General features: G+C 37.8%; 1 protein-coding gene across 1 annotated transcript; it reads right to left on the reverse strand.

Annotated features, from left to right (window-relative positions):
* Window positions 1-14,565: 14,565 nt before the first annotated feature.
* On the reverse strand, window positions 14,566-241,888 carry C8H19orf81 (chromosome 8 C19orf81 homolog). The gene is made up of 4 exons (XM_053691068.1): window positions 241,881-241,888; window positions 241,369-241,489; window positions 74,710-74,849; window positions 14,566-14,773 (listed from the first exon to the last, which is right to left on the reverse strand). The coding sequence occupies exons 1-4, from the start codon at window positions 241,886-241,888 to the stop codon at window positions 14,566-14,568; spliced, it is 477 nt and encodes a 158-aa protein (XP_053547043.1).
* Between the last annotated feature and the right edge of the window lie 46,470 nt (window positions 241,889-288,358).

Raw genomic sequence — 288,358 nt, forward strand, 5'->3', positions numbered from 1 at the left:
TTTTTTTGCAATGTTGTACATTGCTGCAAATTCTGCTGCCCTAGACTGCTAAAGACATGCACACTCCTAAGCTCCTTTCAGCCTACCTAAGTTTATTCTTGAATATAAGTACATTTTAAAATTGTTTAAAATTGCAGTGTATCTGAACCATGAACGTTTAATTTTTTATTTTACTGTCTTTTTTTATGATTCATATATAGAATGCCTTTTTAAGTGATATTTCAATTTACTTCTTATTATCCAATTTATGTTGTTCTCTTTTTATTTGTTGAAAAATATGCATAAATTGTCTCAGGTGCAGCAATGTACTAATGGGAGATAGTTGGTGATTTGTGGTTACACATAAATGCCTCTTATAATTGGATCACCAGTTGTGTTCAGCTAGGTCCTAGGAGAGCATTGCTTCTCTAGAGCTGACTTTAAAGGATTACTTTCTGTTATAATTTTTAAGCTAAACAACTAACATATTAAAGTTAATAAACATTAATTAAAACCTACTGACCTATATTTTCTCCAAAACAAAGTTTCATAAAGTTCTAAAAGTTATATCTTTTATTCGCCGATGATGTCACGTTATCCTGCCCATTATTTTCAGCACTGAGTGTTCAAAATACTTAAACCAATAACTTTGTGTTTAAAGCGTCATTTTGAAACCTAGGTATTGTAAACGGATTGGTACAGAGCAAAGGATATTACCCACGGAGTGGGTTTGGAAAACAATTAAATTAGCAGACAAGAATTCTGATATACGGTAGAGATATGTTAATGAAATGCTATTGATAAAAAGCGTATTTGGGGTAGTTAGTAACAGGCATAGAAAATATTTACTTACAGTGGCCCTTTAACTATGGGGCCGATCACAATCATTTAGAAAAAATTATCAAATTATTAATGTACAAAAATCCTCATAGACTTTAATGTGGGTTTTCTGTTGAAAATCCTAAGAATTTTTTTGTGATCAATTCCTATGTGTTTAACCCTTTGCAGGGATTCTGCAAATAGCAAATAGTTATAGACATGCAACAGTACAATAATAAATACTCTAACACTTTAGAATATTTTCTTTTTACACTGTTGTGCCCCTTTAACCCCTTCACCCAAATGGACGTGTATATATACATTGTAAGGTACTTTGTCTATCGTAGTGCATGACATATATATATATATATATATGTTTGAGCTTCAGAACGCTCTTACAGTCTAGTTGTTGAGTTACAGCCGAGAGCTGGAGTTCCTGAACTCTAGGCATCTGCCCTCGTACAGAACCGGAGCACGATTGGTGCTCCGATTCCATATGAGGGGAGATGCCAGATTGTTACAGACGGGGACACTGTGTGTCTGTAACGATCCTCCGCTGGTGCCGGTGGGAGGTGTGGGAGGGAATCTAGCAGAAGGAGGGGGGAGGGAGGAGGGAGGCAGCGGAAGTTGAATGGACCAAAAACAAATAAATAAATAAGTAAAGGGAGAGGGAGGGATGGGGAGAGGAGCTACATTTTGAGAAAAAAAGGTGGGGTGGGGTCCCTAACTATCACAGGAGGGGAGAGTGGGGGACCACTACACTAAATCAAATTTAAAAAAAAATAATAAAAAAAATAATATATTTTAAAAAAAAAAGTAGTTTATAGGTACTGACAGACAGCTGCCAATACCTAAGATGGCAGGCACTATTTACAGTGGGGAGGGTTAGAGAGCTGTTTGGGAGGAATCAAGAAGGTTGGAGGGTAAGGAGGTATCCTACCATGCAGAAAAAAAAATTATAATATAAAAAAAATCCTTATATTTTTATATTGGCAGAAAACTAGATTTTTCTTTGCATACATTTCTTACATGTAATTGGCAAGAGTCCATGAGCTAGAGACGTATGGGATTAACAATCCTACCAGGAGGGGCAAAGTTTTCCAAACCTCAAAATACCTATAAATACACCCCTCACCACATCCACAATTTTACAAACATTGCCTCCTATGGAGTTGGTGAAGTAAGTTTGTGCTTGATTTCTATGATTTTTTCTATGATAAGCACTTCTAAGCATTTTGAAGCCCATCTCCTCTCAGAGTACAGTGTTTGTCAGAGGGATGTGAAGGGAAGTATCCTACCGCCTATTGATTTTATGGTTTTCCTCGTGGGAAATCTTTTCAAAGGTTCTCTGTTAACGGTCATAGGATTCATCTCCTACCTCCCTTTTCAGATCGACGATATACTCTTATATACCATTACCTCTGCTGATACTTTTTCAGTACTGGTTTGGCTATCTGCTATATGTGGATGGGTGTCTTGCAGTAAGTATGTTTTTCTTATTTAAGACACTCTTAGCTATGGTTGGGTGTTTTATGTATTAATATAAAGTTTTAAAAATATGTATTTTACATATATTTGCCACCAGTCAGGTCTATGTATATTTCCTTTTGCAGACTGTCAGTTTCAGTTTGGGAAGCATGTTTAGGAAGTTATTTGTCTTACCTGGGGTATAGCCCTTTTTTCAAATTGACTGTTTTTTCTTTTAATTTCGCGGGCAAAATTAGGCTCGCGAGGGCGCATAATGCTGTTATTTATTGCGTCATTCTTGGCATGAGAATTTTTTTGGCATGAAGGTACATCTTTGATGACGCAAGTTCATCATTTCTGGCATCTTAGTTGACGCCAGGTTACGTTGCACGAGGTTGCGTCTGTTATGATGCAAGTTGCGTCATTTCCAGATGTTGTTGGCGCCCCAAAAACAAATACAGGTAATGAAAAAAATGTTTCAACTTCCTTTTGCACTGTGCGTCATACTTGGCACCAAAAAAATTAGTTTATATTTCACCCCACTTAATATATGCCTCTTGCCTTCTATATTCCCAGAGGGCTATGCTGTTTGCATTTTTTCACATTCCAGAAACTGCCATATAAGGAAATTGTAATTTTTGCTTTAATGTTGTTTTTTCTTTTATATTTTGCAAGATGTCTCAATCTTATTCTATCTCAGAAGCAACTGTTGGAACCCTGCTGCATGATCACAGTTCTACCAAAGCTAAGTGTATCTGTTGTAAGTTAGCTGAGATTATATCTCTAGCTGTAGTATGTAACAGTTGTCATGATAAGCTTTTGCACGCAGAAAACGTTTCCATCAGTACAAGTACAGTTTCTGTTGTTCCTTCAAGATCTGATGTACATGATATCCCTGTTGATATGAAAAATTATATTGCAGATGCAATACAGAAGGCTTTGTCTGCTATTCCGCCTTCCAATAAACGTAAAAGGCCTTTTAAAACTTCTCATAAATTTGATGAAATTTCTAATGACAGACAACATACTGAAATATCCTTCTCTGATGAGGATCTCTCTGATTTAGAAGATCCTACCTCAGGCATTGACACTGACAAATCTACTTATCTTTTCAAGATTGAGTATTTTTGTTCCTTGTTGAAAGAAGTGTTGGTTACTTTGGATATTGAGGAGTCTAGTCAAATTGATATCAAAACTAGTAAAGATTTAAATTCTGTTTATAAACCTCCTGTGGTTACTCCTGAGGTTTTTATAGTTCCTGATGCTATTTCTGATGTGATTGCTAAGGAATGGATTAAGCCTGGTACTTCTTTCATTCCTTCTTCTAGGTTAAAAAAGGTTGTACCCTTTGCCAGTGGATAGATTAGAGTTTTGGGAAAAAGTCCCCAAAGTTGTTGGGGCTATTTCTACTCTTGCCAAATGTACTACTATTCCTATGGAAGACAGTACTTCTTTTAAAGGTCCTTTAGATAGGAAACTTGAATCTTATCTAAGGAAAGCTTATTTATATTCTGGTTATCTTCTCACTGCTGCCATTGCTATGGATGATGTTGTGGCTGCATCAACCTTTTGGTTAGATAGCTTAGCGCAACAAGAAACAGATCCTGATTTGTCTAGCATTGTTCTTTGCTTCAACATGCTAATCATTTTATCTGTAATGCTATTTTTGATATCATCAAAATGTATGTTAAATCTATGTCTTTAGCTATTTTAGCTAGAATAGCTTTATGACTCAAGTCTGACATGGTATCAAAGTCTAGATTACTATCTCTTTCTTTCCAAGGTAACAATTTATTTGGTTTTCAGTTGGATTCAATTATTTCAAGTATCACTGGAGGGAAGGGAGTTTTTTTTTGCCTCAGGATAAAAGATCTAAGGGTAAATCTAAAGCTTCTAATCATTTTAGTTCTTTTCGACAGAACAAGAAACAGAAAACCAATCCTTCCCCTAAAGACTCTGGTTCCAATTGGAAACCTTCTTCAAGTTAGAATAAATCCAAGCCTCTTAAGAAACCAAAGCCAGCCCCCAAGTCTGCATGAAGGTGCAGCCCTCAATCCAGTTCAGCTGTTGGGGAGCAGATTGAAATTATTCCAAGACATTTGGGCAGATTCTGTTTAAAATCAGTGGATTCATAGTATTGTCTCTCAAGGGTATCAAATAGGATTCAGAGTAAGACCTCCTGTGAGAAGATTCTTTCTCTCTCACGTTCCAGCAAATCCGGTGAAGGCTCAGGTTTTTCTGAAGTGTGTTTCAGATCTAGAGCTTTCAGGGGTAATAATACCAGTTCCGTTTCAGGAATAGGGTCTGGGGTTTTATTCAAATCTATTCATTGTCCCAAAGAAAGAAAATTCATTCAGGCCAGTTCTGGATCTGAAGTTTTTGAATCTTTTTGTAAGTGTCCCAAATTTCAAGATGGTGACTTTAAGGACTATTTTGCCTTTTGTTCAGCAAAGTCATTATATGTCCACAATAGACTTTCAGGATACATATCTTCACATTCCGATTCATCCAGACCACTATCGGTTTATGAGATTCTCTTTTCTAGACAAGCATTACCAATTTGTTGCTCTTCCATTTGGCCTAGCAACAGCTCCAAGGATCTTTTTGAAGGTTCTCGGTGCCCTTCTATCTGTAATCAGAGGACAGAGTATTGCGGTGATTCCTTATTTGGACAATATCTTGGTTCTAGCTCAGTCTTTATATTTAGCTGAATCTCACATGAATCAACTAGTGTTGTTTCTTCAAAGACATAGTTGGAGGATCAATTTACCAAAGAGTTTCTTGATTCCTCAGACAAGGGTCACCTTTTTAGGTTTCCAGGGAGATTCAGTGTCCATGACTCTGTCCTTAACAGACAAGAGACAAATGAAATTGGTTTCAGCTTGTTGAAACCTTCAGTCTCAATCATTTCCTTCAGTGGCTTTGTGCATGGAAGTTTTAGGTCTCATGACTGCAGCATCGGACGCAATCCCCTTTGCTCGTTTTCACATGAGACCTCTACACCTTTGTATGCTGAATCAAAGGTGTGGGGATTATACTCTGATATCACAATTGATATACTTAAATCCCAACTCAAATTCAACTCTCTCTGACTTGGTGGTTAGAACATCATCGTTTAATTCAGGGGGCCTCTTATGTTCATCTTACTTGGACTGTGATTACAACAGATGCAAGTCTTTCAGGTTGGGAAGCTGTCTGGGGATCTCTGACAGCACAAGGGGTTTGGAAACCTCAAGAGGCGAGGTTACCAATCAATATTTTAGAACTCTGTGTTATTTTCAGGGCTCTTCAGCTTTGGCCTCTGTTAAAGAGAGAACCATTCATTTGTTTTCTGATGGACAATATCACAACTGTAGCATATGTCAATCATCAGGGTGGGATTTGCAGTCCCCTAGCTATGAAAGTAGTATATTGGATACTTTCTTGGGCAGAATCCAGCTCTTGTCTAATTTCTGCACTGCATATCCCAGGTGTAGAGAATTGGGAAGTGGATTATCTCAGCCATCAGACCTTACATCCGGGGGAGTGGTCTCTCCATCCAGATGTATTTTGTCAGATTGAACAGATGTGGGGTCTTCCAGAAATAGATCTGATGGCTTCTCATCTAAACAAGAAACTTCCCAGGTACCTGTCTAGGTCCAGGGATCCTCAGGCGGAGATGGTGGATGCTTTAGCAGTTCCTTGGTTTTACCAACCTACTTATATCTTTCCTCCTCTAGTTCTTCTTCCAAGAGTGATCTCCAAGATCATTATGGAACAATCGTATGTGTTTCTGTTAGCAACAGTGTGGCCTCACAGGTTTTGGTATGCAGATCTTGTTCGGATGTCCAGTTGCCAGCCTTGGCCACTTCCTCTAACACCAGACCTTCTGTCTCAAGGGCCATTTTTCCATCAGGATCTCAAATAGTTAAATTTGAAGGTATAGAAATTGAATTCTTAGTGCTTAGTCATAGAAGTTTCTCTGACTCTGTGATTAATACTATGCTACAGGCTCGTAAGTCTGTTTAAAAAAAGATTTATTATCGAGTTTGGAAGACCTATATTTCATGGTGTTCTTCTCATAAATTCTCCTGGCATTCTTTTAGAATTCCTAGAATTTTACAGTTTCTTCAGGATGGTTTGGATAAAGGGTTGTCTGCAAGTACTTTAAATGGACAAATCTCTGCTCTTTCTGTTTTTTATAGTAAGATTGCTAAGCTTACTGATATTCACTGTTTTGTTCAGGCTTTGGTTCTTATCAAGTCTGTTATTAAATCAATCTCTCCTCCTTGGAGTCTTAATTGGGTTTTGAAGACTTTGCAGGCTCCTCCTTTTGAGCCTATGCATTCTTTGGATATTAAACTACTTTCTTTGGCTATCTCTTCAGCTAGAAGAGTTTCCAAATTGTCTGCTCTCTCTTGTGAGTCTCCTTTTCTGATTTTCCATCAGGATAAGGCTGTTCTGCAGACTTTGTTTAAATTTCTTCCTAAGGTTGTGAATTCTAACATGAATAGGGAAATTGTTGTTCCTTCCTTGTGTCCTAATCCCAAGAATGCTCTTGAAAGATCTTTGCATTCTTTGGATGTTGTAAGAGCTTTGAAATATTATGTTGAAGCTACTAAAGATTTCAGGAAGACTTCTAGTCTATTTGTTGTCTTCTCTGGTTTTAGGAAAGGTCAGAAAGCTTCTGCCATTTATTTGGCATCTTGGTTGAAGCTTATGATTCATAAAGCTTATTTGGAGGTGGGACAGTCCCCACCTCAGAGGATCACAGCTCATTCTACTAAATCAGTCTCCACTTCTTGGGCTTTTAAGAATGAAGCTTCAGTTCATCAGATTTCCAAAGCAGCAACTTGGTCTTCTTTGCATACATTTACTAAATTTTACCATCTTGATGTATTTGCTTCTTCTGAAGCAGTCTTTGGTAGAAAAGTTCTTCAGGCAGCTGTTTCAGTTTGATTCTTCTGCTAAGGTTTTAAGTTTTTTTCTTTCAAGTTATGAGAAAAACTTATTTTTTGTGGATTTAATTTTTTTCAGCGGAAAATGGCTGTTTTTATTTTATCCTTCCCTTTCTAGTGACTCTTCTGTGGACTTCCACATCTTGGGTATTTCTATCCCATACATCACTAGCTCATGGACTCTTGCCAATTACATGAAAGAAAACATAATTTATGTAAGAACTTACCTGATAAATTCATTTATTTCATATTGGCAAGTGTCCATGAGACCCACCCTTTTTCTGGTGGTTATGATTTTTTGTATAAAAGCACAATTATATTTCCAGTTCCTCTTTTTTGCATGCTTTTTTACTCCTTTTCTATCACCCCACTACTTGGCTATTCATTAAGCTGAATTGTGGGTGTGGTGAGGGGTGTATTTATAGGCATTTTGAGGTTTGGGAAACTTTGCCCCTCCTGGTAGGATTGTATACCCCATACATCACTAGCTCATAGACTCTTGCCAATATGAAAGAAATGAATTTATCAGCTAAGTTCTTAAATAAATTATGTTTTTTTTGTAGATGATCCATTTATATAGCTTATCTGGGTATGTTTTTGTAAAAATGTATAGTTTTGCTTATTTTTAAATAACATTGTGCTGAATTTCAGACTCTGAAAAACAAGCTCCAAAGTTTTAGTAGTATACAGATGTATACAGACTTCAGACTGCTTCTGTTTGCATAATGGGTCTTTTCATATGCAGGGGAGGGGGAAGCTTCTGCTATCAGCCCCTTTAAGTGGGTGTCCCAGGCTTATCTCATTAACAGTGTTAAATTGGGAGCTTCTAAGTAAGTTTTAAAAATGTTTTACACTGGGTTTTTATATCAGTATCTGTGCAAATTATTCTTTATAGTAGTGTCTATTACATGCAGTTAAATGAAAATTGGTTTATACTGCCCCTTTAAGATGGGGGTGAGGAAAGGTAGAGAGCTGTTTGGGAGGGATTAGGTAGAGATCAGGGTGTGAGAAGTGTCAGGTGGGAGGGTAATCTCTACACTAAAGCTAAAATGAAGCTTGCAAATTACCTAATTAACCATTTCACCGCTAGGAATAATAGAAATGTGGTGCGCAGATGCAATTAGCAGCCTTCTAATTACCAAAAAGCAATTGCAAAGCCATACATGTGTGCTATTTCTGAACAAAGGGGATCCCGGAGAAGCTTTTAAAACCATTTGTGCCATGATTGCACAAGCGGTATGTAAATAATTTAAGTGAGAAACCAAGAGTTTGTAAAAAAGTTAACAATTTTTTTTATTTGATCGCATTTGGTGGTGAAATAGTGGCATAAAATATACCAAAATTGGCCTAGATCAATATCTTGGGTTGTCTACTTAAAATATATATATATAGTTTTGACAGGTAAATAAAAAAACAAGGCTCTATTTCTGTTTAAATGGAGTGATAGCAAAAATGCTAACATTTCTACAGTATTTAAGGCGTTTTTCTCTGAAAGTCCCAGTAGTAAAGGGGTTAAAGGGACAGTAAACACCTTGCAATTCCAAGACATTTCTGTTGTGTTGTCATAGAATGACATATCAGCCTAGTGCAAATGTTTTTAAAACAAATTAACTTCCTTTAATTGCAATCGTTTTTAAATAGCCAAACTCCACCCACCATTTACCTTATTTAGAGGAGTCCATCTGGGCTTTAGTCTGTAGACAACAAGGCACTGTCATAAAGTTAGTATAAAGTATATTGTTTTGAAGCTGTTATCAGTTAAAGCCAATTAGTGTTAGATATGTAGCAAGGTTAACTTTGAGATGTCAGCAGAATGCATTTACATTTCTGAGAATTAGAAAATCTTAAAATGTTAGAGATAAATGAAATAACAAATGAAAGCACAACTAAAGATTTTATTTTTCCTATAGTTAAACTGTGAAACCACTTGAACAACTATATTTTTTTGTGGAGGGGATTTCTGCACATCTCCATAGAAGGTAAATAAATGTGGTCTCTGCAAAAGGAAAACACTGGTAATTGAGTTAATAATGATGATATGATAACTGCCTAACGTGTTTGAGTGCAGGTTTTTGCAATTAAACAATAATATCAACTCTTAATGACTGCAATTAACAATTTATTTTCATTTTTGCATAATTTTATCATTTACATTCTTTTAATGTTCAAACACTTATTTGCAATCATAAATTAAGATTCTGATGATTATGTTTCACAAAATATATTTATTAACATTTGAATCTGCTGAACAAATGTAATATAGCTAAATGTGGTATAAACAGGCACTATATGCCTCTAAACTGACACCATATATCACCATCTATCTACAAATTACTTAGGAACCAGTATGAACAGAATTATACCCTTCCACCATTTAAATAAAGTTAAAGGGACAGTCAAGTCCAAAAAAACCTTTCATGTTTCAAATAGGGCATGTGATTTTAAACAACTTTCCAATTTACTTTTATCACCAATTTTGCTTTGTTCTCTTGGTATTCTTAGTTGAAAGCTAAACCTAGGAGATTCATATGCTAATTTCTTAGACCTTGAAGGCCGCCTCTAATCTAAATGCATTTTGATAGCTTTTCACCACTAGAGAGCATTAGTTCATGTGTTTCATATAGATAACATTGAGCTCATGTACGTGAATTTACCATAGAGACAGCTCTGATTGGCTAAACTGCAAGTCTGTCAAAAGAACTGAAATAAGGGGGCAGTCTGCTGAGGCTTAGATACAAGGTAATTACAGAGATAAAACGTGTATAATTATAACTGTGTTAGCTATCCAAAACTGGGGAATTGGTAATTAAGGGATTATCTATCTTTTAAAACAACAACAATCCTGGTGTTGACTGTCCCTTTAAACCACTTAATTCCCCCATTTCAATAAATCCTATCTACAACTTAACCTATTTGCCAACCCTAGCGGTACTATGTGTGATACTGCTGGTTGGTTATTTTGGTTAACCAGCCAATATGGACTATTTTCCCCCTGTTTATAGGAGGAAATTCTATCGCCTAGATTACGAGTTTTGTTGGTAATGGTGTGCGGTGCTAACGAGCAGTTTATGCTCACCTTTAACCTACAGACAACGCTGGTATTACGGGTTTTTACAAACCCGGCGTTAGCCGCAGAAAAGTGAGCGGAGGGCAAAATTTAGCTCCACATCTCACCTGAATACCAGCGCTGCTTACGGTAGTGGTGAGCTGGCAAAATGTGCTTGTGCACGATTTCCCCATAGGAATCAATGGGGGAGAGCTGGCTGAAAAAAAACCTAACACCTGCAAAAAAAGCAGCGTTCAGCTCTTAACGCACCCCCATTGATTCCTATGGGGAAATACATTTTATGTCTACACCTAACACCCTTACATGAACCCCGAGTCTAAACACCCTTAATAGTACATTTATTAACCCCTAATCCACCGCCCCCGACATCGCCGATACCTTCATTATATTATTAACCCCTAACCTGCCGCTCCGGACACCGCCGCCACCTACATGTTACTTATGAACCCCTAATCTACTGCCCCCAACATCGCTGAACCCTACATTATATTTATTAACCCCTAATCTGCCACCCCCAATCTCGCCGCAACATAACTACATTAATTAACCCCTAATTCTATCAGCCAATCGGAATTGAAGAGACGCCATCTTGGATGACGTAATTTAAAGGAACATTGATTCTTCAGTTGGACGTTGTTTGAAGAGGATGCTCCGCGTCGGATGTCTTGAAGATGGAGCCGCTCCGCGCCGGATGGATGAAGATAGAAGATACCGCCTGGATGAAGACTTCTGCCCGTCTGGAGGACCTATTCTTCCTGGCTTGGATGAAGACTTCTGCCCGTCTGGAGGACCACTTCACCCGGCTTCGTTGAGGACTTCGGCCCGGTTGGGTGACGACTTCTCAAGGTAGGGTGATCTTCAAGGGGTTAGTGTTAGGTTTTTTAAGGGGGTATTGGGTGGGTTTTAGAGTAGGGTTGGGTGTGTGGGTGGTGGGTTTAAATGTTGGGGGGGTATTGTACTTTTTTTTACAGGTAAAAGAGCTGATTACTTTGGGGCAATGCCCCACAAAAGGCCCTTTTAAGGGCTATTTGTAATTTAGTATAGGGTAGGGCTTTTTATTATTTGGGGGGGGCTTTTTATTTTATTAGGGGGATTAGATTAGGTGTAATTAGTTTAAAAAACTTGTAATTATTTTATTATTTTCTGTAATTTAGTGGGTTTTTTTTTTTCCGTACTTCAGATAATTGTATTTAATTGTATTTAGTTTAGGGAATTAATTTAATTATAGTGTAGTGTTAGGTGTAATTAACTTAGGTTAGGTTTTATTTTACAGGTATTTTACAGGTAAATTTGACTTTATTTTAACTAGGTAGCTATTAAATAGTTAATAACTATTTAATAACTATTGTACCTAGTTAAAATAAATACAAAGTTGCCTGTAAAATAAAAATAAATCCTAAACTAGCTACAATCTAAATATTAGTAATATTGTAGCTATCTTAGGGTTTATTTTATAGGTAAGTATTTAGTTTTAAATAGGAATAATTTAGTTAATTGTAGTTATTTTATTTAGATTTATTTAAATTATATTTAAGTTAGGGGGGTTAGGGTTAGGGTTAGACTTAGATTTAGGGGTTAATACATTTAATATAGTTGCGGCGACATTGGGGGCGGCAGATTAGGGGTTAATAAATGTAGGTAGGTGTTGGCGATGTTAGGGACGGCAGATTAGGTGTTAATAATATTTAACTAGTGTTTGTGAGGCGGGAGTGCAGCATTTAGGGGTTCATATATTTTTTTATAGTGGCGGATTAGGGGTTAAAAATAGTTAAGAGTTTTATGCTATGGCGTTAGCCCATAAAACTCTTAACTACTGACTTTTAAATGCGGTACCAGTCTTGACAGGAGAGGCTGTACCGCTCACTTTTTGGAAGACTCGTAATACCGGCGCTATGCAAGTCCCATTGAAAAAATAGGATACGCAATTGACGTAAGTGGATTTGCGGTATTTTCGAGTCTGGCTAAAAAAGTGAGCAGTACACCTGTACCTGCAAGACTCGTAATACCAGCAGGCGTTAAAAAGCAGCATTGGGACCTCTCAACGCTGCTTTTTAAGGCTAACGCAAGACTCGTAATCTAGCAGTATGTGATTACAAGACAAGTAAATAAAGAAATTGCTGAATCAGAGTTCTATTAGTTTAACTAGTTAGCTTCATGATATTTTCCTTATATATTGGGAGTTTTATGTGTTGGAGAGTTTGTGATGATCAGAGGGAGTTAAGTCAGTGGATGGATCATGAAGGGCAGTTTATTTAGATGTTGGGGAGGGGTGTGGAAACAATAGGTGCTTGTGAATACGGTTTAAATAGGTTTAATAGAGATAATTGCATTTGGAACATTAAGTCGAGAGGGTAATTAGACTGTAGGATTCAGAGGATTGGTAAATCCTGTGCACTTACCCGGTGATGGGTTTGAGAGCGCAATAGGAGCCACTCTGTGGAGAGTGACAGAGCAGGTGGGCATGTTATTCATCAAGCAGCTGTGTCCGTGGAGTTCTGGTGCAGTGCTAAAAAGTCCTTAGCTTAGTGCATCCAGCAGTTTGTTAGCATTACTTGTTCTTCATTTTGGAAGTCAGATATATGAGCACTAAGTTAGAGCTACTTACAGACTTTTTGTCAGAAATGACCTCTGCAGTGTCCTTGGTACCAAGCCTGAATGGGAGGTGTTAAAATGAAATCTCCTCTATTCAGTGTTTATTTCTTATGGAAACTGAAGCAATCCCATATCTCCCATTATGGTTTTGACCTTAGCAGAGTTCCTAGCTTACGTTATCTGTCTAACCATACCTGTGCTGCTACACATGGACTGATTACTTAGCTAAAGACCTTTGGAACAGTTTTTTGGTTAAAGAGCTTGCTTTCTACTATTTTTATGACATATGGCTTTGATTGATCTCCTGGTGCTGACCCCCGGCTTCTGACTACTCTCCTGCTTCTCCTGTGTATGTTTGCAAACCATCTCCTCACTTATTGGTTCCAGTCACCAAACCAAGTAATTGCCTAATTACCTTATATAGATCTAAGAGCATAATTGGAGAGGAACAATTATGAAGAGAAGATTGATTAATATATATATATATATATATATATATTTATATAAATATATATATATATATATATATATATATATATATATATATATATATATATATATATATATATATATATATATATATATATATATATATGCATATAAATAATGTACAACTCCTCTTAGGTGTCTTAGAGGTCAGTCCACATATATTGTAAATATTATGTCAAAGGGTCTTCCATAAAAAGGAACAACTGTCCCAATTACTACTTGGATGGCTCCTGCCATAGATAGCAACATATTGCAGCCATGCTTCTATTCTGTCACTGGAAATCAATCACAGGTTACACAGGATCTAGCTATGTTTACACTTTTTTTATTATTATTCTAAGTACACCCATGGATATAGCTTTGCTTTTGTTTTGAATCATAAGTCTTTAGCAAACTGTATATTGTTTATCTTAGATAAATTATTGATCTGAAAATAGAATATCTTTAAATATTTATCTAGCAAAAGACTGCAAAGCTTTTTACACTTTTAAATGGGTGCTATTAAAATATGCTTTATCACAGATATTTAGACAATTGAAACAGATCAAACAATGTATGCTTTTGATTTAAAACTGCTTTACTCTTTTTATTTCTGTTTATAATTCTTCCTGTGTATTATAAGTACATAAAAGGGACTGTATATACATTTATAAAATTATAATGTAGTTATCTTAGCATTACATTTTAAAACTACGCAAAACAATGTTTAACTGATTGTGTTTATTTAATTCCAAGGTCAGCACCTTTTACATGTCTCTGGAGCTGATCTTGAAAAATATTGTTTATCAAGCATGGATGGTGCATAATCACCAATCAGTTTCTCCATATGTTTTTAGAATAGTATCAAGGGTGCACAGAAGCATAAGGCATGAATCTCAGTTAGATCTGTGGTTAATATTGAATAGCAAAATATGGAAAAAAATATAAAAAGTTATTTTGGGTCTAATAGCCCCAATTGTAAAGTTTTTTTTAATGCAATTTTAACCACTTAGTAACCAGATATAGTTGCAGCACATTGAGTAGCAATGTCTTGCAGCCCTGTCTTTTGGCGATGCAGTAAAGTGGGTTAAGTGTATTGTAATATTTGCATTGGCTGCATAAGCATTTTAGTTTTATTCAAATATATTTGAAATGCATGAATACGATTACCGGAAGAAATTATTTATCTAAACATCAAGTGAAGGTAAAACACAATTCATGTTCCCCATAGATTTATTAAGTTCCACACAGAATTTTCATGTTGCATGAATTACTCAGGAGATCTAAGATATTCTTTTTGACAAGTGTTCTCTTCAAATGTAGTTTGTAATCCTCTAAATTGATGTCATCATGTCGACGGAGTGGGAAGTAGTCTCCACAGACCACAAGACCAGTTTGCAAGAATAAGTTACGTGTTTGGATGTCTGATAGCGCTATAATCCACCTGAAAAAGAAAAGTGAAGTAGGTTGATACATCATCCTATGGTGCCCAAAAGCTAGAAAAGCTAGTATGTGTCAACATGCATATACAGTAATCTATCCAATCCTGGGACTAGCGGTTCCAATAACTATAATAACTATGGGCCAGATTACAAGTGGCAGCTTTTTTTTTTTGTTTGCGAGCGAGTGAAACCCTATGCAGGCTAACTTCAGAACTTCAGATATTGTTAGATTTGAATATTTTACAAAGAAGAAAATGTTATTTTTAGTTTTAACTAATATATATATATATATAGTGTGCCATTTGTAGTCTAGCTCTGTGTTTTTCTATATGCCCTAATTGCTAAAGCTCACTTACTCCACTCTTTTTAGTGAAAGGTAAATAAAATAACAGTATTCAAAACATTGGGAAGGTTTTTTCAGTTGCTCTAAAAAAGAGATTACTGAGTCAAGTATATTTTCCCCTTATTACTCAATTGGTGGTTCTGCTTAAGTATTTTTTTGCCTTTACTGAGACCCCTAATACTTCATATCTTTAGCAGATGCCATATATCTATATTCTTGTTAACCTATGAAGTTTATGTTTGGTGCCCTAGTAATGGAATGTTATAGCGTATTTGTGGCGATGCTGATACGCCTTAGTTATCAAAGGCTCGAGACCGGCAAAAGTAGAATTTTGTGACGTAAGCATCGATCCGCCGGACTCAGTCCGACACAGATCGATTCTTACGTCACTCCAGATGTTGCGCACACAAGTGAGGCACATTCTCACTACTTTTGCTAGTTATCAAAAAACTAGCAGGTACGCTCGGCACTTTTACGGCCCAGCGTACCTGGTTTTCAAACCGCCACCCCTGGAGGCGGCGGATCCCATAGGAATCAATGGGAGTCTGACCATAGCGAAAGTACAAGTTCGCTGCTGACAGACATCCCATTGATTTCTATGGGAGCTGTCTGCACCTAACACCTAACATGTACCCCGAGTCTAAACACCACTAATCTGTCCCCCCCTACACCGCCGCAACTAAATAAAGTTATTACCCCCTAAACCGCCGCTCCCGGAGCCCACCGCAACTATAATAAATGTATTAACCCCTAAACCGCCGCTCCCTGAACCCGCCGCAACCTATATTAAATGTATTAACCCCTATCCTGCCCCCCCTACACCGTCGCCACCTATAATAAATTTAATAACCCCTAATCTGCCCCCCCTACACCGTCGCCACCTATAATAAATTTAATAACCCCTAATCTGCCCCCCCTACACCGTCGCCACCTATAATACATTTATTAACCCCTATCCTGCCCCCCACTACACCGCCGCCACTGTAATAAAATTATTAACCCCTAAACCTAAGTCTAACCCTAACCCTAATGCCCCCCTAACTTAAATATTAATTAAATAAATCTAAATAAATTAACTCTTATTAACTAAATTAATCCTATTTAAAACCAAATACTTACCTTTAAAATATACCCTATTATAGCTACAATATAAATAATAATTATATTCTAGCTATTTTAGGATTTATTTTTATTTTACAGGTACCTTTCAATTTATTTTAACTAGGTACAATAGCTATTAAATTGTTATTAACTGTTTAATAGCTATCTAGTAAAAAAAAACTGAAATTTACCTGTAAAATAAATCCTAACCTAAGTTACAATTACACCTAACACTACACTATACTTTAATAAATTATTCCTATTTAAAAATAAATACTTACCTGTAAAATAAACCCTAAGGCCTAGATTTGGAGTTTGGCGTTAGCCGTGAAAACCAGCGTTAGAGGCTCCTAACGCTGGTTTTAGGCTACCGCCGGTATTTGGAGTCAGTGATTAAAGGGTCTAACGCTCACTTTTCAGCCGCGACTTTTCCATACCGCAGATCCCCTTACGTCAATTGCGTATCCTATCTTTTCAATGGGATCTTTCTAACGCTGGTATTTAGAGTCGTTTCTGAAGTGAGCGTTAGAGCTCTAACGACAAAACTCCAGCCGCCGGAAAATAGCAGGAGTTAAGAGCTTTCTGGGCTAACGCCGGTTCATAAAGCTCTTAACTACTGTACCCTAAAGTACACTAACACCCATAAACTACCTATGTACCCCTAAACCGAGGTCCCCCCACATCGCCGCCACTCGATTTAAATTTTTTAACCCCTAATCTGCCGACCGCCACCTACGTTATACTTATGTACCCCTAATCTGCTGCCCCTAACCCCGCCGACCCCTGTATTACATTTATCAACCCCTAACCTGCCACCCACAACGTCGCCGCCAGCTACTTACAATAATTAACCCCTAATCTCCCGACCGCAAAGCGCCGCCACCTACGTTATCCTTATGTACCCCTAATCTGCTGCCCCTAACACCGCCGACCCCTATATTATATTTATTAACCCCTAATCTGCCCCCCTCAACGTCGCCGACACCTGCCTACACTTATTAACCCCTAATCTGCCGAGCGGACCTGAGCGCTACTATAATAAAGTTATTAACCCCTAATCCGCCTCACTAACCCTATCATAAATAGTATTAACCCCTAATCTGCCCTCCCTAACATCGCTGACACCTACCTTCAATTATTAACCCCTAATCTGACGACCGGAGCTCATCGCTACTATAATAAATGGATTAACCCCTAAAGCTAAGTCTAACCCTAACACTAACACCCCCCTAACTTAAATATAATTTACATCTAACGAAATTAATTAACTCTTATTAAATAACTTATTCCTATTTAAAGCTAAATACTTACCTGTAAAATAAATCCTAATATAGCTACAATATAAATTATAATTATATTATAGCTATTTTAGGATTAATATTTATTTTACAGGCAACTTTGTAATTATTTTAACCAGGTACAATAGCTATTAAATAGTTAAGAACTATTTAATAGTTACCTAGTTAAAATAATAACAAATTTACCTGTAAAATAAATCCTAACCTAAGATATAATTAAACCTAACACTACCCTATCAATAAATTAATTAAATAAACTACCTACAATTACCTACAATTAACCTAACACTACACTATCAATAAATTAATTAAACACAATTCCTACAAATAAATACAATTAAATAAACTAGCTAAAGTACAAAAAATAAAAAAGAACTAAGTTACAAAAAATAAAAAAATATTTACAAACATCAGAAAATTATTACAACAATTTTAAACTAATTACACCTACTCTAAGCCCCCTAATAAAATAAAAAGACCCCCAAAATAAAAAATTCCCTACCCTATTCTAAATTAAAAAAGTTAAAAGCTCTTTTACCTTACCAGCCCTGAACAGGGCACTTTGCGGGGCATGCCCCAAGAATCTCAGCTCTTTTGCCTGTAAAAAAAACACATACAATACCCCCCCCCCAATATTACAACCCACCACCCACATACCCCTAATCTAACCCAAACCCCCCTTAAATAAACCTAACACTAAGCCCCTGAAGATCTTCCTACCTTGTCTTCACCATCCAGGTATCACCGATCTGTCCTGGCTCCAACATCTTCATCCAACCCAAGCGGGGGTTGGCGATCCATCATCCGGTGGCTGAAGAGGTCCAGAAGAGGCTCCAAAGTCTTCCTCCTATCCGGCAAGAAGAGGACATCCGGACCGGCAAACATCTTCTCCAAGCGGCATCTTCGATCTTCTTGCATCCGGTGCGGAGCGGGTCCATCTTGAAGCAGGCGACGCGGATCCATCCTCTTCTTCCGTTGTCTCCCGATGAATGACGGTTCCTTTAAGGGACGTCATCCAAGATGGCGTCCCTTGAATTCCGATTGGCTGATAGGATTCTATCAGCCAATCGGAATTAAGGTAGGAATATTCTGATTGGCTGATGGAATCAGCCAATCAGAATCAAGTTCAATCCGATTGGCTGATCCAATCAGCCAATCAGATTGAGCTCGCATTCTATTGGCTGTTCCGAGAAGATGTTTGCCGGTCCGGATGTCCTCTTCTTGCCGGATAGGAGGAAGACTTTGGAGCCTCTTCTGGACCTCTTCAGCCACCGGATGATGGATCGCCAACCCCCGCTTGGGTTGGATGAAGATGTTGGAGCCAGGACGGATCGGTGATACCTGGATGGTGAAGACAAGGTAGGAAGATCTTCAGGGGCTTAGTGTTAGGTTTATTTAAGGGGGGTTTGGGTTAGATTAGGGGTATGTGGGTGGTGGGTTGTAATGTTGGGGGGGGGTATTGTATGTGTTTTTTTTACAGGCAAAAGAGCTGAAATTCTTGGGGCATGCCCCGCAAAGGGCCCTGTTTAGGGCTGGTAAGGTAAAAGAGCTTTTAACTTTTTTAATTTAGAATAGGGTAGGGAATTTTTTATTTTGGGGGTCTTTGTTATTTTATTAGGGGGCTTAGAGTAGGTGTAATTAGTTTAAAATTGTTGTAATAATTTTCTGATGTTTGTAAATATTTTTTTATTTTTTGTAACTTAGTTCTTTTTTATTTTTTGTACTTTAGCTAGTTTATTTAATTGTATTTATTTGTAGGAATTGTGTTTAATTAATTTATTGTAGCGGTGAGGTCCAGTCGGCAGATTAGGGGTTAATAATTGAAGTTAGGTGTCGGCGATGTTAGGGAGGGCAGATTAGGGGTTAATACTATTTATTATAGGGTTAGTGAGGCGGGTTAGGGGTTAATAACTTTATTATAGTAGCGGTGCGGTCCGCTCGGCAGATTAGGGGTTAATAAGTGTAGGCAGGTGTCGGCGACGTTGTGGGGGGCAGATTAGGGGTTAATAAATATAATATAGGGGTCAGCGATGTTAGGGCAGCAGATTAGGGGTACATAGGGATAACGTAGGTTGCAGCGGTTTACGGAGCGGCAGATTAGGGGTTAAAAAAATATGCAGGGGTCAGCGATAGCGGGAGCGGCAGATTAGGGGTTAATAAGTGTAAGGTTAGGGGTGTTTAGACTCGGGGTACATGTTAGAGTGTTAGGTGCAGACGTAGGAAGTGTTTCCCCATAGGAAAAAATGGGGCTGCGTTAGGAGCTGAACGCTGCTTTTTTGCAGGTGTTAGGTTTTTTTTCAGCTCAAACAGCCCCATTGTTTCCTATGGGTATATCGTGCACGAGTACGTTTTTGAGGCTGGCCGCGTCCGTAAGCAACTCTGGTATCGAGTTGCATTTGCGGTAAAAATGCTCTACGCTCCTTTTTTGGAGCCTAACGCAGCATTTGTTTGAACTCTCGATACCAGAGTTAAATTTATGGTGCGGCCAGAAAAAAGCCCGCGGAGCGTTAACAGCCCATCTACCGCCAAACTCCAAATCTAGGCCTAAGATAGCTACAATATAATTAATAATTATATTGTAGCTATCTTAGGATTTATATTTTTTTTACAGGTAACTTTGTATTTATTTTAGCTAGTTAGAATAGTTATTAAATAGTTATTAACTATTTAATAACTACCTAGCTAAAAGAAATACAAAATTACCTGTAAAATAAATCCTAACCTAAGTTACAATTAAACCTAATACTACACTATCATTAAATTAATTAAATAAACTACCTACAAATAACTACAATTAAATACATTTACATAAACTAACTAAAGTACAAAAAATAAAAAAAGCTAAGTTACAAAAAATAAAAAAATAAGTTACAAACATGTTAAAAATATTACAACAATTTTAAGCTACTTACACCTAATCTAAGCCCCCTAATAAAATAACAAACCCCCCCAAAATAAAAAAATGCCCTACCCTATTCTAAATGAAATAAAGTTCAAAGCTCTTTTACCTTACCAGCCCTTAAAAGGGCCATTTGTGGGGGCATGCCCCAAAGAAAACAGCTCTTTTGCCTGTAAAAGAAAAATACAACCCTCCCCCAACATTAAAACCCACCACACACATACCCCTAATCTAACCCAAACTCCCCTTACAAAAACCTAACACTAATCCCCTGAAGATCATCCTACCTTGTCTTCACTCAGCCGAGCAGCGATGGAACCGAAGTGGACATCCGGAGCGGAAGAAGTTAATCCTCCAAGCGGCGCTGAAGAAATCTTCCATCCGATGAAGTCATCATCCAGGCGGCGCTGAAGAAAAGTCTTCGATCCGGCCGATGTCATCTTCAAAGAGGCGCTGAAGAGATCTTCTATCCGGGCGATGTCATCTTCCAAGCCGGGTCTTGAATCTTCCTTCCGCCTACGCTGAACCTCCTTCTTCACCGACGGACTACGACGAATGAAGGCTCCTTTAAGGGATGTCATCCAAGATGGCGTCCCCTCAATTCCGATTGGCTGATAGGATTCTATCAGCCAATCGGAATTAAGGTAGGAAAAATCTGATTGGCTGATGGTATCAGGGGTTAATACATTTATTATAGGTGGCGACGGTGTAGGGGAGGCAGATTAGGGGTTAATAAATTTATTATAGGTGGCGACGGTGTAGGGGAGGCAGGATAGGGGTTAATAGGTTTAATATAGATTGCGGCGGGTTCAGGGAGCAGCGGTTTAGGGGTTAAACTATTTATTTAGTTGCGGAGAGGTGCGGGATCAGCAGGATAGGGGTTAATAACTTTATAATAGAGGGCGACGGTGTAGGGGGGGCAGGATAGGGGTTACTAGGTATACTGTAGGTGGCAGCGGTGTCCGGGAGCGGCGGTTTAGGGGTTAATACATTTATAAGACTTGCGGCGGGGTCTAGGAGCGGCGGTTTAGGGGTTAATACATTTATAAGACTTGCGGCAGGGTCTAGGAGCGGCGGTTTAGGGGTTAGTAACTTTATTGAGTTGTGGGGGGCTCCGGGGGCGCCGGTATAGGGATAGAACAGTGTAGTTTAGTGTGAGTGCTTAGTGACAGGCTAGCAATAAAGCTGGGAAAAAGCCGAAGGGCAGCGAGATCGGATGAGTGATAACTGTCACAGTCCGCTGCTCATCGCCCCGCGGCTTTTTGACAGCTTTATTTGATAACTTAGGCGTATTTTTTCAGGTCCGCGGCGGCGAAGGTAGGCGAGCTTAGGCGGGCGTATTGGGCCGGCGAAGCCAGAAAAGTAGACGGCTTGATAACTACCCCCCTTTGGCTCCAGTTACTCTTTAAAAGGGACACTGTGCTGCAAAATGGATTTCCACTTAATATGTTACCAATGACTTGTTATATCAGCTGTAGAGTATTAAATGTATGGGAAATTGCCACTTTGGGTTTATTTTGTATATGAAACCATAACCCATTTAAGGGCTAGATTACAAGTGGAGTGCTATCAATATTGCTAGATGCGTAAATGAGATCTTAAGATCGCTGTGTTCTTTATACTCAAATCCATATTACAAGTGGCACACTTTTTGAATAACCGCAAATTTGTTTGCTCAAACTAGCAGTAATTTATGCTCCCAATATTTTCTATGGGTAGCGTAGAGCGCTAATATGTGTTCGTATTACAAGCTGAAAGTAAATGTGATCGCTCAAACACAATCGCATTTCCCTCTCAAACTTTTTTACTCAACCTGAATGGTTGCGTATAGAGTTTGTCCAGATGAAACAGGTCCACTAAACTAAACTGCCATTCCCCCATATCACAAACTACCTCTTTACGATATTAACCCATAAACTGCCACCCCCCACATCGCAAAGTCTGCATTACACTATGAACCCCTAAAACGCCACCCCGCACATTGCAAAGTCTGCACTACACTATTTATCCCTAAACGACTAGCCCCCACATTGAAAACTACCTCTTTACACAATTAACACCTAAACTGCCACACCAAAAGAAAAGAATGTATACTTACTGATAAATGTATTTACTTTGGGCTGCTGAGAGTCTATAGTTTCATAACATGTGGGATATATTCCAGCCTATCAGGAGGAGCCCCACCCACCACCTCTCCCGCTACAGTTTATGTATAGCTGAGAAGAGGAGAGAGACAGAATAAAAGGTAGGAAAGACAGAAAGTAGGGTTATGAGGAGCAAATAAGAACTGTCACTCATATACAAAAAAGGGCGGGGTCTATGGACTTTCATCAGCCCACAATTAAATTAATTTATCAGTAAATATAATTTCTGTTTTCCTTCTTAGCTGATGAGAGTCCATAGCTTCATAATGTGTGGGATACAATACCCAAGCTGAGAGTCCATGTCAACAAAGGTGGGATAAAAGTAGGCAGATCCTATTTGACGGACAATAATGCTGGAATGACTTTCCTGCCAAAAGCTGCATCAGAAAAAGCATACATTTCAGATTTAAAAAAAAATTGAAAAAGTGTGACAGGAAGACCAAGTTGCCACCTTGCAAATCTGTTCCAAGGAAGTATCATCCTTAAGAGACCAGGAAGTAGATACTTATCTTGTAGGGTGAGCAGTTACTCTCTTTGGTGGTGTATTTACAACAACAGAGTAAGCCTAACAAATAATCTGCTGGAGCCAGGATGCCAGGGCCACTGCCGTAGCTCTCGGAACCTTCCTAGGACCAGAGTAGAGGACAAATAAACTGGAAGTTTGTTTAAAGTCTTTATAATCCTGAATATAGAACATTTAAATCTCTGACATCATCTAGGTTATGAAGTAATCTTTCCTTTTGGATTAGAAGGCTTTGGTAACAAAGAAAGAACAACTATTGCCTGATTAAAATTTTCTGAAGATACCACCTCCAGAAGAAAATTATATTTTGTCCACAGGAAGAAAAGAGCCTTCCATGACAACAGTTTAAAGTCTAAAATATGCATAGGCTCAAAAGGAGAACTTTGCAGAACAGAGAGCTGGAAGGTGTGTGAGCACGCCTCGGTCTGTGATTGGTCTGGATTTGTCTTAAGTAGAGCAGGTTGTCATTGTTAGTAATAGCCTGATGAAATGACCTTAGGGTTGAGAAACGTGTTGCTGTACATTTATATCTGTTGTTTTTAACATTTTCTGGTCCAAATAAATTGTTGGCCATTGAACTATACCTGCTCTACGTGTGTGATAATCTGTCTGGTTCACGCAATTGCACTTACTCCTTGCCGGAATACTAGCACTGCTATTGGCTACTCATCAGACGGCTCCCACTGTGATGTCAGACCCTCTGTTATCACCGACTGGCTGCTGCTACCAACGCGAGGGTTTCTGTGCAAACGTCTGTCGGGCGACTAAAGGTCCCATCCTGCCTGGTTAGGCACACTGTTGTGCCACTTCGCATGTGAGTACCCTCCTGCAAGAGAGTGTTTGTGACCTGCTCGTCTGTTTATCCCATGATACTGTCCCATAAGGCACCTCTTTCTTCTGTGTTCACAGGGTTCTAACAACAGAGTAAGCTTAACAAATAATATGCTGGAGCAAGGATGCCAGGGCTCTCGGACCCTTCCTAGGACCAGAGTAGTGGACAAATAAACTGGAAGTTTGTTGAAAATCTTTATAATCCTGAATATAGAACATTTAATGCTCTGACATCATCTAGGTTATGAAGTAATCTTTCCTTTTGGATTAGAAGGCTTTGGTAACAAATAAGGAACAACTATTTCCTGATTAAAATTTTCTGAAGATACCACCTCCAGAAGAAAATTATATTTGTTCCACAGGAAGAAAAGAGCCTTCCATGACAACAGTTTAAAGTCTAAAATATGTATAGGTTCAAAAGGAGATAAAGATAACTAAATTCAAGTTCCAAGGAAGAGAAATGGGTCCAACAACCTGACAAAGTTCTCACATGGGCTTGAACAAACGTTTAAACATCTGGCAACTTAGCCAACTTTTTGTGAAACAATTTGATATCTGACCCTTTAGAGAACTAGCCAATAGGCCCTTATCTAGTGCATCCTGATGGAACTGAAGTATTCTGGGAATATTAAAGGATTTCCAAGAAAAATCCTCAAGAAGAACACCAAAGAACGTAAGCTCTCCAGATGTTATGATAAATTCCTTCTCTATTCATAACAGAAAGAGAGACATGTCTTGCCTGGTGAGGAAGATGCAAGTCCCTCCTTGAAAGTTAATTTAAGCAACCACTGTAAAGATGTCTTTTCAGAAATGGAGATGGGAATTGACTGAGAATGGACCATGGCCTGAAGAGGAGTTCCAGAATGTTGAGTGGTTATCTCGCTTCCAGAGGGAACCAAACTCCTTGCATCCCTCAAATCCTGCAGATGTTGCCCGGCCCTGGCGAGTACAGACGAGACAGCTGAAAAAAAAGAAACAAAATCAAAAAAGGATGCATAAATGCTATAGAGCAGGGAAACAAAGTACCTTTGAGATAGCCAGAAGGAAAATAAGAACTTGGTAAGACACTGTAAAAGCTGCCTGAACATTAAGGCTTACCTTCCATATTTCCTAGGTAAACTCATTGGGGCTGAATTATCAATGTCCGCCTCACATCGATAAATGCCGACAGCATACACTGTCAGCATTTATCATTGCACAAGCATTTCACTAGAAATGCTTGTACAATGCCGACCCCTGCAGATTCGCAGCCAATTGGCCACTAGCAGGGGGTGTCAATTAACCCTTAGGTAAGCAGCAACCAGAAATCTATCTCCTACTGACGAGTTCTAAAAAGAACTAATCAAGCTTGTCTAGTGAGTGGTTTCTGTGTTGCTACAATAATCATGTTAAGGAATTGTTATGTTAAAACAGTATTTGAAGCAAAAAACCTGAGATTTTGCATATCTAATTTGCTTATCTTACCCAGAATCATCTTGTGCATTGGTAACAGTGTATACAGAGTTTTACTGGGGAAAAGCTAACAGGGAACTTGCCTAGATGTGCTAATTTTCTATGCAAAAAATTGTATTGATATATATATATATATATATATATATATATATATATATATATATAAATATATATATATATATATACAGTGTGTGTATATATATATATATATATATATATATATATATATAAATATATATATATATACAGTGTATATAAATAGGATTACATAACTATTCTATGAATGAAGCCCAGATATACTGCCCAAAGGAATGATTTGTATGTACAACCTATAGTTTTTTTTACATTACCTCTGAATGCCTAAGAAGACTGCTGTCAATGCAAGAACATATGAGCAAACGATTGTTTTGAGTAACTTACTGTATCTGAAAAAAATTGATTGTGTAGAAATCAAAGGGTATGAACATGTCAATAACAGTAAATAGTGAGATTCCCAGGTTTAAGTCTACTCTATGTTACTCAGCTGCACCTGTATAAAATTGTAGTATAATTACAGGGGAAAGACTGGGTAGCGTCTAAAAACTGATATTGATTATAAAACAGCATCATCATTTGTACATAAATAGGTTGTACAGAAGTTATAAAGGTTTATACAGAGGATGTAAAAGATACAAATTCAGTTGTAAATATATATGTTAGTACATAAATAGTACATTTATGTGCCCACTTATTGGCACATAAAGTACAACTATTTTTTTTAAAAAGTATAATCATTGGGTATGTAAACTGAAGTTGTTGGCTCACTGCAGAATAATACTGTGCTGTTCTAGAGTATATATATATAATTAGGATTAGATATGCAGGAATTTAATTATGCTATGAGCTTGGTAAAAACCCCTGCCAAATATATGGTTATAAACAAGCATTTAACAGAGATTTGTACATCACCCTGTGAAAAATCATGCAACCATAACATAGTAAATATTCATGCTTGAAGGAATGAATATTCAAAGTTGAGCCACTGCAGAGAGATCTTGTAAATTTTGTAATACAAACTCAGATTATAAAAACAGTTTCTGCAGAGATAATGCCTGTTGAACAATGTCATACCTATTTATAGTATTAATGCATTGTAAGGAGAGTACACCATTTTAAATCTGTATTCCATAGAACACTAGAGAAGCTCTCTGTCATAATTGATCATTCTCTAGCAGCAAGGACATACATGTAATATTATATGTATACATTTTTTATGCACATTTAAGCATCTGAGATATTTAAAAAAATCCTATATGAGGAATGAATATGCAAATTTTATAATAATTATAATATAAAACTAATAATAGAAACTAACACAGTTTTATCAGCTTGCTGCATAAAAATAAACCAAGTTTTGATAATATAGTATTGTCAGCACTGCATAAAATGGAGTCAACTTGCCCCTTTGTGGGTTAAAAGGAGGTTCAGTTTGCTGCTCCACACACAAAACTGTAGACAGATGAGGGTTACACAATTAAAAAGCAAATTGCTGTACATAAATACCTCAGAACATAAAAGAGCTAAGAGAATAAAAATTAAGTAGCACAGTAAACTTTCTACACCTAGGCCTTAGCAGCTCTTACCTACAGGGCATAGAAGGTGTTAAATTTGCCAGAATAAAACACCAAAATGCCTTAGTATCCACAGGACCAAATTCACAGTAGCTGAGCTGAAGCAGAGACGGGAAAAACTTTGCCAAGGAAACGGGCAGAACTTATTTACATAACAATATGCAGGTCCAAGACTTGTGCAGGATTTTGAAATAAACTGTCAACATTTAAAATTGTGAAAAAAACACCTCTCCTAAGGCCAGCTGTGTCCTAACTGATAACTAGGCAGTTATTGTCTCTATTAAAGAGACAGTACCCATTTGTAGAAAAAAGCAAAAATAAAGTTTTTGAGGTAAAAAATGGCAAATTGAGCTGCTAAGGAGTCCTACGTATGCTATATATAAACTTCTCTGTGCCTCATTCCCCCAAATTCCCATGTTAAACACATAGGTAAAGCTCAACACGTGTAAGTCTGTGATCCCCCACTAGTACCTGTAAGGAGTGTACTATTGGTTAAAAAAAAAAAAAAAATAGCTTTCATTCTATTGGCTGATTTGAATTTGAACATTTAAATCAGCCAATAGGAATGCAAGGGTATCCCTACATAAAAGGGGTACCTTGCATTCACAATTCAGTGTGTGGCTGGGGACAGCATAAAGAGGAGCTCCTTGTTACAGCTCTGAATTTGAGGGCCACGTTGCCGCCACCACCACCGCCGGGATGAAGATAAGAAAATGTCCCGCTACATGATGTGAAATAATAAATGTGGTCACCAGTCAAGCAGCACACATTTCGAACATGGGAAGACTGCTTCCATAGCTGGGAATCTTTTTTACCCAATTGAACCCTAAGTGTTTAGATTATAACATTTGTCAACTTAAACTCTTTGATCCTTTATATAATATTTGAATAAAATGTGTAACTAGACCTCTTTGGGCACCAGAGCAAAGGTTTTGCCAACCCCCATTTCAACAGATGTTTGCAATAAGCATTAGCTGAGACAGAGGCCATCTGGAAGAAAGAAGAGCCAATTCTTTGTGACTCTGAGTCATCCTTCCCCTTTGGTTAGTCTGTGCCAAAGGATATGTAGTTTTCCAAACTTCCTGTACAAATATTGTGCCAGGTTTTTCTGTGCAGCAACTATGTGGTTGCCATCTTGGAAACCCTGACACCATATTGTAAAAGGCAAATGCATACACTTTCTTTAAATTGTGAGCAATAAATTGCAAGGGGCACACAGAGAGGAAAATATAATATAAGTGGACACCACTACTGTTTACAAGGCCAAGTGGGCCCCATAGAGGTGTGGAGAGATCTATGAGACCCCTATAGCTAATGCCCATTATTTGAATCAATATTTTAAGCTCAATGTTATAAAACAATGATTTGTAAAAGGACACAGTATTTCTGCAGTTGTTATTTGGGGGCTTTTATAAGTTAATGGATTGAAATAAAAAATATGATTTAGACATACCTGATAAATTAATTTATTTCATGGTGGTGAGAGTCCACGAGCCATTACTCCTGGGAATTCCACTCTTGGCCACTAGGAGGAGGAGGAGGCAAAGATTCCCAAAACTCCAAAAGCCGCTTAAAACCCTCCCACCATACTTGTAAACTAGTCTGATGTATAGCCAAGCAAGGAGAAGAAGAAAAGTAGGAAAGAACAAGAGCAAAAAAAAAAAAATAGGTGCATACTTAAATTGGCGACACAAAAAAATCTAATAAAATCTAGTGGGGGGGGTGTGAATTTGGTGGATTTCGTGGACTCTCACCACCATGAAAGAAATTAATTTATCTGGTAAGCATACATTATATTTTCTTTCATAAAGGTGGTGAGAGTCCATGAGCCATTACTCCTGGGAAACAAATACCCAAGCTGTGGATTTTACGAGTAATAAGGGTGAGACAAAATCATTTTTACTTATATATATCCTTTAAATCAAAACCCTTTTTTGAAAAATAACTAATTTCCAAAAACTACTGCTTGAAGTATTTTCCTACCAAAAGCCACTTAAAAAAAAGCAAAAACATCTAAAAGGAAGAATTAGGAAACTATACGTAAAGAAGTACCAACACCTATAACTGTGCTCAGACATGCAGCCATTGGCTTGCAAATCAGATAAGCTACCTTCTAGACACAACTTCTAAATGGTAAAAAGCCTAGGAAAAATCAAATGACCTAGTCGAATATATAGTACGATGTTAGGATGATAACACACCTCTAAAAAAAGCTTATGAATCAAAACTGTTGGCATCTGACCCTTTCTAAAACCAGAAAAAAGAACAAACAAACTAGAGAATTGTATAAAATCATAGTAGCCTGCAAATAAAATTTCAAAGCCGTTCACACCTACGCAACATTTCCAGAATTCGTCCCTTCCTTACTCAAAAAACTTAAAAAAATACTTATTCATTCCCTCATTCTGTCACGCATTGATTATTGCAATCTACTCTTAAATGGCCTTCCAAAACACCGCCTCTCCTCCCTCCAATCTATTATGAATGCTTCTGCTAGACTCATCCACCTAAGTCGACGATCTACATCAGCTGCTCCGCTCTGCCAGTCTCTATACTGGCTCCCCATACACTCCAGAATACAATTTAAAGTATTAGCCCTAACCTACAAAGCACTCAACAGTCTAACTCCCAACTATATTTCCTCTCTCATCGTGAAATACTCCCCATCCCGTCCTCTTCGATCAACCTCTGACCTAGGTCTCTACACTCCTGTTATCTCTACATCCCTCTCCCACCTCCAAGACTTTGCACATGCTGCTCCTGTCCTCTGGAACTCTCTACCCCGCTCCATCAGACTGTCTCCAACCTTGTATAGCTTCAGATAATCCTTGAAAACCCACCTATTCAGAGAGGCTTTCCATCTCTCCTCCATCCCGCATCTGAATCAAGCTAATACATGTATATGAACTACCTGACTCACGGCTGCAAATACAACCGATGTAAGAAGCTACCCCAACCTTATGTCTCTGCACCCTAAACCTATAGACTGTGAGCTCTCCGGAGCAGGGCCCTCTTCCTCCTGTGCTAGATTTGTTTAGTCTTATTATGTTTTGTATTTCATCACAAATCTTTGTCGTATACCCCTATCATTGTACCCAGCGCTACGGAATTTGGCGGCGCTATACAAATAAATGATAATAATAATAAAAGCCCTAGCAACATCCAACATATGAAAAAGCCTCTCCTTATGATCTTTTGGATTAGGATAAAAAAAATAACAACAAACACTTGACTTACATTGTCTAAAGACACAAATTAAGGCAAGAAAACAAACAAGCTCTGAAAACTGCCTTATCTTGATTACAAATAAGATAAGGAGGCCCGCAGTAAAGAACAGACAAAACAAAAATTCTTCTAAGAGCAGGAATTGCTAAAATAAACAAAATTTTGTCTGGTTTAAAATGTGGGTAAGCTTCTTTTCAGCAGAGGCCAGCTCTGAAGATTGCACAGAGTTCCAGAACATTATAAGTACCCTCACTTCCCAAGGAGACTAAACTCCCTGCATTCTCTGAGACCTTCAGACTGCACCCCAACTTGAAAGACTTGTATTTGTCTAGATCATGGTCCAATTTGGATGAACAAGAATGCCCCTACAACAAAGCACTGATAATTAAGATTAGAACAAGCTGAGAGAATTTTCTGTCTCCTTATAATAAACTCATGGCAGAATTGGTTGAGCTGTCAAGGAAAGATAGGGAAAACAAATCACAACTGCAGACCTGCATGATTAAGTCTATTACACCAATAAATGAGTACTGTTTTCTTAATTGAAAGTTTGAGTAAAACACTTCTAATCTTATGCTACAAGATGATATGTAGTTCCTAATATTAAATGGGTTGTGAGACGCAGGTAGAAATAAGACTATAATATACAGAAATACAAAATGTTACAAGACTGCTAACATTCGTATCAAACTTCAGAGCATTTGATTTGTCCTGGAATTCATCCTACACATCCAAGGAAGCACAATGCGTTCGAGTCAGAGGAGAGAATACAAGAATTGACTGATATCAGTTCAGAATTAGTATCGGACATACATGTACATGATATGGAGCAAAAAGGGTAAGTACAAATGAACAACCCTTACTGGTGGTGTGTAGTCTGGTGGGAGAGCGGAGAAGATTAAAGGAGAGGTTGGCCGAGATGTCACAATACTAATAATAGAAACTAACACAGTTTTATCAGCTTGCTGCATAAAAATAAACCAAGTTTTGATAATATAGTATTGTCAGCACTGCATAAAATGGAGTCAACTTGCCCCTTTGTGGGTTAAAAGGAGGTTTTGAAATAAACTGTCAACATTTAAAATTGTGAAAAAAACACCTCTCCTAAGGCCAGCTGTGTCCTAACTGATAACTAGGCAGTTATTGTCTCTATTAAAGAGACAGTACCCATTTGTAGAAAAAAGCAAAAATAAGGTTTTTGAGGTAAAAAATGGCAAATTGAGCTGCTAAGGAGTCCTACGTATGCTATATATAAACTTCTCTGTGCCTCATTCCCCCAAATTCCCATGTTAAACACATAGGTAAAGCTCAACACGTGTAAGTCTGTGATCCCCCACTAGTACCTGTAAGGAGTGTACTATTGGTTAAAAAAAAAAAAATAGCTTTCATTCTATTGGCTGATTTTAATTTGAACATTTAAATCAGCCAATAGGAATGCAAGGGTATCCCTACATAAAAGGGGTACCTTGCATTCACAATTCAGTGTGTGGCTGGGGACAGCATAAAGAGGAGCTCCTTGTTACAGCTCTGAATTTGAGGGCCACGTTGCCGCCACCACCACCGCCGGGATGAAGATAAGAAAATGTCCCGCTACATGATGTGAAATAATAAATGTGGTCACCAGTCAAGCAGCACACATTTCGAACATGGGAAGACTGCTTCCATAGCTGGGAATCTTTTTTACCCAATTGAACCCTAAGTGTTTAGATTATAACATTTGTCAACTTAAACTCTTTGATCCTTTATATAATCTTTGAATAAAATGTGTAACTAGACCTCTTTGGGCACCAGAGCAAAGGTTTTGCCAACCCCCATTTCAACAGATGTTTGCAATAAGCATTAGCTGAGACAGAGGCCATCTGGAAGAAAGAAGAGCCAATTCTTTGTGACTCTGAGTCATCCTTCCCCTTTGGTTAGTCTGTGCCAAAGGATATGTAGTTTTCCAAACTTCCTGTACAAATATTGTGCCAGGTTTTTCTGTGCAGCAACTATGTGGTTGCCATCTTGGAAACCCTGACACCATATTGTAAAAGGCAAATGCATACACTTTCTTTAAATTGTGAGCAATAAATTGCAAGGGGCACACAGAGAGGAAAATATAATATAAGTGGACACCACTACTGTTTACAAGGCCAAGTGGGCCCCATAGAGGTGTGGAGAGATCTATGAGACCCCTATAGCTAATGCCCATTATTTGAATCAATATTTTAAGCTCAATGTTATAAAACAATGATTTGTAAAAGGACACAGTATTTCTGCAGTTGTTATTTGGGGGCTTTTATAAGTTAATGGATTGAAATAAAAAATATGATTTAGACATACCTGATAAATTAATTTATTTCATGGTGGTGAGAGTCCACGAGCCATTACTCCTGGGAATTCCACTCTTGGCCACTAGGAGGAGGAGGAGGCAAAGATTCCCAAAACTCCAAAAGCCATTTAAAACCCTCCCACCATACTTGTAAACTAGTCTGATGTATAGCCAAGCAAGGAGAAGAAGAAAAGTAGGAAAGAACAAGAGCAAAAAAAAAAATAGGTTCATACTTAAATTGGCGACACAAAAAAATCTAATAAAATCTAGTTGGGGGGGGGGGGTGAATTTGGTGGATTTCGTGGACTCTCACCACCATGAAAGAAATTAATTTATCTGGTAAGCATACATTATATTTTCTTTCATAAAGGTGGTGAGAGTCCATGAGCCATTACTCCTGGGAAACAAATACCCAAGCTGTGGATTTTACGAGTAATAAGGGTGAGACAAAATCATTTTTACTTATATATATCCTTTAAATCAAAACCCTTTTTTGAAAAATAACTAATTTACAAAAACTACTGCTTGAAGTATTTTCCTACCAAAAGCCACTTAAAAAAAAGCAAAAACATCTAAAAGGAAGAATTAGGAAACTATACGTAAAGAAGTACCAACACCTATAACTGTGCTCAGACATGCAGCCATTGGCTTGCAAATCAGATAAGCTACCTTCTAGACACAACTTCTAAATGCTAAAAAGCCTAGGAAAAATCAAATGACCTAGTCGAATATATAGTACGATGTTAGGAGGATAACACACCTCTAAAAAAAGCTTATGAATCAAAACTGTTGGCATCTGACCCTTTCTAAAACCAGAAAAAAGAACAAACAAACTAGAGGATTGTATAAAATCATAGTAGCCTGCAAATAAAATTTCAAAGCCGTTCACACCTACGCAACATTTCCAGAATTCGTCCCTTCCTTACTCAAAAAACTACAAAAAATACTTATTCATTCCCTCATTCTGTCACGCATTGATTATTGCAATCTACTCTTAAATGGCCTTCCAAAACACCGCCTCTCCTCCCTCCAATCTATTATGAATGCTTCTGCTAGACTCATCCACCTAAGTCGACGATCTACATCAGCTGCTCCGCTCTGCCAGTCTCTATACTGGCTCCCCATACACTCCAGAATACAATTTAAAGTATTAGCCCTAACCTACAAAGCACTCAACAGTCTAACTCCCAACTATATTTCCTCTCTCATCGTGAAATACTCCCCATCCCGTCCTCTTCGATCAACCTCTGACCTAGGTCTCTACACTCCTGTTATCTCTACATACCTCTCCCACCTCCAAGACTTCGCACGTGCTGCTCCTGTCCTCTGGAACTCTCTACCCCGCTCCATCAGACTGTCTCCAACCTTGTATAGCTTCAGATAATCCTTGAAAACCCACCTATTCAGAGAGGCTTTCCATCTCTCCTCCATCCCGCATCTGAATCAAGCTAATACATGTATATGAACTACCTGACTCACGGCTGCAAATACAACCGATGTAAGAAGCTACCCCAACCTTATGTCTCTGCACCCTAAACCTATAGACTGTGAGCTCTCCGGAGCAGGGCCCTCTTCCTCCTGTGCTAGATTTGTTTAGTCTTGTTATGTTTTGTATTTCATCACAAATCTTTGTCATTGTATACCCCTATCATTGTACCCAGCGCTACGGAATTTGGCGGCGCTATACAAATAAATGATAATAATAATAAAAGCCCTAGCAACATCCAACATATGAAGAAGCCTCTCCTTATGATCTTTTGGATTAGGATAAAAAAAAATAACAACAAACACTTGACTTACATTGTCTAAAGACACAAATTAAGGCAAGAAAACAAACAAGCTCTGAAAACTGCCTTATCTTGATTACAAATAAGATAAGGAGGCCCGCAGTAAAGAACAGACAAAACAAAAATTCTTCTAAGAGCAGGAATTGCTAAAATAAACAAAATTTTGTCTGGTTTAAAATGTGGGTAAGCCTCTTTTCAGCAGAGGCCAGCTCTGAAGATTGCACAGAGTTCCAGAACATTATAAGTACCCTCACTTCCCAAGGAGACTAAACTCCCTGCATTCTCTGAGACCTTCAGACTGCACCCCAACTTGAAAGACTTGTATTTGTCTAGATCACGGTCCAATTTGGATGAACAAGAATGCCCCTACAACAAAGCACTGATAATTAAGATTAGAACAAGCTGAGAGAATTTTCTGTCTCCTTATAATAAACTCATGGCAGAATTGGTTGAGCTGTCAAGGAAAGATAGGGAAAACAAATCACAACTGCAGACCTGCATGATTAAGTCTATTACACCAATAAATGAGTACTGTTTTCTTAATTGAAAGTTTGAGTAAAACACTTCTAATCTTATGCTACAAGATGATATGTAGTTCCTAATATTAAATGGGTTGTGAGACGCAGGTAGAAATAAGACTATAATATACAGAAATACAAAATGTTACAAGACTGCTAACATTCGTATCAAACTTCAGAGCATTTGATTTGTCCTGGAATTCATCCTACACATCCAAGGAAGCACAATGCGTTCGAGTCAGAGGAGAGAATACAAGAATTGACTGATATCAGTTCAGAATTAGTATCGGACATACATGTACATGATATGGAGCAAAAAGGGTAAGTACAAATGAACAACCCTTACTGGTGGTGTGTAGTCTGGTGGGAGAGCGGAGAAGATTAAAGGAGAGGTTGGCCGTGATGTCACAATACTGCTGCTGGTGAGTTAAGCGTCTAAAGAAAACTGTAGCTTTCAGAGTTTAATTCACTCAAGAAGGTCTCAGAAACAATGCTGGAAAAGGAAACTGTCTCCTTTGTTTGCCCAAGCAATGGAATAGCCTTGTAATAACCTATGAGACTCAATATTATTATTATTATACTTTATTTATGAAGTGCTAGCATATTCAGCAGCGCTGTCCATGGATACAATTCATTCAAATAAAACAATATAAGACTTGTAAGAGACAGGAAAACATTTACAAACACATACAGGAGGGATTGAGGGCCCTATTCCCGTGGGAACTTACATTCTAGAAGGGTAGACGGTTGAGAAACAGGAGGTGAGGACTGCAAGATTGTATTTAAGTAAAAAATTACCAAGCATTGAGGTATAGGTGAAAGTTCCATATTTAGTTGGTAAAATGGGCGTGGTTACCAACTTAAAGGTATATGTAAGAGCAATTGAATATGACTGAGCTAAAAAAGATCTTGGTATTATACTCCTATGGTCTGTCAAAAAGTCTATAATGACACTTAGGAATATAATCCTTGTATGAAAAGAGAACTCTTTAGAAAATAGATTCTCCAACCATGCTCTTGAAGAAACAACAAAAGTCTGTTGGTATGAGATACCGTTAAATGGAGCCTGTACCAAGATATCATCCAGTAAAATTAACACAAAAATACCCTGAGCTTTTATTACAGACAAGAGCATTCCCAGAACTATAAAAAAAACCTCTGGGAGCAATAACCAAACCAAATAGACGAACAGCGAATTGAAAATATGCAAATCTTAGAAACTGATGATGACCCCTGTGGATAGGAATATGAAGATAAGCACCCAGCAAATATCTTGTAAATATAAACTGCCCTTATAGAACTAGAGGTAGAATTGTCAGACATGTCTCCATCCTAAAAGAAATACCCTGAGAAACATATTTAAAGTCTTAAATCCAGAACTGACCTATAAGTCCCCTCCATCTTAGGAAGAATGAAAAGGTTGGAATAAAACTCCTGGCCTTGGAATTGGGATTGCTATTCCCATAGATTCCAAATCTAAAACTAACTGAAAGAAGGATCCTGCCTTTACAGGATTCTTAGGGACATAAAAAAAAAGAAAGCTTCCCCTGAGAAGGCCTAGATTCAAAACCAATTCTGTATTTCTGGGAACCTATATTCAGAATTCATGGACCTAGAACATATGGAATCAAAGACCCTTGCAAAAAGGGGTAATATGAACCCTACCAGAAGTTGTTGATTGGGGCTGCACCCTTATAATGACTAAGTAGAGGAGACAGGTTTCTTGATCCCATGAAAATGTAACTTTCAGGTAAATCTGAAAGAATCCTATTTCTGAGGGGAAAAGGAAGACATTTGGTTTCTAGATTAATGAAAGGAATGAAAACGATTAGGAGCTCTGATCTTACCCTTACCCTTTTTGTTCTGAGGCAGAAAAGTTGCTTTACCTCCAGTCAAAGTAGAAATAATAGCTTCCAGACCAGGCCAAAGCAAAGCCTAGACATAGAAACCAACAACCTTTGCAGAATTTGAAATATCAACCGTCAATTTAGCATTATTTTTTATAATGTCAACAACAAACAAAAGCATTAGCTGACCTCAAAAATCTTAATTGATTCTAAAATTCTTCACCAGCAAATTCAACTGGAAATTGCTCAGATAAGCTATCACACCAAAGAGTAGAAGCGGCAGCAACACAAACAATAATATTTGCTGGGCCAAAAAATAAATAAACCTGTTTGCGGAAAATCCTTCCAATGTAAAGACTCAGACTTCCTATTCATAGGGGCCTATTTATCAACCCGTCAACTGTGCTGCATTTGCCGGCACCAATACGCTCGCCTAACATTGCCTAACATCGCTGCCACTGACCTGAATACGCTCTCCATATTTATAAAAAAACTGTCAAAAAGCCACTCACCAAGTATGGGGCGATGAGCAGCGGACTGTTGTTAACTAACGGTCATCGATCTCGCTGCTCTTCGGATTTTTCCCAGCTTTATTTATACCCTGTCACTAAACATCGCCACTATACTAAACTGTTTAACCCCTATACAACCCCTTTCGGAGCCCACCGTAACTAAATAAAGTTATTAACCCCTAAACTGCCACTCCCGGAGCCCACCACAACTAAATAAAGTTATTAACCCCTAAACCGCCGCTCCCGGAGCCCACCGCCACCTACATTATACTTATTAACCCCTAATCTGCTGCCCCCTACACCGCCGCCACCTACATTATGTTATTAACCCCTATCCCGCCGCTCCCGGAGCCCATCGCAACTAAATAAAGTTATTAACCCCTAAACCGCCACTCCTGGAGCCCACCGCCACTCTAATAAACTTATTAACTCCTATTCCTCCGCTCCCGGAGCCCACCGCCACCTACATTATACTTATTGACCCCCAATCTGCCTCTCCCTACACCGCCGCCACCTACATTATGTTATTAACCCTTATCCCTCCACTCCCGGAGCCCATCGCAACTAAATAAAGTTATTAACCCCTAAACCAACAGCCTCCCACATCGCCATAAAATAAATTAACCTATTAATCCCTAAACCTAACAACCCGCTAACTTAATATTAAATATTAACTCATCCCTATCTTATTATAAATTTAAACTTACCTTTAAAATTAAATTAAACTATATTAAACTATTAATTAATCTACCCTAACTGTTATACTAAATTACCTTAAACTATATTAAATTACTAATTAATCTACACTATTATAATAAAATTGCATTTATCTATATTAAAATAATAATTAATCTACCCTAACTTTTAAACTAAAATTACATTAAACTACAAATTAAAATAACTATATTCTATATTTAAACACCTAACCCTATTTAAATCATTTAAATCTACACTAAAAAATTATTAAGTGGCAAAAAACTTACAACTAAGTTACCAAAAATAACAAACACTAAGTTACACAAAAAAATAAGCACTAAGTTACACAAAATAAAAAAGAAATGATCAAAGATTTAAATTAATTACACCTAATCTAAGGACCCTATGAAAATAAAAAAGCCCCCCCAAACTAAAAAAAAAACCCCTAACCTACAATAAACTACAAATAGTCCTTAAAAGGACCTTTTGCGAGGGCATTGCCCCAAAGAAATCAGCTCTTTTACCTGTAAAAAAAATATACAAATACCCCCCAACAGTAAAACCCACCACCCACACAACCAACCCCTCAAATAAAAAGCTAACTAAAAAACCTAAGCTCCCCATTGCCCTGAAAAGGGCATTTGGATGGGCATTTCCCTTAAAAGGGCATTTAGCTCTTTTGCAGCCCAAAACCCTAATCTAAAAATAAAACCCACCCAATAAACCCTTAAAAAAACCTAACACTAACCCCTGAAGATTGACTTACAGTTTTGTAGATCCGACATCCATCCTCCAAGATGCCAGGATAAGTCTTCATCCAAGCGGCAAGAGGTCCTCCAAGAAGCTGGCCGAAGTCTTCATCCAAGCCCGCAGAAGTCTTCACCCAGACGGCATCTTCTATCTTCATCAATCCGGCGCGGAGCGGATCCATCTTCAAGACATCCGACGTGGAGCATCCTCTTCTTCCGACGGACTAACGACAAATGAAGGTTCCTTTAAATGATGTCATCCAAGATGGCGTCTCTTAGATTCCGATTGGCTAATAGAATTCTATCAGCCAATCAGAATTAAGGTAGAAAAATCCTATTGGCTGTTAATTTTAACATAGTTTAATGTAATTTTATTATAATAGTTAGTGTAGATTAATTATTAATTTAATATAGTTTGATTTAATTTTAGTATAATATTAAGGGTAGATTAATTAATAGTTTAATATAGTTTAATTTAATTTTAAAGGTAAGTTTATATTTATAATAACATAGGGATGAGTTAATATTTAATATTAAGTTAGCGGTTTTTAGGTTTAGGGGTTAATAGGTTAATTTAGTTTATGGCGATGTGGGGGGCTGGCGGTTTTGTCGGGATGGCAGAATAGGGGTTAATAACATTATGTAGGTGGCGGTGGTGTAGGGGGCGGCAGATTAGGGGTTAATAAGTATAATGTAGGTGGCGGCGGGGTAGGGGCGGCAGATTGGGGGTGTTTAGACTCGGGGTACATGTTAGGGTGTTAGGTGTAAACGTTGCTTATAATCTCCCATAGAAATCAATGGGATATCGGTCAGCAGCGAACATAAGATCTCGCTGCTTTCAGACTCCTATTGATTCCTACGGCATCCGCCGCCTCCAGGGTGGCGGTTTTAAAACCAGATACGCTGGGCCAGAATAGTGGCGAGCGTACCTGGTAGATATTTGATAACTAGCAAAAGTAGTCAGTGCCGAATTTGCATTCGGAACATCTGTAGTGACGTAAACATCGATCTGTGTTGGACTGAGACCGGCGGATCTTATGTTACGTCACAAAATTAAACTTTTGCCAGTCTGTAGCCTTTGATAAATAAGGCGAATCAGCCTCTTCACAATTACGCTGCAGAATTCCCGCATATTTGCGGTTGACATCTTGATAAATAGGCCCCATAGAGTCTAGTAAAAGAAGTACTATCCTAAAGAGGAAGAGTAGAATGTTTAGCCAAATTAGAAATACTCTCATCTACCTTAGGGATAGTTTCCCAAACCTCTATGTTAGAGGTAGGTAAATGAAACACCCTTTAAAATATTAAAGTCTTAGACTACTTTATACAGATTATTTATGAGATAGCATCAATAACCAGAAAAAAACTCAAGTGACTAAGCAGTGGGTTAAAAAGCCAAATCAAATTGCTTAACAGACCTTTCCTAAGGAACCTTAAGATCCTTGTTCAAGTCTAAAGAGCATGACTCTGTGGGGCCTATCTATCAAGCTCCAAATGGAGCTTGATACCCCGTGTTTCTGGCGAGCCTGCAGGCTCGCCAGAAACAGCAGTTATGAAGCAGCGATCGCAAAGACCGCTGCTCTATAACCTGTCCGCCTGCTCTGAGCAGTCGGACAGACTTCGCTGGAAATCAACCCAATCGAGTATGATTGGGTTGATTGACACGCCCTGCTGGCGGCCCATTGGCTGTGAGTCTGCAGGGGGCGGCGTTGCACCAGCAGCTCTTGTGAGCCTCTGGTGCAATGCTGAATATGGCAAGCGTATTGCTCGCCATATTCAGTGAGGTCTGCCGGACCTAATCCACACTGTCGGATCAGGTCCACCAGACTTTCTTAAATAGGGGCCTGTATGTTGATTAGAGACTAACTCCTGATAATCTGAAAATAATTTACCCTCTTAGGTCAAATCAGACAAACCAGAGCCTGAAACATGCAGCTTAACAGACTTTTATTTATTTAAATCAGATAAGCTGAATGAGGGATTATCAAAAACAGACTCTTTACGCTTACCGCCAACACTTGAGATTTTGCTCCAGATTTAAATATTGTTTATGCTCTACTGTATCTGAAGAACTCCCCTCTATAGAGCAAATAGAAGAAGGGCAGATATCATTAGAAACAAAAGCAGCATATGTTGGATTAAAATGCAATTAATGATCCATACAAGACCTGCATAGCTGAGCAAAGGGATCAAGCAGCTTCCAAAAAAAAAACAACTTAAATATTAGTTCAGCATTCAGAAGATCTAGATTCTTACAGCTAGATTTAGAGTTCTGCGGCCAAAGGGGTGCGTTAGCTACGCATGCTTTTTTTCCCCCGCACCTTTTAAATGCCACTGGTATTTAGAGTTCACAGAATGGCTGCGTTAGGCTCCAAAAAAGGAAGCGTAGAGCATATTTACCGCAACTGCAACTCTCGATACCAGCGTAGCTTACGGACGCGGCCAGCTTCAAAAACGTGCTCGTGCACGATTCCTCCATAGAAAACAATGGGGCAGTTTGAGCTGAAAAAAAACCTAACACCTGCAAAAAAGCAGCGCTAAGCTCCTAACGCAGCCCCATTGTTTCCTATGGGGAAACACTTCCTATGTCTGCACCTAACACCCTAACATGTACCCCGAGTCTAAACACCCCTAACCTTACACTTATTAACTCCTAATCTGCCGCTCCGCTATCGCTGACCCCTGCATATTATTATTAACCCCTAATCTGCCTCTCCGTACACCGCCGCAACCTACATTATACCTATGTACCCCTAATCTGCTGCCCCTAACACCGCCGACCCCTATATATATTTATTAACCCCTAATCTGCTGCCCCCCGCTATCGCTGACCCCTGCATATTATTATTAATCCCTAATCTGCCGCTCTGTACACCGCCACAACCTACGTTATCCCTATGTACCCCTAATCTGCTGCCCCTAACACCGCCGACCCCTATATTATATTTATTAACCTCTAATCCCCCAACGTCGCCTCCACCTACCTACAATAATTAACCCCTAATCTGCTGACCGGATCTCACCGCTATTCTAATAAATTTAGTAGCCCCTAAAGCTAAGTCTAACCCTAACACTAACACCCCCCTAAGTTAAATATAATTTAAATCTAACTAAATAAATTAACTCTTATCAAATAAATTATTCCTATTTAAAGCTAAATACTTACCTCTAAAATAAACCCTAATATAGCTACAATATAAATTATAATTATATTGTAGCTATTTTAGGATTAATAATTATTTTACAGGCAACTTTGTAATTATTTTAACCAGGTACAATAGCTATTAAATAGTTAATAACTATTTAATAGCTACCTAGTTAAAATAATTACAAAATTACCTGTAAAATAAATCCTAACCTAAGTTACAATTAAACCTAACACTACACTATCAATAAATAAATTAAATAAACTACCTACAATTATCTACAATTAAACCTAACACTACACTATCAATAAATTAATTAAATACAATACCTACAAATAAATACAATGAAATAAACTAACTAAAGTACAAAAAATAAAAAAGAACTAAGTTACAAAAAATAAAAAAATATTTACAAACATTAGAAAAATATTACAACAATTTTAAACTAATTACACCTACTCTAAGCCCCCTAATAAAATAACAAAGACCCCCAAAATAAAAAATGCCCTACCCTATTCTAAAATTAAAATAGAAAAGCTCTTTTACCTTACCAGCTCTGAAAAGGGCCCTTTGCGGGGCATGCCCCAAAGAATTCAGCTCTTTTTCCTGTAAAAAAAAACCATATAATACCCCCCCAACATTACAACCCACCACCCACATACCCCTAATCTAACCCAAACCCCCCTTAAATAAACCTAACACTAAGCCCCTGAAGATCTCCCTACCTTGTCTTCACCATGCCGGGTTCACCGATCGATCCAGAAGAGGCTCCGATGTCTTGATCCAAGCCCAAGAGGGGGGCTGAAGATGTCCATGATCTGGCTGAAGTCTTCATCCAAGCGGGAGCTGAAGAGGTCCTTGATCCGACTGAATTCTTCTATCAAGCGGCACCTTCAATCTTCTTTCTTCCGGATCCATGTAGTTCATCCCGCCGACGCGGAACATCCATCTTCACCGACGACTTCCCGACGAATGACGGTTCCTTTAAGGGACGTCATCCAAGATGGCGTCCCTCGAATTCCAATTGGCAGATAGGATTCTATCAGCCAATCAGAATTAAGGTAGGAAAATTCTGATCGGAACAGCCAATAGAATGCAATCTCAATCTGATTGGCTGATTGGATCAGCCAATCGGATTGAACTTGAATCTGATTGGCTGATTCCATCAGCCAATCAGAATTTTCCTACCTTAATTCCGATTGGCTGATAGAATCCTATCAGCCAATCGGAATTCGAGGGATGCCATCTTGGATGACGTCCCTTAAAGGAACCTTCATTCATCGTCTAGTTGTCGGAAGAAGAGGATGGATCCGCGCTGGAGGTCTTGAAGATCAGCCGGTCGTCATCGGATGGAAGAACATAGAAGATGCGGCTTGGATGAAGATGTTTGCCGGTCCGGATGTCCTCTTCTGCCCGCTTGGATCAAGACTTCAGCTGGAAGATGGATGTCTTCAGCCCCCCGCTTGGGCATGGATCAAGACATCGGAGCCTGTACGGATCGCTGATACCCGGTGTGGTGAAGATAAGGTAGGAAGATCTTCAGGGGCTTAGTGTTAGGTTTATTTAAGGGGGGTTTGGGTTAGATTAGGGGTATGTGGGTGGTGGGTTGTAATGTTGGGGGGGGTATTGTATGTTTTTTTTTCCAGGCAAAAGAGCTGAATTCTTTGGTGCATGCCCCGCGAATGGCCCTTTTCAGAGCTGGTAAGGTAAAAGAGCTTTTCTATTTTAATTTTAGAATAGGGTAGGGCATTTTTTATTTTGGGGGTCTTTGTTATTTTATTAGGGGGCTTAGAGTAGGTGTAATTAGTTTAAAATTGTTGTAATATTTTTCTAATGTTTGTAAATATTTTTTTATTTTTTGTAACTTAGTTCTTTTTTATTTATATATAAATATATATATATAATTATTTTAACTAGGTAGCTATTAAATAGTTATTAACTATTTAATAGCTATTGTACCTGGTTAATATAATTACAAAGTTGCCTGTAAAATAAATATTAATCCTAAAATAGCTACAATAAAATTATTATTTATATTGTAGCTAGATTAGGGTTTATTTTACATGTAAGTATTTAGCTTTAAATAGGAATAATTGGGGGGCGGAGCTAGCCAGCAACAGGAGAAGTCGTAGGTCTGTGTAGCTCTGCACATAAAACACCAAAAAGTAGTTATAAAGCCGATAATTACAGGTAAAATTGCCTAAATTCCAACCCCTGAGCACTAGTAGAGGTGTTCAACCCTTTCAAAACAACAACTGAAAGGTTTTAAGCAAGATCGTTGAGGACCGGATCACCAGCACCGGAGGAAAAGCAGGAAAGACCGCGGCCCACCCGGAACCTCGACACGGACCTAGAAACTGAAGGGAAAAGATAATAGTAGGGAAAATACTAGCAGCCAACCCAACCTTGCAAACTCTCAGGGGCATTAGCCGGAAGATTGCGGGAGAGACCCGCCACTTTTGCTGCAGAAGTCACACGCTGCCAAAAAGAATCCCACAACCCCTTAACTCAGCCTCACTGTGCCTCTCCGGAGGGTCAGGGCTCCGCTCCGGAGAGACACAACAAACCCCAAGACACGAGGTGAAGTGGTACCATCAGCACTCACATTAGCCCAGAAGTATCAGAACACGGAGGCCTACTGATCAGTAACAGGCGCGGTCGCGCACGCGGCCTCTCACGACCCAAAAGCCACAAACGCAGCCGCAGCACCCGATAAGGTTACTACTCCCCGGAGAGGTACTAGTACAAGTAAGTCAATTACTACATGTAAGTGACCGGGGGAGGCGTTGGCGCGAATCTCCGCCATCCTGTTTCTGCGCAAACTGCAGGCATACCAAGCTAGGCCCAACTGAGGGATTCAGGACAGAAGGCTATTAACAGAAACCGGTGTACTGAGAGGGGTAAGCACAACAATCAGACCCCCAGACCATCACAATTCAGACCTAATCCTTCGCAATAGACCCTGGACATATAAAGTTATCACATAGGCCCACCAAAAGTATTTGGCTGATCACGCACATATACTATACCAGCACTGTCAGTTCATAATCATATACATTACACCTCAGATACAACTGACAGTACAGAGACAATTCCATCAAGGATCTCCATAGCTAATTTTCAGAGAACAAAACAGGGTAATAATCACTGAAACACGGAAAACATAGTATTCGTTAGTAAATCACACCAATGTGAGTACTAGCTCAAACACTCCTAAATAGTCTCCTTATAAGACTCCAATAAGAACAATTCCTCTACCTAGGCTGTTGCTAATAATACTGATAACCTGGGAATATTTGAAGAGGATTAACAGGAGCCTGCAAGTCATTCAACAAGAGAGACTTTACACTACCACCATACTCCTCCTTCTATAAGCTAAATGTGAAAGTGATGAGAAAAGGGGCAGCTACGAGACCTGAACTTTGAACACAACTATCCATTGAGTATGGGGTAATAAGAGTTATGAACAAAAATTCTTAATTAGCACTTAGAGATCCTGAGAATAAACTAGCACAAGAATTGTATAAAACAGCTGCATTACAAGGAAGACCCCATAAAAGATTCATTTTACCACCCACTGAACGCCTCAAGATGAAAAATAAATCACAAACAGTAAAGGAGTGCCTTTCAAGGTCTCAATCAAAGCATAAAGGACTTGATAAAAGTATCTCTAACCCTATAACTAGCCCGCAAGCACAGAGCTCAGAAATACCTGAAGGAGCCAGAACAGAAGAACCAAACAAAGAGCTTCTACAGCAGATTAAATCTCTATTTCAAGAAGAATTCAAGACAGCCCTATCAGAAATAAAACAAGACCTCAGGGAAATAGGTGAGAGAACTGCTGAATTAGAGGAAAAACTGGACAATGTGACTGAGGAAATCCCTATATTGAGAGACTCCATCCAAGATAATTCGACATACATCAGCAGGCTTGAAGAACAGATAGAGGATCTAGAAAATAGATCAAGAAGATCTAACTTGAGAATCCGGAACCTCCCAGAGACTTACAAAAATTTAGAGGAAACCATTACTGAGTTGTTCACACAACTAGTCCCAGATATTGATCCAACTACCCTCCTCATGGACAGGGAACATAGGGCCCTCACAAGACCTCAACAAAATGCAAACAGGGACATAATCCTGAAAATGCACTATTACCACGTCAAAGAAAGAATCCTAAAAGCAGCCAGAGATAAAAAATGCATAGAATTTGAAGGACACAACATTCAAATATTCACAGATCTTGCTCCTATCACACTCAGAAAAAGAAGGGAAATTAAACCAATTACAGCCCTAGTGAAGGAACACATAAAATATAGGTGGAATTTCCCTTTCAAACTTCTTTTCTCATACCAGAATGGAAGTTACAGCTGCAATACCCTAGAAGAGGGGAGAGTACTGCTTCACCGTCTTCAAATCCAAGCTGACATACCAACAACTCCTACTGGACCTTCACCACCAAGAAAATCTTTCCAGAAGGAATGGATACCAGTGGGAAGAAGTGGCAAAGCAAAAAAACAAAGAATTGCTTCCAAACAGGACACTGGTGAAGCTGACTCGGATGAGACTGAGAGCACTTTGTCCTGAGAGCTAAGTAGAATATAATTCATTGAGTGTAACAAGACTAACTCACTTTAAACAGAAACTGTTTCTTTAAGATGGGCCATGCCCAATGCGGACTATCATGTTATCTTTTCCTTGTTTTACAGGTTTAGTATTGTTATGTTTCTTTTCTTCCTTATTTAGCTACACTTGAGCTCTATTACCTATGAGCCACATTTGTTATACAACCCTTACCCTTGAAAGGTATGACTCCCGTATTAACATCTTATCTACCTCAGCCAACTTAAGGCACACTAAAGCTTTTTGCCTGGTAGGCAGAATGAGATATAACTAACCTCCTAGAGGGTTCCTTACATTATACTCCCCATATCCCCCATTAAGAGGGATTAATGATGTTTATTCCAGTTACATGTTTTCTCAGGATCTCCCCCCCCATCCTCACCCTCCCCCATCCACCCCTGCACCCCCCCCCAAACCTCACCCCCCCAAACCCCCCCCTCCCTCCGATATACTTATCTCTATGCTCAAAGATAAGCTAAAATTGAGTTTGGGTTTCAAAGTTTCCTAAATGTTATTGTTTTTTCAACTCACTTACACAATGTTATTTCCAATGTTGATTCTCAGAATACTATTGTTATATCTTTGGTCATTTTTTTATTGGTTACTCCATGCTACCTATAAGGTGATTTATATGTCACTCACTACAAAAGCATTAACTACCGACAAGAAACCTGCTAGACTAGACTTATTTCTTAACTTTCATAAAGGTTTGATATGCTTTTCAGTGGCGAGAACTGGGACTGGCCTGGTCTGTGGGGCCCCCCCCCTCAATTGGAAGAAGTTCTGACACAACCCCAAGAGATGTACAGGTACCACATTATGAAAATTCCCCCTAAACAGCCCCCATGTCTATAAAAATAATTTCGCATAACGTTAGGGGTTTAAACTCAGACATCAAAAGGAAAAAAGCAATTTTAGAATATAAAGCCATGAATGCTAAGATAGTGATGCTTCAGGAAACACACTTTACATCCATGTTTACCCCCAAATACTGGGACAAAGTATACCCTACACAATTCCACGCCATTGGCCTGAAAAAGAAATGTGGAGTTTCAGTGCTAATCCACTCATCCCTAAACTTCCATGAGGAATCTATAATAAGAGATAGAGAAGGTAGATACATCATAATACAGGGTTCTATTCACAACACCCCAATACTGTTGGTGAATGTATATGCTCCCAACAAGCTACAATCCAATTTTATCTCCAAACTCAGCAAACACTTAACATTGTGGAAAAAATATAAAACCATAATAGGAGGTGACTTCAACCTCACCATGAATGATAAAATTGACAGATCCTCACAAGCTTCCACACATACTAACTCAACCACAAAATCAAATAAAATATTACTCGATTTCACTTTAGACCATAACCTGACAGATAGTTGGCGAGCGATGAATCAAGGGGTACATGACTACACATATTACTCCCCCATGCACGCATCACAATCAAGAATAGATTACATATTCGTAAGCCAAATTCTAGTCCCCCTAATAGTCAATACAACCATTACTAATTGCTCTTGGTCAGACCACTCTATAGTGGAGACCACGATGGCGGGACTAGTTAACCCACAAAGAACAAAATCCTGGACACTCAATGCATCACTACTAAGAGAAGGCCCAACTTTAGAATTGATTAAGCAACAAATTGCTGAATTCATAGAAATTAACAATAACTCTATTAACAATCCAGCACTAGAATGGGGGGCATTGAAAGCCTACACACGAGGCCTACTTATATCCGAATCTAGCAAACAAAAAAAGCAACGAGAGGCTAGACTGCTAAGTTTAAAATTAGAGACTAATAGACTTAGGTCACAACTAGGAAACAATCCTTCACGTACACTAACTACCCAGCTTAAAACCAAAAACGCAGAATTAGATTCACTCTTAAATTCAGAGGCCATCAGATCAATAAGAGTAGTCGACACACAATACTATATTTATGGAAACAAGCCGGACCGGATGCTAGCAAATAAATTGAAGGAGATTGTCAGGGCCACAACCGTCCCACAAATACAATGCCCAGATAATAAGATCACTAATGACCCTCAAGATATTGCTAACTTATTTGCAGATTACTACAATAAATTGTATAATATTCCTAACTCACATAAAGGCAAAAATAAAACACCAGACTTAATTTCGTTTCTTGGAGATAGTAAACTACCAACACTAACAGAGGAGGAATTGGACTCCTTAAATCTCCCCATAACACAAGAAAAAATAAAACTTAGTATCAAAAACCTTAAAGGATCTAAAGCCCCAGGCCTTGATGGTTACCCTGGCATTTTTTACAAAACACTACAACCATTACTAGTACCACAATTAGTTAAAGTATTCAACGCTATGATGCAGGGCAAGGAAATACCAAGAGAAATGTTGATGGCCAGAATTTCAGTGATCCCAAAACCAGGCAAGAACAAACATCATTGCCAAAATTATAGGCCCATCTCCCTGATTAATCAGGATATCAAACTATTTACCAAAATTCTAGCAAATCGTCTAAACCCACTTCTCCTTAAATTAATTCACCCAGATCAGGTAGGATTTATATCTCAAAGGGAAGCCCCAGATAACACGAGAAAAATTATAGACCTTATTAACGTAGCCACTGTGGGACGGGTGCCTTCTCTGTTTCTATCTTTGGACGCAGAGAAGGCATTCTATAGAGTTGATTGGGGTTTTATGTTTGCAGTACTTGAAAAGGTAGGCATCAAGGGGGAGTTCTATGATGCTATCAAATCACTATACTCCTTCCCGACAGCTTTCGTTAAATTATCAGGCTACCAATCTTCACCAATACATATTAACAACGGCACCAAACAAGGTTGCCCGTTATCCCCACTTTTATTTGCTTTAAGCATTGAACCACTGGCTATCAAAATCAGAGAAAGTAGGGACATATCAGGAATTGAGGTGGGACACTCTGAACACAAGATCTCCCTATTTGCGGATGATGTGATATTGACATTAACAAAACCACTACTATCCCTTCCACTAGTCTATAAAATCATCCAACAATTCGGGACTTTATTGGGCTATAAAATTAACGGAGATAAATGCGAAGCCCTGGGAGTTGGAATTCCAGCCCACACCAAAAAATTAATAGAGCTTAACTTCTCATTTGGATGGCCCAAGAAGTCCATTAAATATTTAGGAATCCATCTCTCTAGCAATATACACTCTCTATACAATATAAATTATCTTCCCATGTTTAAGAAAATCAGAGCCCTTTTAACTAAATGGATGAAACTTAAAATCTCCCTATATGGTAGAATTATCTCGGTCAAGATGTCTCTGTTACCCAAATTATTATACTTATTTCGCTCCTTACCCATCACCCTTCCTCATTCTGACTTACATAAGCTTCAAAAAGACATCATACGATTTGTGTGGCAGGGGAAACGAGCCAGAATCAATAAAACACTCATGTGTTCCCCCAAAAAGATGGGAGGAGTGGGTCTCCCAAATCTAATTCCATACTATTACTCGGCCCGCATCGCCCAAACTTTACACTGGTTCAAAACTAAAAACAATTCACAATGGCTAAACATTGAATCTGCTGTTATGAACACTATACCACTCTCACACCTATTATGGACCCCAGATACCCCCACCACTCATAAGAAAAGCGAATTCATAGCAATTCAACATACCTTACACATTTGGAAGATAGTGAACTCTAGATTTCCATTACTAAATAAAAGATCAGCGATCACACCATTGATAACCCAAACTTCCTCATTTGATAGCACTGTACAACAGAAATGCCATAACAAAGGGCTTTACAGGATTGCAGATGTATATAAAGAGGGTAAAATGATTTCCTTTACACAATATCAGGCCCTAGACACAGAAGATAGGAATATCTGGCACCATTACCTCCAACTAAAATCTAGAGTATATCAAATCATGGGGACCGAGAGAGCCCCCGTAACCACCACATTAGAAAAGCTCTGTCTGGCTGATTATCACATAAGAGGCGGAATTTCAACCCTTTACACCTTATTTAACAACCCCCCTCCAGATATCAAACCCTCCTTAATGTTAAAATGGGAAAATGACACAGGGAGGACTTGGTCAATTGGGACTTGGAGAGAAAATCTCAGCGATGGTTTATCTTTTACACAAAACGCAACCCTCAAAGAAAATTTTATCAAAGTAGCCTTCAGATGGTATTTATTCCCGACTAGATCAGGGGGAGGAGGGGACCCCTTAACCAAGTTCTGCTATAGAGGATGTGGGGAGCTTGGGACATACCCACATATGTGGTGGGAATGTAGATACGTTAAAGAGATATGGGATCAAGCCTCAAATTTCATGAGCAAGATCTTCGAAAAAACAATAAAGCTAACCATGGAACAAGCTCTGCTCCACTTCCCGATCCCGGGGCTCTCTAGACACAATAACAAACTAGGAAGATGGGTATGTACAATAGTTAGACTAGGTATAGCCCAATTGTGGAAGGGACTCCCCCCGAGCTTCGAACTGATAAAAAAAAAGATGATATACCATTTTGATAAAGCAAGTGCCTCAGCAGAATACCTAAATGATAAAAAAACATTCCTGTTACAATGGGAACCTTTCATACACTACCATGAGGCTTCCAGGAGGAGGGGGGGGCGGACACGGACTAGGCCAGACGAAATGTTGTTTGTAGCATCTACACTGAATGTTCGGAATGAACTGTATTAACTTCGAACCTGTATAACATAACGTGTATTTTTGGAGTATTTACTCTATTATTGGAATGACCTTTGACTATTGGAATGTTTGATCATTGATATATTGTATTTGTAAAATTCTTGAATAAAATCTTTTCAACATAAATAGGAATAATTTATTTAATAAGAGTTAATTTATTTCGTTAGATTTAAATTATATTTAATTTAGGGGGGGTGTTAGTGTTAGGGTTAGACTTAGCTTTAGGGGTTAATACATTTATTAGAGTAGCGGTGAGATCCGGTCGGCAGATTAGGGGTTAATTATTGTAGGCAGGTGGAGGCGACGTTGGGGGCGGCAGATTAGGGGTTAATAAGTATAATATAGGGGTCGGCAGTGTTAGTTCTGTTCTGCGGCTGGAGTTTTGTCGTTAGATTTCTAACGCTCACTTCAGCCAAGACTCTAAATACCAGCGTTAGAAAGATCCCATTGAAAAGATAGGATACGCAATTGACGTAAGGGGATCTGCGGTATGGAAAAGTCGCGGCTGGAAAGTGAGCGTTAGACCCTTTCCTGACTGACTCTAAATACCTGCGGTAGCCCAAAACCAGCTTTAGGAGCCTCTAACGCTGGTTTTGACGGCTACCGCCAAACTCTAAATCTAGCTGTTAGGAAGCAATATTTAAAGTAGTGGGGACAGAACCAGAATGCTCTATCATGAAAATAAATTAATGTGGAAGGCAAATAACAATGAAGGATTTAAACACAAAAATCTTAAAAAAAGAATAGGCAGGTAAATACATAAAAAGAGAACCTTCATTAAATACAACCAAGAAAATAAGCAGCACTAAACAGTATTAAATCTCACCCCCTCCACCAGACAAGGCCAAAGCAAACAAAGGAGCACTATGAATCCACTAAATAGTGGGTGGAAAAACAGCAATGTGCACTAACCTGTCACAAGTCTGTAGCACAGAGGTGAGAAACTGTTGTGAATATGCAAACACGCTCAACCAAAAACATAAACTAAGCCAACATGAGCAATGAAACTAAACATGTGAGGAACCCAAACAATGCCGACACGCTAAAAAACCCAAGTCAAAGACATAGGGTGCATATAATAAAAATGTAGGTTCCTGCAACCCAAATTCCCATAATGGACATATAAGGAAAAAATCATGTCATAATATTCAACTGGCTATGATGTACAGCAAAAGGTGGAGTAACTAAAAGCCTAGAGACTATGTGAGTGCCCACATAAATAAACTACATACTTACCTAATAGCAAACCACACTACTGGACATACTATCTACAGGGAAAAAAATGCTTCCAGTAGATACTGTAGCTAATCCAGTGCTGCATGCATGACAGCAGAGGATCTGAGTATGTGGAGTATAACTATGATCCAATAGGAGGCAACTAGGGACTGGTCTTCACAACACCTGTAGCAGGCCTGTGACTAACTGACACTTGATGTAATTGTGCCACTACCCAAGACTCCATAAACTTCCCTCTGTCCAAACAGTAGCTTTCTGAGGGGAAAATGGACCTCAAATTGTTCTGAGAACCTCACAGAAGAACACCTGCAGCACCCCCTTCATCCTGCGGAAGCAAAGATAAGACTAGTTAACATGTAAGATGGGAAGGTTTTTAAGGGCTTTTGGAGTTTTGGGTAATCTTTGCCTCCTCCTAGTGGCCAGGAGTGGAGTAATGGCTCCTGGACTCTCACCATCTTTATGAAAGAAAATGTTACATTGTGGACCAGATTATGAGTGGTGATATTGCACTCAAAAGTGTAATTCCAGCACATACTAATGTGCGCTGGTATTGCAAGTTGTCAGCTATGCGAACGCAAGCTTGCGTTCGCATTGCTGGGAAGCATTGCTCTTATGAGAGCGTGCTTCCATAGGCTCCAACAGGAGCCTCGTTCTGATGCCGTCAGAGATGGAATCAGAACCTCGCACAGGGAAGGGTTAAGTAGTGCATTGATGGCAGAAAATATTTAAATATACATGTATATGACTATATACATATATATTTGAAAAAGCCCAGAGGAACGGGTGAAACGCGTAGAAATAACAGCTGATTATCCTGTCAAAAGAACGAACCTTCTCTGCTTAATTTCTAAACTAGGTACCTAGCTGAACCACGCGTGACACACGTTAAGTGAGGGACTTTTCTTTTGTTGAACAAAGCGGATACACACAAGCACACAACAACGGTAATTATCGGGCTTCTGAGCCTTTTACAAGACTACAGCTGTACTGGGAGGACAGACCTGCTACAGACGCAGGTAAATACCAGACACAGATTATCGGGCTTCTGAGCCTCTCACAAGTCCCCAACCATGCTGGAAGGACAGACCTGCAACAGATGCAGGTAATACCAGACACAGATTGGATTACGGTAGTCACGGACACATGACAAGACACTAAAGGTAACAATTTGTTGTTTGAGCAGTCAGCGGAGTGAAAATTGTGTCATAAGAACGGACCTGCTTAATGCAGGTAAGATCAGCCCATGACTTTTGAAACAGTCCGACTAAGTTACAAAATAGAGAGCGGGGAAAGTGCCCTATTATTGTGACTTTGTGAACTTGGTCATCTTTGGCTGTTTTTTAAAACAAGGATATCCTCTCCTGAAAGTGGAATGGGCTTTTGCCTAATAGTGCGATAGATAGAAGTATAGGCAAAAGCCCTTTCCACTTTCAGCCTGCATTGCCTGCAGCGCCACCTACAAGCCAGCCCATAGCCTTCCTAACCCAGACATCCCAACTCTTCCTGAAGTTCAGGGAGTCTCCCTGATTGTAATAGCGGCTCCCTGATGCCAGCAAATGGAATGCAATATCCCTGAAACTCCAAGTACCATGATCCAATGTGGCCCAAATCCAGAAAAGTGTTTCTTTAAGGAATGTCTCTAGTTGCTGGGACGTTATAGAACCCTCAAAGCATGCACTAGTAACCAAAAAGCCCCCACTTATTCCAATAAAATAAAAACACAAATACTACCTTATTTATTGCATGTAATTAAACTTCGTATTCTAAAATATTTAAGCATTGAACAAGCATACAATCACTGGAAAATAGGTTTGTTGTATGTGGTTGTGCAATAAAGCTACTTTTTTTAATGTGACTTTAGTGGGAAACTACGTTAATGATAAGTCTCTATCCTATTTAGGGTTTCAAGGTGTCCAATATATAACTGGGAGGGGGGTTGTGGCGCAGTACCAGTGCACCCACCTCCCTGAAATGAGTTTTTGCAGGTTGGGATGTCTGCTAACCGCACAGTTCTTATTGTGCGAGTGAGAGCCAGCTGTCACATGACACTCGCACACTAAGAGCTGACTGTGTGTGTGGGAGGAGGAGCATCACTTCAATCAGTTCAGAGTCAGACTTCAGATAGTGACATGAGGAGGAGCAGAGGAGAGCAGATAAGCTGCTGGAACAGTTAGCTCCTGTTAGGTGAGGCAATAAATATACTGTATATAACCGGTAAACTGTCTGCAGAAGTGTATAGAAGGTTGCAGACTCAGTCTCAGGCAGAGAGAATGTGGGGGGAGGGGATTGCATTTTGTGTACAGAGGTTGCATCATTACACTGATTCTGTATTTTTTGCACAGGGCTTTTTTCAGGCAGAATACAAACTTTTCAAATCCTGTCAGAGCAGCCACTGCACAATCTGCAATCCCATCCCCCCACATTCTCTCTGCCTGAGACTGAGCCATACACACAGACTGAAGGGAGTGAAAGCAAAAAACAGAGGTAAGGGGAGCCAGGGGTTTGCTATGCTTAATTACATGATTTATGCTATAGTGCCAGCCTGACTTTTCTTGCCCTATATATGCCAGATCCTTACTGTCTCTGTTTAGTTTATAACAGTTTTGAAAGTTTAATTTTCATTATTTTTCAATTATTTCCTCAGCTTACAAATTTGAACAGTTTAGTTTATTTAACCCATTTGCTCCTACATGTTATGAGCAAACTTAAATTTTCTCATAACAACTTGTAGGAGCAAATGTCAGGTAACAAATATAATAATAAATATGAGTCATGCAGCTTCCTAATCACACACACACACACACACACATATATATATATATTCATACTTTTAATTTTATAAATATATATATATATATATATATATATATATATATATATATATATACACTGGGTACAAGAGTCCTGTTACTGTGTTACTGGGGCAGTATATATGTGTATGCATATATTTATATATGTACATATGTGTATATATATATACATATATATACTGGGTACAAGAGTACTGTCACTGGGGCAGTATAACGACTTTTATATATATATATATATATATATATATATATATATATATATATATATATATATATATATATATATATAATATGATATTACATATATATATATATATATATATATATATATATATATATATATATATATATATAGTGAAGATTGGAGTAGCCGTGTTAGTCCAGTAGATAGATGCTCAAAAAACAAAGTATTGCAGTATGCAGTGATACCTTTTTTATTGGACTAACATAATATTTAAAAGACAAGCTTTCGAGAGTTTTCCTCTCTTCCTCAGGTCTAAAGCAATACTGATCATTCTGATACACATCACATACAACAAATGGAAGGGAGGGAGGGGGGTGAGAGGGGGGTCATAAAAGCAGAGAATGTGTCTGAAGGAGAATATAGCTGAGAATAGCCAGAAAGAATAAATAAACAGAGGAGAGTAAATAGGCCAGATGAGAGGAAAAACAAAAAGGAAAAAGAAACTAATATAGGACAATAAGATGAGAGATTATAGAAAGTTATGGTAGTGTGTGAGAAAGCCAGAGTCTACATTAAGTCCTTCATTTCTGGTATTGAAATGTGTGATCATTTTTATCTCAAACGTCTTTCGTTCATGAGAGTCTTTGAAATTCCCTTTAAGAATTTTAATCCTGAGGTTAAGGATGGAGTGACCAGTCTGGGTGAAGTGATGACCAACAGGGGTACAATATTCATTTTCCTTGTGGTTTTTGATTGAGTGTCTGTGTAGATTCATTCTGAGATGCTACTTTAGGCCAGTTTCTCCAATGTAGCAACCTCTGTCACACGCTGTACACTGTATCATGTACACCACATTAGCAGATGAGCACAAATAGGATCCTTTAATATTGTATGATGCGTTGTTGTGTCTGGCTGTGTTGTTGTCACATATATGTTGACACAGTTTGCAGAGTGATTTGTTGCATCGTGCAGTGCCATTCTGTGTAAGCTTCTGTTCTGTGGTTAATTTGCTGCGGACCAATCTCTGTCTCAGGTTAGGCGGTTGTTTGTATGCTAGTATGGGGGGGTTCAGGAAATATTTTTTTGAGTGTGGGGTCCTCTGAAATTAGTGGTTGTAGCTCTTTAATAATTTTGCGCACTCCATCCAGAGTAGGGTTGTAAGTGACTACTAGAGGGGTTCTTGTTTTGTTTTCCTTTTCTTTGTATTGTAGGAGTCTTTCCCGTGGTGTTTTTAGGGCAGATTTGATTTTTTTAGATATTGTCCTTTCCTTGTAGCCCTTTTGCCTAAATGACTCTGACAGTGTACTCAGGTGCTGATCTCTGTCTTTTGTGTCAGAGCAAATGCGGTGATATCTGATAGCTTGGCTGTAGATGATACCTTGCTTGGTGTGATTGGGATGGAAGCTGGAATTGTGGAGGTAGCTGTACCTGTCTGTGGTTTTTCTGTATATAGATGAATGAAGGATGCCATTGGTGACAGTTATTGTGCAGTCCAAGAAGTTCACACTATGATTTGAAAAGTCCATTTTAAGGTTTATTGACGGGTGAATTAAATGATTTGTGGAAATCTAAGAGGCTTTCTTCTCCTTCTGTCCATATTATGAAAATATCGATGTAACAATAATATGTATATGGTTTGTGGAGCTGAGTACATAAGAATCTGTATTCTAGATACGCCATGAAAAGATTGGCATATTGGGGTGACATTTTTGTGCCCATCGCTGTCCCTGTCATTTGTAGGTAGTAATTGTTGTTAAAACTAAAATAGTTGTGTGTGAGTATGAATTCTATAAGCTGGGCAATAGTTGCACTATCATATTTGTGTGTTGTTTGGTGGGATGAGAGAAATTTACTGCAGGCCTCAATACCATCCTTATGCGGGATGTTGCTGTATAAGGATTCCACATCCATAGTAACTAGTATAGTGTTTCTAGGTAGTTCATTTATCTGGTTAAGTTTATTAAGGAAGTCTGTAGTGTCCTGTATAAAGCTATCAGTCTTAATAACAAGAGGCTTAAGAATGTTTTCTATTAGGCCAGATATTTGTTCAGTGAGTGTTCCCATACCTGTTATAATGGGGCGTCCTGGGTTTCCTGGCTTGTGGATTTTGGGTAGCATGTAGAAGGCACCCATCTGAGGATTGGAAGGTACCAGATTTTCTAATTCTTTCTGTATGTGTTTAGGAAATGTTTTGATAAGTGAGTTTAGCTGAATATTCCTTGGTGGGGTCCGTGTCCAGTTTTTTGTAGTAGTTTACATCAGACAACTGTCTGTAACCTTCTGTAGTGTAGTCCTGGGTATTCATGATAACTACTGATCCACCCTTGTCCGCCGGCTTTATGATGATGTTATTATTATTCATCAAGTTTTTCAGGGCATTTCTTTCCATATGTGAGAGGTTGTAAGCTATTTTTTTCTCTTGTGTGGTGACTAGGGATGCCACTCTCAGGCAAAAACTTTCAATGTAACTGTCCAATTTGATGTTACGTCCTGCTGTCGGTGTAAAATCTTTGTTCTTTTTCCTACCATTATTATCCTGTTTGAGAGTCGTGTTTTTTTGGCATAAAAGAATTCCTTAAGTCTCAATCTTCTGAAAAAGTCTTCCAAGTCTGAATATAACTGGATATGATCAAGATTTGTGTTAGGACAGAATGTTAGCCCCTTGGATAAGACTGATTTTTCAGGAATTGAAAGGTGATGACTAGAGAGGTTTACAATCCCAGTATTGTCCGTGAATTATTTTTGGTAGTTAGCAGGCTCAGTTTGGTTTGGGTCATTGGTAGTTCTGGTTGGAGTAAGCTGTTTTTCAATGGAGCAATCAGTTGATCTTTCATTAGGGCTTTCTTTGTTTTTAGGGCTTTATTTGTGCTGTTTGAGCTCAGCCAGTTTCTTATTCTTTTTCCTGTTGAGATTATTTTGTTGTTTCCTGTAGAAGTAATCCATTTATAATTCCATTGCTTTGGTTTCAGGTGTAACCTGTTTAAGATCTTGAAATAAGGACTGCTTATGAGTATTTTTTGTTTTCTGTCATATAGTTGGTGAATTAGGTTGTTGAGTAGTTTCTCACTAGTTTGTCTGCAGAGATTCTCAGCATATGGTGAGTTGTGGGTAGTAGAAAGTGGGTTCTTAATTCAAAGTCCATTAGGGATTAGATACATTTTCTTACAATGTGTAAAAAAATATATAAGCTTCCATCATAGAAAAGGCACTCGCTGGTCTTTTTGAAAAATGTAGTAATTTATTTATAAATCCTTAGTGGAAAAACATAACGTTTCGGTGTGTCCTCACACAAATGTCACAACAAAATCATGAAAAAATGTGTCCCCAAAGAAACACCTAACATAACTTATCAATACCCACCTTATAGACACATTACAAACAATTCTATCGTACCGGCTCATAGTAACGTCATCACGCTACAGCGTGAGTGTGATACGTCACAGCCAATCAAACGGCCCTATGTTACCATAGTAACCTATACACAAATGAGTAGTCAAGTGTCTAACTGCACGGGACGTTGCTATAATATTAGCAACCAAAGATGCCATCAATTTCTCTAGTAACGAAGGGCACAAAACAGTGCGTATCTTAACATATCACTTTCACTTTTAACCAAATTCGGCACCCAGTATACCGGTATTAGCATCCAGTCCCATGTCCAGAAGGACACCTGCCCCCAATGTGAAGAAATAGTACATAGCAGAAAATTATTAATAAAACTAAACAAACAATTATATACATCTTCTTGCTTTACTATATACACACAGTATTGTGTATAATATTCTTAAAAGGCAACCAACTAAGAAAAATCATGTTTTAGTAACGCCATCCATATAAGACTAATTTTACTTCATATATCAAATATTCCCCCCCTTCATGACTCTGGGGGTATAGGTAGAAACCCGTGGGTGCCCACTAGAATGAACATTCATGTCAGTCCCCATCTGGTATTTTCATCCTATTCAGCCAGCTGAAGGTCCACTAGGTAGTTATTTGGTGTAAAATGGCCCAAAATCCAGGAAGGTGTTCAATCCTCTAGGTATCAGAGTGTCCAAAGTATGGATCCATCTAGTTTCCATTTGTAGGAGCCTTTTGGCTCTATTCCCTCCCCTAGTGAGTGAAGGGACCTGATCTATCAACATTGTTTTTAAGCTAGAGACACCATGATTACATCTCATGAAGTGGCGAGCCACTGGTTGATCCGAATCTCCCTTCCTTAGGGCTTCCCGGATGGCACAGCAATGGTTGTCCATCTTGTCTCTGAAGCTTGTGATAGTCTTACCAATGTAGACCAAGGAACACGGGCAAATTAGCATGTATATAACATGTGTGCTAGTGCACATACGCCTGTGGCAAATTGTGTAGTGCTTGTTGGTATGAGGGTGTGGAAAGTTTCCCCTTTCAGCATGCTGTTGCATGTTGTGCAACTTCCACAGGGAAAGCAACCCTTGCTTGTGGTTTTCATCCAAGTGTCCTTTTGGGAACATCCAACTGGATCAACTTTTACAAGTAAATCCCTCAGATTATCGGTCCTCCTGTGTCTGCGTTAGGAGCTTTACGCTGCTTTTTTGCAGATGCCAGGTGTTAGGTTTTTTTTCAGCCGGCTCTCCCCCATTGATTCCTATGGGGAAATTGTACACAAGCATGTTTTACCAGCTCACCGCTAACGTAAGCAGAGCTGGTATTGTGGTGAGATGTGGAGCTAAATTTTACTCTTTGCTCACTTTTTTGCATTTAACGCGGGGTTTCTAAAAACCCGTAATACCAGCGCTGTCTGCTAGTGATTGGTGAGCATAAACTGCTTGTTAGCACCGCTACCCTCCTAACGCAAAACTCGTAATCTAGGTGATTGTATTTGAAAAATAGAAAAACATTTTATAACGGCTTATTAAATTTGAATCCTGTGCATCTTAAAACTTGCAAAGGCAATGTAAAGAGTAAAGGGGCATTAAAACACATCACTAACCCAGGACTCAAAATTTCCACTCTCCTATTAGCCATTGGCGAGTGGAAATGTAACGGTGGTGAGTAAAATTTAGTTAATGAATGTTGAATCAATATTCACTCACTGTCCAAAGTTTTTGGGGGGGGGTGTTGTAGTAGCAAAGTTAGCACACTGTATTTGCAAAATCTACACTCCTACTGCATCATTGAGAAACACACATTTTGGACTATGTGCTAATAAATATTATCTAAAGGGATATTATATATATATCCATGAAAGGGCTGTATGGAACCTATTAGTTCTTAGAATGTTACTTCTGAGAGAGTAAACAGTGGCAGAGAGAGAGAGAGATTGGAGTGGAGAAGATAGAGTTAAGAGAGAGTGGAGAAAAAAAGAAAGGAAGAGTGAAGTGATGTGAGAGAGGTGAAAGAATGTAAAGAGAAAATATGGCCTAAGAGAGAAGGGAGAGGGTAAAAATAAAGATTGAAGAGAGGAGGGAGTGCAGAAAGATATGCAAAGGAGAGATGGTAATTGTTTAAAACAAAATTCTCCAGGTCTGATATGACCTTCCATGACTGTCAGCACTCTCTGCATGCTCTCAGTTCAACAACATCCCTTTTCTATTCAGCAGTTGTCTTCCCCATAACCCCTAGTTGATGTTGTTAACTGCTATTAACTTATTTGTGTTAATTTATTACTGTATGTAGCATTATTTAATTGATTACGGTATAAAATAAAAACAATATTAAAGATTACTGTACAATAAGACGTTTTACAATGGCTAAACATAGGCATAGAGGGGTGGAGTAGTAGGTGAGGTCTGGGCAGGCGAGTAACATTTTGGCCTGGCTAGTAGCATAGGACTTGAAATTTTGAGGCCTGACTAACCTATACAGCTGTGTATCTATAAGGAACCCGCAGTTCTTTTTTGATGACAGATTGTGAGAGCAGCATGATTTTTGCATAGATCTTAAGTGTATAGGAAATGCTTTGTTGTAGGAATCTGCTCTGTTTGGATAGAGGGATCTAACCTGAACGGTGATTGTTCAGAATTCAGGTCAGCTCCCTCTACCCACCCAGAGCAGATTCCTAATTTTCTTCACACGATTGTAGAGTATGTAATTTACTCAAGTCTTATTTATATGTTTATCTTAAATTCATAGGAATAGATTGGTCTATAAGTAACATTATTGCATGGGGTAGTTTAAGAATTGCTTCTTAAGAGAGAGGAAGAACAAAGCAGAGGGATAAGAGGTGCTTTGCTAAGATGGTATTAGAAGCATACATTGGCCTCTAGTTATCAACGTGTCTACTTACCTGCCTTTGCCGGCCCCAATACGCCCGCCTAAGCTCGCCTCACATCGCCACCGCGGACCTGAATACGCTCGCCAAAGCTTTAAAAAAAGCTGTCAAAAAACCATGCACCAAGTACCGGGCGATGAGCAGCGGACTGTGATAGTTATCACTCATCCGATCTCGCTGCTCTTCGGCTTTTTCCCAGCTTTATTGATAAGCTGTCACTAAGCACCCACACTAAACTACACTGTTCTACCCCCTATACCGGTGCCCCCGGAGCCCCCCGCAACTAAATAAAGTTATTAACCCCTAAACCGCCGCTCCTAGACCCCGCCAAAACTATAATAAATGTATTAACCCCTAAACCGCCACTATCGGACCCCGCTGCCACCTACATAATACCTATTAAACCCTATCCTGCCCCCCCTATACCGCCGCCACCTATAATAAATTTATTAACCCCTATCCTGCGGATCCCGACCCCACCGCAACTAAATAAATTGTTTAACCCCTTAACCGCCACTCCCAGACCCCGTCGCCACCTATATTAAACGTATTAACCCCTAATCTGCCCCCCTACACCGCCACAACCTATAATAAATTTATCAACCCTTATCCTGCCCCTCCTACACCACCGCAACCTATAATAAAATTATTAACCCCTAAACCTAAGTCTAACACTAACCCTAACATCCCCCTATCTTGTTAAATATTAATTAATTAAATAAATCTAAATAAATATAACTCTTATTAAATGAATTATTCCTATTTAAAACTAAATACTCACCTATAAAATAAACACTAATATAGCTACAATATTACTAATAATTATATTGTAGCTATCTTAGGATTTATTTTTATTTTACAGACAAATTTAAATTTATTTTAACTAGGTACAATAGCTATTAAATAGTTATTAACTATTTAATAGCTACCTAGATAAAATAAAGACAAATTTACCTGTAAAATAAAAACTAAACTAAGTTTCAATTACACCTAACACTACACTATCAATAAATAAATTATTCCTATTTAAAAATAAATACTTACCTGTAAAATAAACCCTAAGATAGCTACAATGTAATTAATAATTACATTGTAGCTATTTTAGGATTTATATTTATTTTACAGGTAACTTTGTATTTATTTTAACTAGGTAGAATAGTTATTAAATAGTTATTAACTATTTAATAACTACCTAGCTAAAAGAAATACAAAATTACCTGTAAAATAAATCCTAACCTAAGTTACAATTAAACCTAACACTACACTATCATTAAATAAATTAAATTAACTACAAGTAGCTACAATTAAATACAATTAAATAAAATAACTAAAGTACAAAAAATAAAAAAAACTAAGTTACAAAAAATAAAAAAATATTACAAGATTTTTAAGCTAATTACACCTAATCTAAGCCCCCTAATAAAATAACAAACCCCCAAAATAAAAAATGCCCTACCCTATTCTAAATTACAAAAGTTAACAGCTCTATTACCTTACCAGCCCTTAAAAGGGCCTTTTGCGGGGCATGCCCCAAAGTATTCAGCTCTTTTGCACGTAAAAAAAAAATACAACCCCCCCCAACATTAAAACCCACCACCCACATACCCCTACTCTAACCCACCCAAACCCCCCTTACAAAAACCTAACTCTAACCCCCTGAAGATCTCCCTACCTTTAGCCGTCTTCAGCCAGCCAACCACCGATGGAACAGAAGAGGACATCTGCAGCGGCCAAAGTCATCATCCAAGGGGTGCTGAAGAGGTCTTCCGTCCGATAGAAGTCTTCATCCATGCGGCGTCTTCAATCTTCATCCATCCGGAGTGGAGCCTTCTTCAAACAAGCCGACGCGGAGCCATCCTCTTCCAACGATGCCTACCCGACGAATGGATATTCCTTTAAGTGACGCCATCCAAGATGGCGTCTCTCGAATTCCGATTGGCTGATAGGATTCTATCAGTAAATCAGAATTAAGGTAGGAAAAATCTGATTGGCTGATGCAAGGCTCCGCTCCGGATGGATGAAGATTGAAGACGCCGCATGGATGAAGACTTCTATCGGATGGAAGACCTCTTCAGCGCCCCTTGGATGATGACTTCGGCCACTGCGGATGTCCTCTTCTGTTCCATTGGTGGTCAGCTGGCTGAAGACGGCTAAAGGTAGGATGATCTTCAGGGGGTTAGTGTTAGGTTTTTTTAAGGGGGGTTTGGGTGGGTTAGAGTAGGGGTATGTGAGTGGTGGGTTTTAATGTTGGGGGGTTGTATTTTTTTTTACATGCAAAAGAGCTGAATACTTTGGGGCATTCCCCGCAAAAGCACCTTTTAAGGGCTGGTAAGGTAATAGAGCTGTTAACTTTTGTAATTTAGAATAGGGTAGGGCATTTTTTTATTTTGGGGGGCTTTGTTATTTTATTAGGGGGCTTAGATTATGTGTAATTATCTTAAAAATCTTGTAATATATTTTTATTTTTTGTAACTTATTTTTTTTTATTTTTTGTACTTTAGTTAGTTTATTTAATTGTATTTAATTGTAGCTACTTGTAGTTAATTAATTTAATTAATTTAATGATAGTGTAGTGTTAGGTTTAATTGTAACTTAGGTTAAGATTTATTTTAAAAGGTAATTTTGTATTTATTTTAGCTAGGTAGTTATTATATAGTTAATAACTATGTAATAGCTATTGTACCTAGTTAAAATAAATACAAAGTTACCTGTAAAATAAATATAAATCATAAGATAGCTACAATGTAACTATTAATTACATTGTAGCTATCTTAGGGTTTATTTTACAGGTAAGTATTTAGTTTTAAATTGGAATAATTTATTTAATGATAGTGTAGTGTTAGGTGTAATTGAAACTTAGGTTAGTTTTTATTTTACAGGTAAATTTGTGTTTATTTTATCTAGGTAGCTATTAAATAGTTAATAACTATTTAATAGCTATTGTACCTAGTTAAAATAAATTTAAATTTGCCTGTAAAATAAAAATAAATCCTAAAATAGCTACAATATAATTATTAGTAATATTGTAGCTATATTAGGGTTTATTTTATAGGTAAGTATTTAGTTTTAAATAGGAATAATTAATTTAATAAGAGTTATATTTATTTAGATTTATTTTATTAATATTTAAGATAGGGGGGTGTTAGGGTTAGTGTTAGACTTAGGTTTAGGGGTTAATAATTGTATTATAGGTTGCGGCGGTGTAGGGGGGGCAGGATAGGGGTTGATAAATTTATTATAGGTGGCGACAGTGTAGGGGGGCAGATTAGGGGTTAATAAGTTTAATATAGGTGGGGACGGGGTCCGGGAGTAGCGGTTTAGGGGTTAAACAATTTATTTAGTTGCGGCGGGGTCCGGGATCCGCAGGATAGGGGTTAATAAATTTATTATAGGTGGCGGCAGTATAGGGGGTCAGGATAGGGGTTAATAGGTATTATGTAGGTGGCGGCGGGGTCCGGGAGCGGCGGTTTAGGGGTTAATACATTTATTATAGTTGCGGCGGGGTCCGGGAGCGGCGATTTAGGGCTTAGCATGTTTAAAATAGGTGGTGGCGGTGTAGGGGGGCAGATTAGGGGTGTTTAGACTTGGGGTACATGTTAGGGTGTTAGGTGTACACACTTCCCATAGGAATCAATGGGATGTCGGGCAGCAGTGAACATCGACTTTCGCTATGGTTAGACTCCCATTGATTCCTATGGGATCCACCACCTCCAGGGCGGCAGATTGAAAACCAGGTACGCTGGGCCAGAAAAGTGCCGAGCGTACCTGCTAGTCTTTTGATAACTCCCAAAAGTAGTCAGATTGTGCCGAACTTGTGTTCGGAACATCTGGAGTGACGTAAGAATCGATCTGTTTCGGACTGAGTCCAGCGGATCAAAGGTTACATCACTATATTCTACTTTTGATGGTCTGTAGGGCTTGATAACTTAGGTGAATCAGCCTCGCCACAAATACGCTGCGGAATTCCAGCGTATTTTAGCTTGACGGCTTGATAACTAGAGGCCAATGACACATTTAGAAAAAAAAATATAGATAAAAATTCACTACCTACTACAGAAGAAAAAAATAAATAAGACTGGTATATTAGATAAAAAAATATTATGAATTTCCTGTTTTTATATGTTTGAGAACCTAAAGAGTTTGTCATAAAAAAAAAATAAGGCATATTTAACTAAAAAAATGTCTGACACACAACTTACTATATGGAGACATATCTACAACAGGCCCTGTAAATAAGCTAAAGGGACGCTCAAGTCAAAATTAAACTTTCATGATTCAGATAGAGCATGTCATTTTAAACAACTTTCCAATTTACTTCCATTAACAAAATGTGCACAGTCTTTTTTTTATTTACACTTGTTGGGTCAACAGATCCTACTGAGCATGTGCAAGATTCACAGAATATACATATGTGCATTTGTAATTGGCTGATGGCTGTCACGTGATACAGGGGAGTGGAAATAGCCATATCTTTGAAATTTGTCAGAAAAAAATCTACCACTCATTTGAGTATTGCATTGTCTTTTTATCATGCATTTGTTGATTATGCCGATCTACTGTTATTTACTGGTTCTTTGAAACTAACTGCAAAGATTCACTTCAAATTTTTAGGTTAATTTTAGCTAAGATAACAACTTGTCCAGAGTTATAAACATTTGACAATATAACATTTTTAATGTGAATTTTTTTTAAATATATTCCTGCAAAGTACATCCATAAGATGTTAATAGTAGTTACTGTACTTCAAATTAAGGTAAGACAAGAAAGGTTAAAAGAATGTTTAAAACAAATGTATATTAAACACACAGTAGTATATTTATTTCCTAAGATATGGAGAGTCCACTTAAGAGCTTGAGTTTGAAACCAGCTGCAGCTACTTGCATCTTATGTTGTAGACAGAGGGATATGCGCGCCTTTTCCTTGCTGCGTAGTTTCCTCTCCCTGCTGGTCATGTGACTTCTCTCTGCTGTCGGATATTCATGGAGCGGAGTGGCATCATTGAATTTCAGTCTCTTCAGTGTCAATCTACTATATGATCGTTTTAGAGACTACTGGCAGCGAAATTGTGGTATTAAAAATTCTTAAAGTGACAGTGTATTTAAAAAAATTCTACAATTTGGGGAATTTTTTATTTAGTATTATGAACATAGACCAAGACTCTGGGTTTTTTGACAAATGCTTGTTATGCCTAGAGGCACATATTGTTTTGCCTATGCAATTCTGTGCTGCATGCTTAGCTAGAACACTTCAATTTAAAGATAAATTGTTGCCCTCTGAGCCCAATGTTTCTCAGGATGATGCTGTTCAGTAATGCCACAGCTTTCTCCTCAAATTTTCCAAGCCTCTATGGCAGGGGTGTCCAAACTTTGCTCTCCAGAGGTTTTGGAACTACATTTCCCATGATGCTCAGCTAGATAAAATGCTGGCTGAGCATCATGGGAAATGTAGTTCCAAAACCTCTGGAGAGCAAAGTTTGGACACCCCTGCTCTATGGCATCACCTACGGTGCCCTGGATGAGTTTATTGGCCAATGAACTTGGTCAATGTAACTAGTAATATAGCTAAGAGATATACACCTAGATTACGAGTCTTGCATTAGCCTTAAAAAGCAGCATTAAGAGGTCCTAACGTTGCTTTTTAACGCCCGCTGGTATTACGAGTCCTGCAGGTACAGGTGTACCGCTCACTTTTTAAATTAGACTCGGAAATACCGTAAATCTACTTACGTCAATTGCATATCCTATATTTTCAATGGGACTTGCATAGGGCCGGTATTACGAGTCTGACCAAAAGTGAGCGGTAGACCCTCTCCTGTCAAGCCTGGTACTGCATTTTAAATTCAGTAGTTGAGTTTTACACTACAACGCTGTAGCATAAAACTCTTAACTAAAGTGCTAAAAAGTACACTAACACCCATAAACTACCTAATAACCCCTAAACCGAGGCCCCCCACATCGCAAACACTAAAATAAATATTTTAACCCCTAATCTGCTGAACCAGACATCGCCACCACTATAATAAATATATTAACCCCTAAACCGCCACACTCCCGCATCGCAAACACTAGTTAAATATTATTAACCCCTAATCTGCCGTCCCTAACATCGCCGCCACCTACCTACATTTATTAACCCCTAATCTGCCTCCCCCAACGTCGCCGCCACTATATTAAATGTATTAACCCATAAACCTAAATCTAACCCTAACCCTACCCCCCCTAACTTAAATATAATTAAAATAAATCTAAATAAAATCACTACAATTCACTAAATAATTCATATTTAAAACTAAATACTTACCTATAAAATAAACCCTAAACTAGCTACAATATAACTAATAGTTACATTGTTGCTATCTTAGGGTTTATTTTGATTTTACAGGCAACTTTGTATTTATTTTAACTAGGTAGAATACAGGGAGTGCAGAATTATTAGGCAAATGAGTATTTTGACCACATCATCCTCTTTATGCATGTTGTCTTACTCCAAGCTGTATAGGCTCGAAAGCCTACTACCAATTAAGCATATTAGGTGATGTGCATCTCTGTAATGAGAAGGGGTGTGGTCTAATGACATCAACACCCTATATCAGGTGTGCATAAATATTAGGCAACTTCTTTTCCTTTGGCAAAATGGGTCAAAAGAAGGACTTGACAGGCTCAGAAAAGTCAAAAATAGTGAGATATCTTGCAGAGGGATGCAGCACTCTTAAAATTGCAAAGCTTCTGAAGCATGATCATCGAACAATCAAGCGTTTCATTCAAAATAGTCAACAGGGTCGCAAGAAGCGTGTGGAAAAACCAAGGCGCAAAATAACTGCCCATGAACTGAGAAAAGTCAAGCGTGCAGCTGCCAAGATGCCACTTGCCACCAGTTTGGCCATAATTCAGAGCTGCAAGATCACTGGAGTGCCCAAAAGCACAAGGTGTGCAATACTCAGAGACATGGCCAAGATAAGAAAGGCTGAAAGACGACCACCACTGAACAAGACACACAAGCTGAAACGTCAAGACTGGGCCAAGAAATATCTCAAGACTGATTTTTCTAAGGTTTTATGGACTGATGAAATGAGAGTGAGTCTTGATAGGCCAGATGGATGGGCCCGTGGCTGGATTGGTAAAGGGCAGAGAGCTCCAGTCCGACTAAGATGCCAGCAAGGTGGAGGTGGAGTACTGGTTTGGGCTGGTATCATCAAAGATGAGCTTGTGGGGCCTTTTCGGGTTGAGGATGGAGTCAAGCTCAACTCCCAGTCCTACTGCCAGTTTCTGGAAGACACCTTCTTCAAGCAGTGGTACAGGAAGAAGTCTGCATCCTTCAAGAAAAACATGATTTTCATGCAGGACAATGCTCCATCACACGCGTCCAAGTACTCCACAGCGTGGCTGGCAAGAAAGGGTATAAAAGAAGAAAATCTAATGACATGGCCTCCTTGTTCACCTGATCTGAACCCCATTGAGAACCTGTGGTCCATCATCAAATGTGAGATTTACAAGGAGGGAAAACAGTACACCTCTCTGAACAGTGTCTGGGAGGCTGTGGTTGCTGCTGCACGCAATGTTGATGGTGAACAGATCAAAACACTGACAGAATCCATGGATGGCAGGCTTTTGAGTGTCCTTGCAAAGAAAGGTGGCTATATTGGTCACTGATTTGTTTTTGTTTTGTTTTTGAATGTCAGAAATGTATATTTGTGAATGTTGAGATGTTATATTGGTTTCACTGGTAAAAATAAATAATTGAAATGGGTATATATTTGTTTTTTGTTAAGTTGCCTAATAATTATGCACAGTAATAGTCACCTGCACACACAGATATCCCCCTAAAATAGCTATAACTAAACCCAAACTAAAAACTACTTCCAAAACTATTCAGCTTTGATATTAATGAGTTTTTTGGGTTCATTGAGAACATGGTTGTTGTTCAATAATAAAATTAATCCTCAAAAATACAACTTGCCTAATAATTCTGCACTCCCTGTAGTTATTAAATAGTTATTAACTATTTAATAACTACCTAGTTAAGATAAATACAAAAGTACCAGTAAAATAAAACCTAACTACAATTAAACCTAACACTACACTATAATTAAATAAATTAACTACATTAAATACAATTAATTACAATTAAATAAAATTATCTAAATTACAAAAAAAAACCACTAAATTACAGAAAATAATAAAATAATTACAAGATTTTTAAACTAATTACACCTACTCTAATCCCCTAACAAAATAAAAAAGCCCCCAAAAATAAAAAAAAAGCTCTACTCTACACTAAATTACAAATAGTCCTTAAAAGGGCCTTTTGCGGGGCATTGCCCCAAAGAAATCATCTCTTTTACCTGTAAAAAAAAGTACAAATACGCCCCCAACATTAAAACCCATGCAATCAGCCAATAGGATTGAAGTTCAATCCTATTGGCTGATCCAATCAGCCAATAGGATTGAGCTGGCATTCTATTGGCTGTTCCAATCAGCCAATAGAATGCAAGCTCAATCCTATTGGCTGATTGCATCATCCAATAGGATTTTTTCTACCTTAATTCCTATTGGCTGATAGGATTCTATCAGCTAATCGGAATTGAAGGGACGCCATCTTGGATAACTAAATAATTACAAGCTTTTTATACTAATTACACCTACTCTAGTGGAGTTAGCGCTCCAATTGTAATCTGGCCCATGCTTGGAATGTTTAGCCTTTTCTATTTTTTGAGTAATTTAACTGCTTGGGTTGGATTTATTTAGTGTACTTTTAGAACCATGCAGTATGTGTTGATGTCTATATTTAACAAGGTTTTAAAAGTTATCCATTAATCCTCTGTATTTTTTATTAGAGAATACTTTGTCCCAATTTATATTTACCAATTTCCTTGAATCATTCATTTTGCTTTCTTGAAATTAAAAGTCTTAGCTGAACCCTTATAACACTGCTTATGGAACGTGAGTTCAAAATTGACTATGTTATGATCACTATTACCCAATACCCAAATGTTCTTAGACTTCTATGTTTGATATTATTTCGGTATTGTTTGATAGCACTAAATAGAACATAGCTTTTTTTCATAGTTGACTCCTCTATAAATTGTGTCATTAAGTTATATTTGGGAACATTTAAAAATCTATCACCTAAATTGCGAGTTTTGCATTAGAAGCTGTGCGGTTCTAACGAGCAGTTTATGCTCACTGCTCACTTACAGACAGTGCTGGTACAAAGGATTTTTAGAAACTCGGCGTTAACAGCAAAAAAGTGAGCGAAGAGCAAAATTTAGCTTCTCATCTCACCTCAATACCAGCACTGCTTACGTTAGCGGTGAGCTGGTAAAACGTGCTTGTGCACGATTTCCCTATAGGAATCAATAGGGGAGAGCCGGCTAAAAAAAAAAACCTAACACCTGCAAAAAAGCAGCGTAAAGCTTCTAACACAGCCCCATTGATTCCTATGGGGAAATACTTTTTATGTCTACACCTAACACCCTAACATGAACCCCAAGTCTAAACACCCCTAATCTTATACTTATTAACCCTTAATCTGCCGCCCTCGACATCACCAACACCTACATTATATTATTAACCCCTAATCTGCCGCTCCGGACACCGCCGCCACCTACATTATACTTATGAACCCCTAATGTGCTGCCCCCAACATTGCCGAACCCTACATTATATTTATTAACCCCTAATCTGCCGTCCCCAATGTTGCCGCAACCTATCTACATTTATTAACCCCTAATCTGCTGCCCACAATGTCGACACCACTATTATAAAGTTATTAACCCCTAAACCTAAGTCTAACCCTAACCCCCCTAACTTAAATATAATTTATATAAATCTAAATAAAATTACTACAATTACCTAAATAATTCCTATTTAAAACTAAATACTTACCTATAAAATAAACCATAAGATAGCTACAATATAACTAATAGTTACATTGTATCTAGCTAAGGGTTTATTTTTATTTTACAGGCAACTTTGTATTTATTTTAACTAGGTACAATAGTTATTATTAAATAGTTATTAACTATTTAATAACTACCTAATTAAAATAAAGACAAATTTACCTGTAAAATAAAACCTAACCTAAGTTACAATTACACCTAACACTACACTATAATTAAAAAAAATCCCTAAACTAAATACAATTAATTACAATTAAATAAAATTATCTAAATTACGAAAAAAAAATAAACACTAAATTACAGAAAATAATAAAATAATCGGAATTGAAGGGACGCCATCTTGTATGACGTCACTTAAAGGTAATCTCATTTAGTAAGAAGACTCCGGATGAAGAAAATGCTCCGCGTCGGATGTCTTGAAGATGGACCTGCTCCACGCCGGATGGATGAAGATAGAAAATGCCGTCTGGATGAAGACTTCTGCGCGTCTGGAGGACCTCTTCTGCCCGGCTTTGATGAAGACTTCTGCCCGTCTGGAGGACCACTTCTACCCGGTCTGGTGAAGATGTCTCATGGTAGGGTGATCTTCAAGGGGTTTAGTGTTAGGTTTTTTTAAGGGGGGATTGGGTGGGTTTTAGAGTAGGGTTGGTTGTGTGGGTGGTGGGTTTTAATGTTGGGGGGGTATTTGAACTTTTGTTTTACAGGTAAAAGAGCTGATTACTTTGGGGCAATGGCCCGCAAAAGGCCCTTTTAAGGGCTATTTGTAATTTAGTGTAGGGTTGGGCTTTTTTTTATTTTGGGGGTCTTTTTTATTTGTTAGGGGGATTAAAGTAGGTGTAATTAGTTTAAAAATCTTGTAATTATTTTATTATTTTCTGTAATTTAGTGTTTGTTTGTTTTTTGTACTTTTGTACTAGTGTTAGGTGTTAGTGTAACTTAGGTTAGGTTTTATTTTACAGGTAAATTTGTCTTTATTTTAACTAGGTAGTTATTAAATAGTTAATAACTATTTAATAACTATTCTACCTAGTTAAAATAAATACAAAGTTGCCTTTAAAATAAAAGTAAACCCTAAGCTAGCTACAATGTAACTATTAGTTATATTGTAGCTAGTTTAGGGTTTATTTTATAGGTATTTAGTTTTAAATAGGAATTATTTAGGTAATTGTAGTAATTTTATTTAGATTTATTGTAATTATATTTAAGTTAGGGGGTGTTAGGGTTAGACTTAGGTTTAGGGGTTAATACATTTAATATAGTGGCAGCGACGTTGTGGGCGGCAGATTAGGGGTTAATAAATGTAGGTAGGTGTCGGCGACGTAAGGGACGGCAGATTAGGGGTTAATAATATTTAACTAGTGTTTGCGATGCGGGAGTGCGGCGGTTTAGGGGTTAATATATTTATTATAATGGCGGCAATGTCCGGTTCGGCAGAATAGGGGTTAAAATATTTATTTTAGTGTTTGCGATGTGGGGGGGGGCTCGGTTTAGGGGTTAATAGGTAGTTTATGGGTGTTAGTGTACTTTTTAGCACTTTTCTTAGGAGTTTTATGCTATGGCGTTGTAGTTTAAAACTCTTAACTACTGACTTTAAAATGCGGTACCAGGCTTGACAGGAGAGGGTCTACCGCTGACTTTTGGTCAGACTCGTAATACCGGCGCTATGCAAGTCCCATTGAAAATATAGGATACGCAATTGACGTAAGTGGATTTGCGGTATTTCCGAGTCTGTCCAAAAAAAAGTGAGCGGTGAGCCTGTCATTTCAATACTCGTAATACCAGCGGGTGTTAAAAAGCAGCGTTGGGACCGGCCAACGCTGCTTTTTAAGCCTAACGCACAACTCGTAAAATAGCCAAATATTAGCTGTTAAAAGTGAATTACCTAAGATTAAACCAGTACCTAGATTTTATTTTATCACATTTTTTGGCCTTTTGTTTATTTGAGTGAGTACTTAAACTCCATTAATAAAAGATGTTTCCAAATAAGGGCCACATTACAAGTGGAATGCTATCTTCACGTGTGCCTGTTAAGGACAAATTTGCCCATTTACGGGTGCAAGTTAAATAACCATTCAATACAAGTGGCTGGTTAATGTGACTGTGAGCTTGCTCTAAATCAAATCTCTGGTTAATGAAAAAAGTTGCCCAAATTACCCCAAAATAAAGAGGAAAGTAGAGTATCATTAAATAAACATATGAGCATCTTTATATTTTTCATAAAAAACTTGGTTTAAATGGTTTAAAGTGACGGGATGTGGGGGTGTTATAAAACTGAAAGTGCCTTTACATGGAGGTGAATAGGGGACTGTGTTTTCATTTTAATATATATATATACATACTTATTGTGTTAATATGTGTATATACACATATAAACACAAATATATTTGTATTTATTCATATACATATATATTTATGTATTGCAGCTTAACGCTGGGCGATTTGCCCCCTGCGCTGTGCTAGGTGTTTTGCCATGTCTATCAGCATCAGAACGAGGCTCCCATTGAAGCCTATAAAAGCATGCACTCATGAGCGCAAGATTTCCGGGGCACATTTACGTACACTCGTATTACTGAGTAGAGCTCAAATATGGCGCTTCACTCGTAATCTAAGTAAAAAAGAAAAAATGCATACATTTGCAGAGAGTATTATGTTTGAAAACATTAGAGAAAAGGTCATTCTTTTGTATTGAATAATTATTTACATTGAATAATAATTTTAAAGCAAATTCAACAGTTAAACCAGTTTCTTTGACATTTACCATAAAAACATAACTCATAATTTGGTAATTAGAAAAAGTTTAACCTTTAGAAAAATATACATTTGTGTTTTAGAAACTAATAATAGTTTGTTTTTTTATTTGCAGCAAGCAAAAAAGCAACTTGCACTTTTCTAACAAGCACAGTAAAAATGCAGAATGCCTACAGTGTAAAAAATATTTATCAGACCCTTGTGTACTTGTTCAATGAAGCCGTAAATGTGAGATAAAATCCAGTGTAGAAAAATGGAAGAAAATTCTCTCCTGCCAACCTTTTCAAAGTCATTAGTTTCATAATGTGTCCAAAGGAGCAAAAGCAAAAAGCATCAATTTAATATTTGGTCTTTAGCCACAACCTTTTAATTACCAGACACAAAGCAATATATGCTCAGTAATAGACTTGAATAATTTTCCCATACTAAATTGAATTTTGAATATAGTAAACATTGGTTTGTTGCATTATGTTAAGCTTTTTAATGACCTGTTTTTTTGTCCTGCTGTTGCGCAGATGACGTTCATGTTCACAAACTGGATACTTTTCACTCGCTGCTTTTCAAAGGCTTTTGGCAAAATTTGTTCTATGCTTTGCAAAATATCATAGTGGCTGAAATCTTTTTCCGACTATTAGTAATAAAAAAGAAAGAAAAAAAATCAGACGTATTTTAGTAGGCTTTTGAGATGTGTCATGGCCTTGATAAAAGCTATATAATGTTATTTTTGAAGTAATAATATTGTAATATAATCTTTCTGTGTAACAATGTAATTTTTTGCTAACCAAGATGGTCATTACAATGTCCTGCATTTTTTATTATTCAAATGTTTTATGGTTCAAAGTCCCCAGTAGGGCTGTGTAAATGTCTGCAAAATTACATTTAAATGGTAGAACAAATAATTCTATACATATTGCTATTTCAAATGAGCCATTCCATTAAAAAATAGTAACGTTATATTCTGTTGTTCATTCCTATAGACAGCCTGAATTCAAAATGAGTGTGTTAAAATCAGTATTAGAATTTTATTTCATTCTTGTAATTGGCAAGAGTCCATGAACTAGTGACATACTGGATATACAATCCTACCAGGAGGGGCAAAGTTTCCCAAACCTCAAAATGCCTATAAATACACCCCTTGCCACACCCACAATTCAGTTTTACAAACTTTGCCTCCTATGGAGGTGGTGAAGTAAGTTTGTGCTAAGATTTCTACGTTGATATGCGCTTCTCAGCATTGTTGAAGCCCTATTCCTCTCAGAGTACAGCGAATGTCAGAGGGACGTGAAGGGAGTATCACTTATTTGAATGCAATAATTTCCCTAACGGGGGTCTATTTCATAGGTTCTCGTTATCGGTCCTAGAGATTCATCTCCTACATCCCTTTTCAGATCGACGATATACTCTCAATTTACCATTACCTCTACTAATAACTGTTTTAGTACTGGTTTGGCTATCTGCTATATGTGGATGGGTGTCTTTTGGTAAGTATGTTTTCATTACTTTAGACACTCTCAGCTATGGTTTGGCACTTTATGCATTTATATAAAGTTCTAACTATATGTATTGTACTTATATTTGCCATGAGTCAGGTTCATGTATTTCCTTCTGCAGACTGTCAGTTTCATATTTGGGAATATAAACATTTTAAGAAATGTATTTCTTACCCGGGGTTTACTCTTTTTTCAAATTGACTACATCTTGCAATTGCGGGTATTAGGCCCGCGGGTGCGTCAAATGCTAAACTTTATTGCGTCATTCTTGGCGCGAAAATATTTTTGGCGTGAAAAAATACGTTTATGACGCAACTTCATCATTTCCGGCGTCATACGTGACGCTGAGATTTTTCACACAGCGGCGTGATTAGTGACGCGAGTGTGTCATTTCCGGTTATTTTTGGCGCCAAAAAAGTTTACGTTACGTTGTGCGTCATACTAGGCGCCAAACTTTTTAATTATTTCAATACCCCTGGTATGTTTGCCTCTTGCTTTTTTTCTCTATCAGAGGCCTATGCTATTTCATTTTTTCCCATTCCTGAAACTGTCATATAAGGAAATAGACATTTTTGCTTTATATGTTGTTTTTTCTCTTACATTGTGCAAGATGTCCCAATCTGACCCTGTCTCAGAGGTTTCTGCTGGAACATTGCTGCCTGACATCGGTTCTACCAAAGCTAAGTGCATTTGTTGTAAAATTGTAGAAATGATTCCACCGAATGTCATTTGTAATAGTTGTCATGATAAACTTTTACATGCAGATAGTGTTTCCATCAGTAATAGTACATTGCCAGTTGCAGTTCCTTCAACTTCTAATGTGCATGATATACCTGTAAATTTTAAAGAATTTGTTTCTGATTTTATTCTGAAGGCTTTGTCTGCATTTCCACCTTCTAATAAATGAAAAAGGTCTTTTAAAACTTCTCATTTAGCTGATGAAATTCCAAATGACCAGCAACATAATAATTTATCCTCTTCTGATGAGGATCTATCTGATTCAGAAGATCCTTCCTCAGACATTGACACTGACAAATCTACTTATTTATTTAAAATAGAGTATATGTGTTCTTTATTAAAAGAAGTGTTAATTACTTTGGATATTGAGGTAACCAGTCCTCTTGACGTTCAGTCTAATAAACGTTTAAATGTTGTTTTTAAACCTCCTGTGGTTTCTCCAGGTGTTTTTCCTATTCCTGAGGCTATTTCTGATATGATTTCTAAGGAATGGAATAAGCAAGGTACTTCTTTTATTCCTTCTTCATGGTTTAAAAAATTGTATCCTTTACCAGCAAAAGCTATAGAGTTTTGGGAAAAAATCCCCAAAGTTGATGGGGCTATTTCTACTCTTGCTAAACGTACCACTATTCCTATGGAAGATAGTACTTCCATTAAGGATCCTTTCGATAGGAAGCTTGAATCCTATCTAAGGAAGGCCTATTTATATTCAGGTCATCTTCTCAGAACTGCTATTTCTTTGGCTGATGTTGCGGCTGCATCAACTTTCTGGTTGGAGAATTTAGCGCAACATGAATTGGATTCTGACATATCTAGCATTATTCGCTTACTGCAGCATGCTAATCATTTTATTTGTGATGCCATTTTTGATATTATCAAAATTGATGTTAGATCCATGTCTTTAGCTGTATTAGCTAGAAGAGGTTTGTGGCTTAAATCTCGGAATGCTGATATGACATCTAAATCTAGATTACTATCTCTTTCTTTCCAAGGTAATAATTTATTTGGTTCTCAGTTGGATTCTATTATTTCAACTATCACTGGGGGAAAAGGAGTTTTTGTGCCTCAGGATAAAAAACCTAAGTGTAAATCTAAGGCTTCTAACCGTTTTCGTTCCTTTCGTCAGAATAAGGAACAAAAACTTAATCCTCCCCCCAAGGAATCTGCTTCCAATTGGAAGCCTTCCTCAAATTGGAATAAATCCAAGCCATTTAGGAAACCAAAGTCAGCCCCTAAGTCTGCATGAAGGTGCGGCCCTCATTCCAGCTCAGCTGGTAGGGGGCAGATTAAGGTTTTTCAAGGATTTTTGGATAGAATCTGTCCAAAATCAATGGATTCAGAGCATTGTCTCTCAAGGGTATCGCATAGGATTCAGAGTAAGACCTCCTGTGAGAAGATTTTTTCTCTCACGTATCCCGATAAATCCAGTAAAAGCTCAGGCTTTTCTGAAGTGTGTTTCAGACCTGGAGTCTTCAGGGGTAATCATGCCAGTTCCTCCTCAGGAACAAGGTTTGGTTTGGGGTTTTATTCAAACCTATTAATTGTACCAAAAAAAGAAAATGTATTCAGACCAGTTCTGGATCTGAAAATTTTGAATCGTTATGTAAGAGTACCAACTTTCAAGATGGTGACTATAAGGACTATTCTGCCTTTTGTTCAGCAAGGACATTATATGTCCACAATAGACTTGCAGGATGCACACCTTCATATTCCGATTCATCCAGAACACTATCAGTTTCTGAGATTCTCTTTTCTAGACAAGCATTACCAATTTGTTGCTCTTCCATTTGGCCTAGCAACAGCTCCAAGAATCTTTTCAAAGGTTCTGGGTGCCCTACTATCTGTAATCAGAGAACAGGGTATTGCGGTGTTTCCTTATTTGGACGATATATTGGTACTAGCTCAGTCTTTACGTACTGCAGAATCTCACACAAATCAACTAGTGTTGTTTCTTCGGAAACATGGTGGGAGGATCAATTTACCAAATTCCTCAGACAAGGGTCACCTTTTTAGGCTTCCAGATAGATTCATTGTCCATGACTCTGTCTCTAACAGACAAGAGACATTTAAAATTGGTCGCAGCATGCCGGCACCTTCAGTCTCAGTAATTGCCTTCAGTGGCTATGTGCATGGAAGTTTTAGGTCTCATGACTGCAGCATCAGATGCAATCCCCTTTGCTCGTTTTCACATGAGACCTCTACAGCTTTGTATGCTGAATCAATGGTGCAGGGATTATACAAAGATATCACAATTAATATCCTTGAATCCCAATGTACGACACTCTCTGACATGGTGGATAGATCACCATCGTTTGGTTCAAGGGGCTTCTTTTGTTCGGCCAACCTGGACTGTGATGTCAACAGATGCGAGTCTTTCAGGTTGGGGAGCTGTTTGGGGATCTCTGACAGCACAAGGGGTTTGGAAATCTCAAGAGGCGAGATTACCAATAAATATTTTAGAACTCCGTGCAATTCTCAGGGCTCTTCAGTTCTGGCCTCTGCTAAAGAGAGAACCGTTCATTTGTTTTCAGACAGACAATATCACAACTGTGGCTTCTGTCAATCATCAGGGTGGGACTCACAGTCCCCAAGCTATGAAAGAAGTATCTCAGATACTTGCTTGGGCGGAATCCAGCTCCTGTCTAATCTCTGCAGTGCATATCCCAGGTGTAGACAATTGGGAGGCGGATTATCTCAGCCGCCAGACTTTACATCCAGGGGAGTGGTCTCTCCATCCAGATATGTTTTCTCAGATTGTTCAGATGTGGGGTCTTCCAGAGATAGATCTCATGGCCTCTCATCTAAACAAGAAACTTCCCAGATACCTGTCCAGGTCCAGGGATGTGCAGGCGGAAGCAGTGGAGGCGCTGACACTTCCTTGGTGTTATCATCCTGCTTACATCTTCCCGCCTCTAGTTCTCCTTCCAAGAGTGATCTCCAATATCATCATGGAACAGTCTTTTGTGTTGCTGGTGGCTCCAGCATGGCCACACAGGTTTTGGTATGCGGATCTGGTTCGGATGTCCAGTTGCCCACCTTGGCCACTTCCGTTACGGCCGGACCTACTATCTCAAGGTCCGTTTTTCCATCAGGATCTCAAATCCTTAAATTTGAAGGTATGGGAATTGAATGCTTAGTTCTAAGTCATAGAGGTTTCTCTGACTCAGTGATTAATACTATGTTACAAGCTCATAAATCTGTCTCTAGAAAGATTTATTATAGAGTTTGGAAGACTTACATTTCATGGTGTTCTTCTCATAAATTCTCCTGGCATTCTTTTAGAATTCCTAGAATTTTACAGTTTCTTCAGGATGGTTTGGATAAGGGTTTGTCTGCAAGTTCCTTGAAAGGACAAATCTCTGCTCTTTCTGTTTTATTTCACAGAAAGATTGCTATACTTCCTGATATACACTGTTTTGTACAGACCTTAATTCGTATTATGCCTGTCATTAAGTCAATTTCCAATTGACAATTATTTCCAAATTTCCTTTGTTGATGCTTTCTACTCCTTTCTTATCACCCCACTGCTTGGCTATTCGTTAAACTGAATTGTGGGTGTGGTGAGGGGGTGTATTTATAGGCATTTTGAGGTTTGGGAAACTTTGCCCCTCCTGGTAGGATTGTATATCCCATATGTCACTAGCTCATGGACTCTTGCCAATATGAAAGAAATGAATTTATCAAGTAAGTTCTTACATAAATTATGTTTTTTTACTATTTTTGGAGTGCAATTGATAGTGCAGAGTGTGTTGTCTTTTGAGCATCTTCATTAATTGAATAATGCACAATTTTGTATTACAAGTGTTAGTTAAATATTTTAAACAAAACATTTTTAATTGAAGCTTCTGTTGATCAGATTTGCAAAGCTGCAACTTGGTCCTCTTTGCATACATTTACTAAATTCTTCTACCTTTTTGATGTATTTGCTTCTTCTGAAGCAGTTTTTGGTAGAAAGGTTCTTCAGGCAGCTGTTTCAGTTTGATTCTTCTGCTTTTGATTTAAGTGTTTTTCTTTCAAAAATGAAAATAAACTTATTTTTTTGGGTTGTGGATTAATTATCATAAATTATGATTTTTTACTATTTTTGGAGTGCAATTGATAGTGCAGAGTGTGTTGTCTTTTGAGCAACTTCATTAATTGAATAATGCACAATTTTGTATTACAAGTGTAAGTTAAATATTTTAACCAAAACTTTTTTATTGCACCTTATTCTTTTTATGGATAGAGTAGGGTGTGCTATAAGCGTGAATGATGAGCTTGTATTACAAGTAGTGAATTAAGTGTTGTGATTGAGTGAAATCCAAATTATCACTATAAAATGTAGCACTTTTTAAGACCTTAAAGGGACATGAAACCAGAAAAAAATATTTTATGATTTAGGTAGAACATACAATTTTAAACAGCTTTCCAGTTTACTTCTATTAGCAAATTTGCTTCATTCTCTTGGTATCATTTGTTAAAGGAGCAGCAATGCACTACTGGTTTCTAACTGAACACATGAGTTAGCCAATGACAATCTGTAAATATATGCAGCCACCAATCAGCAGCTAGAACCTAGGTTCTTTGCTGCTCTTGAGCTTACCTAGATAAACCTTTCAGCAAAGGATAACAAGAGAAGGAAGAAAATAAAATAATATAAGTAAATTGGAAAGTTGTTTAACATTGTATGCTCTTGTCTAAATCATGCATTTCTAATTATTACTTTACTGTTCCTTTAAGTCAACTATTAATTGTATGGCATAGAACTTCATGAAGAACTACACTATTTGGGTACCATTAGCTTAGAGCCCCATCGGCTTATCATTTGAATGATTTCCAACATGCCCCTATTGAAATGTATTATGAGAGGGATTTAGCACACTGACAGCAGATGTTAGTGTGCACTAGACTATCATTCCAGTGATAAAAACATGGGTTTGGACGTATAACATTAGCTCAAATATAGAAGAAGCTCTATTGATTGCAACTGAGAGATGTAAATGCGCAATGGTGCTAATATGTTGAGCTTCCATTATTTTCTAGACCAATATATGTGTTTATGTTATATTCATATATATGTTCACACAACATATGGACTGTTACCAGGCAAGAAAAGTTACTAGTCCAGAAGGACTAACAAAGGATAAATGTCCAAGACTTGTCTACCAGCACTGGATAGATAAATAGATAGATAGATAGATAAAAAGATAGATAGATAGATAGATAGATACATAGACTGATGATAGACAGATAGAAAGATAGATATATAGATAATAGATGGACTGATGATAGATAGATAAATAGATAGATAGATGATAGATTATTCTACGTTTTCCTGCAGTCTAAGATTTTTTTTTTTTTTTTTTTTTGCCCTTCCAATTGGGATTCCAAAAAGTTTTGCCGAACAAATAATTTATTATACATTGTCATGATGATCAAACCAGCAGCAATTGTTGTGATAATATATGAGGGATATTTTAAACTGTAGAGACATAATTGTGTTGCATAAAAAGTAACATGACAAATAAATTGATTTAAATGTAAGAAAGATATTTCACTGAAGAAATATGTTTAACTTACAGAAATATAGGTATTTCAAGTTCATAAATTGCATCAGTAAACAGTTTTTTTATATTTATGGTTTTTCTTCCCTTTTATAAATTTAATTTTAGGTAAACAGAATATACCTAGGTGATACACTGATGTATTTAGATGGATCTATTCAATAAGGGCCAGATTACAAGTGGAGCACTATTTAGCGCTTATGTTAGATCACTAATTGCACTAGAAGTAAACTTTTTAACCACGACAGGTTGTACTCATACAATAAGTTGAAAGTAAAAAGTTTGCGCTCTCTCACTAACCCGTCGCATGCTAACAGCTTACTTATAGCGCAATTAGAATATTGCGATCGTTATAGCCTATTCAATAGAAGTCAATGGAGAAAAGAAAGTGGAAAAAAAAGCTAACACCCTACTTGCCCGCTAACTCGATTGCATGTTCTCAAGTGCGCTAAATCAACTTGAAAATATGAATATTTCACATTCCAATGTTCTTCACATAGAAGAATATGTTCTATTTATTGACAAATACATATCTCTACATACAGTATATCTGATGGTATTTTGGTAAAATATATAGCTATACCTTTATATATATATATACTGTGACGTTTCGGAGACAAAATATCCCCTTCCTCAGACATAGTGTAATAACAACTCATACAATTTATAGAGCAAAGAAGATAGTGATCCCTCACCCCAATTAAGACCAAAAAAACGGCAAAATGCAGTCATGGCAACCACCTTAAACAAAACAAAACTAAACAAAACCGTGTTAATAAAAGTGACCTGTCAATGGCTAATACATAAAATCCTTCCTAAAGAAAAATAAGTGATTTGATGAAGATGGGTGACAATATATTGAACACTATAATAACCTAACAATGTAATTTAACAATAAATGATTATTAATTAATATGTGGTCTTCACTGTAAAAACACTTAATACCTAAACACTTCATACCTAAACACTATGTGCAGAACATTGGAATGTAAAATATTTACAGTAAATACACAGTATAACACTTTAGTAAATATGAATATTGCATAAATATAAATGGTCAGAGAAAAGTTCAGAATCCGAAGTATTAAAAATTGCAAATGTTTATTGGAGCTTGTCTAAAAGGATCATAGATAAGACTATGGCATGAAGCCGAAACGTGTCAGATGATCTGGTGGACACGCTGGATATTTGTTGCTTATGATCCTTTTAAACACGCTCCAATAAAGATTTGCAATTTTTATTATCTCAAGATTTTAAACTTTTCTCTGACATCTTGTGGCCGTCCTATTGGAATACCAGAGGCAAGTCCTGTCAGCTGTTCTTGTACAGGCCAATGAGGGAGGACTTATAAGAATAAATCAAATAATGGTGAAAACTGGTCTCCCAACAGTGAAGGGAATCCATATCCTAATAGCTATCTTTTTGATAAACAAAATTCCAATACAGCTAGGACTCACAACGATTATGGATATAATGGGGGTTTTAACCATAGAAACACAAATTGGAGAACACAAGAGAGTTCATCTAGTAATTCAAACTATAATAGACAACAACCACAAACAAATTGGAAATCCAGAACCAATTACCAGGAGAACAATAGAGGGTCACACAACTCCAATCATTACAATGGGGCCAATTATACTCCACAAACCAGACATTACGAAAACAACCAATTTCATAGACAATCTGAGAGGGGGCATTATGGGCAAAAAGATAGAAAATATTGGGAACATAACAATGAACATGCAAGTACCCCCCACCATTTCTATGAGACCCCAATACAGAATAGATTTCATGTTTTATCAGATACTAATGATAACTCTCCTCACAGACCGATTGAACAGCAACATTCCCGACAAGAAAGACCCTCCACCTCTGTTGGGAATAATTTTTTAGGGGAGAGACCCCTGGCCCCATTGTGGGACAAAACGAAAACAACAGTGAACAACAAGAAAAGATCATTCCCAAACGAGGGAGGAGAGGGAGAGGGCACACCCTCAAAAAAACAAAGCTACAGAGACTAAAAGAAGGTATTTATCATCTCATACACTTACAGATGACCAAATTAGAATTTTAGGCAGAGGTCTTTCCTTTTGCCCCCCTAATCAGCCGAATATATTTAATTTATTTGTAGATATAAATTCCTTCACAAGAAAACTCTCCTTACAGAGATATTTTGCGTCAAAACAACTAAGAAAACATAAATTAGACGGCACACCAATACTTACAGATAATATGGACCCCAGAAATTTGACACAAATCATCTATACAGAACCAATTGAACTTACAAATAATTTGTTTGAACAGATTGTACACACCAATTTAGCACCATCTTCAACATTTAATCCCTCCAGAGAGGAGGGGTCTTATATTGATCTCTTCCAACAGCTAGTTTTAGAAGATCTGAACAAATTATGCCAGAAACAAAGTAAGATGAAAACCAGAAATCATAAACAACATAAGCAAATTTGGCCAAATGAACAAAAAGCCTTACAACTAATTGCCAATAAAACCCTGGTAATACGACAAGCGGACAAGGGCGGGGGGATTGTCCTACAGGACTACCCCGATTATATTTCTGAAGCTAAACGCATAATATTGGATCTCGAATATTATAAGAAATTAGACAGTGATCCCACAACAACATATAGTAAAATTCTTAAAAATCTAATACTGGATGGCCTCAATAAGGGGGTCCTAAACAAGAAGGAAAAACAATATCTTTTACCAGACCACCCAAGCATTCCATTCTATTATCACCTACCAAAAATCCATAAAAACCAGACTTCACCCCCAGGTAGACCCATTATCTCAGGGATTAACAGTTTAACAGACCGTCTATCGGAGTATATTGATCTTTTTCTACAAAAATATGTCAATAAATTACCGTCTTACATTCGAGACACTACAGATCTATTAAACAAGCTTCAGAATGTCAAGAGAGGAGAACAGTATTTTTGGTTGAGTTGTGATGTGAGGGCCCTTTACTCTAATATAGATCACATTCTAGGGGTTGATGCAATAAGGGAATATCTCAATAATGACATTTATCTTCCCTCAGTACAACAAGATTTTATCATCACTAGTATAGAATACATATTATCACATAACTATTTTCAATTTCTGGATGATTACTATCTTCAAATCAAGGGGACGACCATGGGTACCAGGTTTGCCCCCAGTTTTGCCAACCTTTTTATGGGTGTCTTTGAAGACTGATACATTTACAATTCCAACTGGGCGGCAAACCTGGTATTCTATGGCCGTTACATTGATGACCTCATCTTTATATGGAAGGGAACCACAGATGAAGCTATACTATTCACTAGTCACCTCAACTCTAACAATATGGGCTTGTCATTTACACATAATCTACAGGCTGAACAAATTGAATTTTTAGATCTCTGTCTCGGATGGATTTTACAAGATTTAAATGGTGCCGCTACGAACTCCCCTACCCAATTAGTCTGGAGTTTCAAGGATTCTGAATCTTTTAAATGGGTCTGTTGAAGAAAGGCTATATTTGTTTTAACTTTTGCCAAATGTTTGATTATCGCTTTTCTTTTTATTGGGGAATTTATGCCCCCAACATTCCACGATACTAAATTAAGAATATCTAACATGACCCCGAAGAAAAGATTTTACTAGTCGACCCTCTTGTATTAAGACCCCGAAGGAAAGAACATTTACACATCCCATCACTGAAAAAACCCAGAAGGAAAGATTCCCAAAGTTCCTGCTTCTAGTATTCTTGAGCAGAAGGATTCCATTAAATTTCCTGTTTCTGACATAACCCCTAATCCCCCGTAGATACAACCCATAAAGATTGAAAAAGACCAAGATACCAAGAGGCCGGCCAAAAAAGAGACGGAGAACGAAGAGAGAGAAAGAGTGAGAAGGAGAAGAAAAGAAGAAAGAAAAAAAAAAAAAAAAGCTGGCTGACATCCAACATTGCCGCAACAGGCTGGACTTCCGTTTGGGGGCGGAGCGAACAGGTAGCTCACAGGTAGCTGCCGTTTACTTCGTGTTCCCTGTCTATGGGAAAGTGAAAAATCTCTACCCCACTGCAGACTACCTTGCCCAGGTTTCACTCGCTTTGGGCCGGTAGAAGTTCCACGGATACCGGTGGGAAGTCCAAAAAGGCAAGACACCTGCTTAGTCGCTGAAGCGCTCCATACTACATCGACTCACCTCACACCTGCAAACAGTGGGTATACCTGCCTAGGATATCCTCACGCCACCTTTCTAATCTACCTAATCCTTAGGGATAATAGCACCGCACCTGTCTGGTCTAATTGTATTGCGGCCGCTGTGCAGAAGAGGCTGTCAGGCCTGGGAGTAAGGCGTTTTTGAACACACGCTCACTACATCGGAGTAAATTAAGCTGGACTTGTTTTTGAAACTCACCTTATGCAGCCCGGCTCTCTGTTACCTGTGGTGTCTATTCGAGTACTCCGTGAGTGTCAGCGGGGGATAGGACAGGAGAGTCCTTCGGCCCCCGCGTCCTCAGCTGCAAACAAGTGGCGGAGAGCGGCGGATCAACTGTGAGGCTGGATGGTTCAGAGTACCTGAGGAAGAAACCCCCCTCGATCAGATCTCAGATATCACTGTCCTGGTACGGTGTTCAAAGCAATCTCGCATTGGAGGGGAGGTTACAAACAGAGCACGGCACTTTGGCTGGAGCAGCTATCGGATTGTAGCGTGGGGAACTGTTTCACAATGCTGATAACTTTCGTCGCCCTTTGGCAGCACATTAAAGCGTGAGTAGAGGCAACGCGGTGTGAGTGTGACTGAAGAAAAGATAAAGTGTGTGGGCACCCTGATATCATGTTTCTCCGAAATTATTACCGGTCAGTATATTAAGGGGGTAGACCCAGACAACTTCAAACACCATAGTTATCAGAGTTCCCTTTTGATACATATCGGCAGTGAGTGGGCACAGCACAGGGGAACTTTTGCAGCAAATATCCAGAAAATAGCCTCTATTAAAGCCTGACCCGAAAGAGGAGATATGTGTGCTGGACTTATGGGGGTCCTGATCCGATGAGATGTGCTTTTGACAAGACTACATTTTATTTTGACACCTAAACAATAGCGCTGGATTACAAGAATAGGGTAGCGAACATAAGTCGAGTACAGTGCCCCCTATACAAGGGAAGGTAGGAAAAGGGTATGAAGAAGGATTTACTGGATACAGCGCCAAAAGTATTTGGAATACTATATTGCAAGACCCAGAAGCATTGTCCAGTAGGCACTGTTGGGGAAGTAAAAAGCTGACTTTGAGATTGCTGCAATAGTTTGTCTATAAGACTGACCGCTGCCTGGCGTGATAAAAAGAACTTTATGTGGAAATCCACATAAGCAGCTAATTTCATTCATATCCCTAAGCTTTTACAAAAAAAAAAAAAGAAAGGAATATGGTCTAGAGTGATCTCCTACAGAGATTTAGTCCAAGGAATCCTCGATAACCTGGATTGATGATTTGTTGGTGATTTATCCAGAAGAGTCCTAGATAACCTGTGGTGAATTTCTGCTATTTCAATGAGACATTAGTTTCAAACTCTTGCACTGGGAATATATGTATATTTGAGGTTTATATGTTACTGGACTTCCATTTACAACGATATATAAATCTAGAAGGTGTACAGTAGATATCTTATTAAACTAATGTGCATGTTTTGCTACGTATAAAAAGTAGATTTAAATGTTTTTGTTAAGTAAATTTTGAAACACTATATAGGGGAATCAGAATGAATGTAGCATAGGTGTGCAGGGTTATAAACCATATTTATTCAGTACGTTTGGCAACAGATTTTGATCTAGAACAAGATCTGGTTTAGTATATAACTCTGTATCAAATCTCTTCTTGTTGTTGCACTGGGTTTTTCTTGTTGTTTCATGTATAGGTAGGACACTGTAAGTCACTTCAGAGTAATTCTACTAAAGATTAAGTATAGATACTGTACTGCATATAGATAGAGTTTTGGAAAAATTTGTAAGTTGGAAAGTCCCAGGATATCCTAAGGAAACTTAAAGGGGCATGAAACCCAAATTTTTTCTTTCATGATTTAGAAAGAGCATACAATTATAAACAACTTTCTAATTTACTTCTATTATCTACTTTGCTTCATTCTCTTGATATTCTTTGCTGAAAAGCATATCTAGATATGCTTAGTAGCTGCTGATTGGTAGCTGCACATAGATGCCTCCTGTGATTGGTTCACCTTGTGCATTGCTATTTCTTAATTAAAGTATATCTAAATAATGAAGCAAATTAGGTAATAGAAGTAAATTGGAATGTTGTTTAAAGTTGTATTCTCTACCTTAATCATGAAAGAAAATGTTTGGGTATAGTGTCCCTTTAAGGGACTTGTGTTTAAAAGAGGAAGGGGAGGGGAAGGGGTAAAGGGATTAAGGGAATTTTTTGTTCAGCATTCTTTAGGTGTGTTTTTTTTTTTTGTCACCTCACCCTTTTTTTTGTTTTTTGTTGTTTTTTTTTGTTTTTTTTGTTTTTTTCCCCGCACCCCCCCCACACACACACACTTACACTGCACCCCTTTTTTTTTTTTTTTTTTTTTTTTTTTCTCCCCTTAGACACTTTTTCCTTTTGCCCTCACAGGGCCATTAGAAAATATCACATAGACATGCACTGAGGTTAAATATTTAAGAAACGCACTTTGCACTGTGGTGAATGGAGAGATTTATCTCCCACCAGAAGGGTTCCTCACCTATAATGCCGCCCAAACAAAAAGATAGGAGAGGTAATACTAAACACCCAGAAACCCCCCAGGATACATCCCAAGAAGGAGGCCTGATGAATTTTTCCTGTAACGATATGTCAGAATTTGCAGCAGAAATGGCGAAAATAATGGCTCCCCATTTAGAGACAGTTAAGCGAGAAATTAAATCAGAGATAACTAACCTCACCGATGAGATCAGGCAATTTACAGTCAGAATGGAGGAGGTGGAGACAAGGGTGTCTGACTTGGAGGACAGAGTGAATATTATTTCCGCTACATCTAACACACAAGAGAAAACTGTTTCCCAACTGCAGAGTCGGGTAGAGGACCTAGAGGACAGGTCGCGGCGGAATAATTTGAGAGTGATTGGTGTACCTGAACTAAATGAGTTTCAGGATTTATTAAAGTTTGTAACGGTCACCCTCCCTCAGGCACTCTTGCTTCCTCCCCCTCCGACTCCATTCCTGGTTGAGAGAGCCCACAGAATTGGGCCCCTCAGAGAAAATAGTGACAGCTCTAAACCTAGACCTATTATTTTTAAGTTTGTTAACTATCAAGACAAGCTTCTATTTTTGGGAAAATGGTATGTGTGATGCGCTAGGCTGTACCCACCTTGCCTTTCTACAATTACCGTCTCCTTCCTAGACAGTGTATGATAGATAAGTTAGAGAATGTGTATGGCGTAGAGGCGCTTACAGCTGTGGGTGAATGTTCTTGTTTTTCGTATCCAGGGCTTTCTCAAGATCTTGAGAAAGCCCTGGTAAAAGTGGGGTGAAACGCGTAGAAATACTGAACACTTGGTGCAATCTGCACGGATTTAAATTGCACATTTGATCTACATAACAGAAGGAGGACTAAGTTTTGAGCCCAAGTGATCTCTGCGTACGGAGTACTAAGAGCAGAGTAGAAGTGTGGAGGGCTACCAGAAGAAACAATACTTGCGCAAGTATATCGGAATTCAAGACTCCACAGCTGAGGATAACCGGTGACGTCAGACGCTGAAGCTAACAGCGTGAAGTATCCCGGTGAGTGTAAAGCTGCATCTGTTGAGACCTGCGAGCAAGAGCAGCAGGCAGAAGATCTAACCAAGGCGGTAAGAAAGCCTTTGGGGATTGACATAATCTAGCTGAAGGTAACGTCTGTACAGACTTAGTGCAATAAACAACAATTGAACTTTTTATCCGTGTGTTGATAGCTGGTTTTACCAGATTAAAGACTGTGACCTGAATATCGAAAAAGATTGGTTTTAAACATTAAAGACTAAAGGATATATACATTTAAAGCCACGGTCAGATAAGCCATTTTTTGCCAAACGCTTAAACAGCGATATTTGGAGTTAACATTGGGACTTTCCTTATACATATTTTTTCTGTTTTAACATATTGCTACACATTGCTACAATTTATACCATAAATTTGAATAGTAGCACAGAGCATTGGATACAGCCGGTTTTAGATACATTGTTTTATGAATGAGAGTATGAATGTGAAGTGTTAAATGACGATTGTACTGTTTCATATATAATATATTGTGTGTTATAATAAATCATTTTATATGAATACTTACTTTGTCAGGAAGAGATTATTTGTATAGAATTTGAACAATTTAATTTACTGTCCTATAGTGTGTAATTAAACTTGAATAATCCTCAGAGTATAACAAAAATATTTTAAAAGGATACGAAAAACAAGAACATTCACCCAAAGCTTCTATTTTTGGCCCATTACAGGAAGTTGAATACCCTGAATATTAATTCACATAGAATCTGGATTTTCCAGGATTTTTCTGTTGAAACTAGGGCAAAGAGAAAGGAGATGGCCCCGTTTTTTGAAAATTTTTCCAAAGCAGATTGTAGTGTCAGACTGGTGTACCATGCTAAACTTATAATTAATAAAGAGGGTTCTTCGTATATAGCGAATAATAGTGCGGAAGCTGCAGCTTTATGTAAAAAAATGGATATTCATTGAACAAGGGCCTCAAAAGCAAAATAATGTCATTACAGCATTGTTTGTAAGGATGTACAGAATGGAGTTATATGTTCAATGGTCAAAATGTATGTTTTACTTTTGTGTAAAGTATCTGGTTCTCTAGTATTAGTATTTTTTAGTTACAGTTTTAATCTTTAGTGAATAAGTATTTTCTTTGAATTTATAAATAGACTATCTTGACACATTTTTATCACATTAGATGGTCTAATCACCTTTATATTACTGTCACATTTAGTTGCAACACCACACTTTGAGACATATTATGTTATATTATACACCATATTAATATTCACCATATGCTACTTTATGCATTACTCCAAGATTTATCAACATAAATTTGATTTTTTGTATTTAAATACTAGATTTTAGACTGTTTTGCTCCACAATCGTGGTTTATTTTGATATTTATTATGTGTGATTTTTATCACATTTTGGGATCGAATATACTATGTAATTATAAAAATTACAAATTTATCTAAAGAAATCGGAACACTAGGGCACTATTTATAATACAGTGCATACCATTTAGTTGAGCCAAGTCAATATTGGGTTAATGTTTCGCTGTAAATTTCATATATGCTGCTTTTTTCACATATAGAGGACACTTAGAGTTAGAAATCACTTTAGTATTAATACTTTTTAGTTACAGTTTTAATCTTTAGTGAATAAGTATTTCCTTTGAATTACAAATAGATTATCTTGACACATTTTTATCACATTAGATGGTCTAATCACCTTTATATTACAGTCACATTTAGTTGCAACATCACATTTTGAGACATATTATGTTATATTATATACCATATTAATATTCACCATATGCTACTTTATGCATTACTCCAAGATTTATCAACATAAATTTGATTTTTTGTATTTAAATACTAGATTTTAGACTGTTTTGCTCCACAATCGTGGTTTATTTTGATATTTATTATGTGTGATTTTTATCACATTTTGGGATCGAATATACTATAATTATAAAAATTACAAATTTATCTAAAGAAATCGGAACACTAGGGCACTATTTATAATACAGTGCATACCATTTAGTTGAGCCAAGTCAATATTGGGTTAATGTTTCGCTGTAAATTTCATATATTCTGCTTGTGGAGTGCAGCATTGGTAAAATTACTGTAGTATAGAAACCCCCATTAATACCTATAAAGTACAACGTTAGGACATATTATTAAGAGGACAGATTATTTTGTAAAAAGTTTACTGCTATGAATATTTCTAGATATAGGGGGAAAAAAACCCCACAGAGGTTAAAATTCATATGCACCCCGGCCAATTAATATAGGGAATTAATATAGGGAAATATTACTGATGGATGAGCCATATAACATATATAGTATAGGAATAGACTATCACTGTTGGGAGATCTATAGAATAGATGGAATAGAAAAAAAATCCCCCTTACACTTATACACATACGTATATCAGATAGAAAGCTAGTCTTTTGTACATATACACGTATATTATAAACAACAAATAGACAGTTTTCTTGCATATATAAATACATTGGATTTCCTTAACATCTTGTAATTAGGAGACAAGCCACCTTAGACAGGTGTCAGTGATTAATTGTTAAACACACCCCTCTGAAAGGAGGATAATGTTTGTTAGCTGGCTATATAAAGCAGAGGCAGGAGAGGTAGGAATAAGAACAATTTTATGCCTGATGAAACGGTGCAAAACCGAGAAATGCGTTGCATTATTGGGGTCACTGTTAACCCCTTTTTTATCCACCTAACACAGCAATTGTTCTGTTGTGTTTTTTAACTTTTGTTTTTAATAAATATTTGTATTTTACTGGAAATACGCCTTTGAGTGGATATCTTTACCTACCTACTGCCCTGCTGATACATAAGAGTCTCTCTACCTTTTTGGGACTTTGTGTTACCTATTGGAGCCATTTGATTACAGCATTAAGAAATCTGATCTGGGGTGAGCTGCTACACCTGCCTAAAATTTGCAGCTTGTCTCTACCAGCACATAAGTGTGCTCATGGAGTATGTGAGTAACCATCTGTACCACTGAAAATATTGTTTGTTATATTTTTAACAGTCTGCACATGTAGTGCTTTTTTGCTGTGTCTCCATCTCCAGCATCACAGTACTACCTGAGAGGTGAGCTGCCACACCTATTTGAATCTGCAGCCTGCTACTACCAGCACATTGGTGTGCTTGTGAAGTGTGTGAGTACCCATTTGGCTCTACTACTGTTATTACTGATTTTTATATCTGTTGATCCTACACATGAGGCGCCCCACTATTTTCTTCTATTCCTCATAGTTATACCCGGACCAGTCGACGAGGAGGAGGCAGCCACCACAGGGCTTTTCCACTTGGTTTTGAAAAGGACTCATTTTTGCCTTGATTTTGTAATTATATTTGGACTTCCCTGATTTGAGAGGATTTTATTTCATTTTTCTTTTATTTTGTTTTATTATTTTTTTATCTGTATTGTATACACAAATACCTATTTGCATTTTTTAAAGAGTATATAGATTAATACCACTATCTATATTATCACTAGCGCCCCCTTACTTTGCTGTAAGGCTATATATACAAATGGACACTGTAAGCAGACTGAGAACACTAAGTATAAAAAAAACAGAGGAGGGTCTCCAATAATTCAAAACTCTTTATTCTGTTCAAATATCCCGGACAGGATAAAAAAATATCCACAAAATTTTGGGACCAGTGCCCCTTAATCATGTGATAAAGTTAAAGGAGGGTATATAGATATAGGCTATAATAAATCAATCTCCTGTCTGAGAGATCTGAGTGACTCCATGTTAGTGATATATATTAAGTGTGAGTTGGCTGCTATTATCTTTGCTAGGATTTGGAGACGTAAAAGGAGGTTATATAGATATAGCGCCTGTACCTTAGCACCTATAGCTTCAAACAAAGGTTACCTAGCTAGCCTATAAGTGAATATATGTATGTGGTGTGTTTGAAGCGCCTAAAAGGCAAGGTGATATATATCATGTTCAACTCTTATAGTGACAATTTATACAGTCAAAGGAGTTATAGTTAATACCTTCAATACATTAGAAATTATGCAATAAAATTGCTGTGGATCCACATTCAACAAAATATCAAAAACACTTAAAAATAAAATGATAAAATAAATTGGCAAACCTGCTTGTAAAAACTTACAAAATACAATTTCTTGGGAATAAACCTGCTTAGTCAGCTCACATTAATGAATCTCATTTGCAAAAATATCACTCAGTGTTGTGAAATGCACGTGCATAAAATGATAGTGGATATGTGCACCAAAAATGCCACTAGTAAAAATGGTAAAAAGGGATGACAATGGTAAAATTGGTAAAAAAAAAAAAAAAGGAAAAGGAGACAAATATGATGAAAAAAATATTATGAAAAAATAGTGAAGGTGGTGAAAAATTAAAAAATATAATTTTTTTTAAAAAAAAATAAGTGTAGTGAATTAAGTCACAATCCAGGTGATATATAATAAAAAGAAAGTCAAACTTGTTTCCTGATGGTGAGAATTCAGTGATGGGAATCCTAATGGATCATGGTGGTCTCTCTGTTGTCCATTCTAAAGCCTGATAGAGTGTCCTGTAAAAAATAATAATATAGTGTAGAACGTCCAAACTTTGATTAGGGGCTTGGAATTTAGCTTACCAGCTGATAGTCAACGTGTTTCAGCCACTGTGTAGGCCTTTATCAAGACTGGTGATACTTAATAACTGGTAGCTGTAAATACAGTTCCCAAAGTGATTGTCCGAAGTTCGGCACCAAGTACAACCGGGAGTTGCAAACCGGAAGTACATACATCGTAATAGTGCCCTAAATGTGTTTAACAAAAAAGAGACTTATAGGTTTAAACAATATCTGTGTTGATGCTATACCCTAAGTGGATACATACTAAAAAGTGTAAAAGATGAAGAAAAGCTGACACCTCCGTTTACATTCTAGCATGAGTTTGTCTCGTTATTGCTTGTCTATGATTGGTTGGAGGATTTAGACAGATTGGTGTCTGATTGGATGTGAACATTTGTTGGTAAACAGACCTTTACAGCTGATGGCTGGGACTGTGTACTAAACCTTATATGTGTCAGATCGGATTTGTGATAATTAGAGCAGTGTTTATTTAAAAAAACTGTACACAGAATTGTTAAAAGCTCAATACAAAATAGTTAAAGGGATTGTTTTACAACCCTATATCGACTTTATGAATATTGCTTGTGATTACGAACTGTAGACAAGTTCGTATAGTATACTCAGTTATCAGTGCTGATACTAATACCCTAAGATGATAGGTACCGATAATGTTAAAGGCTTGCTACGTACTCAAATTATTTTGAATAATTTAAAATACTGTAGTTGCATAATTTTAAAATCGTTGCATAATTTAAAAAAATCAACATCTCCATACATATTCAAGCACAAGTTCATCTTATTTGTGCCTGTTTGTGATTAGTGGCCGGTTAGTAGATAAATTTTTACAACTGATGTCTGATGTTGTTCACTAGAACTTGTATGTGTCAGATCGGGTAATTAGTGCTGATGTCAATACCCTAAGATGATCGTACCGATAATATTAAGGGCTTGCTACATGCTAAAATTATGTTGCTTAATTAAAAATTGTTGCATAATTTAAAAACCAGCAACTCTGTACACGTTCAAGCATGGGTTCATCTTGTTCGTGCCTGTTTGTGATTGGTGGCCACTATTTAGTAAACAGATTCTTACAGCTGACGTTTAAGGTTGTTCACTAGAACTTGTATGTGTCAGATCGGGTTATATTTGTTGATGAATATGCTTAAGACAGGCTGGTAGATCTTACTTTACAAACACTAGTTGCAGTGATGGAATTGTTGCTAATGATGGTGTGTGAATTTTCTTCATAAATTCAGAACAATGTGTGTGTCTGAAATGTCCGTTTGGTAAATCTTATTTCCAAACACTAATTGTAATTGTGACTTAGAATTATCACTAGCGATGATGTGTGAAATTTCTTCTTGGATTCAGAACGATGTATGTATCTGAAATATCCGTTTATATTAATAATAAGCTGTCATTGTTAAAATTGTGGGCATTTTAACCTTAGGGACAAGATTCCCCACACATTCCATATCTTATAGTTATGGACATTTTAACCCTATACTAATAGGCTTTACACACGGAATTAAAGGTCAATGTGTTTAACATAATCTAGGTTTGTAAAGTGGATACAAATGATAAACAAATGATAAACAAAAATAAAATTGATAAACTTGATAAAACTGTGTGTGCTCAGATTTTGTTAAATTTGCACTCGAAAAAACAGTGCTGAGAAACTTATGGCATTGAGTTGTATAGAGAGGCTATTGGTATGTAATTATATATTCGTATTATGTATATTCATTAGAGAGTCTTAGTGAGATAATGGATATCTGTCCTGTTAAGATCAAGGGATGATGGAATTTAACATACTCTGATTGGTGGATAACCAATGTAGATCATAAACCTTTGTATAAACTTCTATGTTAGGTTATTCAACTAGAATAGCCAATAATTAATAATTGTGTATCAATACTTATTTAGGAAAGAGGATTTTGTATCAAATATGTTGTTGTATCTACATGTAATGTTTAATAGACTTATTATCATAAATCTGTATATAATCCTCTATATTAGGATGATGATTATGTCATTCATTAGCTATTTAAGAGAGGAGTATATGTCAGATTGATTGTTGTATCTACATATAATGCAGATCAGACTTGTTATCTATGAATGGTTTGGAAAATATATAGGTGTGGTACCTTATTGTTACATTAAATTCAACCCGTTGTATTATATTATGTCCACATATGAGATAGATGTACTGTCTTCAGATTGTCTATGAGATACATATGTAGTACCACTTTGCTTCATTATGTGAGATCTCTTATTTCCACTAGTAGAATTGCAATTAGGACCTCATTTTTTTTTGTTCTTTTTCTCTTTTAAATAAATACAAGTGATAAGTGTCTAATTCTAAATGTCTAGTTATAGAGGACGTCAAATTAGAGGGGTTCTAATCTTGGATCTAATTTAATCATATTTTTACACTTTAATTTCCTTCTAGGCTAGAGGTAATATGAATCTAGTTGTGCCTTGGATAGTGCTAAATGGGAAGATCTAGTTTGGGTCTTATCTTTATATTCCTTTAATTAAATGTATATTTAATTAAATGTATAGATTGGTGGAGGATGAGGAAGATCTGCTTCACTTTGTTTAGCAATAACCTCCACATTTAGTGGGGTCAAGCCTGTATATAAATATAAGAATGAGGATGGGGACCTTATTTGGGTATTTCTAGCTCTTGTCTAGATTCTATTTAGATAAGTTGTGTATATATATATATATATATATATATATATATATATATTCTTATATATTTTTTGGTGCATATATATATGTATTTTAGGGTATATATGTATTTTTAGAGTATGTATGTATTTTAGAGTTTAAGGAGATGGGCCAGATCTTCTTTATTGTTCATCCCTTTAGGATGTAGACAATCTAGTTGAAATATCAATTTTGATTCAGCAATCAATAGCTTCTTTTCAAAATATCCACCTCTCCAGTTCTTCTTGATCTCTTGTATACCGCAGAACTTAAAATCTTTTATATTACCCTGATGAGTTGTAAAATGGTTATAAAGCACTGTGTCTTTATTTAGCTTTTCTATTAACAATATATGTTCACAAATTCGGTCTTTAAGACTTCTTGAAGTCTGTCCGACATATTGAAGCCCACAGGAATATTCAATCAGATAGACTACTCTATCACTACATCTGATGAAATGTTCGATCTTGAATAATTCCCTTTTGTGGTTCGATTGAAATCTGTTGGTTTTCATGCCACTTTTGCAGGCTTTACAACTAGGGCATGGGAAGAAGCCTTTCATTTTCTTTCCACATATGTCATTGGTCCTTGATTTTCCTTTTGTTTGCACACTTGGTGCTAATCTGTTTTTTAAATTGTTCGTCTTTCTATAAATAAATTTTGGTTGTATTGGTAACTTGTCCCCAATGATATTGTCTTCTTTCAGTAAAGACCAATGTCTCCTGAAAATATCTTCCAAGATATGTCGGTTGTTACTGAATTCAGTAATCATTGGAACATTTATTGTTCCGTCTTCATTTTCTAATGTTTTCCGATCTTTTTACTTCATGAGTTCCCTTCTCTCGACTTTTCGTACTTCCTCTATTTTTTGGTCCAACATATCTTCATCATATCCCCTTTCGCTGAATTTGCTTTTTAGATGTATAGGTTGTTCCTCCCATTTGGTTAGATCGGAACAGTTTTTTCAGATTCTCAGGAACTGTCCCTTTGGGATGTTCTCTTTCCATTTTATAATTGTTATATATAATTGTTGCTGTCTACCTCTTTAAAGAAAGTTGACGTAACCCATCTCCCATCTATTGCTTCAATTTTTAAATCTAGGAAGGTGATTGTTGTTAGGCTCCATTCATGCATAAATTTCAGATTACAGCTGTTTTTATTCATGACTTCTATTGTGTATTCCAGATCTTCCATTGTCTGACTTTTCGCACTTCCTCTTTTTTTTTGGTCCAACATATCTTCATCATATCCCCTTTCGATGAATTTGCTTTTTAGATGTTTAGCTTGTTCCTTTCCATTTGGTTAGATCGGAACAGTTCTTTCGGATTCTCAGGAACTGTCCCTTTGGGATGTTCTCTTTCCATTTTTTATGGTGACAGCTTAAATTATGAATATAATTGTTGCTGTCTACCTCTTTAAATAAAGTTGATGTAACCCATCTCCCATCTATTGCTTCAATTTTTAAATCTAGGAAGGTGATTGTTGTTAGGCTCCATTCATGCATAAATTTCAGATTATAGCTGTTTCTATTCATGACTTCTATCGTGTATTCCAGATCTTCCATTGTCCCTTTCCATATAATTAGAATGTTGTCAATATATCTGCGGTATAGGACCAGGTCCGCGCTGGCTGGGCATGATTCCCAGAAGATTTCTTCCCATTTGCCTATATACAGGTTCCCAATAGCTCGGCTCAAGCCTACTTCCCTTCATTGCAGAAGTAATTATGTGATAGGATGTATTGTATACTTTCTAGTATGAAATTGCTTTGTTCTTCTGGGACATCCGGGTCTTTCTCCAAAAAATATTTGATAGTTTCTAATCCTTCTTTGTGTGGAATACTCGTGTACAATGAGGTCAAATCACACATCGCTAGCACATATCCTTCTGCCCAGATTATACTATCCAATATATTTAATATCTGTGTCGAATCTCTCAAGAATGATGGTAACTCTGGAACATATTTTTGCAGATTCTTATCCACATATTCTGAGAGATTGCTGGTTAGGGAGCTGATCCCAGATATAATTGGTCTTCCTGGTGGATTTTGAAGATTTTTATGGATCTTGGGTAGATGATATAATATTGGGGTGATTGGATATTTGATATCAATGTATTTGAATTCTTTTTCATTCAATATCACCAGTGTTTTGGCTTTCTCTAAGATGGTTTTTAATTCTATCTGATAGATCTCTACAGAGTTATTTAAGAGTCTTTGGTATGTTGACTTATCACTCAGTATCCGTTCATTCTCTTTTATATAATCTTCACGGTTCAGAATCACAATCCCTCCTCCTTTATATGCCGGTCTTATGGTCAGTTTGTTGTTATTTTCCAATGTTTTAATAGTTTCCATTTGTGTCTTAGAGAGGTTGTGTTTCATATTTTTTAACTTTCTTGTCTTAATATCTTTTATCTCTTTACAAACTATAGTTTCAAATGCTTCTATAGCATTACCTTTACTGTTTGTTGGATAAAAGTTGGACTTTGGTTTAAGATCCATATGTATAAATGGATCCTGTCCTATGCCCATACTGTAGCTCCTGGGTGCCATTATTTCTAATGGAGATGAAAATCTTTTCAGCGTCAGTTTTCTTATGAATTCTTTTGTTTTCATGAATGTCTGAAATTTATCAAGACTTCTTGTTGGGGCGAATGAAAGTCCATATTTCAGTACTTTATTTTTGTCCTCTGCCGGTTCATGTGAACTCAGATTAAATATTCCTTCATTGGTCTTATGGTTGTCTTTATTTTGAGATTCCTCCTTTTTCCGTTTGTTCAGTCGGATTCCTCCTCTTTTTCCCCTATGTGTTTTCCTCTTGTGTTCAGTGAGATGTCTCCTTCCATCCCCATTTCTTTTGACTTTTTCACCTGGGATCTCTCTTTGTTTTTTTGCGACTGGTTGGTTCTGGTCTAAAAAAGTTGATGAAGATGTAATCTGTACCAGTGGGACTTCTTTTTGTTGGTTTCTAGTAGATGCTTTTATCTGTACATTCCATCTTCTCGTATTTTCTCCTCTTTGTCCTCTATGTTCCTCAAGGTCCTTGAGTTGTCTAGCCTGAGTACTTATATGATTCCTTCTAAAATATGTCCTATCTTCAATTATCTTTTCCCCCTCATCTTTTATACCTGTCGTCACATGTTCTTGGATCAGTATATCCATATTTGGCCTGGTAGTCATCTCTCTCACTTTGTCTTCTATTTGGATAATCATTTTCTCTCATTCCATAGCTCAGCTGGCATTATCAAATTGAACTTGATCATAATAGCCTTCATCTTTATAATCCCAACTCCGTTCTTGTCCTCTGTGGTTCCATGGATTTCTTTAAAGGTCTATTATAATTGAAGTCTCTCCTATAGTATGGTTTCTTCCAGGTCTTATGCTGATATTGGTTGCAGTTTTCTTTATCTCTCCTATCCCATGGTGTATTATTCCAATTTTTATATATGTTTCTCTGTGGATAATAGTTACTCTCATTTGATCCTCTTTGAAAACTTTGGAAATTTGGATTCATGTTCTTTCTTCCAAAATTTTGTCTGTGGGGGTAATCTGCATGGTGGATTATATCCTTATGTGTATTTGTCATTCTATTATCAAGGTTTCCACTATCTTCTTCTCTAGTGTTGGCCTTTTCCGTCTCTTGGAGTGCGTCATCTTCTTCTGATGCTATATTTTCCTTACTTTTCTTCGATTTCCCTTTTCAATTTCTTCATCTTTTTAGAGATAACATCTTCCCTGACTTTTGTTACTTTTTTAATTAGATTATTCCTCCCTTCTGAAATGTCTGTCCCTGAGTTTTTTAGATTCATCAGAATCTCCTCATCCTCCTTGATGTTTCCATCAATTTCTTTAATGAGGGCCTCCCTATATTCTATGATAATGTTAATCAACTCTCTAGATGCTCTTATAAGAGTATCTCTCTACTTGGCAGAAAGATGCAGCTCTGAGATTGGGAAAGAACAATCTTTATTTACTGGCAGTCCTTTTGGGATAATGTTTTTTAAATAAACACTGCTCGAATTATAACAAATCTGATCTGACACATATAAGGTTTAGTACACAGTCCCAGCCATCAGCTGTAAAGGTCTGTTTACCAACAAATGTTCGCATCAAATCAGACACCAATCCATCTAAATCCTCCAACCAATCATAGACAAGCAATAACGAGACAAACCCATGCTTGAATGTGAACGGAGGTGTCAGATTTTCTTCATCTTTTACACTTTTTAGTATGTATCCACTTAGGGTATAGCATCAACACAGATAATGTTTAAACCTATAAGTCTCTGATTTGTTAAACACTTTTAGGGCACTATTACGATGTATGTACTTCCGGTTGTACTTGGTGCCGAACTTCGGACAATCACTTTGGAAACTGTATTTATAGCTACCAGTTATTAAGTATCACCAGTCTTGATAAAGATCTACACAATGGCTGAAACAATTTAGAATGGACAACAGAGAGACCACCATGATCCATTAGGATTCCCATCACTGAATTTTCACCATCAGGAAACAAGTTTGACTTTCTTTTTTATTATATATCACCTGGATTGTGACTTAATTCACTTCAGTTATTTAAAAAAAAATATATATATATATTTTTTTAATTTTTCACCACCTTCACTATTTCTTCATCCTATTTTTTCATCATATTTGTCTCATTTTCCTTTTTTACCAATTTTACTAGTGGTATTTTTGGTGCACATATCCACTATTATGTTATGCACGTGCATTTCACAACACTGAGTGATATTTTTGCAAATGAGATTCATTAATGTGAGTTGACTCAGCAAGTTTATTCCCTAGATATTGTATTTTATAAGGTTTTTCAAGCAGGTTTGTCAATTTATTTTATCATTTTATTTTAAAGTGTTTTTAATATTTTGTTGAATGTGGATCCACAGCAATTTTATTGTATAATTTTATAATGTATTGAATGTATTAAATATAAGTCCTTTGACTGTATAAATTGTCACTATAAGAGTTGAACATAATATATATCACCTTGCCTTTTAGGCGCTTCAAACACACCACATACATATATTCACTTATAGGCTAGCTAGGTAACCTTTGTTTGAAGCTATAGGTGCTAAGGTACAGGCGCTATATCTACATACCCTCCTTTCACTTCTCCAACTCCTAGCAAAGATAATAGCAGCCAACTCACACTTAATATATTTCACTAACATGGAGTCACTCAGATCTCTCAGACAGGAAATTGACTTTGATACCCCTAAAACTAATAATAGTCTAGGGGACGATGAACATATAAATGCTCAAACATTATTCAGAGTATTAGAAAAACTGCTCATTTCAGAAGTCAAGTATAAAGCAGAAATATCTTTCCTCAAGAAAAGTCTAGAGTTAAACATTATCCCAAAAGGACTGCTAGTAAATAAAGATTGTGCTTTCCCAATCTCAGAAGTGCATCTTTCTGCCAAGTGGAGAGAGACTCTTATAAGAGCATCTAGAGAGTTGATTAACATTATCATAGAATATAGGGAGGCCCTCATTAAAGAAATTGATGGGAACATCAAGGAGGATGAGGAGATTCTGATGAATCTAGAAAACGCAGGGACAGACATTTCAGAAGGGAGGAATAATCTAATTAAAAAAGTAACAAAAGTCAGGGAAGATGTTATCTCTAAAAAGATGAAGAAATTGAAAAGGGAAATCGAAGAAAAGAAAAGTAAGGAAAATATAGCATCAGAAGAAGATGACGTACACCAAGAGATGGAAAAGGCCAACACTAGAGAAGAAGATAGTGGAAACCTCTAATAGAATGACTAATACACATAAGGATATAATCCATCATGCAGATTACCATTTTCTTCCAAAATGTTGTCTGTGGTAGTAATCTGCATTACCACCACAGACAACATTTTGGAAGAAAGAACATGAATCCAAATTTCCAAAGTTTTCAAAGTGGATCAAATGAGAGTAACTATTATCCACAGAGAAACATATATAAAAATTGGAATAATACACCATGGGATAGGAGAGATAAAGAAAATCGCAAACCAATATCAGCATAAGACCTGGAAGAAACCATACTATAGGAAAGACTTCAATTATAATAGACCTCAAAGAAATCCATGGAACCACAGAGGACAAGAACGGAGTTGGGATTATAAAGATGAAGGCTATTATGATCAAGTTCAATTTGATCATGCCAGCTATGGAATGAGAGAATATGATTATCCAAATAGAAGACAAAGCAAGAGAGATGACTACCAGGCCAAATATGGATATACTGATCCAAGAACATGTGACGACAGATATGAAAGACGAGGGGAAAAGATAATTGAAGATAGGACATATTTTAGAAGGAATCATATAAGTACTCAGACTAGACAACTCGAGGACCTTGAGGAACATAGAGGACAAAGAGGAGAGAATTCGAGAAGATGGAATGAACAGATAAAAACATCTACTAGAAACCAACAAAAAGAAGTCCCACTGGTACAGATTACATAACTTTTTTTAGACCAGAACCAACCAGTCGCAAAAACAAAGAGAGAACCCAGGTGAAAAAGTCAAAAGAAATTGGGATGGAAGGAGACATCCCACTGAACACAAGAGGAAAACACATAGGGGAAAAAGAGGAGGAATCCGACTGAACAAACGGAAAAAGGAGGAATCTCAAAATAAAGACAACCATAAGACCAGTGAAGGAATATTTAATCTCAGTTCACATGAACTGACAGAGGACGAAAATAAAGTACTGAAATATGGACTTTCATTCGCCCCTACAAGAAGTCTTGATAAATTTCAGACATTCATTAATACAAAATAATTCATAAGAAAACTGATGCTGAAAAGGTTTTTCATGAGATCTCCATTAGAAATAATGGCACCCAGGAGCTACAGTATGGGCATAGGACAGGATCCATTTATACATACGGATCTTAAACCAAAGTCTAACGTTTACCCAACAAACAGTAAAGGTAATACTATAGAAGCATTTAAAACTATAGTTTGTAAAGAGATAAAAGATATTAAGACAAGAAAGTTTAAGACTATGAAACACAACCTCTCTAAGACACAAATGGAAACTATTAAAACATTGGAAAATAACAACAAACTGACCATAAGACCGGCAGAAAAGGGAGGAGGAATTGTGATTCTGAACCGTGAAGATTATATAAAAGAAAATGAACGGATACTGAGTGATAAGTCAACATAACAAAGACTATTAAATAACCCTGTAGAGATCTATCAGATAGAATTAAAAAGCATCTTAGAGAAAGCCAAAACACTGGGAATATTGAATTCAAATACATTGATATCAAATATCCAATCACCCTAGTATTATATAATCTACCCAAGATCCATAAAAATGTTCAAAATCCACCAGGAAGACCAATTATATCTGGGATCGGCTCCCTAACCAGCAATCTCTCAGAATATGTGGATAAGAATCTGCAAAAATATGTTCGATAGTTACCATCATTCTTGAGAGATTCGACATAGATATTGAATATATTGGATAGTATAACCTGGGAAGAAGGATATGTGCTAGCGACGTGCGATGTGACCTCATTGTACACGAGTATTCTACACAAAGAAGGATTAGAAACTATCAAATATTTTTTGGAGAAAGACCCGGATGTCCCAGAAGAACAAAGCAATTTCATACTAGAAAGTATACAATACATCCTATCACATAATTACTTCTGCAATGAAGGGAAGTATTACAAGCAGACCTGTGGTACAGCGATGGGGACCACGTTCGCGCCGAGCTATGTGAACCTGTATATGGGCAAATGGGAAGAAATCTTCTGGGAATCATGCCCAGCCAGCACGGACCTGGTCCTATACTGCAGATATATTGACGACATTCTAATTACAAGAAAAGGGACAATGGAAGATCTGGAATGCACAATAGAAGTCATGAATAGAAACAGCTATAATCTGAAATTTACGCATGAATGGAGCCTAACAACAATCACCTTCCTAGATTTAAAAATGGAAGCAATAGATGGGAGATGGGTTACGTCAACTTTCTTTAAAGAGGTAGACAGCAACAATTATATATAACAATTATAAAATGGAAAGAGAACATCCCAAAGGGACAGTTCCTGAGAATCTGAAAGAACTGTTCCAATCTAACCAAATGGGAGGAACAACCTATACATCTAAAAAGGAAATTCATTGAAAGGGGATATTATGAAGATATGTTGGTCCAAAAAATAGAGGAAGTACGAAAAGTCGAGAGGAGGGAATTCATGAAGTATAAAGATCAGAAAACATTAGAAAATGAAGATGGAACAATAAATGTTCCAATGTTTACTGAATTCAGTAACAACCGACATATCTTGGAAGACATTGGTCTTTACTGAAAGAAGACAATATCATTGGGGACAAGTTACCAATACAACCAAAATTTATTTATAGAAAGACGAACAATTTAAAAAACAGATTAGCACCAAGTGTGCAAACAAAAGGAATATCAAGGACCAATGACATATGTGGAAAGGAAATAAAAGGCTTCTTCCCATGCCCTAGTTGCAAAGCCTGCAAAAGTGGCAAGAAAACCAACAGATTTCAATCCAACCACACAAAGGAATTATTCAAGATCGAAAATCTCATCAGATGTAGTGATAAAGGAGTAGTCTATCTGATAGAATGTTCCTGTGGGCTTCAATATGTCGGACAAACTTCAAGAAGTCTTAAAGACATACATTGTTAATAGAAAAGCTAAATAAAGACACAGTGCTTTATAACCATTTTACAACTAAACATCAGGGTAATATAAAAGATTGTAAGTTCTGTGCTATACAAAAGATCAAGAAGAACTGGAGAGGTGGAGATTTTGAAAAGAAGCTATTGACAGCTGAATCCAAATGGATATTTCAACTAGATTGTCTACATCCTAAAGCGCTGAACAATAAAGAAGATCTGACCCATCTCCTTAAACTCTAAAAATAAATACATACTCTAAAAATACATATATACACCAAAAAATATATAAGAATATATAAATACACCAAAAAATATATAAGAATATATATATAACCAAAATATGTATTTATATAAAATATATATATATATATATATATATATATATATATATATATATATATATATATATATATATATATATATATACACACATACAACTGATCTAGACAAGAGCTAGAAATAGCCAAATAAGGTCCCCATCCTCATTCTTATATTGATATACAGGCTTGACTCCACTAAATGTGGAGGTCATTGCTAAACAAAGTGAAGCAGATCTTCCTCATCCTCCACCAATCTATACATTTAATTAAATATACATTTAATGAAAGGAATATAAAGATAAGACCCAAACTAGATCTGCCCATTTAGCACTATCGAAGGCACGACTAGATTCATATTACCTCTAGCCTAGAAGGAAATTAAATAATAAAAATATGATTAAATAAGACTCAAGATTAGAACTCCTCTAATTTGACTTCCTCTATAACTAGACATTTAGAATTAGACACTTATCACTTGTATTTATTTAAAAGAGAAAAAGACCATAAAAATTAGGTCCTAATTGCAATTCTACTAGTGGAAATAAGAGATCTCACATAATGAAGCAAAGTGGTACTACATATGTATCTCATAGACAATCTGAAGACAGTACATCTATCTCATATGTGGACATAATATAATACAATACAACGGATTGAATTTAATGTAACAATAAGGTACCACACCTATATATTTTTCAAACCATTCGTAGATAACAAGTATGATTTGCATTATCTGTAGATACAACGATCAATCTGACATATACTCCTCTCTTAAATATCTAGTGAATGACATAATCATCATCCTAATATAGAGGATAATATACAGATTTATGATAATAAGTCTATTAAACATTACATGTAGATACAACAACATATTTGATACAAAATCCTCTTTCCTAAATAAGTATTGATACACAATTATTAATTATTGGCTATACTAGTTGAATAAGCTAACATAGAAGTTTATACAAAGGTTTATGATTTACATTGGTTATCCACCAATCAGAATATGTTAAATTCCATCATCCCTCAATCTTAATAGGACAGATATCCATTATCTCACTAAGACTCTCTAATGAATATACATAATACGAATATATAATTACATACCAATAGCCTCTCTATACAACTCGATGCCATAGGTTTCTCAGCACTCTTTTTTCGAGTGCAAATTTAACAAAATCTGAGCACACACAGTTTTATCAAGTTTATCAATTTTATTTTTGTTTATCATTTGTTTATCATGTATATCCACTTTAGAAACCTAGATAATGTTACACACATTGACCTTTAATTCCGTGTGTAAAGCCTATTAGTATAGGGTTAAAATGTCCATAACTATAAGATATGGAATGTGGGGGGAATCTTGTCCCTAAGGTTAAAATGCCCACAATTTTAACAATGACAGCTTATTATTAATATAAACGGATATTTCAGATACATACATCGTTCTGAATCCAAGAAGAAATTTCACACATCATCGCTAGTGATAATTCTAAGTCACAATTACAATTAGTGTTTGGAAATAAGATTTTCCAAACGGACATTTCAGACACACACATTGTTCTGAATTTATGAAGAAAATTCACACAACATCGTTAGCAACAATTCCATCACTGCAACTAGTGTTTGTAAAGTAAGATCTACCAGCCTGTCTTAAGAATATTCATCTACAAATATAACCCAATCTGACACATACAAGTTCTAGTGAACAACCTTAAACATCAGATGTAAGAATCTGTTTACTAACCGGCCACCAATCACAAACAGGCACGAACAAGATGAACCCGTGCTTGAATGTGTATGGAGTTGCTGGTTTTTAAATTATGCAACAATTTTAAATTATGCAACAATTTTAAATTAAGCAACATAATTTTAGCATGTAGCAAGCCTTTAATATTATCGGTATGTATCATCTTAGGGTATTGACATCATCACTGATTACCCGATCTGACACATACAAGTTCTAGTGAACAACCTCAGACATCAGTTGTAAGAATCTATCTACTAACCGGCCACTAATCACAAACAGGCACGAATAAGATGAACCCATGCTTGAATATGTACGGAGATGTTGATTTTTTAAATTATGCAACAATTTTAAAATTATGCAATTATTTTAAATTATGCAAAATAATTTGAGTACGTAGCAAGCCTTTAACATTATCTTAGACATTGACATATATGGTAAGCTTCTTTTCAATTACTTTTGAATAGCAGTTTTGCACTATGTTATATTTGTTTTATTACAGGTATATCTTTGAATGAATTGATCCCTGAGACATAGGATCCATTTCTGTATTTTTTCATCGTTTACACACAGGAATAACTTTTTAGGAGCATCTCTTCACATCTTGTATTCACATAAGGGTCACTTTATAAGTGTGTTATTCACTTTAACACATCCTAAATATTCATTTGGATTATTTTTTCACATTTTTTCCTTTTTCTTTTTTCATTTTTGTGTACACACATTTTTGATTATTCACGCCCACTTCATCACATCATCTTTTCAGGATTTTTTGGATATTCACAATAATTTTTGAAATTTGATTTGAAAACCACTACGTTTTTCTTTTTTACACATTTCATCATTTCACAGTTTATTGAGGGATATATAAGGATAACTGTTTAAAATAGAATCTTCATATTGGACATTCACTCTCTGGAAAGAATTTAAAGTTTGGGACCTACATATTTATGGACACCTACTCAGTAAATTGCTGTTTTTATATATTTATATTTTTTATCCAACCATCAACAGCTGTTTTATTGTAATTTATTTTGTGATTAAGATTGTATATTGTTGTGGTTTTTAACCACAATTGTATTGTTTTTTATATAGATATATGCATATTTTATTGTTAATTTTAAGTGGATCCACTTTTGTATCTTGTTTGTATATTTTAGCTATAAGTAGCTTATAAAATATTTTATATACCCCTATAGAATTTCAATATATTTTTTTATTTAAATAATCGTGTCACTACTAGTGTCTTAGCCTTTTAGGAGGCACTCTATTTATTTATTTTTAGCACTACATTCACCTTTTTGGGGGTGCTGGTACCCACAATACTAGGAGCTACAGACACAAGGTTGAGCGCTGTCAGATTTTAACAGATTCTTAGGGTATTAGTATCAGCACTGATAACTGAGTATACTATACAAACTTGTCTACAGTTAGTAATTGCAAGTAATATTCATAAAGTTGATATAGGGTTGTAAAACAATCCCTTGCACTATTTTGTATAGCACTTTTAACAATTCTGTGTACAGTTTTTTAAATAAACACTGCTCGAATTATCACAAATCCAGTCTGACACATATAAGGTTTAGTACACAGTCCCAGCCATCAGCTGTAAAGGTCTGTTTACCAACAAATGTTCACATCCAATCAGACACCAATCTGTCTAAATCCTCCAACCAATCATAGACAAGCAATAACGAGACAAACTCATGCTTGAATGTGAATGGAGGTGTCAGCTTTTCTTCATCTTTTACACTTTTTAGTATGTATCCACTTAGGGTATAGCATCAACACAGATAATGTTTAAACCTATAAGTCTCTTTTTTGTTAAACACATTTAGGGCACTATTACGATGTATGTACTTCCGGTTTGCAACTTCCGGTTGTACTTGGCGCCGAAATTCGGACAATCACTTTGGGAACTGTATTTATAGCTACCAGTTATTAAGTATCACCAGTCTTGATAAAGGCCTACACAGTGGCTGAAACACATTGACTATCAGCTGGTAAGCTAAATTCCAAGCCCCTAATTAAAGTTTGGACGTTCTACACTATATTATTATTTTTTACAGGACACTCTATCAGGATTTAGAATGGACAACAGAGAGACCACCATGATCCATTAGGATTCCCATCACTGAAATCTCACCATCAGGAAACAAGTTTGACTTTCTTTTTATTATATATCACCTGGATTGTGACTTAATTCACTACACATATTTATTTTTTTTAAAAATATATATATTTTTGAATTTTTCACCACCTTAACTATTTTTTCATCATATTTTTCCATCATATTTGTCTCCTTTTCCTTTTTTTTTTTTTACCAATTTTACCATTGCCATCCCTTTTTTACCATTTTTACTAGTGGCATTTTTGGTGCACATATCCACTATCATTTTATGCACGTGCATTTCACAACACTGAGTGATATTTTTGCAAATGAGATTCATTAATGTGAGCTGACTCAGCAGGTTTATTCCCAAGAAATTTTATTTTATAAGGTTTTTCAAGCAGGTTTGCAAATTTATTTTATCATTTTATTTTAAAGTGTTTTTGATATTTTGTTGAATGTGGATCCATCACAATTCTATTGTATAATTTTATACTGTATTGAATGTTTTATATATAAGTCCTTTGACTGTATAAATTATCACTATAAGAGTTGAACATAATATATATCACCTTGCCTTTTAGGCGCTTCAAACACACCACATACATATATTCACTTATAGGCTAGCTAGGTAACCTTTGTTTGAAGCTATAGGTGCTAAGGTACAGGTGCTATATCTATATAACCTCCTTTTACGTCTCCAACTCCTAGCAAAGATAATAGCAGCCAACTCACACTATATATATATATATCACTAACATGGAGTCACTCAGATCTCTCAGACAGTTACAATCAAATACATCTGTTTAAATAGGCATCTACCTGGGATTAACCCTATAAGTATTCAAATACATCTCATTCAATGATAGTAGCGCCGCCTAGAGAGATAAACGGTGAATATATAAAAAAAACAGCTATGAAACCTCACAGATATACAAAAGTATCATGTATATATATACATTACCATAGTATCTATATGGATATATACAACAAACCTCATATGTTTAACCCTCTGGCTGCTAAGCCATTTCCCACTTGGGTGCTAATATTTTATTTTATTTTTTTTATTTTTGAAATTTTTGAAAACATTTTTTTTTACTTTTTTATTTTTTTTTACAGACCCCCAAGACTTACACTGTTGGCAAGGTTAAGCGATTGCCTTTCCAACAATGGGTCTTGGGGGTCTGTAGCAGCTTAGATGCCTGAGATACAGGCTTCTAAGCAGAATGCCCCCTCCTCCTATACTTAACATTGTTAAGTATAAATAAAGCTGCGCGGTGACGTCATCACGTAATTGCGCGTGATGTCACCACACATTACATGAAGCCCCGGTGATGCCTGTCACTCTACAGGCACCATCACTGGGGGAAGGAGCAGTAAGGAGCCCCCAGATCTCCCTCAAGGTGGGAGAGTGCCCATGACGGCTCTGAGCCGTCATTAGCACCAGAGTGAGAAACTCTGTGACGGCTCAGAGCCATCATTAGCACTCAAAGGGTTAAAAAAAAGCAAAAACATAAGGTCCAGCATCAACATATAATAAAAAGAATCTAGAGCACCTAGACAGAAAGGAAAATAAGGAGTTATTTAACAAATGCATAATGACTGTTATATGTACAAAACAAATTCTGCAAATAACTTATACATAATCTAATAAGTGGGAATCAAAATGTCTTAACAAAATTAGTAGAAAGCAGACCAGTTAATCTCTCTATTCATGTATTTCAGTTCTAGAGTATCCAACTGGAAAATCCAGTAGGTTTCATGTTGTTTTAGCAAAAGATCCCTATTGCCACCTTTCCTGGGGTTCCTCGCCTGTTCTAAAATCTGGAGCTGATTAATCTGGTGCCCAGATGACAAAAAATTATAAGCAACGGGGGCTGTAAGCACCTTATATCTTATGTTACTTTTATGTTCTGTGATACGGTCACCAATCCGTCTGGAGGACTAGCCCACATAGACACGTCCACAAGGACACTTTATCAAAAATTCCTCTATGTTATGGTTGAATCTATTTAGTATTCCCCAGTGCTTGCAAATTATTTTGGAGACAGCTGGCACAAATTCTGACACAAATGTTATCCATTTTTTACCATTCTTTAAGATTTTTCGTCTCAACAATGTATCTCTTTGAATAGGTAGTACATCAGCTTTAACTTTTTCAATTAGATGTTTAGGGTTCCCTCTATCCAGAAATGTGTTACCCATTTCTGTCAATCTAATGTGAACTTGGGAATCATTAGCCACAATATGTTTGACCCGCAACATCTGGCTACGGGGTAATGACCTACTTATTGAAGGATGGTGAGCACTCTCATAGTGAAGTAAACTGTTTCTTTCCAAAAATATCACACAAAATATAAAAACAGTTTATTCTCAAAAACAAACTTCTCCTCAAAAGAGTTAATGTATATGTTGGTGTAATTCAGGGAGATGTTAGAGCCCAAAGTTGTCCCCTGTAACTGAATATAAAATACATCTTCAAACAGAAAATAGTTGTTGTACAAAATAATCTCAAATAGCTGCAAAATGAAATGAATCTGTGCTTGAGAGTGGGAACCAGCAAAGTGTAGAGCTTATTTCACAGCACTCAAACCACTTTCATGTAAGATGGACGTACACAGACTTGCAATGTCTAGACTAAACAAAATACATTTATCAGTCTGTAGTTGCAAGTTATTTAATTTCACCAACAAATCATTTGTATCCTTCACAAATGTACTTGATTGCTCCACCAGGGGCCTAAGTATTTTATCTAAATATGTTGCAATATTGGAAAAGACTGAATTAGTCCCAGCAACAATGGGGCGCCCTGGCGGAGCGACCAAGGACTTGTGAATTTTTGGTATATGAGTATATAAGACCGGTGTTATAGGCTCCTTAACTTGTAGAAATGTAGCAGTTTTGACAATTATAGTCACATTATCTAATGCAGATTTAATTGTGGCTTGAATCTCTTTAGTGAACTTAAATATTGGATTGCCTGCAATAGTAGCATACACATTACTCATATTATAATAAGAGTTTTTAGGGCTACTTTGTCAGCTGTTTTGGATTTACATCCAAATTTCTGTTGTTTAACTCGTAGCTGTAATTTATCCAAATCTGCCAACACTAAGCGTTCAAAGGTTTCTATACTAAAGTGTGTACTGGATGGATAAAAAACACTTTTGTTATATAAACCCAAATCTATGATATTAAGGGATTTAGTAGTCAATAAAGTAGTGTTACACTTCCCATCATTAGACAACTTAGTTCCATCAGAACCCCCAAACACAACATTAGTCGACAGGGTTTGCTTACATGAGTCCAATTTATAAATGTTCCCCGACAGAGCATTTACATGCCAGTATTTTAATCTAATATGGTGAAAAAACTAAAATAGTCTCTCCTCAGGTTGAAGAAATCACAGTCACTAAGTGGGCAAAAGGTACAAACCTTTCTGGAGAATTGCAGATTCCCTATGACTCAACAGACTGTTGGATATGTTGACAACTATATTTTTCTTGCGAGACCTGGTCACTCTGCGTGAGGTCGGCTTGCCAGTCTTCTGTGCCTCCTGAACTCCTTTGGATGATGCCATGGTGTTTACGGCCCTGCCACCTCAACTTCCTTCTCCCTCTCCCTGGGAAAAATTTGCAGAGGAGTCTGAGCTGCTACCAGTGAAAGCGCCTTGCCCATACTGCCTTCTCCTGTATCTGGATGTGACGTTGCACTCTCTTCCTTGGGGTCAAAGATCCAGCGGTAGACCCTGCTAGGCGAGTAATTTTGCTCATCTCTGTAGAATGTAATCATCTTGCTTGTTGTGCACAATTCAGCAAGCATATCCTTATTCTTAGCAAATAGCTTATCATAAGCTTCTATGGCCATGGTTTGGCGAATTTCATCCTCCAACTTAAGGATTGACTCTTTCAGCAAATCAATGTCCTTTTGGAGGTACTATACAATAAGTAACATGATATCGAATGCACACTTGTTTAAAATGTGTTCAAACTTCCAACAGTATTCTTGGTTGTCCTTCAGTAGTGTCGGTCGAGTGTTCATGCGGAGACCACGGGGGATGTGTTTCACCTGGTGGTACTCTGCCAACATTGTAGCGTGCAAATCATAGGCAAGATAGCATTTGGCTAGCTTCTCATATTGGGTACTTGAAAGATCAGCTGGGGCTGTGTGTGAAAAATTGCCAGAGCCTCTAACAAGTGTAGTTATTCTGGAGGTTTCAAACTCTGTATATGTGAAAGTCTGTGATCCTGAAATTTCTACATTATTACCCATCTTGTAAAGGTTAGAGTGCATGGATACCAGTAGTATACAAATGAGTCCAACAAAGATTGTGGAATCCAGCACAACAGACCAAATAGGAGATCCTCGGAGAGCTACTACCTTGCTCTCATAACACGGAGCATAAAAAACAGAGGAGGGTCTCCAATGATGCAAAAATCTTTATTCTGTTCAAATATTCAGGACAGGATAAAAAAATAATCACAACGTTTCTGGGCCAATGCCCCTTAATCATGTGTTAAAGTTAGAATAAAATACACCTGTTTAAATAGGCATCTACCTGGGATTAACCCTTAACTAATTCAAATACATCTCATTCAATGATAGTAGTGACACCTAGTGAGAAAACCAGTGAATATACTGTATATAAAAAACAGCTATGAAGCCTCACAGATATAGAAAAGTATTATGTAAATATATACTTTACCATAGTATCTATATGGATATATACAATGAATTATGGATATAATATATCTACAAAAAAAATATATTCTGCAAATAACTAATACATAATGCAATAAGTGGGTATCAAAATGGCTAACATAATTAGTAGAAAGCAGAGCAGTTAATCTCTCTATTCATTCCCTTCGGTTCCAGAGTATCCAACTGGAAAATCTAGTAGGTCTCATGTTGTTTTAGCAATAGATCCCTATTGCCACCTCTCCTGAGGGTCCTCACCTGTTCGATAATCTGGAACCAGAGCTGATTAATCTGGTGCTCAGCTGACAAAAAATGATAAGCATCGGGGGCTGTAAGCACCTTACATCTTATGTTACTTTTATGTTCCGTGATACGGTCATAAATCCTTCTGGAGGACTCGCCCACATAGACACACCCACAAGGACACTTTATCATATATGTAACATAATAAGTATTACATGTAAAGTGATCTCTATATGGATATTTGTGTCCTGTGTGGGGGTGTAGAAAATATGGACTTTTAATGATTGAACCGCAGTGAATGCAGCCCAAACATGGAAAGCAGCCCACATTCTTTTAGTGATAAATTGTTGTTGCAGGCTTTTACATGAAGGATACAAATTATTTTTTGGTGAAACTAAATAACTTGCAACTACAGACTGATACATTTATTTTGTTAAGTCTAGACGTTGCAAGTCTGTATACGTCTATCTTACATGAAAGTTGTTTAAATGCTGTGAAATACAGTATGCTCTACACTCTGCTGGTTCCCACTCTAAAGCACAGATTCATTTCATTTTGCAGCTACTTGTTTAATTATGTATTTTATCTTCAGTTACAGGGGACCACTATGGGCTCCAACGTCGCCTCGAATTACACCAACATATACATGAACTCTTTTGAGGAGAAGTTTGTTTTTGAGAATAAACTGTTTCGCCAATGTGGCGCCACTTGGTTGCGCTACATTGATGATATTTTTGACCTATGGTTGAGCGACGTTGGAGTCCTTGAGATGTTCATTGATGAGTTAAATAATTCTAGCACTAACATTAAATTTAAGTTACTCCATAGTGAAGTTAGGATTGACTTCCTTGATGTTTCTGTAATTAAAGATGAGAGTGCTCACCTTCCTTTACTAATTAGGTAATTACCCTGTAGCCAGATGTTGCGGGTCAAACATATTGTGACTGATGATTCACAAGTTCCCATTAGATTGACAGAAATGGGTAACAAATTTCTGGAGAGATTGTACCCTAAAAATCTAATTGAAAAAGTTATAGATGATGTACTACCTATTCAGAGAGATACATTGTTGAGACGAAAAATCTTAAACAATGGTAACAAAAGGATAACATTTGTGTCAAAAAGTTTTTATGCAGAGTCTAGCTGTCTCCAAAATCATTCGCAAGCACTAGGGAATACTAAATAGATGCAACCCTAACAGAGGAATTTTGCCAGTTTCCAATGCCTGCTTACAAATGAAGCAGGAGTCTGCGTGATGTATTGATTAAAGCAGACAATGGATCTGGTAAAAACCTACAACAACAATATATCACCAAAAAGAATGTGGGCTGCTTCCCATGTTTGGGCTGCATTAACTGTGGTTCAATCATTAAAAGTCCATATTTTCTACACCCCCACACAGGACACAAATATCCATATAAAGATTACTTTACATGTAATACTAATTATGTTATATATATATGATAAAGTGTCCTTGTGGGCATGTCTATGTGGGTGAGTCCTCCAGACGGATCCGTGACCATATCAAGGAACATAAATGTAACATAAGATGTAAGGTGCTTACAGCCCCTGTTGCTTATCATTTTTTGTCAGCTGGGCACCAGATTAATCAGCTCTGTTTCCAGATTATCGAACAGGTGAGGACCCCCAGGAGAGGTGGCAATAGGGATCAATTGCTAAAACAACATGAGACCTACTAGAATTGAAAGGCATGAATAGAGAGAATTTAACAAAAAAACGTAAATGAGAGGGCGCTAAAAGCTAAGAGAAACCAACACACTTAATCTACATTAATTAAGCATCTATAGTAAAGAAGACAATACACCAAGTAATTTAAAAGGATTTACTATCAAAAAAATTAATAAAGTTTCACAATATGCGGGACGTCTCCCTGCAACAATAAAAATAAAAATAAAATAAATCAGAAGAAAAATACTATATGGAATACCACCCAAAAATTAAGAAATATAGAAAATGAAAAGATGAAAAAATGAAAAAATATATAAAAAATCAAAAAACAAAAAACAAAAAATTTTTAAAAGGCAATATTGCTGGCTAAGAGAATGTCCAATCTAAGGTAACTTCAAATGTTCCTCTTTGTTGCTGGGGGATCCAGTGTGTATCAAAGATGGAAAACAAATGTTGCTGATATAATAGTTACTCCTTATGTTTGTATCAACTCCTCAAGTGTTAACACTTATAGCAATTGTTTCCCATAATTTTATGTGTTGGCCAAAATACTGCTTCAATGTATGCAGAATGTTATGTGTAGGCCAAAATACTGCTTCAATATATGCAAAATGTGCAGTAGGTGGGACTTTGTTTATGAAGAATTGTATATTTGGATCACTACAGATAAATAAATATTGACTCTATGAGCCTTGTTCGATAGTCACTGATTATTAGTATTTGTATACACTTCTCACCTTAACAGCCTGCTATATGACATTTTACTTGGCAAAATTTACTTATACTTTTTACCGGAACTTTTCCTCGCCAAGCGCGATGACACTCTTATGCGGCTGTATGCCAGATGATCGCTTGTGACAGGCAGCTTGGGGTAATACCGGAATCTTTACCTCACCAAGTTCGATGGCAATCTTGAACGGCTGTATATCAGATGACTACACTTGACAGGCAGCTGGGGTAATGCCGGAATCTTTCCTTCTCCGAAACCGTTACCTCTCCAGTCAGCGTCTTTACAGATCTTCGCCTCCGTTGGTTGTATGCAGCTGTAGCAAAAGGGTAATCAGCTGGGCTGATATTTTGAAGCAACCTCCGCTCTTAGCGTGTTTCACGCGCGGGTAATCCACTAGGTACCTAGTTGTAAGTTCTTGTCAGGGTCAGCAACTCTCTTTCTCTACGCGTTTCACCCGTGTAGATGGGCTTTCTCAAGATGACAGTTGCTCCCGGAACTCATGTTTAAAAATCCGCTGCTGTGTTTCAATTGGATGATCATTTTCCTCAATTAGATCTTAAGGTGAGTTGCTTGTTAAGGTGGTATGTAGAGATCCAAAGCAAAACTTCTTTGTTGCAACATTTGAATATTCATCATTTAAAGGAATTTTCTATAAGTTTTTTCTGACCCCAGGAAGTTTCAATTATTTGACATAGGTTATATCCGTACATAATTATTGCAATCCGTACATAATTAATATAAAGTGCTAAATGCATTAGCAGAAAAAACATAAAAACATTAACAGAAAAAACGTTATCAGGGTGGTATATTCCATTAGGCGGTATTCCAAAGTTTAAAAATTTTTTATTAAATTCACTCTATAGTTTAAACAATTTTCTCTGAATAGAAGAAGTTAGTAATCAGATTGTACTCTGTATTCTTTACTGAGATAAATAAAATGGACTTTATTCATTAGAATTTGTTCTCCTAAAGGTACATTTTAAAATGTATAGTAGTACTATTAAATTGTCCATGCCTGGCTTTGTAATAGAATTATGTTTTTGTTTTTTGTAGTACATATTATTAAAAATCTGGGAGAGTTATTTATATATAAAAACAGAGGATGTGAATTGGTCACTTTGGGCTTATGTTTTACATATCGTCTATAATTTTGGGGGGTCTCTCTTGCTTTTAAACTCCTAGAAATGGTGATAGGTCCATTTCTGAGTTCAGACCTCTTGGATGGAGGGTGTCAAATCGATATATGAGCTCAGATTCCTTCTTTAATAACTTTTTTTCAAAATTGCCCCCTCTCCAGTCTCCTCTTACTATATGTATACCCCAAAATTTGAAGTGTTGCAGACTATTATTGTGGGTTTCCCTAAAATGCTTATAGAGATGGGTATCCAGATTACCCTTTTCGATGTTGCAGAGATGCTCTCTAATCCTATCTCGTAGCATTCTAGTGGTTTCACCAATATAAAATAAATTACAAGAGCATTTAATAAGGTATACCACCCCTTTTTGTGAGCATCTAATAATATCTTTAATATTGTAATCTTCTCCTGTTTTTGTTATATGAACCTTGCTACTTTTATTGCTGTATCTGCAAGCCCTACATAGATGACAGGGGAAGAACCCTTTTAAATTGTGGCCTTGTAAATCTCGATCAATTAAGCTGGTTCCCTCTTTCTTTAGTTCACTTGGTGCCAGAATTTGTTTTAAGTTTTTTGCTTTCCTAAATATAATTTTTGGTTTATAAGCTACCATATCTCCTATTAAAGGATCTTTTTTGACTATGTGCCAATGTTTATTTATTGCTTTCCTTATTGCTTGATGGTTTTCACTATAGTCAGTAATGAATGCTACATTGTATTCTTTATTATCAGTTTGAACATTAGACATGCTTTTATCTTTATATTGAAGAAGAGTGCTTCTTTCTGTTGTTGCTGCTCTATTAATGGCTCCTTCCAGTTCTTGCTCTGAATAACCCCTATCATAGAATCTTTGTTGCAAGATGTTAGTCTGTGTCTGGAAATCAATTTGTCTGGAGCAATTTTTCTTAATTCTAAGAAATTGTCCTGTTGGTATATTCTCTTTCCATCTCTTATGATGGCAACTTTTCTTATGCACATAATTATTGCAATCAACCTTTTTAAAAAATGTTCTTGTTGCAATATTGCCATCATCTATAAATAGTTCTAGATCTAAAAACGAGATCGAGGTCCTACTGTACTCATAGGTAAAGTGTAGACCTCTATCATTAATGTTCATTGCTTGAAAAAAGAGTTTTAAATTATCCTCGGATCCTCGCCATATAATTAGAATGTCATCTATGTACCGTTTGAAGAGCACGAGGTCCGCGCCAAATTCATGTGTGTTGAGAAAATGGTCTTCCCAATCACCCATGAAGATATTAGCATAACTTGGCGCGGTACCTTCGAGCTGGAGATAGTATTTCCCATTGAATTCGAAGTAGTTATTCTCCAAAATAAATTTTATCCCTTTCAGGATAAATTGACTTAGCTGTGTACGGACATTGGCATCTTTGCTGAGAATGTTTTCCACAGCTTGTATGCCTTTATTGTGGTCTATGACTGTATACAATGAGGTAACATCGCTTGTGGCGAGAATAAAGTTATCCTCCCATCTAATATTTTCCACCAATTGGAGCACCTGTGTAGAGTCCCTCAAATAAGTATTTAGGTTTTTAACATATTTCTGAAGATAAACATCAACGTATTTAGATAGATTTGAACTGATAGAGCCAATTCCGGAGATGATAGGTCTCCCAGGGGGATTTATAAGACTTTTGTGTACCTTTGGTAGAAAATAAAAGATGGGAGTTCTTGGAAATTCAGGATATAGGAATTTAAACTCGTTGTCATTAAGAATCCCACCTTCCCTTCCTTCTTTCAAAATGTCCAAAAGATTATTAGTAATTCGTTTAATCGGATTAAAATCTAATATCTTATAAGTTTTGGAATCACTGAGTATCCTATTTGCCTCTGATATATAATTAACTTTATTCATAATTACAACCCCCCCACCCTTATCAGCCGGTTTTATAACTACTTCCTTATTTGATTGTAATTTCTCAATGATATCTTTATCTTTTCTTGTTAAGTTAAAATTTGGTTTCACTTTCTTAGGATTAAAGTCCTTTAGGTCTTTAAGGACCATTTTTTCGAAAGACTCTAAATTGGAGCTTTTAGCATGAGTGGGATAGAATTTTGATAATGGTTTCAATTTAGTGTGTGTGGTGTCTTTCACCTTATCTATAATAGTCTGAGGAAATCTGGAAGGATTGATCTGCCTTTCAATGGGATTCTTCAAGAAAAAACGTTTTAAGGTTAGTTTTCTAACAAATTGTTTTACATGTATATGGGTATTAAACTTATTCATTGTGGCAGTGGGGGCAAAAGACATGCCCAAAGAGAGCACTCTTTTTTCATCTTCATCTAGTTCTTTATCACTTAAGTTAAAGATCCCTGTGTTTTCTGTCTTTACTTCACTCTTTTTGCCTCTCCTTCTACTCTTTCCTCCCCTTTGTCCTCTAGTTGTCTTTTCCTGTGATTTAATGGTGTGTAAAATCTCTCTCTCTTTTCTACAGCTACCAGATTTTTTGAAGTGCCCTCCCTCAGAGGGCTGTTGTCTAAAAAATCTTTTTCAGTGAGATTTATTTGGTGATCTACATTATCTTGTACTTCGCTGAGTGGTAGATATCTGTTTTTGATATTAATGTGCCAATCTTCAGGGTTTCTTCTTTGTAATCTATCATTCTGGTGATACTCATTAGAATTATAACCATCATAGGAGTATCTTGGAGGTCTATTATAAGACCATTGATTATGATAGCCATTAGGATTTCTATTTTCATATTGATGGAATCTATTTCTATTTGTATAATTATCTCTGTTGTATTGAAATGATCTATAATCTACATCGTTGTCTGTATTGTGTTGTTGTGTTCTATAATGATTTTGATAATTACGTCTATTATATTGATTATATGGTTGGAATTGGCGTTTGTTTCCATAATTGGATTGATAGCTCCAATTTGAATTATTGTGATTATGTTCATAAAAATCTGTGTCAGGAGGGTCTCTTCTGTATTGTGCATCTCTAAAATTCCTTTCTCTATAATTGTCATTATTCCTATCTTTAAATGTTCCTTGTGGTCTAAATCCTCTGTCTCTTTGTTTCCTGTTTGGGTTGGTTTGATCCCAATTATCTTGTTTGGGTGTATCCATATTTTCATTTTTAGCCTTTTGATCCTTATTCTGTTCCACTAGATCATTCCTATCCCTCTCTAACTTCCTCCATTTTACATCTAAAAGTCCATGTTTTAATTCTGTTAATTTCTTAACTAAGTTATTTTGTCTTTCTTTAAAATTAGGATGTTCTTTCCTTGTTTCTAATTGATTTTTAAAATCTATAATTTGGGTGTTGATTTCACCTAGGGTTTCTTTTCTAGATTTCTTTAGAATCCCTATCAAGTTCTGTGATGCTTCTTTTAAAACTAAATCCCATTCATTCTGGTGGATCTTACTTAAAGTGAAAGTGCAAGCTTTTTTAAATTTAAGACCTCTAGGTATTAGATCCAAATCAGTGTATTTATCTAAAAATACCAACTCCATTTTCTGTTTAATTTCCTTCACCATGATGTTTATCTTCAGAAATATGTTAAAAACCTAAATACTTATTTGAGGGACTCTACACAGGTGCTCCAATTGGTGGAAAATATTAGATGGGAGGATAACTTTATTCTCGCCACAAGCGATGTTACCTCATTGTATACAGTCATAGACCACAATAAAGGCATACAAGCTGTGGAAAACATTCTCAGCAAAGATGCCAATGTCCGTACACAGCTAAGTCAATTTATCCTGAAAGGGATAAAATTTATTTTGGAGAATAACTACTTCGAATTCAATGGGAAATACTATCTCCAGCTCGAAGGTACCGCGATGGGCACGAGGTTCGCGCCAAGTTATGCTAATATCTTCATGGGTGATTGGGAAGACCATTTTCTCAACACACATGAATTTGGCGCGGACCTTGTGCTCTTCAAACGGTACATAGATGACATTCTAATTATATGGCGAGGATCCGAGGATAATTTAAAACTCTTTTTTCAAGCAATGAACATTAATGATAGAGGTCTACACTTTACCTATGAGTACAGTAGGACCTCGATCTCGTTTTTAGATCTAGAACTATTTATAGATGATGGCAATATTGCAACAAGAACATTTTTTAAAAAGGTTGATTGCAATAATTATGTGCATAAGAAAAGTTGCCATCATAAGAGATGGAAAGAGAATATACCAACAGGACAATTTCTTAGAATTAAGAAAAATTGCTCCAGACAAATTGATTTCCAGACACAGACTAACATCTTGCAACAAAGATTCTATGATAGGGGTTATTCAGAGCAAGAACTGGAAGGAGCCATTAATAGAGCAGCAACAACAGAAAGAAGCACTCTTCTTCAATATAAAGATAAAAGCATGTCTAATGTTCAAACTGATAATAAAGAATACAATGTAGCATTCATTACTGACTATAGTGAAAACCATCAAGCAATAAGGAAAGCAATAAATAAACATTGGCACATAGTCAAAAAAGATCCTTTAATAGGAGATATGGTAGCTTATAAACCAAAAATTATATTTAGGAAAGCAAAAAACTTAAAACAAATTCTGGCACCAAGTGAACTAAAGAAAGAGGGAACCAGCTTAATTGATCGAGATTTACAAGGCCACAATTTAAAAGGGTTCTTCCCCTGTCATCTATGTAGGGCTTGCAGATACAGCAATAAAAGTAGCAAGGTTCATATAACAAAAACAGGAGAAGATTACAATATTAAAGATATTATTAGATGCTCACAAAAAGGGGTGGTATACCTTATTAAATGCTCTTGTAATTTATTTTATATTGGTGAAACCACTAGAATGCTACGAGATAGGATTAGAGAGCATCTCTGCAACATCGAAAAGGGTAATCTGGATACCCATCTCTATAAGCATTTTAGGGAAACCCACAATAATAGTCTGCAACACTTCAAATTTTGGGGTATACATATAGTAAGAGGAGACTGGAGAGGGGGCAATTTTGAAAAAAAGTTATTAAAGAAGGAATCTGAGCTCATATATCGATTTGACACCCTCCATCCAAGAGGTCTGAACTCAGAAATGGACCTATCACCATTTCTAGGAGTTTAAAAGCAAGAGAGACCCCCCAAAATTATAGACGATATGTAAAACATAAGCCCAAAGTGACCAATTCACATCCTCTGTTTTTATATATAAATAACTCTCCCAGATTTTTAATAATATGTACTACAAAAAACAAAAACATAATTCTATTACAAAGCCAGGCATGGACAATTTAATAGTACTACTATACATCTTAAAATGTACCTTTAGGAGAACAAATTCTAATGAATAAAGTCCATTTTATTTATCTCAGTAAAGAATACAGAGTACAATCTGATTACTAACTTCTTCTATTCAGAGAAAATTGTTTAAACTATAGAGTGAATTTAATAAAAAAAATTTAAACTTTGGAATACTGCCTAATGGAATATACCACCCTGATAACGTTTTTTCTGTTAATGTTTTTATGTTTTTTCTGCTAATGCATTTAGCACTTTATATTAATTATGTACGGATTGCAATAATTATGTACGGATATAACCTATGTCAAATAATTGAAACTTCCTGGGGTCAGAAAAAACTTATAGAAAATTCCTTTAAATGATGAATATTCAAATGTTGCAACAAAGAAGTTTTGCTTTGGATCTCTACATACCACCTTAACAAGCAACTCACCTTAAGATCTAATTGAGGAAAATGATCATCCAATTGAAACACAGCAGCGGATTTTTAAACATGAGTTCCGGGAGCAACTGTCATCTTGAGAAAGCCCATCTACACGGGTGAAACGCGTAGAGAAAGAGAGTTGCTGACCCTGACAAGAACTTACAACTAGGTACCTAGTGGATTACCCGCGCGTGAAACACGCTAAGAGCGGAGGTTGCTTCAAAATATCAGCCCAGCTGATTACCCTTTTGCTACAGCTGCATACAACCAATGGAGGCGAAGATCTGTAAAGACGCTGACTGGAGAGGTAACGGTTTCGGAGAAGGAAAGATTCCGGCATTACCCCAGCTGCCTGTCAAGTGTAGTCATCTGATATACAGCCGTTCAAGATTGCCATCGAACTTGGTGAGGTAAAGATTCCGGTATTACCCCAAGCTGCCTGTCACAAGCGATCATCTGGCATACAGCCGCATAAGAGTGTCATCGCGCTTGGCGAGGAAAAGTTCCGGTAAAAAGTATAAGTAAATTTTGCCAAGTAAAATGTCATATAGCAGGCTGTTAAGGTGAGAAGTGTATACAAATACTAATAATCAGTGACTATCGAACAAGGCTCATAGAGTCAATATTTATTTATCTGTAGTGATCCAAATATACAATTCTTCATAAACAAAGTCCCACCTACTGCACATTTTGCATATATTGAAGCAGTATTTTGGCCTACACATAACATTCTGCATACATTGAAGCAGTATTTTGGCCAACACATAAAATTATGGGAAACAATTGCTATAAGTGTTAACACTTGAGGAGTTGATACAAACATAAGGAGTAACTATTATATCAGCAACATTTGTTTTCCATCTTTGATACACACTGGATCCCCCAGCAACAAAGAGGAACATTTGAAGTTACCTTAGATTGGACATTCTCTTAGCCAGCAATATTGCCTTTTAAAAATTTTTTGTTTTTTGTTTTTTGATTTTTGATTTTTGATATATTTTTTCATTTTTTCATCTTTTCATTTTCTATATTTCTTAATTTTTGGGTGGTATTCCATATAGTATTTTTCTTCTGATTTATTTTATTTTTATTTTTATTGTTGCAGGGAGACGTCCCGCATATTGTGAAACTTTATTAATTTTTTTGATAGTAAATCCTTTTAAATTACTTGGTGTATTGTCTTCTTTACTATAGATGCTTAATTAATGTAGATTAAGTGTGTTGGTTTCTCTTAGCTTTTAGCGCCCTCTTATTTACGTTTTTTTGTTAAGTTCTTTCATTCAGCCATGTAGGGGAGGTGGTAGGAGAGTGGCTCAAGATAAACCTTTAGATTTTAGCGCTGTAATTTTCTTTTCTAATGAATAGAGAGAATAACTGGTCTGCTTTCTACTAATTTTGTTAGCCATTTTGATACCCACTTATTGCATTATGTATTAGTTATATGCAGATTTTTTTTTTTGTAGATATATTATAACAGTCATTATGCATTTGTGATATAACTCATTCTTTTCCTTTCTGTCTAGGTGCTCTAGATTATTTTTGAAAAAATTTACATTTATTTTTTGATGCTGGGCCTAATGTTTTTGCTGTTTTTTTTAACATATGAGGTTTGTTGTATATATCCATATAGATATAGGTTTACATAATACTTTTGTACATCTGTGAGGCTTCCTAGCTGTTTTTTATATATATTCACCAGTTTTCTCACTAGGTGGCACTACTATCATTGACTGAGATGTATTTGAATTTGTTAAGGGTTAATCCCAGGTAGATGCCTATTTAAACAGGTTTATTTTATTGTAACTTTATCACATGATTAAGGGGCATTGGCCCAGAAAAGTTATGGTCACTCAATATGTAAAATTACACTTTAGTATACAATACATTATTCTCTTTGCCAAAAAAAAAAAGAGAGCCAAAACCTATTTAGGCAGTGTGTTTGATCCCTATCATTCTAAATACTTAGAAAAAAATCCCTTTAGGACAAAAGAGGCATGTATTATCCATTTTATAGCAAATTACACTCTATAGAAGATCCTTGTTTATATACATTTAGGGGAAGATATATTGATGTGTACATGTATTCTCCTCTGTATATTTAGAATGCAAGTAAATACCTGTTTAAGCCCTACCAAGGGTAAATCTGTAAAACATTACTATTAAATAGTGATGTCTCGAACTTAAAATTTTCCGTTCGTGAATGGTGAACGCAAACAGCCGCAAATGTTCGCGAACGGGAGAACCGGGCGAACCGCCATTGACTTCAATAGGCAGGCGAACTTTAAAACCCACAGGGACTCTTTCTGGCCACAATAGTGATGGAAAAGTTGTTTCAAGGGTACTAACACCTGGACTGTGGCATGCCGGAGGGGGATCCATGGCAAAACTCCCACGGAAAATTACATAGTTGATGCAGAGTCTGGTTTTAATCCATAAATGGCAGAAATCACCTAACATTCCTAAATTGTTTGGAATAACGTGCTTTAAAACATCAGGTATGATGTTGTATTGATCAGGTAGTGTAAGGGTTATGCCCGCTTCACAATGACAGACCAAACTCCCCGTTTAACGCACTGCAAACAACCGCAAACAGTCCATTTGCACAACCGCAAACTACCCATTTGCACAAGGTTGGATACCAAGCTAGCCATGTCCCGTTCCTTGTCCTCAATGATGTCATTGAAGTTATCTTCCTCCACCCAGCCATGTACAACACCAAGGGTCCCCGAAAGGTGACAACAAGTCCCCTGGGATGCCTGCTGTGTTTGGTCTTCCACCTCCTCAAAACCACCTTCATCCTCTGACTCCTCTTCTTCAGACTCCTCTCTCTGCATTGCCTCTCTTTGCATTATTATAAGGTGTGTTAAGTAGTACTATTCCTATCGGTTTAATCCCTGTTACGTCCCCTATCAGGGGACGTGTATATGGCATCGATTTTAGGAACTGGGAGATGGAAAAAGATGCTTGGTCGGTCCTCCTACTTCAAATTTGAGGCACTGCGCGTGCAATCGTGGCCGGACTTTTAGCCAACGGACATTTGGCAGACGGACATTTGGCCGACGGACATTTGGACAAAACACAAGTGGATGTCAGATAACAGTCCGGCCATGAGATTTGATAGATAGATAGATACATAGATTAGATAGATTGATCAATAGATGCAATAGATACATTTGATAGATACAATAGATAGATAGATTTGATAGATAAATAGATAGATTTGATAGATAGATAGATAGATAGATAATTTCCCAGACAGAGAATTACAAGATGTGCGGTCTGAGACCCATGGTAAGGTTACTTCCTTTTGCACAATCGAGTACAGGTTGGGGATTGCCTTTTTTTTAAAATATACACTTACACTACTATTAAACAAGATATGAATGGTGGCACTGGGCAAGTGGGCCCAGTATAAGCTGTGAGCCTGAAACAAAAAAGCAGACTGATGTTTCACAGTCCAAAAAGTTTTTTTTTTTTAAATGTACACTTACACTACTATGAAACAAGATATGAGTGGTGGCACTGGGCAAGTGGGCACAGTATACGCTGTGAGCCTAACACAAAAAAGCAGACTGATGTTTCACAGTCCAAAATGTCTTTTGTTTTTAAATTTACACTACTGTTACACCAGATATGAGTCGTGGCACTGGGCAAGTGGGCACAGTATACGCTGTGAGCCTGGCACACACGCTGGCAGGCAGGCAACTGCAATTAGATTACACAAGCAGACTGATGTTTCACAGCCAAAAAAGTTTTTTTTTTTTAAATTTACACTACTGTTACACCAGATATGAGTGGGGGCACTGGGCAAGTGGGCACAGTATACGCTGTGAGCCTAGCACACACGCTGGCAGGCATTCAACTACAATTAGATTACACTAGCAGACTGATGTTTCACAGTCAAAAAGTTTTTTTTTTTTAATTTACACTACTGTTAAACCAGATATGAGTGGTGGCACTGGGCAAGTGGGCCTGGCACACACGCTGGCAGGCAGGCAACTGCAATTAGATTACACAGAAAAAAAAATAATAAAAAAAAGATGTTCTAGCCCTAAAAAGGACATTTTGGGGTGCTGTCCTTACAGCAGAGATCAGATGAGTCCTTCAGGACTGTAGTGGACACTGAATACACTAGCCTAGCTATCAATTTCCCTATTAAATCACCAGCAGCTACACTGTCCCTCCTCTCACTAACAATGCAGCTTCCAAATGAATCTAAAATGGCTGCTGTTCAGGAGCTGGGAGGGTCTGGGAGGGGGGGTCTGCTGCTGATTGGCTGGAATGTGTCTGCAGACTGAGATACAGGGTCAAAGTTTACTCAATGATGATGAATAGAGGGCGGATCGAACATCACATATGTTCGCCCGCCGTGGCGAACGCAAACATGCTATGTTTGCCGGGAACTATTCGCCGGCGAACTATTCGCAACATCACTACTATTAAAGGGAAATCCAACTATTCCCAAGAATGTATGATATCATACCTCGAGTTGAGTCCCTCCGAATATCTAGTTTTCAGTTTGAGGATCCAATATACCTCCCTCTTTGCCAGAATCTTATCTACATCTCCTCCTCTTTTTGGGACTCTAACCTTTTCAATAGCACTCCATTTTAAGGTTCTTAGGTTCCCTTTATGTTTGCCTGAAAAATGGTTCACTAAAGGGGTAGTCAATTTACCTTTCTCCAATGTGCACAGATGCTCCCTTATCCTCGATTTTATGTCCCTAGAGGTGAGACCTATGTATTGAACTTGACATTCTTCACACTTGAGCATGTACATAACCTGTGTGGACATACAGGTCATGTATGATTTAATAGGAAAAACTTTTCCAGTTATGCATGAACTGAAATCTTTTGCCCTCTCTAGGTATTCACATGGCCGACTTCTTGTGTGGCCACATCCATACATTCCCAGGCTAGTAAGCCATGAACTAGTTGTTGATCCTTCTTGTTTAATCTGTGTGGGTGATAGAATAGATCCCAGTGTTGGGCACCTCCTAGAGCTACACCTAATACCTTGTGTTACCAAAGCTGTTGCTAAAATTGGAAAATGTTTTCTGACTATGTTAGCTATCTGTGGGAACTGTAGTTTGTAACAAAGTTCACACCCTTGAAGTTTTGTTTTTCTTTTTGTGTATATTGTAGTAGCTGTGTTCTCTGTACTTTCCACTTTCTTTTTGGCTGACATTACGGTTTTCTTAGAATAACCTCTTTCCCTCAATCTTATTTCAAGATCTCTGGCCTGTATTAGAAATTCCTCATTACTTGTACAGTTTCTCTTCATTCTCGTAAACTCTCCTTTGGCTACAGCTAATGCTGTGTGTCTGGGATGACAACTCTTTCCATGCAAGAGGGAGTTGCCGGCTATGGGCTTTCTGTAATCTTTTGTGTCTATGGTCCCATTCCTATTTCCCCTTAGGGTTAAATCCAAATAGTTGATTTATCATTCTCGGAGGTAAATCTCAGTCCAATTTCATTGCTGTTCAGATAATTTACAAACTGTGCAATGCTAGTTGTTGGACCCCTCCAGATGAACAGGAGGTCATCTATGTACCTCCTGTACATCTGTATGTGCTCTTTAAATGGATTTCTATATCCAAAGACGTGGAAGTATTCCCACCAACCTAAAAAAAGGTTGGCGTATGATGGGACGAATTTAGCCCCCATCGCTGTTCCACGTCTTTGGAGATAGAAAATGCTCTGAAACTGAAAAAAATTATGTGTCAGTAAGAATTGTGTGACTCTTAGGATAAATTCCCGAAATTCCAATGCATATTCTGTAAAAAACACCTGTCAAGGAGTCAAGCATAAGCAATCAACCAATCATGTCATTTTAGCATGTCTTTTTAAAGGTGTAAAGAATTGTTTGCCGAAATGAGTAAGCCATTCTGTGCTACGCTACATTCATAAATTTTTTCTATACTGAGCGGTCCTGTCGCTTTTTTAAAAGTGCTTAATAAAATTACGTTTTAGAATAGAGCGTGGTTTCTTTGTACTTATTTCTGTCATAATAGAAGGACAGCAACGTTTCGGGTCACACAGACCCTTAGTCATGCTATGGAATGCTATGCAACACAGCTTTAAATAGGGTAAGTACCTTAATTACAAAAACATTAACTCTTTGAATGCTAAACATTATTGTCAAAGCACAGATGCTTCTACTGCCATCTGCAGGTCAAAGCTATATAATACTCCTAGACAAGTTTATGCAATGTATTATACCCATTATAGAGAAGTTAAAGCATATCAAAAAGTGTTGCATAATTAGATCATGAGTTCCAAACCTTAATTTTTTTTTCATATATATATACATCAAATATAGAATATACAAAAGACAAAAAACTATTATAAAAACAAATGCAGATCATAATCCCTGTTAAGACTTATAGGCTGCAGAGTTTTGAGATGTTGGATCTACCATACCTCTCTCTTTTTTAATTCCAATTCCCTACTGCCCCCTCTCCTAAGTTTCGGGATGTGATAAATTATTTGAAACCTAAGTTGGCTGACGTTGTAACTTCAAGGTACCCGCAAAGCTTCCCTTATGTAATCCCTAACGAACTGTTTGCACACATTTCTGTAGATGCGACTAAAATATTGCCGTTATTAATATTTCTAAATATAAGCTCATTAAGGATGAATATTCTATATTGTGCAAAGGACTATCTTGTTGTCCCACTGGTTTTGTTAATGAATTTACTGTTGAAAAAGATCTTTACAAGTTTTTTCGTTCTTTAAATTTAAAAGCACACTTTGACAATGAAAGCAATGTTGTGGTCAATAATGCATCAACTGATATTGATAATACTATATTTAATTTAAAATCTCTGAATTTAAGAAACAAATCCACCTTTGTTCCAAGCTCTATTAACCCAGGAGTTGAGATATTTATAAAATTTGTACAAAATGATGTTAATTAAAAATGTATTGTCTCAAAAAAAAGATTAAACAAAAAAATTATCTCTCTTATGGTGAAAGGCAGGCTCTCAGGAATTTGGTTAAAAATAAAAACATCACTATTAAAAATGCAGAGGGTGGAGCGGTGGTTGTATTAGACACTGAGTATTAAACACAAGAGATTGTAGCTCATTTGTCTGATGGTGGCATCTATCAGCCATTAGATGGGGATCCTTTACTAGATATCAAAAAATAAATTAAAAATGTGGTAGATAGATACCTCTGTGAAAAATAATATCATCACAAAAGATGTAGCAAGCTTTTTGATAAAAAAACAGACCACATAACTCTTGTTTTCTATACACTACCAAAAATTCATAAAAATCATAATAATCCCCCGGGTAGACCAATTGTCGCCAGCACAAATTCTGTATTTTCTCATATTGCAATATTTGTTGATAAAATTCTTAATACTCTTGCTTCCAAGTAATTATCTTTCCTTAAAGATACAGGTGATTTACTAGAAAAGCTTTCTCATATTTCTGATGTGGGTAATGATATCCTATTTTCATTGGATGTTGTCAGCCTATACACTTGTATTCCTCATGAGGCAGGCATTCAAGCTGCCCTTGAATTGATTAAACAAGAAACAAACTTCTCTATGCCACAATGTAATTTCATTGAAGATCTACTTAACATACTATTGTATCTTAATTATTTCCTCTTCCAACATACTTTTTATTTGATAAAACGAGGGACCGCCATGGGTTCTAATATGGCCCCTTCATACGCTAACATTTTCGTCAGTCAATTTGAAAAAATAATTGTATATACTAACCAAATTTTTTAAAAATATTCAGTTCTTATAACGGATCTGTATGTTAAGCCCACTGACCGCAGCACACTGTTCACTATAATAGTTATCATCCTAAGAAGGTGTATTCCTCCATTCCAAAAAGTCAATTTATTAGAACCATCAGAAATGTACAGGATAAAGATTTACAAGAAGTTAGATTAGAGGAAATGGCTGACAAGTTTAGGGAAAGAGGATATCCCCCTCTATGATAACTAAATTCAAGAGTGAAGCTTTGAGTGACACAAGAGTAAAAATCAAGAAAGACATTAAACGTGTCATCTTCACTTCTGAATTCAATACATACAGTGATAATATTGCCAAGATCATAAAGAAACACTGGTATCTTCTAAGTAAATTTAACCCCCATATACCAGAATACCACATACCTCTATGCATTCCTATAGAAGGGTTAAAAATATCAGGGACACTTTGGTTAAAACTGACATAGGTGGATTAAACACTAACATAATCACCTATCTTACAACCCCCAAAAAAGGTTCATACCCCTGCCTTCACTGTGCGCAATGCAATGCCATGATAAAAGGCCAACATGTAACACAATTACATGATAGGAAAACTCTGGAAATTAATGGTTACTATACCTGTGATACTGATTTTGTAGTTTACCTATTAAAATGCCCTTGTGGGGGGGCTATGTAGGGGAGACAACATGCCCCATTAGAGATAGGATTAGTGCCCACAAATATTCAATTAGATGTGATGACAGAACTCTTCCGGTTTCTTCACATTTTTTAGAAATGGGACAAGCCATCAGCCAACTTCAGTTTCAAATAATTGATCACATCCCAAAACTTAGGAGAGGGGGCAATAGGAAATTGGAATTAAAAAAGAGAGAGGTATGGTGGATCCAAGATCTCAAAACTCTGCATCCTATAGGTCTTAACAGGGATTAGGATCTCCATTTGTTTTTATAATAGTGTTTTTGTCTTTTGTATATTCTATATTTGATATGTATATACAGTCTATACAGTATATGACATTTTTTTAAAATCTTTTTATTCAGATTTTCAATAATAAAACAAATACAATACATTTCAAATATTACAGTGTTACAATCTTCACTTACAAAGGAAAGTTTGGTCTTAACAATCAATATCCATTGCATCTTTTCTGTCATGCTTAAAGAAATCAAATCAATCCTCAACCCGTCCACCTCAACAATATTTTATTTTAATTCACATTACTCAATTTTTTAAATTCTTAATCCTATTCACTTTAGAGGCAAATTTCTTAGTGTACATACAATATTTCCTAATCTGTTCAATACCCCTATGTGTTGCTTCTGATTCCTATCTCTCTAATCTTCTTTTTCTATGATCAGCCTCAAGAAACATAATATATGGCTCCCACTGTTCTAGGAATCGATCTTCATTGTTGAGAAGGGTCGCTGAGGCACTTGTCATATTGTAGAGGTATTCGATCTTCTGTTTAATATAACTGAATTTAGGGGGTTCTAGCTTCCAGTGTTGAGCTATACCCAAATGTTACCGTACAAATCATTGCTATTAGTTTAGAATACATTTCTGGTGTGCCCTCTACCGGAAAATGGAGTAGTGTCTGCTCTAGGGTTAACACTATTTCTCTCTCTAATATCAGGCTTAAAAATTCTGAGGTTTGGTCCCATAATCTTTTAACTTTCTCGCATAACCACCATGTGTGTATATAGGAGCCCACTTCTCTGCAACCCCTATAACAGAGCCAAGTATTCACCTGCTCTGATTTAATATATCTTGTTGGATACATATACCATTTAAATATCACCTTTATTAAATTATCTTTCAATCTAGCATTAGGTGAAAAGGACAAACCCCTGTTAATATTTGTTATCCATGTTTCTGTTGGCCATGACTTGTCTAATTCTTTTTCCCACGTCAACATAATGGGTATCTTTTTATCTTTGTCTACTATATTGAATATGGGGTACAGTATAGATATTAGTCCTTTCCTATTACTTTTGCTCAGACATAATGATTCAAATAGGGTATTATTATGAGACTTGTCTTGACCTATTATTTGTTGTATTCTGGAATTCAGCTGAAGATAGTGGAACCATACGTTATGTTCTGGGTTACCGAGCTCTGCATATTGTTTCATAGGGATCATTGTACCATTTACCAGCCCATCTACAATTCTATATACAGGTAGCCCTCAGTTTACGCCAGGGTTAGGTTCCAGAAGGAATGGTTGTAAATCGAAACCGTTTTAAATTGAAACCCAGTTTAAAATGTAAGTCAATGGGAAGTGAGGGAGTTAGGTTCCAGGCCCCTTTCAAAATTGTCATAAGTAACACCTAATACATTATTTTTAAAGCTTTGAAATGAAGACTTTAAATGCTAAACAGCATTATAAACCTAATAAAATAATCACACAACACAGACTTCACTTGAATTTTTCTGCAAACAGTTCTTTCTATGCATTCCAATCTGGACTGATTTATAGACAGGAAGATCTTGTTCCTTTGAAATCTGCTCGATAGCTCAGGTCTGGTTAAACTGATTAATTTCATCTTGCTTGGCTTTGCTGCAACACAAGCGGACAGCTCCGCCTACTGGCTATTTTAATAAATGCACTGCTTCTCAATGCTTTTCAATAGCAGTCACATGACTGGAAAAAAAAGGTTGTTATTCTGAAACGGTGTAAATTGAACCGTTGTAAACCGAGGGCCACCTGTAGTCCCTTATTTTCCCATTTCTTTTGGATCTGTATATCTATGATTGATGTAATTGTTGTTAGTGGAGTCAACTGAGATCTTTCCCTAGTTAGGGGGAATGCTCTGTTCAATTTATCCCATAAAAAGGTAGTATGACTGATAGAGATGTATTGTTTTATATGTGGTAGCCTATCTGGTCTATTTGCCCATAATAATCTATGCAAACTACTCAACCCAGCGATGTCCTTTTCTATTTGGACCCATTGTGCTATATTAATTTTTTTGTACCATTGTATTGTCTGGGCCATTCTAGCAGAATAGTAATATGAAAGTAGGTTTGGTAGTCCAAATCCTCCTCCACTATTGTGTCTCATCATCAGATTTTTGTTAATTCTTGCTCTTTTACCTTTCCAGATAAAATTTAAGATTTCCCTGTGTATTTTATGATGTAAATCTGAGTTCGGTATTGAAACTGGTGGGGACCAAAACAGATAGAGCAATTTAGGCATGCCATTTATTTTTTTTAAGGTTTGGAACTCATGATGTAATTATGCACCACTTTTTGTATGCTTAAAATTCTCTATAATGGGTAGAATACGTTGCATAAACTTGCCTAGGAGTAATATATAACTTTGACCTGCAGATGGCAGTAGAAGCATCTGTGCTTTGACACTTAAAGAGTTAATGTTTTTGTAATTAAAGTACTTAACCTATTTAAAGCTGTGTTGCATAGCATTCCATAGCATGACTATGACATGACATGTCTGTGTGACCTGAAACGTTGCTGTCCTTCTATGATGACACCCCAATAAAGATTTTCTACTTTTAAAGAAACAGTGCTGGCGCCATTTGTCATTTATCTTCTGGATATTTTAATAATTTTTATTAGATAGTGTTGTTATGAGTTTAACCTTAATTTGTAATGTTACATTTATGTGTTTTTTGCAACTTTTTATTTTTGTGAAACAGTTAACCAGAGCTCTGAATTCACGGTAATCATTCTAGCATAAATTAAGATTGCGGTCAAGCAATCGTGTTTACTTTCAACTTGTAATAAGAATGCAATATAACCTGCGGGCAAATAATAGTTTGTTAATGTTAGGTTTTATTATTTTAAAAGGTAAGTTGTTTTTTTAAAGGTAGTTAGTTGTTTTTTTGTTAAAGGTAGGGTTACTTTATTTTGGTTTAACTTAGGGGGTGTTAGGTAAGTGGGTTATCTTGAGTTGGGGGGCTGGTGGTTTAGGGGTTAATAGTGTAGAGGTTTAGTTTGTGGTGGGGGGCTGTGGTTTAGGGATTAAAAGTGTAGAGGTTTAGTTTGTGGTAGGGGGCTGGTGGTTTGGGGGTTAATAGTGTAGAGGTTTAGTTTGCGGTGGGGAGCAGGCAGTTTAGGGGGTAATAATGTACATAGGTAGTTTGTGGTGTGGGGGCTGGTGGTTTAGGGGTTTATAGTGTAGTGTAGTGCAACTGTTTCATCCAGAAAAACTCTTGAAAGGTTGTGTAAAATGTTTGAGCGGTAAATGCGATTGCGTTTGCACGATCGTATTTACTTTTAACTTATTATACAAGCACATATTACTGCTCTGAGCTACCCATAGAAAATATGGGTAGCGTAAATTACTGCAAGTTCTCGCAAACAAATTTCCGGTAATTTAAACAGCACATTTACGTTCTTAGCTCTAACGATAGTGCTCCACTTGTTATGTAGCCTTATTTAGGCACAAAATATTGCAATGTATTTGAGGTGAAAAGAAATTTTAATATAATATCTTTAAATATAATGCTACGTTTTTCAAGCTTCAAAAAGATGTATTTAATGAACAGTGAATTTAGCTCACCGCTTTGAATCTATGAACATTAGTCCCACATTTGCAAAGAGAAGACTAAACCATATTTTTTTTGTACCCTTACAAATCTGTTTTAATAATGCTACAGTATTAATGTGTTTTATCTGATTCTATTCAAATTTCTTTCTGCCTCCTTTATCAGAAATACTTAGAAACCTTTTAAACTGTAAGTAAGCAAGGCACAGATATAGAATTCAATGTGCTCCACTTAATAGACATGGTTGTCATAGTAACATACTCATTTTGACTGACAGACCCAGACCATTTAATTCAGTTTTCCTTTGGGCGCCTGTTTTATCCTATCATGTTGATCCAGCGGAAGGCAGAAAAAACAAGGTGCACCAGACAATTAATACAAAGCAAAATACTTCCCTAGTCCACAAAAAAAATATTGAAAATGCAACATTTTAATTGCATGCAGAATTAGAAAAATAACCCCATACACAAAAACAGTATCTGTGTGTGTGTGTGTGTGTATGTATGTATATATATATATATATATATATATATATATATTTATTTATTTATATATATATATGTGTGTGTGTATATATATATATATATATATATATATATATATATATATATATATATATATACAGTATATATGTGTATATAACATGCAAAAAACAGGAAGGCACTCGCCGTAACATTAATCTATTTTAATAACGTGGTAAACGTTTTCGGGGTCTCCCCGTCCTCAGACCAGCCAATATATATGTATATAGGATATATATATAATATATATATATATATATATATATATATATATATATATATATATATATATATATATATATATATATATATATATATATATACAGTATAATATTAATGAATTTATGGATGCATAAAAGCTAATGAGAAGCAAAAAGAAACCATGACATATCAGACTTCAGGCAAATAATATTTAATTTATCTATAACAACATAAAATAACAAACATTCACAAATCTAATGGTAATTTAGTTTCTACTAGAGTAACCATGAAAAAAAGGAGACCAAGGGAATTGTTCGCTTCTAGATTGCCCTCAACAAATTGTTTAATCAGCCACATCATAGATTGAATGCAGTATACTTCTTAACATTAAAATCTACTTTCTGTATTAAATGATAGTATTGTGAGAATTCCTGAAAGTAGTATTGGAGAAGTAATATGAAAACGTGGCATAAAAGTAAATTCCTTAGGTGCAAGAGAGCACAGAGAAAGATTGGGGTCAATTTCAATCTCTCTGGGGTTTTTTTCCTGATGTTGAAGAAAAGGAATGACATTCTATTTTTCTTAACAAATTGATAACAATCTTTCCGAGTTAAATACAGCCAAGATTGTTAACTCACACAAGATTTGTTCTTCATTTTCTCACAACGCTATGCTTAATCAAGTTCATCTGTGTGTTTTGCAAAATTTGGATATTTGGTGTGTTAAGCAATATGATTGCCCTTTCTACGTGTGCATGATGGGTATACTGGGCATGATTGTTCACCTATGTTTTTTAAATATTTAATATGTTAAAAGTATTTTTTAATTCCTTAAAAATAATAATTTTCCATTTTGAAGAGATTTTCATCTAAAATCAAGAAGAATGTGGCAGAATATTAATTTCCATAAAAAGAAAGTAGGTACAACCCATCTCACCTTCTATAACAGGATTTTAACACTTCTCACAATGTAAATCATGAAACCGCTAAATGAGGTTTAAACTATTGCCAAAGTTCCAAACCTCATTGTACAGCACAATGTTTGTTTTTGCACAGTATCTATTACTGTCAGAAAATGGAAATGCGAAGTTCTAGATACAGTGAATAAGTTTTTTTTCAAAACACAGTTTTTGAGGCTTCTGTTTGCTGTGAAACCCCATATAACTGATCTAGGTTACATAAAAACAGAATGGGAAGTGTTTAAAGAATGGGAAGTGTTTAAAAATACAAGATTGCAGATAGAAATCCCTTTTAATGGATTTAAATACTTTGACTGAAAAGGGGCTCACCGGGAGCTCCCGGTCCGGCTACTCCGGTGTCAGCGAACACCGAAAGTGTCTTCTTCCATTCACGTGTGATGCCAAGACTCCAGCTTTCCTTCAACTGTGGCTGCAACTATCTAGTTACGGCCGTACGCTGCCTAGATTTAAAGGGCCCATGTCTTAATGATAGGAACTCCTACCTGGAGGATTAAAGTCTGGAAATTCCTATAAAACCTCACTCAGCTCATGACCCTGAGCTGAGATATTGCCTTCCAATCTTGTTCCTGGTTTCTTGTAAAGCAAAATCATACTTACCTGCTACCTCTGTATGCTTTCCTTGTTCCAGAGACTCTAGCATACTTACCTTGTACCTGTGTATGCTCACCTTGCTCCAAAGACCAAGCATAATTACTTGATACCCGTGTATGCTCACTTTGTTCCAGAGAACAAGCATACTTGCCTGATACCTGTGTATGCTCACCTTGTTCCAGAGACCAAGCATAGCCTTATGAAAATGAGAGTATGAAATTAAGAGAAACATTTTTAGAAAGCAAATGCAAAACTCCATTTCTAGATGTCACATTTGGGATTTCTGTTTTCTCCCATTTCCTTCAGATCTCATTTGCTGTATGATGCATTACATATCTGTCTATTAAATACATATACAAAATAAGAAAACAGCATGCTCCAACCTTATCTCTGTGTGGCCCCGAAACTAGGGTCAGCTTAAAGGGGGGCATTGGGGGGCAATGTCCACCCAAATGGAATGCTGTGCCCCCTCAAAAAATATTGATATGATCATACTCTTTAAAAATAATAAATAAAATAATGAAATGTTATGTAATGCTGCATGCTGGGGGCGGAGTTAGCTGCCAAACTGTGAGGTTGCATCACGCATCTGCAAGGAGCTCCGTGTCTTAACCTCTTATTTGGAATTGGAAGATAATTAGAAACATTTTGGACTTGTCTTTAACCCTATTAATTTTACCTATCGTGAGTTACTCATTTTCTTAAACAATAGATCATGATAAGAATATGATTGTATCATATAAATAAAAGTCTCTAAATGGCTACCGGCTTCTATCGAAGCCTCAAAAGTGCACTGTGATCTTAGGCCGATACAATCATATTCTTATAGGTTCACAGTACATAAGTTGTATTAAGTAGCCTGATATCCGTTAGTTATTGCGAAACAGGTTTTGCTAAATCTAATCTAAAAAATTACCAGTACCTGAAAACCTAGTATCCTCACTGCTATTGCAAACAAAGGGGTTATTTGCATTGGGGGGTTTGGGTTGCATGGCTGTTTAGGGGACATGATTGAGATTCGAGAATGAGTTTAAGGGTTTTGGATCATGGTGATTAAGGGTGAATTGTTTTTAAGGAGCACTGGGGGTCTCAAGTTTAATGGCTCTCTTTTAGTGCACTGCATAGGATTTAGACTTCATTCTTTTACCTAATGATTTAGCACATATTCTCCAAATGTTAATAGTGGGCGATAAGCCAGCCAGAAGCTCCACTTTCCTGCAGAATATGTAGGTCTTGCTCTTATTGTAACAGCTGAAACAGCTTTTCCCATATCCCTTTCAGTCAGCCGAGGTAAGTTAAAAGTAAAAAGATTTATCTTCAGCAACGAATAATATTTTTACCATACAAGCAATAAAACTGTGGAATTATTTGCCTGAAGAGGCAGTGACTGCCAATACTATAGATTTTAAAAAATGACTTAAAAATATAATTTTTGCTTAAATCAGAATTCAAAATTATGATTGATTGGGCTCAATGTGAAGCTACATTTAAGATAATGTGGTTGGTTTATAAAACTAGGAACAATAAATATTTAACTTTTGATGTACATAGAATAAAAGCTTGCTCTATGGGATGGTACCCAAAAGGCTCTTTTAAAACACTTATGTCTTTCAAATTTGATAACTTTCCTGCACTTTATCATTCTGCAGCCACTGAAACACTAATATTTACCAAAGAAGCTTACTTTTGATGGCAGCACTTTAAACATAAACATAATCAGAGTGTCAGAAGTCTAAAAGGGACTATTATAGAACAATTGAGAATGGGGGCAAAAATGGGGAATCCTGAAAAAATGCTAGCCAAACCAGAGGTCTTCTGGATATTTAAAATGGGTACCCGGGTACCACAAGGGTTAAATTCAGAATTCCACCTGATTAATTTTTGGGAGGGTGGTATTCTGTTTTTGAAAAATCTGAAGGAGCAGTGGAACCAGTTGAGGATATTTATCTGGGAGGGAACAGAATTTTAGAATTACATTGTCACTTTAATGCAATAATAAAAAGGCGAGACTTATCCTCTAGGAAATAATAATAAATATAAAATAAACAAAAAGATTTATATGAACAACAAAAAGGACTAGATATGGAGAATAAAACAATGCAAGGAAATGAATGTATATATCACAGAAATAATGTTTCTAAATAGAAATATTGGGAACGATTGTATCCCATTAAAGTAATTTGAGGGGATTTGCATAGGATTTATGCTTCCAGATATTCCATATTTAGAGAATTATGACACCCATTATTGTGAGCTCATTTTTGTTTTAGCCAACCAAATTGTGTTAAGGGTTTTAAAAATTGAGACTAGCATTGGGGCAAAACATGCAGCTATGAGTATAGCATACACCGAAAGATGTTAGCTGATCTTGTCTTAAAAGAGGCATTGATTCAAGGGAGGAAAGCATAATTCTGTCATTATATAAAGCCCTGGTAAGACCTCACCTTGAGTTTGGAGTGCAGTTCTGGGGACCGATTGCTAAAAAAGATATTGCAGAACTAGAAAAAGTTCAGAGAAGGGCCACAAAGCTAATAAGGGGATTGGAGAAATTAACCTATGAGGAGAGGCTAGCCAAACTGGGTCTGTTCTCTTTAGAAAAAAGGCGCTTGAGAGGTGACATGATTACTTTATATAAATATATTCAAGGCCCATATACAGAGATGGCAGAAGCTCTTTTTATTCCAAGAAAATTGGTTCTGACAAGAGGTCATAATTTAAGGTTGGAGGAAAGGAGATTTAATCTCCTGCAACGGAAACGTTTTTTCACTGTAAGAGCAATAAAATTGTGGAACTCATTACCAAAGGAGGTAGTGAATGCCAATACCATAGATACATTTAAAAACAGTCTGGATAAATTTCTGTATATAAACAAAATTCATGGATATGATTGCTAGTATTAAATGGGTCACATTTTAATGGGGTTATTTAAGCTTAACTGGAGCTTTTTGTAAGTATTTTAGATTTGTATAGGTTGAACTCGATGGACTTCAGTCTTTTTTCAACCTTATCTACTATGTTACTATGTTACTGTCTGTATTGCAGATTTTAATTTTGTGCAATAAAGGATTGTTTTTTACCTATATACTGTTGCGGATCTCAGTTTTTTCCTTTTGTACTGTTTTCTTTGGATGGCATCACTCTAACGCACCCATTACTTTCAATGAATTTTGTGTCTGTGCTAAATAGTGCTGATATTACAAGATATACACAGGGAGTGCAGAATTATTAGGCAAATGAGTATTTTGACCACATCATCCTCTTTATGCATGTTGTCTTACTCCAAGCTGTATAGGCTCGAAAGCCTACTACTAGTTAAGCATATTAGGTGATGTGCATCTCTGTAATGAGAAGGGGTGTGGTCTAATGACATCAACACCCTATATCAGGTGTGCATAATTATTAGGCAACTTCCTTTCCTTTGGCAAAATAGGTCAAAAGAAGGACTTGACAGGCTCAGAAAAGTCAAAAATAGTGAGATATCTTGCAGAGGGATGCAGCACTCTTAAAATTGCAAAGCTTCTGAAGCGTGATCATCAAACAATCAAGCGTTTCATTCAAAATAGTCAACAGGGTCGCAAGAAGCGTGTGGAAAAACCAAGGCGCAAAATAACTGCCCATGAACTGAGAAAAGTCAAGCGTGCAGCTGCCAAGATGCCACTTGCCACCAGTTTGGCCATATTTCAGAGCTGCAACATCACTGGAGTGCCCAAAAGCACAAGGTGTGCAATACTCAGAGACATGGCCAAGGTAAGAAAGGCTGAAAGATGACCACCACTGAACAAGACACACAAGCTGAAACGTCAAGACTGGGCCAAGAAATATCTCAAGACTGATTTTTCTAAGGTTTTATGGACTGATGAAATGAGAGTGAGTCTTGATGGGCCAGATGGATGGGCCCGTGGCTGGATTGGTAAAGGGCAGAGAGCTCCAGTCCGACTCAGACGCCAGCAAGGTGGAGGTGGAGTACTGGTTTAGGCTGGTATCATCAAAGATGAGCTTGTGGGGCCTTTTCGGGTTGAGGATGGAGTCAAGCTCAACTCCCAGTCCTACTGCCAGCTTCTGGAAGACACCTTCTTCAAGCAGTGGTACAGGAAGAAGTCTGCATCCTTCAAGAAAAACATGATTTTCATGCAGGACAATGCTCCATCACACGCGTCCAAGTACTCCACAGCATGGCTGGCAAGAAAGGGTATAAAAGAAGAAAATCTAATGACATGGCCTCCTTGTTCACCTGATCTGAACCCCATTGAGAACCTGTGGTCCATCATCAAATGTGAGATTTACAAGGAGGGAAAACAGTACACCTCTCTGAACAGTGTCTGAGAGGCTGTGGTTGCTGCTGCACGCAATGTTGATGGTGAAAAGATCAAAACACTGACATAATCCATGGATGGCAGGCTTTTGAGTGTCCTTGCAAAGAAAGGTGGCTATATTGGTCACTGATTTGTTTTTGTTTTGTTTTTGAATGTCAGAAATGTATATTTGTGAATGTTGAGATGTTATATTGGTTTCACTGGTAAAAATAAATAATTGAAATGGGTATATATTTGTTTTTTTATTAAGTTGCCTAATAATTATGCACAGTAATAGTCACCTGCACACACAGATATCCCCCTAAAATAGCTATAACTAAAAACAAACTAAAAACTACTTCCAAAACTATTCAGCTTTGATATTAATGAGTTTTTTGGGTTCATTGAGAACATGGTTGTTGTTCAATAATAAAATTAATCCTCAATATATATATATATATATATATATATATATATATATATATATATATATATATATATATATATATATATATATATATATATATATATATATATATATATATATATATATATATATATATATATATATATATATATATATATATATATATATATATATATATATATATATATATATATATATATATATATATATCAAAAATAGAAAAGGAAAATCCAGGGTCAAATAAAATAAAATTCAAACTTTATTGTAGTCCACTTGTGGATAAAAAACCCATGGGGGTCTGAAACATAGCGACACTCAGCACTTGTTGCTTCCAGCTGACATGTTTCGGTGTGATACCGTAATCATAGCTGATGGAATGCACAAGTGCTGCTTCATTAAAAGCAGAAGAACATCCTGATTGGTTAATAACAAAAACAAAACTGCATGTGAGTGTGCAAGCTAGTAGTTGTTAGAAGCATTAACCATTTATATACCTAGTGAATAAAATCATATGTTACGAATGAAAGAGAACAACTGGATATTTGTTTAGAGCATAAAGCTTAAACTTAATCTAAGATTCAACCTGCAATTGTAAGACACACATTGCATATATGGGCAGATTTTTCAAGTCCCATAGTATTGAACAAAGGATAAATGAGAACAAAGACTATTGGGAATTATGCTCAACATTGTTTTAGCAAAATAGCGCTTAGTGTGAATAGTGTTAAGATACAATATATGTAATGTCAGTGTCCTAAGATAATCTGAAGCTAATCAGGATAGTAGATATTCTAATATATATTCTACTGATCAAAAACTGTTGCAGAACATATAAATACAATAGACCATCATTGGATACAGTAAAAATTAGTGTGTAAAGCTAACAGAATAGATCAAAATGAATGACATATCACATCTAAAAAATAGCGCTGCATTACTAAAATACGACTAACAAAAACAGAACCAATAAAAGCAGAAAAGGTGACAGGACTAAGTATGTAGTTACAAAGTGTATAGTGCCTTTGAATACTCTGTAAACTACTATTGCCAGTAATCAGGGCTGGCTCAAGACATTGTGCTACCTGGGTCCGATAATGAAATTACGCCCTCCTCCCCCCACCACTTAAAGGGACATGAAACCCAATTTTTTTTCTTTCATGATTCTGGTGTGATTTTAATCAACTTTCCATAATACTTCTATTTTCTAATTGTTTTGTTCTCTTGGTATCCTTTGTTCAAAAGGATACCTAGGTAGGCCAAAGAGCTGCTGATTTGTAGTTGCACATATACGCCCCATAATATTGGCTCACCCGGTGTTCAGCTAGCTCCCAGCAGTGCATTGCTACTTCTTCAACAAAGGATACCAAGTAAATTAAGTAAATTAGACAAAAGAAGTAAATTGTATGTGTGTGTATATATATATATATATATATATATATAGACTGGCATGTCCTTTAAATAAAATCAAACAATATTATTAATTCTGGCAAAAATAAAAGATGTGTTGCATGGGACAAAAGCAGAACATGTTTTAAAACAATAAATCAGGTAGATCAGTCAAAATTAATGAAGTAATTTCTTAAATCCTTAAACATAAGGCAAATAAACAACTGATCACAATATAACGCCTCATTTTACCCTTTATTTCTGATTATAGAATATTGCCCTAACACAGAGCAGCTCAGATGGGATCACACAGTTAAAAAAAAAAACTTTCAGAAGAGGTCTGAATATTGGACACTTTTTAAAGTGTTTACTGATTGTAATAATAGTATAGATTAAGCACTTTAAGGTGTACAATAATTTAAATGTTGGGAGTTACATGCATATAATAATGGTTAAGCCAGTTATATAAAATGTCAGATAAAATTTTAGCGGACAAAAATATAATATAAGAAGTAATCTAGTCCATCTATGACCCTAGGTCTGACCCCTGTCCTGACACTGTCAATGTAAGGTCTGTGCTCTGTCAGAAACATTATAGAATGTAAACTGACTCACAGAACAAGAGACAGGCTACCACTTCACTCACCTCTCTCTACCGTTGCGCAGGAGGGAAAGCCAGAAATGCCACATGATCACTCAGGAATGTGGTGGGTATGTAGTTGTAGCAGAAGAGGGATTTGGGTTTTTTATTATTATTGCCAAGTAGCAGCAGCTTAACCCTTCATGATGTAGCTCTCCTTTAGGAAGTCACACTAACACCCCCTCCCTCCCCCATGAATAGCTTACACTCGGCAGGGCTGTAACACTGTCAGGCTCCCTGCGTGAAATAAGAGACTGAGCACAGATGAAAGAATAACATCTCTCTGTATAGCTTCCCTGCTCTATGTATACAGTGCTCTGAATTGTCAAAAAAGTAACACTTCTAAGGAGGTGTGAATAAACACTAATACCGGACCTGATTTAAACTCTATGCTCCTGTCAGCCCCTGTATAACTGGCAGCAGTGGACCACTAAATAAACGATTACCTGATTTTTTAGTTTCTACAAAGATGCAGCCTTCTTCTCCACCCTACCACCTTTCCATGCTTGCTAGCCCCTTCTTCTTCACAGAAGGAAACACGTGTGGAAAGAGGGAGGCTAGAGGGGAGGAGACTGCAAGTAATTGGTGGTTAGGGTTTAGTAGTGAATTAATCACTCACGCTGCTAGCACACATTATTGGCCTGTTAGGGGAAGGGGCGGGCTGAGACTGAGATTGTAAGAAAGGGGTGGCTTGGGACTGAGTCTGACTCTCAGTTACCGATAGTTATGCTCCCCCTCCCTCCCCATGCAATCATGCTGATAACGCAGCCTGTTGCTGCAACTGCAGGGCATGAGGAGAGACAGAGCTAACCCAGGACAGCAGTTGTGATCTCACCATATCTGACAGTGACAGACTCAGTCGCTGAACTGCCGCCCCCTCTTAAGTGCCGCCTGGGTCCGTTGGACCCACTTTGTCCCATCATTAAGCCGGCCCTGTCAGTAATTAATCAGATCATATTCTGAATTAAGTCCCTTGGGGACACGGGTCTGTAGCTTAAAAATCCAGAACATCTCTCTTTTACCTAAGATCTGAGCTCTGTCACCTCCACGCAAGGGAGTGGTAACCCGTTCAATAGCCTGCCACCTGAGTGTGGCACTACTCTTATTATGCACAAATTTAAAGTGTTTAACTAGTGGGGTACTAGCTTCTCCAATTTTAATAGTGGAAAGGTGATTGCGAATTCTGGTATTTACCTCAGTGCTGGTGAGCCCCACGTATTGTAGATGACACAAGTGGACTACAATAAAGTTTGAATTTTATTTTATTTGACCCTGGATTTTTCTTTTCTATTTTTGCTACATTTTGCCAGCATCTGGGGTCCTTAGGCTCAAAAGCCTCTCACTTAGCAGGATGAATTTGGATTTACCTGCACACAGAATACAGCACATCACAGATGACTTCGGATCAAGCGGAGGAGCAAAGGGGATTTGTTTGCAACACACGAAGCTGGACGGATAGTAACAACGCAGCATCGCATTAAATGCAGTGAGTATAGCCAGCGGCTGTATTTTGGCATAGTCAAGTCTCACATGGTTTACTCCATTTTGCTGTTGGTTTGTCTGAAGAGTCCGGGGAAAGAGTGTGCATGCATTTGAACTCCTTGTTGGTTAATCTTATAGACGGTTTATCCCCTTATTTTGGGCAAAGTTTGCAAGTTTGCAAGTGAGAGTTGACATTTATCCCCACATTGGGTGCTTTCTAATAGTGCACTTAACTAACTTTCTCTAGTCAAATATATATATATATATATATATATATATATATATATATATATATATATATATATTTATTTGTATACATTCATATAAATATATAGGTACAAGTATATATTTTACAAAAACAAAATCAGATATATATATAGAAATATGTATTTCAAATAAAAATAACATTTTCTACTAAGTGAAGAACATAGGAGCCAATGGTTAGAGGGAGCGCAGTCACGATAGCCGAAGCCCTGAAGCTAGCACACCTGAGTCTTTTGATCGCGTGCTTACTTTTTACTTTGCACTTATAACACCAGTGCTATCTCGAGAGAGATATTTTTTTTATACTTTAGCAGTTGTTACAAGACCCTTCTTTACCATATTGGACATATTTCTGATGTCTTAACTAGCTTATCTAGTATTTTTTCACTTTTACCCCTACCAGATATGAATTATTCCCCATCCTTCCCCTAACATATCTGCTCAAATGGCTAGTTAATTAAACATCTATTTTATTCACCCCAATTAATATTGAAGTTACTTATTTTCTTCTTACTATTATTCATTTATATTTTCTACAAAGAATTTCTCCTGCAGAGCATAAGCTCTCTATCCTAGTAAATGACAATTTGTACATTCTGAACTGTGAAACTTACAAAGCGAGCCTCAAACCAGTATAAGGGGTATGTGAAACCCTATTTCAAAGTACTTGTACATTTTTAAATCCTGACTGGTGTTTATTTATAATAAAGGGAGACCAACTCACAACAGTATAGAAGCAAATGCACAGAAACATTCTCAGCCTACCTAATAGTGTCCGTTCATTGGATAGATGCAGCTGCCACTTTTAAAGAAAGTTGTTTACTCCCAGTACATCATAGTGTTACATACCACCATCAGCGTTTGTTAGCTGACCATCTGTTTGCCTCCATCGCTCTTATATTATAGTGACTACTCCTGGAACACTGGCTGCCACTCTATAATTTTTCAGAACACTAAATACACAGGCTGGAACGTCTAAATGCCAATTGGTTTTTCTAACTGTTTATCAGGAGCCACCAGTCAGGAGAGGGGGAAAAATCATTAAATGAAGAACACCAGCTAATAAATAAAACTTAAATTGCATTGTCCTTAGTTAAAAATACAAGTTACAGATACTAAGATGCAAATGATTGCGTTTCATGGAAACCTATTGGATGTAATACAAATGACAACATCAGTGGGCATTAACCCTTTTTAAACCATTTTGCTTACTTGCCAACATGTAAAGAAAAATTAGAAAATAAATACATTTATTGAATTACAACTTATCACCTCAAACCTTATTATCAAATGCAGGCTATAATATACCATTACAATCCAAGTCTACAAACAATTATATAATTATATTATACTAGTTGGTAAGCCTGCCCAGAGGGCAGTCTATGTGTTGTAAATACAAAAAAATAAAAATAGAACTACAGAAAAAAAAAAAACATTATCCAAAATAACAAATTTAACCTAATCCCTATGAAAATAAAAAGCTCCACCAAATAAAAACACCCCTAATCTAATGCTAAACTACCAATAGCCCTTAAAATTGAGTTTTGTAGGGCATTGCCCTAAGTTAAACAGCTCTTTTGCAGTTAAAAAAAATTCTAAGTCCCCCCTAACAGTAAAACCCACCACCCACCAAACCCCCCAAAATAAATAAACCTAACTCTAAAAGATCTAAACTATCCATTGACCTGAAAAGGGCATTTGTATGGGCATTGCCCTTAAAAGGGCATTCAGCTCTTTTAAGAAGTGCCCATAACCCTAATCTAAAAAATAATCCAGAAGTTTTAAAAAAAAAACTAATTCGAACCCCAAAAATTAAAAGATTAAACCTAATCCCTATGAAAATAAAAAGCCCCCCTCAAAATAAAAACACCCCCTAATCTAATGCTAAACTACCAATAGCTCTTAAAAGGGATTTTTGTAGGGTATTGCCCTAAATTAAGCAGCTCTTTTGCAGTTACAAAACATTCTAAGTCCCCCCCTAACAGTAAAACCCACCACCCACCAAACCCCCCAAAATAAATAAACCTAACACTAAAAATCCTAAACTACCCATTTCCCTGAAAAAGACATTTGTATGAGCATTACCCTTAAAAGGGCATTCAGCTCTTTTGCTGCCCTTAAAAGGGCATTCATCTCTTTTAATTAGTGCCCATAACCCTAATCTAAAAAAAACACCCCCCCCCATTTTTAAAAACAAAAACAAACTAGGTCTAACCAAAAATTAAAAAATGTAACCTAAGTTTAAATTAAGATAAAGTTACAGAAAATAAAAAATGTAATATTACAGAAAATAAAAAACAAAATTATCAAACTTTAAAAAATTAAACCTAATACCTATGAAAATAAAAAAGCCCCCCAAAATAAAAAAAAAACCCTAATCTAAGAATACACTACCAATAGACCTTAAAAGAGCATATTGTAGTTTAGCAGTTGATGTAGCATATCTAGATTTCAGCAAAGCATTTGACACCGTCCCACACAATAAACTTATTCACAAACTATATCTCCTTGGTCTAGATTCAAAAATTGTGAACTGGGTGGAATGCTGGCTTAAGGACAGAAAACAAAGTGTCTTAGTAAATGGAGTTCATTCAGCAGAGGGGGCTGTTACTAGTGGTGTTCCTCAGGGGTCAGTTCTGGGGCCTGTTTTGTTTAACATATTTATCTGCAATATCAGCAAAGGGCTACAGGGGAAAGTATGTCTCTTTGCAGATGATACAAAAATTTGCAACAGAGTGGATGTTCCAGGGGGGGTAGACAAAATGAGAAGTGATATACAACAATTGGAGGATTGGACAAACGACTGGGGTCTAAAGTTTAACACAGCAAAGTGTAAAATAATGCATTTAGGGAAGAAAAATCCAAATGTTAATTACAGACTCAATGACACTTTACTGACTGTTACAGACGAGGAACAGGACTTGGGAATTATTATTTCAGATGATTTAAAACTTAGTAAACAATGTAGTAATGCAGCGAGTAAGGCAAGCAGAATGCTTGGATGTATTGGTAGAGGTATTTGCAGCAGAAATAGTAAGGTTCTTATGCCACTTTATAGATCATTAGTTAGGCCTCATCTTGAGTATTGTGTGCAGTTCTGGAGACCATATCTTCAGAAGGATATTAACAAACTTGAATCTGTGCAAAGGAGGGCTACCAAAATGGTACATGGTCTAAAAAATAAAACTTACCAGGATAGGCTCATTGACCTAAATATGTATAGCTTAGAGGAGAGAAGGGAAAGAGGTGATATGATAGCAACTTTCAAGTACATTAAAGGGTTTAGTAAAACTGAGGCTGTGGGTATTTTACATAAAATGGAAAATTCAAGAACAAGGGGTCATGAGCTCAAGCTAAAGGGTAGTAGATTCAGAAGTAATTTGAGGAAGCACTTCTTTACAGAAAGAGTGATTGATTTATGGAATAAACTTCCTCAAGAGGTAGTAGCAACAAACACTGTGGGGGACTTTAAACATGCATGGGACAAGCATAGGGCTATCCTACGAACTAGATAAGTTTATACTGTTAGGTAAGGTCGGGCAGACTTGCTTGGCCTATGGCTCTTATCTGCCGTCAATATCTATGTTTCTATGTTTCTATTGCCCTAAAGAAATCAGCTCTTTTACATTAAAAATAAAAGGGCATTCAGCTCTTTTGCTGCCCATCCCTAATCTAAAAAAAAAAACCCTAAGTCAAACCCCCAAGTTGGAACTCACGGTTGCTGAAGTCTGGCGGAAAAGCTCCTCTTCTAGGCGTTGAAGTCTTCTTCCAAGAGGCCGACATTTTCTTAAAGAGGGGACCTCTACTATCTTCATCCAGGACCGGGGAACTGAAGACCGGCGACTGCGGAACTAAAGACCGGCGACCTCTGAGCCATGGAGCGTGGAGGATCCTCTTCTTTTGCTAGCCACTGTACACTGAAAAGTGAATTCAAGGTACGCTATTAAAAATGGCGTCCCTTGAATTCCTATTGGCTAATTTGATTCTTTAAATTCAAGTCAGCCAATAGGATGAGAGCTACTGAAATCATATTGGCTGTTTAAATTATCCAATAGGATTTCAGTAGCTCTCATTGTATTGGCTGATTTGAATTTGAAGAATCAAATCAGCCAATAGGAATTCAAGGGACGCCATCTTTAATCACGTACCTTGAATGCACTATTCAGTGTACAGCGGAGATCGTACAAAGAGGATCCTCCATGCTCCATGGCTCCCCAGTCGCCGGTCTTCAGTTCCAGGTTCGCCGGTCTTCAGCTCCACGGTCATCAGTTTTAAGCTCCGCGCTCCGCGCCAGCTTGTTCCTGGAAGAAGAAAGAAAAGGTTGACACTTGGAAGACTTCACTGCCTGGAACAGGACCTTCTCCGCCGGACTTCAGGAACCGTGAGTACCAACCTGGGGGTTAGACTTAGGTTATTTTAAAAATTTTTGGGGGGGTTGTTTTATTTAGATTACGGATGGGCAATTCTTAAAAGAGCTAAATGCCCTTTTAAGGGCAATGCCCATACAAATTCTTTTGGCTGCGTGCGTAGCCAACATTCTATTGCCTGCTTTGCGCTGCCAATATTCCTTTGAAGATGCATGAACAACTGCCAATGGTGACTGACGTGTTACAAACACAATTATAGTATAGTTAATGGAGCCCAAGGGGTCAATTTATCAAAGAGCGAGCGGACATTATATGTTGTATCTTATCATGTCCGCCGCACATCGATAAATGCCGACAGCATATGCTGTCAGCATTTATCATTACACAAGCAGTTCTTGTGAACTATTTGTGCAATGCCGCCCCCTGCAGATTCATGGCCAATCGGCCGCTTGCAGGGGATGTCAATCAGCCTGATCGTATAGGATTTGGTGGATTAAAGACCGCAGCATCAGAGGCAGCGGACAAGTTACGGAGCAGAGGTCTATAGACCACTGATTCATAACTTCTGTTTCCGATGAGCCTGAAGGCTAGCGCAGAAACAGGAGCATGAAGCTCCATTCGGAGCTTGATAATTCGGCCCCCAAACTTTAAGCTATACACCATGTTAATCGTTCTCACAATAGTACTAGAGATCGTTCATATTCCCTGGTAAGAGTTCATATCAAACAATGCACTCATATCCTGTATCAGCTTCTCATTTTGTGAATATTACTGAGTGTGGGCATGGCACTATATTCCTCAAAGGTGTATAGGTTAGTAAGGTGAGTATCACATAGAAAGTTACTAATCCACACTGTTATATGATATGTATCAATGCATTTCTTTTACTGAGGAACCAATTCACGAAGACCATAAATACCCTGATCAGGTCTCACAACATAGTTAATGATGAATTTTGCTGACCCATTGCTTAATCATGAAACTTACAGTCTTCATTATTATTTTCTAGCTATATAAAGGTATAGATTATAAGTGGCACGTTAAGTGTAGTACATGAGAGATAAGGGGTATTTTGAGGCTCTTTACAAGCTTCAGAAATAATGTGCACACAAAGATATTACGAGTTGAAAGGAAATGCGTTAGCTTTAGTGCAATTAAATTTATAGTGTATCAGGTTAGAATGACTTCAGAGCTCTGGTTAACTTTTACATGAGACAAAAAAGTTGTACAAAACAAATAAAAAATGCCTTTATAGTACAGTTACACTCATTATACAATTTTCTTATAAAAATTATAAAAAAAAAATTGCATTTAAAAGTTATAAGGGCTCAAAAATATGAGGACTCAGGCGTTAGAAAAACATGCTAACTTTTTACTTTCACCTCATAATATGAGCGCAAAAAGTTTCTGTCTAGCAATGTTATTGCTCAAGTGGGAAGACTATTTGTGTTCCACATGTAATCTAGCCCTAAGTTATAGTTTGTTTGCTTAAATAGTATGAAATATGACACAATACTGTATTTCACTTAAACATAATCAGAATAAAATTAATTTTAATCTTATATTAATTGTTTATACCAGCATTATAACCAATTTTCAGTTATATATATCAAGGAGGTGCTGTGAGAGTAAACAGATGGTGATATGGGCCGCAGATAAGGGTGGCTGGAAAGTTGTTATGAATAGATTTTGTCCTTTTGTCCAGGAAATGTTTAGACAACTCAATAATGAACATGATTATGTGAGACTTAAAAGAGACCCCACCAGAGCTTTAAAAAGAAAACTATCAATGTTGGTAGATGATGGGATAGAGTTATGTTACATTGACCCAGACATCCAGTATTATTTACTTGTTGGACACCCAGTTATCCCAATCTTTAACCATCTCCCAAAGGTCCACAAAAGTTTGTGATATAAAAGGATAGGGATAGGCTCATTACTAGACAATCAATCCAAATGGCTGGACATCATCATGTAACTCATGGTTATGTTTCTGACACTTAGCATATTCTGAATTTGATGTCCAATCTCACTTGGAGGAGTGAATACATGTGGTTACATATAGATGTGTGATCTCTATTCTTTAATACCTCATGAAAAAGGGCTTGATCACTTTCTGAAGAGGTTTATGGCCAGGATCCTATATATTGCTCTTATGTGGTAAGAGTTAATGAATTTCTGTTAACCTATAACTATTTTGAGTTTGAGCAGGTTTTCTATCTTCAGAGGTGTGGGACAGCTATGGGGCTAAATTTGCCCCCTCCTATGCCTGTCTAATAATTGGTTGGTGGGAGCTTTCCTACATATTTGGAGATGGGAACCCCTACAGAAAATATATAGTTTTACTCAAACAATACGTAGATGATCTTCTATTTGTCTGGAGAGGAAGTGAAGCTGTCTTACATGAATATATTGACTGACCGAACAACATTGATGAGGAAATCAGCTTCACTTTGAGTATAATGCAGTTCAAATGAATTATCTGGATATTAACCTTTGTGAAATCCTTGGCCAGTTGGTTCAAAGTGAAGCATACAGGAAACCCATCTCTGGGAATACCATTGTTTCATTTCGGTAGCAGCCATCCAAACGGGGTCTTCAAAGTAGTAGCCAAGGGGCAATTTGTAAGGCTGAAAAAAAATTGTTCACATAATGGACAATATGAAAAACACTCGGCTCTTCTAGCTGAGCGGCTTAAAGATACAGACTACTCCATAATTTTTATTGTTTAAAAAGTCACTTTATTACTCTTTCGCAAGTTTTTCAGAACCAACACTGTTATATTAAGATACTTTTTATCTCTGTGATTACCTTGTATCTAAGCCTCTGCAGACTGCCCCCTTATCTCAGTTCTATTGAGAGACTTGCATTTTAGCCAATCAGTCCTGATTCTTAAATAACTCCACGGGAGTGAGCACAATGTTATCTATATGGAACACATGAACTAGCACTATCTAACTGTGAAAAACTGTTAAAATGCACTGAGATAAGAGTTTTTTTTTAACAGTTTAGAAATAAGTTTGAGCCTAGCTAGGTTTAGCTTTCAGCAAAGAATACCAAGAGAACAAAGCAAAGTTGATAATAAAAGTAAATGGGAAAGTTTTTAGAGTAAGAAAAGTGAATAGATAAGATATGTTTAAATCCAAGAAGCAGAACATTTTAGGGGTGTTACTTTTATAATCAGCTAAATTACTAGTGGTATGCTAACTGTTGTGCACAAGCAAAAAGGGGTATATTGTGGATGTTTGCACTTCAGAAGTAGCATGTGTATTATGAGTTACACATTTGTTTGAGCGCAATTTAATTTAACACTCATCAGGATAGCGCAGCTTCAGAGCTCTGGTTAAAGGGACACTGAACCCAGTTTTTTTCTTTCATGATTCAGATAGAGCATGCAATTTTAAGCAACTTTCTAATGTACTCCTATTATCAATTTTTCTTTGTTCTCTTGCTATGTTTATTTGAAAAGAAAGCATCTAAGCTATTTGTTCGGTTCAGGACCCTGGAAAGCACTTATTCATTGGTGGATGAATTTATCCACCAATCAGCAAGAACAATCCAGGTTGTTCAACAAAAATGGGCCGGCATCTAAACTTACATTCTTACATTTCAAATAAAAATACCAAGAGAATGAAGAAAATTTGATAATAGGAGTAAATTAGAAGGTTTCTTAAAATTGCATGCTCTATCTAAATCACGAAAGAAAAAAATTGGGTTCAGTGTCCCTTTAACTGTTGCGCTCGACTAAAAAGTAGGAAAAAAAACTTACATTTAAAAGTACAGATACACTCATAATAACACTGCCTGATAAAAAATATTTAAAAAAAAGGCACGCACAGGACTTTAACATAGTGATAAATACATACACATATCTAATATGTACAGACGTACCTCAGAGATATTGCATGTTCAGTTCCAGACCACCGCAATAAAGCAAATATAACAATAATTATGGCAAAAAAAAATAAAAATGTGCATAGCTCAATTAAAAAATATGTATTGCTAAGAAATGCTTACAATCATCTGAGCCTTCAGTGAGTCATAATCTGTGTAGTATATATAAATATATATATATTATATATATATATATATATATATATATATATATATATATATATATATATATATGTGTGTGTGTACATATGTATTTATGTATTTATATGTGTATTTACAGAATATGTTCTAATTCATTTTAAATAGATATTCCTATTGCTCCATTGAAGTATTGAAGTATATGGGGTAATAATTTAACACAGTTGCGATATTCACGTGTCTGGTTAGTGCTCATGCAAAAACATTTTAATTTCCACTTATAATACTTGCGCTTCCCAGCGCACCCCCATCTAGCAAAGTTAACGAGTGAGTTGGAGTGCAAAGTACCACTTTACTTTTAATCTAACCCTTAATTGGTATAGTCAGGGATGAATGTAGGTTTGCCTATAGAAAGAACGGAACAATAGGCAATTTGGCATGCTTTGTGTTCTTTTACAAGCTAAAAGTAAAAAGTTTGCATGTGAGCGTAAACCCAATGCGCACAAAAAATATTATGACCGCATTAACGTCTTCTCCTGTAGACTTCAATTGAGTACGAAAACTGGAAAAAAAAACTAACACCCATCTCGCGCTAACTCGACCTCGTATATTCAATAGCACTAAAACCAACATGAAATATTAATATTTCCCATTCCAATGTTCTTCAAATAGAAAATTATGTTCTATTTAATTTTTAAATATATATATATATATATATATATAGACCTATAGATATTTAGTAATAGATATTTTTTACATGAACAGTGTCCAATATATATATAGAAATATATGTTTAATAATAAAATGTACATTATGTGTAGAACATAGGAATGTAAAATATGCGTTTTAAGCATCAGGTTCATGATTTAGATTTTAATGCGTTGGGTTAGCGCACATGAAAACAAAGTACTCTTAAGGTGCTTATTAAAATTGCATTTAAAATATATATTTTTTAAATTAATAAAAATTAAAAATTATTAAACATACTGTAAAATATATTTTACAGGTATGTTTAATAATTTTTCACAATTTTTTATTTATATTATATTTATATTTTTTTATATTTTTCTTAAGGTTTGGGACCTAGAAGGTTGTAAATAAATGCTGGGAAGTACGCAAAATGGATCAAAAAGGGTTAATGCCCACTAATGTTGTCATTGTATTAAACCCAATAGGATTGCAATGATGTCTTTATAAACATAAATATTATGCATGTTTAATAAGCAGCTACAGCATATAGCCGAAACGTGTCAGCTGTTACAATCAGTTGCCTCTGAATGTCCGTTGTACCTTGTATTTTAAACTATGGACAAAAATGTTTAAGTTTTATCTACTAGTCGGCGCTCCTCGTTTGATCATTTCAAATTTTACATTCCCCCTCATTTTGCTTAAAATCATTAACCTTCATATTATAAGCTTGATTTTTTTTTATGTAGATGTCATATTTTAAAGTTAACTTAAAGGTCTTAATACAGAAACATGAAGGGCCACATTAGAAGTGTGCAAAAGCACAAATGCTATAGAGCATAAATGGGATTGAAAAGTAAAAAATTAAATGTGCTTGGGTTTATTTAAATTTTAAATAGAATAATTTTTGCAATATATTTCCATTAGCAGAAACGCTTCTAATAAAAGTTCTCACTGTTGTTCTAGTGGCATACACACATATGCTGTGAGGGCCCATGCACCAGTATTCAAGCTCAGAGAGCTGGCGGTAGCGTGTATTTTTTAAATTCTAGCTTTAACACTCTACTTCAAGGGGTCGATTTATGAAGTAGTGGATGCTGCTTCTGACCCACTCCACTTCAGTTCTGCCTGAAGCGGAAGATAAGAAGCAGTGGTTCTAAGACCGCTGCTCCTTAACTCGTCCGCCACCTCTGAGGAGACGGATAACATTCAGCCAGATCGAATATGGTCGGGCTGATTGACACCCTCTGACGATTGGCTGCAAATCTGCAAGGGCGGCATTGGTGCAATGGTAAATGTTGACAGCATATGCTGTCGGCATTTATGGATGTGCGGTGGACATGATACGCTGCATCGTATCATGTCCATCCGCACAATAATAAATTAACCCCTAGATCTCAAGTTGTGCTACATTTGTTAACGCTGTTACATGTTGTGCTCAAGCGAAATACATAACTCTCAACTTGTAATATGAGTGATGTCTAGTGCGGCTGCGATATCAATTTAAATTATAGGGCATGTTAAAGAGATCTTGATGTCTGTGTTAACAATGACTTATAATATTAGATCGTGTACTATTAGTAGCTCAGACTAGTGATATTGATAATATACCCTGTGCTATAAATAAGATTTCATTTGGTATATAGATCAATGTAATTTTCTTCTTATCTAGGTTTTTAGCAAACCTTTTTTAACATTTATGAATATGAGGGTTGCCAGTTGCCCTCCATAACAATAGTAAATGTCCAGTGGTTGACCTAAGGGTAGTATGTGAAACTATACCCTGTATCCTTTTGATCAGCCACTTGTCCATATGAGACCTCAAATCAAACCCCAAAGAACTACCTTTGTCATAAATATATGCCTACAGACCTCGATTTAAAACCAACCAACCTTCTATGAGCCACATAACTATATCAGACCATTGATTAAACACTGGGGCATGGACACTCTTTCTCAGCCATATGGGTCCATTACATATCATATGAGATTTATAGCCCTGCATGTCCTTTATTAGCCACATGTCCTTATTGTACGTTAGAATAAACCCATAACTCTACAACGTATATATGAACCAAATGGTGCTTTCATTTATCAATTAAGACCTCTGGCCCTGCAGCCCCTCTGTATACCATATACCACTATAACAAATCAGATCAGACCTCTGGCATTTTAGGACTTTACCACATATGCTCAGATTGCACTATATTGCAATGCTTTCTTCGCACAAGGTATGCTGTCTCTCAACCACAATACAAAGAGCCTTTATGTGCGAGGGAGTGAAAGAAAAAATAATTCACTGTGTTTGACAGACACATTGGGCTCTATGTAACAAGCTCCATAAGGAGCTTGATGGCCCCTGTTTCTGGCGAGTCTGAAGACTCGCCAGAAACAGCAGTTATGAAGCAGCGATCAGAAAGACTGCTGCTCCATAACCTGTCTGCCTGCTCTGAGCAAGCGGACAGTCATTGCCGGAAATCAACCCGATTGAGTACGATCGGGTTGATTGACACCCCCCTGCTGGTGGCCTATTGGCCGCAAGTCTGCAGGGGGCGGCGTTGCACCAGCAGCTCTTGTGAGCTGCTGGTGCAATGCTGAATACGGCGAGCGTATTGCTCGCCATATTCAGTGAGGTCTGGCGGACCTGATCCGCAGTGTCGGATCAGGTCCGCCAGATCTTAATAACTAGAGGCCATTGCCTGAAAGTCAATCAGAATGAGCTTAAACTGAAATTGCACCATATAACCTCATATCACTACCTCTGCAGCCTCCATCACTTTTGCAGTCTGGGAGTACAAAAAAAATCCCAAACATTTATGTTACTGACTTTTTAACATATATTTTACATCCAGTTGAAGGGGTCGATTTCACCAACGTATGCTGTCAGCATTTAGCGAGGTCGAGCGGACATGCTTCGCTACAGCTATACCTTTGGTATATCTACCCTGAAATATCACTTTGTCCAGCTATATACCAGACACCTGGCCACTCAAACTATTCATCACATTGTATATTGCAGTAGTGTTTCCAAATATATTCACCATCCTTCATATCTATTCTTTTGTCAGCATTTAAGGGGAACTACTTCAAAATCCTTAAAGACTAACGTTTTCACAGATTATTACACCTTAAAATGGGTATGAAAAGTGCATACAGTCCATTGCTTTTCTACAGTAAATGAAATACTTAGTATGTATTGTCTATTTCTCTGCCAGTGGTAGTAAGAATGATTGAAACTTCTTTCATGTCAGGTTTTGTGTGATGTGCAGTTATCTTTTCATATTACTGTGTTTCAAATAAGACAACTGTTCATCTTTGTCTCTTCTGACTATTCTCCAGTAATATGGTTGAAATGAAAGCTATTTCCAGCTCTCAATCAACAATGAAACATATTCATGACACTTGATACAATTCTACCTTGTTACAGGCCTATGAAAAGAAAACATTTTGTTCTACCAAGCAGGCGGTTCAAATGCAGCTTTCTCTTAAGGAGAGGTTCTGAGGTTTGCAGCTAAATTAATCTAGAACAGGGGTTTTAAAGGTTTTAGCGGTTTGCCTTCCCTCTGATGAAATTTACAAGATGGCGCCCCACTTAATACATATTTCATAATTTTTTCCCTTTAAAGATAGCTGTAATGTTTATTGTTTTTTTTTAATTTGGGGAATTTATATCTGATCCAGGGTTCACACACAGCTCTCAAGAGCTTATTCTGCTCAAACAAAGAGTAGTTTAGTTTCAATTTGCACTGTTACTCCATGTGTTAAACCCAAGTTATTGATCAAGGCAACACATGCAACACACTCCCTTTTCCTTATTCCACTACAATATAGCAAGTGTTATTGTCAGCTCTTAAAAAAAACGTTCTATGTTTTGCCAAAGTCCGCTGCTTGTGGTTTCCAAAGAATAGTGCATAGTGTCACTGCCCCCGCACCTCCCCTTATATACTATAGTGTCCACCTGGGGAGGCCCGTCTCACACTTTGCAAACCACTGATCCATACAATGTGCTATTTTGCATTCAGATGGGTGATAAAAATAATTTAGAGATTATTTGAATCAGATAAAAACAAATATGTACATCTACATAAATTCTATTCTTTAGTCCCACAGGTCACACACTCTATCGACATAAATAGAGTGAGCTACTGTGGTGCGTCACAATCTGATTTAAACAGTTAAAATAAAGTTAGCACGCAAAATAGACATTATTTTAGTGAGCTTATGTTTCAAGGCTTTTCTGAAGATGTGATTTTTTTTATTTTTTTTATTGAGAATCAAAAATTATACAGTTTCCAGGTATAAATAAACAAGGTATAGTACAGAAAGGAACAATGCATAAATGATCTGTTATATGAAAGAGGTTAAGTAAAGTATGGCCACTCTAGATCAGACTTATATCTTATATCCGGAGCAATCAAGGCATATAGTCTGCTTAACAAAGGACTACAAAATATCAATCCTGTACTTAAACTGTAGAGATAGAAACGATAGACAGAATTCTCAGTTTTTCGTTTTTTTGACATCCATAGCATATAAAGGCCACTCTTGAACCTTAAGCAAAGGTAGAAAAATCTTGGAGGTGATTGGGCTTGGGTAAGGGGAATATTTTAAGAAAGAGAAGCATATTATGATGCAGTTTTAGTGATAGTAGATGATACACTTAATGGGGAGCATCGTCTATGATACACAAGGATACTGGAAAAACTAGATACAAACTATTTCACAACTATTTATATCCTCAGTATCTGAAGTGAAGTATAAGTTATTTTACTTATATAGATTTACACTATAGTTTAGTTAATCACCTGGGGAAGCAGACTCACATCAGTAGCTTCTATGGTAATGATTGTGTACAATTAACTTGAATATGTGGGAAGCTCAAAGGTTTACTAAGTGAACTAGTTGCGGAGGGGAGGCGTAGTGTTTGTCCAGATGAAAAATAGCAGCCTCTTATGAATTTTCTAGACTGAATTTATTTGGAATATGATCTATAAGATAAGGCCTCTGCAGGACTTTTCACCTTTGGTGTAATCACATAATAAAAAAGTGGGAACAAGTGGCAACATGTATTCAGTTTAAAGATTACTACATTAAGTGATACACATATATGTATCCATAAATACACACACTGGCACATACATATACACAGATCCATTAGTTAGTCTACTTGTGTTATGAATATCTATATCCTCAACTAGTAATATATATTAACAAGGACTAAATGAAACAGATCTGAGTTGCAGCTAAATAAATTAAAGATTAACTGTGTACGCAAAAGCTTCATAACATATCAAATATAAAACTTAAGCGCTCTGAGACTAGTCAGTGGGGTCTATTTATCAAGCTTCAAATGGAGCTTGATGGCCCGAGTTTCTGGCGAGGCTTTATGCTTGCCAGAAACACAAGTTATGAAGCAGCGGTCTAAAGACCACTGCTCCATAACCTGTCTGCCTGCTCTGAGGCAGCGGACAGACATCGCCGTAGTTGACACCCCCAGCTAGCGGCCGATTGGTCGCAAATCTGCAGGGGTGGCATTGCACCAGCAGTTCACAAGAACTACTGGTGCAATGATAAATGCCGACAGCGTATGCTCTCGCCTTTTATCGATGTGTGGCAGACATGGTTCGCTATAGCGGATCATGTCCGTCCGTACAATAATAAATGGATCCCTTAGCTGTTACCAAATATTTCAACCAGAACAACATTATTAGAAATAATGCAAAAAAGCTTTACATTAGGTAGCAAACCATACCCTGGAGGGCCTAAAGGGTCATGATAGAGAGTCATTATTTAATAGCAGGGTCTAAGACTTTATTGGTATGTTATCAATTGGGTTAAAAACAGCTTGTTTCAATGAGTACTGAGTAACCATCATACATACTATCATACCTTTTTCAGCACTATTAGAGACAAAATATAGATAAATTCAAATAAAAAGATTAAGAGAATAACTGGCAGACAAGTATGCTATATAATTTGCATACAAAGAGAGAAGCGCTCTACCAGGAACGAACAACAGCTCAGTGGCTTGTTCTATGGCGATTTACCACCCGGAAGCAGCCTCTTTTAGACCAGTGTGCTTTTCACAGAAGAAAACTTTCCTGAAGTATATCAGTCTGATCCTGCCAATTAAGGTCAGTCCAGCCCCGAAATACCAGGCAATTCTCCTCTGAACAAGGAACATGACAACCCCAGACGATCGTTTCGGCCTCCTATGGGCCTCGTCAGTGAGGTGCAGCCACATTCCTCTAAGCACACTGGGCAAGGAGTCCACGTCTGGTTTCCCCCATCACCCATAGGGAGACTTCCCCAGGGTCATAATAATTTGCATACAAAGAGAGAAGCGCTCTACCAGGAACGAACAACAGCTCAGTGGCTTGTTCTATGGCGATTTACCACCCGGAAGCAGCCTCTTTTAGACCAGTGTGCTTTTCACAGAAGAAAACTTTCCTGAAGTATATCAGTCTGATCCTGCCAATTAAGGTCAGTCCAGCCCCGAAATACCAGGCAATTCTCCTCTGAACAAGGAACATGACAACCCCAGACGATCGTTTCGGCCTCCTATGGGCCTCGTCAGTGAGGTGCAGCCACATTCCTCTAAGCACACTGGGCAAGGAGTCCACGTCTGGTTTCCCCCATCACCCATAGGGAGACTTCCCCAGGGTCATAATAATTTGCATACAAAGAGAGAAGCGCTCTACCAGGCACGAACAACAGCTCAGTGGCTTGTTCTATGGCGATTTACCACCCGGAAGCAGCCTCTTTTAGACCAGTGTGCTTTTCACAGAAGAAAACTTTCCTGAAGTATATCAGTCTGATCCTGCCAATTAAGGTCAGTCCAGCCCCGAAATACCAGGCAATTCTCCTCTGAACAAGGAACATGACAACCCCAGACGATCGTTTCGGCCTCCTATGGGCCTCGTCAGTGAGGTGCAGCCACATTCCTCTAAGCACACTGGGCAAGGAGTCCACGTCTGGTTTCCCCCATCACCCATAGGGAGACTTCCCCAGGGTCATAATAATTTGCATACAAAGAGAGAAGCGCTCTACCAGGAACGAACAACAGCTCAGTGGCTTGTTCTATGGCGATTTACCACCCGGAAGCAGCCTCTTTTAGACCAGTGTGCTTTTCACAGAAGAAAACTTTCCTGAAGTATATCAGTCTGATCCTGCCAATTAAGGTCAGTCCAGCCCCGAAATACCAGGCAATTCTCCTCTGAACAAGGAACATGACAACCCCAGACGATCGTTTCGGCCTCCTATGGGCCTCGTCAGTGAGGTGCAGCCACATTCCTCTAAGCACACTGGGCAAGGAGTCCACGTCTGGTTTCCCCCATCACCCATAGGGAGACTTCCCCAGGGTCATAATAATTTGCATACAAAGAGAGAAGCGCTCTACCAGGAACGAACAACAGCTCAGTGGCTTGTTCTATGGCGATTTACCACCCGGAAGCAGCCTCTTTTAGACCAGTGTGCTTTTCACAGAAGAAAACTTTCCTGAAGTATATCAGTCTGATCCTGCCTATTAAGGTCAGTCCAGCCCCGAAATACCAGGCAATTCTCCTCTGAACAAGGAACATGACAACCCCAGATGATCGTTTCGGCCTCCTATGGGCCTCGTCAGTGAGGTGCAGCCACATTCCTCTAAGCACACTGGGCAAGGAGTCCACGTCTGGTTTCCCCCATCACCCATAGGGAGACTTCCCCAGGGTCATAATAATTTGCAAACAAAGAGAGAAGCGCTCTACCAGGAACGAACAACAGCTCAGTGGCTTGTTCTATGGCGATTTACCACCCGGAAGCAGCCTCTTTTAGACCAGTGTGCTTTTCACAGAAGAAAACTTTCCTGAAGTATATCAGTCTGATCCTGCCAATTAAGGTCAGTCCAGCCCCGAAATACCAGGCAATTCTCCTCTGAACAAGGAACATGACAACCCCAGACGATCGTTTCGGCCTCCTATGGGCCTCGTCAGTGAGGTGCAGCCACATTCCTCTAAGCACACTGGGCAAGGAGTCCACGTCTGGTTTCCCCCATCACCCATAGGGAGACTTCCCCAGGGTCATAATAATTTGCATACAAAGAGAGAAGCGCTCTACCAGGAACGAACAACAGCTCAGTGGCTTGTTCTATGGCGATTTACCACCCGGAAGCAGCCTCTTTTAGACCAGTGTGCTTTTCACAGAAGAAAACTTTCCTGAAGTATATCAGTCTGATCCTGCCAATTAAGGTCAGTCCAGCCCCGAAATACCAGGCAATTCTCCTCTGAACAAGGAACATGACAACCCCAGACGATCGTTTCGGCCTCCTATGGGCCTCGTCAGTGAGGTGCAGCCACATTCCTCTAAGCACACTGGGCAAGGAGTCCACGTCTGGTTTCCCCCATCACCCATAGGGAGACTTCCCCAGGGTCATAATAATTTGCATACAAAGAGAGAAGCGCTCTACCAGGAACGAACAACAGCTCAGTGGCTTGTTCTATGGCGATTTACCACCCGGAAGCAGCCTCTTTTAGACCAGTGTGCTTTTCACAGAAGAAAACTTTCCTGAAGTATATCAGTCTGATCCTGCCAATTAAGGTCAGTCCAGCCCCGAAATACCAGGCAATTCTCCTCTGAACAAGGAACATGACAACCCCAGACGATCGTTTCGGCCTCCTATGGGCCTCGTCAGTGAGGTGCAGCCACATTCCTCTAAGCACACTGGGCAAGGAGTCCACGTCTGGTTTCCCCCATCACCCATAGGGAGACTTCCCCAGGGTCATAATAATTTGCATACAAAGAGAGAAGCGCTCTACCAGGAATGAACAACAGCTCAGTGGCTTGTTCTATGGCGATTTACCACCCGGAAGCAGCCTCTTTTAGACCAGTGTGCTTTTCACAGAAGAAAACTTTCCTGAAGTATATCAGTCTGATCCTGCCAATTAAGGTCAGTCCAGCCCCGAAATACCAGGCAATTCTCCTCTGAACAAGGAACATGACAACCCCAGACGATCGTTTCGGCCTCCTATGGGCCTCGTCAGTGAGGTGCAGCCACATTCCTCTAAGCACACTGGGCAAGGAGTCCACGTCTGGTTTCCCCCATCACCCATAGGGAGACTTCCCCAGGGTCATAATAATTTGCATACAAAGAGAGAAGCGCTCTACCAGGAACGAACAACAGCTCAGTGGCTTGTTCTATGGCGATTTACCACCCGGAAGCAGCCTCTTTTAGACCAGTGTGCTTTTCACAGAAGAAAACTTTCCTGAAGTATATCAGTCTGATCCTGCCAATTAAGGTCAGTCCAGCCCCGAAATACCAGGCAATTCTCCTCTGAACAAGGAACATGACAACCCCAGACGATCGTTTCGGCCTCCTATGGGCCTCGTCAGTGAGGTGCAGCCACATTCCTCTAAGCACACTGGGCAAGGAGTCCACGTCTGGTTTCCCCCATCACCCATAGGGAGACTTCCCCAGGGTCATAATAATTTGCATACAAAGAGAGAAGCGCTCTACCAGGAACGAACAACAGCTCAGTGGCTTGTTCTATGGCGATTTACCACCCGGAAGCAGCCTCTTTTAGACCAGTGTGCTTTTCACAGAAGAAAACTTTCCTGAAGTATATCAGTCTGATCCTGCCAATTAAGGTCAGTCCAGCCCCGAAATACCAGGCAATTCTCCTCTGAACAAGGAACATGACAACCCCAGACGATCGTTTCGGCCTCCTATGGGCCTCGTCAGTGAGGTGCAGCCACATTCCTCTAATCACACTGGGCAAGGAGTCCACGTCTGGTTTCCCCCATCACCCATAGGGAGACTTCCCCAGGGTCATAATAATTTGCATACAAAGAGAGAAGCGCTCTACCAGGAACGAACAACAGCTCAGTGGCTTGTTCTATGGCGATTTACCACCCGGAAGCAGCCTCTTTTAGACCAGTGTGCTTTTCACAGAAGAAAACTTTCCTGAAGTATATCAGTCTGATCCTGCCAATTAAGGTCAGTCCAGCCCCGAAATACCAGGCAATTCTCCTCTGAACAAGGAACATGACAACCTCAACCTGGGAACGAATGCTATTGTTCGTTCCCAGGTTGAGCGCTTCTCTCTTTTTATTTATGCAAAGTATGCTATATAAGGCATCACGTACACATTAGATAAGACTAAATAATCTTCCTATGACAATAAAAACATGGAAAATATTGGCTACAAACATTATGAACTATCAGGGTATAATCAAAAGCTCCCAAAAATAAACAGGAAAGAAGTAAAGAATACCTGCTTACTTTATAACTCTGTAGTAACAGTATCACTTTTCCCTATATTGTTTCGAGAAGAACACTTGAAATAACAGAACCTATGACATAAGACTGAATATAAATAAATATGCCTAATTGTGATATTGTCCCCATTCAAGGCTAGCCAAGGATATAGTAACTTAATTTGTTTTCAGAGGATCCAGCGTGTATAGGTTGCAGTGGTCATTAAAGTGAGGAACGTTGGCAAAGGCTGACTATGATGCAAACGGCCCTTGCAGATAGACTGGATTACACTTATATCCTAGATTATCTCCTCTTTCTGATCTCAGTACTGGAGTAGATACATACTGTATATGAGTTTAGGACCAATATAAAAATGAAGGAAACTACCTTATTAAGGGACATAAAGGCTATGTGATTATAGTTTATAATGACAGCTATAAAAACATATATGAGAAGTATATGTCCGTATATGCCTCAATCAGATATTCTATCTATTTATGGGTAAGTTGCAAAGAGCTGGTTAAAGGGTGAAAGGCATCTCAAGAGGTATACTGTCTTATCAGGAGATTACTTTGTAGTGATCCTTTGGGCATCACCCTAGTCCTCAGAACACCGTCCGGTTAGCCACTCACCCGATACTGGCCTTAGCATGGTTATAGATACCCAGTCCCGGATTGTACCAGACCAATCGCATTGACCATATTGTAAGAACCGCAGTCTGCTTCTCGGCTCGTTGCTGTTTGTCAAGACTCCAATTAGTTTTACCCAGTTTCAAAGCTTCAGTAAGCATCTGTAGATACTCGTTTCCAGCATTTACGACTCTGGCGAGTGACTGTGAGGTCATGATGTCTCTTTGTGGCCTATGTTCTGCATCGGTTACTTGTTCCACCTCAGGAGGTAATTAGTGGCTGTTAAAGACTGATGTAGCAAAGTTACCTAATTCTAGACTTTTTGAACTCCGCCCCCCCAAGAGGTGATATTATTAAATTCATGTTTACTTTGAGTAAGTCCTGTATTTGCTAGCATACACACACTCAAATGTGTATATTTCAGTGTTTCCTCTAAGCCTCATTTTGTGAGATGCACAGCAGTGAAACAGTTAATAAGGGAACTGCATGCTGCTGTTAGCAAACACTACACAATGTAGACTGCAAGGTATGGTTACTTTATTAATGGTTTCACTGCTGGGTCGCTCACAAAATTTGGCCTAAGAGGAAACACTGGTATATTTACTTATAAATTACTTGTATATGGCTTTTCAAGTGTACAGATCAAATACTATGTGGATTTGAACTAAGAACAGACCTTCTAGTCTGATTGAGGATCTCAAAGACAGATCCAGATGTAACAATATTAAAGTGGTCGGTCTCCCAGAAACCATGGAATACCAAGATCTTCTGTCCTTCGCTGCTGTCCAGTTGCCACAGATTGTGGGTATATCAGAGCCCTCTCCCATGATAGTAGAAAGAGCCCATCGAATAGGGCCCGCTAGAGATAATCTAAATGGAAAAAAATAAACCTAGAACAGTGATAATCAAGTATCTTACACCAAGATTACAAGTTGTGCACTAAACCGGTTGCATAAATATCGCAAAAAAATGAGCGGTATCACTCTCTCCATAGCGCTGCCATTACAAGTTACTGAAAAACCTTCTTTTGTTGTGTGATATGGTGCGATAAGCTCCATACCGCACAAAACCCAAGACCTGACTTTACATGCTCGTGCATGCTTTCCCCCTAGACATCAATGGAGAGAAAGTGTTAGAAAAAAACTAACACCTGCGATTGTGGAATGGTGATCGCCATAACGCAATCCCCATTTATGTCTATGGGGAAAAGAAAGTGTATTATAAATCTCACACCCTAACATAAACCCCTAAACTAAATACCCCTAATCTGCCACCCCGACATTGCCGACACTAATTAATCTTATTAAACCCTAATCTGCAGCACAACCCACATCGCTAACACCTAAATTAACATATTAACCCCTAAACCGCTGCCCCGATATCGCAGACACTAAATAAACCAATTAACCCCTAAACCGCCGGCCCTCTACATCGCTAATACTAAACTAAACCTATTAACCCCTAAACCGCCCCCCTGCATCCCAAATCACTAAATTAAACTATTAACCCCTAAAACTTTAAATTAAATTTACAATATAACTATCTTAAAATAAATAAAAACTTACCCGTGAAATAAAAAAAAACAAGATTAAACAATAAATATAGCTAAAATAAGTATTTTAATAAAATAAAATAAACTACAAATAAAAAAAAACTAAATTACAAGATTAAAATAACCTGACACTATGAAAAAAAAATACAAATGTAAAAACCTAACACTATGAAAAAATAAAAAAAGCTAACATTACCAAAAAAATCCCCTTAGAATTACGAAAGCTTAGATTACAAAAAAATAATACACAAAATTATCCAAAATAATAAAAATTACACCTAATCTAATAGCCCTATAAAAACAAAAAAGCCCCCCCAAAATAAAAAACACTCCCTAACCTAACAATAAACTACAAATAGGCTTTTTGTAGGGCATTGCCCTAAATTAAACAGCTCTTTTACATTAAAAAAATGACTGAAGCTTGAATGCAAGGTACCCCTTTTATATTGGGGTACCATTGAATTCCTATTGGCTGAAAAAGTAAAATCAGTCAATAGGATGAGAGCTGCTTAAATCCTATTGGCTGATTTGAACAGCCAATAGGATTTAAGCAGCTCTCATTATTATTATATATTATTATTATTATGACCTAGATTACAAGTTTTGCGGTGTGTTGCGGTACGGCTATACCGCTGAAAAATTGGCCATTGTGCCTGGAATGGCAGGTATCCCATATTATTTGAACAGTCAATAAGATTTAAGCAGCTCTCATTCTATTGGCCGATTTTAATTTTTCAGCCAATAGGAATAAAATTATATCCCAATATAAAAGGGGTACCTTGCATTCAAGCTTCAGTGTGCGGCGGTTCCATGCTGGATGTTGCCGCCGGTCCTGGACAGCTCCGCTCCATGCCGCCACAGCTCTGCCCCACAGGGATGAAGATAGAAGATGCCCACGCGATGGAGGAAGATGTCGCCGTACTTCTCGCCGCCTGGATGAAGATGGATGTCTGGACTTCAGGAACTGTGAGTAGATTTTTGGGTGTTTTTTTTTTTTTAAATTAAGGCTTTTTTATTTTAATGGGCAGTAAAAGAGCATGTTAGCTTAGGTTTTTTTAGATTTAGTTTTTTTTTATTTTGGGCGGTTGGTTGTGTGTGGGGGTTACAGTTAGGGGGGACTTTGTAATTTTTTAATGTAAAAGAGCTGTTTAACTTAAAGCAATGCCCTACAAAAGGCCTTTTTAAGAGCTATTGGTAGTTTGTTAGGTTAGGGGGTGTTTTTATTTTGGGGGTACTTTTCTTGTTTTTATAGGGCTATAAGATTCAGTGTCATTTTTATTATTTTGGATAATTTTGTTCATTATTTTTTGTAATCTTAGTGTTTTTTTATTTTTTTTAATTTTAGTGGGTTTTTTTTAGTAATGTTAGATTTTTTAATTTTTTCGTAGTATTATGTTTTTTAATTTTGTAAAAAAAATTCTATTTTTTTTCGTAGTGTTAGGTTATTTTAATCTTGTAATTTAGGTTTTTTTATTTTTAGTTTATTTTATTAAAATCGTTTTGTTAGATTTATTTATAGTTTTATCTTAGTTTTTTTTATTTTAAGATAGTTATAATGTAAATTTGATTTAAAGTTAGGAGTTTTTTAAGTTATGGGGCTAATAGTTTAATTTAGTGATTTGTGATGTGGGGGGGCGGTGGTTTAGGGGTTTATAGGTTTAGTTTAGTATTAGCGATGTGGGGGCCGGCGGTTTAGTTGTTAATAGGTTTATTTTAGTAGTAGTGATGTGGGGGCTGGCGGTTTAGGTATTAATAGCTTTAGTTAGCTATGCAGATTAGGGTTTAATATGTTTAATATAGTATTTGCGATACGGGAGGGTGGCGGTTTAGGGGTTAATAGGTAGTTTATGGGTGTTAGTGTTCTTTGTAACATTTTATTAATGAGTTTTGTGAAACATTTTTGTTTTGCAAAATCCATAACTACTGGTCTCAGATCACGGAATGGATAACAGCGGGATAGACCATAACGCAAGCATTTTACACTGTAATACAGCGCTATGAAAATCCTGCACTCAAAAGTATTTTTTGAGTGTGGAATGGTGAGTTGCGTTACAGGCTAAAACACTTGCGGTAGAGCTATACTGCCACGACTAGTAATATGGGAGACCTGCCCTTCCATGCTTAATGGCCAATTTTTCAGTGGTATTGCCGTACTGCACCATACAACAAAACTTGTAATCTAGGTCATAATTTTCAGGATAAGGTAAATATCCTGAGAAGTAAAAGTAAAAGAATGTACAATTGAGCACCACAAATTGCTATTATTCCAAGATTTTTCTGCAGAGACAGTGGCTAAAAGGAGAATTATGGCTCCATTCTGTACAAAATTAATCAATGCTAACTTCCAAGCTAGACTAGTTTATCCTGCAAATATTATACAGTATGGCAGCCCAATCCCTATGTAAGGAACTAAAGCTAGATTAAGCGTAACTATATGGCCATTGTAAAGAAATATTCAAAACATTACTGATGGCTTGCAGGTTATATTGTTGTTTTAATGTCTTCTTTTTTCTTTTTTTTTTTTTTTTCTTTCTCTTTCTCTCTCCCGTTCCACCATAATAATAGAGGTGGATTGATAGGATTTTTATCTGAGGATAATGGATAAGTTAAATATTTTATCTTGGAATGTAGGTGGAATAACCTCTTTATCTAATAGAAAACTGATATTGAAACATCTTGGCATGTTTAATCCACAAATTGCTTTTTTTTTATAAGAAATCCATTTAAAACCAACTGAGGCGAATAAATTGAAATATAAATGAGTTGGAAATGTTGTTTATACCCCCATATTGTGGGAGGAAAAGGGGTGCAATATAATATTTTAGCACAATATATAGAGCCACAGGGAAGGTTTCTAATCCTAGAATTAATGATACAGGATTTAGAATTAGTTTTATGTAATGTTTATGGCCCTAATAAACCCTTCTGGGATAAAATGAAAATGAAACTAATGAATCATAGCAGTAAGAAATTAATAACTGCAGGATATTTTAACATGGCTCCCAAACCAAGATTAGATAGATTTCATTGTCTCAATACAAAATCTGAAAGTAGAACAAGTAGGATCTTTTCCCAATTTTCAGCAGATTTAAACGTTTATGATGTCTAGCGGTTGCAGAATCCTAACTTAAGAGCCTTTTCCTGTGAATAATTAGATCTCTTTCTGGTATCAGAGAGTTTATCAACACAGGCCATTAAAGCAGATATAAAAGATATTTCCATTTTGGATCACGCAGTTATCTCACTCCAAATATAAGTAGGCATACATAATGGGTGGGGTTTTTCCAGGCTTTTTTCCCCACATAATCAAAGCGGAGGTTTTCTGGGAAGCATTTAAAGCATACATCAGGGGTGAGATAATGGCGTACTTGTGTAAATGGAAAAAGAAATTAAAAAAAAAAGAGAAATTCAATTGGCCAACCAAGTAAGATATAGCTATGAAGCATATATATATATATATATATATATATATATATATATATATATATATATATATACTCCTCTAAAAAATCTCTGGGATAATTATTTAAAGAAAAAACAAGAAAGAGATCTTTTTCTTAAGCAAAGATCCATACAATAGGACTTAAAACAGAAATCTAAATTGAGTGGTAAATGGTAATTATGAAAAGTCAGTCAAATATTTCTCATCTCTAATCAAAAATAGATAAAGCAACAGAACTATAAAAAGAATTAAAAAAGATGGTAAGGATATTATTAATCCAGGGGAAATTGGGAATATTTTCTTTCAACACTATAAAAGGATATATGCCAGTGATTCTGTAAACCTACAAAATAAACAAAACTTTTGGAATAAATGTATAGTCCCTAAAATATTACAACAAGACTTAGAGGAGTTAAACCAGTCTATTTCAATAGAAGAAGTAATAGCCAGATCAAAATAAGTAAATCATTTAAAGCACCGGGCCCTGACCAACTCCCGATGAAGATGTGTAAGATTTTAAAAGAACATATTGCATCTTGTCTAGCTAAACTTCATAATATTTACTGTGTAGAAAACAAGATGTCATCTAAATATTTTATGACATTCACGATTACACTGATACTCAAAAAAAGATAAAGACCCAGAAAATGTCTTATCATATAGACCGATATCACTCCTTAATTGTGACTATAAAATCTTAATGTAAATTATAGCAGGAAGACTTTAAAAACATCTTGGAAAAATAATCTATGAAGATCAAGTAGGTTTTGTGATGGGTAGAAATATAGCAAAAATAATTTGCAGGATTTTGACGGTATTGGAGTACTTCTGGAATAAAAGGAAAGATAAGAAAAACCTACCCAAACTAGACCTAGCATTACTATCGGTTGACGCCAAAAAAGGCTTTTGACCTTATAAACTGGGACCATTTGTTTACAACGCTTAGTCAATTTGGGTTTAGTGGAAACTTTGTAAACTTAATAAAGAGACTATACGATAATCCAATTTGCAATCTTTTAGTCAACTACAAACTTACAAATGATATTATAATTGAGAAAGGTACTAGACAGGGATGTCCTTTATAGCCCCTTCTTTTTAATCTCTCTCTCTCTAGAAACATTTGCAATCATGCTAAGGCAAGAGCTAGCAGGAATCTTGATTGGGCAAGTTAAATCGGTTCTTACTCTCTTTGATTATTTATTATTATTCTTAAGCAATACTGAAGATTCTATACAGCAGTTTTAGCTTTTGCAGAGCAATTTGGCTCCTTTTCAGGATATAAAATTAACCTTGATAAGTCAGAAATCTTGTGGATCATAAAACATGATAGTTCAGGGCTTACTTTAAAACAGTTGAGACAATTAATTATTTGGGTATAAAAATTATTAGGTATCCTTCCAGATGGTATAATTTAAAGGGATAGGAAAGTCAAAATTAAACTTGCATGATTCAGATAGAGCATGTAATTTTAATTTAATTTTAAATTCACTTCTATTTTCAAATGTGCTTCGGTCTCTTAGTATCCTCTCTTAGTATCCCTTGATAAAAAATAAATACGCACATATCATACACTAGTGGGAGCTGCTGCTAATTGGTGCCTGCACACATTTGTCTTTTGTGATGGTCTAAATAGATACTGTTAGCTTCCCGTCAGTAATGCAATGGTGTCCCTTCAGCAATGGATAACAAGAGAATGAAGACAATTTGATAATAGAATTAAATTGGAAAGTTGTTTAAAATTGTATGTTCTATCTGAATCATAAATTAAAATTTTGGGGTTTACGTTTCCTTTAAATTGTATGTCTTTTTTCGATAAATATAATAAAGATCTGGAAAATTGGATGGCTATACCTATCTCGCTATCAGCTAGAATAGCCATGATTTAAACTATATTTTTCCCACAAGAATTGTGCCTTCTCCAAAAATTGCCTGCTATAATTAGGGCAAAAGATTTTTTGTTAATAAGATTTCTGCAAAATTTATATGGAGACAAAAGAATATTCTTATTTCTTCTCATAAATTAAGCATGCACTATGAATCAGACGGCCTAGCTTTTCCCAACCTAAGATTCTATAACTTGTCAGCACTAGTTAAATTCACTTAAAGGGAAAGTCTACACCAGAATTGTTATTGTTTTAAAAGATAGATAATCCCTTGTTTACCCATTCCCTAGTTTTGCATAACCAACACAGTTATATTTATATATTTTTTACCTCTGTGATTATCTTGTATCTAAGCCTCTGCAGACTGCCCCTTTATTTGTTCTTTTGACAGACTTGTAGTTTAGCCAATCAGTGATGGCTCCCAAGTAACTTCACGTGCACGAGCACAGTGTTATCTATATGAAAAACATGAACTAACACCCTCTAGTGGTGAAAAACCTGTTAAAATGCATTCTTAAGAGGCGGCCTTCAAGGTCTAAGAAATTAGCATATGAACCTCCTAAGTTAAGCTTTCAACTAAGAATACCAAGAGAACAAAGATAAATTGGTGATAAAAGTAAATTGGAAAATTGTTTTAAATTACATGCCCTATCTGAATCATGAAAGTTTTTTTTTTTTACTAGACTGTCCATTTAAGACTGGATAACAGAGAAAAAAATATGTAACCAATTTACAGTTGGAAAATGCGATAATAGTACATTTCTCCCCCAAGGCACTCATACACTCTCCAAAGGTTGAGATTCCCAAATGTATAGCAAATATGACGGTGTTTTTATATCCCATACTAGCATGGCATAAATACTGCAAAGAATTACAAGTCTACTATAACTTATCTAAATTTTTGCCAATCACAGGGAACCCAAAATTTCCATCTGGGATTTTGTCCACAATCTTTAAGTACTGGCAGAGTAAGGGTCTTAAAAATGTTTGGCAATTTATGGATGAATTCTCAGACGCAGTTAAATCCTTTAAAACTCTCCGTATAGAATTTTCTTTAAACAAACATAATTTTTATGCCTATTTACAATTAAGACATTACTTAGGAGAGAAGAGCTTGGGAGGTATAATAATTCTGATTGGCGCCTGGGAGATATTGACTCAGCCATTAATATCTATAACCAAGGTAAACACTCCATCTCTTTTCTTTATAATCTTTTATTAAACTCTGCTGACCAATCACATTTGAATGGATAATTACCAAGATGGACAAAATATTTTCAATCTATTATGATTAAACAAAAAGGGCATCTTTTATAGTTTCCTGGAGAGGTCACACTGTAGGCTATTAAATAGGATTTACATAACACCTCTTCAGTTAAATAAATGGTTCTCAGAGAATATACAGTACATAAATGTGCAAGGTGCAATTGTTCAGTAGCAGATATATTACATTGTTTCAAATGGTGCCCAAATTACAGGCAATTTCGGAATAAGGTGAACTATTGGCTAGCTATAATACTGAAACAAGATCTCAATATTAAAAGAAATAAGTAATTTAATTAATTCAATAATAATAATAAATAATAATGTTGACTGGACGGAAAGCTAAATTTGCTCCAACATTTCCAATGTTTAAAACAGCAATTGCTAATTTAATAATTTTATAACAGAATCATAGAACAGTATCATATGTCGATAAATGACTCTGTACAAATAAAACTTTCCCTTTAATTATACAATAACAATTTATTGCAATTCTTAAAAAATCCAATTTTTTTGAGGTTTGGGTACAAAGTGGTAAACTGCAAGCAGAATGGCTTGAGCTTAATAGACCTTAGATTGATGTAAAAACACGTGGAAGGGGGGAGAGAGACGCATTGTTTTTTTTGTTTTTTTCTCCTTTTTCTCTTTTCTCTTGGTAATATGTATTTCTACTTTTCTTTACTGTTGTAGTATACTAAATAATGACTTAATTTGTATTAAGAGAATCTACTGTAAAATACTGTATATATATATATATATATATATATATATATATATATATATATGGCAGTATATCTCTTGTCTTATTCTTACAGGTGGTAATTACTGTTAGAGTAAAAGTGTTAAATCTACACATTTTTAGTAGTGGTAGAATGAATTTACATGAGAAATATATTGTAATATGTATTTCTACTCTTATTTTCTGTTGTAGTATAACAATAATTATTTAATTTGTGTTAAGAGTACATTTAAAATATATATATCTCTTTGTTGTCTTGTAATGTATACATTGATGTAAATAAAAAATAAAAAAATAAAAACACTGGTATATACATATAAATTACTTGTTTATGGCTTTTCAAATGTACAGATCAAATAATATGTGGATTTGAACTAAGAACAGACCTTCTGGTACTTTGTTCTAGTAATTTCAACCCTGCTTTTCAAATGGCAAATGTTTTTTGATAAGGTTTAGCTGAGAAAGAACTAGAAAGTTATTCCCATCTATATAAAAAACAGTAGCGGCCCCATACCAGTTTGCCAGGCAGATATTGACTCTTGAGCAAGCCAAAACATGTCTTGACTTAAAGGGACATGAAACCCACATTTTTTTATTTTATGATTTAGAAAGAGCATGCAATTTTAAACAACTTTCTAATTTACTTCTATTATCTAATTTGTTTTATTCTCTTGATATACTGTGCTGAAAAGCATATCTAGATATGCTCAGTAGCTGCTGATTGGTTGCTGTACATAGATGCCTCATATGATTGGCTCACCCATGTGCATTGCTATTTCTTCAACAAAGGATATCTAAATAATGAAGCAAACTAGATAATAGAAGTAAATTGGAATGTTGTTTAAAATTGTATTCTCTACTTGAATCATAAAAGAAAATTTTTGGGTTTAGTGTCCCTTTAACTAAAGAAGTACTTATCTGAAGTCTTTATTTAAATACAGTGTCATATTTTTGTCTTAGTTATGAATATTAAAACAATTTGCCCATTGTGTTAAAAATATTCTAATATGGCCCCCTTTTGAGAAGGTTGCAAACCCCTTGGTAAAGGAAATGGTGTGCAATGTAAGAAACTCTGAAGTTAGGAGTGTTCCTGGTCTATAACATTTCTTGATTCTAAAAGATGTAATCACAAAACTAAACATCAAGGGCACGATCCGATATACGGCATAGTTTTCGGCTCAAGCGAGGTAACCCGCGCCACCCGTAATTTCTCCTCGCACATCGGGGTATTACATATACGGCGCCGTCAGATGCTAAAGTGGCGTAAGTAGGACAAACTGGCGTTGTTCAGAAAAGTGTGCAAATACACATTTTAGTCGTTGCAAATACTTACGCCAGTATTTGCTCCACGTAAAGTCTCAATAAAGTGTCGTTTTATGCAAATTAGGCTAACATTCATAAAAATGACCCGCGACTTCATCTAAAAATGTGCAGCGTAATTACGCTATTCAAAATTCATATATAAACCCATGCGCATCCGCCATTTTCTTCAGTGTGTTTGGATGGTTCGTTGAGCTACAGCACACTACAGTGGAGTTGAGAATTAGTTAGAGTAGAGAGAGAGGCGCAAACAGAGGAGTTAGTTAGGTCGCATTGTTGGTTGGGTAAGCTTGTACACTTACACATCTTTTTACATATTGCACACATTGTGCATACATACATATACAAAATACACAACACTTTTTTTTCTAACACCTCACACATTTTATTTCAATTTTACAGTGTGATAGGCTTGGTGTTTGGTTGTGATTGTGTTTGGTTGTGATTGTGTGTGATTGAACTGGGAGTGGGTGTGAGAGTGTGTGTAGTGTGAGGATGGTAGGGAGAGGTAGGGCGGAGGGGAGGAGGGGAGAGGAGTGGCAGGGAGAGGAGTATTGTAGCGGACAGGAGGAGCAGCGGGGTCCCCGTTAGGGAGTAAGTGGAGTGGGGAGAGGGAGAGCTAGAAGGGATGATGGGAGGGGAGATGCCCAAGAGCCCCAGAGACCAGGCACATCAAGGAGAGTGACAGAGGGTGCACATGGGGACAGAAGGGGGGAGGAGGGAGAGGATAGGGAAGAACCCACACCAGGGACATCGCAGGAAGGAAGCCAGGTGTCCACAGAGGATGAGAGGATGAGATGCCCTAATTTCTCATTCTCTGAGAATGTTGCCCTAGTCCAGGCCATCATGGACAATCACAGTGCCCTCTTTGGCCAGGAGAAGGGCAAAGGTGGTGCCAGAAGCATGGTTGGCGGTATGAGGATGCCGTCAAAAGTGTGGCTCCGCAGAGGAGGACTGTTGAGGCCTTAAAAAAAGGTGGAACGACTGTAAGAGGCGGGTGAAAGAGAAGATGGGGCAGGAAGCCATGCACCAGAGGGGAACAGGTGGTGGTCCACCTCTGGACACAGAATACAACACCTGGCAGGAGATGATACGCAGGTCCCTGAGTATCACAGCAGTCCGTGGACTTCCAGGGGCTGCAACCACAGCACCTCATGCTGGTGAGTAACATCCCACACACCATTATCATATGTATTTGAGATATAACATCCTTTAATGTCACACATTCATGTACACAATGAGGAGCATGGTATTTGTCCTACTAACCAAAACATCTACAATTATATTTCACATTAATGCTACTTAACACAATGCAATTCATGATATGAGATGGAATAGTGCAATACTAACATGTCTCAGAGTAACACAGGCCACAGGCCACATTTAGAGTTTTCAGTAAATGGACACTATAGCCATCACAATACTTTTAGCTCAGAAAGCAGGTTCTGTGCCTACATCAGGCTAAAGTAAATTGTGTGATCATAGTGTCACTTAAAGAACACATTTTCTCCATCATTGACATGTACACATAACTATTGTATGAAACACATACCTGTATACTGTGCAGATTAAAATCCCTCATATCACAAATCACATTGTTCACATGCATGTTATAGAGTTTGACATGAGAATGAGTATAGGCCCTAGCATGTATCAATGTACATTGTATGCCCACATGGACATATATATGACTGTACTAATCCCTCTCATCATTTGACTCCTCCACAGAACCTCCTGTCACCAGGCTGTAAACAGGCATGCCGCCACCTCCACCACCACCACCAGTCACAGGCATGCAGCCACCATCACCACCAGTCACAGGCATGCAGCCACCACCACCACCACCAGTCTTCAGGCAACAACTTGAACATTATGTTCCCCGGCATGAGCAGGGTTGGATGGCGTCAGTAGAGGACCCGGAAGTGATGCCACCACCATTGGCATATGATCCCTGGCCAGAGGAATACTCTTCTTTTGGCTTTGAGGGGGAGCCAAGTCAGCCACAAAGGGTGCATGTCTTTACCCCCCCAACACAATATCAGGGCAGTCATGGATTTTATACACAAGATATGTCCCAAGAAGTGCAAACTGGACAAGCTGAGTGGTCACACACTGCTCATCAATGGGACTACCAATCCACCCTGAGAGCTCCAGCATCCTCTTCCCTTGGGAGAGCTCCAGCATCCTCTTCCCTTGGGAGAGCTCCACCATCCTCTTCCCTTGGGAGAGCTCCATCATCCTCTTCCCTTGGGAGAGCTCCAACATCTGCAGATAGCTGGAATTACTGAAGCACCAGCAGATGCAGCTGAGGATGTTGCACCAGCAGATGCAGCTGAGGATGTCGCACCAGCAGATGCAGCTGAGGATGTCACACCAGCAGATGCATCTGAGGATGTCCCACCAGCAGATGCAGCTGAGGATGTCGCACCAGCAGATGCAGCTGAGGATGTCCCACCAGCACCAGCAGAATAAGCTGGACCTGCACATCAAGCACCTAGAAGCCCTGCTGCTGAAGAGCCTGTGGATGCTCTGTATTCTCCCCTGGGTGAGGAATACATTTCACTATAGAGGAGGCTCATAACAAGCTGCAAGAGCATTCAAAGAGGCCAACAGAGGTTTCACAGGAGCCAAGAGAGGTTACTCAAGCGTAGCATAGAGCTTCAGAGGGACATTGCAGCATCATTAAATGGAATTGTACAAAATCAGTCACAGATGATGACAATTCAGTCTGATATGCAGATGCAGATGGACAATAGATGGCGGGAACAAAATCAACTCTTGGGTGTGTTGGTTGAGCACTTTACACACCAGCAGAAACAGAACAATCCTCTCAAACCAGGAGAACAAGGAAATCCAGTACAGCCACCTCAGCTCCCTCATACAAGAAGCCAAAAAACAAATAAATATTCTTATAGTTCACCATAAATCTTGTCCTCTGTTATTTAACATATAATTGTCATCCTCATCCATGTGAGGTGTGTTTTAGTACATTAATATTTTTAAGTATATAATATGACCGGTGTGTAAATGGCAAAGGTAATTCATGTCCTATAAAACACATCACAGAGTTGTGTATGAAGGTTACATATAGTAATATTCACTTCTAAGATGTAAATCAAGGTTTCTCACATCCAATATAAATTGCCACATGGGTATATATATATATATATATATATATATATATATATATATATATATATATATATATATATAAATAATAATGTATTTACAGAAGGTGTGAACATAAGGTATAAACATCCATTTTCATTCTTATTAATGATAGTCAATAAATCATAGTGACATAAACATAATTTAAACAAATGAGACATTTTCAGTAATTAGGGTGGTTAAGCGAAAGGGGTGGGATGTAGTAGTTTCACTTACATGCAGTGGAAATCTGCAGTATGTAATTCTGCAAGACATGATATATACACATGCAATGGTTGGTGAGGTACAGTCAAACATCATAATACATGTGAATGTTACGGTTTACTGTACTTATGAACAAGTAACTTACAGGTGAAGTATTGATGGATGACAAGGTCCCTCACTTCATTCCCCCTCAGTGTTCCCCTGTCCACATCCTCAGGTACAGGAACCAGCTGCTGAAGTTGTTCTGGTTCCATGTCCCCCAATATACGTGTGTCCACAGCAATGTTATGGAGAATACAACATGCATTGACAATGGAACACACTTTGTTGGGGTTATACTGTAAAGCTCCACCTGTCAAATCCAGATACCTGAATCTGGTTTTGAGTAGGCCGAAGCTCCTTTCGATGACATTTCTGGTCCGTATGTGGGCCTCCTGGTACCTGAGTTGTGGCTCTGTCAGGGGTGTACCAAGGGGGTTAACAGCCATGGTCTGCAGCCGTACCCTGCGTCGCCTGTCATGTAACATATGTATTCTGATTACTACAGGTTCATCATGTGCTTAAAGGGACATAACATGGATTTCATTTAAAAGAGATATTTTTAAAATACATTAAATTGGTGCATTGTAAGCAATCTACTTTTATGCCAGGATTAGTTTAGACAAAATTCTATTTTCATGATTCAGATAGAACATTCCATTTTAATAAAATGTCCTTTTAAGAGAAAAAATATTTATAGTATACTGTCCCTTTAAAGGGAAATGAGACACACATTTCTTCTTTCATGAGTTAAAAAGAACCTGCAATTTTATTAAACTTTATAATTTACTTCTATGATGTAATTTGCTCCATTCTCTTGATATCATTTGCTGACAAGCATATTAGATATGCTCATTAACTGCTGATTGGTGGCTGCACATAGATGCCTCATATGATTGGCTCATCTATGTGCATTGCTATTTCTTAAACAAAATATATCTAAAGAATAAATCAAATGAGATAATAGAAGTAAATTGTAATGTTGTTTAACATTGTATTCTCTATCTGAAACATGCAATAATTATTTTGTGTTCAGTGTCCCTTTAGTAGAAATATACAGATAGAATGAAGGTAGTGCATACTCACCAAGCAGCCAATCTCCCGAGAGTGTGCCAGATTCGAAAAGCTGGAATAAGGAGGTCTGGCGCAGGATGTAGGAATCATGTGCACTACCTGGAAAGCCTGCATACACATGTGTGAATTTCAGAGTGGTATCGCAGACCATCTGGCAATTCAACGAGTAAAACCCTTTCCTGTTAATATAGAGGAATGGCTCCTCATGTGGGGCCACAATACGCACATGTGTGCAATCAATTGCCCCCATGACATTGGGAATACCCCCCAGTCGATAGAAGCCTTGTTTAAGACAGTTCCATTCCTGGGGGGTATGGGGGAAATTAATGTATCACTGTGTCTGGTTATCTAGAGCAGTCAAAACCTCCCCTAGAATCCTGGAGAAGGTGGACTGCGCTAGGCCAGACACAAGCCCCTCTGTTGACTGGAATGAGCCGGATGCCAGGAAGTGTACAACACACAACAGCTTCTGCATACCAGTCAGAGCTTGGTTCGTATTCGCTTGAGGGTCAATATCATCATTCAAGACCTCATATAGGTCAATGAGGCTTGCAGAAGTCAAGCGATACTTTTCCCTGACCTCCACTTCTGAAATCCCAAACAGGGTGACCCTAACCGTGTGTATCCATGCTGACCTTGCTCTTCCCCTCTGCTGATGTCGACGTTGTATAGGCCCTACTGGCCTATGACCAGCTGCAGCAACAACAGCAGCAGCAGGGGCAGCACCAGGAACAGGGACAACAGCAGGAGGAGCAGGGACAGCAGCAGCAGGAGCAGGGATGGCTACAGCACCATGACCAGGGACCTCAGCAGCAACTATATCCTCCACAACAGGGGCTTGTAGGGCTTCCAGCACCCCTTGTGCCCCACAATGCTGCCTCCGTATGTATTGCAGATAATGCAGGAGAAACATGGTGGCTAATGAGGGTGTGCATTGCCAGGTGTTTTAAGGCTGCAGGTGAGAGGTTGTGCTGTTTGTGATTGGTTTGACACACTTGCAGGGGCAGGAATTCTGAATGCTTAGAATAGGTTTAACTGTTTGAGATCTGCTGCTGATATGTATGTGATTGCGCATGCGTTTGTTAGGCCTTCAGGGAGTTACGTTGGTTTTTTAGTCAGTGCAAGGGTTCCTGCGCCTGCAATTTGTGGCGAGATGAGAATGGAGTAGATTTTCTGAAATCTGCGCGCGTAAGTTCTTACGCTGTATATTGGATACCAAATTGCGCGTAGTTCTATGTTAGTGTATGGTTAAAAACATTATGGCCGAAGGGTGAAATATACGGGCGTAAGTTGTATGCTACGCCATATATGTGATACCAAACCAGCGCAAAATCTGGCATCGCCGGCTTTTGCGGGCGACGCTGTATATCGGATCAGGCCCCAAAGGTATAAAGTGGTACTGATCGCAGACCCAATCTTCTACAAATTATCCTTTATTTAAATAAATAAAAAGATAGGGAAAAAGGCAGATTACACCTTTCAGGTTTTGGGTATTACTAGAACTTTCACTGACTGCGCCTTTATTCCACCTAAATTTTCCTCATAGCCCCATACAGGGCTCGATTACAAGAGGAGCACTAATTTAGATTACAAGAGGCTTGTTATTGCTACTGCGATCTCCGAGTAACAATAAGCTCTCCGAAAGTTAACCAGGGATCAGATCTCTGGTTAATTTTCTAAAAGTGCTCCAATTGCCCCCAAAATAAAGAGTCTTTTATTTTTTTATGAAAAAGGTAGCTTTTTTTCCCATAAAAAAATACTGCACGGAGCAGTTTCTATGGGTTAAAAGTGGCTTGTGTGTGGTTTTAGAAAATACAGCACTGAAAAGTGCTTTTGCATTGCAGTCTATGGAATCTATGTGTTTCCTGTAAATATATACTATGTATATGCTTATATACATATATATTTATGTGTTAATATATGTATATACACGTATTAACACATAAATATATATGTATATATTCATATCTATACTATAATTGCGTTTGTAATGTCCGTCGCCGTGGCAGTTGAGCACGCATCCTCAATGGAATGTTGCGCGAGGATAAAAGAATTCACCTGGATGCAGCGAAGCTGTATCCAGGTGAATTCCGAAAATGACAGGGTGGTGAAAGGTGGATTCTTTCACCACCCTGCCATTTTCGGAATCCACCGGTATGAAGCGTAAGCTGCATTCCGGTGGATGCAGTGAAGGCAAACGGAGCATTACAAAAGCAACACCTAATCGCCCACATTAAAGTATTTTTTTTAAAAAACTAACCGCCCGCAACAAGTATTAAAAAAAAAAAACACAGCCCGCACGAAATATAACAAAATAAAATCCTAGACAAAGTAATAACTCCTAAACCGCAAAACCCCCACATCGCAATAAACCTATTTACACTATTAACCCCTAAACCGCAAAACCCCTACATCAAAATAAACCTATTTAACTTATTAACCCCTAAACCACTAAATCCCTACATCACAATAAACCTATTTTCCCTATTAACTCCTAAACCGCAAATAAACCTATTTAACGTATTAACGCTTTAAACCTCCAAAACCCACAACGCATATAACTATTTAAATAACTAAGTACAGTACACTAACCTAACACCCCCTAACCTAACAACCCCTAACCTAAAAAACCCTAACCTAACAACCCCTAACCTAACACCCCATTAAATAAACCCAAATTACCTAAACTAATATATTCTAAAGTTACAAAAAATAAAAAACTAACACCTAGATTACGAGTTTTGCGTTAGGAGGGGTGCGGTGCTAACGAGCAGTTTTCCCTCACTGCTCACTTGCAGACAGTGCTGGTATTACGGGTTTTTACAAACCCGGCGTTAACCGCAAAAAAGTGAGCGAAGAGCAACATTTATCTCCACATCTCCCCTCAATACCAGTGCTGCTTACGTTAGTGGTGAGCAGGTAAAACATGCTCATGCACGATTTCCCCATAGGAATCAATGGGGGAGAGCCAGCTGAAAAAAAACCTGCAAAAAAAGCAGCGTTCAGCTCCTAACGCAGCTCCATTGATTCCTATGGGGAAATACTTTTTATGTCTACACCTAACACCCTAACATGAACCCCGAGTCTAAACACCCCTAATCTTACACTTATTAACCCCTAATCTGCTGCCCCGACATCGCCGACACCTACATTATATTATTAACCCTTAATCTGCCGCTCCGGACACTGCCGCCAGCTACATTATACTTATGAACCCCTAATCTGCTGCCCCCAACATCGCCGACACCTACATTATATTTATTAACCCCTAATCTGCCGCTCCGGACACTGCCGCCAGCTACATTATACTTATAAACCCCTAATCTGCTGCCCCCAACATCGCTGAACCCTACATTATATTTATTAACCCCTAATCTGCCGCTCCCAATGTCACCGCAATCTAACTACATTTATTAACCCCTAATCTGCCACCCACAATGTCGCCACCACTATATTAAATGTATTAACCCCTAAACCTAAGTCTAACTCTAACATTGTATCTATCTTAGGGTTTCAATTTATTGACACCGCTAATTCTTTTCACAAGTAAGCCTATTACACTTTAATGTTTTTAATCACAAGTGAGGACAGCAATATAACAAGCATATAAGCTGTCTTTTTTAATTGAATAAAATAAAAGTTATATTTTATTAATTCAAATTATTTCTTTGATAATTGAGAATAATCTCAACTCAGTGTATGAAAGCATAACCTTTTCTAACATAGTTCACACACTAGTGATTTATGTTGTCTCAGTAGTAGATAACATATCATCTATCTAGTCTAGCACGCCTTAACACTTTAGCTCCTTAACCCTATATATAAATTGTGAGCCCTTTACCATACACTGCAAAGCTGATGCAGCCCTAGTATACATTTTAGGCAATCGTATTGGACCAGTTTCCCATTAGACTATCTCTGCCTTATCCGTCTGTTGTGGGGGATCTCCTGAACTATAGTTAGGCTTCCTTTTAGCAATATTACAACTTTGATTATGCCTTGTTTAAATGTTTGATGTTTGAGCCTATTTTGTGTGTGTCTCTATATTTCAAAGTTATAGTTATAATTCAAAAATGTAAAAACTGTGGTAAACAGTATAAGATCCATGAGTGGTCTTTTCTAGTACAGGTAGCCTTCTCTCATGGCAAACAACCCACTTGGTCAGGGGTCCAAGAGTGGCCCTTTAAATATAAGGGGAGGCTTATATTGTTATGTAAATCATATTTGTTATGATAATAAATACAATGATTAGATTGCATTAAAAATGTTGATTAAAAGGCAGCATTTAAAAATGTACTCAAATATTAATACATGAAGGGCGAGATTACATATACAGTGCAGGCTTCAGCGCAAGTACTGCAACCCACGCCGCCCGTAATTTCACCTTGCACATTGGGCTATTACATATACAGCACCGGCAGTTCATAAAGTGCCGTAAGTCAGATAAACTGGTGATGTCCAAAAATGAGCGTAAATACAAATTTCTGGAGCCACCAGTGACTCCTGTGAAAGTCTAACACGCCTTCCAAAAATAAGCCTGACACGTAAAACACCTATATCTGCCATCAAACCCACATTGGAACTAATAAAAGTATTAACCCCTAAACCGACAACTTCCCACAACGCAATATGCCTATTTAAACTATTAACCCCTATATCCGCCATCAAACCCACACCGCAAGTACTATCTAAAGTATTAACCCCTAAATCCGCCATAAAACCCACACCGCAATAAACCTATTAAAGTATTAACCCCTAAATCCGCCAACATTGCAAACTACCTAATAAGACTATTAACCCCTAATCCCCCATTAACCCACAATGCAAACTTCCTATTAAAGTATTAACCCCTAAACCGCCAAAGCCAACAACACAAACTACCTATTAAAGTATTAACCTCTAAACCACCAAAGCCCACAACGCAAATAATTAAATTACTAAGCCCCCTAACCTAACACCCCCTAAACGAACTCAAATAACAAAATACTAAAGTTACTAACTATTAAAATAAAAAAATATAACACTACTTTAAAAAAAAATAAAAAAAAAATAAGTATAAATAAGAGGGACATTCTATTCAAAATTAAAATTCTGGTGTAGACTGTCCCTTCAAGCTACAATTACATAAAATAAAAAAATCTAAGATTACATAAAATAAAAAACAAAATTATAAAATTTAAAAAAATTATACCTAATCCCTATGAAAATAAAAAAGCCCCCTCCCAAAAGAAAAAAAACCCCTAATCTAATGCTAAACTACCAGTAGCCCTTAAAAGGGCGTTTTGCTGGGCATTGCCCCAAGATAAACAGCTATTTTACATTAAAAATACACATAGTCCCCCTAACAGTAAAACCCTCACCCACCAAACCCCCTAAAATAAAAGAACCTAACATTAAAAAACCTAAACTACCCATTGCCCTGAAAAGGGCATTTGTTTGGGCATTGCCCTTGAAAGGGCATTTAGCTCTTTTACAAAGTGCCCACACTAATCTAAATAAATAAAAAAAACAAAAATAAAACAAAACCTAAGTCTAACCCCCAGGTTGATACTCACCATTCCTGAAGTTCGGCAGAGAAGGTCCTGTCCCATGCGGTGAAGTATTCTTCCAAGTAGCAACCTCTTCTTTCTTCTTCCAGGAACAATCTGGCGCAGAGGGCGGAGCTGAAGACAGATGACCGCGGAGCTGAAGACCAGCGACCCTGGAAATGAAGACCGGCGACCCTGGAACTAAAGACTGATGACTCTGGAACTGAAGGCCGGCAACCGTGGAGCCATGAAGCGTGGAGGATCCTCTTTGTACTATTGCCGCTGTACACTGGATAGTGAATTCAAGGGACGCAATTAAAAATGGTGTCCCTTAAAATCCAATTGGCTGATTTGATTCTTCAAATTTAAATCAGCTTATAGAATGAGAGCTACTCAAATCTGATTTGAACAGCCAATAGGACTTGAGTAGCTCTTATCCTATTGGCTAATTTGAATTTGAAGAATTAAATCTGCCAATAGGAATTCAAGGAACACCATTTTTAATCGCATCCATTGAATTCACTATCCAGTGTACGGCGGCGATCATACAAAGAGGATCCTCCATGCTCCATGGCTCCACGGTCGCTGGTATTCAGTTCCAGGGTCGCCGGTCTTCAGTTCCAGGATAGCCGGTCTTATTGTCACCGCTCACTTACCTACAGCGCTGGTATTACAGGTTTTTACAAACCCGGCGTTAAAAGGCAAGAAGTGAGCGTAGAGCAAAATTGAGCTCCATACCGCACTCCAATACCAGTGCTGCTTAAGTCAGCGGTGAGCTAGTTGTACGTGCTCGTGCAAAATTTCCCCATAAACATCAATGGGGAGAGCCGGCTGAGAAAAAGTCTAACACCTGCAAAAAAGCAGCGTAAAGCTCAGTAAACTAATTACACCTAATCTAATAGCCCTATCAAAATAAAAAAAAGCCCACCAAAAATAGAAAAACCCTAGCCTAAACTGATTGGAACAGCCAATAGATTGCAAGCTCAATCCTATTGGCTGATTGCATCAGCCAATAGGATTTTTTCAACCTTAATTCTGATTGGCTCCGCGTCGGAAGAATGAAGATAGAAGATACCTTCTGGATGAAGACTTCTGCCAGTCTGGAGGACCACTTCTGCCCGTCTGGAGGACTACTTCTGCCGGCTTCGTTGAGGAGATCTTGCCGCTTGGATAAAGACTTCTCCCGGTAAGTGGATCTTCAGGGGTTAGTGTTAGGATTTTTTAAGGGTGTATTGGGTGGGTTTTATTTTTAGGTTAGGGCTTTGGGCCAGAATAGAGCTAAATGCCCTTTTAAGGGCAATGCCCATCCAAATGCCCTTTTCAGGGCAATGGGGAGCTTAGACTTTTTAGTTAGGGTTTTATTTGGGGGGTTGGTTGTGTGGGTGGTGGGTTTTACTGATGGGGGTTGTTTGTATTTTTTTTTTTTTGAGGTAAAAGAGTTGATTTCTTTGGGGCAATGCCCCGCAAAAGGCCCTTTTAAGGGCTATTGGTAGTTTAGTTTAGGCTAGGGTTTTTTTTATTTTGGGGGGCTTTTTTTATTTTGATAGGGCTATTAGGTGTAATTAGTTTAAAGATCTTGTAATTTGTTTTTTATTTTCTGTAATTTAGTGTTTGTTTTTTGTAATTTAGCTAATTGTTTTGAATTTAGTTAATTGTATTCAATTTAGGGAATTTATGTAATTGTAGGGTTAGGTTAGGTGTTAGTGTAAGACAGGTTAGGTTTTATTTTACAGGTCAGTTTGTATTTATTTTAGCTAGGTAGTTATTAAATAGTTAATAACTATTTAGTAACTATTCTACCTAGTTAAAATAAATACAAACTTGCCTGTAAAATAAAAATAAACCCTAAGATAGATACAATGTAACTATTAGTTATATTGTAGCTATCTTAGGGTTTATTTTATAGGTAAGTATTTAGTTTTAAATAGGAATTATTTAGGTAATGATAGTAATTTTTATTTATATTTAATTATATTTAAGTTAGGGGGTGTTATGGTTAGGGTTAGACTTAGATTTAGGGGTTAATAAATTTAATATAGTGGCAGCGACGTTGGGGGCGGCAGATTAGGGGTTAATAAATGTAGGTAGGTGGCGGCGATGTTAGGGACAGCAGATTAGGGGTTAAAAATATTTAACTAATTTTGCGAGGCGGGAGTGCGGCGGTTTAGGGGTTAATATGTTTATTATAGTGGCGGCGATGTCGGTTAATAGGTAGTTTATGGGTGTTAGTGTACTTTTTAGCACTTTAGTTATGAGTTTTATGCTACAGCATTGTAGTGTAAAACTCATAACTACTAACTTTAAAATGCGGTACGGATAGGGTGTACTGCTCACTTTTTGGCCTCCCAGGGCAAACTCGTAATACCGGCGCTATGGAAGTCCCATAGAAGAATGACTATACTCAAATTGCGTAAGTTGATTTGCGGTAAGGCCAAAAAAGTGTGCGGTGCCCCTAAATCTGCAAGACTCGTAATAGCAGCGGTAGTAAAAAAGCAGCATTATGAGGCTTAATGCTGCATTTTTACTCATAACGCAAGGCTCGTAATCTAGCCATTTATTAGTTATTGCGGTGGGGGTTGGCGGTTGACAGGTAGATAGATAATGCACATGCGTTAGGCGTTAGTTTATTTTTGCAGGCAGTTTCGGGCGTTACGGTGCTCCTATACTTAGTGCAAGGCCTGCTGTGGCTGCCTTAGTATGGCGAGGTGAAAATGGAGTATGATTTCTCAATTTTCACCACGTAAGTCCTTGCGCTGAATATTGGATACCGATTTGCAAAGTGGTCCCATGTTAGCTTATGAGAGTAAAAATTGCGGGCGACGGGTGAAATATACGTGCATAACTTGTATGCTACGCCGTATATGTAATATCAAAATCACGTAAAAACAGATTTAAGAACCAGTACAGATTTAAGAATTAGTACATACAAAGATTTAAAAAAATTAATTGAAATATTTACTTTTTTACAGAACTTGATTATTAAAAAAGATGACATGAAATATCTGAATTACTGTACTCAGGATCTTAAACTAAGCAAAACAGCATCCCACAGGAACACATCATAATTGTCAGTTGTAGTAATTAGTTCATGTAAATGCTGTATGCAAGAGCAGTAAAAAATACTGGAAACTTTCAGAATAGCATTGGTGGTGTACATAAGACATGCTTTGTATTTCATATTAGTATTGTCTGATCTTAAATTGAATTTATGCTAAAGTGCCCGGTTTTTAAAAATTTGATTAAAGACAGGGGCACTTTAATTCATCAAAATTTACATTTCACTCCTGTTGTGAAAAAAAAAAACTTACCTTTTAAACTTGACAGCAGCTCCAGCTTCCTCCATCCGTCGCAAAAAGCCTCTTCCTGGGTCTAAAAATGAGGAATCCGGCTTCCTCCAATAACAGCGTTGACTCAGACCTGATTCCCCTGGGGGGGAAGCCGTGATTGGAGGATGACTTATCCATCATTTCTGACGTCAGAAATGGCTTGCAACGACTGGTGGAAGCTGGAGCTGCTGTCAATATTAAAAGGTTTTTTTCACAACAGGAGTGAAATGTAAATTTTGATGAATTAAAGTGCCCCTGTTTTAATCAAATTTTTAAAAACCGGGCACTTTAGCATAAAAATTGACATTCACTTTAAAATCTTCCCTTTTTTGTTGCATTTTATATAGAATAATACTGGTGAATTGTGTATTGTGTGAGTGTATTTAAATAGTTCTTTTTGCCACTTTCATTAAGTTGTTTACATTTAAAATAAATGTTCATCTTTGAATATTTCCAAAACTACCTTGAAACAATGTTCTAGATAGTCTAATGTACTGCATAATTATAACAATAGAAGCACATATTAATCCATATTAGCTATTTTTTCATTGGTATTCACTTCATGTTGATTTGTTTGTTATCACTACAGGGAACTACCGTGTTAAATCTTTTGGTTCTGCAAAATTCTGCTTTCCAGTGAGTCCATATATATTTTTTATTTGAAGAATGACATAACTTGCTGGGATCTTGATGTTCAGCCTCATTTCTCAGTAAATCCCACTGGGACAGTGGACTACATACAGTGCAAAGACTTTGAGCAGCTAGGCTGCCGACCAAGTGAACTTCATTGAACCTAATTAACAGATTAAAAGAGCTTTGCTCAGACAAGAGTATCCTTCAGTTTTTGCCTATGCTTAGGTATAGAAACAAGCTTGCGTATATTCAAATTAATATTAGTCTGGTCCATGCATATTTTGGTATCTTTTATTTATATGCTACTCTTTATACAGTCCATTGGCTTTTCATAATAAAAAATAATATCTAGTAATAATAATCTACTGTATTTTGTAGCCTGTGGTCTGTTATAAAACAAAATGGTACAATATAGAAATATAATTATGGGTGCCATTTTCTTTTACTTTGTTTGTACTCCCTTGTCCACCCTGAGTTTCTTAATTGGAGGACTGCATCTCCATTAAACAAACATGCACACTCTAAACCATGATAGGCTGATTAAAGGGACATGTTATTCAAATGCTGAACAAAATATCACAATACATATTTTATAGTTGCTAGAAATCAATGCACTAAAATAAATGTTATTAGTAGCTAAGCATTGCAACAATGAACATAAAAGAAAAAGACCGGGACTTCCGGTAGGCGGGCTTCCTAGGCAGCAGCAAGAACGCTGAGCTCCGCATCTGGGCTCAATTAAAAACGAACATTACACTTTTTATCCTGCCTAGCCCCACACTCTAAAGTTTTGTCAGGAAGTACAACACTCCGCCGACCTATTGCCATAGTGTGAGGATCACAACAACAGATCTAGTGACTGGGAGCCCAGCAAACAGACTAAGTGCCACGCTTCTGCAATACGCCATCTTGGCGCGTATCTCTCCAAGGCAAAGAATAGAGCGGCGCTCACTCTGAAGGGCCCAGCTGTCCGACCGATCGAGTAAAAACCACAGTGCTTCAGACAGGTAAATCGGAGAAAGTATCTCCGCAACATAGGGGGAGAAAGAGTACCGATGCTAAAACGGAAAGCAGCATAGTGGGTCAGCACCATATCTCAGAGTGGGGTGAAACCTCCTGCAGCGCCCAGCTACTGTCAAGGGCTAATACAGTGGGATATTTGAGACACATAGAAAAACGGGTCACCACAGGGGCATGAAGAACTGTACCCTTTTACATATATAAAGATAAGCGGGCACACAGAAAAGTGCAGGAACTTTATCTCAGCCACGTGAACAGGGCCTGTTACCTGCAACACCCCAGGCATATATTATTAGCTGCACCTGACACTTGAAACTTTCTGTCTGTGGCCTTTATCTTGCCTTTTCATTTCCCCTACATGATCCTGCAGCAGAGTTGAATAGTTTAATCAAGAGCCTGCGTGGAAAGAGCCTAACCTAAATTTATACAGGGCCTCAGACCCACGTGTCGGGGCCCTGCTGCCTATTGAAACCAGAAAGTCGCTTGCAGTTCTGTAAGACATTTGGAGGCCAACAAGAGCACTAAAAGCAACCCCCTGGGAAGAGTCTTATAACACCATAACCCCAGATTGCGTGGAAAGCATTACTACTAAAGTTTGTATCCCAATTGTAGATATAACCTGTCTGAGAGGGGATACCCCTACTCTCTTAACCTATACCCTGAATCACCGTTTCAAACTCTCCCTTTACACCCTTTTGGTGACTAAACAACAGACACACACACAGAAGGCAACACTGACGTTGCAGCTCTCTGGGGCCCTGATGAAAGTGGAGAAATTTTTCTTCAAGCTTCCACCTACTATACCAGCAGACATGTCACATAGGGCAAAGAACCTGGACAATAAGAAACAGCAAAAACTCATGGCAGAAATTCACACAGAAAATTCAGCTTTGATGACTCAAGAACCCTCCTCAAGCCTGGACCACAATGCCTTGCTACAAGAGCTGAAGTCCTTTTTTCTTCCCAAAATGGACTCATTACAAACGGGTGTAGATACCCTTACATGTGAAGTACGTCAATTTGCCGCCAGACTAAATACAGCCGAAACCCACATCTCTGATGTAGAGGACAGACAGGTAACAGCAGACACAACTATTAAACAATTGGTGAAGAAAACGCAACTGCTCCAAGACCGAGTGGACGACTTAGAAAACAGGAGCCGGCGCAACAATCTTAGAATAGTAGGTGTGCCAGAATCCATCAAGGGCAGAGATCTCCTAGAGTTTGTTGCGCTGACCTTTCCAAAATTATTAGGCATACACCCCGACGTCCTGCCAATAGATGTGGAAAGAGCACACCGCATAGTCCCGGATAAGGGGTTAGAACAAACAAAGAGCAAACCAAGGCAGGTTATATTCAAGTGCCTGAACTTTCAGGAAAAACTCAAAATATTGAGAGCTTATCGAGCACGCAAGGAAACCTCATTTGAAGGCTCCAGGCTCCTTCTCTTTCAAGACTATTCCATGGAAGTATCTAAACAGAGAAGGACTTTGCCCCCCTGTGCTCCAGGCTGCACGAACAGGGGAGACAGGTGGCCTTGTTATTTCCAGCGAAACTAAGATTGCAAACACAGTATGGAACTAAATTCTTCCACTCGCCACAGGCCTTGAAAAGTTTCCTGGCCACGGAACAGCACCAACCCCCAGAGGGAGGACAACACCGCAGTCCTTCCAGACCACCTTTGTGATGGGAATAGGGGATTACCTTGCAGGATCCCACAGTGACACTAAATAGCTATGCAAGCTTTGATGATCCATAGCATTAAAATAGTGAGGGGCCCCTGGGCCAGGACATTGAACAATCAAGGAGAGGGGCTAGTCCAGCCCCTCGGGGTAAAGTTTTATCACTTTGATTTGTGCTACCGTTATTTATTTGTTTTGTTTTCATTATGTTATAAAGGTTTATGTTATAGTTTATTAATAGGGCTGCTACACATATCTAAAGATGTGAAGATTAAATTGAAATCTGCAGGTAGGTTTGTAAGGTTTAATATGGTTATAATATTATTGTATAAGTTCAGAAAGGCTCATATCAATGCTCTATATATGGTAGCTATAGATAGTAAAGGTTATAAACAATATGCTGGAACTAGTATGAAGTGCTTAGAATATTTAGAATATTTAAAATGCTCAAAATGTCGACGAAATTTGTATCATTGTATAGGATAAGAATCTTTTCAGTATGCTTGACAAAGGCTAACCTAGTAAAGGAGACTAATTCAGAAGGAAAATCTTTAATCACTCAACAAAGTAATACCAAGATGGGAAGTTCTGGTTTTGTCCATGTGTTGCTTTGGGTACTATCTTTAAAAATCATGAAGAGTTGTAGTTATGCTCCTCTTTCTTACAGTGATACTTTTTCACCCTCTGCTTTTTTCTCTCTCTCTTCCACCCCTACCCCCCCCCTTTTTTTTTCTCCCTCTCCCCATACTGATAGTTCTGACAACACAAATTCACAATGATGCCTCTTAGTGTTATAACCTGGAATGTTGGGGGTCTCAACACCCCCATCAAACGTAAAGCAGTTCTAAACCACCTTAGAAAGCTAGGCACCAACATCGCACTACTCCAGGAGACGCACTTACTAGACATAGAGCATCAAAAATTAAAGAGGGAATGGGTGAATCAGGTAGTCTATTTGTCACACACCAAAGCCAGCAGAGGACTAGCCATATTGTTCGGGAAACACCTGAAGGTCAATATTAAACACACACACTTAGACCCTAAAGCCAGATTCATGATAGTGGAAGCCAATATAGATTCTACTTACTATGTATTATGTAACATATATGCACCCAACCATAAAGATTTAAAATTCTGGAAAGACCTGATACAACACCTAGCACCCCATTTAGGATCTAACCTGATAGTCGGAGGAGATTTCAATATCTCCCCCACAAGCACCCTAGATAGACAATGGCTGGCGCCCTATAGAGTTAAAGACCCCAGGAGAAATTATAAGGCTAGGTATGAAGCTAAAATTTTTAGCATGTTTGAAACAGACCTCAACACCAGCGATGTTTGGAGATTGCTCAACCCAGAAGGCAAAGACTTCACATGTTTAACTAAAGCCAAACACACACTCTCTAGGATAGATATCTTCCTAGTAGACAATACATTGATCGACCAAGTACAAGATTGCAAGATCCATGATATATTAATATCCGACCACGCACCTGTAGAATTGAGAATAGGAGCTAGGGAACACCGTACTAACAGAAACATACTACGATTCCCCACATACTTGACGAAATCCGAAACTTTTATCAAATTCCTGCAACACTCATGGACGGACTATGTCACAGATAACGCCGCTCATATTGATAATGTAACACTTTTTTGGGATGCAGCCAAAACTGTGCTGGCGGGTAACATAATTGCATATGCTGTCAAAGTCAAATACAAAACCCAACACAAACATAGAACTTTACAAAAACAGTTAGGGCTGGCCTATCGACAATACTTGCAAACCAACTCGAAAGCAATGTATGATCAATATATAGCTGCGAAGGCGGATTTAGATGCGTTTGCCAATCAGCAAGCAGCGTCGGGATTATTAAAGACAGCGGGCAGATTTTATAGATTTGGGGGGCGAGCTGGCAAATTGATGGTGGCTTTAACCAAGGCGCAGACGGCAAGGGTTCATATTGCTACCCTGCGCTGGAAAGGGCGGTCATATACCACACCTGAGGACATTCTGAGATGTTTCAAACACTATTACACACAACTATACACGAAGCAAGCCCCTGCTTCTGAAGAAACACAGGCACATTTCTGGGACTCAGTGAGGCTGCCACAGATCTCCGCAGATCAATTGGATAAATTGAATGCCCCAGTTACGCAAGATGAACTATCTAGCACTCTAAAAGGCTTGCCTCTGGGCAAGACCCCAGGTCCAGACGGTCTGCCATCCGAATTCTACAAGGTTCTGCAACCACAGATAACCACTACACTTGTCAGGCTGTTTAACTCCTTCATTCAAACAGACACGTGTCCCTCAAAGGAATTTAAGGCGGCACACATCACACTCATCCCCAAACCAGGCAAAGATCACTCTTTACCGGAGTCTTATAGACCTATTTCACTTCTGAACGTGGACTATAAGCTATTTACGAAAATAATGGCAAACAGACTCAAGATCATATTGCCAGATCTGATCCACCCGGATCAGACGGGCTTTATATTCAAACGTTCATCGGTAATGAATCTCCGTAGGGTGATGCAGGTTATAGACCACTACTGGAGGGAGGAGGGGTGCGAGAGCGAGGGGTCTGGTTCGGAGGCCTTCCTGCTATCTTTAGATGCAGAGAAGGCCTTTGACAGGGTAGAATGGCCTCATCTGATGGAGTCGCTGCGCAGGTTTGGCTTTCAGGGCCCCTTTCTAAAGGTACTGAGCAAAATCTATGACTCCCCAGTGGCCAGGATCCTCTCTAACGGTATCTTCTCGGAGGACGTCCACCTCCAGAGGGGTACCAGACAGGGATGTCCCCTATCCCCATTATTGTTTAACGTTGCGCTGGAGCCACTGGCCACAAAGCTTAAACAGGTCTTTCCGGGTATTGTCATAAAGAATACCCCCCTCCATCTAGCACTATATGCCGATGACATGATGCTGTTTGTGGATTCTCCGCAGGCACACATCTATGATATCCTCCAGACCATAGAGAAATTCGGCGATTTTTCGGGGTATAAGATAAACGCCTCCAAATCGGAGGTCTTGTGGCTTCGTAGACATCCCCACTCCCAGCATAGATTCCCGTTTGTGGAAACCACGGAAAGTCTTACTTATCTAGGCATACACTTGCACAGAGACCCCTCGAAAATCTATAGACTGAACATTTCCAACAAATGCACGCAATTAGCGTCACAACTAACGAATTGGCTTAACCTTCCCCTGGGATTATCGGGCAGAGTCAACTTGGTTAAGATGACGGTATTGCCCAAGATTCTATACCCAATGCTCATGTTGCCATATCTCCTGACCCACACAGACTTGCAGCGGCTTACCAAGGCAATATCCCACTTCATCTGGAAGGGGGATAAGCCGAGGATAGCGGTGGAGAAACTTTATCTCCCATACTCTGCGGGGGGCTGGCCCTCCCGAACCTCAAATTATATAATTGGGCAGCCTTGGCTAGGCTGGTACTTGACTGGCAATTAGACACGGGGCACTTTGGAAAAACCAGACTGGAAGCAGCGATGGTTGCTCCAATATCACTGGCATATCTACCTTATGGAAATGGAAAGACACTATCCGCAGATATTATTCAAAATGTGGTATACAGAGATCCACTCCGAGCCTGGCACAAAATACACAGATATCTAGGGATCAACTCTCCCCCCCCAAAATTTATTCCCATTGTCGGAAACCCTGATTTCCCGGCTGGTTTGGACCAGGGCCCCTTCCGTGAGTGGAGGAAGTCGGGTCTCAAAGTATTGGGGGATGTTCTAGACCCCCTGCTGCACATGGTCCGTTCTTTTCAGGAATTAAAAACCAAATTCCAGATCCCAAATGGGCATTTCTATGCCTACTTGCAGCTGTGACACTATGTAGGGTCTCTGCAGTCGGCCAATACAGGATTTTGGGAACCACCACCCTTTGCAATAGCTAAAACACTATTTTGGGTGGGGTCATTCTCACTATCTCACATATACACACGCTTGCAACAACAAAAAGTACCAATGAACCTAACAAAACTGCTGACAAAACAAAATAACAACTGCACATTAGACTTAACGGCACAAGACATAACAGAGAGTCTTGAAAGAACAAGACAGGCCACACTCTCGATCTCACTCAGAGAATCACAGGTCAGAATCCTACACATGGACTATATCACTCCACACAGACTAGCCAAATGGTATCGCCGAATCCCGGACCAATGTATCAAATGCGGGGCGGCAGCTCCGTCACTTCGGCATTATTTTTACGCTTGCCCAAAGATTAGGAGGTTCTGGGGTCACTGTCAATACTGGCTAAAAATCACATATCAGGCAGAGATAGCATTCACAGAGGCAGAAATTTTTCTGCTTCGATGGGACGATTCATATAGACAGCTGCACAGATTCCTTTCACTGTATACATTGTTGGCTAGACAATGTATTCTCAAAAGATGGGTCTCTAAATTACCCCCGACAATGGCGCAATTAAAACATATGCTACTTAAACAGCTTTTCATAGAGCAATATGATGTCAGATTAGACACAGCGCACAGATTACGCCCTTTTCTTAGAAAATGGAAAATATTTATAGATACATTAGACCCATCTATACAAACGCAAGTACTGAAGCCATTCGCCCACTTAGACACTATGCTACAAATGAACAGTGGGGAGGATAGACAAGTTATCGTATGCAACACACAGATGCATGAACCTCTGGAGGTGATGCTGTTCTGAGCAATGTGGGAGAGGGGGACTCTCCTCCCCCCCCCCTTTTTTTTTTCTCTCTCCCCTCTTCAGCTTCCCCACCACTATTATCTTTCCTTTCCCCGTCAATCTCAATCTTGAGTCTAGATAACGAGTAACAACAATAGAGAGCCAACCCACCAATGGTTATTTGTCAATTGACCTTTGTTTAACTGTATTTAATTGTAATTAGTTATATAACTAGTTATTTGGTTTAAAATGTTTGAAAACTTAAAGGAACAGAACACTTCGTCGAGAACAGACATCCGAATCATGCTATACAACAGAAAAGACTCATTGCTATTACCTCCATAAAGCCAATGCTATTGTCGTATGTTGCATTCTACTGTCATGCATGAATGATTGTACAACAAAAAAAAGATATGCAATGTATGCCTGAGAAGATCTGTATTGTATTGTGCTGTTGTATATGTTCAGTTTCCTTTAATAAAAAAAGTGAATTTAAAAGAAAAAGACCTTGAAAAGACCACAGATTGGAAGATGTCATTGAGCACATAGGTAAGCAAGCTAGATATATGATACAAACAAATACTTATCTTCCAAACCCTTAGATTTGCATGTTGTCACACTCCACTAAGTTTAATTAGATAATAACCACACTTATTGTTTTTAAATATTTCTATACAAAATCTTGAATGAGCTTAATAATTAGCTAGCTATGAATTCAGATCTTATTTTATATAGGTCATTTACTCTTTTATCCATTTTTAATGCATGGTTACTAGCACCATTGACAATGTAAGAACATTTACACGTATCTACACAACATATTATTAGCTGTATCTCACTTCCAGCGCTCCTTTAAACTTATTGCTAAATGTGCCTATTAACTGAAACTTTTTATCATGGTCTGTGTACTCACTGGCTAATCTCATGGACTGGAATATGGATGTGCAAGGAGTAAGTAAGACCTTATACCTGGACCCCCGAATGGAACTCATGGGACTGATTATTGTTCTGCACTTGCAGCACTAGCAGATGACCTATACTATAGAACCAGGAGCGCAGAGCAACTAAAATAAATCTTGAGGGGACATTGATGTTCTTGTATTGCCAATTAAGATACATTGTTCTTTCTCTTTGAGCAAACTAAATCTTCTCACTGAACTTTAGGTCAAGACATGTGAGTTAAATGCCACATACAAATGTTTTTATGTTGCCTCAAAATCAAAGTTAAAATACAACATTCAGTAATGTGTATCTGGCAATTTCTCTATATTTTTCAGTGATTGTTTATCTTGGTTTTCCAGCTGTACAAATTTTCAGGTAACAGCGAAGGACATTCAAGAACTGCAAACGTATAAATATGTTTTTAAATATATTTTGCTATACTTCATCACCATTATTGTAAGTCTTGCATATTATATATTTTCACTAATTATTGGACTTACAATTTGTTAAGATGTAGGCTGCTATCTTTTATATAAAAAACCACAAAGACAATTACTATTTATTCTGTAATATTCAGACTCCTACCTGGAAGCCAGAGCTGTAAATTATTATTTTGTTTTTACCTTTTTATCCCACGTATCTCCCATTACCACATTCAATTCCCTGGCTGGGCAATTACCATTCACACTTTCACACATTTGTAGTATTCATTGTTTCAATAATGAACACAGCTGTTGCACAAAATTTGGGTTACTGGGACAGACTGCTGCTGTGATTAGCGAGATCCTTTCATCTCTGCTAAAAGCTTTATACATTAAAAGATTTTGAGGGAAAAAAAAAGAAATAAGAAATATACTTAATTGTATGTTATCCCAGCTGTAATTAGTAAAGATTTATTTTCTGTTTCTGTTTACTATCAACAAAGGGTTTTTAAATGTATTTAGAAGTGTTAACTCATTATTTAAGATAATTGCCACTTAACACATTGTAGAATATATTTTGTACAGCAATGGTTTTATCTGAAGTTATAGCTCTTCTTTTATCTGACAAGAGTGTTTTAATAATACCAGAGACAATTACTCCACAATTACTCTTTTCCTTACATTGATGCACAAAATAGACAGTCAAATAACATTGCATGGCCAAGTACAAAGAGTTCTTTAGAAAAAGAAATGTAATGTCCATCTTTATATATATATATATATATATATATATATATATATATATATATATATATATATATATATATATATATATATATTCATATCTTCAAAAGTGCTCACTTTCACATCTTTCTGATGCAATTCCGTACTAACCTATTAATGGATCATGTTGCATATGTTTAAGAACCCAAGCTGGATTAATTTTAGAAAATTTAATTATCACTATTGGACTTTTTGATGACATCATCAATTACATAACTAGTTGCAATAAATGCTATATCATAAAAGCATAATTAATTACATAATTTATCACATAGCATGTGGCAAAATCACTGAAATCACCAAAGATCAAACACCAAAAGTAAATCAAAATCAGTTTACTACAACAAAGTAAACATTGTCCCCTGCTCTAAAACAAAAAAATATCCACACCATGTCCCAGCAATAGTAATGCAGTATACTCAGGGAAGCAAGGCAAGCAGCAGATAAGAGTTCATTGTATTTAAAGTTTATTCTGGTCTCCCCTCCATTGGGTGTGAGGAATAATTCTTCTGATGTGTTCTCTTGTTTATAAAGCTTTTCTGTAGCCAGTACTCCTGGACTGAAATGTTTTAAAAGTAAATACAAATGTTTCAAATGTCAAAATAAAGGTTAAGAAGTTATTTATAAACAATTGAAACACTTTCCAGCAGGTAAAATGGATCATGGGGAACTTGTTAAAGAATCCTATATTATAAAAGGCCAAGTGTGTTTGTCTGAAGCCGTCATGCGCACTAGAGACAAACACACTTGGCCTTAGATCCTCGCACGCGCACCTCCGAGCTGAGAAGACACCTCGCATGCGCACAGCTGACAGCTGACAGGACCTACCAACACACTTGGCCGCACGCGCACACCCTCGCACCCACACACCCACAAACTTGGCCGCACGCGCACCTATACATCACACGCGCACCCTCACCCACAAACTTGGCCGCAAACGCAAACACCTCGCACGCGCACCCTCGCACCCACACACTTACATTGCACGCACACCTCAGTGCAGCAGCGCACAGCTGAGAATACACCTCGCGCATCCACACACTTGGCACCACACAAGGCCTTAGGCAGCAGCGCGTGAGACAGCGTGAGGCATCTCTCTGCATCAGCTGTGCAGCTGTGCAACAGCGCATGAGACCTGCCTGATCTCTGGAGTTCACCATGACAGTTAGTATTTGCTGGGGCTGAGTGCGCAGTGACACCTGTCAGGTTACTTACTTTAGGGCCCTCTCTGCAGCTAACTGGGTGCGTGCATGAGCGGGGGCGTGGCCAGATGCGAGGGGGCGGGGCCAATCACGAAGGGGGTGGGGTCAGTCACGATCATCAGAGGGGAGAGAGATAGAGAGGGGGGAGAGATAGAAAGAGGGAGGAGAGAACAAAATATATGAGAGAGAGAGAGAGGGTGGGAGAGATGGGAGAGAGAGAGGGGGGAGAGATGGGAGAGAGAGGGGAGAGAGAGGGGAGAGAGGGGGGAGAGAGAGAGAGAGGGGAGAGATTGGATAGAGAGATGGGAGAGAGAGAGAGAGAGAGAGAGAGAGAGAGGGGAGAGAGGGGGGAGAGGGAGAGATGGGAGAGAGATTGAAGAGAGAGATGGGAGAGAGAGGGGAGAGAGAGAGAGAGAGAGAGAGAGAGAGAGAGAGAGAGAGAGAGAGAGAGGGAGAGAGAGAGAGGGAGAGATGGGAGAGAGATTGGAGAGAGAGGGGAGAGAGAGGGGAGATAGAGGGGAGAGAGAGATGAGAGAGAGAGAGAGAGAGAGAGAGAGAGGGGGGAGAGAGAGAGAGAGAGAGAGGGGAGAGAGAGAGGGGGAGAGAGAGAGGGAGAGATGGGAGAGAGATTGGAGAGAGAGATGAGAGAGAGAGAGAGAGAGAGAGAGAGAGAGAGAGGAAAGAGAGGGGAGAAAGGGGTAGAGAGAGGGGAGAAAGGGGGAGAGAGAGAGGGGGGGGAGAGAGAGATAGGGGAGAGAGAGAAAGAGGAGAGAGAGAGATAGGGGAGAGAGAGAAAGAGGAGAGAGAAAGATAGGGGAGAGAGAGAAAGATGAAAGAGAGGAGAGAGAGAGAGAGATAGGAGAGAGAGAGAGGGGGGAGAGAGGAGGGGGGAGAGAGAGAAAGAGGAGAGAGAGGAGAGAGAGAGATAGGGGAGAGAGAGAAAGATGAAAGAGAGGAGAGAGAGAGATAGGAGAGAGAGAGAGAGAGAGAGATGGGGGGGGGAGAGAGAGGAGGAGGGAGAAGGGGGGAGAGGGAAGGGGGGAGAGGGAGAGAGAGGGGAGGGGTAGAGAGAGGGGGGAGAGAGAGGGGGGGATGAAAAGGAGAGGAAAATAGAGGGGAGGAGAGAGAGCAAAAGAAGAGGGGGGGAGGGAGAGGCGGTGAGAGAGAGGGGGGGAGAGAGGGGGGAGAGGAGGGGGGGGAGGGGGGAGAGAGGGAGGGAGAGAGAGGGGGAGAGGAGGGGGAGAGGGGGGGGAGAGAGGATGGAGAGAAAGAGGGTGAGAGGGGGGGAGAGAAAGAGAGGGGGGAATAGAGAGAGGGGGGAGAGGGGGGAGGGGGGTAGATAGAGAGGGGGAGATGGGGGGAGAGAGAGGGGGGAGAAAGAGAGAGCAAAAGAGAGGGGGAGGGAGAGAGAGCAAGGGGTAGGACTGCTGTACTGCAAAAAATGGCCCGTGTGAACGGGCTTTAGGACTAGTAAGAAAATAATTCAGTGAACCATTCCATTAAATGCTCTCGTATTGCCCCCCCCCCCTGGATTTATAATAAGGCAGAGTAGGCATGTGCCTACAGGCGCCCTCCATAGAGGAGTGCCTGTCTCTGCCTATTATAAATTTGTTAAGATCGCTGTGAGTATTACTCATGCACGGCATCCGGCTTCCCTGTGCTTATGTAATGCTTGCTTAACAAAGATGGCTGCCAGAGACGTGCAGTACAATTATTTCACTGCCAGTGGCCATCATAGTTGCCGGCACATATTAGTCTATATTAATAACAGGTTTGAGACAGTGTGTTCACAATATTAGAAGTAAACTTGTTCAGTACTGTGTACAGTTACTTTAATATATTTCTGTTACAACTGCATTATACCAAACATGAAATCCTTTGAACACTGGGCCCTAACTGCTATACAACAGTGATTTATGCAGAGGGTGTTCAACCCTTGGGTCTTTTTGGAACCTAGGAACAACCCTATCCTGGAATAATTTTCTTTCTGTCAAATGATGGTTATGTATGTTAATGATCTGGGAAATAACATCAGGGTTTTTTTTTTAGCAATTTCTTAACATAGAGATCATTTTTAAAGTTAGGTACAACATAAGCAAATATTACAATGGCAGCTAAATTAAAGCCATCCCAACTTGACAGTTGCTTGTGCACACACTATTGTAGTACTTTACTAAAATAACTTAGCCGTAGTGTACTATTAATAAAGTCTCATGTTACTTTCTATGGGTTAACTGTTTGCAATACAATATCTAAACTGTCACAAATAATTGCATGCTGTGATTAAGTTATATCCATCTTATTTTTCTTTAGGAAAGTTCAAAACTGTTATAAAACCATAACAGCTGATAGCTATAAATAAGTAGCTGCACACAAATCTCTCTACAAAATAAACCTTTAACAGTGACTTCACCACAGCCAAAACCACACTGATTTGGACTGGAAGTTTATCTCTACTTTCCACCCCCACACAACAAATGTTAACCCTAAATTTTCTCTGCTAAATTAACTCTTTCAAAGCAACCCTCATCACACATTAACTAACTTTCCCCCAGTCCACAACTTGAATTTAAAAAAAATATACCTAGCAAACGCCTAGTAGTTACGTTCTGCAGGATTACAATAAACTAACATGCTGGGTGAGTTTGAAGGTATTGGAAATGCATTAACACCTTTTTTTGCTGCAACAGCTAATATTTCCGGCACCAACTGTTATTAACCATCAAATCTGTAAACTCTTGCCAAATATGCCCCTACACAATTAACTCCTTATTGTTCTGAGTCTCAATAGCGAGTTAACCCTCAAATTGCTGAAACAATTTTACTCTAGGGGGGTATTACATGACCCCCCAGCACCCATAATTCCTACGCCTACATGACACATTATAGTACAACAGCTTATTAACATCAATGCCACCCAATGCTCATAAACAAAACTCTTCTTTGGCACTAAAAGGAACCCCTTAACCAAAGATGTACAAAATGTGCCCCATGACTCCATATGCTTTATAGCTGAAAAAACAAGAATTCTGGCCAAATGCATACACTGTGCACATCACTGAGGTGCTTCTCTATTATCATTGACTTGTAATACATTTCAGTAAAATGATTATATTTGATTAAAATACAGTCTAGTGCTTTAAATTGATTTCTGAAGATTGCTTGTTTGTGGGCACTGACCTGGATTTGCTAAGCACTCGTTGTATATCATGCCATGAATTCTATCTTTATAGAATTTATTGAAGTTGTTTGGTTCAACAAGATTAGCCATGTTTTATACATTAGATATAGCAGAGTGTTTGAGATATTTTAGAGGTCATGAAAGTATGTTTTATAGATTCTGATTATGAGTTGGTTTGAACTTGGCAGATGTTCTGCCTCATTTTTCCATAACAGTTCCTCTCTTTAGTCTACACAATGTTTACAATTAAATCAGAAATATAAGAGTAAAAACAAAATGTATGCTTACCAGATAAATTTATTTCTTTATCGACACAGTGTGTCCACGGATCATCATCAATTATTGTTGGGAATATTACTCCTGGCCAGCAGGAGGAGGCAAAGAGCACCACAGCAAAGCTGTTAAGTATCACTTCCCTACCCACAACCCCCAGTCATTCGACCAAGGGAAAGGAGAGAAAGGAAATAACACAAGGTGCAGAGGTGCCTGAGGTTTATATAACAAAGAAAAACTGTCTGTAAAAACACAGGGCGGGCCGTGGACTCACCGTGTCAAAAAAGAAATACATTTATCAGGTAAGCATTTTTTTTTTTCTAAAGACACGGTGAGTCCACGGATCATCATCAATTACTGTTGGGAATCAATACCCAAGCTAGACGACAGAGATGATAAGGGAGGGACAAGACAGGTAACCTAAACAGAGGGCACCACTGCTTGAAGAACCTTTCTCCCAAAAGCAGCCTCAACTGAGGCAAACTATTACATTTGAAACATTTGGAAAAATTTAAGCAGAGAGAACCAAGTTGCAGCCTTGAACATCTGATCAACATAAGCTTCATTCTTAAAAACCCAAGAAACAGATACAGCCCTAGAGAAAAGATCTGTAATTCTCTCAAGAGGCTGCTGTCCAGCAGTCTCATTACCAAACGAATCATACTTCCAACCAAAGGGAAAGAGAAGTTGTCCCAGATAAACAAACATCAAAACAGAAAACTGTTGAAAATCCTTAGTCGCCTGTAGAATGTTCCTTATGGTAAGAAGGATTGGGACATAGACAAGGAACAACAATCTCCTTCATAATATTCCCATCCGACACAAGTTAGGAAGAAAACTTAACTTAATACGAAGAACCACCTTATCTGCAGAAAGATAAGATAAGATGAAACACACTGGCAAGCTGAGAGTTCCGAGACTCTCCGAGCAGAAAAGATAGCCTTCTGAGATAACACTTAATATCTACAGAATGTGCCACAAAACTTTAAGAACAAGGTTAAGACAAGGTTAATGCTCCAAGTGGGAGCAAACGACATTAAGGACAGGCCTGATTCTGGCCAGGCCTGATAAAAAGATTGCACATCTGGCACGGCCGCCAGACGCATAAGTAGCCAAATAGACAAAGCAGAATCTCACGCCTCAGGGTATTGACTGTCTCCAGATATCCTATAGACTAGACAAATCTCTAGGATCCTGACTACACTCCAAGAGGGGCATTGGATACACACCAATAAAGAAAAATACACCATATTCTATGGCAATTCTTCTAGAAACAGGATAGCAAGCCTGAGTCATGGTCTCAGTGACTGACTCGGAATCCCTCGCTAACACAAAAACAAGAGTTCAATCTTCAAGTAGACAGCATCAGAGAGACTAGTTGAAGATGAAGAAAGGGACTCTGACTCAGAAGGCCTTCCTCAGGTACAGTCGCCAAAGAGAATACACAACATTGCCCATAGATCTGCATACCAGATCCTGCGGGGTCAACCAGAGACTATGAAAATCCCCACCGCTCTCTCCTGTTGAATACGAGCAATGACTCATGGAGGGAAGCAAACGGAGGAAAAACATATATGCCAGACTGAAATCCAAGAAAAAAACTTCAGAACATCAATCAAGGCAGTCAGTGGATCACTTGATTGTGAACCCTACCTTGGAAACTTGGCGTTCTGCCGAAACACCCTCAGAGGCCACTCTGGGCTGCCCATTTGAAGATTTACCTAGAAACCACCTCTGGAAGGAGAACCCACTCCCCGGGAAGAAATAACTGTCTGTTCAGAAATCCAATTGTCTAACCCTGGATGACAGACCTCAATTGTGAGCTTCTGCCCACTGAACAATCTAAGTCACCTTCAATATGGCTAAGGAACCCCAAGTTCCACCCTGATGGATGATATAAACCAAGAGGTGATATAATCCAACTGGAACCCAGCTAAGAATGACTGATGCCAAGGGCCAAGCTATCAGAGCATTGAAAATTGTTCTCTACTCCAAAGGTTAAAGAGAAGAGCAGACACTCCCGAGTCCATTATTTTAATAAGACCCAGACAGCATACCAGCCTAGCAGGTTGGCATCCGTGGATACATCACCCAGGAATATCTCCAGAAGCACACGCCCTGAGATAGATATTCCTAAGAAAATACTACTGTAAAGAGACTCTTGTTGACTGATCTATATCTATTCTTTGAGACAGATCTGAATGTTTTCCATCTTATGAAAAATAGCAAAAGGAATAAAGTCCATGGAAACCATAAGACCAATTCCCTCCTATATCGATTTACTTAAAAATGAAGTAAACACAGTTGCAGTTAGATCCTAAATCGGAACCTACTGGTTGTAAAAGGCTAAGCCATCTACCAGACAACTAGAGCTTACTGTAGGCTGGACATTAGACTGCAGAGAAAGGAAAAGGAAAAAAAAAACCTTGACATCTGACCTCTGTTAGAAAACTTCTTCTAAATACAGAGTTTAAACAGTCCCCCATGAAGATGGAATGCGGAAGACTTCTCAAGGTTCATTTCCCATCCATCGGAAAGTCGATTGGACCAAATCTCTTGAAAAAGAGGTTTGTTCAAAGGAAGGATGACACCTGAACCATCTATAGTCCAGAGGATGTACTACCCCAGGACCTAAAAGCCTTTCTCGGCTGCTGAACCCATAAACTGGCAAAGATCCCGAAACATGGGAACAATAAACACACATCCTTCCGGTCTATGTTCTTATGAACTGACCCAGAGCCAAAAGAAAATGGATATTATTCTGATGATCAACACCAGAGATACTTGAGATAAAGACCCAGATCCTGTTCCCAGACAGGAGCTGGAACTCTCCCCAGTAAAGAACGTCCTGAACCCTGTTTCAAGGAAAGATTCTCAACATACCTGAATTGCAGATACTCTAGAAAGAGAAATCTGCCTCTGGGAAAAATTTGTGACTGGTCTAAAAGACATGAACCCTGATGAAAGAAGAAAAAGGAAAACATTCCTTTAGTCTTACCCACTTGACAAGTGATAGCAAAACTTTTTTTACCTGCAAGTCAGAGGATAATACCGTCAGACCAGGTCCAAACAATGACTCATTCTTAAAAGGGAAACGCCAGAAGTGTGGATTTGGAGGAATCCTAAAAATTAAATCTGCCACAGCAGAACTATAAGGCCTAGACTATACCACTAAGCCACAAGTAGGCTTCTCAGCTGGGCTTGCAAAGTACTTTCCCCTTTTTCAAGACTAACTAGGAATCCCAGAGGACTTGGACTGCTCCTACTTGGAGGAAAAAGGGGGAGACTCCTGCACTACAAAGGAATGAAAAAGCAGCAAAAGAAAGACATTATTGGCCTAACAGTCTTTCTGACATTGATCTTCTCATGGAGTCCACCAAAATGGAATCCTACAAGATGTCGCACCAAAAGGATGCCAGACTTGTCCATAAAAAGTCATAAACATACAGCTATCTTAAATAAGGATTGAACTTCTCTTAACCAGAATTTCAATGGCCCCTACTACCTTAAGCACACTGATATTTAGAGGAGACAGGTTATTACGGACAGGAGAAGGGGAAAAGGAATCCCTGACTTCTTCCATACCTGAGGAAATTCTCCTAGCACTGTCGAGAACAGGAATTTTTTTTAACAAATGAATCCTAGTAAATAAAAATTCACTAGATTCTTGAGGATTAACAACGACAGGAGAGTCAAAGTTTCCCAAGTAGCCAACCCTTCCTAAATAAACGGATATCAGGCTTGAATCTGAAGAGAACTACTTCAGTACCAGATGAAGGCATTACACTGTCCAAATCCGAGGGTTAACCCTCAAATGCTACCAACTATCCTGCTCATAAAACTACAAGAAGGACAGAATGCGTAGTGGCAAACTGAGCAGACACCTTGTTATCTGATTCCTTAAAGAACCTCTTGCAATTTCCCTTTAAGATAGGAAAGGCAGATAAAGCCTCAGATGCCAAAAGCCACCTCGGCAGAAAATTCTGCAAGCAAATAACTCCTCCAGGAGATTTAGAGGAATCGCAGGGCACTGCATGTGACGCCATAAACAAGGCTCGGAGCGATTGAGGAGAAAGCTGTGGAATAGCCTAAACAGCATTATCCAGGGAGACATAAGGCTAAAAAGGATTTTTAGATTTTTTTTTATATATTTAAAATATATAACATGACACTGTCACTTTAAAAATTCTAACAAGGTTTTTTAGAAATTAGATTTTTTTAAATTAAAAATATTTAACATGACACTGATTCTTTAAGAATTATAGGGTCCTAATTAAATAATTAATATATTTAGGGACAGACCTCTGTTCCATTCTTTAGCAAGAAAAAATATGCAGAAAAATTAAACTAGTATTTCCTTAGGTGAAGGAAATGTAACATACACATTGTACTCCTGACACTGTCACTTTATAATGCACAGATGCACATGAAGGAAAATGTCTGCATAATCGTGCTTCTTCACATAGAAATTACACAGAAACTCAGTGAAAGTATGTGATTGTGACTTTGTTGACAAAGCTAAAAACAAGGGATAATCCTAAAAAAAATCCCTTACACACGCCAAAGATTGTTTCCATAGATAGAGGAAACGATAAATAAAGAGAAAGGTAGCAGCCAGCTCCATTCCATTCTCATGCTGGAGAGCAGGTCGGAGAAGGAAAACAAGCACTCAACCTCAAAAATGGCGCCGCTCTGTGAAACAAATAAGGAGGCGTGGTTAAGGTCGGCACGGAAAGAACTTAATGCCGTTGACCATCTCCCTCAAAACTGAGGCATTTTGTAGGTCTTAGAAGGGAAACTGGAGCATGAAAAAACCTTATTAAAGTAAGCAGAAGCTTTAGCCCTTGCACAGTTCCCTTAAGCGTATTAACAGCAGAGCTGCGAGATCCCTGCATATACAAGACAACGTTTAAAAATGGCGTCAATCGCAATCACCCAACAGTCCCTGTATCATTGCACCCGATGAACCAGGGAATGAAAAAAGAGTTACTTTACTATAAGATACAATGCTCCCAATATATAAGAAATTAGCCCAAGGCAGTTAACTCCTTCCTCTTTGTGAAGGAGGATAACAGTCTCCATGTCTATGCATAATGTGTCTGCCACTGCCGTAATCATCCCAAAAGGGATATGTCCCATTTAAAGCAGAGGGTCTTAACCCCTACAGTGCCAGCCTTCTATCCCCAGAAGAACAAAAGGCACTTACCTGCATTCCAGTCCTGCAGTCAGACGACTCACAAAGTTTAAGAGGATGCCGCTCCTCACAGAGACCTGTGTAAAAAGAAAGCCAGAGTAAACTTACTCAGGCTTTATATCAACATGTTAGAAAAACGCAGCAAAGCACACTTTACAAGTTTCTAACTGCTTAAAAGCCACCACAGTCCTGCTGAAGAGACTAACATGGAGTACAGCTATACCCAAATTGTGATGGAAGATCAGAGCAATCTTGCCCTGTCCTCAAAATAAAAAAATCTTGATAGAAGAAACTTAATCAGGATACCTAATTACTTCACCTCCTCCTTGCACTAAAGGCAAAGAGAATGACTGCTTTGCTATGGTGCTCTTTGCCTCCTCCTGCTGGCCAGGAGTGATATTCCCAACAGTAATTGATGATGATCCATGGACTCACCGTGTCATTAGAAAGAAAAGTAATGCTTCTTAGACATTTAACATTTAAACATGGGCTTTATTCCAGTTTGTGATAAAAAAAAAATCTTAGAATTAAGTTTTAAATTGAAGGTCATTCAAATAATTAAAAAATGGATTTTTTTTTTTTTACATCTTTTATCAATTTGACCTCTTTTTTTTTTGATTGATTGTAATTTGACCCCTTTTCATGAGGGCATAATAAAGTAGGCTTAGGAGCATGTACTTGTCATGGTTACATTATATAGCAACAGTGTAAGTATGCAGTTATACCAGAAACCTGTAGAGATAGGTGCAGCAGGCAGTGCTGAGTAACTAACAGCAGGAAATAGCCACATCTCTAGCTGCATGTTATATTACTGCACACTCTGCTTGAATGTCACCTATTCAAACACACATGCACCTTCTGTTTCTGGTCCATCAGACTTCTTTATGAAGAACGTCTAGCTATACAGCTGTCTTTACTGGCTTAGTTTAACGTAGAGTTATACCATATGGGGGCTAAAGCTACGGTACTCTAACATTCCCATCCAAATGCCCTTTTCTTAGTTTTTTTAGTTAGGATTTTATTTGGGGGGTTGCTTGTGTGGGTGGTGGGTTTTACTGTTGGGGGGTTGTTTGTATTTTTTTTTACAGGTAAAAGAGCTGATTTCTTTGGGGCAATGCCCCACAAAAGGCCCTTTTAAGGGCTATTGGCAGTTTAGTTTAGGCTAGGTTTTTTTTTTTATTTTGGGGTGGCTTTTTTATTTTGATAGGGCTATTAGATTAGGTGTAATTAGTTTAAATATTTTAAATTTCTTTTTTATTTTGTGTAATTTAGTGTTTATTTTTTTTTGTAATTTAGCTAATTGTATTTAATTCATGTAATTTATTTAATTGTAGTACTGTTAGGTACTAGGTTAGGTTAAGTGTAAGTCAGGTTAGGTTTTATTTTACAGGTAAAATTGTATTTATTTTAACAAGGTAGTTAGTAAATAGTTAATAACTATTTACTAACTAATCTACCTAGTTAAAACAAATACAAACTTAGCTGTGAAATAAAAATAAAACCTAAGATAGCTACAATGTAACTATTAGTTATATTGTAGCTAGCTTAGGGTTTATTTTACAGGTAAGTATGTATTTAGTTTTAAATAGGAATTATTTAGTTAATGATAGTAATTTTTATTTAGATTTATTTTAATTATATTAAAGTTAGGGGTGTTAGGGTTAGACTTAGGGTTAGGGTTAGGTTTAGGGGCTAATAACTTAAGTATAGTGACAGCGGTATCGTTAGGGGTGGCAGATTAGGGGTTAATAATATTTAACTAGTGTTTGAGATGCGGGAGTGTGGTGGTTTAGGGGTTAATATGTTTATTATAGTGGCGGCGATGTCCGGAGCGGAAGATTAGGGGTTAATAGGTAGTAAAAAATAAATATTTTATTTTAGTATTTGCGATGCAGGAGGGCCTGGGTTTAGGGGTTAATAGGTAGTTTATGGGTGTTAGTGTACTTTGTAACACTTTAGTTATGAGTTTTATGCTACAGCTTTGTAATGTAAAACCCTTAACTACAGACTTTCAGTTTACGGTACGGATCTTGTAGTTATGGGCTGTACCGCTCACTTTTTGGCCTCCCAGCCAAACTCGTAATACCGGCACTATGGAAGTCCCATTGAAAAATGACTTTTAAAAAGTGCGGTAGTTACGTTGCATGACGGCCAAAAAAGTGAGTGGTACAGCTGTACCTACAACACTCGTAATACCAGCGGTAGTGAAAAAGCAGTGTTATGAGGCTTTTTCACTCATAACGCAAAACTTGTAATCTAGCCAATAGTTAACTATTGTAATCTGTTTCTATCTAAACCACTGCTAACCTATCTAAATGCATTTTTAGGTTGTCAGGATGGGCTCTTTTTCTCTCCCTATTCTATTGCTTTTGCAACTATCAAAAGTCTTGTTTTTTACAATATTTATTTCTCTTGTTTGTTAAAGCACTACTAGTTTCTATTCAAAACACATAATATTTTAGGGCTATTTATAGTTTAGTTTTAGAATAGTTTTTTTATTTTGGGTGTTTTTTATTTTGGGGTATTAGAATAGGTATAACTCTTTTTTATTTTGGTAAGGTTAGTGTTTGTTATTTTTTGTAATGTTAGTGTTATTTAAAAAAAATATTTAATAGTAATGGTAGGTTTTTTTTTATTTTAAAAAGGTAAGATTTTTTTTTTTACTTTCACAGGTAAGTTTTTTTTTTTTTAAAGGAAGTTATTTTGTGTTAACTTAGGGGGTGTTAGGTTAGGGGTTTTAAATGTTAGTGGGTTATTTTGCGGTGGAGGGCTGGCGGTTTAGGCATTATAGGGTAGTGCTTTACTTTACAGTGGGGGCTGGCGGATTAGGGGTTAATGGTGTAAAGAGGTTGTTTGCGAAGTGGGGGAGGCGGTTTAGGGTTAATAAGGTTGTTTAGTGCAACTGTTTCCTCTGGACAAGCTCTTTATGCGACCTTTCAGGTCACGTACAAGTTTGAGTGGTAAATACGATTGTATTTGAGCTATCGAATTTACTTTCAACTTGTAATACAAGTGCATATTACCGCTCAACACTACACATAGAAAATATTGGGAGCGTAAATTACTGTGAGTTTGCGCAAATGTATTTGCAGTAATTTTAACAGTGAACCTCTTGTAATATAGATTTGAGCATAAAAAAACACTGCAATATCGCAATCACGTTTATGCTACTAGCACTAACAATAGCTTTCCACTCATAATCTGGCCCATAATGTGTTACATACATACCCTTCTATATAAATAACATTAGTAAATATGTAATGATTGGATTATTTAATTATCAGCCCATTTTAGTGGAGTATACATCATATGGGCAAATTGATTTCAAATTGGGAGAGGTAGAGAAGTATGGGAAACTGGAATCTGAAATTCTAGTAAATATTGAAACATAAAAAAAAAACGAAATTTATGCTTACCTGATAAATGTATTTCTTTCTTGACATGGTGAGTCCACGGATCATCATCAATTACTGTTGGGAATATCACTCCTGGCCAGCAGGAGGAGGCAAAGAGCACCACAGCAAAGTTGTCAAACATCACTACCCTACCCACAATCCCCCAGTCATTCAACCAAAGGGAAAGGAGAAAAAGGAAGTAAAACAAGGTGCAGAGGTGTCTGAGGTTTATATAAAAAGAAAATGTCTGAATACAGGGCGGGCCGTAGACTCACCATGTCAAGAAATAAATTGATCAGGTAAGCATACATTTTGTTTTCTTTCTAATGACATGGTGAATACACAGATCAATTACTGTTGGGAGCCAATACCCAATCCAGAGGACACAGATGATAAGGGAGGGACAAGACAGGAACCTAAACAGAAGGCACCACTGTTTGAAGAACATTTCTCCCAAAAGAAGCCTCAGCCCAGGCAAAAGTATTGAATTTATAGAATTTGGAAAAAGTGTGCAAAGATGACCAAGTTGCAGCCTTGCAAATCTGTTCCACAGAAGCTTCATTTTTGAATGCCCAGGAAAAAGAAACAGACCTTGTGGAATAAGCTGTGATTTTCTCAGGAGGTTTCTGTCCAGCAGCCTCATATGCCAAGCGAATAACACTCTTCAGCGAAAGGGAAAGTGAAGTAGCCGTAGCTTTCTGACCCGTGTGTTTCCCAGAAAAGCAAATAAACAATGCAGAAGACTGACAAACATCCATAGTTGCCTGCAAATAAAATGTTAGCGCTCACACAACATCCAGATTATGTAACAAGCGTTCTTTGTGAGAAGAAGGATAAGGACACAAAGAAGGTACAATGATTTCCTGATTAATATTCTTGACTGAAACAACCTTGGGCAGAAAACCAAACTTAGTACGCAGAACCACCTTATCAGAGTGAAATATAAGATACGGGGAATCACACTGTAAAGCAGAGATTTCAGAAACTCTCCGAGCAGGGGAAATAGCAACAAGAAACAAAACTTTCCAAGATAACATCTTGATATATCTAAAGAATGCATAGGCTCAAATAGAGCCTGTTGTAAAACTTTAAGAACAAAGTTAAGACTCCATGGAGGAGTAACAGATTTAAACACAGGTCGAATTCTAACCAAGACCTAACAAAACGATTGCACGTCTGGCACATCCACCAAGCGCTTATGTAACAAAATAGAAAATGCCGAAATCTGACCCTTTAGAATAATTGCAGACAAACCCTTCTCTAGACCATCCTGGAGAAAGGACAAAATCCTAGGAATCCTTACTCTACTCCAAGATTATCCTTTGGATTCACACCAATACAAGTATTTACACCAGATCTTATGGTAATTCCTGCGAGTCACAGGCTTATGAGCCTGAATCAAGGTCTCAATGACCGACACTGAAAATCCATAGTCACAATCACCCAGGTGGGTCTGTGGAAGCAAGTACCCTAGGAGAGATGATCTTGAGAAAGCCACCACGAAAGAGAGTCTATTGATGCCTGATCTAGATCTATGCGCGGTTACAGGTCCATATAGTCCCGTTCCATTGTCTGAGCATGCATAACTGCAGAGGTCTGAGATTGAACCGAGCAAACGGAATGATGTCTATGGAAGCCACCATTAGACAGATTACCTCCATAGATTGAGCCACTGACGGCCGTGGTGAGGACTGAAGGGCAAAGGAACAGAGTAAGCTTACTTTGCTAAAAAAAATATTAAAATCTTGATTGAAGAAAACTAAACTTTACCTCTTCTTTGCACTACAGGCAAAGAGAATGACTGGGGGATTGTGGGTATGAGAGTGATATTTAACAGCTTTGCTGTGGTGCTCTTTGCCTCCTCCTGCTGGCCAGGAGTGATATTCCCAACAGTTATTGATGATGATCCGTGGACTCACCGTGTCATTAGAAAGAAAACAGAATTTATACTTACCAATACATTTATTTCCTTCAGGCAGATGAGAGTCCATAGCTTCATTACATGTGGGATATGTTCCAGCCTATCAGGAGGAGCTCAAGCCCCTCCCACCTCCTCTCCATCTCCAGTTTACATATAGCCTAGCAGAGGAATGAGACAGAAAAAAGGTAGGATAGACAGAAAGCAGGCTAATAAGGCGTAAATGAGAACTGTCACCCATATACAAAAATAGGGTGGGGGCTATGGACTTTTATCAGCCCGAAGGAAATAAATTTATTTGTAAGTATAAATTATGTTTTCCTTCTTAACTGATGAGAGTCCATAGCTTCATAACATGTGGGATACAATATCCTAATCTAAGAGTCTATGTTAAGAACGGGTTGGACAAAAAGTAGGCAGTTCATATTTGCCTGACACTGAGGCCTAAAGGACTTTTCTGCCAAATTCTGCATCAGAAGAAGCATAAATGTCAATGATAAAATTTGTAAAAAAAAGTGTGAATGGAAGACTAAGCTGCTGCTTTGCAAATCTGTTCCAAAGAGACATCATCCTTTAATGCCCAGGAAGAGGATACTTATTTTGTAGAGTGAGCATTTACTCTCTAGCATGGCGGATTTACTTTAACCAAGTAAGCCTTATGAATAATCTGCTTTAGCCAGGATGCCAGGGCCACCACCGTAGCTTTCTAACCTTTCCTAGGACCAGAGTAGTGGACAAATAAACTGGAAATTTGTCTAAACTCTTCAGTAGCCTAAATATACAACTTTAAAGATATGACATCTAGGTTGTTAAGTAACCTTTACTTTTGGATTAGAAGGCTTTGGTCACAATGAAGGAACAACTATGTCCTGATTAATACTTTCTGAAGATACCACCTTTCAGGACAACAGTTTAATGTCTAAACGATGCATGGATAAAAAGGAGAAACTTGCAGAACAAAGATATCTAAATTCAAGTTCCACAGAGGAGATATTGGACTAACAACAGTACCAATTCTCACCAGGCCTTGAACAAAAGTTTTAACATCTAGAAACTTAGCCAACTTTTTGTAGAACAAACAGTTCACTATCTGACTCTTTAGATAACTAGCCAATAGGCCCTTATATAGTCCATCCTGAAGGAACTGAAGTATTCTTAGAATTTTAAATTAGTTCCAAGAAAGAACCTCAAGAAGAACACTAAAGAAAGTAAGCTTTCCAGATGTTATGATAAATTCTTTGCTTAACTGGCTTACTTGCATGAAGCAAAGTATAGATATTTGAGTCAGAGGAACCACTGATCTTGAGATTTAAGCATTTAACCTTTACGCTTTCAGATTTAGCAAACTGAGATCTAGGTGAAACAGATGTCCTTGAGACAGAAGATCCTTCCTTAGAGGTAGGGTCCAAGTAGGAAGAAAGACATCTGAATAAGGTCCCCATACAAAGTTCTGCAGATCGACAACAAAGCTATGAGAATTACTGAAACTGAATCCTATTTGATTCTTGTAATAACTCTTGAAAGAACAAATTGGGGAAAACAGGAACATTAAATGAATTTATTAGGAACAAACTAGGGTATCTATCATAGAGCTTTGGAGTCGCTATAGCAGGCACAATATGCTTGAAGCTGTGATTCAGCTTGCACACCATTAGATATATATATATATAGTAGAACAAACTTTAGAATAAGCTGGTTGAATATGTCTTGATGAAAAATCCATTCCCCTGACTGAACAGATTAAAGTAGTCTGCTTCCCAATTGTTCACTCCTTAAATATGAAGTTGATAGAGAACAGCATTCATTCTCTATTCATTACAGAGAGACATTTCTTGCATGGTAAGAGAGATGCAAGTCCCTCCTTGATAGTTGCTTTAAGCAACCGCTGTAAAGATGTATAGTGAGAAATGGAGATGGGACTTAACTGAGAATGGACCATGGTCTAAAGAGCTCTAAGAAACACTCAGAGTTCCAGAATGTTAAATGGCAACCTCACCTCCAGAGAGAACCTAACTCCTTGCATTCCTCAAGATCTCCAGATAGTGCCCCAGCCACGGCAAGTGCAGATGTGAGCATTGAAAACGGAGGAAAACAAAAAAAGGATGCAAATATACTATAGAACAAGGAAACAAAGTACCTTTGAGATAGTCATAAGGAAAATAGGAACCTGGTAAGACATTGTAAAAGCTGCCTTAACATTAGGGCTTACCTGCCACATTTGCTAGGTAGACTCATTAATTCTAAATTAAATACAGAGTAAAGCACCTTATCACGCCTGCACCTGAGAATGAGTCTGTAATTACTGATTTGCAGGCTCTGCTTTGTCCTTGAAGTACAGGAGAGCCGAGGAAAAACTTGCATCAGACACTTTCTGCATAATAAAAAATTTCAAAGCAGACATATAAAAGATAACTGTAAAGAGGAAAACAGGATCCACAGGTCTAATCAAAAATAGGTTCCTTATTTGTGAATTAGGTATGTTAACACTAAGCTTGACATAGATAGTGTATATTGAGACTAGCAATGCGTGTTGATGCAAGCACTAAAATATTTTCATCGATCCATGTTTGTATGTAGCTGAACATACAGTTTACACGGTTTGTAAAAAACAGATTCTATACTACTCACAATAATGAGATTACTCAAAGTAAGTTTTAATGAGGTCAGTAGTAACCGGACCACAAAACATACATTAAAAGTACATATGTTGGTAAATTTTGTACATTAAAGTATCCTGTTCTGTAACAGGAAAATTATAGAAAAAAATATACAGAGGTGGAAACATTTGTACTGGTAATTCAAAACTTTATAATACAATACAAAAAGCGTCTGCATAATGATTACATTTGCAGATTTGGTACAAATATGCATGCCCATTGCACTTATCTGAATTTGAATATTGACTCTCTCTCTCTCTCTCTCTCTCTCTCTCTCTCTCTCTCTCTATATATATATATATATATATATATATATATATATATATATATATATATATATATATATGTATATAGATAGATAGATATTTGTAGGATTAGATATACTGCCCAAAGAAATGATTTGTATATACAACCTATAGGTTTTTTTATATTTAATCTGAATGACTGAATGAGTGGACTGCTGTCAATGCATGAACATTTGAGCAAACAATTGTTTTGAGTAAATTACTGTAAATATAAATTGTTTCTGTAGTAAACCATCTACATGTCAATAACAGTAAGCAGTGAGATCCCTGTAAGTCTACTCTTTTTTATTTAGCTGCATAAAATCAGAATATAATTACAGGGGAAATACTGGGTGTCCACTAAAAACTAATATTGAATGTAAAACATCATCATAATTTGTACATAAATTGGTTGAAAATGATATATAAACATATATATCCAGGCATGTAAAAGTCACAAATTCAGTTGTAAGTAGATATGTTATACTATGCAGAGTTATGACTGTATATATATTACATTAAAATACCAAGTACCATGTTGAAAATACACTTGGGGCTTTATATTATGTGAGTCTATACAGGATAGAGCATATAAAACATATATTGCTGACATAAACTGGTTATACAACCACTTATAAATATGTTTAGAATTGTATAACCATTGGATATGTAAACCCAAGTTACTGACTCAATGCAGAATAATACTGTGCTGTTCTAGAGTATATATATATATATATATATATATATATATATATATATATATATATATATATATATATATATATATATATATATAAAGGAGTTAAAATATGGTATGAGCTTAACAAAAACTCCTGACATGCATATAGTTATAAACAAGCATTTAACAGAAAATTGTACATCACCCTGTGAAAAGTTATGCAACCATAACATAGTAAATATTCATGCTTGAAGGAATGGATATTCAAAGTTGAGCCACTGCAGAGAGATCTTGTACATTCTGTAATAAAAGCTCATATTATAAAAACAGTCTCTGCAGAGATAATGGCATGTATTTATCAAGCCGTCAACTGCAAATACGCTGGAATTCCGCAGCGTATTTGTGGCGAGCTTGATTCGCCTTAGTTATCAAACCCTACAAACCAGCAAAAGTAGAATTTAGTGACGTAACATACGATTTGCCGGACTCAGTCCGACACAGATCGATGCTTACGTCACTACAGATGTTCTGAACGCAAGTTCGGCACTATCTGACTACTTTTGCTAGTTATCAAATAACTAGCAGGTACGCTCTGCACTTTTCTGGCCCAGCGTACCTGGTTTTCAATCCGCCGCCTTGGAGGCCGCGGATACCATAGGAATCAATGGGAGTCGGAGAGCAGCGAGAGCTCATGTTCGCTTGCTGCCCGATATCCAATTGATTCCTATGATAATGTCTACACCTAAAACCCTAACATGTACCCCGAGTCTAAACACCCCTAATCTGCCCCCTCACACTGCCGCAACTATATTAAATGTATTAACCCCTAAACCTAAGTCTAACCCTAACCCTAACACCCACTAACTTAAATATAATTTAAATAAATCGAAATAAATTATTACTATTTAAAACTAAATATTTACCTATAAAATAAACCCTAAGATAAGTACAATATAACTAATAGTTACATTGTAACTATCTTAGGGTTTATTTTTATTTTACAGGCAACTTTGTATTTATTTTAACTAGGTAGAAAAGTTATTAAATAGTTATTAACTATTTAATAACCACCTAGCTAAAATAAATACAAAAGTACCTGTAAAATAAAACCTAACCTAAGTTACAATTACACCTAACACTACACTATAATTAAATTAATTACCTACATTAACTACAATTAACTACAATTAAATAAAATTATCTAAAGTACAAAACCCCCCCCCAATAAATTATAGAAAATAATAAAATAATTACAAGTTTTTTAAAATAATTACACCTAATCTAATCCCCCTAATAAAATAAAAAGCCCCCCAAAATAATAAAAAGCCCTACCCTATTCTAAATTACGAATAGCCCTTAAAAGGGCCTTTTGCGGGGCATTGCCCCAAAGTAATTAGCTCTTTTACCTGTAAAAAAAAAGTACAATACCCCCCAACATTAAAACCCACCCACCACCCACACACCCAACCCTACTCTAAAACCCACCCAATCCCCCATTAAAAAAACATAACACTAACCCCTTGAAGATCACCCTACCTTGAGAAGACTTCACCCAACCAGGCCAAAGTCCTCCACGAAGACGGTTAAAGTGGTCCTCCAGATGGGCAGAAGTCTTTATCCAAGCCAGACAGAAGAGGTCCTCCAGACGGGCAGAAATCTTCATCCAGGCGGCATCTTCTATCTTCATCCATCCGGCGTGGAACGGGTCCATCTTCAAGACATTCGACGCGGAGCATCCTCTTCCAATGACATCCGACGACTGAATGACGGTTCCTTTAAATTACATCATCCAAGATGGCGTCCCTTGAATTCCGATTGGCTGATAGATTTCTATCAGCCAATCGGAATTAAGGTAGGAAATATCCTATTGGCTGATGCAATCAGCCAATAGGATTGAAGTTCAATCCTATTGGCTGATCCAATCAGCCAATAGGATTGAGCTTGCATTCTATTGTCTGATTGGAAGAGCCAATAGAATGCGAGCTCAATCCTATTGGCTGATTGGATCAGCCAATAGGATTTTTCCTACCTTAATTCCGATTGGCTGATAGAATTCTATCAGCCAATCGGAATTCAAGGGACGCCATCTTGGATGACGTCATTTAAAGGAATTGTCATTCAGTCGTCGGATGTCATTGGAAGAGGATGCTCCGCATTGGATGTCTTGAAGATGGACCCGTTCCTCGCCTGTAATGCAGCAAGTTCCCTGGAAAGGGTTCTGAAGATAATAGGATCACAACTGCAGTAATACCAATGATTTTATTTAAGCTTGAGTTATTTGGTTACTGTCCCTTTAATTGGGATATGAATTTTTGGTTACAGGAGAGATAAGTTTCCTGTAATGTTCAGTTGCAATGAGAATGAAGTTGCTGTAAGCAGCAATATTGCAGAAATGAATATTTGGTAGGAAGTTCAGTTTTATTTCTTATGCTGCAGAAAAGTTTTTAGGGAAGTGTCACTTTAAACATGAGCAAGTTGAATATACTGGTTGAATATACTGGTTCTATATATATATATTGGTTCTATAGCAGAGAGTACTTGTGCAAGGTTACATTTCCAGCTGCTTTAGTAAACACTAGTTTCGCTATACCTTCTACTCACAGTTCTGGAGGTGTGTCTCTATGCACCAATCAGGTGCGTCCAAAACCGGAGCATGTCTGAGAAGGGAGTTGCGTGTTCTGGGACCTCTATCTGAACAGCCGTGATGTCACGCTGGGGGTGTGAGGTTGAGCACCAATCCGGTGCGGAGAATTACGGCAGCCTGGAACAGAGGAGAAAACAAGCCAAAAGTATTCTTATTTGGTGGCGGTTACAACCGCAATGAGCTGGATGATGTTAGAGATTGTAAATCCCAATAATCTGAAAGTAGATGAAGTAAATCCGGTGGTAAGATAGCAATAACAGGGTTCAAGTGAGCTGGTAATTGACTGGTTTGCAAACAATGAGACTCCTGTCTCTTGAATTTAATAAGTCCTTGACAATGAATAACTGCAGCAAGCAGTTTTGAAGAGTAGATAACTTTCTCTGATATAAATGTCCCAAAACAGGTTTTAGAAGTTATAAATCCTAAATAGTTCAGGAACAAGTTGTCTGGCTTCTTGGTTCTGCACAACTGAGAATAATTAACAAGGAACTAGGGTGGATTGTGGGAATTTATAGAGATTTCTTAAAGGGCTATACCAGCATGAAAATAACCCTGACATATCCCCTGATCAAGGGTGCTGCACCGCAGCAACAGGTCCAGGCCTGTCAGGATTGGCACGATGGAATGCAGTAAGCAGACGAGGAGCATTGATATTACCAACTGGTTCCCAGGAATCCTCCTCAGGACCGTAGCCCTTCCAACGAATCAGATACTGAAGACGCCCACGAAGGAATCAGGAATCACAAATGGCATCAATCTCGTAAGCGTCTTCTGCGATTGGAAATGGATTGATAGGCGTAGAAAACATCTGAGATCTTTTAGGAGTGTATGGTTTTAAGAGGGATACATGAAAAGTTGGGTGAAATCTGTATTCTTGAGGTAGATCCAAGGTGACAGCATTTTCATTTACAATACGTGATATCCGACCAATGAAGAGTTGGGATAACTTCTTACATGGAGAGTTAAGCTTCAGATTTTTAGTCGAAAGCCAAACTCTGTCTCCCACAGAGTATGTAGGAGGAATTCTTCTTTTAGCATCATAATACCTTTTCTGTCTCAATTGAGCTTCTTTGATGTTTTCTTTAAAAAAAGTGAATGATTCAGCAATCGTATTACTTGTTTCATCAACCTGCGGTGAAGTTTTGTTTAGTTGAGGATATACATGAAAAGAAGGATGATACCCATAGCTTAGAGAAAAACGGGGTAGATTTAGTGGAAACGTTATACGAGTTGTTGGAAGCGTATTCAGCTGTTGTAATGTTGTCAAACCTTTGATCCTGTTGGAAAGAACAATAACATCTGATATACTGCTCTAGCCATTGGTTGACTCTTTCAGTTTGCCCGTTTGTTTGGGGATGGAAAGCGGTGCTAAATTGTTCAATGTGTAGGACCTTGCATATAGCTTTCCAAAACTTGGAGGTGAACTGGGATCCCCTATCAGTGATGATAATAGAGGGGAGTCTGTGTAGTCTAACTACGTGTTGTAGAAACAGCTCGGCAGTTTCTGCTGCGGTAGGTAACTTCCTGTAGGGAATAAAGTGAGCCATCTTTGTAAGAAGATCAACCACCACAAGAATAGTGGTACAGTTACGAGATATAGGAAGATCAACAATGTAGTCCATACCAATGGTTTGCCACGGACGACCCGGAATGGGTAAGGGTTTTAACATACCATAAGGTTTACACCTTTCAGGTTTTAATATGGCACATGTTTCACAAGTGCTTACATAATCTTTTACCGATGAGTCAATATTGGGCCACCAATAATTTCTTTTTAGAAGTTCAAGAGTTCTCTGTACTCCAGGATGCCTGGCGAGTGGAGCGTCATGATGATGATATAGGACTTGATCTCTGATAGAAGGAGGTATGAAAAGTTTATCTTTGTAGTAGTAGAGAGAATCATTCTTTTCTGTTAACTTCTCTTTTGGAAAAGAGAGGTCTTTATGTTGGGAATCACGGAGAGAGCAGTAGGGAGTAAGCATAGCACAAAAATGATCTGGAGTGAGAATTGTCGTAGGAGTATTTTCAACTGAACATTGGTTAAGCCTTCTAGAGAGAGCATCTGCCTTTCCATTCTTCGAACCTGGGCGATATGTAATATGAAAATTAAACCTGGTGAAATATAGACTCCAGCGGAGTTGGCATGCAGAGAGGGTTTTACTTGATTGAAGGTACTCTAAATTCCGATGATCAGTATAAACCAGTATGGGGATCTTAGTTCCCTCGAGGAGATGTTGAACCTTGAGAAGAAGGCTACCGGGTGTATGGGATCTGAGGGTGATTTTCTCTTAGAGAGTATGGCACCCAAAGCGAAGTTGGAGGCATCTACCTCAAGGATGAATTGCAAGGAAGGATTAGGGAATTGCAGAATAGGTGCAGTCGTAAAAGAGGTCTTAAGTATATCGAAAGCTTCTTGTGCCTTTGGATTCCAGACAAATGGAGAACGAGATCCAGTGAGATAACTGAGAGGTTTGGCAATAGCAGAAAACCCCTTTATGAATTTCCGGTAAAAATTTGCAAATCCCAGAAAACTTTGGACATCTTTTGTGGAAGCAGGTGTGGGCCAATTTTTTATCGCATCTACCTTATCATCCTCCATTCTGATTCCTGCATGTGAAATATGATATCCAAGGAAGGAGATCTCAGAGACATGGAACAAACACTTCTCTGGTTTGGCAAAAAGTTGGTGTGTACATAGTCTTCCCAATACCCAACGAACATGTTTCTGATGATCTTCAAGGTTATCTGAGTAGATCAGGATATCATCCAAATAAACCACCAAGCACATGTTCAGCAAATCTCTAAAGATGTCTTTGATGAAATGCTGGAACATGGCTGGGGCATTACATAACCCAAAAGGCATTACTAGGTATTCATACAACCCGTAGCGTGTCCTGAAGGCAGTGAGCCACTCGTCCCCTTCTCGGATCCTGACCAGGTTATAAGCTCCTCTTAAGTTGAGTTTGGAATAGATCTTTGCTTGAATAAGTCATTCAACAAGCTCCGGTATCAATGGCAAAGGATACCTGTTCTTCACAATTCTTTAATTCAGTTGTCGATAATCTATGAAGGGTCTCAAAGAATTGTCTTTGTTCCTAACAAAGAAGATGCCAGCTTCAGCTGGGGAGGTGGACGGTCTGATAAAACCCTTCTTGAGGTTGTCATCGATGTATGACTTTAGATGTTCCAATTCGGGATGAGAAAGCGGATAAATGTGCCCATATGGAATAGTGGCCCCAGGTAATAACTCGATGGGGCAATCATAGATGCGGTGTGGGGGCAATGTCTCTGCTTCCTTTTTACTAAAAACATCTGCAAAATCCTGATATGCTTCTGGTAGAACAAATTCTGATGTGTACAGTATCTTCTGGCAGGGAAGACAACATTTCTGGCAGAATGAAGAATCAAAGTATACTTGAAGTGTGCCCCAATCTATCCTTGGTTTATGTATTTGTAGCCAAGAAAGCCCTAAAACTATGGGAAACAAAGGAGATGGTATGATGTCAAAAACAATAAATTCAGTATGTCCTGAATCAGTGGTTATCTTAATAGGTATGGTGTGGTGTGTAATGGGACCAGTGTTTATCAATGACCCATCAATGACACGTATTGTCATAGGAGTTGCTTTCAAACATAAAGGGATTTTATTTTTCTTAGCTAGATCAGCATCCAGGAAGTTGGAGTATGCCCCGGAATCAATGATAGCTTCAGTACGTAGTGCTTGAAGATCCCACTGTAGGGAGAGAGACATTGTACAGTAAGCAGAATTAGAAATTGTATTAATGAAATAGTTATGAATGATGGGGAACTTACTGTTCTGCTGACAATGAAGAATAAGACATTCTTTCACTGTATGTGTTGGGGATCCGCAGTATATACAGAGGTTAGCTCTCTTTCTATGCAACCTCTCTTCTGGTTGTTGAGGACCCTTCGTAAATCCTAGGTCCATAGGAACAGGGGTATCCCTGGAGGTTGAGGTTGAATTAGGTGAAGTGTAAACCTTAGATGGAGTATCCGTATGTGTTCGCTCTGCACGTCTTTCCCTAAGACGTCTATCGATATGTATGGATAGGTCTATCAATCCTTCCAGGGTTCTGGGCAGTGCAGCCCGTGCTAACTCATCCTTCAGAGGATCACTCAATCCCAATCTGTATTGATTGCGTAAAGAAATGTCGCTCCATTCAGAATCTTTTGCATAGAGCTTAAATTCTGTGAGGTATTCTTCTACTGGTCTGCGACCCTGTTTTAGAGAGCACATGCTGGTTTCAGCAGACAGTTGTTTTTGAGTGTCATCATATAGTATTCCCATTTGAGAAACGAAATCTGTGAGAGAACCAAGGATAGGATCTTCATTCTCAAAAAATACATCTGCCCATTTGCGGGGCTCTCCCCTAAGAAAAGAAATGACAGTCATAACCTTTAACCTCTCATTATGATAAGTCTTGGGTCTCATCTGGAAAAGGAGGTTGCAGGCATTCCTAAATTGCCTATAAGCTGATCTCTGTCCAGAGAACACTTCAGGGAGAGAAACTTGTGGTTCTGGGGTGTTGTCCCTAAGTATAGTGGATAAAGAATCATTCCGAATTTGTAGCTCTCTAACTCCCTGTGAAAGTTGATCCACAAGTTGTGTTAAATTATATACCACAGTTGGTATATCTGCTGGATCCATGGTTGGGTCAATTATTATGTAATGCAGCTAGTTCCCTGGAAAGGGTTCTGAAGATAATAGGATCACAACTGCAGTAATATCAATGGTTTTATTTAATCTGGAGTTATAAGTGGGATATGAAAATTTGGTTACAGGAGAGATAAGTTTCCTGTAATGTTCAGTTTGCAATGAGAATGAAGTTGCTGTAAGCAGCAATATTGCAGAAATGAATATTTGGTAGGAAGTTCAGTTTTATTTCTTATGCTGCAGAAAAGTTTTTAGGGAAGTGTCACTTTAAACATGAGCAAGTTGAATATACTTGGTTCTACAGCAGAGAGTACTTGTGCAAGGTTACATTTCCAGCTGCTTTAGTAAACACTAGTTTCACTATACCTTCTACTCACAGTTCTGGAGGTGTGTCTCTATGCACCAATCAGGTGCGTCCAAAACCGGAGCGTGTCTGAGAAGGGAGTTGCTTGTTCCGGGAGCTCTATCTGAACAGCCGTGATGTCACGCTGGGGGTGTGAGGCTGAGCACCAATCCGGTGTGAAGAATTACGGCAGCCTGGAACAGAGGAGAAAACAAGCCAAAAGTATTCTTATTTGGTGGCAGTTACAACCGCAATTAGCTGGATGATGTTAGAGATTGTAAGTCCAAATAATCTGAAAGTAGATGAAGTAAATCATGTGGTAAGATAGCAATAACAGGGTTCAAGTGAGCTGGTAATTGGCTGGTTTGCAAACAATGAGACTCCTGTCTCTTGAATTTAATAAGTCCTTGACAATGAATAACTGCAGCAAGCAGTTTTGAAGAGTAGATAACTTTCTCTGATATAAAAGTCCCAAAACAGGTTTTAGCAGGTATAAATCCTAAATAGTTCAGGAACAAGTTGTCTGGCTTCTTAGTTCTGCACAACTGAGAATAATTGACATGGAACCAGGGTGGATTATGGGAATTTATAGAGATTTCTTAAAGGGCTATACTAGCATGAAAATAACCCTGACAGCGCTGGATGGATGAAGATAGAAGATGCCGCCTGAATGAAGACTTCTGCCCATCTGGAGGACCTCTTCTGGCTGGCTTGGATGAAGACTGCTGCCCGTCTGGAGGATCACTTCGCCCGGCTTCGTGGAGGACTTCGGCCCGGTTGGGTGAAGACTTCTCAAGGTAGGATGATCTTCAAGGGGTTAGTGTTAGGTTTTTTTAGGGGGGATTGGGTGAGTTTTAGAGTAGGGTTGGTTGTGTGGGTGGTGGGTTTTAATGTTGGTGGGGGGGTATTGTACTTTTTTTTTTCAGGTAAAAGAGCTGATTACTTTGGGGCAATGCCCCGCAAAAGGCCCTTTTAAGGGCTAGTCGTAATTTAGTATAGGGAAGGGCTTTTTATTATTTTGGGGGGATTTTTTATTTTATTAGGGGGATTAGATTAGGTGTAATTAGTTTAAAAAACTTAATTAAGTAATTTGTAGTTAATGTAGGTAATTCATTTAATTATAGTGTAGTGTTAGGTGTAATTGTAACTTAGGTTAAGTTTTATTTTACAGGTACTTTTGTATTTATTTTAACTAGGTAGTTATTAAATAGTTAATAACTATTTAATAACTATTGTAGCTAGTTAAAATAAATACAAAGTTGCCTATAAAATAAAAATAAACCCTAAGATAGCTACAATGTAACTATTCGTTATATTGTACCTATCTTACGGCTAGATTTATAGTTTTGTTGGTAACGACCCGCGTAGCTAACGCTGGCTTTTTTCTGGCCGCACCTTTAAAATAACTCTGGTATTGAGAGTCCACAGAATGGCTGCGTTAGGCTCCAAAAAAGGAGCGTAGAGCATATTTAACGCAACTTCAACTTTCGATACCAGAGTTGCTTACGGACGCGGCCAGCCTCAAAAACGTGCTTGTGCACGATTCCCCCATAGAAAACAATGGGGCTGTTTGAGCTGAAAAAAAACCTAACACCTGCAAAAAAGCCGCGTTCAGCTCCTAACGCAGCCCCATTGTTTGCTATGCAGAAACACTTCCTACGTCTGCATCTAACACTCTAACATGTACCCCGAGTCTAAACACCCCTAACCTTACACTTATTAACCCCTATTCTGCCTCCCCCGCTATCGCTGACCCCTGCATATTATTATTAACCCCTAATCTGCCGCTCCGTAAACCGTCGCTACTTACATTATCCCTATGTACCCCTAGTCTGCTGCCCCTAACACCGCCGACCCCTATATTATATTTATTAACCCCTAATCTGCCCCCCACAACGTCGCCTCCACCTGCCTACACTTATTAACCCCTAATCTGCCGAGCGGACCGCACCGCTACTATAATAAAATTATTAACCCCTAATCCGCCTCACTAACCCTATAATAAATAGTATTAACCCCTAATCTGCCCTCCCTAACATCGCCGACACCTAACTTCAAACATTAACCCCTAATCTGCCGACTGGAGCTCACAGCTATTCTAATAAATGTATTAACCCCTAAAGCTAACTCTAACCCTAACACTAACACCCCCCTAACTTAAATATAATTTTAATCTAACAAAATAAATTAACTCTTATTAAATAAATTATTCCTATTTAAAGCTAAATACTTACCTGTAAAATAAATCCTAATATAGCTACAATATAAATTATAATTATATTATAGCTATTTTAGGATTAATATTTATTTTCCAGGTAACTTTGTATTTATTTTAACCAGGTACAATAGCTATTAAATAGTTAAGAACTATTTAATAGCTAAAATAGTTAAAATAATTACAAATTTACCTGTAAAATAAATCCTAACCTAAGTTACAATTAAACCTAACACTACACTATCAATAAATTAATTAAATAAAATACCAATAATTATCTACAATTAAACCTAACACTACACTATCAATAAATAAATTAAATACAATTCCTACAAATAAATACAATGAAATAAACTAACTAAAGTACAAAAAATAAAAAAGAACTAAGTTACAAAAAATAAAAAAATATTTACAAACATTAGAAATATATTACAACAATTTTAAACTAATTACACCTACTCTAAGCCCCCTAATAAAATAACAAAGCCCCCCAAAATAAAAAAAATGCCCTACCCTATTCTAAATTACTAAAGTTCAAAGCTCTTTTACCTTACCAGCCCTGAACAGGGCCCTTTGCGGGGCATGCCCCAAGAAGTTCAGCTCTTTTGCCTGTAAAAAAAAACATACAATACCCCCCCCAACATTACAACCCACCACCCACATACCCCTAATCTAACCCAAACCCCCCTTAAATAAACCTAACACTAAGCCCCTGAAGATCTTCCTACCTTATCTTCACCATACCAGGTTCACCGATCGATCCAGAAGAGCTCCTCCGATGTCGTGATCCAAGCCCAAGCGGGGGGCTGAAGAGGTCCATGATCCGGCTGAAGTCATCATCCAAGCGGGAGCTGAAGAGGTCCATGATCCGGATGAAGTCTTCATCCAAGCGGGAGCTGAAGAGGTCCATGATCCGGATGAAGTCTTATATCAACGGCATCTTCAATCTTCTTTCTTCGGGAGCCATCATCTTCCATCCGACGCGGAACATCCTCTTCTCCCGACGCCTACTAACCAAATGACGGTTCCTTTAAATTACGTCATCCAAGATGGAGTCCCTCGAATTCCGATTGGCTGATCCGATCAGCCAATAGAATGCAAGCTCAATCTTATTGGCTGATTGGATCAGCCAATCGGATTGAACTTGATTCTGATTGGCTGATTCCATCAGCCAATCAGAATATTCCTACCTTAATTCCGATTGGCTGATAGAATCCTATCAGCCAATCGGAATTCGAGGGACGGCATCTTGGATGACGTCATTTAAAGGAATCGTCATTCGGCTAGTAGGCGTCGGGAGAAGAGGATGTTCCGCGTCGGATGGAAGATGATGGCTCCCGAAGAAAGAAGATTGAAGATGCCGTTGATAGAAGACTTCATCCGGATCATGGACCTCTTCAGCTCCCGCTTGGATGAAGACTTCATCCGGATCATGGACCTCTTCAGCTCCCGCTTGGATGATGACTTCAGCCGGATCATGGACCTCTTCAGCCCCCCGCTTGGGCTTGGATCAGGATATCGGAGGAGCTCTTCTGGATCGATCGGTGAACCTGGTATGGTGAAGATAAGGTAGGAAGATCTTCAGGGGCTTAGTGTTAGGTTTATTTAAGGGGAGTTTGGGTTAGATTAGGGGTATGTGGGTGGTGGGTTGTAATGTTGGGGGGGGGGTATTGTATGTTTTTTTTTACAGGCAAAAGAGCTGAACTTCTTGGGGCATGCCCCGCAAAAGGCCCTGTTCAGGGCTGGTAAGGTAAAAGAGCTTTGAACTTTAGTAATTTAGAATAGGGTAGGGCATTTTTTTATTTTGGGGGGCTTTGTTATTTTATTAGGGGGCTTAGAGTAGGTGTAATTAGTTTAAAATTGTTGTAATATTTTTATTATGTTTGTAAATATTTTTTTTTTTATTGTAACTTAGTCCTTTTTTATTTTTTGTACTTTAGTTAGTTTATTTCATTGTAGTTATTTGTAGGTATTGTATTTAATTAATTTATTGATGTTGTAGTGTTAGGTTTAATTGTAGGTAATTGTAGGTATTTTATATAATTAATTTATTGATAGTGTAGTGTTAGGTTTAATTGTAACTTAGGTTAGGATTTATTTTACAGGTAAATTTGTAATTATTTTAACTAGGTAGCTATTAAATAGTTCTTAACTATTTAATAGCTATTGTACCTGGTTAAAATAAATACAAAATTACCTGTAAAATAAATATAAATCCTAAAATAGCTATAATATAATTATAATTTATATTGTAGCTATATTAGGATTTATTTTACAGGTAAGTATTTAGCTTTAAATAGGAATAATTTATTTAATAAGAGTTAATTAATTTCGTTAGATTTAAATTATATTTAATTTAGGGGGGTGTTAGTGTTAGGGTTAGACTTAGCTTTAGGGGTTAATACATTTATTAGAATAGCGGTGAGCTCCGGTCGGCAGATTAGGGGTTAATGTTTGAAGTTAGGTGTCGGCGATGTTAGGGAGGGCAGATTAGGGGTTAATACTATTTATTATAGGGTTAGTGAGGCGGATTAGGGGTTAATAACTTTATTATAATAGCGGTGCGGTCCGGTCGGCAGATTAGGGGTTAATAAGTGTAGGCAGGTGGAGGCGACGTTGAGGGCTGCAGATTAGGGGTTAATAAATATAATATAGGGGTCGGCGGTGTTAGGGGCAGCAGATTAGGGGTACATAGCTATAATGTAGGTGGCGGCGCTTTGCGGTCAGCAGATTAGGGGTTAATTATTGTAGGTAGCTGGCGGCGACGTTGTGGGGGGCAAGTTAAGGGTTAATAAATATAATACAGGGGTCGGCGGCGTTAGGGGCAGCAGATTAGGGGTACATAAGTATAACGTAGGTGGCGGTCGGCAGATTAGGGGTTAAAAAAAAATAATCGAGTGGCGGCGATGTGGGGGGACCTCGGTTTAGGGGTACATAGGTAGTTTATGGGTGTTAGTGTACTTTAGAGCACAGTAGTTAAGAGCTTTATGAACCAGCGTTAGCCCAGAAAGCTCTTAACTACTGACTTTCTTTCTGCGGCTGGAGTTTTGTCGTTAGATTTCTAACGCTCACTTCAGACACGACTCTAAATACCGGAGTTAGAAAGATCCCATTGAAAAGATAGGATACGCAAATGACGTAAGGGGATCTGCGGTATGGAAAAGTCGCGGCTGAAAAGTGAGCGTTAGATCCTTTTTTTTTTTTTTTTTAATCAAGGTTTTTTATTGAGGTAATTCAAAAGATAACTTACAGTTTGCATTGTCACATTTAAGGGATGCAGAACAGAAAATGTCCCGTATGACCATGTCAAGAATCACATACATTAGTGCCAAACAAAGTTACCTATACAAGAAAACTGCAAACAACATATAAAAATCGTATGTAGTATAGTAAATCACATTGCTTCTATTAGCTGTGTCAAACTTAAAATGCAACAATAATAATTTGATACCTCTTTTTCAAATGTAAAATAACTCAAGCTAAGTACCTCTGAGACATGAAATGCTGTCTATTAGAATGATATTTTAAGATTGCACCTGCATGCTTTAACATACTCTTATCACTGAGAGGTAATACATTTTTATACCCTAGTATATGTAGGTACATAGTAATGGATTAATACCATTAAAAAAAATTCACCAAATTGGGTGAATAGTAAAGGGATATAATAATATATAATGGATATAAATTTGAGCTAGAGGGAAAAAGGGTTACAATATAGATATATAAACAGATTACACAATATATGTTTGTCTATTAAAATTGGATCTCATAATATGTAGGGCTACCAAAAAGATAGACATAATACCCCGTGTTAAAGGATGTTCCCCTGAATGAGTGTATTGTGAAGCTAGGAGAATGGATTCCTTATGCAATAAACCCCTGTCACACCAAATAAACCCCTGCAACATACATAACCTTCTGAGACGTCCAAGTAATAGCTGAGAAGAGAGGAGTTGGGGCATGAAACTTTAAAGTAACAGGAATGCCATATATAATTAATTCTCCCCCGTAGATGCTCCATATGCGTAATATATGCTCCTCCACCCCGGCCGCTGGTAGAGTTGCATCCTCACATAGGCCGACCACAAGGATAAAATCGACTAGTTGAGTAACATTGCTCCCCTCCACTAAATAGCACAATATACATGGGGTATCTTTAGATTAGCAGAGGATATACCCAAAATAGCCACTCATTCTGCAAAAGCTGTCATCCGCCATCACTGGGTTAAGAACTCATCTTTATTAAGGGGCTAAGAGGTAAAACTTAATGTAGACTGCAAGGAACAATTTACATACTTAGATCTTAAACAATAATCTTCTACCGTACATTCTAAAATATAGTCATGCAATTAAATCTGATAACAACAGAACAACTACTGCAGCTACTGGTCGCACTATACATTAGATATGTCCTCAGATAATGGTACATTTAATACTTCCTTTACAATCAAGCCCATAAGCTATCATTAAAGCAAAGAAGTCCAGCAGGAGAAAATGTTACCGAGCCAGTAACCTCATATGGAAAGTCTATGACCAAGTCAGCCGACCCCTGCTTTAGGAACCACCAGGGTAAATGAACATTCTATTTGCGACATGTCATGGCATATGCTGCTAGTGTAATAGAAGTACCCTCCACTCATCTGTTCCCATATGAGTGGTGCCGGCTTTTGGGGAAGATCGAGTTCGGTTCCATAGCCGATGTACATCTGGTGATCCATCCAGTCTGCTGTAAGTAGTCGGGTTTTGCCCATATGACTCCAGACACTCACGTTGCTAATAGCCATATTCTCTGCTTCCTGTCCTATCAAAGCAGTAGGAGTAAAATTAGCTTGTATGCCATCTACCTTCCTCGCTGTCATGACTGAGGATAGCGGTGACTCTTTCAAATTTCGAAGAGCCGAGGTCTCCTAGATCCTTTTTTTAATGACTCCAAATACCGGCGGTAGCCTAAAACCAGCGTTAGGAGCCTCTAACGCTGGTTTTCACGGCTACCGCCAAACTCCAAATCTAGGCCTTAGGGTTTCTTTTATAGGTAAGTATTTAGTTTTAAATAGGAATAATTTATTTCGATGTATTTAAATTATATTTAAGTTAGGGGTTGTTAGGGTTAAAAAATGTATTTAGTTGCGGCAGGGTCCGGGAGCGGCGGTTTAGGGGGTAAACAGTATAGTATAGTGTGGGTACTTAGTGACAGTATACCAAGAAAGCTGGAAAAAAAAACAAAGAGCAGAGAGATCGATGACTATTAGTTAACAACAGTTTGCTGCTCATCGCACCGTACTTGGTGCGCAGCTTTTTGACAGCTTTTTTGGTAACTTCGGAGAACATATTTACTTCCGCCGCTGCGATGCTAGGCGAACTTAGGCAAGCGTATTGGTGCCGTTGAATGCAAGAAAGTCGACGGCTTGATAAGAAGATGCCAATGTCTGTTGTACAATTTCATACCTATATAGTATCAATGCACTGTAAGGAGAGTACACCATTTTAAATCTGTATTCCATAAAACACAACAGAAACTCTCTGTCATAATTGACCATACTCTAGCAGCAAGGACATACATGTAATATTATATGTATACATTATGTATGCAAATTTAACCCTTTGAGTGCTAATGATGGCTCTGAGCCGTCACAGAGTTTCCCACTTTGGTGCTAATGACGGCTCAGAGCCATCACTATCACTCTCCCACCTTGAGGAAGATCTGGGGGCTCCCACCCGCTCCTACCCTGGCGATCGTGCCTGTAGAGTGACCACGCAACTTTATTAACAATTTGTCAATACAAAGTATAGGGACAGGGGGCATGCTGCTTAGAAGCCTGTATCTCAGGCATCTAAGAAGCTACAAACCCCCAAGACCCACCCGCGCCGGATGGATAAAGATAGAAGAGGCCGCATGGATGAAGACTTCGCCCGGATGGATGAATATGGAAGAGGCCGCCCGGATGAAGACTTCTTGCCCCCCAGATGAAGACTTCTTGCCGGCTGGACGGATCCTTCAAGTGGAACTTCAAAAACTGTAAGTGGATCGTCGGGGTTAGTGTTAGGTTTATTTAAGGTTTTTTTGGGAGGGTTTTATTTTTATAGTAGGGTCTGGGCAGGTAAAAGAACTAAATGCCCTTTTAAGGGCAATGCCCATACAAATGCCCCTTTCAGGGCAATGGGGAGCTTAGGTTATTCTTTGGGGTAATGCCCCACAAAAGGCCCTTTTAAGGGCCATTTGTAGTTTATTGTAGGCTAGTTTATTTTTTATTTTGGGGGGGGGGTATTTTGATAGGGCTATTAGATTAGGTGTAATTCGTTTTTATTTTTGATACTATGTTTTTTTTCATAATTTAGTGTTTTTTTATTTATTTTTATTTTTTGTAAGTTAGTGTTTTGTTTTTTTGTAATTTAGTAATTTTTAATAGTAGATTTAAATAATTTGAGTAGGGTTAGGTTTTTTTTAATATGTAATATAGTTAATTTAATTGGTAGTTTAATGTAATTGTAGTATAATAGTTGGGGTAGGTTAATTAATAGTTTAGAATTAGTTTCTTTTAATGGTACAGGTAAGTTTAAATGTATTTTAAGATAGAGATGTTGTAATTTTAATGTAAAGTTAGCGGGTTGTTAGGTTTAGGGGTTAATAGCTTAATTTAGGTTATGGCGATGTGGGGGGCTGGCGGTTTAGAGGTTAATAGGTTTAGTTAATGGTAGTGATGTGGGAGGCCAGTTTAGGGGTTAATACATTTAATAAGTGGTGGCGGTGTCTGGGATCGGCAGAATAGGGGTTAATAACTTTTATTTAGGTGGAGGCGATGTCAGGGCGACAGATTAGGGGTGTTTAGACTCAGGGCTTATGTTAGGGTTTTAGGTGTAAACGTTACTTGTTTTCTACCATAGAAATCAATGGGATATCTGGCAGCATCGAACATAAACTTTCGCTGCTTTCAGACTCCATTGATTGCTATGGCATCCACGGCCTCCAGGGTGGTGGATTGAACACCAGGTACGCTGGGAATAGCTGCAAGCGTACCGGTTAACTATTTGATAACTTTTAAAAAGCATCAAATAGTGCCGAATGTGTATTCGGAAAAATCTGTAATGACGTTAGCATCGATGTGTCGTATTGAGACTGGCGGATCATATTTTACGTCACAGATTTCAACTTTTGCTGGTCTGTAGGCTTTGATAACTAGGTCGTATCAAGCGCGCCACAATTATGCTGCGGAATTCCAGTGTATTTGCGGTTGACGGCTTGAAAAATATCCCCCTTAGAATCCACCAAATCAAATTCACAGCAGCTGAAGCAAACAAGGGAAAAAGGTTGCCAAGGAGAGGGAGCAGAGCTTATCACCAAAACAATATGCAGGCCCAAGAATTGTACAGGATTTTTAAATAAACAGTCAAAATTTAAAATTGTGAAAAAAACACCTCTCCTAAGGCCACCTGTGTTCTCCTTCCCAACTGCAATTTGAGAGATCTAACTGATAACTGCACAAGACAGTTACTGGCTCTATTAAAGAGACCTCACAGGTTGCTGATCTAGTAGAGAGCCCATCCAGTGCAAGTAACTATACTACAGAGGATGCTGCAGATATTCCTGTAACCCCTCAGGGGAAGCTAGGGACGTGTCCTTGTGATGCTTAAGGGCAGGTTAGATTACCCACTAGGGTTATGCAAATCCTCATCTCTGTTTCACTCAGAGTCTTCTTAAATCTTCATGGAGTGAAGTTGCTTAGGGGTTCTGGGTCCCATGTCAGGTCTGACTCTGAGCTCACAAATCATATAAAAAGACCAGTGAGTCTTGTATCATATCAGCAATTAACAAACTGAATCATTATCAGATGGTACAAGCACCTTAGGCTCTCTGAGTGCTTTGTTTAAATTGCTGGTGAATGGTGCATACATTTTTGAAGCAGCTATAGCTTTTATTAGAAGCATCTTTGCTACTACCTGTTTATTACAAAAAGGCTTATATTCTAAACTGAAATGCATCCATGTGGATTAGAATTTTGGCTGGAATTTCCCTTCAAGTTTAAAGTTTTCAGATTGATATTGAAATGAACACAAAGTACATGCAACTGATATTAATAATATTTACACCTTTGACACCTTTTCATATACCATATAAATTTAAAACAATGTAAACACCACTTTTATATTTTTTTTAAATAGAATTAGTTTAAATTAATTGTTCTTCACTCATTTAAACAATGTTATTGGTATTTATAAATATATATTTAAGTATCTATATCTGTATATCAATATCAACATATGCTTGGGGGCATATTTATTAATGTGCAAGCAGACATGATACAAAGCATACGCTCTCTGCATTTATCATTGCACCAGCAGTTCTTGTGAACTGCTGGTGCAATGCCTCCTCCTACAGATTCACAGCAGGGGGTGTCAATCAACTCAATCGTATTTGATTGGGTTGATTTCTGTCCGCGGCCTCAGAGCATTAGACCGCTGCTTCATAACTTCTGTTTCCGGTGATCTTGAAGGCTCGCCGGAAACAAGGGGCATCAAGCTCGATACAGAGCTTGACAAATATGCCCATTGATCATTAACTTTTTACTTTCAACTTGTAATATGAGCACAAGAATGAGAGCACTATTGATTTAACTTGAGTTCATTTAACTTGAAATTGGAACAGCCAATAGAATGCAAGCTCAATCCTATTGGCTGATTGGATCAGCCAATAGGGTTGAAGTTCAATCCTATTGGCTGATTGCATCAGCCAATAAGATTTTTTCAACCTTAATTTCCGATTTAATGATAGAATTCTATCAGCCAAACGGAATCTAAGGGAAGCCATCTTGGATGACGTCACTTAAAGGAACCTTCATTCGTCGTGTAGTCGTCGGAAGAAGAGGATGCTCCGTGTCGGATGTCTTGAAGATGGACCCGCTCCGCGCCGGATGGATGAAGATAAAAGATGCCGTCTGGATGAAGACTTCTGCCCGTCTGGAGGACCACTTCTTCCGGCTTGGGTGAAGACTTCTCCCTGCTTCATTGAGTATGTATGTCCGATCTTCAAAACTCTAAGTGGATCTTCAGGGGTTAGTGTTAGGTTTTTTTAAGGGTTTATTGGGTGGGTTTTATTTTTAGGTTAGGGCTTTGGGCCGCAATAGAGCTAAATGTCCTTTTAAGGGCAATGCCCATCCAAATGCCCTTTTCAGGGCAATGGGGAGCTAAGGTTTTTTTAGTTAGGGTTTTATTTGGGGGGTTGGTTGTGTGGGTGGTGGGTTTTACTGTTGGGGGGGTTGTTTGTATTTTTTTTTACAGGTAAAAGAGCTTATTTCTTTGGTGCAATGCCCCACAAAAGGCCCTTTTAAGGGCTATTGGTAGTTTAGTTTAGGCTATGGTTTTTTCATTTTGGGGGGGCTTTTTTATATTGATAGGGCTATTAGATTAGGTGTAATTAGTTTAAATATCTTGTAATTTGTTTTTTATTTTCTGTAATTTAGTGTTTTGTTTTTTTTAATTTATCTAAGTGTATTTAATTTATTTAATTGTATTTAATTTAGGTAATTTATTTAATTGTAGTGTAGTATTAGGTGTTAGTGTAACTTAGGTTAAGTTTTATTTTACAGGTCAATTTGTATTTATTTTAGCTAGGTAGTTAGTAAATAGTTAATAACTATTTAGTAACTATTCTACCTAGTTAAAATAAACACAAACTTGCCTGTAAAATAAAAATAAATCCTAAGTTATCTACAATGTAACTATTAGTTATATTGTAGCTATCTTAGGGTTTATTTTAGAGGTAAGTATTTATTTTTCAATATGAATTATTTAGCTATTAATAGTAAGTTTTATATAGATTTATTTTAATTATATTTAAGTTAGGGGGTTTTAGGGTGAGACTTAGATTTAGGGGTTAATAAATTTAGTATAGTGGTGGCGACATTGAGGGCGGCAGGTTAGGGGTTAATAAATGTAGGTAGGTGGTGGCGGTTAATACTATTTAACTAGTGTTTGCGAGGCGGGAGTGCGGCGGTTTAGGGGTTAATATGTTTATTATAGTATAATGCAGGTGTAGGCGATGTCGTGGGTGCCAGATTAGGGGTTAATAAGTGTAAGATTAGGGGTGTTTAGACTCGGGGATCAGTTAGGGTGTTACGTGTAAACATAAAATGTGTTTCCCCATAGGAATCAATGGGGCTGCGTTACTGAGCTTTACGCTGCTTTTTTGCAGGTGTTAGACTTTTTCTCAGCCAGCTCTACCCATTGATGTCTATGGGGAAATTGCGCATGAGCACATACAACCAGCTCACCGCTGACTTAAGCAGCGCTGGTATTGGAGTGCGGTATGGAGCACAATTTTGCTCCACGCTTTCTTCTTGCCTTTTAACGCCGGGTTTGTAAAAACCTGTAATACCAACACTGTTTGGAACATTCCTTTTCTACAAATTAAGCTCACTGAGGATACAAAGAGGTAACTGTGAAACCGTAATATATCACAACATAAATATAAGGATAAAGAACACAGCCCTCAGTAATTTATCTCCAATTACTTACAAATGCTTTGATGAACTTTTTAGATACAAAAAATTACAACCAATATAAGTAAACAGCCATTGTGGGGACACCATTTATAATCAGTTTTGCATTTAAATTGTTTTAACTAATTGTTAGTTTTTGCTACATATTTGTAATTTTAAAGTTGATGAAATATAGATATAAAATATCGAAAAGAGACAAATATTATTAATTGTGTTGAAATAAAAGAATACATTCTATCTAAAATCTTTGAACAAAGGATACAAAAGAGCAGATAAATCCTTTTATTTGTGTATAAAACAAATGTATATCTGAATTTTAGAAATTTTATGAATTGATCGATATAGTGTTGCAACACTTAGGGATTGTGATTTATTTTATCTTGGCATTATCATGTTTTTATTTTGAAAATAAATTGTAGAAGAATTTTTCACTTATTCTGTCCAAGGTCCAGTTTTTCTACATATTTAGCTAACGACTTCCATACACACCTTTATACCTTTTGCAGATTAAGCGCCTAATCTCCATAACTTTTTCACTAAAAACCTGTAATACCAGCGCCGTAGTTAAGTGAGCAGTGAGAATAACGTGCAAGTTAGTACCGCACCCCTCATAACGCAAAACTCTTAATCTAGCCGATAGGAAGTAAGCAAATTTAATAATAGAAGTAAATTGGAAACCTTTTTAAATTGTATGATCCGTTTGAATCACAAAAAAAAAACTTTGAATTTCATGTCCCTTTAAGTTTAATGTTTCAAATTGATATTCAAATGAGCAGAAAGGGCATGCAACTGATATTACTGTATAGAAGCTCATAGCTCGACTGGTAGAAAAGGAAAGCCTTCAGGAATGCTACAAGAAAACATTTTTTAGGTTAGGACAAGACCTTTTTATAGATTAGGCAGAAGCAAAAAAGAGAGACTATTTTAAAGACATATTGAACAAAATAAAAAATCATTACCAAGTACCTTGAACTTTACTGCTTATTTGCTTAATTATCCGTTTCTTTCACTGTCTGAAATTATTCATTAATCTTTTTAAAAATTCAATAAAATATTTAATTGTAGAGGAATAAGAAGATTTGATAAATATGTTCCTTAGTCTAAAAGTGTGTGTGTATTTTCAATGTGCATTTTATTCCAGCTGTGTCCTTTATTCTCTAGTGCAGTGAAGAAAAACTCTCAATCCTTTTGTATTGGTTTTCATTGTTAGTATTCAATATGCCACATTTTATCATGCAGTGCAAAAATGTTACTTATTTAAACATTTATAATAATATGTTATCATTCAAATGCCAATACTGATTATCATATTTTAAATAAAATGCATTGTACAGAAGAAAGTAAAAAAAAAAAACCTTTCACAATACTCTATTATACAAAAGTCACATAAAGATCTATGACAACGTGAGCTCACCGCACACTCCAAGCAGAGAGCAAGAGGTTGAGATGACGGAGGCTTTAGGAATTTACGGATACAAGGCATTTTAAGGTCCAAGGCTTCATATTCCACAATCATCTGTTTCAGGTAACGTTTCCTAGTAAGGGATGTTAAGAGGATGAAAACATAAGTGCCCTGAAGATGAGAAATCCAACTGGAGCGTAACTAATGAGCTCCATGTGCTGTTCTCACCCAGTTGTACAGAGCTTTAGGTGCTGATTTCCAAAATTTATACAGATGAATATTAAACTCAAGGTTTAAAGTAATCAAGTATATTAAAAACAGCCTCTCCAATGTACTTTCAGTATTATTTGTTCTCTTTACCTGTAATTGTGGCCATTTCACTGACCTCAAAGGCCCTAGGGTGCATCTTGAAGATTAAAGAATCCTAACCCTGCAACATTTCCTATACTACTATGTGTGTTTAAAGAATGTCAATTAAAAAAACACATAGGAACACATTTTATCCGATCCGTATGTTTTCTTACTTAAACATGTGCCATTGGCCAAGATTAGTGGATTACTATTGATAATATAGGTTGTGATTTCATTGTCACTGGACTGTGAAAATTGATATTACAAGTCTATGGTAAAACTGAATTTTTTTTAAAAATGTTTAGCAAGGCCAATATCCCTTTAGCGCCCTTTATTTTCCCTAAATATCCGGCCTGCACTAAACATTGCTCATATTACAATTTAAAAGTTATGTAGCGCTATAAAAATGAGCAGGACTTTAAACCTGGGGGCCGATTTATCAAGGGCCAAATGGCCCCTGATGCACCTGTTTCCGCGCAAGCCTTCAGACTCACTGGAAACAGCAGTTATGAAGCAGTGGTCTTTAGACCACTGCTCCTTAACAGGTCCGCTGCTTCTGAGGCTGCGGACATCAATCCGCACGATCCTATACAATCGGGTTGATTGACACCCCCTGCTAGTGGCCAATTGTCCGCGAATCTGCAGGGGGTGTCATTGCACAAGCAGTTAATCAGAACTGCTTGTGCAATGTTAAAGGCATTCAGCGATGTCTGTCGGACATGATACGCTACAGCGTATCATGTTGGATAGACAATGATAAATCGCCCTGATGTAAAGTGTTAAGGCTAAAATAAAAGTTGCATAAAACCCATGTAAAACATTAAAATTAAAGTATTAAACTCATACATAGACATATTGTATACTAAATATAAGTCTAATATTCATAAAATTTTACATAAAGGGTTTAAAGGAATATAGTATATATCAAGGTGTTTGACTAAGGGCTCAATATATATATATATATATATATATCTATATAATATATATCTATATTTATAGATAGATAGATAGATAGATAGATAGATAGATAGATAGATAGATAGATAGATAGAAAAGCAAGTGTGTATAGAGCGCTTAGTAAGAAAAAACATTATTCTCTGTACTGAGAATTTTAACACCAATTTGATTATCACACACACACACACACACACACACACATATATATATATATATATATATATATATATATATATATATATATATATATATATATATATATATAAATTTTATCAACAAGATGTTTAATACTTCACTATAATAAACAAAATTGCATATGAGTCCATATAACAAAAAGCAGGTTCTTCTAGGTAATCCAAAGTTAGCGTGAGGAATAATAATGAAAGATCCCGTTGGGGTTCCTACTTACATTCCTTACCCCCAATCTTATGAGGTAAGTGCTGCACAATGAGAAGTAACACAAGTATCTCACAAAAGGGAGTGCACCCCTCACATTTTTGTAAATATTTTATTATATCTTTTCATGAGACAACACTAAAGAAATTACACTTTGCTTAAATGTAAAGTAGTAAATGTACAGCCTGTATAACAGTGTAAATTTGCTGTCCCCTCAAAATAATGCAACACACAGCCATTAATGTCTAAACCGTTGGCAACAAAAGTGATTACATCCCTATGTGGAAATGTCCAAAATGGGCCCAAAGTGTCAATATTTTGTGTGGCCATCATTATTTTCCAGCACTGCCTTACCCTCTTGGGCATGGAGTTCACCAGAACTTCACAGGTTGCCACTGGAGTCCTCTTCCACTCCTCCATGATGACATCACAGAGCTGGTGGATGTTAGAGATCTTGTGCTCCCCCACCTTCCGTTTGAGGATGCCCCACAGATGTTCAATAGGGTTTAGATCTGGAGACATGCTTGGCCAGTCCATCACCTTTGCCCTCAGCTTCTTTAGCAAGGCAGTGGTTGTCTTGGAGGTGTGTTTGGGGTCGTTATCATGTTGGAATACTGTACTGCAGCCCAGTCTCCAAAGGGAGGGGATAATGTTCTGCTTCAGTATGTCACAGTATATGTTGGAATTCATGGTTCCCTCAATAAACTGTAGCTCCCCAGTGCCAGCAGCACTTATGCAGGCCCAGACCATGACACCCCCACCACCATGCTTGACTGTAAGCAAGACACACTTGTCTTTGTTCTCCTCACCTGGTTGCCGCCACACATGCTTGACACCATCTGAGCTAAATAAGTTTATCTTGGTCTCATCGGACCACAGGACATGGAACCAGTAATCCATGTCACTAGTCTGCTTGTCTTCAGCAAACTGTTTGTGGGCTTTGTTGTGCATCATCTTTAGAAGAGGCTTCCTTCTGAGATGACAGACGTGCAGACCAATTTGATGCAGTGTGCAGTGTATGGTCTGAGCACTGACAGGCTGCCCCCCCCCAACCCTTCAACCTCTGCAGCAATGCTGGCAGCACTCACACTATCTACTTCCCAAAGACAACCTCTGGATATGACGCTGAGCACGTGCACTCAACTTCTAATCTTCAGTCGACCATGGCGAGGCCTGTTCTGAGTGGAACCTGTCCTGTGAAACCACTGTATGGTCTTGCCCACCATGTTGAAGCTCAGTTTCAGGGTCTTGGCACTCTTCTTATAGCGTAGGCCATCTTTATGTAGAGCAACAATTCTTTTTTTCAGATCCTCAGAGAGTTCTTGTCCATGAGGTGCCATGTTGAACGTCCAATGACCAGTATGAGAGAGTGTGAGAGCGATAACACCAAATTTAATACACCTGCTCCCCATTCACCTTGTAACACTAATGAGTCACATGACACCGGGGAGGGAAAATGGCTAATTGGGCCCAATTTGGACATATCCACTTATGGGTGTACTCACTTTTGTTGCCAACGGTTTAGACATTAATGGCTGTGTGTGAGTTATTTTGAGGGGACAGCAAATTTACACTGTTATACAGGCTGTACACTCACTACTTTACATTGTAGCAAAGTGTAATTTCTTCAGTGTTGTCACATGAAAAGATATAATAAAATATTTACAAAAATGTGAGGGGTTTACTCACTTTTGTGAGATACTGTATATCTATCTATCTATCTATCTATCTATCTATCTATCTATCTATCTATATAGCTATATATATATATATATATATATATATAAAAAATAGAAAAGGCATGCACTCTCGGGATTTGTGCAAAATAAGTGCTTTATTGGCACATCAAAAAGGTAACGTTTTGGGGATCAATCACCCCTTCATCAGACCAAGTGAAAAAATGAACAAACACAAGTGATTATGATAGGTGTAAACCCCACCCCCAATCAAAGAAGAACAGCCCCTGTTACAACAGGACATAGAAATATACAAAACATCAAAATAAAGTTCTGTGGGGGGTAGTTATCAAGCCGTCAACCTCAAATACACTGGAATTCCGCAGCGTATTTGTGGCGAGGCTGATTCGCCTTAGTTATCAAACCCTACACACCGGCAAAAGTAGAATTTAGTGATGTAAGCTTCGATCCGCCGGACTCAGTCCTACACAGATCAATTCTTACGTCACACCAGAAGTTCCGCACACAATCTGACTACTTTTGCTAGTTATCAAAAACAAGCAGGTACGCTCGGCACTTTTCCGGCCCAGCATACCTGGTTTTCAAACCGCCGCCCTGGAGGTGGCGGATCCCATTAGAATCAATGGGAGTCTGACCATAGTGAAAGTTCATGTTCGCTGCTGCCCAACATCCCATTGATTCCTATGGGAAACGTCTGCACCTAACACCCTAACATGTAAACCAAGTCTAAACACCCCTAATCTGCCCCCCTACACCGCCGCAACTAAATAAAGTGTTTACCCCTAAACCGCCGCTCCCGGAGCCCACCACAAGCTATACTAAATATGTTACCCCCTAAACCGCCGCTCCCGGAGCCCACCCCCACTGTAATAAACTGATTAACCCTTAAACCGCCACTCCCGGAGCCCACCGCAAGCTATAATAAATATGTTAACCCCTAAACCGCCGCTCCCGGTCCCCACCGCAACTCTTATAAATGTATTCACCCCTAAGTTTTTAGTTTTAAATAGGATTAATTTAGTTAATAAGAGAAATATTATTTAGATTTATTTAATTAATTTTTAAGTTAGGGGGGTGTTAGGGTTAGTGTTAGACTTAGGTTTAGGGGTTAATCATTTTATTACAGTGGCGGCGATGTAGGGGGGGCAGGATAGGGGTTAATACATTTATTATAGGTGGCGACGGTGTAGGGGGGGCAGATTAGGGGTTAATAAGTTTAATATAGGTTGCGGTGGGGTCCTGGAGCGGCAGTTTAGGGGTTAAACTATTTATTTAGTTGCGACGAGGTCCGGGATCGTCAGGATAGGGGTTAATAACTTTATTATAGGTGGCGACGGTATGGGGGGGGGGGCAGGATAGGGGTTACTAGGTATAATGTAGGTGGCGGCGGGGTCCGGGAGCGGCCGTTTAGGGGTTAATACATTTATAAGAGTTGTGGCGGGGTCTAGGAGCGGCGGTTTAGGGGTTAATAACTTTATTGAGTTGCGGGGGGCTCCGGGGGTGCCAATATAGGGGGTAGAACAGTGTAGTTAGTGTGGGTGCTTAGTGACAGGCTAGCAATAAAGCTGGGAAAAAGCCGAAGAGCAGCGAGATCGGATGAGTGATAACTATCACAGTCCGCTGCTCATCGCCCCGTACTTGGTGCGCGGCTTTTTGACAGCTTTATTGATAACTTAGGCGAAATTTTGCAGGTCCGCGGCGGTGATGGTAGGCGAGCTTAGGAGGACGTATTGGACCGGCGAAGGCAGGTAAAGTAGACGCGTTGATAACTACCCCCCTATGACTGATATCAGTGATCAAAATCATCATAATTGTGGGGCTGTATGTGTGCACAATGTATACACACAGTGTTAACCATAAAAATTAAAAATACAAAATAAAAATATGTAAACAAAAGGATTCTAATATGTGGATCCTATACATAGGTCCTCACTGTAGTGCAGGAAGGGAGAAAATGACAACTTCTACAAGGACTAGAGCCAAAACTATTATGTATACATAAGTATCAGATCCTTACTGTGATGTTAAAAAAAACATATATTGAACATGCACTGCTGTGACCTAAACACATTCAAGATGCCATATAATTAAAGCGTGGGCATGTCTGGCTATATCACATCTCAGATATATCCATAAAGTATCCATAGTAATGACACACTTGTTAACGAGCAATTTATCTCGGTCACTCAAAAAAATTGAATATAGATGATCAAAGAGCCCTCAACACAGCCACTTTCCAGTAATTCAATTTGATTGCTGCAATACACCATCAAAATTGCTAAGGACGCAGCACAATTAAGGCGTGGGTGTACCTCATAATGTCATGTGTCTAAGACCTCCTATAGTAACACATAGAGAGTCCACATATGTAAACATATATATATATATATATATATATATATATATATATATATATATATATATACAGGGAGTGCAGAATTATTAGGCAAATGAGTATTTTGACCACATCATCCTCTTTATGCATGTTGTCTTACTCCAAGCTGTATAGGCTCGAAAGCCTACTACCAATTAAGCATATTAGGTGATGTGCATCTCTGTAATGAGAAGGGGTGTGGTCTAATGACATCAACACCCTATATCAGGTGTGCATAATTATTAGGCAACTTCCTTTCCTTTGGCAAAATGGGTCAAAAGAAGGACTTGACAGGCTCAGAAAAGTAAAAAATAGTGAGATATCTTGCAGAAGGATGCAGTACTCTTAAAATTGCAAAGCTTCTGAAGCGTGATCATCGAACAATCAAGCGTTTCATTCAAAATAGTCAACAGGGTCGCAAGAAGCGTGTGGAAAAATCAAGGCGCAAAATAACTGCCCATGAACTGAGAAAAGTCAAGCGTGCAGCTGCCAAGATGCCACTTGCCACCAGTTTGGCCATATTTCAGAGCTGCAACATCACTGGAGTGCCCAAAAGCACAAGGTGTGCAATACTCAGAGACATGGCCAAGGTAAGAAAGGCTGAAAGACGACCACCACTGAACAAGACACACAAGCTGAAACGTCAAGACTGGGCCAAGAAATATCTCAAGACTGATTTTTCTAAGGTTTTATGGACTGATGAAATGAGAGTGAGTCTTGATGGGCCAGATGGATGGGCCCGTGGCTGGATTGGTAAAGGGCAGAGAGCTCCAGTCCGACTCAGACGCCAGCAAGGTGGAGGTGGAGTACTGGTTTGGGCTGGTATCATCAAAGATGAGCTTGTGGGGCCTTTTCGGGTTGAGGATGGAGTCAAGCTCAACTCCCAGTCCTACTGCCAGTTTCTGGAAGACACCTTCTTCAAGCAGTGGTACAGGAAGAAGTCTGCATCCTTCAAGAAAAACATGATTTTCATGCAGGACAATGCTCCATCACACGCGTCCAAGTACTCCAAAGCGTGGCTGGCAAGAAAGGGTATAAAAGAAGAAAATCTAATGACATGGCCTCCTTGTTCACCTGATCTGAACCCCATTGAGAACCTGTGGTCCATCATCAAATGTGAGATTTACAAGGAGGGAAAACAGTACACCTCTCTAAACAGTGTCTGGGAGGCTGTGGTTGCTGCTGCACGCAATGTTGATGGTGAACAGATCAAAACACTGACAGAATCCATGGATGGCAGGCTTTTGAGTGTCCTTGCAAAGAAAGGTGGCTATATTGGTCACTGATTTGTTTTTGTTTTGTTTTTGAATGTCAGAAATGTATATTTGTGAATGTTGAGATGTTATATTGGTTTCACTGGTAAAAATAAATAATTGAAATGGGTATATATTTGTTTTTTTGTTAAGTTGCCTAATAATTATGCACAGTAATTGTCACCTGCACACACAGATATCCCCCTAAAATAGCTAAAACTAAAAACAAACTAAAAACTACTTCCAAAAATATTCAGCTTTGATATTAATGAGTTTTTTGGGTTCATTGAGAACATGGTTGTTGTTCAATAATAAAATTAATCCTCAAAAATACAACTTGCCTAATAATTCTGCACTCCCTGTATATATATATGTGTGTGTGTGAGATATATATATATATATATATATATATATATATATATACTTTATATGTTGCGGGTAAAGTAAGAAATTGGGTAATCCTAGCATTACCCGGGTAAACCTGACATTACCCAAGTGGCTGTGGGTAAAGCCTGATGTAACATGATAAATCTTCTCAGAGTGCATCGAGTCACTGCATCAAACATTTATATGATGCACTGTAATTGACAAATCTTCACATTTTGCTAAGCCCAGTGAGTGATGTATTCTATTTACACACACACACACACACATATATATATATACTGTATATGCTGTGGGTAAAGTAAGAAATTGGGTAATCCTAGCATTACCCAGGTAAACCTGACATTACCCAAGTGGCTGTGGGTAAAGCCTGATGTAACATTTTAGATCTTTTCAGAGTGCATCGAGTCACTGCATCAAACATTTATACAATGCACTGTAATTGACAAATCTTCACTATCTTTTTTGCCTCCTCCCGGGGGGGGGGCGGTCAAGGGGTGCAAAGCCTCGCCTGTAAACCTTATTTCCCAAGGTTTACTTGGGGTGGATGCCAGAGGATCTGTGGGGGCGCCTTCCTTTAATCCCCCAGGCAGAGGCAAAAAAAATAGTGTAGATGAGGCAATTACATCAGGCTTTACTCTCAGCCACTTGGGTAATGTCCAGTTTACCAGGGTAATCCTAGGATAACCTGGATTTCTGACTTTACCCGTAGTATATATATATATATATATATATATATATATATATATATATATATATATATATATATATATATATATATTTATTAGTCGATAAGTCTGCCCAGAGGGCAGTCTAATTATTTTTTTAAACTACAGATGTAAAAACAACCTATTTTGTAACTCTTCTTTTATATAAATATTTAAGCTACAGGTGTAGCAATACTATCATTTTAATGGACTACTATCTTATATATATTATTAAACCCTAAACCGCAAAATCCCCACATCGCAATAAACCTAATTACCCTAATAACCACAAAACCCCCACATCGCAATTATTATAATTACCCTATTAACCCCTAAACAGCAAAACCCCCACATCACAATACACCTAATTATCCTATTAACCCCTAAACAACAATACCCCCACATTGCAATAATCCTAATTACCCTATTAATCCCTAAACTGCAAAACCCCCACATCGCAATACACCTAATTACCCTATTAATCCCTAAACCACTAAACCCCCACATTGCAATAAACCTTATTACCCTATTAACCCATAAACCACAAAAAACCCCACATTGCAATACACCTAATTACCCTATTAACCCATAAACAGTGGCGACTCTAGGAACAATATATAGGGGGGGCACAAAAAATAGCAGAGACAAAAAGGGGGGGCACTAATAATTTTCACCACAAAATTATGCCGCTGAAAAAAACTAAATAAATATAAATAAGATTCCAAAATACCAAAGTAATGTAGTATGCAGTTATACCTTTTTATTGTACTAACCTAATACTTAAAAGACAAGCTTACAAGATTTTTCCTTTCTTCCTCAAGTATAGCTTCAGACCTGAGAAAGAGAGGGAAACTCTCAAAAGCTTTTATTTATAGTTTAAAGCAATAACAGCATGACTCTGTAAATCAGGGTTCTTCAAACTTTTTTCCCCCAAGACCCAGTGCCATGATACCACATACCTTTGTGACTCTATTTTTGTGTTTGGTCTGAAAACACACACACACTCACCCTCATGCAACACACACAATCTTATACTACACACACCACACACTCACCCTCATTCAACACACACACCACACACACACTTTAATACAGCACACACACTCATACTACACACACTCAACATCATACTGCACACACACCACACACTCACCCTCATACTGCACACCACACACTCACCCTCATACACTCACCCTCATACTGTGCACACACCACACACTCACCCTCATACTGCACACACTCACCCTCATACTACACACACACCACACACTCACCCTGATACTACAAACACTCACCCTCATACTACACACACACCGCACACCCTCATACAGCACACACACACTCATAATACACACACCTTACCCACATACTACACACCCTATATGGTATATCACAAGTTTTTTTGGGACAAATACTTTTTTTCAATAAAAGCAAGATGTGTTTAAAGGGACATGAAACACAACATTTTTCATTAATGGTCTAGAAAGAGCATGCAATTTGAAATAACTTTCTAATTTACTTCTATTATCTAATATGCTTCATTCTTTTGATATCCTTTGCTGAAAAGCATACAGTATATAGATAGGCTCAGTAGCTGCTGATTGGTGGCTGCACATAGATGCCTTGTGTGATTGGCTCACCCATGTGCATTGCTATTTCTTCAACAAAGTATATGTAAAGAATGAAGCAAATTAGATAATATAAGTAAATTGGAATGTTGTTTAAAATGTTATTCTCTATCTGAATCATGAAAGAAAGAAAAAATGGGTTTAGTGTCCCTTTAATGTCCTTTTAATCGTGAATATTCAAGTTTTCTACTGTAAATACTAGAATATATAAGACAATGTGTAAAAGAGTGAGTCAATTTGAATATTGAATGTACTGTACCACAATTACATGAAAACAAATTCTAGCTCTCAATTCATGGCAAGATTCCTAACTGAACTATTTAATAATAATCAGTTATAATTAAAAAGTATTAGATATTATCTGAGATGTGTTTCTGAAATGCAGTGTCTCATTCACTGAACATGTTGTTATCTGCAAAGTATTTATTAAATTGGTGGCCACAGAAAGTAATGACATAATTATTTTACAGTGCATTATTTATACAGTTCTAATCATAAATTATACTAAAATTATATTATATAAATAATATTAAATTATTCACAATTGCACCATTGCAGAATGCTGGCATGTGCAACAAATATGCTATTGTTTCTATGCCAGAGTTGTTATACACACCAGTATCCAGAAGATGGAGCCATAGAGAAAAATGTGGTGGAAAAATACTTGGCAAAAACGGAGTGTTATATTTTCTTGAAGAACCATACACTTCTCATTATAAACAGTGCTCTACTGATGGTATGAATGAATCTGCTTTGATATTAGCCATATTTGACCTGCAGATAGTCACTTTGCACATCCACATTACCAAGAAGATATAAATTATTGGTAATAGTAAATTTAGGTATTCTTTTTTTTTAACGTTTACACTCCTGAGTCCTGAAACAGTGAATCATGTATAATGGAGGGAGGATGTGCTTGGCAATTGTTATGCTTTTTAGTGATATGACCTGCAGTCAACTAGCACAGAACACCCAAATTAGCAAGAAGATATGCCGGTAACAGTAAATTTGGGGATTTTTTTTTAACATTTACAGAACAGTGAGTGAATCATCATGCATTCTTATTCTTACCCCAGAATAAGATCTGCTCTATTTTCTTCGTCACAGATTTGATTATTCTTACTGTGCCACTGCTGGTGCTGCTGCATTTGATGTTCCCGCGCTTCTGCACACAGCACCAGCTGTCTGGCTCCTCCCTCTTCCTCTCCAATGGCAGTGAGTCTCCGGTCACAATTATGTTCCTTGTGCTGGCATGTGTGATAGGAACGCATGTGACTTTGATGCCTTGCCTGATACTCAGACTGGAGAAGGAGGAAATAGCGCACCAGCATGCACGGTATATTAGAGTGCCGTGGTGCTGCGTGTAGAGCCGGTGTGGTGGGTTCCAAGTGTGAACATGGGTTTGGGGAAGCGCGCTGTCACTGGGCAATTATTTACCTCAGTCTTAATTCTCAATTCACTGACTCAGTCACCCATCCCGCCCAGAGTTAAAAATAAACATTAAAAAAAAAAACTCCTCCAAGTCCTCCAGCATTATGTAAGTGCTGGGGCTGGCGGGGGGGCTGGTGGGGGGGCAAGCCATTTTCCAAGGGGGGCAAGTGCCCCCCCTTGCCCCCCTGTAGCGACGCCACTGCCCATAAACCACAAAAAACCCCACATTGCAATACACCTAATTACCCTATTAACCCATAAACCGTAAAACCCCCACATCGCAATACACCTAATTACCCTATTAACCCCTAAACCGCAAAAACCCTACATCGCCATAAACCTATTTACTCTATACTATATATTTATATATTTCACTTGCTTTCATCATATTGGCTAATTTAAACAGCCAATAGGATTTGAGTAGATTTCATCCTATTGGCTGATTTTAATTGGAAGAATCAAATCAGCCAATAGGAATTCTAGGGACGCCATCTTTAATCGCGTACCTTGAATTCACTATTCAGTGTACGGCGGAGATCGTACATAGAGGATCCTCCACACTCCATGGCTCTGCGGTTGCCGGTCTTCAGTTCCGCTCCGCACAGGATGTTCCTGGAAGAAGAAGAGGTTGCGCTTGGAAGAAGACTTCAGCGCCTGGAACAGGACCTTCTCAGCCAGACTTCAGGAACAATGAGTACCAACCTGTGGGGTTGTTTTATTTAGATTAGGGATGGGCAGTAAAAGAGCTAAATGCCCTTTTAAGGGCAATGACCAAACAAATGCCCTTTTCAGGGCAATGGGTAGTTTAGTTTTTTTAGTGTTAGGTTCTTTTATTTTGGGGGGTGCTGGGGTTTAATGTTAGGTGGGATTTTGTATATTTTTTGTAAAAGAGCTGATTTTCTTGGGGCAATGCCCTGCAAAAAGCCCTTTTAAGGGCTACTGGTAGTTTATTCTTAGAGTAGGGGGTGTTTTTATTTTGGGGGGTCTTTTTTATTTTCATAGGGATTAGGTTTAATTTTGTTAAATTTTGTAATTTTTTTTTATTTTCTGTAATGTTAGCTTTTTTTATTTTTTGTAACTTTAGAATGTATTAGTTTAGGTAGTTTGGGTTTATTTAATGGGGTGTTAGGTTAGTGGTTGTTAGGTTAGGGAATGTTAGGATAGAGTACTTAGTTATTTAAATAGTTATTTGCGTTGTGGGTCTTGGCAGTTTAAAGGGTTAATAAGTTAAATAGGTTTATTGCGATGTAGGGGTTAATAGGGAAAATAGGTTTATTGCGATGTAGAGATTTTGCGATTTAGGAGTTAATACTTTGTGTAGGATTTTTTTTTGTTATATTTCGTGCGGGCGGTGTTTTTTTTTTTTTAATACTTGATGCGGGCGGTTAGGTTTTTTTTTTCAATACTTGATGCGGGTGGTTAGTTGTTTTTTACATACTTAATACGGGCGGTTATCCAGGTGGATTCCGAAAATGGCAGGGTGGTGAAATAATCTATATATATACACATACATTAAGTGCAGTTTGTTTAGTGCACCTAAGGGATTAAGAGAAAGAGAGAAAAGGCTTTTATTAGCAAGCGTCTGTCACATGCTGGTATATAACCACTAAGGAGCCAGACCCTAGGGGCTGTGGTATGGAATTGGAGACACCAACCCCTGACCTGTGGAAGGGTATCCTGGACCTGGATAGTTGAGAGTCTGTGATTCATAGATGCAAAGAATTATTGCAGGGTTCAAAAGTGTATTCTGGCTTTAAAGGAAACAGATAATAGATACTGTGACTCGTAGTTGCTAGGCGTTGTTGCAGGATTTGTGAAGTGTAAAACATAACAATAAAAGATATTCAGGCTTCAAAGGAAACATATAGGATACTGTGATTCATAGTTGCAAGGAGTTCCTGCAGGGTTCATGAAGTGTTAAACATAAAAATGCAAGATATGAAAAAATTATACCAGCTGTTGCAAGGGAATAAATTAAAGGATGGGTGTCAGAGCTCTCCCACAATACTATTGGGCCCTCTAGTGCACTGGGGTTCACATTTAATTAAATAAAGAAAGAAAAGAAAAAAAAAAAAAAAGAAGGAAAATCTGAACCCTTATCCAGCACGACCCATTATCCAAGTGAAAAAATAACTCCTGCTCGGCGTGTGAATCACAAGTGACGTAAGGTGGGCATGGCCTTACGCGTTTCACGGAAACATCCGCTTCATCAGAGGCCATGCCCACCTTACGTCACTTGTGATTCACACGCCGAGCAGGAGCATAGCTATACACTCTGTTACTACTATCTGCAGCGTTTATTTATCTATCAGCACTTGACCGGATTGCTAACTTCAGGAGCGGAGCGGAGTGGTAAGACTAACCAGAACTTTCTGACATTACTAACCGCTACCCTCATCTACCTTGAACTTGACTGGGGATCTTACTGACAAGGAGACTTTCCTATTTCATTGGGATTTGCTACCAGTAACGTGGACACTTTAAGGATCCGACCGCTATTACTTACCTCATATGATTGGGGTTCCCTTTGTGAGTAGGATTCATTCCTGAATTGCTGAATACATGTAATGTGTTTTTAAAATATTAAATTGATCTGCACTATGAAAAGTGTATCTGTGCGCTTGTTCTTTTAGATTCTTGCAGCTGTATTTTACTTCACTCAATTTGGACCTTGAGTGATATCATAACGAGCAGCACGGAGACACCAACTACATTGGAACTTCATCACATCTGATCACTAGAAGGACATTATCGTTTTCTCTCTCCTAATTCAGGGATACCACCTAGTGTGATAAGTACATTATTATTTTTATTGTACTATCTTTCTGTTTGTATAAATCTGATTGCTATTAAGTGGTTATTTGTTCAAACACATATATTATCAGAAATTGTGGTGTTAGGTTCTAATAACTCAGTTCATCCAAAATATATCTAAAGTGTGCGCAGCCTAGGCTCCCAGTGGTGATACTCATTTTTTGAGTGCACCCCTGTGATCTTGCAGTTTTTATATATATATATATATATATATATATATATATATATATATATATATATATATATATATATATATATATATATATTTGCAGCAGGATATTGAGTAATGACAACTTGTAACAGTTAATAGTTGAAAAGTTTAAAGTATTATTCTGTTGTAGTAATCAGAGAATGATCATAACAAACTATAAATTTGTAATTTAGATTAAGTTCAGAGTTATCAAAAAAGGAAACAATGCAGGAAATATATGGTTACTTGCGGTTAGGAGAAATCAGGCTTTAGTAGACCGTTTTTTAAAAATACTATTAAAACAGGGGCACTTTCATTTATCAAAGTTTACAAATCAGCTGTTTTGATTAAAAACTTACCTTTTTTTCTTTTCACAGCCAGCTGCTTCCCCCTCCTGGAAATCCTCTCTTCACATGTCAGCAATGACTAATCCGGCTTCCTCCAATCACGGATTTCCCCCCAGGGTAGTCATTGCCTGAGGTCATGCTGTGATTGGAGGAAGCAGGATTAGTCATTACTGACGTGTGAATTTCCAGGAAGAGGAAGCTGCTCTAGCTGTGAAAAGAAAAAAGGTAAATTTTTAATCAAAACGGCTGCTTTGTAAACTTTGATAAATTAAAGTGCCCCTGTTTTTAATAGTATTTTTTAAAAAAAACAGGCTTCCATTCATCACTTTAAATGACTAAAGAGAGACTGAGAGAATCAGGTGCAAGAATAATTAATTAGGCAGGTAAGTTCCAGCAGTAGAATCAATGCAGACTACACATAATTGACAGAAGTAGGGATGGCAGTCTTAAAGGGACAGTGATAGAAGTTAGGTATATGTGATAGCTCTATAAAAGTCTAAGGGGAAAGGGAGTTTGCATGGTCACATTGTCCGACCTCTGCCCGAGTCTTTCGCTTCAGCAATAACTTTTTACTTGCAACATGTAATACCAGTGCAAACATAGGAGCGATATTGATTTACTTTGGGCAACATTAGTGCTCCACAGTGCTAAAATTGTTGAAGAAACAAATAGCAACGTTGAAATATTTTTGCTGGCAACTGTTCATTATCGGAACAAATGATTTTGTTTCTCTTTTTGTTAGCCTACTGGTTCATTACAGTAATTAACAAGTGCTAGAAAATAATGAATATTTTCCTGAATAGCTTAAACTAGGTGATTCCTGTTATACATTAATTTTCATTTTGTTTATGCCCAGTGAGTTATTTCTAGATATCAGTAAAATAATATATTATAAAAATGTATTTTATTACTTAAAGCTAACTGCAAATATGGAGCTAGGGTTAGCATGGGGCTGCCTTCTGTTAATTATGATGTTGTCTCTATTCTTGATAATTCTCTGGCCAGTGCTATCGGTCATAAAAAAATGTTGCTCCAAAGGTCAACCAGGAATTTTTAAAAGGAGTGTGATTCCGCCAGTTGGTGCTTAGTTATTTTTCTGATGAAGTTCATGGGATTCCTGATCTTGCTTTACCTTATCTGATTTGACCCTGACTTTTTTCCTGGACCTGATTATCTGCTTCCTCCTTGACTTAGTTACTTATACTGGACTGCTTTTATGTTTGCTGATGCTGACCTCTAGAACTGTTTAAATGATTATTTGTTTGCCTGTGCCCATTACTTTGATGCATGGATTTTGCTACTATCTCTGGCTTCTGACCCTGGCAAGTTAGCTGATTCCTCTAATGCACTTGTCAATCAACCACAGCTATCTGCCTACCCTAAGAATAACCACCTGTTGCTGCATTGAAAGTGCTGCTCAAGGTAGCCAAACTGAGGAAGATCATGGGCAGTTTCTGCAGCGATGGGGGGATTAGGTAATCTGCCGCTAGGAAAATAAAATGTTCTGCACAAAAAATATTTGTAGCTACATTTGCAGTGGAAAGGGAGCTACATATTATTTAAAAAATGGTGGATCATTGGCATCTAAAGGCTTCAATATAACAATAATTCTAGAGGTGTATTTTCATTAGTCTTATAGATAGTAGGAGTTAAACTCAGTACAGAAACTTTATGATCCTCTATGCTGAATTTTGTCTACTTAAAAATAATTGTATAGCAACTGACACCAATGTTACGGCTTTTTAGGTGTTATTGTCAGAAAAGAATCAATGAGAGCACTGTGAGTTGCATATTGTCCTTTCACAGGTCTGCAAAAATCCATGCAACCCACCAAAACCCTGTGAAAATCCTGTTTCTTTTGGGTTTTATGTGTTTATTCAATATGATTGTATAAAATCCAAATGCTCTGTGATGTTTTATATAATTCAGCAGAATTTTCTTCTTCCAAGTCCAACAAAAACAGTTTCACTGGACAGGAAATAAAGTTCTGGAATACATTTTTAAGTTTTCCCTCAGAATTAATAAAGCAAAATATAATTAGAATTATATTTTCCCTTTAAGTGTGTGTGTTTGATGCAGGGGTCAAGTCCTACAAAGAAAAAGTGTGAGAATTACCAAGACTTCCACCCCTCACAATAATATTTTTTTATACACATAGTTACATACACACACACACACACACACACACACACACACACACTGTATTTATAAGTATATAATCCATACACTCTGATTAATGAAAGCAAATTAAAACCAATGGAAGACTGAATGGTTGCCCTTGGGCCTGAGGATGGACACCAATGGTTACATTTTTACATGGCAGAGTGAAATTTTTATTTGTAATTTAGGATTCAACTGATACTGAATACTGAGAATTTAGGCACAATTTTTAAAACACATGAGGGGACATTTGTATATAGATGATGTTGAATAATCCAAAAAGCTAAGAGCCTTAGTAATTTTTTTGGAGATATTACTCTCTGACTCTCAGGATGTGTAAGACTCTGTAATGTAAACATCTGATCATGATCTTGTTTGTGCAAGAAACAATGATAAAGTGATATAAAGTAAAATTATGGTCACAAAGCACCTGCATGTCATTTTCTTTCACGTATACCAAGTAAATGTGAAGCAAGTAACACTGGCAGAGGAAGCAGGAGGTGTGAGGGCACATTAACATTGAAAGCAAAAACATAAATTATGCTTACCTGATAATTTTCTTTTCTTCCGATGGAAAGAGCTTCTCAGCTGCATTCATTACTTTTGGGAAATAAGAACCTGGCCATTAGAAGGAGGCAAAGACACCGCAGCCAAAGACTTAAATACTCCTCCCTCGTCCCCCAGTCATTCTGCCAAGGAACAGTAGAAGAAATCTGTGTGAAAAGGTGCCAGAAGAATATAGAACAAAGACGCCCCCCCCAAAAAATAAAGAGGGGTGAGGAGCTGTGGACTCTTTCCATCGGAAGAAAAGAAAATTATCAGGTAAGCATAATTTATGTTTTTCTTCCTAAATGGAAAGAGTTCACAGCTGCATTCATTACTTTTGGGAAAACTATACCAAAGCTATAGAGGACACTGAATGCAAAAACAGGAGGGTACAATAGGTGACCCATTCTGAGGAAACCAGGCCTGAAACCACTACCCAACAAAAAAAACCCGCTTCGTCCGAAGCCGAGAAACCCAAAAGGGAAAAGGCCCCAAGGACACTGACCAGCAGATAGCCCGGAAGCCTAGCTAGAGACCGCAACATCAGACACAACTGAATCAACAGTCCCCTGGGAGACACCGTTGCCCAACAGTCAGTCCCCCACCACACACCCTTTACTAGCAAAGGGAACCCCCACTGAAAACTCCCAAAGGAATAAGGCAAGGAAGAACCAAATGGAACCCAAAAGGTTACCACAAACTCCATAAAAGGAAAAAACCCCATCAACCAAGCTCGCAAGATCTAAATGGGTTCTGAAAACAAGGGGAGGTAACGCCCAATCCAAATAGAAACCGCAAGGTTTAGAACTGGTAGCAGAACAGAGAAAAAGCTCTCCCAACATCCTGCAAGGATTGGAACAGCTAGCTAGCACTTGATCAAGGTGCAAACAGCTGTAGCTAGTTTCAAAGAGCTTCCCTTGCCAGGAAGCAAGACAACCAGCGCCTAGGAGCAACTGAAAACGGAGACCAAACGTCATCCGAACCCTGAGGAATTCAGGCAAAATTACATGTAGCAGACCCAGACGAAGGTAAACACCTGAGTCAAGAACATGCAGCCATCTTCAGGATTACACAGAAGAAATACTTGCTAGAAGTGGCTACCAAAATGTAGAGTACTAAACTTCCACTACAGAAGGCACACTCTAGGCAACCAAAACTGCCAGACCTGCACATAGGACTCAAAATAAAAGTAGATCCCAGAACCTCAATGAGGACCAATGTGCCCCCAAGATCTGAGAAAATAATGAATCTCAGGACCTACCTACAGCCGGACCAACCCAAGCATTGGCAGGTCTGAAACCAGGGGACCAGAAAAAAACCCAGGCACAAGCAACAAGCAGAAAAAATGGCACAGCCATTACAATAGTGCTCGGGTACCAACCCAAAATACCACATGGAGACCATTGACAAGGCCGTAGACCTAGAGATCTAGCTAGAGGCCAAACATAGACACAAGGCAGAGCCAGCAACTCTCCAAATGGACAGAACAACCGAGAGAGTGTACCTTTTTCCAAAGTAGGTTAACCTGTCTTTCCTAACTTCCTGAAGCCAGGAGAAGCCCTAACAAAGGGATCACACTTCCGAATGATGGATATAAGCCCCCAAGACAAAGGAGGCTGGCAAATGGGCTGGAAGGACAGAGCACCTGCCCCCAGGACACAGCCATAGGCTGAACCTAGAGGACAATTCTCCAATGCCCTGACCTGGAAGGAATCCCCTGAAGAATTTAACTAGCTAGCACACAGATCAAGGTGCCACAGCTGCAGTGAAGTAAAGCCATCACACTCTTTCAGCAAGCTGACCAAGGGAAACTGACCAAGGCGAAGGCAAGCCCAGGGGGCATCGGCACCCAGGAAAACCTAGACAAACTGAATCAATTCAACTAGCCCAACCAAAGGATACCGCCCAAGTTTTCTGGAACTGGGGAACCCCGGACCAGCTCTAGATCCTAACAGTCCGGTACAACCCGCAACAAAATCTACAAAAGGAAACACTGATAAAAACCTCAGCCACCGGAAGAACCAGAGCAAGGAGAGATCCGAGCCCCCAGATAAACCAGAACCTGGAAACTAAAATCCCCCATCTGATATAAAACCAGACCCCCGGGAGATGCCATAAAATGTCCAAAGTAAAATGGACAACGAGAAAAACTTGCAAGTCCCGACCAGAAGACGAAACCACCCATTACCAGAATCCAACGCTCCAAGGAGCTAAGGAAGCAAAGACTGAAACAAGGTCAATAGAGCCCTAGGCACAATAACCACACTACGACCAAGAACAAGGGGATGCCTCGAAGACAAAGTCACTCGAACAAAGGCTAGTCTCCACATCACCTCCAAAAAATCAGAGGAGAAGGTGAAAGAAGGATGCAGAGCATACCCCAGCTCCTGGAAGAAACCATAAACAGAGCTTAAGGAGACCACACTGCCCATGTCCCTACAAAGGAACCAACTCCCAAAGGGAACCAGGACCCCCAAAGGAACCCGAGATACGGACAAAGTCCGAAAGGTCCCAAGAAGAGAACCACAGCAGGAACAAGTTCAAGGACAATTCCAGAGATTCAGAAGGCCAAACTGCTCTGAACAGCAAAAGGAGACGCTAAGCCCCCAATCCTCCCAAGAGAGGAAGGAAACTCTAGGTCCCAAGGAAATCAGAGCCAAGAGAGTGATGCAGTGGAACTCCATTGACCCAGTCATCAGATTTAATGCTGAATAAGGACTGACACAATCCTCCCAGTCATACGGATCCTTTTAGAGTGTTTAGCTGAACTTGTAAAGAAAAACAAGAAAACCAATAATAATTTGAGTACTCAGTGCCCCTCTGGACCAGCCAGGCTGAACAGGCGCCATGTGTCTGAATAAGCCACAGGATAGAAGATCTGAATCCCAGCAGAACCAGCCGCAGCTGGGGTCATAACTGCCAAGTTGGCTAAATCCTCCCTCAAAGGGGAAGGTAAAACAGACAAACCTAGGACTAATGTGCCCCTTAACAAACTTCTGAAGAAGCAACCAGAGAGAATCGATCCCAGAAGTTCCCGAAGGAAACACATAATCGAAATTAAAAGACATCCTAACCGGATAAAAGAAAATATAAGGCAACCCATAGGTTAACGCCCAGGAAGAAAGCAGGCATACCTGCAGGACCAGCCAAACGGAACCCTGATCTTCCAACAAAAAACTGGGAAAGATCTCAAAATTCAAACAATTTGGAAATTATGTCATCCCCTCATGTCTAATGAGGTGAGCCATTTGAAGTAGAAGACTGCGGATTCCCGTATCTGTTAAGGATAGGGTCCTCTAATAACTCAAAAATGTGTCTGAGCAAAATGCGAAGATGCACTATTCTGTAATGGAAGGCACAACAGTCAGGAACAGCTAGACCCAAGGCCGGTAGACCCGGTAGACCCGGGGTGATCGGGCATGAGCACAAACACAAATAAACATCTGGACTTTGCAGACGTATAATCGCCAAAAATATGTGAAAGCGAAAATGAGCTGCAACCTCCGGGGGATCTAGCCACCCTGTAAGGAGGGATAAACATAATCTGGGTTACCCAAATTTGTAGTCGTAGGGAGCGGTAGGGAACTCACCTCTTGGAGGACAGGACCCCCAGAGGCGGATTTCTCAGCAGACCCCTGATTCTCAGAGCCCGAGGAACAGGGCGCTCTAATACAGCATATCGAACATAACTGATTGACCTGTGTCAACGGGGCCAATTCGCATTCTTCACAAGTCGAAGAAACTGAATCTGAAATTTGAACAGTCTCAGCATCAGAATCCTCCTTAACTAGATAGAGATATGATATATGGACTAAGAAAAAGGAAACTTAAATGGCACCTGACACCCACAATGGCTAGAACCACAATGGCTTGAGCCAAACACAAGCAGACTCTAATTTTTCAATCACCACATGGTCAGGAATGCGGAAATGGAAGACCAGAACGTAAACACGTCCAGTCACAAGGTAAACCATAGAGTCCAAAAAAAGCGCACCCAACTAAGGTTGCGTCATTTCCAAAGGTCCTTATGTTCTAAACCAAGAGCCCAGCTAACACTACACATAAGAAGATTGAATCACAAAACAAAGATGATTAAAAACTCCCCTGTTCAATAATCCACCTCGGGAGATACTGTATTAACCTTCGATTCCAAGATTCTAAAGGAGCCTCACTGAGGCCCTATCATTATACTTAATAAGTCCCGCAAGATAGTTCCTTAGGGAAAACATAATATGTCACAGTACATTCTGATGAAATAAAATGAAACGATCTTACCAGAATCTACGCCATGAAACTGGAACATGGCCCTTCAAGTGTAATGAATATTAGCAGCGCCTCCGCCATGGACTTGAAAGAAGGAAGCAGGCAGCAAAGCAAAGTTCGACAATGCTGATTGCTTGTGGAGCTGTTAATATGAGTCAGGATGGTTTCGCAGAAAGACTCTCCCTGCATCTCCGGACTTTAACTTTCATCCAGGCCCTCACTGAGAGACTGATAGGATTACATAAAATACCCGTCCCATGTCGAAGAGTACTACCCTCCATAAGAGACAAAACAAACTTCTGACACTTCTCTGACAAACCTCCTGGGAGGAAAGGCAAAGAATGACTGGGGGATGAGGGAAGTGGGAGGAGTATTTAAGTCTTTGGCTGGGGTGTCTTTGCCTCCTCCTGGTGGCCAGGTTCTTATTTCCCAAAGGTAATGAATGCAGCTGTGTACTCTTTCCATTTAGGAAGAAAACAGGCCACCTTGTACTTTGGGATGAGACTGGTAAGGTTAAATCTGCAGCAAATACATTATCTTGCACAGGTCAGCATTCTGCAGAGAATCTGAACTGCTGATCATTAATTGATAGACATACAGACACAAACATAGATAAACAGAATGCACATACTATTAGTGTATTAAATAAAGTAATTGGGCTTATCCTACTTCCAGATGTTTCAAAAACACCTTTTATTGCAAGGACTATTTTCCTTTGTGTGTACATATGTATTTCCCTTGAAAACCTCATCTTAGCTATCTCTGGAAGAACTAAGAAAGCAGGAAGCTGTGAGGACATGACTCTTCCCAGTTTGATGAGCAAATTTTTTCTTTGGTGGAATTCTGAACTTTTTTTAAAACAACTTAAAAATAACTAAATTAGACACACATGCATGCTTGTTTAATGTCAAGATCCAGGGTGTCCATACTTTGTTTTTAACTGACATGGTGCATAGCCATTTTAGCTTAATTTCCTCATGCCCTCCGTCCTCCTTCCTTTCCAGGGCGGGCTGAGACCTTGGTGTTTGACAGCAGCTCTAGATGGCTCCTCTGTGACAGAGTCTGACCCACTTAAGGTGCAATAGTCCTATTTCTGATGAGGGGAGCTAAATATCCTCAGAGCAAGTCCCACAGTAATCTAAGCACCATGTCTTCCACACAGTGCAGGGTGATCACACAGCAGGACCGCTGACAGGCTTGCATTTAGTGTATTGTAGGAAGTGTTACTGCCCACTACTAGGGGGTCTCACAATCCCTCTAACCAGACTGTGCTCCAGCTCCTCCCACCAGCAGAAGCAGTGTTTACTGAAGCATTTATGTTCTCTGTCCATGGGGAACTTAGTTCCATCTGCAAAAATAGTGCAGGAACTCTGTTCCCCTGCGTTCCCGCTGGACTTGAACCCTGATTTGATTCCTTTTATAAACAAGAACTTTGTTGATTTCTAGTATAGTTAGACTTCAATAGACATAAGTTGCAATGGTTCTATATTTTAACAAGAGGAATGCATTATCCTAATCACTTTTTCATTGTTGTGGGCTAAGTTAAATTGCTTAAAATATAACATGGTAATATAAATAATCTTTCTTGTAAAGTTAATTCTTACTTGGACTTCAGCATTGCAGATTGATCCAGATTATGTTTAATGATAGCTTCTGATAGGAATTCAGTATGTTCTTGTAATTTTTCAGAATTCATGATGCTTAATAACAACTCACCTAAAGACAGTACATAATAAACACTGTTCATTAAGTTTTTAAAAAATCAGTTGATTAAACAAAACTTCAGTGTTCTTTAAAGAATGTGCTCAGCTATTTTTTTTTGAGAATTCACTATAAATGTTCTCACTACACTAGGCAGTTATATCAAATCCATACATCAACCTAACAGAAGCGTAGGAGTCTATTTTTATAAAGCAGTTTAATGGACATAATAGTCAAAATATAAGATGATTAACATGGATACAGCAGTTTATATTCTGCATATCTGAACCCTTCAATTTATTTTAAACTGCTGTTTTTAAAAAAGAAAAAAAAAGAAATTCACAGAAACATGAATACAAGGTGTGATTTTCCATGGATTTTAATGAGCTGACAATTAGCAGCTGTAGCAGAGTTGCTGCATCCATGACTTGGTCAATCCAACTTCATACAAGTATATGGAAAAACCAAACTTTTGATTTCTTCACAGTATTTTTGCCATGTGGCACTGGCTAAAAATATGTTAAATATTTATCAAAACCCAGTGTAAAACAAGTTATATTTTTGCTATCTATTTAACTATCACTGTTTCATTGGAAGCAATAGCCATGTATATTGAGCAAGGATTTTATCTATGGACTTTAAATTATTTTTTTTCAGAGCAGACTGGGGGCCTGATAAGCAAGACTTCACTAGGCCAGACTTTAAAATCCATGTCGATACCCGCAGTGACAGCTGGCAGGGAATTATATAAGGAAAGGGGATGCCCTGGAAGTCCAAACACAGTCATTTCAAAGTAATTACACATATATTATTGAACTTGTAAAGTGGAATGTGCCTTTGTGACCATAATGTTAATAATGTATGCATGGCTTGCACGGAGGCATGTCCCTTATAAAACCCTGTAACAAAGGTAAAATCTTGTTTGAAGGTCTCCTAGTCAGGTATAATGTTGCAAGGTAGTGGGTTTATGCCTTTAAGATAATCCAGTATAAGACGATATTATAAGTCCTTTCAATAGAGTCTCCATTTTGTTTTAAGAATATGCCAAAATAAAAACTATCCTTCAACAAACATTAGAAATAAAAATTGTAGAAAACAATATCAAAAATGAAATTGACCATATGGTAATAGAAAAAAATGGTGCCCAGACTGCCCATCATGTCAACATAGAATATGTATGGTTTAGCAGTGGTACTGATGGATACAGATTGCAATAGCTTCCTATGAAGATAGCAATTGTATAATCCCATTTTAAAACTGAGTTATGAAGACTTTTAGTGACAAATATGACAGTGCAAGTGTAATTTAGAATTAAACTAAAAGGATTATGATAACCAAAAGGCTAACTTCAGTGTTGTGCTTCAAATGTCAAATGTATGTCAAATTCTTTCTACATGCAATTTCTTTATAGAATGTGCTCAGCTATCATTTTTAAGAATTCACTGGGCAGTTATATCAAATCCATTCATCAGCATAACAGAAGCGTAGGATTCTATTTTTACAAAGCACACTTAAAATAGACATAATAGTCAAAAAATAAGATGATTGATATGGATACAGCAGTTTATATTCTGCATATCTGAACCCTTCAATGTGCTTTAAACTGCTGTTTTTAAAAAATAAAAAATGTAATTCACATAAAAAGAATGCAAGATGCGATTTTAATGAGCTGTCAATTAGCATCTATAGCTTCCTATAAAGGTAGCGATTACATAATCTCGTTTTAAAACCCAGTTATGAAGACATTAATACTTTTAGTGACAAATATGACAGTGTGATTGTGACTTAGAATTAAATATTACAATTAAAAACACTGCATTTGTAGATTTTGGGGTCCTGATGTGACTTTTCCTGCAGATCCCCTTAGCTGTAAAAGATATAACTTATTCAATACATATACATATGTATATGAATTGTTATACAGTATATGCAAATCAGTGTCCTAGACACTGTACACATCCTCTGCTATAGGGATAAATAGAGTTTTAATGAATCGAGAATGAGGGTCCAGTTGGGATCAGCCTGCTGGGTATTTGGGACAAAGACTCTCTGGGACTCAGTTTTTATGTGCATGCTAACTCCCTAATATTATTGAGGGCACTTCTTGGGGTCGATCCGATAAAAATCGTCGCCCGCAAAAGCCGGCGACGCCAATATTTGCGCGGGTTTGGTATCACATATACGGCGTAACCTAGAAGTTACGCGCGTATATTTCTGCCGTCGCCCGTAGTTTTTTGGGCTATAGGCAGGTATACCAAACCAGCGCAGTTTGGTATCCAATATGCAGCGTAAGGACTTACGTGGCGAAAATGGAGAAAACTTACTCCATTTTCACCTCGCCACAAAAAGCAGCCGTAAGAAGCCTTACGCTGACTATTGGAGCCCCGTAACTCCCTAAACTGGCTGCTAAAATAAACCTAACACCTAACGCATGCGCAATGTCTATCTCCCTGTCAACCGCGATCTTCTAAAATAAACCTAACACCTAACGCATGCGCAATGTCTATCTCCCTGTCAACCGCGATCTTCTAAAATAAACCTAACAACTAACGCATGCGCAATGTCTATCTACCTGTCAACCGCGATCCCCCCCCGAAATCCCTAATAAAGTTATTAACCCCTAAACCGCCGCTCCCGGACCCCGCCGCCATCTACATAAACTAATCCCCTACTGTGAGCCCCTAAAACCGCCGCCATCTACCTTATCTATCCCCTAATTAGAACCCCTTACACCGCTGTCATCTACCTTATCTATCCCCTAATCTGACCCCTTACACCGCCGCCACCTATATAAAAATTATTAACCCCTAATCTAATCCCCCTATACCGCCGCCAGCTATATTAATATTATTAACCCCTAATGTAAGCCCCTTACACCGCCGCCATCTCTATTAAAATGATTAACACCTAATTTAATCTACCTACCCCGCCGCCAGCTATATTATCTATATTAACCCTAAGTATATTATAGTTAATATAGGTATTACATTATATATATTAACTATATTAACCCTAATTATATTTATTTTACAGGTAAATTGTTAATTATTTTAACTAGGTATAATAGCTATTAAATAGTTATTAACTATTTAATATCTACCTAGTTAAAAAAATTACCCAATTACCTGTAAAATAAATCCTAACCTAAGTTACAAATACACCTACACTATCAATAAATAAACTACAAACATCTATCTAAAAATACAATTAAATTAACTAAGGGCTGGTAAGGTAAAGAGCTTTGAAATTTGTTTAATTTAGAATAGGGCAGGGAATTTTTTTTATTTGGGAGTTTATTATTTTATTAGGGGGCTTAGAATAGGTGTAATTAGCTTAAAAATCTTGTAATCTTTTTTTATTTTTTGTAATTTAGTGTTTGTTTTTTTTTGTAATTTAGTTTAGTTAATTTAATTGTATTTTTAGATAGATGTTTGTAGTTTATTTAATTTATTGATAGTGTAGGTGTATTTGTAACTTAGGTTAGGATTTATTTTACAGGTAATTTGGTAATTATTTTAACTAGGTAGATATTAAATAGTTAATAACTATTTAATAGCTATTATGCCTAGTTAAAATAATTAACAATTTACCTGTAAAATAAATATTAACCCTAACATAGCTACAATGTAATTATTAATTATATTGTAGCTATCTTAGGGTTTATTTTATAGGTAAGTATTTAGATTTAAATAGGAATATTTTAGTTTATACATGAATTAGATTAATTTAATATAAATTTAGTTAGGGGTGTTAGGGTTAGATAGAGTTAATATAGTTAATATAAATACTATAGTAACTATATTAACTATATTAACCCTAATATAATTAGGGTTAATATAGTTAATATATATAATGTAATACCTATATTAACTATAATATACTTAGGGTTAATATAGATAATATAGCTGGCGGCGGGGTAGGTAGATTAAATTAGGGGTTAATCATTTTAATAGAGATGGCGGCGGTGTAAGGGGCTTACATTAGGGGTTAATAATTTTAATATAGATGGCGGCGGTGTTAGGGGCTCACTTTAGGGGGTTATAGATATAATATAGCTGGCGGCGGGGTACGGGAGCGACGGTTTAGGGGTTAATAACTTTATTAGGTTGCGGCGGGGTATGGGAGCGGCGGTTTAGGGGTTAATAGCTTTTTTATTGTTAGGATAGTGAGGGGGGATAGCGGATAGAGGGTTAGACGTGTCGGGCTATGTTTAGGAGGCGTGTTAGACAGTGCGGGTGATTTAGACTTTAGTCAGGTTTTGTAGGCTCCGGCAGTTTCTAACGTGGTGCAAGTCACTGGCGACTCCAAAAATCTGTACTTACACAGATTTCTGGACATCGCTGGTTTGTGAGACTTGCGCCACTTTAGCAAGTGACGGCGCCGCATATTGGATGGCTCGAGTTGCGAGCTGAAACTGCGGGCGACGTGGGTTCCCTCGCTTGCGCCGCAAACTGCGATCTATATCGGATCGCGCCCCTTGTGAGTAGACAAGCTGTGGGGGGATTTTAAGATTTTAACACTTTGTTTTGTGGAATATTAAATTGATTTGCACTATGCAGGTCGCTTTGTGTGCTTTTTATTTTTGTTTGTAAAAAAGATTTCTAACATACTACATGGGATACTGGAGGAACCTGTGAGAAAGCACCGCTACCTACCTACTACCTAGCACTACAAAAATCCATATCCTTTACTATAGTAGGACTATATCGTGTGCAATAATAAGTACCACTTTTATTGTATTGTATTTTTATCTCTATTAATTTAATCAGGCTCTAACTATCCTATACCATTAACGTACAGAAATTATAATTACAGAGTGTGTGCACAGTTCAACCTGTGTTTCCTTTTTGTGCAACACTGCTAATATATATATATATATATATATATATATATAAAACATTTTTACATTTATTAGAAATACATTACATTTTTTTTTTCAATATAAAGACCATAGAAATGTAAAATATGCGTAACATGATTTGTGTTTTGCAATTTAGGTCTAATGCAGTCGGGTTAGAGCAAATGAAAACTTAGTTATCTTCAGGCAGGTTATTGAAATATGAAATCTAATATATTCACAATAATTATTAAATATTATTATAGATACTGTATGCAATTCTAAATAATGCATAGAATATATATATAAATATTGTGATTGTATTGTCATTGCTGAGATCCAAAAACATGAGAGGCAAAAAGGCACTATTGTGATTGTGCTAATTTGAAAAGTGCCATTTTTGTGCAGAAAAAAAGGCAAAAATGCCTCAGTTGATTGTGATCGAGGCAATTGGCTTAAATCAATCGAGTAGATGCCATCTATAGACTAGGCTGGGAGAAGGATTAAAGGGATAGTAAACTCCAAATTAAACTTTCATGATTCAGATAGGGCATGTAATTTTAAACAACTTTTTAATTTACTTTTATCATCAAATTGGCTTTGTTCTCATATTAATCTTGTTGAAGGCTAATACTAGGTAGGCTCATATGCTAATTTCTAAGCCCTTGAAGACTGCCTCTAATTTGAATGCATTTGACAGTTTTTCACACCTAGAGGGTGTTAGTTCATGTGTTACATATAGATAACATTGTGCTCATGCACGTGAAGTTATTTAAGAGTCAGCACTAATTTCCTGAAATGCAAGTCTGTCAACAGATCTGAGATAAGGAGGCAGTCAGCAGAAGCTTAGATACAAGGTAATCACAGAGGTAAAAAGTATATCTCTATAACAGTGTTGGTTATGCAAAACTGAGGAATGGTAAATAAAGAGATTATCTACCTTTTTAAACAATAACATTTTTGGTGTTTACTTTCCCTTTAAGATGAGTGACTACATATTGGTTTGAGATTCCTAAGTATCGTGGTATTAGTTGAGGGGAGAGTCTTGTGGTGTAGGGGAATGTATTTTTACATGAGGTGGTGGGCTCTATTAGGGAGGCGAGTGATTTAAATTAAATGCATTGGAATGATAGACAATAGAGAATAATTACAGGATTTTTTGGGATCAATAGTGTTATATAGTGTTAATGTTAAAGGGCCATAATACCCAAATGTTTAAACACTTGAAAGTGATGCAGCATAGCTGTAAAAAGCTGACTAGAAAATATCTCCTGAACATCTCTATGTAAAAAAGAAAGATATTTTACCTCAAATGTTCCTCAGTAGCCACCTCCCATTGTAAAGGATTTCTAAGCAGCATTTTAGTGTGTCTGTCCTGGGACAGCTGAAAGGATGAGCCTCGTGAACTCTCATATTATTTCACCAATCAGGTAAAGGAAGCTTACTATGAAATCTCATGAGAATTAAGTCAAATCTCATGAGATCACAGTAAGAGTTCATGACCTCAGCACTGCTGATGCTGATTGGCTGCTGTTCATTTCTTCATTATTTTTTTTTTACCTGCAGCTGGGAGCAGGTGAGTATAACTTTTTACACAGAACTTACTCTGCTGAGCTGAGGAAGTTGTGAGGTAAAATATCTTCCTTATTTACATAGAGATGCTCAGATGATATTTTCCTGTCAGCTTTTTACAGTTATACTGCATCAGTTTCAAGTGATTTAGCATATGAGTATTATGTCCCTTTAACTATACTGGTTTAAAATAGTTGTAGGTGTTACCTGAACTTTAAAAGCTTTCTTATTCATTATTACAGGTAACATACTTGTTAACCATTAGCTGAAATTATTTTTAGACAGCTATTTTTGTTTAAACCCCAAATTCACAATTGTTTCTGCTAATTTCTCACACAATTGTTTTGTTGTATTTTCCAGAGGCTTTTAACTCATAATATCTCCATATCAAAAAATGTATGCAATTTAATTGTCTAAATATTTCTAAAAATCTATATAAGCCTCTGGTATCCAATCCTTGTAAGGCCAATGTTTCTACTGATAAACCTTTTTAAAGGGACACTTAACACTAAGGGCCAGATTACGAGTGGCGAGTGATATCGGTTTTATCGCAGCTGTTTGAATGTGTCAGATGTAGTGCTCATATCACAAGTTAAAAGTAAACGCGATAGCTTGAGTGCAACTGAAGTTAACGCACGTCTGGATAGCATGACCTCAGAGCTCTGGTTAACACTTAAAAAATACATTAAAAAGTACAGTTACACTCATAACACTATCTAAAAAAAAATATTTTAAAAATTGCACAAAAAAGTTATAAGGGCTTTAAGATATGAGGTCTCATGATTTAGAAAAAAAAGATACATACATATACATGTCTGAATATGTATATATATATATATATATATATATATATATATATATATATTTATATATATATATATATATATATATATATATATATATATATATATATATATATATATATTCTGGTGACAGGGTGAGGGAAGGTGTGCACATTAGCAGGCATTTAGAGAGAGCAATTTTCCACTGCAACTAAAGAGTTAAATCTCTTGGGTCAGTTTCCCAGCTGCTCCCTATTAAGTTAGCTCAGGCCTTTATAAGCAGCTATCTAGGAATAGTATGTGTCTCAGGAAGCAGGCTGTTTTCCAGTGTGAAAGAGAGGCTGGAGACCAGTTAGCATGGCTGATTGCCTGTAAAGGGACACACTGGTGAGACAAACTTGTTTTGATTTGTTTTGTATTTTACTTATGCCATTTCTACGAAGTACTAAACTGGGTTCAGGTTAGCTGACCAGTTTATCATTAGTAAGAGAAATTATATGTATAGTTAGGCTCCTGACAGGAGTAGGCTTTTTATTTATGTGCTTTATTATGCTGACTGCTCTGAAGTTGCTGTATTTAAAGAGACAGTGCACCTGTTATGTTAAAAGACTTTCTTTTTCTCTGAATAAAACTGTTTTAAAATACAGTTACCACACCATTGAGACTGTTCTTCCAGTGACCTTACCACAAGGTGGTGGCAGCAGAAGAATTTGTGAATGGTGCCAACTTTTGTGTAGTGGAAACCCTAAAGTAACAGTACCCCTCAAACATGGAGGATGTTGTAAAAGCTCTGCTACTTGCTACCACAGTACAGCAAGAAACAAACCGACAGTCTGCAGCTTCTCTAGCAGTTCAGAAGGAGAGTAACTGGCTTATGGCTATGCAAATTGGGGCCTTGAGTGAGAAAAAAGGGACCATGAAATGCTGAAAGAAATTGTAGACCGCATTGTTACCCAGGGACTGCCAGCACACACAGGAGCTGTAAGCAGAATACCGGCTAGCAGCTGCCTACTGAAAATGATGCCAGAGGACAATGTAGAGGCCTATCTGTTGGCATTTGAATGCACAGCCACCTGTGAGACCTGGCCACCTGAGCAATGGGCAGGAATAATTGCTTCCTTCCTCCTTGGTGAGGCCCAGAAGGCTTATTATGACCTAGAGGAAGAGGCTGCTGCTGATTACACCAAACTAAAGGCTGAAATCCTAGCCTGAATGGGTGTGACAACTACAGTTCGAGCCCAACATTTCTATAATTGGCATCTTAATGAGGGAAAGGCTCCACGATCACAGATGTTTAATCTGATTCATCTGGCACGAAATTGGCTCAAACCAGAGGAGCAAAGTCCTGCACAGATCGTGGAATCCCTAGTAATTGACAGATATCTGTGAAAACTTCCACGTGGCCTCCGTAACTGGGTTGGAAAAGGAAAGCCTACTACATATGATGCCTTGGTGGCGCAAGTGGAAAGATACTTGTCTGCCAAGGACCTAGAGAAAGCATCTGTTGTGCCAGCCAAGGCTGGATCAGACACTTTCAAGACTACGTCCCTTAATAACATTCAGAGACCTGGTTTTAGAAAGGCAGAGTCTGAAATCAGGACTGGGACAGAAACACATGCCTGGAATGCCGAGAGAAACTTTGCATTTGTAAAGGAAGTTTAGGAAAAAATGCAATAACCTGTTTTGAGTGTGATGAAAAGGGGCATATCAGTGCAAGATGCCCAAATATCTCAGTACCAATGCATTGTGGACTAGGGGGAAACCCCTCAGACTTTTGTGGACTGATATGCCTAGCAGGCATGGTTGAAGGTTTAAATAATAAAGACACTGATGCATTGGTGGACTCTGGCAGTGCTCTGACCTTGGTGTCAGGAGACTTGATTGAGCCTTCTCAACTGAGAAAACATAAAACAATGGGGGTGTGGTGTATCCATGGGTGCACTGTAAAATATCCCACTGCTAAAATAGAGGTTTTTGTTATGGGTAGAGAAATAAAAATCTCAGCAGTGGTTTTACCCAGGTTGCCATATCCATTGGTCATAGGAATACATTTTCCTGAGTTATATTCCCTAATTCATTCTCAATTGTCCGCAGAACAGGAAAAAACAAAAAGTGATTCAGAGGACAAAAGCCCCCATGAAATGTTTCCCTTCACCAATCCTGAGTTGTTTGTAACCCATCCAAAAAGAAGTAAAACCAAAAGGGAACTCTGGCATTGCCGGTATAAATTTAATAAAGCTTTATCTGAAGTTTTGTTAAATGAAAGGGGAAAACATTCTAGCAAAACGGTTGCCAGCCCAGTGTACTGAGTCAGAGATATTAGAAGAATATCAACAACTTGTAACTGATAAAGAAAGGGTGACTAATGAGAGTGACCCCTGTATTTTGAATATTTCTAACATTATCTTTGGGCGTGACCAGGCAAATGATCCATTATTACAAAATGCAAGGAGTAAACTGATAGAAATAAATGGAGTACTAGTAGAGGGCCAAACAAAGAGTTCTTGTCCATATTTTATCCTCAAGAATGACCTTCTATACAGAGTAACCTTAGAATAAGGTCAGGAGGTTGAGCAGCTTGTAGTACCATCATCTTATACTAGGAAGGTACAATCTAATGCCCATTCACATCTTTTGTGGGGACACGGGGTGGAAAAAACACAGGAAAGGATCCTAAGAAGATTTTTTTTAGCCTGGGGTGTATGAGGAAATAAAGCGGTATTGTGCCTCTTGTCCACAATGTCAGCTGTTATCCCAAAGCCAAAACTAAGGGACCCACTTATACCTATCCCAATTGTTGATGTTCCCTTTGAAAGGATAGGCATGGACCTCGTAGGTCCGTTGGAGAAATCAGCTTGAGGTCACCAGTATATTTTGCTTATTCTAGACTACGCCACTTGATATCCTGAAGCCATACCACTATGTAAAGCTACTGCTAAGAATATAGCTAAAGAGTTGGTACAAGTGTTTTCATGGGTGGGCATTCCGAAAGACATACTCACTGACCAAGGGACACCTTTTGTCTCACGGCTCATGAGGGAGCTTTGTCAATTGGTTAAGATACAGGCTTTAAGAACTTCAGTATACCACCCTTAGCAGATGGGTTAGTAGAAAGATTTAACCGCGCTCTTAAGTCCACATTAAGAAAGTTCTTAGCAGGGATGGTAAGGATTGGGACACACTTCTATCCTATTTGTTGTTTGCAGTCCGTGAGATTCCTCAAAGTTCAGTAGGCTTCTCCCCATTTGAACTTTTGTATGGCAGGCATCCTAGGGTTATGTTAGACATTCTTAAAGAAACTTGGGAAGAACAAGGGGTCCCAGGAAACAATGTGCTGCAGCATGTTGAGCAGATACAGGAATGCATGGCTCATTATTATTATTATCAGGTATTTGTAGAGCGCCAACAGGTTCAGCACTAAATGTTGTTCCCCTTGTCCGCCATTATATGGAGAAAGCTTAGGGAACTCAAAAACATAACTATGTTCAGAGTGCTACACAGAGACAGTTTCAAGCAGGTGATCGAGTAATGGTTTTAGTCCCAACAGCTGAGAGTAAGCTTCTGGCTCGTTGGCAGGGCCCCTATGATATTATAGAAAAATTAAGCCCTTTGAATTACAATGTTAGACAGCCTGAGTACCATAGGAAAGAACAAATCTTCCATATTTAATCTTTTAAAATCATGGAGAGACAGAGAGGCTTGTATAGCTGTAATGGAAAACATAAGAGTTGACTCCATGCACTTAGAACCTTCGGTAGGAATTTCCCCAGAACTCAGACCAGAACAAGCAGAGGAAGCTAAAGAAATGGTAGAACGGAATAGAGATGTATTTTCACCTATGCCAGGTAAAACTAGTCATAGAGCCTGGGATAACCCTTAAGATAAAATTATATAGAATGCCTGAAGCCAGAAGGGAAGCTGTAAAGGCAGAAGTTAGAAAAATGCTTGAGCTTGAGGTGATTGAGGAGTCTCACAGTAACTGGTCTAGCCCAATTGTGTTAGTACCCAAACCTGATTGCTCTATTAGGTTCTGCAACAATTTCAGAAAGCTAAATGAGATATCAAAGTTTGATGCCTACCCTATGCCGCAGGTAGATGAGCTTGTAGAAAGACTAGCCAAGGCCAGATTTCTCTCAACTTTGGACCTCACTAAAAGTTATTGGCAGATACCATTATCTGAGCACTCTAGAGAGAAAATGGCCTTTGCTACTTCAGATGGCTTGTTTCACTATAAGGTGATGCCTTTCGGAGCTCCAGCCACATTTCAACGGTTGATGGATAAGTTACTCAGACCTCATGCACAATATGCTGCTGCATATTTGGATGATGTCATGATACACAGTCCAGATTGGGATTCTCATCTACAAAAAGTTGAGGCTGTAATTGAAACCCTTAGAAAGGCTGGATTAACAGCCAATCCATTGAAGTGTACCATTGGCTTGGCTGAGGCTAAATACTTAGATTATATTGTTGGTAGAAGAGTTGTAAAACCCCAAGTAGACAAGATAGGAGTCCTGATACAGTGAAATGGAACAGCAAGGCTGAGGAATCTTTTGCAGATCTTCTCTCCGCACTTTGTCAACAACCTATTCTCATGGCTCCAGATTTTAACCAAGAATTATTTTTGCAAACTGATGCCTCTGAGGTTGGGTTAGGGGCTGTACTCTCACAATACATAGGCAAAGAGGAACATCCAGTTCTTTATCTAAGTAGGAAATGTTTACCCCGTGAGCAGCGCTATTCTACAATAGAAAAGGAATGTTCGGCAATCAAGTGGGCTACTGAAACTCTTAGGTATTATTTACTGGGCAGGCGCTTTACCCTGATCATGGACCATGCCCTGTTGAGGTGGATGCACAACAATAGGGCCCGTACTTCAAGGATCACAAGGTGGTTCTTGTCTCTCCAGCCTTTCAGTTTTGTGGTGAAACACTGGGCTGGCCTGTTACATGGTAATGCTGACGGACTATCCAGGGTGCATGTGCTTACAGCTATGGACGCTTCATAGGGGGGAGGGGGATATGTGACAGGGTGAGGTAAGGTGTGTACATTAGCAGGCGCTTAGAGAGAGCAATATTTTTTCCTCTGCAACTAAAGAGTTAAATCTCTTGGGTCAGTTTCACAGCTGCTCCCTATTAAGTTAACTCAGGCCTTTATAAACAGTTATCTAGGAATAGTATGTGTCTCAGGAAGCAGGCTGTTTTCCAGTGTGAAAGAGAGGCTGGAGACCAGTTAGCATGGCTGACTGCCTGTTTTGTATTTTAAGTATGCTATTTCTATGAAGTACTAAACTGGGTTCAGGTTAGCTGACCAGTTTATCATTAGTAAGGGAAATGATATGTATAGTTAGGCTCCTGACAAGAGTAGGCTTTTTATTTGTGTGCTTTGTTTTGCTGACTGCTTTGAAGTTCGTGTATTTAAAGAGACAGTGCACCTGTTATGTTAAAATACTTTATTTTTCTCTGAATAAAACTGTTTGAAAATACAGTTACCACGCCATTGAGACTGTTCTTCCAGTGACCTTACCATAATATATATATATATATATATATATATATATATATATATATATATATATGTATGTTTATATATATATATATATATATATATTTATATGTGTGTACATACAGTATGTATTTATATGTGTATATTTGTATTTACAGATGTCTATACACATATAAATGCATGTGTACACATATAAAGACATATATATTTATATAAGTGCATTGTACCAGGTGCAGACTGAGACCAATCAGGGCCCCGGGCAAAAATTAGGGAAGGGCCCCGCACTGTCTCACACTGACCCAAATTTATTAAAATGTATGCAAATGAGCATGGTAGCTTCCCTGCTCTGTGCCTCAGCCCCCCCAACCTCCAGGATCCCCAATTTCAAGGGCCAGAGACAGGGCCCCCAACCTCCAGGGCTAGATCCCATACTCCATGGCCCTCACAGTGACAGACCCCCGACAGGGCCCCCCAACAACAAACCCCACATCCAGACACAAGACCCCCATACTGTGGCTTGTGCCCCACATCCAGGCACAAGGCCCCCATACTGTGGCTTGGGCCCCCACTAAACCCACACTTAACTGCTTAGTAACTTATAGGGCAGTTGTCAGCCCCAGCTTAAGCATCACATCAGGAGCGATGGAAATGCTATTTGTGGGCCCCCTGACATGCTGAGCCCTCGGTCCAGGTCCTATTTGCCCGGCTAATCAGTCCGCTCCTGCATTATACTCCTTTGCAGTCAAGTAGATGAAAACATGTAAAAGCATATTTATGCAATGTTCATATTTAATAAAATGTTATACTGTGTATTTACTGTAAATATTTGACATTCCAATGTTCTGCACATAGCAGAATATGTTGTATGTATTTTTTTAAATAGATATTCATATATATATATATATATATATATATATATATATATATATATATATATATATATATATATATATAAAAGGAAAAAAATGTAGAAAGTCAGGGGAATGAATCCACTAACTAGCCCTATTAGCGCTACTTATGGGGGGATTTTTAACCTAATACTGTAAGGTGCAGATGTGGTTTTAACGAGTCAAATATCATCTATGGAAAGAAGCTGCCTGTCCTATAAAATAAAAGATCCCTCAAACCTCTCAAATAAACTGTAATTACAAAAAGAGCTACAGGATGGCGCTAGAAAATGGGATATTGACCAAAAGAAATAAGTATATGTGTATCACAAACAAGAATTTCATAGACAAACACAATATACCATATGTAGTTAAAGTCCAACAGCAGCTAAAGAAAGCACAAAAAGCACAATTGCACAGGGTTGGTGGTAGATCTCTTCATATACAGCCCCCACTCAGATGTACACTTACTTCAAAGAACCTCAATCATATGAGGTAAGGATGAGTCAGTCTATTAATGTTTTCTTCTATTTTTCTATTTAACGTTATTGGAAAACATTTTGTAGTTTTCTACAATCTCCCACTTTATACAGAATATAAGCAGGAATAAACGATTCAATTATGCAATTTTATATTTTTAAATTTTAGAATATGTTGATTTTAGAGACAGTTAAAACTTGTATTTTACAAAACATTCAAGCTCTTAATCCTAATCAACTAACTTAGTACAGCTGAAAAGCCCACACAATATAAAATATGTATCATTGGTAAAACAAACCTATCTTGTTAAAGTCTAATCTGTCATCTGTTTTTATATTCACTCCACTTTTTTCACTTATTTGCAAAAACAAAAGCATTTATTCTCAGAGAAACAATAATCTATGAGCCCTAACAAAAAATAATAAAACAAATGCACCTAAAAGATTGTTGCAAGATGATTAATATTATTATGGCAATGATATGTATCTTAAGACAAATATATACAGCTGGAGAGATTGGGAGTTTTCTCCCCCTAGCCTGAAACCATTATTCCAATAAGGTATTTACCATTGATATGACAATAAACTGAATAATGGAGGTGCACACTTTTGAAAAATAAGGGTTTGTTTTCCTTTATAGAGAGGAGTGTCACAGTCCTTGTGTGTGGTAGAAGTTTAGAACTTTTAGCTGAAAGAAGGGTCATGTGTGGTTAGAAGACTAAGGGAATATAGGAGTTCATCACAACTCTTTAAAAAAGTTTATCAAAATGGTTTTTCTACAAAATTCATCCTTAGGGCTTGATTTAACAAGCAGCGGATGCTGCTTTCTCCACCCGAAGTAAGACCGCTGTTCCTTTAACCCCCTTAATGACCACAGCACTTTTCCATTTTCTGTCCGTTTGGGACCAAGGCTATTTTTACATTGTTGTGGTGTTACAAAAGCTGAAAAATCGGCACTCAAGGATCTTAGCGAGAATAGAGAATTAGTGATCCGCAGCGCCGATAAAGGCGGAGGGATCGTGGTGCAAGATAGAAAAGAATACATAGCAGAAGCTGAGAGATTGTTAAGTGATAAATCAACCTATTGCACAACTAGACTGTAACCCTACTAAAAAATTCCAAGAGGAATACAATCTATTATTATCTAGAGGTAGGGAAGATCGTGTCTTGAAAATTCAAGAGTACAGATATTTGGTTGTAGAGGACCCAGTACTCCCAATTTTTTATCATCAACCTAAAATACACAAGGGTCTTAAGAACCCACCTGGTAGACCGATTGTGTCTGGAATTGGAGGCCTCACAACCAAACTATCCGAATACATTGACCATATATTGAAACCCATGGTTCCTTGCCTTAGATCATACGTACAGGATACCATCCATATACTTAAATTATTAGAAAATCTTGTATGGCAGGAGGGTTACATGTGGGTGACAATGGATTTATGCTCTTTGTATACATCAATTCCTCATGCTTTGGGCATCACAGCAGTAAAATATTTTTGTGAAAAGTGTGGCTATGTCAACGAAACTCAGGCAAATTTCCTTGAATTGGCAATGGATTTTATATTAAAGAAAAATAATTTTCTTTTTTAAGGCAAGTATTTCCTCCAGACCAGGGGAACGGCGATGGGGACAAAATTTGCCCCAAATTTTGCCAACCTCTATATGGGGTGGTGGGAGGATCTATTTGTCTTCAATCTAGAAAATCCCTACAAAGATAATATTAAACATTGGTTTCGTTACATAGATGACATACTAATTGTATGGCAAGGGACCAGTGAAAAATTGGCTGACTTTGTAGAATATGCAAACAAAAACACACTAAACCTTAGTTTTACTATGGAGTCAAATCCTACTAAAGTTACATTTTTAGATTTAGAAATCATACAAGAGAAAGGGGAAATATACACCAACCTCTATAGGAAACCTACAGACACGAATGGTTATCTGCATGCCAAAAGTGGCCATCACAAAAAATGGAAAATGAATATTACGTTAGGCCAATACCAGAGAGCAAAACGGAACTGTGCTAGGCAGAGTGACTTCATAAAAGAAACTGAAGTCATTACAAATCGGTTCCTAGCTAAAGGATATCCAGAAGAACTCCTGAGAGAAACTAAAAATAAGGTAGAGGCAATGGATAGGAAAACTCTTATTAATAAATCTAAGATGAAGGTTTTGACTAACAATGGAAAAGTGGAAAAATGAAAAGTACAGCTCATTACTAGATATAACAGAGCAGCAAAAGATATTGAGGGGGCCGTCAAAAAATTCTGGCCTATATTAATGCAAGACACAGTACTAAAGGAAGCCTTAAGCGATAAAGGCCAGGTAATTTTCAAAAAGAACATTAGTGTAAAAAATAGAATCAGTCCTAGTATGCTAAAATCATGCAAGAAGGAAAGAAATTGGTTAGAAAAACAAACCAAAGGCTTTTTTAGATGTGGACGAAAAGGTTGTACCTGCTGTGCTCACATAGACCCCAACAATCATTATTTCTGTGGAATCAATGATGATAGAAAATATGAAATTAAGGATCTTATTACATGTAAAACAAACTATGTAGTATACCTACTAATATGTTCATGTAATAAAATCTATATAGGTCGCACTAAGCGTTCTTTAAAAACAAGGTTTAGTGAACACCTCAGAAACATAGATATAGGCCTAGATACACATGGAGTCTCTGCCCATTTTTTGGAAACACATAATAAAGACAGTTCAGATCTGACAGTTATTGGAATAGAACATGTAAAAAGAAGCATAAGAGGAGGCAATCACCTTCTACAACTCAGACAACGTGAGTCCTTCTGGATCCATAGGTTACAAACTATGGGTCCGGGGGGACTTAATCGAGACATAGATCTAGCAGCTTTCTTGGAAATTTAAATACAACATAAGATACTGTATAAATATATATTTAGGAGTGTTTATTTGTGGTCTGATGTGAGATCTTTTGGAAAACATTCAGGCAAGGTTGCAAATGTATTCATTAACTTTGGAATTTTTAACCTTATTTATCTATGTATTTATTTTTATGCAACCTCTTTTTACATTGTACTAAAATGTACTGAATACAATAATATTACCATAATTATAACTAGGTAACATATAGGTTCAGATTATCTTGGGCTAAGTTATGACACATGCATTAAGTTGCCATAGGTATAAGGAACTAATGCCGTATATTTTTTAATAGTCTTACTTCTATTTGTACATCTATGAAATATTACCATATTCTAACGAACAAAGCTTTTTAGGGAAATCATGAATTAATTAACTTTCTCACTTTTCATATATATAGAAATCAACATAGATGTAAGGTGATTTACAATATCTAACTATATTTTATTTTATGTAGGAGAAGAATGAATTACTCATTTATATGTCATTTTAACGTCTACTAGGGAATATTTTATTTAATTGTATATTATCAATTGTTTTCTATGATATTTTTTAAATATGTGCTAGCTAAAACTCTGTACAATTGATATATGATACACTATGTATTTTTAAATTTTATCTTATCTTACTGTTAAATTGCTAATTTCGATTCCTGCAACTATCCGCTGTTCATCGCCATATATCTAATAAGGAGGGTTATATAGCGCCATACAACAATAGTCTTAAAATGAAACAAACTAAGCGATCCCCTCACATTAGCATACTTAACATAGAAATCCACAGTATAATCAGCATACAATAGGTTAAGGTGAGAGCGGAAAAACTCAGACACACATATGGCGAATACACTTACTGATCGCACCCCCTGCAATAACCAATAGAACATTTGGGGGTGTGTATAGATGAACTGGTTAAGAGGGAGGATTATGGAAGGATGGGCATAGCCTCTGACGAAGCGGGAGGAGCCCGCGAAACGCATAAGGCCACGCCCATAATCCTAGGAGAAGGGACTGTTATACACGCTGTTTTCTGAGCAATAGCCGGCTTAATTGCATAGAAATTTACAGCGGTATTTTCACGATCTCCTTTTTACGCACATTTCTACATCACCCCCAGCCTGGCAGTATACTTAATTTCCCCTGTTAGAGCCATACACCAATATAGGCATTTTAAATACAGTGGGACATCGGAAGGCACTGCACTATCGCTGGAGGGGTACGAAGTCTTATATCTGATGAATGCACCAACATACCTCATATGTTTGAGGGCTCTTTTGTGAGTGTGAAATCGTTATTTTATTTTCTGGAATAAACTGTGACTTTTAAAACTACACTGGATGCGCTCTGTTTTTTGTTTCTCCCCTAGAGAACCATATCCTGTTTACACTGGTGTTTGTGTTTAGCTGTAATGTTCCTCTTACTCATTTACTGTACCCACACATATTATATACAGTTTTTCTCGCCATTAAATGGACTTTGAAAAGATACCATTATTTTCACTGTATCTTATAATTTGCTATAAAAAAAATACAAAATATGATGAAAACATGGAAAACAACACACTTTTTCTAACTTTGACCCCCAAAATCTGTTACACATCTACAAACACCAAAAAACAACCATGCTAAATAGTTTCTAAATTGTGTCCTGAGTTTAGAAATACCCAATGTTTACATGTTCTTTGCTTTTTTTGCAAGTTATAGGGCAATAAGTACAAGTAGCACTTTGCTATTTCCAAACTACTTTTTTCACAATTAGCACTAGTTACATTGGAACACTGATATCTTTCAGGAATCCCTGAATATCCCTTGACATGTATATATTTTGTTTTAGAAGACATCCCAAAGTATGGATCTAGGCCCATTTTGGCATATTTCATGCCACCATTTCACCGCCAAATGCGATCAAATAAAAAAAAATGTTCAATTTTTCACAATTTTTTTTTACAAACTTTAGGTTTCTCACTGAAATTATTTACAAAAAACTTATGCAATTATGGCATAAATGGTTGTAAATGCTTCTCTGGGATCCCCTTTGTTCATAAATAGCAAACATATATGGCTTTGGCTTTGCTTTTTGGTAATTAGAAGGCTGCTAAATGCCACTGCGCACCACACGTGTATTATGCCCAGCAGTGAAGGGGTTAATTAGGGAGCATGTAGGGAGCTTCTAGGGTTAATTTTAGCTTTAGTGTAGTGTAGTAGACAACCCCAAGTATTGATCTAGGCCCATTTTGGTATATTTCATGCCACCATTTCACCGCCAAATGCGATCAAATTTAAAAAAATTTAAAAATTTTCACAATTTTAGGTTTCTCACTGAAATTATTTACAAACAGCTTGTACAATTATGGCACAAATGGTTGTAAATTCTTTTCTGGGATCCCCTTTGTTCAGAAATAGCAGACATATATGGCTTTGGCGTTGCTTTTTGGTAATTAGAAGGCCGCTAAATGCTGCTGCGCATCACAAGTGTATTATGGCTAGCAGTGAAGGGGTTAATTAGGTAGTTTGTAGGGAGCTTGCAGGGTTAATTTTAGCTTTAGTGTAGAGATCAGCCTCCCACCTGACACATCACACCCCCTGATCCCTCCCAAACAGCTCCCTTCCCTCTCCACCCCACAATTGTCCCTGCCATCTTAAGTACTGGCAGAAAGTCTGCCAGTACTAAAATAAAAGGTATCTTTGAATTTTTTTATTTTTTTTAGCATATTTACATATGCTGCTATGTAGGATCCCCCCTTAGCCCCCAACCTCCTTTATCCCCTCTGAAAACAGCTCTCTAACCCTCCCCCTCTACCTTATTGGGGGCCATCTTGGTTTTTTTTCTGTGGTGTAGCTTCCCCCCCCCCGGACCAACCCCCCACCCCCAGACTGATCTTTTATTTTTTTTGCACACACCCCCTGCCATCCCCGCCCCTCCACATCACAAGGACCATTGATGGCCGCCACCCGCCTCCCACACCGGCTCCCACCCACCAACGATACCGGCCATTGATGTCCGGTGCAGAGAGGGCCACAGAGTGACTCTCTGCATTGGATGGCTAAAAAGGGTTATTGCAGGATGCCTCGATATGCATCACTGCAATAACCGGAAAGCAGCTAGAAGCGAGCAGGATCGCTTCAAGCTACTTTCCAGACCGAGGACGTGCAGGGTACGTCCTCAGGCGTTAACTGTATTTTTTTGATGACGTACCCTGCACGTCCTCAGTCATTAAGGGGTTAAACTACTGCCACCTTTTAGGTGACAGACTGCAATCATCCCGATCCGATACATTCGGGATGATTGACACCCCTTGCTAGCGGCCGATTTGCCCGCTAATGTGCAGGGGGCAGCATTGCACAAGCATTTCACAAGAAATGCTTGTGCAATGTTAAATGCCGATAGCGATGTCGAGCGGACATGATCATGTCCGCCTGGCATTTAATAAATTGACCTCTTAAAGTCTATGGGAAATTTTATAAAAAAATAAATTTGATAACCTCATTATCCTTAATTCGAAAAAGATCTATTATATAAATAGTATTGAATGGGTGCAGTGTATGTTGACAGTGTAGTTTTTTTAGTAGTAACTACATGAGCAAGATAATAATATAATGATTTCTTGAGTACTTTTAATAATCTTGATCAGACAATGATGGTGTTTATGGGTACCAATTACATCATTCGCAGGTAGAGAACAAAAATATTCTCCTCTTTCCATAGATATGTTTCATAACCATCTAGGTTTATGATGACTGGAATAAACACTCCCCACCTCCCTGATATCTAGTTGTGTAAGTGTTCACCAATATGATCACTTGCATCCTAGTGGGTTATGTGACCCCTCATTCTAAAAAAAATAATAATCATGGTGCATATTCATATAAAGTAGCATTAGATATCTACATTACCTCTTTTAGTCACCTAATTACAGTTGCAATCTGAAAACAAACCAATCACCTGTGACATAGAGGACATCTAACTTAAAGGGGCACTGAACCCAAAAAAAATTATTTCGTGATTCAGATAGAGCTTGCAATTTTAAGCAACTTTCTAATTTACTCCAATTATCAAATGTTCTTCATTCTCTTGGTATCTTCATTGGAAAAGCAAGAATGTAAGTTAAGATGCCAGCCCATTTTTGGTGAACAACCTGGGTTGTTCTTGCTGATTGTGGATTCATTTAACCGACCAATAAACAAGTGCTGTCCAGTGTTCTGAACCAAAAAATAGCTTAGATGCCTTCTTTTTCAAATAAAGATAGCAAGAGAATAAAGAAAAAAATGATAATAGGAGTAAATTAGAAAGTTGCCTAAAATTGCATGCTCTATCTGAATAAGGAAGGAAAAAAATTGAGTTCAGTGTCTTTTTAACACAAACAGTGAAGGCTTCAAATAATCCCAATGTTGTAATTATGTAATATCTGAATTTTCTAGGAAATAGATTAAGATAAATGACACTAGTATTTCAAGGAAAATATATTACACATGAATAGAGGGGAAAAAATAGGAATGAAGCTAAACTGGATTTAGTGTTGTCAAATAATATAGAAAAATGATAAAACATATAATTCAAAGATCATATAGGTAATAGCGATCATTACATGGTCACATTTGAAATTGGTTTCCATAGGAATGAAAGAAAATCACTGAAGGTTAAATTCTGAAGACTTTTGTCTTCTTTCAGCTTTAAAAACAGAATCAAGTGATATAGAAGAAAATCTAGCTTCAAAAGAAAACAGTAATAGATGTTCCTTGCTTTAACAACAATCAGTAATATACCTAGAAGGCAAAACATGAAACAGCAATTTGTCACTAATATAACAAACTTTGAATTAGTGAAGATGTGAGTAAAATCACAAAAATGTTTGTTATGTTTTAAAAGAATCTTGGGTGATGTATTGATGGGTGACATTGCAGATGAAGATTTATTATGTAAGACTAACAGACTCTAATTGAGCTAAAACATATTCATTTAAACAGATGTCTCACAATACTTGATAGTTGTAGGATCAACTTACCACCATCTCTATCATAATGGTGCCAGACGATATATAAAGGAAAACTAAATTAAAATGTTAGCTTCTAAAAATAATCAAATAATATTCTTGTGTTTCTTTTGAACAATTTATAGCAATTCTCCTCTATTTTACTTAGTGACACCATAAGACTTTTAAATCATGTATACCCCTATAAATTGGTTCCAAATGTATAAGAGATTTTTGAGTCTACTTTGTACATTGTAGTATGAAAATATGTAACGTAAACTTTATATATATTTGGTTCACACATTTGCACACAGGAAGTTCACAGCCTCATCCTTCCTCTGACACGATTGTCATTTTTCTAGCTAACCAGGGCAAAGATTCAGGTCTTTCAAAATCTACCAAGTGAGCTCAACTTTCTCAACTTGGTAATTTGGTTATCTCAGATTTTCCAATCTACAAAAAAAACTGTTGGTATTTACTACACCACAATATATATATATATATATATATATATATATATATATATATATATATATATATCAAACCTGGGACTCTTCAGTCCGACCCTCCTATGGACATCCGCCTGGGTGCAAAAATACAATACTACAGTCCCAGAAAAGATTGCACTCTCAGGTCTTTTTAACATTGAAAATCACTCTTTAATGTAACATTTTCAGAGATGTTGTCACCTTCATCAGCATGCTGATGAAGGGGACAGCGTCTCCAAAAACGTTAAAACAATATATATATATATATATATCACTTATAATGACTAAGCATGTAATGCAGATCACCACAGAAGCAAATAACAAGCAACCAATAGAAGAACAGTTTTAATGGTTTATTTGTCTGTTGTTACAGTCTGGTATCAAGCTCAATTCAGGAGATGTGTGAAATGAATAATTTGCTATAATTTGTTTTTTAACTGATCTTTATAATGCTGTGTTACAATAGTCAATGGAAAATAAATAGTTAGATGTAACAAAAAAGACAATTAAAAACATAGGGGTGGGTCACAAAATTTTGAAAAAAATTCTAGTGATTTATCTACTAAAATTTCCATAGACTTTAATGGTGAGTTTTTGTAAAACATTGTTCAAAACAATTGTAATCAACTCCTTTATGTCGAAATGCAATTACATTTTTTTAAATGCTTAAAGGGATATTAATACAAATGAATGTGATATAAAAAGATATCGTATGGACGATCCTCTATTCCTCAAAAAAAAAAAAAGGACAAATAGTGTGATATTGTTTATATAGACTTAATTATAGTATATATGTGGAAAATTACTACTCACATAAACCTGAACTATCATCAGCTCAGGTAAAACTGCAGTTCTGAGAACAAAGCTGTCAAGATCAGCTATTCCGGTGCGTGTGCTTCTTTAGAATCTCAAAAGAAAAAGAAAACATAGAAATAGAGTGATATTGTATAACACCAACTTAGATGCCGAAAACGTTTGGAATATTACTCACACTTTACAGGAGCTAATCGTAAGCTCCACTGAGAATACAGACCTGACAGCCAAAGATCAGGTCTGCATTCTAAAGACTAGATTTATCAACGCTGAGGCGCACAGGGGCGCGTATACACGCCCCTGTATGCCTCAGCTCGCCTGTGGCATGGCGAAATTACCTGCAGGTAATTAACATTGCACATGAGCGCAATTTTGCGCTCGCGTGCAATCCTGCCCCCTGCCCGCGCACAGCCAATCACGCGCGGGCAGGAGCTGTCAATCTCCTCGGTCGGACTCGACCGAGGAGATTTAATTTCGCCACAATAGAGGTGGCAAAGATGTTAGGGAAGCAGCGGTCTGGTGACCGCTGCTTGATAAATCGCGGCGAGCAAGTTCTTGTGAGAAC

This window comes from Bombina bombina, chromosome 8 (assembly GCF_027579735.1).
Source record: "Bombina bombina isolate aBomBom1 chromosome 8, aBomBom1.pri, whole genome shotgun sequence".
Lineage (NCBI taxonomy): Eukaryota > Metazoa > Chordata > Amphibia > Anura > Bombinatoridae > Bombina > Bombina bombina.

What these genes read in the sequence shown, in the direction of transcription:
- C8H19orf81 (XM_053691068.1), bottom strand. An exon ending in CTCTCTGCTTGGAGTGTGCG is followed by an intron (nt 74,850 to 241,368) that starts GTGAGCTCACGT and finishes TATTACTAATAG; the next exon opens with TCGGAAAAAGATTTCAGCCA. An exon ending in ACAGCAGGACAAAAAAACAG is followed by an intron (nt 14,774 to 74,709) that starts GTCATTAAAAAG and finishes TTTCTTTTTCAG; the next exon opens with GTGGATTATAGCGCTATCAG.